The sequence below is a fragment of the Strix uralensis genome, chromosome 10, assembly GCF_047716275.1.
Source record: "Strix uralensis isolate ZFMK-TIS-50842 chromosome 10, bStrUra1, whole genome shotgun sequence".
In the NCBI taxonomy this organism is placed as follows: domain Eukaryota; kingdom Metazoa; phylum Chordata; class Aves; order Strigiformes; family Strigidae; genus Strix; species Strix uralensis.
This window is the reverse complement of record NC_133981.1, coordinates 8,280,292-8,562,169: the sequence shown is the minus strand read 5'-3', so window position 1 is coordinate 8,562,169 and position 281,878 is coordinate 8,280,292. Positions and strand designations below refer to the sequence as shown.

The window sequence follows — 281,878 nt, the reverse complement described above, 5'->3', positions numbered from 1 at the left end:
AGCGCGGAGTTAAATCTCCACCACGCTCCATCGTATTCGCAACAGGGAGAACTGAGGCAGGAGGGTGGGCGAGGAGGTCTCAGCACAGGGGTATTCGGGTGGTGTCAGGGATCAGGGACATCCCTGCTCAGCCCCTGTGGGTGACGGGCTTGGTCCCTCCTTGGGTTCAAAGACCCTGGGGGTGAAGGGTCCCATTCTGCACTTGCTAAATGATCCTCTTTGGTCCTTTCTTGTTTTCTTCAGATTGGGGGTTCAGTGGGAGGCCACGTGCTGCAGGGAGCTGGATTTTGGGATCAGGGCTCTGTTCCTGTGCTCACGAGGGGCCGTACCATCCAGAGGGCAAGAAACTTTCCTCAGCTCTGTCCCGTCTCCCTGCCCGCTGTGACATTAGGGTGACAGGGACCTTCCAGTTCAGAAATTTCATTCATGGCATTTCCCCAGAGCTTTGACCTCACTCCATGAAGTCACAGCACAACTCAGAAGGCCCAGGACATTTGAGGATGCTGTTGATAACTGACACCAAATAATTCTGGTGCCATCATATCACTCGCAGCTAAAATCACACCACTCCTGTTGTATCAGCGCAGCACCACCAACTCCCGCAGACCAGATAAGCCAGGAAAGAGGCTTTTCCACATGTCTTTTTCCTGAGTCACAACTGCTGAAGCTGCTCGGTGCTGCACCAGGGACTGCTCACACCTGGACAGCCAGGACCCCCGGTCATTTCAGGCAATTCGAGATTTGATGAAATAAATGAAAGAATATTAGCTTCTTTTAGAAATTTAGGCCCCATATTATTATGCAGCTGCCAAACTCCAAGCAATGACTTAAGAGCAAGAGTAATTACTTTAATGAATCAGATACAAGTTGGATAAGGCCCTGAAGAATGTTCTTTTGAGCCCACATTGGCAGATGGCTGGGATAGCTCAACAGAGGAGTAGGCTTGCTAACAGTGCTTTGGGAAAAAAAAAAAAGAGGCAACCAACAAACAAACAATTAAAATTAAAAACAATTAGAAAAGACCCAACACTAAGCTACATTTACAGCCTGAGCCTCTGTGGGTTAGGGGGTGTTTCTGATGAACTGCGTTTGCATGAGTGAACAAACGCTACACGATTTGATGCAAGGGAGTAAGCAGCAGGACTCATCTCTTTGTAATGACTTTCCTTCTATTTTTCCAGGTGTAAAAATTAGATATTCTCTTCTGCTCTTCAAAATGCATGGCTTTTATTTACAGCGCAAGTTCTAAAGAACTGAGATCTAGTATGCAAATATATGTCTTAGGCAATGCTGCTTCACTTGAGATACTGCAGCTTCGGTAGGGCTGGTGTGTGCAGCTCACAGGGAGAGAGGAAGCTGGTTTTCTTTTCATCAGACCATGAAGCTTTTATTTCTGTCTTTCATCCCTCCTTGGCACAATGCAAAGTTTGTATTTGATGTTTGAATGGGGGCAATTTCTCATTGCACCTGGGTCAATTGAGACCTTCACGCTATTTTGCTGAGTCATACAAAGCTTTCTTCTGTTCATAATAGATGACATCTGTATATATAATATTTTTTTAGTTTATCTTTCAGGGTGAAGGAACAATACTTCCATTGTGCCTAAGCAGGATACTAACGTAAGCATGCCCCAAAACAAACATGATGCTTAAAGATGAATCCTGTTATGCCAATATTGCAGTTAGATTGCCATAAAGAAAATTAAATTAAACCCAAAATACACATTAGGTGAAATTAAAGATGAAGTGACTATTGTGTTGGGTTTAGATTTCTCTATAATTATTCTGTGTAGCTAGATTTCAGTATAGCCCTGTTGAGTGTTTTCGAGTCATGGATATCAAACTGATTTAGGGAGGCGAGCAAGAATGATTATCCCATTTAGCAAAGTGAAAAACAAAACACAGAAAGGTCATTTGTCAAACATCAAATCAGTGGCAAAACATGAACTTTAATCTAGAGTTTGCATTATGGGCATAACCCTACTAAGATTTACCAGGTAGGATTTCTGTAACATTGTCACTCCACTGAGGGTGATGACCAATGAGGAGGTCCCAGACACTCTCTAGGAGGTAAAGTCATCAGTTTTATCGGGGGTACAGTTCCATAATCAGATTTAGGGGTCACTGGGAATGCACAGCTTGGTTTTCTATTGCCTGAAACTGGCCTTGCTTTCAAGAATGATTTAATCCAAATCATAGCCAGAACAAACAACTGCATCTATATTGACAACTACATGTTAATTTGTTCCCTTGGAGATAATATTCCATTAGCCCACATTTGGTTTTTTATTGTTCTCCCTTTTTTCAAATGGAATGAAATTTTCATTCCTTGTTAACTCCTTCCTAGAGTTGCAAATTAACGTCTAGCAATATAGGCAGTCTCAGTGCTTATATAACACTTCTGTCTTGTTCTTCATCCAAACTAACATAACCCTCTCCAAAAGCCATGAGCAATTGTGTCTGGGCTCCCCAGCTCTGCTTAGCTCCCCAGTGCTGTGCAGACATTTTCTCTCTGGACAGCGTTGTTCAATTATTTTTCAACTGAAGGGTCTGGTATTGCTTAAGCTGTTAAAATATGTGTTCAGCTTATTAGATAAATTCTCCTTTTCAGACTGAATTCTCATCAAGTCTGAGAAAGAAGCTTGGAGGTTCAGGAGACTGAAGGACTTCAGCTATGCAGCTCCCAAGGAGAAGGGTTTATCAGGAGACACAGCTCTTCCTCATTCTGAACTGCCATTTCCTGTGATTACAGCAATGATTTTGAAGATACTGTGGGGTGCACAATTTAACGTGCAGCAAATATGTTGGGCAGAGCTGCTATTCTGTCCCAGCCCCGGTGATTGCTCTTTGCAATTCCCTCATTTGTGATATCTTCACTTAAAATTCTCATAATTTGTATTTTTCTTCTTCTGGCCTACAAGTACCATTTAAAATGGCTCTGCCATCAGTAATGTTGCTCAAACCACAGCCTGGGGATCTCTAGTTGACAGCAGGGAGCAGCAACATAGATTGATATCTCTATAAGTAGGCAAAAAATTGACACCTGACTCAGCGGAGTTCCCAGTTTGGAAAAATTCCCCCACACCAACTATTTGTGTATTCCTTTGAAGAGGAGAGGAAGCAGTCAATGCTGCTACTCAAAAAAAAAAAAAAAAAAAAAAAACAAACAGACATGAATTAGTTTTGAAGAAGGGTTCCAGACCTTTGCATTCATACTCTGTATCATACACCATGAAATTCAGGAAGAGAATGTAATTCATGCCTGCAGACTAAAAGACAAGAAGTTGTAATCGCTCTTTCTCTCCCTACATGGCAGAAGACGTGTTTAAAAGCTTTTAGCATTGAATACGGAAAGAAAGGTGGCATTTAAATGAGAGTTTCCAGTACCCATGGAGGGATTATGTAGAGTCTCATAGGAACATCCCTGCCCTATTTCTTTGCTGCACCAGCTGCATATATTGCCAGTTATCCCCATCCCCAATATCTCATCAAAATTGTTTCACCCTCCCAGGTCTATGATAGTAGAGCCCCTCTCTACCCATGCTCTTTTCATTCTGCCTCACTTTTTGCCCCAGTTTCTTTTTATCCAGCTGCACCGTTTCTCTGCAGACCCCCGATCTGTCACCCATTCTCCTTCCCTCCCCAGCTGCCATCCCATCTCTTTGCCCACCCAAGACACATTCCCCGTTTTAGACCTTGGCTCCCTCCACCTCCCAGTGATACTCTCACACATTTACTCAGGATTTAATCACAGTTTCTGCCTATCCTGCATGCCATTTGAGCTTTGTCTCCCATAAGGTGCAGTTTTATCCCTCCTGCTTTCAAACCAAAGGGTTTCCTTCTCCCCACTCAGGAAAATAAACCAGACAAGCTTCTCTCAGCATAAGCTCCCTACACACAGCAGCTCGGAAGTGTAACGGTGGGGAAATCCTGCTCCCATTTAAGATGGAAAATGTCCAAGAGGGATAAAACCCATGGGAATTTAACTGCTGCTTTGCTGTGCGTATAGCAGATACATTTTTTCAAAGAATCACCATTTAGCCTTATTGTCACGAGAACAGCACATGGCATATCTCTGACATACATAAAAACCAACAGCCACAGACAGCAAGATAATTTCTCCAAGCTTTGTCAGTTCGCATGCAGAGCTTTGCTAGACAGCCAGCAACAACCAGATGTTTTCAGAGGGAATCCAAAAATTATTTTCTGAGTAAGAACAGGCCAGCTACCCCACATCTCAGCAGGACAGCCTTGCTCTCCGCAGCCTGCCCCACACAAGATGCTGTTGCCAGGTCTAATCATTTCACTGCAAGATTTGCATCTGGTTCTCTTAGAAAAAGTTTTGAGTTCTCAGATTGAAAATGGGCCCCCTTGTTACATGAATACCCCAGGAGAAATAAGCAGAATTTGTATTTTATAATATAGTTTCTAAGACTGTGTCATTGGTTTGGAACAAAGTCTGAAACCCTGTCAGTCCCAGGGTGGTTTTATCAGCAGAATTGAAGGTGATTAATTCTGCAGCTGCGGCTCCTGAATAAATTGTGTTACTCCAATGAATCATCCACTAATTCCTAGTCCTCCCTTTCTTCATCTCTGCCATATTTGGATAGGTAACAGAAGAATCCAAGGGGGAACTGGACAATCTCTGTTGTTCAATATCCTTGTTTTGATTTTCACATGTTCCTCTTTCCAGACACTAACTCATGACACTGGTTAGCAACAGCAGCAGTGGCGCAAACAGAAGCTGCAAGAGCAATGTCATTCTGACTTGGCTTTAGACAAAAAAAAAAAAAAGCCTAGACTCGGGATTAAGTCATTCCCTCTGGTTCCTCATCTAAAGAATAGCCTTCAAGATTTCCACGTCAGAGGCTGAGCTTGGTGCTCGAGGTAGATGTTCCTAGGTCCAAACAGAGGGTGTCCAGGGACCACAACTGCCTCTGCAGAGACAAATAGTTACTCTTCCCTGGTCTTGGGAGGTATTCAGGGATATGCAGGATGGAGAAAGGATTTGCAGGATGGAGAAGAGATGCGTGAGGACTCTCACATTCGGTCCATGGCCTAGAGAGGAGGATCTGACATGCTCTAAACTGGTCTCCGGGCCAGCAACACCCAGTCACCCTTGGAAGTGGTGCATTTGCAAGCTGAGAGGTAGGCAGCTGGCCTTTTCTTTAAGTGGGAGCTGAGGTTCTCCTGAGCTAATGAGACTCCAAAAACTACTACCTTGAGAAAGACAAATCCAAGGCCAAGGGCAAGGTCAGAAGAGCTGGCAGCAGACTACATGTAGGCGGCTCCTCCCAAGGACCAGGGGGTTGTTCTCTGAGTGGGAAATAATTTGGGTCTTGCTTCTCAAAGACCACTGGAGGAAGACATGCAAACTCATCCTGCTGAGCTGTGCTGGGCTTCTGCAGGCTCTGGGAGAGCAAAGGGCAGTGGCAGAGGCAGCCAGGACTGGACCCCCAGCAAGTATCGCTGACTGGCACTCAGACACAGCCATAGACAGGCTGGGAACAGCTCCTTGAAAGTCAGTAAAACTCCATGGAATAAAGTTTGTGAGGGCAAGCTCATTTGGCTAGCACACATTGCAAATCCAGTTAATTAAACTGGTGCAAAGGCCAAAGCAGATGTAGATAAACCAGGTTAAACTCTCACTTATGCTGATTTAATGTAATTCGGTACGGTATCAGTGCTAGTTAAACTGATTTTAGAGTTAACTGGTTTAAATACATTTGCCTGAAGTGCTGGCACTGGGTTTAACTAGACTACTTTAAAATCAAAAGCGAACTGTACACCTCTGCCAATTTTTCCCTGTTGTATTTAAACCAGTACAACCTGTAGAGACATGTAAGAAACTGCTTTTAACAAGGAGCAAAGTGCATCAAGAAAAGAGAACTTGGCCCAGCAGTGCTGGTCTCCAGCACCTTATTCTCATCTTTCCTGAGAAACTGTGTCATCTTCACATCAACAACACTTAGGTCTAAATCTGTTTCCTGAAAATCCTATTATAAAAGGTGAGACCAAAATCACAGCCCATTTTTCAAAATATGCATAATTTCATCAATTTAGAGGGAAGGTGTTTGTTTTCTTTCCCACTGTCCAATAATAGTTTTGAATGGAAAAAGCACAGATTTTTTCAGTGAAAACTTTCTCAAGCTTTCTATTTTGATAGAGTCCTGTGAATGCTTCCTGCGCTTCGTCTGTCTATTGAGAGAGATTTCATTACAAGTGCTATCTGAAGAGAAAAAGGCTTTTTTTTTATATTAGAAATATGAACATTTGTAGTTAGAAGTCACAATGAGCTCAAATACCAAGACCCTCATATTTCTGCTTTACATCAGGCCTTTACACATGCATCATAAAACACAAACCCTTCCCAAATGTCTTAAAATACTCACCCACCTGAAATCAGAATAAAATAGTAAATATTATTCTATTAAATATTAAAATATTCTCCACCTGAAGTCAGAATCACTTTGATTTTTCTCATCTGCAGTATTTCTACTGCAATTCATTTCTTTGTCACCACCTAAAGAGTTTGTCTTCAAAAACTAAGCAGTGAGAGAATCAGAAATCCAAAGAAAAAAAAAAAGTTTTTAGTACATAAAGCCTGCTGAGACTTGTGGGGTTTTTAAAGCAGAGGAATTAAAGGATAAGGGCCAATTTGCTGAATTTTTGTGTTACCTTTCACACTTTTGAATGTGCAAAAAGGATGCCCTCAGCTAGCAAAACAGTGTGGCAAGTAATTTAAATCCATATTATACAGAGATAATTGGTAGCATCAAGGTCCAAAACTATGCATAGTTGAGATCAAAACTGCCCATACAAAAAAAAAGGATTCCCAAAACTCTTCTTGAGTGATCATTAAATGCTTTACTCATAATGTGCGCCTACTTCAGAAACCCCACAGGGATTTAATACTTTTTTTTTTTTCTCCCTCTTTTCTCTCAGCAGGCTGCCATTTGATCTGAACAGGCAATGTAAGTCTGTGTCATTGCCTCCATCTACCTGGAAAGGATAATTTGACAGAGGATTTTTTTCTTTAAAGGCAAGAGGCTTTGTTAAAAAAAGGGAAGTTAAAGGCCTGATAACTCAGCCCGACATGCTAAATGCAGATCTGTCAGACCCATTGCCTACTTGTAAAGGATGGTGCCTGATTCATCAGCGATGAAGAAAGGATGTCCCTTCCTGTTTAACATCTTTGTTGGTGACACGGACAGCGGGATTGAGTACACCCTCAGCAAGTTCCCCGATGACACCAAGCTGTGTGGTGCGGTCGACACGCTGGAGGGAAGGGATGTGCCATCCAGAGGGGCCTGGACAGGCTGGAGAGGTGGGCCTGTGTGAACCTCATGAAGTTCAACAAGGCCAAGGGCAAGGCCCTGCACATGGATGGGTGCAATCCCAAGCACCAATCCAGGCAGTGGATTGAGAGCAGCCCTGCGGAGAAGGACTTGGGGGTATCAGTGGATGGAAAACTGATCATGAGCCAGCAATGTGCGCTCACAGCCCAGATAGCCAACCGTGTCCTGGGCTGCATCAAGAGAAGTGTGGCCAGCAGGTCGGCAGAGGGGATTCTCCCCCTCTGCTCTGCTCTAGTGAGACCCCCCCTGCAGTGCTGCGTCCATCTCTGGGGGTACCAACATCAGAAGGACACAGCCCTGCTCAAGCGGGTCCAGAGGAGGCCACGAAGATGATCAGGTGCTCCAGCCCAGAGTTGGGGTTCAGCCTGGAGAAGAGAAGGCTCCGGGGAGACCTTAGAGCAGCCTCCCAGTACTTAAAGGGGCTACAGGAAAGCTGGGGAGGGACTCTTGATCAGGGGGTGTAGGGATAGGGCAAGGGGTAACAGTTTTAAACTTAAAGAGGGCAGATTTAGATTAGATGTAAGGAAGAAATTCTTCCCTGTGAGGGTGGTGAGACACTGGCACAGGTTGCTCAGAGAAGCTGTGGCTGCCCCCTCCCTGAAAGGGTTCAAGGCCAGGTTGGACGGGGCTTTGAGCAACCTGGTCTAGTGGAAGGTGTCCCTGCCTGGGGCAGGGGGATTGGAGCTAGATGATCTTTAAGGTCCCTTCCAACCCAAACCATTCTGTGATTCTATGATTCTTCCAGCATAAATCTATGGATGAATTTGAATGTTTACTTCAAACTCATGTGCGTACAAGGAGCAGCAAATGAGGCAACTTGCCCAGTAATATGCCTCTGTGGTTTTGCCCATCTGTTTGCATCCCTCCATCAGCTCTTACCCCACACTTGTTCTCTGTTCATCCAGCACTTGTTCTATCAGTTTTGGCCTGTGAAGAGGCAGGGCTCTTCAGCTCTCACTTGAATCTTCTCTGGTCACCCAACAAATACCAGGGCACCCAAACATGGGAGAAGTGTTTAACTGCTCAATTACCATAGGTCCTCTTCGTAAGGGTCCCCTTGACTGTGAGACCACAAAGCTAATGACTGGCATTAGCTTTGAAACCCTGAGGGAAGGTCAGTGTACACAAAACACATAGCCACAGCCCATGGGCCAGCCATGCACTGTGCAACAACCCCAACAGTATAGCTTGAAGCAGTACTGCTTGTTTTGGAGGGTTCATTTTGGCAGTCCTTTGGGAAGCACCAATACTAACACTATTTTCTGTATTATGAGACTTGATAAAGAATAGCACAGCCTGGACCAAATTGTGCATAGCTAAGTGAGTTGAACACATGAACAGACACATGGATTAACCTTCCACACCCTGCTAGATGATGTAGCGCATGAGAACAGGGTATTCAAACTGCTTCAGATGGCCTCAATTATTTGGCACAGCAGCTTTCATGGATATGGCTAAAGTGAGCTGACTTCTCTCCAAGGAGCTAGTCAGTAAGAAAGCCAGACCTGGAGCTCATGTTGTCTGCTTTCCCAGAAGTTAATGCCATTACTGTGGCAAAATGGAATAAAAAGTACACTCTGTACTGTTGTGGGAGAATAGAGAAAATACCCTCTAGTGATTTCTATGAAAAGTCATTGCACAGCAGGCCTTAACCCAAAGTCATTTGCAACACAAAGGCCTTGCTCAGCAGCAAGCTGAATCTGCTTGGTAGGTGTTAGTCTAGAGCAGCCCAAGTTACCTGATTGCATTACCTGCCCATGCTCACCTGGGCTGTCCTTGACAGAAATGGAGGACATTTCTATCAAGCTACAGACCTGTTTGCCCATGGACATCCAAGCAACACAGAGTAGCCACCACTTCTTTGGTCCAAAACTATAAATGAGTATCAAGGAACCCAGTACTTGCTTCACACCCATGACTACATCTAGTTAATTAGCCCTAATCACTGCCAGAACCTCCATAAGTCTTTTACATTTCAATAAAGGCAAAGAGGAGACTATATGTTGTAGCTCACAGAGACGTTCAGATACATACTGGCAGGAGTTCCTGCATCAGTTATACCTGATCCTTATCAGGTGAGAGCTATTTCTCAAGTATATTGATCTGTCGGGAGCCGATAAAGCCTATCTCACTTAATTTTCCCTGACAGTGTCTGGATTTACTGGAACCAGGGTTGTATTGGGGGCTACAAGTACTGTAAGACCAGAGCTCAAGATGCATGGAAAGCCTGAAGGTGCTATCCAAGCCAAGGAACACAAGTCTTGCTTCTTATAAAGAGCTTGATCCTGCCCCATTTATGTCAGGCGATCACAAGACATCTTAATACCTTTCTATCCTTTCATGGAAAATCATCTTCCTCCCCATGAAGTAGGGTTATTAACCACATGCCACATTTCTCATCCACTGCAAGTGCAAAAGGGGCTACCTCAAGCCACCATGATGTTCCGATATGTAATAAAATATGTGATTGAGGCTGACTTTCACAATCTCCTGCAGAGCAATGCACACAAGGTCAGTTAGCACCTCTAGGACAAGGGCAGTCATTTCTACTTGAGGCATGAAAACCTCTCAGGTCTCTGCTTCCAGGGCTGTTCAGGTGCACACCTGTAGTTTTCACCATTGCCTGCAAACCAGCTAAAGGTCGTGCACCCCTTTTGCACCCCCTCCTCCTGCAAGGCACTGGGTTTGACTCCTGCCAATCTACTAAGCAAGAAGCACGGTCGCTGTCCCTGCTCCTGTGTATGCATCAGAGATGTCACGACTGCTGGATGCTGCTTTGAAGGGCCAAGGAAGGGCCACCTGTTGGTGGCCCTAAGTTGTCTCAGATAGAAAATGAATTACATTATTTATAATTTCTACATATTATTAGCAGAAGGAGCACAAGGTGCAGTCAATGGCACTTCCCTGTATCCTAAGTGTTCATAAAGCTTTCCTTGATGTTAGCAAGTCTATTAATAAAGCGTTGCAAGCAATCAGAACTGCTCCACCAGCCTGGGAGGGGGAGTGTTGGTGACATCGTGTTCCAGCTGAAAGTCATGTAAAATCCTCTACACCTTCTTCTGAAAGACATTGGCATCATCAGCAAATGTAAATATGCAATCACAGCACCTTGTAATTAGTGAGAAGTCGCAGGCCCAGTTAGCACTGCAGAGCCCCTTCCACTAACAGTGAGTGAACAGGACTCTTGTCCAGCCTGGGCATCATCAGTAAAATCCAGCAGCATATCTAATTACAAAGAAAAAGACTTAGCCCTGTGCTGACAGGTCTGCTGTATCCTCTTGGTTCAGTTGTGTGGCTGAGCATGGACTGAAGCTGCCGTGGCCATCAGCTCCCTTTGCAAGTGGAGAGGGCTTTGCCGTGGGTTTCAGCAGTAAGGTTATGCCTTTGCCGACTGCAGACACATTTGAAACCCCACATCAGCACTCTGGGGAGATGCCGACTGAGCTCATTGCAGAGTGTTAATACTGGAAAGATCATGTAGGCCTCATTAGGAAATAGTTTTGTTCTTGAGTCTCTGTCTTACTTTTTAAAGCACTCAGGAGACAACAGAACCACCACATTTCCTCTTTACACTCAATTTTCTGATCAGGGGCCTGAAGTGCTCACTGCCAGATGTTGCCCTGCGTTCATACAATCCATGTGACACAGGCGTCAATGCCAGCAGCTACGTTTGCCTGTGATGTCAATGCATGCAGCAGCCAGGAAAAAGTTCCATGGGTAGCTAAACCAGGGCATACATGCAAGATCGTATATTTTAGATACAGTGTTTTGGTGGGATTTCTAAACATCTCAAGCCACATGTCTTGCTTAAACCACCAAACATCAAGCTGCTTCTGCTCAGCATCACACCACCCCCATGCTTATTCTTTGTCACCATTCTTGCACACGCATCATGCTATTGAGGATACTTAGATATATTATTTTAAGTGAAGAAATAAGTGTGGGAAAAACAAACAGCTTCTTTTATCCAAATTTTGGCCTGGATTTCTATAAGATTTTCTAGAAAATTGCATTATTATGGTGAAGAGAAGTATGTTAAAACTGTGCCAGTGCATATATTTACGGTCTCTCCTACACTTGGCATTAAGAAATAATTCACCACAAATAATAACATTCTGTTCCCATTCCAGTGATGCCCACTTCCTCAGATCTCCATGCAACTGCAGCACAAGAAATCAGAAACAAGAGACATCCAGACCAGAGGAGGGCAGGGAGCTCTTGCTGCAAGGTACGGGAGGGCATATGTGGAGAACTCACCACGCAGGAGGTTTTACATCTGCAGGAGGGGCCATGCTCTCTGCCCCCCCCCACAGCTTGCAGACCTAACGGTGCTCCTGACCTATTTGATTTTCCCTCCCTTTGCTATGTAAGTAAAGCCAAAGGAAAAAGCCACCTGAAAAACACTCAGTCCAGCAGCACTACTGGCTGCTGTCAGATTTTAGACCCATCAGAGGCTTGAAGGGAGCCCTCCAGCACCAAACCAGAATAGACCAGCTAAAGAAATATGAGGAGTCTTCAAAGACTCTCATCTGGGAGACAAAAGGATCTCCTGAAGTGCTGTAAATGGAACAAAGATGCTAAGCAAGGAGCTGGTCCTAGGACCTCAATGAGTATGTTTCCTTGGTCAGAGAAAACTCTGGACCAGTTCTCTGCTGGAAAGGGAACATTAAAAATGAGAAAGCAGTAGAGGGGAATTCCAGAGAACTGAGACAGGGAGCAGAGACAAAAAACATGTTTGTTGAATGTCTGGCATGCACCTGACTGACATTTCACTCTTAAAAATGCTCCCAGTAGATAAATTCAGATAACGGGGTAGAAGTCTTATGATTCAAACACGTGTTGAATAAGAAACCACATAAATGAAAATATCAAGGATACACTGACTGATGAGGCAATGAGCTCTATTCTGTAAACATTCTTTCAAAGGAAAATCATGTGCCTTGTATAAAAAAGTTGCTTTCTTTTGGCAAAACTCTATTAAGATTCAGTAAGCCACATCCAGTTACTCACAGTGGGATCCGAAGCTTGCATTAGGTTGCTTCATATCCTAAGGACCTATTTCTTTTAGCAACATTGTCATGTTTGTCCATTAAGTGTCACCTTGTCTGTGCACACCAGCAGCAATGGGGCTGCTGAACCATGTGCCACTGGGGAAGCTCTGAACCTGTGCTCCCGTTCCTGCTGGCTCCAAGCTACAGATAGAAAGTCAGGCAGGAAAGCCCTTCCAAATGGTTGCTCACTCACCAAAATTAGGTCACTAAGGGGGAAGAAATGTCCCTGCAGACTGTAACAGTGAGAAACTTCCTACACAAATTACGTGGGACTGGCAGCCTCTATGGATGCCACTCAAAGCACCCTCCCTCCTCCAGGCTCCTATGGAGAAGGCATAGGCAATGGGATTTTTCCATTCTCTTAACAAGGTTTTTCCTTTCACCCATTCCCAGCTTCTCTGGAACACCTCAGAGTGGGATTTATTGAAATACCTGTGAACTGGCTGCTGGAGTAGTCCAAAATCTGTGGTGTGGAGGTGTGCCTGCAGTTGAGAGTTGCCATACTTGGATGCCCAATATCTCTGCCTTGGAGCCCACTGAGGTGTGTGGACCTTTCTGCTGAATGGGTCCAGGATATCAAGCAGCTCTTTTGTGATGTCTTTGACTACACAGTCAACACAGGAAGCCACAAAAATACTCACTAGAATCATCCCCAAAGTGGCAAAACTAATTATACCAATATGCTTGACAATTTTTCCAGTCCTCGTGCACTGCAGTTAAATCTCTTTTGCTCAGTACTACTTTGGCTTTCATTTCACACATCTAATATACATTGTCTTTTTAAATTATCTAAACAGTCTTGCTCTGATTTCCCTCTGCATTTTATTTTCCCTGCTACTTTTAAGGTATTTGTGCAACTGTCACTATCAACAGGGCCATCCCAAAATTAACTGCCCAGTGCTGTCATGAAGGTTTCTACCAGCGAAGCCAGCAGTCCCTCCCACCAGCTGAACAAGGAACCTTCAGGACCCATTTTAACTCAACATCCAACCTTGCAGACCAGCTAAAACTGAAATGAGCTTTACCATATGTCATCAAAGCATCATTGTGGTTTACATCAGATGCATGACATCAGACCAGCACAAAGCTAACTCTGTACTACCAACGTGCTGCTTGGCACGCTCAAGGCTGCAAGTATGGGTGCTTCCCAGCATGAATTTGGGTACCATGAAATCTATAAAAACTATTTTTTGCACACATGGCTTCTACTCCTAACTTTCTAAGCTCAGCCAACACAACCCAGACAATGGGAAGCAAATTAGTTTAGAGCAGAAGAAAAGAAATCTTTCTTTCAGAATTACTGAAATGTCTTCGTGTTTAGCTCTGTAGAAATGTCAACACAACCTTGAGGACATTTATCTGGAATTTTGCACTAGTATGTATGTATCCCTAGTATTGCCCACAGACTTGCAAGCCACAGGACTCTGAACAACCTTGTACACCCCATCACACACACATAGCTGTTTACTCATGTTGAATATTAGCGTCTGCTATCAGTAGTCCTACTGCAACCAGTGGGACTATTTCCTCAGAGGGGTACTACTCAACATGAGTAAGAACATTACAGCTTGAGAGAAGGTGAAGGTGTGCAATGAGACCAAACACCACTATCTCTCCAAAATGCCTCTCCAATGCTCTTGAAATCTGGTTCACATCACTGTGTCAGCAGTTCTCTCTCCAGGTGTGGAGCCAGATAGGATGCCCCAGTCATTCTCAGGACAAAATGTTATTCCTTTTCAAGAAGTCCCTTGTCCCATTGCCAGACACCTCCCTTCCACCACCCTCCTTGAATGGCCTCGGACAGAAAGCTGTCTCTTACCAAAACAGCAGCTCATTAAAGCCAGTGGAAGGCTTTCTGCAGCAAGGTACCATTACTCCCCAATCTGCATCCACAGCCATTTTAAGCCTCTTTTCCCTACAGGTGTACTCCCAAGCACTCGGTCCAAAACACTGAGGGACTGAAGCACAGCAGCTGACTGAAATCAGAAGTGATATCTCAACCATCTGTTTAAAAATGTGATACCATTGACTCATTAGTTTTATCTAACTCTACCAGCACAATAAAATAACACATGCCTTCTGGAGAACAATATCAACACACGTGGGAGGATAATATCTCTGCAAGATGGGGTGGGATGCTGCAGTTAAGACCAACTCTCTCGTGATTTGCACTGAGCTCTGTCAGAGCTTCTATAGATTGGCACTTGCCATGGTTGTACTGGGGTCTGAGCTGTTCCCTTCCCTGGCAATGGGCAGTTTTGTTTGGCTCCTCTCCTCTGACTGGGGTTTTGGTGATGTAAAGCCAGGTGGGAGATTGTCTGATTTTACCAATCTATTGTAGAGCACTTTTTAAGCAATTAGTTTTTGAGCTGAAGTTGTACAGAAAGACCAAAAAAAATAGTAAGCATCAACGTCTCCCACCCTCCTTTTGGCTGTCCCAGTCTCATCTGGCGAGTCCCGATTATCTGGGATTGTAGTAATTCTGGGGGATTACTCACTGGCTAACCAGAGCCACTCACAGCAACTTTTCCAGACAAGGAGGAGTGAAAGCTGGTGAAGATTAGTTTAACAGAGCATGCCTCAGTTCATGGAAGCTGCTGAAGAAAACATAAATAGAGAGGGAAATCAGACCTCGGTCAAGTTCAACATTTGAAAGTTGAAGTCTCCTGCTTATGAGCTCACCATGCTCTGCTGAGCAAGTGGAAGGAAAACATTTTCTTTCTACAGCGTGACTTCAAGAAAGGAAGTTGTGTGGGCAGAAGCACTGGGGTGACTCTAAATACAGTGATGTCTCCTTCCCTGGCACGCAGGCTTGGGAGCACTTGCTTTCTTCCAGTTGGGGAAATTTCAATGGCAAGATGTAGGGAAGAAAATATTCAATACCTCCTGCTTTAGAGACATTTATTTCTACAGCCAATTATGACTCCAGCCATAAAGCTTTTATTGCTACCTCTCATGCAGTTTATTTATTGTAACTTCCTTTTTTGAGTGGGCTGTTTATTTTTAAGCAAGCGTTGTTACATTTTTCACTAGATTACTAATAGCCACGTGCTCTGGCTGCTGAAGCTGAATAAGCTGATGTAACCGTAGGTCAGGATCTTAGATCTTTGCTTAGCCTGTCCCCAAAGTAAATATACAGAAGATGAACTCAGGTTTTTCTCTAAGAGCCCTATGTACTTTCCACTTGGAGGATAAGGTAGAATCCCACTTCCAGCATGGCCACCAGACCTCTGGAGTGCAACAGGTAGGACTGAGACTTAATTAAGTGAAATCTCTACCCACTATCAATTGGGCTTTGCAAAGTGCAGGATTAAGGCAGAATTTTGCATCTAAAATTACTTTTGCAACAGCCTCTTATTTATGATGCATCTCTTTCAGCTAACAATAATTTAGGAACTTCTCATCTCAACAGCTTTGGAGACTTCTTTCCAAAGCCCCAGCAGAAAGTTTACTGCACTCTCTGGCTCAGCTAGTGGCATGATATTGCACCATACACCCAAACACTCTCCTGGCATTGGCATTTGGGGTGCTTTGGGGCTTCCTCGGTCCAGCAAGCCCTTGCCTGTATGCCACGGGCCATCTCAAAGCCCCTGCCTCCCCAATATCCTCCACTCATTAAGTATTTTATCCTACTGAAAGTTTCTGACAAAGTTTTTGGGGGTTTTTTTGGTGTGTGGAAATGAGGAAATAAAATTGCTCTGGGTTTTCTAAACATGCCTTTCTCTCATAAGAGGAGCTTACTGGAAGCACACATTCCTGGATAGGCCAAAGAGCCCTGGGCTGCCCTTGCTGGGTGCAGACCAAGCCTTGTTGAAAAATAGTTGCGACAAGCAGGCTGCTTTGGGTGTCTCCTTACACTCGTCTCTGCTTTGCTCTCGGGCATTGTGCAAGATGGAGGAGGGCCAAGGCCCTCCAAGCATCACCAGCTTCGGGGAGGGACCATCTCTCCATGCCCAGGGGAGCTCACTGAAAATACATCTGCTCATCAGTCTGCTGAGGACCTGGGTATTAAACACCTCCACTATTCCCAGAGAAAAGATTCTAAGGAGACAATATATACCTACTAGCATTTTTTAGGTTATTCATGTTTACAGGTCTCATTAAGGTAAAATGACCCTGTCCTACCGAGAACACCATTTCCATGGTATCCTCTGTTGCTGAGGTTAGTCCAAGAGGTGGTACCCAAATATTCAGGTGATTGGTGTATCTGTCTGCCACCTCCTATATGTTTACTGAAAAATGAATATGTTTTCTATTGTTCAAAGTGAAGATTAGTGGGATAAGTATACTCCAAATTCCTCTGAACTGAAGTTTTGGGATGGGCTTTGAAGCCAATATGCTTTGGATCAAGCTTTCAGCACATTGCTCAATTTTCCATTCTTTTGCAGGAAAACAGTTTACCAGTTACAGGGTGGAAAAGGGCAGCAGGGAGGTTTCCAAACAGCTCTCAGCTCAGCACAGCAATATCAATCCTCTCATTTAACCTAAGTGCCATTACAGCCACCATCCAAAAACTGGTCTGTCCTATAGCTCTCAGATGCATCTGAACTTCCTCCTTTTATAAGATCAAATCAGAGATTTTGACCAACTTCTATAGTTAGAGCAGATGTATTTCCCTTTGTCATTTTCCACTTCAAATGCCACAAAGGCTCTGTGGAAACTTGACATTTTCTATTTTAGCAAAACAGATTAATATTCAAGTTTGTATTTCACTCAGAGCACCAGCTTAGTCCATTGTTGTTCACTAAGGAGCACACGAGCTGTTCCACCGAGCAACTTGTCTTAATATTTGTGTGATTTATAGCTCGGTCTGTAGTCAGTGTCTAAGCCCTGATGTCCGTATTTAACTCCAAATCCTAGCGGGAGCTGAGATGGAGCCTTTAAATCCAATTTTTTCCCTGCATTCAGTCACAAGAAAATAATTCATATCTGAGTATTAACAAAGCTTCCTTTCTAAATGAGGGGTGAAAACCATTTCTCAGCTCCCCTGTCGTTAGCTGTGGACACATGTCCCCACCCATAACAACCTGTGGAGCCCACGGGAGCCCAACGTCCCCCAGCCGGGATGGCAATATCACGGCAGCCGAAGGCAGCCGCTGCCGTTCGGCGCCGTCTGCAGCAGATGGTGCTGCCGGCTCGGCGGGAGCCCGCCGCTCCCCACCCTGCCTGGAGATCACCCTAGCCCGCTGCAAGCCGGTTATGATGAGGAAAGGGCCCACAGCATGATGCTTCCCACCCATCTTTGTATTCGTCACCCATCAAAGGGCCCCCTGGCACTCACTACATCGCTGCAAGTCTCCGGCTAGAAAGTGGGCTGGGCACAGGAGGATTTTAGGATAAGAAAATACGTGCAGGATGTTTATTTGCTAATATGTGTAGGATCAGTTTGGGGAGTGAAAAAATGGGTTTCTTATATAGATGTAAAAACACCTAGGATCCCATTCCAAAAAAAAAAAAAAAAAAATTGTCCTGACATTTTCCAGTTTCAAAGCAGAGATGCTGCCATGTGATAGTTTCTAGTTTAAACAGGGCACCACCTTTTTCCGCAGTGAAAGCAGGGATTTAGGTCTTTCAGAAATGCTAGAAGAGAAACTCATTTTCTGTATGACACCACCTGGGCCGACTCCCCACCCCTCGGACTGCTCCATCACCCTCTGTCCAGACCACGTCCCGGGGCAGCTGCAGCCTCCGTACAGCTGATGATGGCTTATTTTTCCGAGCTCTAGTGGAAATAGTCAAAATGACCCTATGACTTTTCACCAAGTCTATATCTGAGAGCATACATTCCTCACCACATAAAGCAACGTATCAGTTCTAAATAATAAATGAGGTAGAAATGTACAGCTGGTTTAGAAAGACCAAAGAGACAAAGCATTACAACATCTACTTCAAATTACCAGCTGTCACTGAATTCATAAAAAACCTTACCTTACAATCAATCGACAAATCCCATTTTTCTGTAGCATAACTCCAAACCCAGGATGGCTGTCTCGTGTCCTCAGAGGGACCTGCAGTAACCATTTGATATATGCTCCTTTAAATTAACCAGCTTCAGTATTCCAGCAACCGAGTCCCACCCTAGGCTTGTCCCCTCTACCAAACTGAGTCAAAGTTAATTTGGGCAAGTCTCTGTCCCTGACCACAACTCTCTCTCTATATATATATATATAGATATTCACCATCATATATGACATCAGCCGGTGATGTAACACAGAGTCTAGCAGAGGTATTGCTGCCACGCCACTGCACCTTCCAGTCCAACTGGCTTATGGGTGTATTAAGGCAAAGTCCCCCACTGCCAGGGCAGCAGCTTCGGTCCACTGGATTATTTTGCCCTCGACTTTTTCTAGCATGCTGCTGAGAAGGCCTGCAGATCTGGTCAAACCCATATCAGCTGGACAAGGCACATGGTTCCTGCCATCCACTGCCCATCCTGTCCTGCTCATTTGGGGTAATAGGGTCTGTGCAGAGGGGCAGGATTTTAGGAATAAGGTTCCTAAATTATCTAAATTTCTGAGGAGCACACCCAGCATTTAGCACACAGTTTGGAGCTCCCAGCAGGCGAATGCACACTACAGAGCAGTGATGGAATTTGCCTGTTGCAAGTTACTCTTTGCCAAGCAGAAGATTTCTGCATCACTTTCTGGATAGCTTTAAAGCTGTCAGGTGCAGTATGAATGGTATTTAGTCTTATCATAAGCCTCTTTCCCTAGCATAAACTCTAAAATAGACCAGTCTACATTTGCAGAACAATGACAACTCCACAGAGCATGAAAATTCTCATTTGGGGTGAAGATTTGCTGAATTCCCTTCCAGCCCAGCAAACCCATCCGTGATCTGATCCGTGCACTGAAGCAGGGCCTCGATGAAGCGCAGTGAGCCTTTTTGCCTGTGCAAAGCACCTTTCAGCATGGGAGATTCAGTCAGCATTGATTGATGAACAGGTAGTTGCTGGCCCATAACAGGATTTAGGAAGAATATTTTCCATGCCCAGTATTATTTTGATCTATGTTACCAAATCAAATTCACCTCTCGCCCTCGCCAATCAGATTACAAACCCCAGCGCAACAGCAGGGAGCACAAAGCAGAAGACATGGCAATTTTGCTCATGCTTGTAACATTCCCTTTGCAGATAAACGACTCCTCTAGATTTACAGCCATGCCCTTTCCTTCCCTAAACAAGGAACAGAGAGGATTTGCTACTTCATCAAAACATGCCTATGCTCTCCTGCATAATTCCTCGTGGCTTAGCAGGTTAAGGGTAAACGATTAGCCCCATCTTTCACTGATACGCATCATTTCTCATTCCATATTAGCAATGTTCTTATTCTGGAAGCAGGCAGGTGATGGCAGAGACAGAGAGGTATGGCTGCAGGGACTGAGCTCCAGTCTTTAACCAGGCTGTTGGATTTGGGGTCTGGGGAGACAAAAGCAGCTCCAGTGATGGGTGCATCAGCTCTGCCAGGGACAGCCAGCATGGCGGGGAAGGTCTCCGACTCCCCAGCAGAGATGCTGGCTGGATGTGTTTGGCCATATCCACTCTGAATGAGTCCCCACAGAAGGACAATGAATGTGATCTCTACACAAGTGTTATTTGAGAATGGCAACTTTAACATTTAAAGCATCCCTGGCTGCAGGTGCAGCACACTGAAGTTATCAACATTTTCAATGGTACACAGCAAACTGATGTTGACCCTAAGGCTTAATTTAGTAACAAGATTACTCAGAGAAAAATAATGTACTGAAAACCTTTATGGGACAAGGAAATATGCCAAAAGTAAACTTGGCCAGTGTACTTAATAGATAGAAAACCATTTGTTTCTTTTTGAGAACTTAATTAAATTTCCCATGAATTCATTTGTAATAACAGTAATAAGCACCATATATGGAAATCTTCAATGAGCTGTTAGCAAGGTAATTTCCTGAATTTGGCTTATATCTTAATAATGGCTAAAGCCAGCGAGATTTTAAAATACAGCTGGTATGCATTATTCCATTCTGAGTATGAGGGTGTGTATGGACTTATTTGTGAGCCTGGGTGTGTAAAATAAACATCTTTGGTGCTGCCTGACACCAGGTTTTATTGCCTGTAGAATGATGCTTGATCATATTCTGAAAAGCAGTAACGAGAGAGTTAACGTGATATCTTCTGTTTAACAAAGAAGCCTTCAGGAGGGCAGTGCACATACCTTACACACTCTGACATGCTCCTTGGATCACTGTCAGTAACAGGGAGGGGGAGGCTTCGAACCAAGCCACCTGGAATCAAACAAGGCAAGCTGTAAGCTCTCCCATGCTCCACAGGCTTTGTGGGGAAATGCAAAAGAGAAGGAAATTAGAGGGGGAAGAACCACCTCTTCTCATCAAGACACACACACCTTCTCTGTGCTTCACATGCACGAACATAGTAAAAATCAGTAGCTAAATAGCAAAGAAGAAATGGTCATTGCTGACTAAGGCTGATGACTGTATGGAGGAAGGAGACTTGCTCTCTGAGAGGATGAGCTCCATCAGTGGATGGAAGGAGCTTTCTCCAGCAGCTGCATGTTGTGTGCACTCAGACACTCAGGGCCCAAGTGCTAATATGGGAGCTGTAATTAAAACATGGCCAAGACTTCTAAAACCTTAACCTCCCTGCCATTAATTTTGGATGGTATTAAATGAGTACTCCAGTCCTGCAGAGGTAGGGTAAGTCACAGTACAGACATCAGCAATTATCTTGGGGCATAAAGCTGAAATGAAGTGGGTGACAACAGTCGTGCCATATGAAGTATGTGGTCACTGTTTGGAAGTGCCACAGGAATGCTGGGGAAGAGCTAGAGCAGAGCCCAGTGAAGAGAACCACGGAACAGACATCTGCTGCAGAGAGTGCTGATGTTTCCCCTCACGCCCCAGGCAGGAGAGTGCCACATAAATAACACATAAGCAGAGTTCCTGCTCAGAGAGTGCAGTAGCCCAAGGATAAATTAAAGCCTATTTGAATCACTGGACTCATAGATTTCAGGGAGATCCAGACACAAGTGGGAATGGTGTCAAGAAATCTCTCAGCGATGCTAGCTGCCAGAGAGTATGCCTACCTTGGAAGGAAATAATATTATATTTTTCATCATGAATATGTGATAACAAACCTTCTGCTCGCTGGGAAGCTTCCTAAGCTCACACAGTGGCTCCATTTAAAAGCTAAAGACCTGGGAGCGTAGTCGCTTCATCCATAATCTCCTTTTTACAGTTAAGCCAATACTCCTCATGTGGTAACACAGCTGCCTCAGGGGTTGGCTTGCATGTCAGTGCCTCCTTAGAAGTAGAGGTGGGGATCCCACCTGGGTTTTCTGTCTTCTTCCTGACTCATCTACTCCTCCTGAGGCAATGCAGGATGCTGAGATATCCAGCCATGTCTGTGCTACAGAAAACTGCTGCTCTGCAGAGCACCTCTCCTAAGTACTTTCAGTGCTATACTTTGCCAAGCAGCCTGCTAAGAGCTATGCCCTGCTCCTGCCTGCTGAAATACCCTGCTCTCAGCACTAGCCAATGAGAAGGCACAGCTTGTTCTCATTAACTGTATAATCACTACATTAAATTTGATGTGTCTCCAGGTTTCCAGGATTGCCATGGCCTTGATTATCCCACCTGCCCAAGGAGTAACATTCTGCTATGACAAGCTCAGGGAGAACCCCTCTGATGATTGGTGTGGATCTGCTACACCCCAACATCCTTCTCACCCCCCTGGGGGTTTTGCTCTCAGTATGAGATTTGTTACTATTTTATAAGTTTTACTGCTGTCCCACTATTTTGTGCACATTTACTCAAGAGTCTTTAAAGCTTCCTTTACCTAAAGGCAACATACCCACAGTGGTAATCTCTGATTTTGCCATGACTTCTGTACTGAGGTCCAAGCAATCAGCAATCTCACCAGTGACAGCTTCAAAGCAGAGTGTGAGACCTGGGATGCAACAACGATCTCTACTGCATGTTAATGACTTGCAAAATTAGTATAAAGAATTCTCGACTGAAACAAGAAGCTTGAGTCTGCGCTTGTGCTCAGGGAAAGCCCTCTTCCTCCTCAGCAGCTCCCCAACGCCCTGCCTGTCCCCGTCTCATTGTGAAGATGTGCTGTGGGAGTGTGCACAGCTCCGATGTCCAGGGTCTCCTCTGGCTGATCTCCTGAATCTCAGCGGTCGCAGGGAGCTGAGCTGGTGGTGCAGGGCCGCTGCCAATCCTTAGCTTTCTGTTGTTCAGCCGAGCTCCCCATCCATCAGATTTCCCAGACCTCTTTGGCAAACCCTTCTCATAACACAAATTTCATCCCAAGGCCTCTTGGCTGAAGCAATACCCTATACTTCTTGTTTCTTAGATCATCTAGGTGAAACTGGAAGAGATTTTGCACCCTGGGAAGCTCTGCTCTGGACTGGTTTCCTTCTCCCATCCCTCCAGGTTGCCATCTCTGCCCATTCCCAAGGAGCGGCAACTGCGAAGAGCTGGCCTTGAGAGAGCTGCCCTCACTCCAGGGGCAGTATTCTGTTACACTGAGTACATCCAGGCTCTGAAGTGAAATAATTAATGGACTATTGCTCTGCTTTTATGAGCAAGAGACAACCAATAAACCTGTCATATTTAACGGTCAAGAAAACACTCTAAACAAAATTGCCATAGGATATCATGAAAGCCCGAGCTGCTCCTGTTAATTTGTTCTTAGAAAGCAGCACACGTACCTGATACAACCACAAAATGAACAGGAGCTTTGCAAAGATTTTGTGCAAAAGGGACCCTTTGCATTTGACATGCTCTGTCACATTGAATTTTAATTACAGCTCCCCTCTGGTGCTGGCGCAGGAGGGGAATGCTAATGACGTGCGGGAGAGACAGCACTGGGAAGGGAGCAGCAGTGACCCAGCACTTGCACAAAGGGTGAGGTCCCCAACCTGATGGCAAGGAGCAGCTAACATAGATGTAGTCAAAGTACAAATCTTGCTGGTTTAGTTCCCCCTTTAGCTCCTACTATTTCACCCCAAGTAATGGGGTTGGATTAAAACTCATTTAAGTGAATTTAATGTATTAAACCATTACAAGGTACAGCCCCTTTGTGACAAGAAACCCACTGAAGGTTTAGTTGAACAAATAGGACCACACATCACTCCTCTAATGATTAATAATCCATGGCTTTGAATTATTACAAGGTAGTGATGCTACTCGCTCGGTGTTTTGTCTATCAGGATCCCATTTGTTGAGTTTTATAAAAATGCCTTTGGGAAACATTGCTCACAAAATGTTGTGTCACCATGGTGGGTCCGTAGCTTGAGTAATTCCGGCAGTGGTCATGCGTTGGATCCTTGCATGGAATAAGCGTTATACACATACTTAATGCTCTAAAACAGTTACAGGCAGCATCAGTAACATCCTTGCTGTTCTCTACCTAGAAAGAGAGAAAATGTCTTAATTAGATGGTGGTCATTAAATATGTGCCAAGTATTAGTGCAGCAAAAGCTTCCAAATATATGGGATGCTGATATACATCTCAAGAAAAGGTAATCAGGACATTAGGGGTCCATGTAAAGATTCAGGAAAGGACAGAGTGAATTTGGAGTACAAAACCCACTTTCAAAACCTGTCCAGATATTTAGAGGCTGCTCAGAGTATTGTATTATATCTCCTCAAGGTCTGGCTGGAGTCAATCAGAGATATTCACAGTATTCAGCTGGGCATCCTGCACATTGTGAAGATATTTCAGACCTCTTCTTTCTTCCCCCACCCAAAAAAAAGAAACAAAATTTGTATTTCTCAAAATGATTAAAATCGCCTCAATTTTTTTTTTGTTACGGTGTTCAAACATCAGCCAGCTTTTGCAGAAATGCAAAGGCTGCTTATCAGGACAAATGGCTGATCTACATAGATTGTGTGACAATTCATAAAATCCTTAGGGATCAGAACAAAGACTTTCACAACGCTTTTGTTGTAAGAGTGCGATCTATTCCTGAGGGGAAATTCTGTGTTATATTGCTGTCTGCTTGCACAATAGAAAGATGTTTTTCCTGCATTATTGGGGTTAGTAATGCAATGTTTGCTATTTCATCACTGTATACTCCTGCCAAAAGAATTTGTATTACATCACACACTATTGATAAAATGGAGTTGCTTGGGAAAAAAATGTTTTACCCAGTGAAATAAATCATAGAGGAGTTTTATAAAATGAAAATACCATTTAAAGCTATAAATTACCTATAAACAGCAACATGTATTGCTGTGCTCTGTTCTTGGTATCTATGATCTCTATAGTTTATTTTCTGTATTTTTTATACTTTCTATCATTTATTCTCACCTTCTTTTTCTGTCTTTCCATTCCCCTATTCTTTAAGTAATAATCAGCTCATTTAAAATTTCCCTGTGGATAAATGTGGCTGGTTTATGTCACTTAACAGTAGCATAAGGTAAGATCCGTATCTTCTATATTGCAGCAACAGTATTAAACACAGTAAGAGCTTCCTTCACTTTAGCATTGAAGGTACCTACTCATCTTCTTCAACAACATTTCTTTCCGCCTTTTGCCAGAACAAGGTACTATCAATAAAGCAGCAACACAAGAGAGAATGAGCAGCCTTATTCATGAAACATCTAGAAATTCAGGGTGGACAACTAAATTACTTATTCACCCTAAAATGTTATAAGCTTTACATTTCTTTCATAGGGTATAAAACACGCCCAGTCATTTTATGTTTTGCAAGAGTTAAGGATTTATGTTTTGCACGAAAATGTCTAATGGAATCAGACGGTTGATAAAGTCCTTAAGAAGGGTGGACAGATTTCACAGAGCAAGAAGAAGATAAACTTTTAAAAAAGTCATAGATCATTTTTTCCTCCCTCATATAAATTTTTGAGGGTGGTTTTCAATACTCTGATATGAAAGTAGAAGAGTTCCTGGCATAGTGCAAAGTGTGACTGCCATTTATGTAAGGACATAGAGGCCAGCTGGGAATGTCTCTGCATTACAGAAGTAATTTTCAAAGAGATTTTAAGTAAAAAATACTCATCCTTCTATATAATTATATATAATTTTATATATATATGTTCTATTAATGTATATTTACTGTCCCCAAGCTGCATGCCGGGCAGCGTGTCCAGCCCCAGGCCAGCCTATATGGCTCCAGGCAGGCTGAGCAGCTCTGGCTCACAGGTATGGCTTTCACTCGAACCCTGCTACTCCCAGGTTACACAGGGAGCGAGAAATTTGAGCTGTAATGAATGGAGCCACTGCCCCTCAATATGGTAAAGTAAGAAACGTTTCATTCTACAGCTGTGTTTGATGCTATTTTCTCCTCCAGTATTTCACGTGTTTCATGTTTATAGCCTATCTGACCAGGACGGGCTCTGAGCATCCACCAGCCATTAGTGCAAGAGGGAAGCTCAACCTTTAAGTTAGCACAAATTCCCATCAGGCGAACCTCTAATTCTTCCCTAATTAAGCTTGGCAGATGAAGCTGAATGAAAACCATGTTGTGTTCCATCCAGCGTTTCAAGGGGTCTTTGCTAAATCAGTAATAAGTACTTTAATCTGTGTAAGGAGATATTTTAAGCACAAAACTGTGTCTGGAAAGTCAAATCCTTTATGCATCCCTCAGGCACATGAAAAGATCCCCCCTCGCAGAGCAGGAGAGTACTGAAATCTTCTATAGCAACTGGCTGCTAGCAACGGTAACAAACAGACTGTTGCCCCATTATTTCAACTTTCTGAATTATTCTGTGAGAGGCAGAGAGAGCAGGAGGCTGACTGTGCATGGGGTTCAAATTTTGCATCCTGAAGGACTCAAGCCTTAGTTTGGCCAGAGACAGAGAAGATCATGGACTTGATACCTTTGTGCCTCAGTTTCCCTTCCACAAAAGAGGAATAGCAGTTTGTTTTCTTTCTCATTCCCATAGATGATGCAGAAGTCCAGGGAAGTGGATAAACCAGAGGCCCCACGTGAGTCAAAATTATTGCTTGTACATATTTGTGCTGCATTTGCAAGAAATCCTGTTGGCTTAAGTAAGAATAAAAACTTGGACAGATATTTCCTGGCAGCTTGAGCGAATGGACTTAATATTTCAGTTGGGTTTGAAATAAAAAAGTGAGGTTATTTCTACTAAAAGGGGCTCATAAAGCCAGACAGCTTCAGATGAGGTTTTTGGGCCACTACATTTGAGATAGCAGAGCTTACAGCTATGCTTTTGCTATGCAGTCGATGGAACACCCACCAGTGCTGGAGACCCATGTGAAAATGAAGCAGACCTGAGCATTTCTGCAGCTTGCGAATGGCCAGCTGTCCTCAGTCCACACCTTTCTGAGGATTATCAGTGTGGGGAATTATCAATCAAAGTTCACCTTTTGAAGGAAAAACCTCCTACCACCCTCAAACTTACTATTACCCTCCCCCATTTACTGCATCTCTCCTTCTATTTGGATTCTCTGCTTGGGTTTCCCCTGGTGCTGCCTAAAAGCAGAGAGGACCCATCTCCCCATGCTCCTCAGTGAGCTCCCTCTCTGCCTCTGGCCAAGGGGGAGGCTTGAAAATCCCCACAAAGTGCTCAAGGATCTGCTTTGTGCAATAAAAAGATTACAGTTGAAGCAGATAACCTTTTTACCTGGTATATGTGATGCACATTACATACTGCTGCTGGTAACATTGTGAGCTGCTGCCTGTAATGGAGGCTTACTCTACAAAAAAAAAAAAAAATGGATTTCATCCGCTGTGATGCCTGGAGGGGAACAGACCATCCACCTTAATAGAAAGTAGATCTATACATCCCTTGAAACACCTGGCTTGGTTTACACTCAAATGCCACCAAAATATTCACATTTAATCGGGAAACTGTCAACACAGATGTCAAAATGCCTTACCGTGAGAAACAAGGGCAATTTACTTTAAAATTAACTACTCAATTGGTTTTCATCTAAAAAGCAGTGCACTGACTCCATCGTGACAAGCTTGCTCATTTTTCATCTGTGTTGTCTTATTATGCAGGATCCCATCAAATGGTACCGTTTTCTCTCCCCACAGCAAAGCCCAGGAAAAAAAAAAAAGTACTCTTCTACACTAGCATTTTACATGTAGGACTTGCCCAAAAGCCAGAAAGCCAGAATAATATAGTAGCGATGAATAATACATAGCCAGAATGGATTGGTCATACATAATCTGTTGGGTTATGAATCTCAGCTTTACAGCTCTTCTTTATAATCCTTCCTATTTTGTTGGTTTCATCTGACAAGGTTAAAAATAATCTTATAACCCCAAAATGACATTTTCTTCCCATTGGTTACTCCTCCGCTCTCAGCAGGTGCTGGGCGGTGCCATGGTGAGGTTTGCTGCATGTGTGGATAGATTTAGTCTGCTTCTCAAGAAAAATGCAAAATGTTGACAACTCTGGTCCTGCTGAAAGCCGTGCAGGGTGTGAGATGCACACCCAGGTCGTTCGTGTTTGCTGCTACCACTTGCTTTCTCAAGCCCATATGATGGGTTTGATCTTGCATCCAACACAGTCTGCCACGTACATGCAGCTCACAATTTGGCCCCAGGATGGACTTTACAAACTAAAGAAGAAAATATACTGCTAAAAGCATCCTTTTGTAGCTGAAGGATGAGGGGTGTAATGTTTGGTTATCAGGATTAATGGTATCCCCCTGTCAAGAAAGAGCAAGCATAGGGAAGGAGTCCACAGGCTTTCCTTGGAGACAGGGAAAGGGGGAAATGCTATTTTGAAACAAAAAGTGAAAACAATTTTAACTAAAACAAGATGGAGCTGATGTGAAAATCCATCTTCAGGAATCCTGGTGGGCAAACCCAGTTCACAGAAGAGTGAAGCCATGAGGTGCTCAGGCTACATCAGGCATTTTGGAATCAAATACTTTGACTTTTGGCATAAATATTGGGGAGGAGGTTCTGAGCTCTATTTTAAAAACCCTTCATTTTCTGCCAAAGGAAGAAGTTTTTTTGTTTTTAATAAAACATCCAGTTTTGACAGAACATTTTGGCCAATTTAGCTCCAGCTTCTGAACCATGGAGCTCCCATCACCACCAGTGCTACATCTGCACCATCCGATGCAGCCTGAGAGGACCATTTGCAGTGAATGAACCCAAGGCAATAGGCTAACACATGCCATTTCTCCTACTGTGCTGTCAGAAGCGGAGCACCAAATGTAACAACAGCAGCCCCCTCTGCCCCAGGAGCCTTGTCATTCTCACAAAACAATTTAAGCACATTACAACAATGTCAGTGCCTTCTGAGATGGGCAACATCTTGCTCTATGTTATATGTCAGAGCAGAAAACAATTATAATATAGCACATGCCATCACAGCTAGAGGTCAACTTGTGTAACACATGCTAGGGTTATTGATAAGCTTTCTCATGATGCATAATCTGCTATGTAAAAATATGTAACATATTGAAAAAAAGAAAAAGCCAGTGCTCTCTGTTGGCCTCTTCCGTGAGGATGAAAAGAAAAATGCTCAAAGTGCAGAAGAAAATTACTTAAAGTGAGTGACCTGATCTCAGAAGAATTCAGGTGCTTGTGTTCTCCATCAGCTTTAAAAACACAAGAGGAAATCTGATAAGAAGAAGAATGGCATTATTGTAATTTGATGGTAACTTGACGGCTGGCCCCAGCCCATCTCTCTTTGAAGTCAATGGAGAGATGACAATTTCATTAAGTCAGTGACAGTTTCATGAAGTCCTAGTGAAAGACTAATATGCATTGCTTGTTCGTTCCTAGTTTAAACCACAGGATGGATCGCAGTTCTGTAAGTGATTCACAGCATGTCAAAGGATGTGTTCCTGAGACAGGTACGGAGGTACCGCATAACTCATAGTGACATATCACTTCCTTGATGAGCTGCTATTTTGACTTTTTTTCACTATTAAATCACTCTATCAGAATACGGCCTAAATGGCATATATAATCTGAATGAGCCATTATGGCAGTGAGGGTTGCTCTGGGAACTGAAGGGACCTTTCCGCTGGCTGCCTAACTGGGTGCTCATGGAAGCTTGGTTCATCCAGCACTGAGCAATGCTTTTCAATTCAACAAGAAAATTGAGCCAGGATTTTTTTACCACACATCCAATTCATACAAGGTTAATAGCTCCCAGTGACTGCAATTGCATATGTATCTCATCATATTTTTATCTGGAAGGAAAATGTGGGCTAACAGGCTTTGGGTGATAGTGCACCAAGGCACCTGCCATCTGCAAAACATTCTGTGCAGCCTGTAACTGGGTCTTCTTCATTATTTTGTGAAGTCTGCTCTTGGTGGCTTCTCAACACAGCTACAAGGAGATCATACCAGGACAATACACTATTATATTTGAAGGAAGAATATAAGAAAAAACCCTCAAATCACAAATAACTATTTCCTGTGACTGGTTACGTTTGTTTTCACCCTTAAATAACAGGGTTCCTAATTTGCAGAGCGATGAAAATAAACAGATTATAGTAAAGAGATAGACAAGAAAAAAGGTGAAGAAGACAGAGAAACTAATTTTTTGAGCTTCATCTCCAATGTGAAGAAATTAGGGTTTGAGAAAACATTCTTGAATAGTGCTGGGACACTTACATTGCTTACATTGCTTTGATATGAAAGGAAAAATGCTTTTTTCCAGGCCCATTTGCACCTTAGAGCTGTGACTTAAATATGTTTTGAAGGCCACCTTTTTCAAAGTACCCCACTGATATAAGATTTTGAACCAGCCAAAAGCTAAGACCTGAATTTCAGGTGAGATTCTACAGTCTCAAAACAGCAAAACCAGAAACCAGTGACCAAGGTGGACAATGCTAATCCCTGTCTCTGCTCTGGTCACCTGCTCTGAGAAATAGCTATAATGCTCACCTGGATCTCAGTGGTGCTCTCAGAATGAATGTGTGGAAAGGATTTGAAAGCTTATTTGAAGTTCAGTGTCATGTACAAACTGGGGCCAGGACATGTAGATCAATCTTAAGGAAAATAATGAGGTTCTTTCAGGAGTATTTCTATCACTCCGTCTTTGATTTAATTATTTTCCTGATTCCAGAATACAACCCAGAAACCACTTCAGATGCAAGCTATTCAGTAAGTAGAAGGAATTGTGTACGGTTTTGATGAATTGATTAAACTGCCACTGAATGATTTGAGATGAAGATTGAATACTCTGAAAGTAATAAGATATGATTGAAGCTGAAGTCGTCTATGGATTAGAATGGACAGCTTTTTCTGCCACACTGCTATCATTTATCAGAACACTAATAATGTTTATTACTTTAAGACATACAGCTGACTGGCTAGACTTAAACAAAACTAAAGCTACATGGGCCAAGCACACTCATTTACTCTTAGCATCTAAAGCTGGACAAGGCAAAGCACATCAAAAATGCTGTAGAGAAAATCAGTGGTGCTGAGATAACTGTGAAACTGAAGACACCAGTGCAGAGGCAGCAGGTCCCTTCTGGATCAGCTAATCCCAAACAGGGGTACGTGTCCTCCAGCCCCACCTGCTAGTCCATCTGCACCAACCTTTGCACCCACGGACATGGAGCATCTTCAAAGCACCCAACTGAGAGCCAAGAGCCCATGACTCTCCTCTAGACATTGCTAGAAAACCATGAACAACTTAGAATGGAGGAATATGGTAACCATTGCAATTTAATACAGGCCCATTCTGCCTTTTGCTGACCACGCTCCCAGCTGCACCTCAGTGGCTGGGGAAGACCAATTGCCTCTGAAGTCTTGTATTTCCCACACAGGGCCAGAGAAAGATGAAGGTTTGTGTCCTTAAAGCATCTGACAGCTAAAATCCACAGAAAGAGTTATGAACTGCAACCATTTGAGACTCATTTTTTATCTGAAAATATGCTGGGTTTAAATTTTCTGTGCTCTTTTCCTTCCTCCTATGGAGTTTTCCTGACAGATTTCCCTCTCCAGTTTTGGCAGATCCCAACAACCCCAATTCTGAGCACTCTTTCAACTAATTACACAGCTCCTCTCTCAATAATGTAATCTCCGTTAATAATTTATTAAATATGTTTGAGTCATCAGACCAAAAAGGTCATACAAAGATAGTGACTATGAAATGGAAAATGTGTTGGTTGGGTTGCTTAATGAATTGCAGATGCATGCTCATAACTTGGAAAAACTGAAGCACATCACATTTTGGGGGACAATAAATCCTTGAAGTACATTATGGATTTATGACCACAAGCAAAGCTACAGCATAAAAAAATATTGTCATTACCTAAATATGCAAATATTCCAAGTATTCAGTATGTGAAAGAAAAGCATATCTATTTATCTAGTCTTCTAAGCTATTTGCAAACTAATGAAAATGAACTTTTCTGCTTTATATGATCATGGAGCATGCAAAGAGCAATTTGTACTTCAATAGCACTGCTGTGGAGTTGTGATTTAGGGGTCTTATTTATCAGCCCCACTGGCTCTGACGGGGCTGAGCAGCCCAGGTTGTATGTTTTACAGTTTGCATGTCTAGTCGCATCCCAAGCTGTGACTGCCCCTGGCTATTAGATAAATGAAAATACAAAGGTAAAACACTTCTGGAGGAAGACTGTGCATTTTCAGTCAATCCTGAGGGAATTTTAAAGGTAGCATTCCCTTCCATAGCTGAAATGTCTACAATGAGAAGTCATTTCTGTTAGTCATTTTTGCAAGGCAAAGCTGCGGATTTGAAGACTGTCTTTGAGGAGGCTCTGTACAGAACACACGTCTTGTGCCTCCCCTTACTTTCCAGCAGTCACTCTGCCCACCAGGGACACGTACTTGCTACGAGGAGGCTCTGGGTACGTTGTTCAGCTCTGGGTACATTGCTCCAACGATACAACCTTGTTAGTCGTGCCAGGGGTGATAGAGCAACAAATTCAGCTTCATCGTAGTCCTGTTCTGCTTCCTGGAGAGTGAGGGGAAAAACATGCCCTCCATGCTCAGATTTGAGGGTGAACAGTTTAATGGAGTGCTGAATCCACATCTCTGACCTTTCATGTCTGCTGGGTGCCCTCCCAATGACAGAGTGTGTATCCATTGTGATGAATAAAGCTTTAAGGACATACCTTCATGTTATCTAACATCAAAACTAAACATTCTCTGTGTTACAGGGCTGTAATTTATTTAAATTTCTCACTGAAGCATTACGTCGTAAAAATCATAAGCGCTGAAGGCCCCATCTGCCAAGGCAGTCGGGTGTGCAGAAGGGAGAGGTCACCAATGTGCTGAGGTGGCCACTGGTAACCTGTGCCTGGCTTTTGGGGAGCAATCACAGGTTTCCCCCCAGTTAATCTTTGCCATGAGCAAAACCCACTCGCTGTTTGCAGCGGGGAAGGAATTTCTGCCTCCTAAACCTGTAAGTTGACCTAATAGAAAGAAACGAAGAGTGTAGCACCGGTTTGTGCCATCTATAACAGCTCTGGTGCCTACAAACCCGTACTAAAAATCATGCTGGCATTTGCTGGTGATACCCATCACGAGGGCCCTGATAGGAACATCTCTGACCTCTAAGACAGTTCGATCATTTGAAATGAGCATTTCTCATGCACCCACAGACCTCGGACCATGCCGCTCGCTGCATGTTTGCTTCTTAGAGGTCCCCAGGCAAAGCTGTCTGGCTTCACAGATGTTAATTATTTGTGTCTACTGTTAATGAGCTGTCTGCAGTCGGTCATGCTGGAGCAGTGACAGCCTGGGAGCCTCTCTCTGGAAGCACAGCCCGTGGGCTTTGTTCCCCGTCCTTCTCCTCCTCCTCAGCTCCCAGCCAGAACATTTCATTTTGGTCACGGTGCCAGAGGCCAGACCCTGGAGGACCTTTGAAATTAAACACGTATAAAGTACAGTGGAGAGGGAGGGTGAGGAGAAAAGGGCAATTTCAGCTCCTCAAGCATGCAAGTCGAAAGCTTTCATGATGCCTCTCAATGTATTTTTTTCAGCTGGCCACAAATCATATCCACAGCCGTCTAAGGGAACCTGTCTCTGTGATGGAAATTTCCATGCTTGCCTCAGTTGGTGTCCTGTTCTTTGTTGTTGCTTTGCTGCCTTCAAGACATTGTAAATAATTGAATTTTTACAGAAAGATGTTTTTTTATGTTGCAGAAAAATAAATTAATCCCTGGTTTGCTAAGCTCAGAAATGCAACATCCAGAGTAAATTTGCCTCCTGTTGTTTGCAGTTACAGGGAAGCAAAAGTTCTTCCTTCACCAAAGACTCCGTAACTGAAGACACATCACATAATTTTCAATAAAAGAGGTTCATCACAGGACACATTTCCTAGCTGCATTAAGTCTGAATCATATTTCTTTTGTCAGGATGTTAAACAAAAATAAGCGGTTTGGAATTTCAGCTAAAGAGCTGTGAAATAGCCTGTGCAAAAAAAATTCACCGGGAAAAATTTATTTATCCCCTTCCACCTGCAAATTGCCCAAGAACAGGTTGAATTTTTACCCAAATGTTATAGTGATTGTTAAAATGTTACCAAATGATTTTCACAAATGTTTCTTGCTTGGTAATTTCCTGGTGAACAGTGACCCAGTCACTGTAGATATTTGACATCTGAAATTCAGATTTCAAGCCCTTCTGACAGGATGTGCAGATTGCAGGATCAGAGCTGTGCTCCACTGGCTGAACACACCTCCAGTCTCTGCTGCAAGTGGTCTGATGACACAGCTCCAGCCACGACCTCTCATTCAGCCTCCCAAAGTCAACAGGAGCTCCATTAGCTCTGAAGGCAGCCATCGTCACCCACTTTGCTTCTCCAACCTACATCTTTGGGCTTCCTCCCATTCCCTTCTTGCCTGCCAAAACTCAGAAGGACCAAATCATCAGCGTGGTACAAACATGGTGATGTCTCTGACCACCACTGCCAGCACAGTCTCCTCTTCTCTGGGGTTCCCATGCAGCTTCTCTTCTCTCCCTTTAGTACACAAGCTCCTCGGGGCAGAGGCTGTGTCTGTAGCACCCAGCTCACTTGGCTCACGTATGTCCCTCCTAGGTGCAATGGCGACACAAGCAGTAAATAATAACAACACATCTGAAGTTCCCATCAGAGGGTACTCTTTCCCCTGTGTCCATCAGAAACTCCTTTGCTGGTTCATTCAACCAGAAGCAAACACAAAGGACATGCAAACACACACCAAGCATGCTTAAAAATTCACATGAATATTCATAGTAATGGGATTTTTTTTTCATTGCTCAGCCCCCTCTCCTTCTGTCACTGATACAGAAATGCCACCAGGAGGGGGGAGGGGTTGTGGCCACTGAAGCATTTGCTGCCTTGACCACCAGCAGATGCTCCGATGCTTGTGTGTGACGGACTAGCTGGAGCTGGAGAGGACTGGCATTGCACGCAGCTGCCACCACAGCTCCTGCACCTCTGCTGCCCATTGCACTCCCTGCCTTGGCAGAGTTGGGACATTTCATTTCAGAGGGAAAAACTTAAATGAGATGTGCAAAAGGAGATTTTCAAGGGCTTAAAATAAGTGTTTTATGTGAAAGCACCCAAGATTTGATGGCTAATAGTGTCCTTGCTGAAAAAGCTCTGACAAATGCCATTGGGGGTAGTAGGAAACCAGTGTGATGCTGTAGCTATGTATACTCCTGCCCTTCTCCAAAATAGGCAGTTCTGGTGCTAAATGGTTCTTTCTTTTATGAATAAGACTTCTGTTTCTGTGAGGCCTAACATATCTCCTTTTAGAACAGCTTTTCCTTTGCCCTCTCCCTTGATTTCCCATCACTGCTTCCTAAAGTAAAGCAGCTCGCAGTGTTTCTAGCACGAGGGCTCCCCGCGGCTCCATGTGCTGTGTCATTTAATGTGTCTGCGTCCTCGCGTGTGTAGGCTGGAGTGTTTAGTTGTCACTTACAGACTGCGTGAGGTTCAGAAACTCGGTGATCCAAACGCATGTTTGGAGTGCTGGGAACTGCAGGGGCAATCCCTGCTCTCTGCGAAATGGCACAGGTAGGATTTTCAGGGCTCCCTGGGACGGACAGTGCACCCCAACATCCCGCTTCTCTGTGACCGTGGTGCAGGGTGAAGAAGTGCTTCTCATCAGCTCCTAAATCACCACTTTTGAGACAACCCAAATGATGCTGACTTACCCCAAAGTGCTGTGTTATAAGCTACGGCCTCTCAGGGAGCTGGTTCACACCTAAGCACACCTGCAGCGGGCGATGGGGGAGGCTGCAGGAGGTAACCTGGCCGTGAAGCAAAGATGTTCCCTGGCAGTAAACATGAGGATGTAAAAAAATCTTTACTGTCTGCAGACAAATTGAGAAGGGAGAGCTGCAACTTTGCACTAAATGAATTACAGGAGGAGAAATTGAGGGAATAACATTGGAATTAAAAGGCTTTAAGATAAGATGGAAACTGGCAGTTGAGCCAGGAAAGCAGGCTGGAAGTGGAAGTGTGTTTAAATGACGCTAACAAAGCTTGAGGGACAGTGAGGGCAAGAGGGCTCCTCAATCGCCTTGAGAAACTGCTGTGTGGAGGAAAGGCAGCACCACAACCACAGCCATACCTGGGATCCCTGCAGGAATGCTTCCCAAGGAGATGTGAGAGAAACAGGGAGATGCTCTTTTTCTACAAGGTAGTGTAACTCTGACGTCTTTAGTGGAGGTGTGCCATTAGATCCAGCCCACTGCCACCAGGCTGGTGTCAAAGCAACAGGGTGGTGGGGTGGGAGGTGCTGCTGCTCAGTGACAGCAAGTTCGCGCCACAAGCAGGGACATCAGAGGCTTTGGTCTGACTAGTTTGGATCAAATTGGGGGAAGTATGGAAATATTAACCAGCTTGAGTCTGATTAGTTGCCAAAAAATCTTAGCACAGCTGAGAAGACAGTCTGGATGGCACAACTGTTCTGGCAGTCGCCTTGGCAGGTATTGAGAGTGCCTGGCCAGCCTAGAGTCAGTATAAAATATGATTTAAATAAGTTAATGGATTGGACTGGATTGTGCTGATCTCTTTATATTGTCATTGTGGACCATCAGCTGTCAACAAAAGAAAATGTTACTGAACAATATATTTGAAGTGGTTTAATTTTGTGGATAGAGCTGTCAACAGCAATGAAAAAAACCCTTCTGTCACAAAATTAGAAAATTGTGCCCCAGGAAACAAAATGCTCGAAGGCCATAATAACAATTTCAAACTTTTCACTTTGGGCTTAGTACCTCTTCATTTCAGGAGGGAGGGGAGAGGATAGAGGGCAAAACTAATGAGGAAAGGGTACTGCAGGTGTTAATCTTGCATGGTGGGGCAAGTGGATGGCAGAAGAGATGCCTGGTCCTGGAAGGAATCGGGAGTGCGCAGCCCCTGGGACCTCGGGGGTTAAGGCCAGGCAGGCGCAGGTGCGGGGGACATGGGCTGACATCTGAACGCAAAGTGAAAAATCACCTCTTGCAGAATCTGGTAAGCAGCTGGGGAAGCTTGACTGTGCAAGCCAATTTAAGCTCAATAAGTCTGTAAGAAATGAAGAGATAAATCAACACAATAAATTACGATGCAGCAAACCTGGACGTCTGTTGTGGCACTTGATCATTTTGCATGTTGGGCTCTGCTGGCACTCATGGAGCCAGAGAGGATGTGCAATTCAAGGACCTGTGAAGAATGGTTTGCCAGGTATGGAAATCACTGAATGACTAGCTGAATATATCCCACATTAAGCCTCTTCATACTGTCTTAAACGAGGCAACCTTTTCCCTGCATGGAATTATTTACAGCATCATTGTGCCATTTGACAGCATTGTTTTCACACTGCTGACCCTTATCAGAATGCCCCAGGAGCATCCAAAATAGAAAAAGACAGAGCACCCTCACCTCCCAGCAAACGTATCATGGGCCTATGGTAGGACAGGAAATTAAAAATTCACTTGTCATCTTCCAAGTATGACATGACCTCTGCATCACAGGAAGAAATCTACCCCAGAAGATTAAATCAGTCAGACATTAAGCAGATTGACTGGGAGATTCAAATTATTTATTTTTAAATGGGAACCCAAACAACTTAATACTCTTTTTTTACTTAATCTGCTGGCAGGCTGAGTATCCAATTTATTGTGTTTGTTTATTTATTTATGCCTCTTTTTGCCTCCTGGGGCCTATTGATTCCTATGGGAGTGGATGGTCTGTAACTGGGCTGTTGTAGCAAAGGATGAAACCCACTCAGAGATTATCCTTGATGTATAGCCATCTGCATTGGCTGCACTGACTTTAGCAGCAATTTTTAAGCATAGGCTCTTGTGGATTATCCACATGCTTCAGTGAATACAAATCAACTTGCAGTTAAGAGTAAGACACAACAATTTCCATATCTGGACAGCATATGATTATTAATGGAAACAAGTATTAAAGTGGTGTACAGGTTGCAAGGTATAGTCAGCAGTTTACAGTTTAAGAAAGCAGAAAAGGTAGATCTAAGATGGCATTCATTAAATACAACCAAACTTCTAATCTTTTCCCATGAAATTGTTATCTTCTAAGCTGTAACATGTTAAGTATACCTAAGAAATAAAGCTGATTTAATACCCTTTTATATAGCTGTACCCCTGAAATGAAGGGCAGTGGGTTGCCACCTGGCTTTTATTATTTGATCTAGTTTGGCACAGATAAAGGAGGTTAGAGAGAAACTAGCAAGGACCTGATGACAATTTAATCGCTGTGGTGATTACCATGTGGTAATTAAAGGCTTGCTGCTGTGAGATGCTGTATACTTCCAGTGCCTTCACAGACAAGTTCTACTACTGGTAGCAGATAGTCTTTTCTAAATGAGCAGGGTGGGATTTTCAAAAGCATGTGTAGGAGCCCAGGTAACTCGAGTTTTAATGAGGCAGGCACTTGCGGATCATTTCTGGAAGCCCCATCATATTGTGGACTAATCAGAGATTTTGTTTCTTTATTTATACAGTATAAACAGGTGTAAATGCTGCTCCTCTTCTGGACATAAAAATCTACCGAATCCAGCCTTCCATGCTAACTTGCATGGGCCAGAAAAATAAAACCCACACCTGTCTTCTGTTTTTAAACTCTATTCTCAGCTGCAAGGAGAGAAGAAAACAAGGCATTCTCTAGTTCAAGTACTCTCCTTGCAATGCCTCCCATCTCTGTGAAGCAGTTACACTGTCAGATCTTAAAAATCATAGCTGGCTTTAAGGTTTTTTCCTGATGTAGCGTACTGTCCCCCTGACTTTCTCATACACAGACACCTTCTGTATTATGTAAATCCTCCCTACCACACCCTTTCCTGACTCTTCTTTAGACCTTCTGGTAGTGGAGATGCTTACACTATCATTTAATGGAGATGAATATTTACAGAAAGTACAGACTTAATTGTGATTGTGGAACAAGCTTTAAAATCACCGTATGAAATTGTCCAGAATCACTTTGAAAGGGTCTCTGACAGAGCCCTGAGGGCCCTAATTAGTCTTGATGGCCGTGATCAGCCTCACTTGGTGCCTCCACCCACTCTCATGGGCCCAGGAGCCCATTTAAACTGAGGTAGGGGCAGTTAATCTTTTCTCTGAGTCATGGTGGAGGAGCTTAGCCATGCTTGTTTGTGGACTGTACTACGGATACTGAATTCCCTGCTTGACTACGGGTCTGTATCGTCCATGAATTTGCTTCATGATCTGGACTCTCACCTGAAGCTAGGCACCAGCTTTGGGCCTGCCTTGCTCAGGTACCAAGGGGCTGAGCATTGGTTGGTAAGGTCCTTACTCTGCTGTGGTGCTATGCTCTGCTCTGTGTCCCTTAGGGATCTGCTGGCCCTCTTCCTGATGTTCTCCTCACCAAAGGTGAGATCACCTATACTAAATTATTTTATGGCAAATATTTTCCTAACCTGTTCTTTAAACTCTGTGGAGCTTTTTTGCTATTGCTGCACTTTAGAAATGAAATTTTGAGCACGCGTTACTGATGTGATGTCTGGAGGAGTCATGGAGTTCAGTTTATCTTGTGGCTTTGGTGAGCTTTGTACTCATGTTTTTTCATGGAGATTGTGTGGGCTACATATGTGGGATTTGAATCATAGGGTGAAAATGCTGCTAAAGTGTGGCTTCAGTGATGAGCTTTACCATAGTTATTCTTACTGGTTTTTGGGGGGGAACATTTAAAGTATGGTTTGAACTTCATGGAGCTATATGATGTTCTCTGTTAAGTCACAGATGAGTTACATGATGGACATGTTTGTAGGCTCTGTCCCTTGATATATGGCAAGGCCACAACTCTGTATGAGTGTAATAACATAGTTCACTCAATCATCCAAAGTCATTTCAGAGTACCCATGAAGAGCACTCTGGAGGTGAAGACCACTAATGGAAGGTCAACAAGTTCATTTTAGATGTCTCAGGGTCAGTCTGATCCAGGCTGCATTACTGAAGAGACAGAGCAAAGCTCATGGGCTAAATGTCACTATTCCTCCTTGACACCAGCATAACAAAACCATTTAGAGCATTTTCAGCTCTTATGATCAAATAACCAGGCTCCAACAAGCAAGACTCTGTTTGTCAGAATTATGTCCATTGACCCTCTTATGGTATTTTTAGCTGGTTAAATGCTTCTAATGTTATGCTATTTTCTAACTTAATGTGTCTTTCTAGACTGGCTGGTGGAAAGGCAAAACAAAAAGCCCTCACATCAAACCCTCATGTAGCCATCAAGATATGTCTGACAGCTAGCAGAGTAGCTGTGCTTCTGGTTTATGGCTGTCAGATGTGCCTGGAGATAGAAGCAAAGTAGCCTCAAGCTTTGGCCCTGATATAGGAGACCTAAAATAAGTGTCAAACAGTTTTTTTCTTAATGCATTGGAAAAAAAAGTTTGACAGCCCTTCCCTAGAGAGCAAACAAAACCACAGGACAATAAAGTGATGGAGAACAGGCTTGGGCAAGTTGTAAAATATTCTGTAGAAAGAGAAACTAATAGGTGAAGTTCCAAGGGCATTTATTTTAGGGTAGGATGGAAGCTTAAGCAGTGATTTGCAAGCAGCCTTTCTCCCCTGCATCCCAGAAGTGCTGCAGTTACAGCCACTAACTCTGGGTATGTGTACAGTGGCTGTCCTTGCAGCTTGCCCTGCATATTCAAGAGCGGTGAGCCTCCAGCAAACCAGTGCTTCGTTAGCCAGGGCTAATGAAAGAGCTCCTCCAGAGCCTCGTTTTATTAGTCTGATTTACTGGAGAAGTCCATAGTGACCATAGTGATTGATGTTTGGGTCTCAGCTAGAGTTCAAAATATGTAGTTTAGCAAAGACTGAAAAGAAAGGTAAGGCAAGTTCTGGAGGCTTTTTGAGCTGAAGACACACAGAAGGTGTCTGTGCCAGAGGATGGATTTGTGAGAAGGACCAGGACTCGGAAGCGCAGCTTTCTTGCTGGTCCACCTGTTCTTCTTTCTGACCCTCAGCTATCTCCATTTATAAAAAATAAGGGAAGCTGCTAATACTGATACTAGCAATGTACCTTTGGATCTCCTGATGAGGCAATGAGTAGTGTTTTTTAATACATGGCAAGGTCTCTGGGTCCCCTTAGCACTAGAAGGCCAGATTCTGAACTGTTTAGATAACATTTTGAAATATGAGGGACACAAATCAAATCCTTAGGGGCTAATACAACTCCAGGAACAAACCGGGAAATTGTTTTATAAGTGTATCTTTAAAAAATAATGAATATTCCAAATTGCTCGGAATGCACACATTTATCAGCAGTACAAATGTAAAAACTTTTCGTGATTTCTGATTTGTTATAAATACACAGGGATGCAGAGAAATACTCAGAAGCAGAATCCCTTCTAACATTAATGGTGCTGCAGACATAGGAGTCTGTCTTCTAGAAAGACACATTCTTGCTCAGCAGTAGTTATGAGACTTACAGTAATTGCAGGGTGAAATACTATGGCCTGTGGAGTGCAAGGTGGTTGAACTGAATGACTGTAACAAGCCACTCTGCACTTCATAATCTGTCTTTAGTTCTATGGAAACAGGAATAGGATCGGTGAATAATGAAGTGGGAGAAATGCAAGCAAAGCCCAGTAGATTGTGCTATCAGCCATCAGAATAACCATCACTTCTGTGAGAACAGTTTTAATGATAAAAGGAGTAATGCTCATGCCTTTAGCTTGCTTTCTCCTGTTATTATTAAGCACAGATCTGTGAGAGCATGTGTAGGACCTGGGTGTGTGTTTCTCATCCTGCTGTTATCCTGGAGAACTGCCTCTTATTCAGGAACACTGGAAAAATTAAGGTCCTAGCAACCAAATATTTGAAAAATTCTTCAGCTCCTTCTGCAGACTTTATCTGCAGTCTCTGAGCTCCGCTATTCTGTCAAGTCTGTGTGTAAGAGACGGTATATCATTTGCAATATAAAGAGACATTATGGGGAGAGGGAGTAGATTATTGCAAACTCAAAGGATGGAGGTGCAAGGTGGTAGCATGAGTAGAGCTTAGGTTTGCTTATCTAATTTTAGGCCCTTAAAGTTGGATATCAAAGTCAGCCTGGGTGAAGGACAGAAAAGGCTATCACAAAGTCTTTCTGTAACACGGGGAGACTAAAACTGACAGTGGGACATCGGGTATAAGTGTCAGTTTTGTACAAGTAGGAAAGAGCAAATTATCAGAACTAATGGTTTTATAGTCATTACCATTTCTAATTGCCTTTATAGTATTTTAGAATAATATCTGCTAACAGAATTGAATCTAAATGAAAACTGAAGATTGTTCAGCAGTATTTAAGAGATTATTTGCTGTTGGACATAATTAGCAATCCTATTTTTTGCCCATGTTTGAGGAAGATTGTATTGATATAGCTTAGTGCCTTAGAATGGCATCAGTGTGTCTGAATCTAAGGCAAGGGATAACTCAATTTAAAAAAACCTGCAAATTTATCAATGAGCTCTTTAAAGCATGTGTATAGGCAAGACAACTTTTAGAAGTTGTGTATGGGCACATCATTTAATAAAAAGCCATCTGTTTCACCTCTGTTTAATGAGTCCTGGCACAGCTCAAAAAGCCCACTTTCTGGCACTTAGACTTAAGTTTCAGTTACTTCTCTGCTAGTGTGATAAGACTGGACAGGGCTATTTCTCATCTCCCAGTCTTTCCATCTTCAAACCAGGGTCAGTAACAACCTCCTTTGTAAAGCAGTTCAGGTCTCTGAGCACTGTGTACAAGTCGAAGTGCTGTAGCTTTAACCTTTTAAACAGCGTGTTGAAAGCGCTTTTGGCTGGTGTCAGTAACAAGGGGCTTCAGTAAAACTGGACAGGATACCAAGAATTATAGTTATCTGAAAGACCAACAAAATCCTTATTTCTGGTGGTAATCCAACATCTGTTAGAGAATCTTCATGTCACAGATGTAATTTCAGCCACAAATAAGGCAGGAAAGACCCTTTGTCAGGCAAGGGTAAGAAAAGCGCTGCTGGTATAGGAAAGTTTCTCTTGCATGGGGTTACTAGTGTTGAATGCATCCCACACCCTTTATTTGATAATTGCTATTAAGGGAACCAGTTTGAAACAAGACAATTGGGAAAACACAGTTAATTATTTTGGACAATACACAAGGGCCTATGACTGAAAACAGAACAGGCACTTGGGTAATGGTGCAGAGGTGGAGGAAGACACTTCAGCCCTTTGAAGGTTTGTGAAGTTGGCTGGTGCAAACAGGCTGCTCACATCAGGAGTGCACTGGTGCCCCAGCGATACCCCAGGAGCCCCACTGAAAGCTGAGATCAAGTGTGTATGAATGTATTTGCTGAATTCAGACCTTGGTCTTGAATCCTGACATCTAGAAGTTGGCTTTGTAGAGTTTCTCAGGGCTCAGGTCTGCTGGTGTATTTTTATAACAATGCTTTGTGTGTTTTGGCAGTCAAGGTAAATTACATCATTTTACTCTGTTTCTGCATTTTATTTACCTCATTTCCTTTTCTAAAAATATACAAAAGTTGACTATTCAATGATATGAATCTGAAAACAGATAGAGAAAAGCCAGGAACCCCTTGTCTTCCACTTCATTTAAACCACATCAGCCACACAAATAGATGCTGCTTGCAAAAAGTCTTGATGAGGAACAGATCCCAGGATATTTTGGAGAAGCAAAGGAAGGAAAGTAGGAAGGATGGGGGAGGCTTCAACTTCCTTTTCTTATGGAGGAAAGTTGTGCTCAGAGTGACCAGACTGTCAGCCTTGCAGAGCTCTGTACAGCTGCCTGAAGCTCTTGTCTGTTCTGGGGGCTCCAGTCCTCTTCATGATAGAAATATGGGAAATCAGTTTGCACAAGCACAAAAGGAATGTGTATGGTAAAGGCTTTTCTATCCAGCTCAGCAGTCCTGTTCTGAAAGGGGAAAAACCTTATAACTGGGAAATCATTTTAGATGGGAGCATCCAAATTGCTTTTCAGGGTTGAGCAGCTTTTAGAATCTGTATGTTCTGGTTTAGATTTGAAACACAACAGGTGGCTTGTGGCATTTCTGGAGCTTGTGAGGTGGCTGTGGGAATTTGGAGTTGACTATAGTCTACCTTGGATTGTTTCTAACATACTGTGTGCTCATACTGTGAAGGTCTATGCACATATTTGAAACTCTACCACTTGCAAAATGAATATGGATCACTTCCAAGCTGTTTGCTATCATTCTTTTCTGAAGGTTTGTGCTCCTCTGCAGGTACACAGCTCTAGCATGTGAGTGCTTGTCTCAGCTTTAGGACAAAACCAGGCAACTTAGCTGAAATCAGCTACAAAAGCATTTTGAGCTGAGCTGGCTGACTTTGCATGAGACTATATTCTGGTTTGGTTTTCCAGTTGGGCTGCAAGGAAGGAACCTCCAGTCATAAAGTGGTTTATTGCTAGAGTGATAATTTTTTCCAGTTCCAGAAGAACCTGAAAAAAGTTTTTTGCCTAAACAGTAGCTCTTCCCCCAAAACCCCCAGAAAGCTGGATACCTACTGCTAGAGTACCTGGGTGAATATTGGCTGTGCAGAGGGAATGAAACGCAGCAAGTCTGTGCCTCACCATCACTCAGGTGATGCTCATTTTAGGATCTGTATATGTCAGTGCCAAGCTACATAAACAGCTTGTCCTTATTGGGGTCTCCCAGAAGAATGTTGCAATGGATTAGACTAGCTGTCCATTTAGCCTAGCATTGCACTGTTCATTCTAAATAATAAATGATACCCACTCTGGCAGTTTGTATGGATTAACATCAGTGGTAGATCTCAGCAGAGAAGCAAAGTACCTTTTTAAACATTAATATTCCTCCCTTGCTATAAAGGGATTTTGCAAAGAGCTATGGTCAGTGCTGGGGTCTACCTTTCACATAAGAAAAGTAGCATAAATTCAGCCACTTCTCCCAAGGTATCTTTAACCCAATCTGACCCTCATGTCCATAGGCTTTAAATATTTACTTAAGAAGTTGATATCTAAAAATAATGTTTCAGGGCTAGGAATGCAGGGCTTTTGTTTCAGCCTGCCAAACCTTCAGGAACTAGATACGTTGACTAATTGTGCTGCAATGCATTTAATCTCTAAAGTTTTGAATTGTGTAAATAGCTGGTGGCCAAGGAAGGTAAAAGGACTTCAATTGTTAAGTCCTACTTTGAGTTCTGTTCCCCATCATGGACTAGAAGTGGAATTTCTCACCAAACCTGAGGCACCTTAATGTGAGACACGTAGTCTGAGCTAGCTTGGTTGAAAGCTGGAGAAATTATCTGTGGCTTGCTGTGACACCCAAGGCAAAGCACATGTTCAGGTTCCTCACACTGTGCTTCATTTGTCTGGTCTCTCTACTCTTGAGGGCAAGAGAACTTGACAGTTTGTCAGACACCACAGCAGGGTCCTGGTGTAGGTTGGCATCTCAGGGTCAAGTACAAAGCCAGCAGAGGGTACTTGGCTGAAGAATTTTCATGGAATCACAGAATGGTTTGGGTTGGAAGGGACCTTAAAGATCATCTAGCTCCAATCCCCCTGCCTCAGGCAGGGACACCTTCCACTCGACCAGGTTGCTCAAAGCCCCGTCCAACCTGGCTTTGAACCCTTCCAGGGAGGGGGCAGCCACAGCTTCTCTGGGCAACCTATGCCAGTGTCTCACCACCCTCACAGGGAAGAATTCCTTCTTTACATCTAATCTAAATCTGCCCTCTTTAAGTTTAAAACTGTTACCCCTTGCCCTATCCCTACATCCCCTGATCAAGAGTCCCTCCCCAGCTTTCCTGTAGCCCCTTTAAGTACTGGGAGGCTGCTCTAAGGTCTCCCCAGAGCCTTCTCTTCTCCAGGCCGAACACCCCCAACTCTCTCAGCCTGTCCTCACAGGGGAGGTGCTCCAGCCCCCTGAGTGTCCTTGTGGCCTCCTCTGGACCTGCTCGAGCAGGTTCGTGTCCTTCTGATATTGGTGCCCCCAGAGATGGACACAGCACTGCAGGGCGGGGGGAGTCTCACTAGAGCGGAGCAGAGGGGGAGAATCCCCTCCCTCGACCTGCTGGCCACACTTCTCTTGATGCAGTCCAGGACATGGTTGGCTTTCTGGGCTGCGAGCACACACTGCTGGCTCATGGTCAGTTTTCCATCCACTGATACCCCCAAGTCCTTCTCCTTGGGGCTGCTCTCAATCCACTCATGGCCCAGCCTGTGTTTGTGCTCGGGATTGCCCCAACCCATGGGCAGGACCTTGCCCTTGGCCTTGTTGAACTTCATGAGGTTCACACAGGCCCACCTCTCCAGCCTGTCCAGGTCCCTCTGGATGGCACATCCCTTCCCTCCAGCATGTCTACTGCACCACACAGCTTGGTGTCATTGGGGAACTTGCTGAGGGTGCACTCAATCCCGCTGTCCGTGTCACCAACAAAGATGTTAAACAGCTCCAGTCCTAACACCGACCCCTGAGGAACGCCACTCGTCACTGCTCTCTGCTTGGGCATCGAGCCGTTGACCACAACTCTTTGAGTGTGACCATTCAGACAATTCCTTATGCACTGAGTTGTCCATCCATCAAATCCATGTCTCCAATTTAGAGACAAGGATGTCGTGCAGGGCAGTATCTAATGCTTTGCGTGAGTCCAGGTAGATGATATCAGTAGTCCCTGCATCCCTTCATCAATCACATCAGAAGGTCTTCTCTGCTGTCATGCAATGCTATCACTCATTTTCTGTACATACTTGGTTCAGGTGCATTGGCACTATTTTCTGCAAGCTTTTGATTTTATTATAATACAGCTATAAACCAGATAAAGAGAATTTATTTTGACTACTATAAATATTGGCTGACCTTTCCTGCTCAAAGGAAGCTCACTCCTCTGTCTCTGGATTTTGATTTGGGATTATTTGTGCAAGGCAAATGTATGTATACATCACATCAAAATATCTGTCAGTGTAATTTCCCCTAATGAAGTATTACATGCAGGAAGGAGGGTATGGTGAATTTTAACAGTTGAAGTAGTAGGTAGGGTTAGAATTTCTTGTGATACAGAACAGTCTTTTTAAGGAGGTTGCATAGTGATTGTTCATCTTCTGCAGTACAGAGCCCACTGGGGGTTGGCAGTTGATGGTAGCTGGAAATTAGGCAGGGATGAGACTACTGATATAGTGGTACATGTAGCTAAAATCTATTTGGTATTTCTAGGGAGCAGATAAACTATCACATGAATGTGCAGGAAACTTGTGAGGTCCTGTGAGTGAAGCAGGCAGGAAGGATCTGCAAGACGCAGAGTATATAGAAGAAAGTTTTGGAGGGTGATGTGCAAAACCTAATGACCTGGAGTTGTTACTGCATTCCTCTTGACTTGTGGCAAATTGGAGCAGAAGAGGCAAATGTTGCCACCTTCCTGGTAAGGGAAAACACCTGGGGGTGCTTCTCAGTCCCCAAGTCACAACCCCAGAGAAACTGAAGGAAGGAAAGACCCAGAAAAGTCAGATGGCAGCAAAACCCAGGTGTGGGTCCCTTGGGTATAAACAGAAATGAGGGAGGAGAGGCAAGAGAATGAGCTGGAGGGACAGCATTAGAGTGATGCACCGAGTACCAGGAGAACAGGAACAGATGATTGGTGAAATGGCATGGGTGTAATATATCCAAGGCATCCCGCACGGGGGTAGATGGAGATGTATGCAAAATATGTAAGGGAGTCAAGCTGTGTTTATTACTCTGCTTTAAGAAAAGCAGCAGGTAGTTTGGTTCTGTAGATGTGTTAAATAGGAAGACCTGGTATTGCTGGCGCTAATAACAATTATTTCATATAATTCTATGGAAAAAAAAAATCCTATTTACCTAGGAGGATCTTATGATCCTCTTAATTTTGGTTAAATGAATGAACAAAGATTTCGAAATTTCTGAAAAAATAACAGCATGCTCCTTTGCGAAGTGTTAGAGTGAATTTCTTCAAAGTGCTGTTGTAGCTGCAGTGATTTGTTTTGTGGAATATATAGGACTTGCTATGGTGCTGCTCCTTTCAGACGGCAAGCCTGGCTTCTAACATCGTTTGCCAGCACCTCCAGTTTATCTGACAACCCCCAAACAATAGCCAGACCGCTATTCATGACTGTACTTTAGACAGCACATTTCCATATGGTAATTAGAAGCCGGCATTTGTAACATACCAGCACGGGTATTCTTGAACTCCTTATTGTTCTGTTTCACATTGCTAGGATGACAAAGGGCCCTGATGAACAGAGATAGCCGGATTTAGGCAAATGCTTGCCCTGTAGAAATCTCCATATATCACCTAAGAGGAGCTGACACACACACATCTTCTGCCTGTGGTGTGGGGAGTAAATCAAAGGGACGGGGGGGGGGGGGGGGGGGGGGGGGGGGGGAGACGGACGGACGACGGACCGCGGCAGGTCCGGGGGAGTTGCTGGTGTTGACCACAGTTGTTTGGGGGGGGGGAAGAGCTGGACACGTCCCTCCGCTTTTGCTGAAGTTGAGGCCGAGGATGCTCTAACTTTGCCCGTGTCCCCTCTCCCGCGCGGGGCGGCGGCTGCGGCGCTTTGTGCGGGGTGAGATCGCGGCCGCAGACGCACCCACGCAGGGATGTGAACGCGACCCCGGCATCCATCGCCAGCGGGGCTGGTGCTGCTGGGAGGGGCGGAGGGGCTGCCGGTCCCCCTCCTCACCACCCCCACGGGGTTTGGGGGGCGAACAGGGTCTCCGCAGCCAGGGGTGGAGCTGCCCCCCACCCCACCATCGGCGGGGGCAGCGCTCCCCCTCCCGCCCCGCTGCAGGGAGGGGGGGCCCGGCCGCCGCTAAGCCCTGCCCCCGCCGGGCGTGCGGTGAGGAGCCGGCAGCCGCCGCGGGGGTGGATGCGAGGGGAGAGGCGGCGGCGGGGCCGGGCGGGGCGGGCTGGGCTCCGCCGGCAGCCCCCAGCGCTCCGCGGGCGGCCGCCACCCGGGCTGCCCGCTGCGCGCCGCGGAGCCCCCGCCACGGTAAGGGCCGGCATTGTTCTCCGAGGCGGGGGTGTGTGTGTGTGTGTGTGTCGTTCAAACCGGGCGGCGGAGGGGATGCGGCAGCGTGGGGACACGGCGCGACCAGCCCCGGCCGCGGGGCTCCCGTGGGGACAGGGAGCGGGGGGTGCGTGGGGCTGCGGGGGTCCCCCCGGCCGTGACAGCGCGGGTGGTGGCGAGGGGAAACGCGCGGCCACACCCCGCGGGAGCGGCCGTGGGGGGCTCCCACCCACCCGTGTCTCTGCCTGCGCGCCCCGCAGCCCGCCTGGATGAAGTTCGGTGTCTGGCGGAGCGAAGGACCGCCACGAAAAGAGCAGAAATTCCCCGTGGAGCGGCCCCGCTGCGATGCTGCGCTCGGCTCGGGGCGATAACGGGTGTTTGCTCCCTGCCAGAGCACGGGGACCGTTTCTGGGCCCCGGGCGAGGGGTGTCGGTCCGAGCGACGTTCCCACCCGGACTGACTCTGCCGAGCAGGAGGGGACCCACCGGCGTTGTCACCGTGCCCTCGCCCGAGAGAAAGGAGCCGCGCCGTGTGTGTCCCCGGCACCGGGGCCATCAGGGCTGTGGACAGAAATACATCCCGCGGGGGAAGGCCAGGGTGCTTCCTCTGCCTTTGTTACACTTGTTTGCCTCCCCGCTTGGCCTCGCATCCTCCCTCTCGCCGAGAATAGTCCCTTTCCCCGTATTGTTCTCGGTGGGTTTCCTCTCGCCTCTCTCTTCCTTCCACCCTTCCTTAGCCGCAGGTTCCTCTGCCGACATGATACCCTGACACGCGTTTTCCCGCTCCCCTATGGAGTTTTTAAGTCCAGACCTATTCTGAGAAAATTCTCCTTTTTCTTAACAGCCATGTTTCAATTTGACTCGAACTGCCCTTGTGTGGGTTCGAACTAAATTGAAATAAACTTCACTTAGAACCTGCCACATGGTAAGGATGAGATTTCTGGTTGCCTATGCACCACTTCATCAGTGTAAATTATAGTAAGGACTGCATGCTTGTAGACTGGGCTTTCAAACCCAGTCATTGACATGATGTGAAATAACATAATGCTTTACCTTTGACCTCCCTGATCCCTCTTTTTTTATATGTGGGACTAGGTGGGTCCTTGGCTAAATGAATGTAACTTTGTTGAATGGAGCTAAAAAGTGTTAGGTTGAACACACTGTTCCTGGAAAAAAGTTTCAGAGTGCCTGTAGTGGCCGGAGGATGAGATTTAGGGATAGGCCAGGTTAGAGGCTTATTAGAACAGTATCTCCAAAAGGGTCCAGTCCCCGTCTTCTGTAGCGTATTGGTTTTCAGTCTGAGATCCATTTGAAAGTGTTTGCATGTCTCTGCTGGAACAGAGCCCTGCGTAGCTGCTGTCTGGGGGACTTGTTGGTTTTTCCTTTAGGGGATTGTGTTCTCTAAGCTCTGCCTTTATTTAGAGTTTTGCCTAATAGGAGGCTAAGAGCAGCTGAGCTCATTCTTGCAACTTTGCAGGATTCCCAATAGCTGCAGTGAAATAGTTGTCTTCAATCAATTTTTACTTGACTATAACTTGGGAAATCTTTGAGCAGCTGCAGGGGCACTGACTGGAGAGCTGTGTCTGCAGCCTGGGGAAGACTGCAGTGCTTAGTTATGCCTGGTTCATGCAGAGGCAGGAACATACTTGAAGAAAAATGTACCTATTTTCACTGGTGTCCTCTGCTTTCTTTAAATTATTTTCCTGAAGCTGTCCTTTTCCTCTTGTCTTTTTTTAAGAGCTTATTCTGCAGAAGTTAGCAATGCTTGTCTTGGAAAGATTTATATTGTCTGCAGCTGCATGAATTTCAAGGTCTGGTCTATTTTGTATAGAGATTCATCTTGCTGATTTCCTTGGACTTTCATGGGTGCAGCTATGTCAGATTTGATCTTTTTAGCTTGATTCTGATGTATTAAACATGTCAAAACCCTTACTAAGAGTGTGGACTTAAGTACATTGACTAAGATGACATGCTTATTTCTAAAGGATGGGGGTTGTACCAGAAACCTTTCAGTGTGCTAACAAGCCCTGGAATCCCATAATTTTAAGAACATGACAGGAGTGAATGAACTCCTGAGGCCTAACATGTAGGTGACCATTTTTCTGTGGTTCACTGTGACGGTGCTGGGTTTGTATTTGCTGAAGCTGGGGTGTTTTCTGGCTAGTGAGGTGACATTGCTGTAGAGCTCCCCAGACTAAAGGTTGTGAATGCATCTCGGCTATAGAAATCAGGGCTCTTTCCTAGGCTTTGTGCTATAACATTAAAAACAAAACTCCACACGCCACCTATAACTTATTTTCAGTGCATGTTGTTTGGTTCAGTCTTGTGAATGCATGGAAGTGAGGTGTGGCATGAAAAGACTCCTGTGAGTGTGGCTCTGTCACCACTGTGGGACTCAGCTGAATGTGGCCATGGATGGGCATTCTTGGTGTAGGCAAGGCTATGCTTAGTTTCTGGTAATTAAAGCAGCAGAAGGTAAAAAGGAGGCCCACTGCAGGGTTTACATAATTTTCAAAGAGCTCTTGCATATTTTCTGTATCCTATTTTCTTCCTCCAGTGCTTCTTAGCATGCATTGAATGGCAGGGAGGAGGAAGGGAAGGACCTGGATAAATGGAGTGTTCCAGGATCCAAGGACTCTGTTCGTGCTTGTTGCACCTTCCCAGGGAAATGGTGGGCCAATGTGTCAAATCCATTTGCAAGTGGTAGTACAAATTAAAGCTGGGGGATAAACAGGTTAGAAGGTTAATGAGATGTCTGAACTTAATTGATTTTCCATACAAATTGGCTATAATGTCTTTTGTTTGCTTTTTTCCCCATCCCTAGGATGCTGTGTTAAAGCAGTTACGTGAATATAAGGAGTAGAAAAAGGGGTGGGGGCGGGGGCAGTCAGGGCTATTTGGAAAACATGGTGAGGAAACCTTGGTCATCCTCCCTAGGGTGGGCTGACATGTGATTTTGGTCAGAGTAAGGTTTTGGATTAGGACTCTGCACACCTGTGTTTTCTGGGTCTCGGTGCCATGAACTGTTGGTGATCGTTGAGCCGTGGACAGCAGTGTGCCTTGGTGGTCATTCAGAGCTGTACAATCCCAGGGTTAATAGAAACCTTTTACTTAAATGTGGTATTGTACAGGCTAAGCTAGGAAGACCAGTAGAGGAGGAGCTATAATATGGTATAAAATGATTTCTAGGCCCTAAAGTTGTCAAGCAGCATCCCAGTCAGGGTGGCACTACTCATTCTATAAGCCTGTGCCTAGCTTTAAAATCTGGAGTAGTGAAGCTGAAGGGGGAGGATGGCTTGGCTTAACACAAGGATAAAAGAGAAGATACTCAGGCCACCAATTTTTGGTCTGTCTTTTCTGTGTAGACTTCCATTTCTACTGGGAATATATTTGAGTTAGTGATTGGAACCAACCTAGTGCCATGGGAGGGTGAGAGGAGCTGAGATTCTTTGAGCTCTCATGGTTCCTCAACAGCACTGGTGGTGTTCAGTGCTTCTTCCTGTCTGAGCTGGTTTTAGCTGACAGGTTCAGCTCAGGAGCAGCCACGGGTCGTTCAGTAGCACCAGGCTCTGCCTGGGCACAGCCAGCCCAGGGAAGCAGCACACTGCGAGAGGAGCTGACTTTGGAGATGCCCTTCCAAGAGTGGCATGGGGAAGGAAAGACATTGTGTGTTCAGGCTACATGGCAATGAAAGTTACAGCTCTTCCTGAGCTCACTTTCTGTGAGACCCTTGTGGTTAAGTCACATTTCAGACCTTCCCTCTCAGATTATATACCAAAACATAAAAAATAAAATCACAAATTCTCTAAGGGGCCAGTACTAGGTTTTGACTCATGTTGTGTTTTTTCCTAACTGGAGTACCACAGTGAAACAGTTTTTGTGCTTAACATGGAAATTGATTGCAGAGTGAATGTGAAGAGTTGCCTGCAGACAACAGTTTTCATAAAGCAGCCATATTTTGATTTAAGGGTCTCTGAGCAGCTGAGGACAGCTGTAGAGCCCTCACTACCACATGAGAGATAAAGAAAGATCAAGGTTTTTAGATCACCATGTCATCACAGGAAGGACGGATTGATGGGAGGCTTGGGCTTGGCACCTCTGCATTTGTAATCAGGCTTCAGATAAACCAGTACATCCCATATGCTGCAGGATTGGTCAATACTTAAAACTCTTTGAGAATGTGATTAAGTCAAGAGCCAAGTGCCATAAGTAGGTCGCTGGGCATCAGGAATAAATGAGCTATGTCCTTATCTTGTGTATGTATTATATGACAATGCATAGTTGTAGGAACAATTCCTTGGCTGGCTTAGAGCATGTATATCTATTTAACAGGCTAAGCACTTTGCATCCGATGTAATGGTGAAAAGCCACAGGCAAAGCTGCTATTGTTTGGTTAAAGCACTAAGCCTTCATCTTGTCCCCAGTTGTAATGTATCAGTGCTTTCAGCAATGGTTAACAGTTCTGTGGTTAAACCGTGTAGGTTATAGAAAGAAGGGATTTTTGTTTTCTTTTGCTATTTAAAGCAACACAAACCGTCAAACTGTAGTTCCTTCAGAATTGTAGTAATTTTTGGAAAACATACTGTGCACTGAAAACATGCAAACTGTAATTTCACTTCTTTGTTTTCTGTGTGAAGTCAGGGAAAGATTCACTTTTATGTGATGGCCTCTTTTGTTTAAAGACTAAACTCCTAGTAGGTCAGCTGTACATAGAGCTGACAAGCTTCAGATTTTCAGCAGTTGTCAAAACTTTAGTGCAAAGGAAGGGGGAAAAGAAATGCAGTTTTACTGGACTTGTTTTGTTAGTTTTCTGTCAGTTTAACAAACTATTATAAAAACTGTTGTCCAACAGTGTTTGCCAAGATGTCCCAGAACTCAAATCACATGAAGCCCCAATCCACCCGGGTCCTTTCATTTCTCTGCCAGGACAGGATTCATCAGTGCTACACTCCTCTAGTTCAAAGCTGAATTTTTTTCAACCCATTTAGGTATGTTTTGAGATTGTATGGTCTAGTTACTGAGCCAAAAGCATTTTTAGCCACTGCTTGTTGGTCTTGGAGTATGCAGGTGATCAGTTATTGCAGTTACTGATGGGCAGTGATCAATTCAAATTGTCACAGCCTGGTCATGCTCTGCTGTGTGGCCATGCCTTTGCAGTGGGAGATGGGTATCTAAAACCCTAATATGTGTGTTAAAAAAATTAAACTGTAGCCCTATAGTTTTTCTCATGCTAATGTCTGAGCTATCTCTGGTTCCTTTGAAAGAGAGTTTCATAGGCTGGTTAATCTCCCCATATATAAATCTCTTTCATACAATTAATCCTTTATTTTTTTCAGATCCCAATGTAGGAGAGGGCTTTAGAAACAAATCCATTTACCTTGTGTTGCATTGAAAAAAAAAAAAACCCACCCTTTTTACTTAAAAGCAGAAACAAAGCAAAAATGCAGACACAATTTTCTGCATGTTTTTCGTTTATTGCTGTATGGTGTTAAAATAAAATATTTCAGAGAATCATTATCTCCCAAAGCTTTCCAAGAAAGATTGCTTTCAAGGCTTTCAGTCCTGAAAAATCTTAGAAAATCAAGTGACAAAAGATGCAAAATCGATGATGAAATCTTGACCCTCTAAGTTAATGGGAATCCTAAGGCCAGAATTTCACCTGGAGTTTTAATTAAGTATCTCCTTGGAATACTGTATTTATGCACTTTTTTAGAGATGTTGAATAGTGGAGTTTTACTGAAATACCAGTTCCCAGGTTTTCCAGTTTTATTCATAAATGATCCAGCTGATTTCCCCCCCCTTGAACTGAAGCATAAGATTAGAAAACAGACTCCTGTAGTGTTTCAGGTTTTTTTTAAATAGGTTAAACAGCATCAGCAGAAGTTGTGCATACTTTTTCTTCTTTCCCAACAAGTCCTAGAAGGACTCAGAGATGCTGAATTATCTTGGGGCAGAGACCACTTTAGTTTAGAAACAAGTCTGAAAGTAATAAAAATAATCAGTGGATATTTTAGAGAGTGTTTTCACTTGAGTCAGCCTGCCCTGGCCCCGAGAACACAGCAGAGGCTGTTGCTTTATAGCCAGACCTTGTGGAGTAGTTTCATATGGCAATGCTTGATGTGCTCACTTTTTTGGTTTAAGGCTCATGTAAGGGTGAGGTGGAGGATGATAGATGTAGGGTTGCTTTAGAGCAGGAAGCAAACCCAGGTTGGTAAGGGGGGCAGGAGTCTAGAAAACCGGGAGGAAGAGGAGAGCAGCTAGGCAGTCATTGTTCTGGACTGGGCTGGGTACCGCACAAAAGGCGTCTGCCATCAGTAATCTAGCCTCAGGCTGAGATCATAGCATATTGATGTATTTTATGTGACATAATACCTCTAGAGGCATTGCAGTGCGAAATGTATAGGTTACATGAACATGGTTACTGCATCCGTCTTAACAGTCCTGCTTGGATGTTATGGAAAGCAGATGTACACATGTTCAGTAGCTATTGTGCAGGAAAGCTGGGACTGAATCAAACCAGCAAAGAAAGCAGTTCTTATAAAAGGTAAAATGTCTTCAATGTCAAAAGATTTAAAAAAAAAAAATAAAGGGGGATGTGTAAGATTAACCCTTGATGTGGTCTGTCACGCTGTTTGTCCCTGAAGGCGATGGTAATGGAAAATCTGTGTCTGGTGCTTGGGAAGCATCTCCAAACAGTCCCCAGTGCACAGAGGTAGCTGCAGTTGTCTAACGATCTGCAGATTTTCTCCTCCTTACTTTCCTCTGACACTTTTCTCCTTACTCTATTTTAGTTTAGACTTCTGTTCCTAGTTTAGAAAACAAACTACAAACCCCTCTGGATTGCAGATCTAGCAATTTAAGCATACTTAACTCTGAGTTCCCTCTTGTGCATAATACAAAGGAAATGTCTTTGTTTGCAGGAATGCTGCTTGAGAGCAGGGCCTGGCTAAGAGCAAGTTTCAAATGACCAAAATTTTAATAATATTCTTTCAGTAAAAGGACTGCACCACATATGATAGCTGCTTATGGAGCAGAAAGGTGAAGTGTGGGAAATGTAAAAGGATGTGCTGTAGTAGGAGTCTTTCTAATTTGTACCATATTACTCAACAATAAAAATAGTGTTTCAAATCACTTGTTCCTCCTCCAGTGTCAAAAAAGCAGAGAGTTGATAGAATCTAATGTTTTAGCAACTGAAATACAACTAGCATTTATTGTGAGCGTCCTTGTTAGTGGGATGGAGAGATGTGTATATATCATGTAGCTAATGTATTAGAGACTCTGAATGCTTGGACTTGGTTCATCCTTCTGTCTTCCAAAATGATTTTTTTATCTAGATAACTGAAATTTATCTAACTTTGCTGTTGTCTGTCATCTTGAAAATCAGTTGCATCTCTATCTGGTTTAATAGTCTCTGGTTTTGTGCAGAGGAGACAGTTTGGAGAAGTAACCTTTCCTAATCACTTTTCCAGCCCCCCCTGATGTTGCTTCCATGGGAGGCAGGAATAGGAAGCTCCAGGAGGTGTCTGTTTGGCAGCCTTGAGGCTGATGCATTATCTGGCACTGAGCAAGTGGTTATGTGCTTATCTGTCAGTATTTCCTAATGCTGGCCATGTGAGTCTGCCTCTTGACAACAGGGTAACTCCTTTTCCATGCTTTAGCCTTCATTAGGCTTATGAGTAAATCACTGAAAGGATTGGATGTGAGCGTCTGCTGGAAACAAGATAGAGGAGTCATGTAATGACAGGTTTCCATTAAACAGAAGGTGGATTGAAGTTGAAATCTAATAATTGTGTCCTTGTTAGTTTGGGACATCCAGGGGACACCAGCAAACTTGTACAGCTGTTTTTGTAGGCAATAGCATGAATCTGATGAACACGCTAGTGTCAAGGCTTCCTAAATTTGTCGCTTAGATGAATTGATTATCACTGGGGGAAGGAAAGGAAAACCATAGGCTTTCTCAAACCAGCCTGATGGCAGGTATGGGAGGCAAGGAGTGGTGTACATGTGTATGCTGGGGTTTACTGGTATGATAAAAGATCCTACTTCTCCCTTGCAAACCTTGCTCATCTTTAAAAAATATTAGTGACCACTGCTTCTGTACTATGGACTTGTAGGAAGACCTGTTATGATGCACAAAACTACTTGTTTTAATGATCTTTAGGGATGGGAATTTCTTGATTGTCCATCCCTAGCCAAGGGGGAAAGTGGGTCAAAGCCATGTGGGTATGTGGTGGGTTTAGAAGGGAGAGGAAGGATCTCTGTCATGCATGTACATAATCTAGATCTTCAGGTGAAAAATCAAACTGGGGGAGGAAACCTGTGAGGAGAAAAAAGGAAAAAGGTCCTGCTGTGGTGTCTGGCGTATCAGATTTCAATTTATAATTAAGCAAGTTTCATAACAAAGGTATTTGAAGAAAACTTTAGGAAAAACTATTCAGCCAGGCTAAAGTAAGCTCTGTCTTTAACCCTGTTTTGGAGTACATTGAAGCTACCTTGAGTTAACTTGGTTCCTTCTACTTTGAGCATTGGGGAGTTGGTGTTTGGTAGAGTCATTTTAACCCTCTCATTCCCAGCCTGAATATCTCTTTTTTTTTTTTAAACCCAGGATGACTAGCTTTGTTGCTTAATGACAGAAAGGGTTGTTAGCAATGTGTTAACATCTCGTCTTTCAGAAGTTACACCCTGTCACAGCCTCATATGCTTGTCGGGGCCCGCTGTACCTCTCCTCTCCCTGCCACAGCAGTCCCTTCCCTATCTCAAACTTCCCCTGTATTACTTGAATGGAGCTTGGGCTCCGCAGCAGCTGAGATACGGTATGTTTGTTTAACTACATTTGAGTGTGTCATCTTTGCTCTTGACTAAACCATAGCTGCGTGGGATTTCGGTGGCACCAGGAATAAGCCTCCCGGTTTGCTTTAACAGTTGTTGTCTCCAGCTCTGCTGTTTAAGTACAGGGTGGCGGGTTGTGCTGTGTGGCAGACTGTGTGTCTGGCACTTCCTCTGCAAAGTTGTACTTGTTTGGTTTTGTTTTTACATACTAGTGGTGTTCTGTAGTCCTGTCATCCTAAAATAAAATGTGGAGAGAAAAAAAAAGTTTAAGAACAGCTAGCCATGGGTGGGACTGAGCTGGAAAGAGCAGCCAGAGAAGAAACAAAGGCAAGCGGTGTTAAATGAATGCAGTGGGAGCAGCAAGTGTGGAAAGGCTGCAGGGGATGAACTGCCTGGCAGTTTATCCTTAGAAAGCTACACCCAGTGAGTCCAGGTAAATGGAAACTTAATCTGAGATTTGTAGTCCCAGGCCATTGCTGTGCTGAGTGTGTGCAGTCCTGCTGAAGGTGGGGGGGCGTGGGGAGTTTTCACTGCTTCTGTGGCTGTTTGTTTGTTTTGGTAAAGAAAGCTGTTGTGTTATTCCTTTCCCTTACTGGTGCAAAAGCATGAAATGGATCTGGGAGATGTGGTCTGTTGTCTCAGCTGAGACCTGAACTGTGAAAACTGTGGGGAGAGATGCTGGCTGCCTGCGGCAGGTAGCAGGCCGGGAGGCTGCGGCCTGTCTACTCTGAGTTTAACGGTGCAGCTACTACGTGAGGAGCCTTTTAGAGCTGTGTATTATGAAGGAGCAATAGTTGCAGGCTCAACACTCTGCTTTGAGGTGCCAGCAACTGTATTTAATTTTTTTCTTTAATGTGCCAGTAATTTTTATAGTTGCAATTCAGCCTTTTAAATCTTACTACAAACTACTCGAGTCCCCAGCTGACTAACGCTTAGCTGTCACAACACAAGCCAACACACCTAATCTGAAACAACAGTGGGCATACTTCACTCAGCAGTAGAGCTGTTAAGTGCCTTCAGTGCACAGTAGAGAGGTAGTAGGTTTCTGGGGGAGGAGGAAGGTTGGAGGCTATGGTCTGACCTAGCTGTAGTCCTCCACACCCCTCCAACTGCAGTGCAGTGGGACCTGGCCCTCAGACCTGGATTTTAGGTACAAGCTTCCCTCTATCCATGTGGTTTTGTAGCCTCAGGCTGCAAAGTGGTGCTGTATAGAACTGCCAGATGTAACAAGGAAATGGCAAATGAAGCTATTGGCAAAAATGAAAATCCTGGTTCCTTTCTCACAGGAGGAGTCTTACTTGTTTCCTTGAAATTAGGAGGCATAAACCCCAGTCATTTCCATTTAGAAGAACGTACTGGTGGACCTAATGCAGTATTTACTGGTGGCACCATCCGCTGTGCTGCTGAGATGTTCCTACAGCAGCCTGTTCACCCTACTAAAACAAGTAAAGTAGATTGTTTTACACAACAAACTGGAGAGAATAGGGGGAAAAAGGGATTTTTTTTTTTTCCCCGTGAGCTTCATACAGGACAGTATGGCATGCAGTTATAACATATACCATGTGTGTACTCTATTTTGTACTAAAGGGCTGTCAGTGATGCTTCACCAGGATGCCAAGATCATGCTGTGGTTAAAATGGATTTTGCTGGCAATTTATCATTTGTGCCTGTTGTCTTTCTCTGAAAAACTTGTCTGAGTAAGAGCACCATTCTGGGTACAGCGTGATGGTAGTGCCAGGCCTCTGGAGGTGTCAGGGATGTGCTGCTGGAGTGTGTGTCCCTAAAGGCTGGATGGAAAGGAGGGGGACTTCAGCCTGATACTATCTGCAGCTGGTCCGCCCAGCTTTTCCCAATCCTGTACCCTGGAGCTATCGAACCCCGGGGGCTCTCCCAGGTCTGGGGAAGGGGGTTCAGGGTGGCTTTGCCTCCTGGGGCAGGTGGGAGTGGAAATTCCTGTTGTACAGGAAAAGATGTCTGATAACACTCTTAAGTACTGCTCTGCTCAAAGCAGCTGATATCTCATGCTTCTGGAAAAGAATAAAAGGTTTGGGAGAAGGAGGTGGTGTCTAAGTCTGTGGTAGATGAATTGTAACACCTGTGTGTAGCCTGCTTTCTTCCTCTGGGGCTAAGACACAGGTGTAAGAGTAGCTTTCAGCAGCAATGCCTGTCACCTCAGGCTGGAGGGACTTCTATTCTAAGGCTGCACATGTCATTCAGTGCCTGATATCACTGACTCTTGTTGCAGGCCTTGCATGGGCCCATGCAACTCACGCCATACCTCCTCTGAGCTCTGGAGGTCCCAGGATCAGTCCTGATGATGGTTTAGCATTGCCTACACCCCAAAAAGCAAGGCTCACTTGGAGTTATCTTGTCTTAACTGGTACCTTTACCCTGAGAAATTCTGCATGTTTGTAACTGGTACCTTCATTTGTGGAGCCTGAGAGGTCCTGAGGCTTGTGACTTCAAATTCTTTGTGGAAGAATAAAGAAGGTGAAAGATTCTTGTGCATAGGGAGAAAAATCACATAAAGCTTAAAACAAAAGCAAAATCTGTGTGTTTTTTCTTTTTGAGGAGTTGGAAAGATCTGCCTGAAATTCTTCCATGTTTTAGTGGTCTCTTATATGAGCTGGTTCTTGTAACTGGTGTGGTAACTCCTAGAGTAAGTAATTTTGAGCACTGTGATTCTGAGTCAAGAGTGGCTCTTCACAGCACAGGCCAGGTCTGCAAAGAAACATCAAAGCAAGACTGGGTTTGTAAAGGGCAGTGCAAAGAAACATCATGATGAATGTTTGATGGGTGCAAACATGAAGGCAGGAGACTATAATGTAAGATGGGGTGATAGCACAGAAAGCTGAGAAAGCAGGTACAAGTCTGATTTGGGCTTGCTCTGTGTTAAGGAATTCTTCAGATAAAAATCCCTGCCAGGCCCCAGAAAGTTGGTTTGAAAAACCAGTGGAGGAGTGTTCAAGGCTTTAAAACAGATTAAGCTTAGAGCAGATGTACTGATAGGATCCAAGGGGTGGAATTTTTTGACTTTATGCAGTTCCTTAACACTAGCATCTCACTCCTAGGGACTAGCCTGGGCTATAAGAAATATATTTGTCCTTGTAACTGTGTTTGTCCATGTGTAACTGTTTCATTTGTCTTCTGTTCTATTGTGACTTTATTTTCTTGAAACTTTTTTTTGTGTTACATCCTGATGATCTGCTGTTGTGCCTAATGAATGTGTTGGATAAGGCATGGTATCTTACTCTGGTGGGAGGAAGGATTCAGAGGTGTTTGATGGTGCTTTGTGTCCTCAAGCACAAAAGGTTTTGAAAGTTTTGCATTTGCCACTTCAGTGTGCAATTATTTCAAGCAAGCAATTTCTCTGCAGCTGTGACACCCGTGTCCAAGGGGAGGATGGGGCAAGACAGGAAGAGAAATTAAATTCAAATTTACCACTGTCCTGTAAATTCTCAGTACTAATATGACAGTAATATAACATTAGCAATGACTTCATTACCATAAAGCATAGTTCTTTACATATAGGACACTTTTTTACCTGCTAGAACCTTCTGGCGTGGTTACAGTTAACCTGTCTAAATACAGTTTAGAGTAACCATTTACTGGGGTAAATGTGTCCACAGTGAGGGTTTAACTATATTGATTAGCAGAGGATAAAATTAGTTGTGTCCTTGGTTTTAGTGAAAGCCAGGCAGCAAGGCGATAGTTGGCTGTTCTTTCAAACTCTGCTCCTGTGACTAAATTGAAATTGTTTGTGTGAGCTGGGCAGGAATGTGCTGGTATTTACCCAAATTTTGAAGAAGACACTTAGCAGAGGAATGTTCTCTGCATGCTCGTCATTCCGGTAGGAAAATGTGGATATAAAGCAAACCTCAAGCAAATATTTGGAGGGCCGGGGGGTTTCAGAAGAACAGCATGTCCTCCAGATTTTAGGAAGAACAAGTCATCCCCACATACTCAGTTATGTCTTGTCCTCTCTGCAAGCTCCATCCCAACCAGTGCTGCTGCCTGGGTGGTTACAATAAACCTCTCCTTGATTTTAATATGTGTCTGTGTGAGTACCTGATATTCAGAATGGGATTAGGAGAGATGAATTGCTGCTGAAATTGGTAATAACAGAAAGCAAACCTGTCTGACAGCATCTGCCCTGTGACCTTTCAAGAGCAGGTAAAAGAAGCCTTAATTAACTTTTTGCAAGGGTGGGGTAGTGTTTTTGTGAAGAATTCATTTTAGAAAGTTACAGCATGAATTGTTGTTGCCTGAGTTAAAGTAGCCTAATGAATTGGTATAAATTGGCTCCTAGCCTATAGTGAATACTGGGTTTAAGAAAAAAGCCATAATGTTTGCTGTGGACTGAAGGGAGGGAGCTGACTCAGAGAAAGTTGTTAAAAGTAACACAAGAGTGTGGTGGTTCTCAACTGTTGTTGTCAAAACACCTCCAGAAGCTCATTGCACTGTTCCTGTTTTGCTTTTCTGCCTCCTGTCTGCATGAGACACCTCAAAGCTGGTCAGAGGCTCTGGTGCAGGCATGATGTGTGTGTCACAGCTGCATGGATCCCAGGTCAGTTACTCTGTGAAGACTTTATTTGACCAGTTAAACTTCTGGAACTGTCCTAAGTCAGAATCAGATCGAGGCCTTTGGTGTTTTAGCTTCTAACTTCCAGAACACTTAACGTCACCTAGCTGGTGGTTATTTGTGTGCACAGCAATATCAAACCTAGAGCAGTGGAAGTAAGTGTGTTAAGCTTGTCTTGGGTGGTGCTGAGGGCTTGGTGCAGAGACTGAGAGACTGTCATTGCTAATTGCCATCATGACAGGAACACATCTCTTCTTCCAACAGTGCTCAGTCAGACTGTCATCAAACTAGACTCGTGTCTTGGATTGCTGCAGATTCCTTATTAAAAAGTAGAGGTGGGTGTTGGAAAATGGGAGGCTATTGTAAAGCAACAGATAATTAAATACTTATCTCACGACTAAATTCATGTTGTTTCCACAGGAAAAGCCTTGACAGACCATTCTGTCAGCTGCTGGAGTAATTAGAAATGGGGGCTTACCCTCAGTTAGGGCTGCGTCATGGTTGAACAAGGGTTGCTCTAGTCGTGTCTCTTCATTTCAGAAAGATTGATAAGCATGTTCTCTCCGCAGTGTGGAGTTAGTTGCTGGTCAGGAGGGGCGAGCAGGATGCCACCCTGGGACTAAGTAGTGCATTTTAATGTGTATAATCCAATAGCTTGCATAAAACAAGAAGTGTGGGGTGATTTGAGAGCAAGTTTGAAAGAGGAAAGGCAGGGAGGATTGGGGCCCCCAAGTGAGTGTCCCTCTGTCTTGTCCATGCCCTGAGGATGGATCTGGGTGGTTTTACCTGTGGAACAGAACTGTGAGGGACACTTGGCTTTCTAAGAAATCACTGTCCCAATGCAAAGTACTCCCCTTCCTAGATAATAAAACCATGGGGGTTATTTAAATGAGACAACAAATATCTCTAACTCAGTGCAGTTGCCTGGGAGGCTTAACAAGTTTGTAATGCTTGTGTTGTAGTGAGCTCTGTGCTGTTCTGTTGGTGCACCATGAAATTCATGTGCTTCTTGTGTTAAATGCCCTTTCAGCTTGGCCACTGTGAAGGTGATGAAAACTTTGTACAAAATGTAAAGTCTCAAGTGAAATCTGTAGAAATAATCTGAATGAATTCGGTAGTTTAATATCCCATCCTCAACAGCTTCTTCAGGAGCTGATCTTTCAAAAGTCCTATGTGTATTGGGATGTTTTTTCCCAAGAAATTTTCTTTCTTGACTCCCAGTTAAAGTGGCTCATGTCCAGAAGTATCCAAGTGGTTTCGAGTCCTTATAAAATTGCAAACTTGGAAAAGGCCAAATACTGTCATGTCTTTATACTTTGGAGGTGCAAGAATTTCATCATACGTGTTTGGCTTGCTGGAAGAATGTAGTCTGAATTGCTGAATTCAGGGATGGGGGGGGGGAAAAGCTGTACCACGAATTAAACATAGCCAGTATTTCTACAGGCATGATGTCTTGATTGAATGGTTTTAATCAGCATCATTTAAACGCTCTGTCATTGCTCAGCAAACAAAGTCCTAGCTGGCTCACAGAAATATTGAAAATCTAATCTGGGCAATACCCCTGCCAGGGTTCTCTTTTCTTCCCAATTTGGTTCCTATCTGTGTACACAAGTAGGATGAAAATGGTGCATGCGGAGGAGGAGGTAAGGGGAGCTCTTCTGCATGAGTACAGAGGTGTTTGTTTGAAATGTCAGTCCAGAAAGCAGCTGCCTGTCTGCAAAATGGTTTGAGGCACCACTTCTAGAAATAGCCTTGGGTATCTCCTGGTTTTTGCTTTGCAAGTTATTAGGGATTAAGCATGTTTTGAGTGGGGAGAGTCTATTTAAAACAACAGAAAGCAGAAAGTCCCCAAGATGTATCTTAGAAAAATTAATTTAAAGAAGAAAAATTGCCAACATAAAGCTAGTTGTGTTCTTAAAACGCATACACAGCTCTGCGGTGTAAACTACTTCTTCTGCCTTTTGTTTTGACAGTCTCTGCATGTAAACCTGGATTTCTCACATAGCCGTTACGTTAGGCAGAGTACTGTAGTTGAGCTTGCCCTTTCTACGCAGCTCTCCTGCTTGTTAGAATTAAATGGAAAGATGACAAGTCCTGGAGGAGAAGTGTTAGCAGGAGGTATGGCGCATGACCTCTTGTTCAGTGGCCTTGGAGGTAGGTGCTGTAATAACGGGCAGGCAAGCCATGGCTTGCTTTTGCTTTGGATCCCGGCACTCCTAGAGGTGTTGGCAGTCTGTTACCTGCCTGCGGGGAGAGCACGGCCGGGTGAGATGGGTGCAGCTCCCCGGATCAGAGTGCAGCAAAGCAGGAGGTTTGTATGAATTGGTGCTGCGTGAAATGAATGCAAATAGCAAAGGAGATGGAGGAAGAGGAATTCCCATGTTGATGTTGAATCGATAAGCAGATTCTTGTCCAATGCTGCTCTGTAGCTGCAGTCGATCCTAGGTCTGAATAACAGACCTAGTGGTCTTGGTCCCTCCCCTTCCAAAAGGGGATGTATAAATGTGGGCTCTGAGCTAGGATTAAGCCCTGGACTCTCTGACATGGCCTTTCACTACCTCAGCTTTAAAGGCAATTTCTCTTAACAGGTGAACACCTCCGGTTGGGGTGCCCAAGGTGAAGATGCACAGCCACTCCATGGGGACTGCACATTGGTGCATGTGGGAGCATGCCTACCTGCAGGAATAACTGCACGGCTGTTCTCCAGGAGTTCCTGTAAATCTAGCCACTTCTGCAGGCAGTTGTGGTGGTTGCACAGCTTTGTGTGAAAGGAAGCTGTTGTCTTTTGATGTCCCTGTATCTCTGAAAGCTGATCGTTAAATGGAGTATGAATTCTCGAGGCTTTCCAGGCACATTGATGCTGTTACACAGGGATGTGTGCCAAGGTGCTCTCATCAGAGCTGCTTAGTGAAATCTGAAACTGGAGCTATCTGGCTTTCAGGGTTGCTCTGAACCAACAAACCTGGGCTGCTACTTTCGTAAAAAGGTTGCTGCATATTTAGTTCTTTGTTAAAGAAAATTTAAGCCAGCTGCAAAGTAACCCTAGAAAAAGTGATGATGCTGCTTTGAGGGAGGAGAAATATGATAGACCAGTGTCAGTGTCTTTGTGAAATTGTACAAGGAGCTATTGCAGTGAGCAGGAAAACTACCATTTGTTTCTGTGAGTTATGACCACATTATCCTGGTGCGTGTGTGCTGCTCATACGGATGCTGCTGAGCATGGCGAGTACAGCTGTGGGAATACAGCTGCTTTGGCGGCTCCGCTTTTCTGCAGTGATCCACTCACTTGAAATATTCCTATTTTTCTTGTTTACGGTCTTCACTTTCTTATCTTTTCCCTCCTTGTTTTAGGTTCTCTGTTTTGGAAACTGTCACAAGGTATTTTCAGATCTTCCACTCTTCACCCCCTGCACCCTCCCCATCACAAAGTGATCTCTGGGTCTTCTCATAGCTGTTTTGCTTCCTACGTTGCCGAGACAAAGGAAAACCAAGACTGCCTTATTTAAAATTGGTGCGGACACTTGCAAAAGAAGAACACCATATCATAGTGTTTGAATTACCACTGCACTGCCACTGACTGTGAAAGGAAGAGCAAAAACATACACATACACCAAACTGATATTTTCATGTCTAGCTGTGCATTTACATAATGTGGAAGTTTATAGCCATGCAATGGGACCCCAGTGCAGGTATGTACAATATATTCCCAGGGAGGTCTCTGCCAAGGGCAGGAACAGCAGCAATATCCTGCTTGAATTTCTTGGGCTGCTGGCAGGGAAGAGCAACGAGGTCACTGATTTTCCCAAAAGGGTTTTGTTTTATGAAGATGTTTGTGGCCAGTGTTCTCTCCATGTTAATGGATATGAAGAGCAGGTCAGGCCTCCATGGAGACCTCCTTGGTCCAGAGCAGTGTCTGTGCACATGACGGTGCAGGGAAGGGTTTGGAGAGAGGCAGGAGAAGGGCTCTGGGGTTGTAGGGCATGTCCAAAAAAAGCATTTAATAGCCCCTTCATTTAGGATAGGGCAAGGAATATAAGCAGCAGACAAATCTTGGAGCTGGGTTTTTTATTGAAGAGCTAGATATGTTTGTGACAAAGCTTGTTGCTGCTCTGATTTGTTGATAATTGGGGTCCTTTGCCCTGGCAGGCTAGTAGGTCACTGTGGTAGTAAACAAGCAGCATGCTGCAGCTGTAGAAAACATACTTCACTTATTCATACAAACTGTCTTCTGGATGTCTGTGGCTGTCTGCACTAGGGATATGATGTTTCAGGACAGGCCTTTTTTCTTGGTTTGGAGGATGAACTCCTGGCCTGGATGGATGAACAGTTTGGCAGACACTAGGTGTTAGCCACTCCTGCTCCCATGCAAGCTCAAGGGGACAGGCTGGCATCTACCCTGCTTTGGATGGTTTGTGATGTTCATTTGTTGCTGTACCTCATCCCCAGGTCCTTGTGGCAGTTGTACTTTCTTCTCTGGTTTGCAAATGGATAGGCTTTCATACTCCCCTTTGGAGAGCAGCCTTATATCCTCAGGAGTCCTTTGGAGGAGCCCTGTCTGGTTTGCTTGGCTTAGATATTGCAATAGATATTGCATCTTCAGCCATGATAACAGGTCCATACCTTGCCCTTGTAGCAAGAGCAATGGTAAATTATTTCAGAAGTCCCACTAAAGCAGGGATGTCATGTTCCATGTACCATCAAGGGGAGTAAGTGTTCTGGTGCCACTCTTTGCAGCCCTTGCTCCTGGATCTCATTCCTCGGCAGGGACATGGTGAGTGTGTGCTGCCACAGACTCTCTTTGTTCCTGGTTTATTGGACTTGTCTAACAGCAGAGCTGGGATTTGCTCTGCCATGGTTTCTTCCATCTACTTAATAGGTGCTTGTGGGCATCTAATAATCAAACCCAAAATGAAATGCATAAGACGGTAAGGTTGCAAACAGGAGATGTATGAGCTTTCAACTGTGTATGCGTGGGATTCACATCTCTGGGGATGTATGTTCATAAATGGCATATTTGTTGATGGCACAACAGAGACCTAATTACAGGCCTGTTCTCTGTCACAGCTGTGCTGTTGTCTTGTACAGACCAGGCATAAATTTGGGTTTCCCAGGGGAAAATATTGTGTATAATTATGTATGTGTATATTTTAATGTTACCCATGTAAGCTAAAATGAAGAATTTCCCATCTTTTTGCTCTCTATCACATCATGCCTGTCCTTTTCCCCTTGCTTCTTTGCCAGTAGCTGTGGATTTTTAGTATTTTGCTTTAAAATTTTTTCTCCTCTCCAGTTTGATGTTCTGTATTCCTAAACTTTAGAGAGTGTCTTTTTCTGAGTCAAACCGGGAGAATCAGCAGGATTTGTACATCTTGCTCATTGCATCTGCATGTCTCAGAAGTCAGTGAGTCATCTGACACCTTTTCGCCAAAAAATATTTTTAAAAAATGTCATGTAACAATTTTCTACAGTAAAGGTGGCTTTAGATAGAAGCCCCCCTTGGAGCTACTGAACCTGAAAGCTTAATGCCACCCAAGAATGTAAAATGAAGTGGGGGGTGGGGAGGGCAAATCTCCATGTTGAATCACAGTAAAGCCAAAGCAGAGTCCCTTGGGTATCTCTAATGCTATGTGATGGATGAGAACTTCACAGAATAGACATGTGGAATTTTTTTTTGAAAGGACTTTGTTTCACCATGCAATTGCTGATAGTAATGTAGAAAAGCAATACAGGGAGTAAGCTCTTCTCTTGCTTCCCTTCCTCTGGTGGAGGAATAGAATAAAAACTATTTTGGATTCATCTGCCATGTTTCTTACTGGGACAGATGTTTAAAACATTTCTGTCAGTACACATAGATCCTGACTGCAGTTATCTTGTGCCCGTACAGAGTGCCTGGTTTGATTTCTGTGGAGCCACTCAGGACAGAAAATGACATGAGCTCAATCACCTTCCCAAAGACCGCTCATGGGGAGCGTAATACTGCAATGCACGTTTGTTGCTTTAGCCTAATTATGGCATACAGTTGAAAACAATAAATTAGAGCTACGCTTTAATTTCTGCTTTCATGTTCTCTTTTTTTTTTTCCTGTACCCTTACTTAGGACCTTTGCAAAGACTTTATTGAGCTGTGTTAGAAGTAGAGCAGCATCATGTCAGGCATCCATGGGGAACAGCTGGTTGCTCTTTGTCACCCAGCCAAGACTGAGCCAGCAATGTCTAAACAGACTCACAACTTTCCAGCTTTGTAGCAGAAGCTGAGGCATTGGCAGAAAAAGAGGGACTAGATTTGAGCCAGTGGTACAAATTCTTACAAACTCAACTGCCATGTATGCATGTGGCTGGTGTATATAGCCAGAGCTCTGCAGGTGGAGTTAATGTATTACAGAGTGAGGATCTCGGATTATGATTCACTGTGAAAGCAGCACAGTGCATCCCGACTAGTCCCGTTGCTGTTAGTGGGCTTGTGTTCAAGGTGATCAGAACTTTACATTTCTGACTTCTTGGATTCATTTGAACATGTCTGAATTTATTCACGTCATTTGATCTATTTTTTTATGATAATCCTGTAAGAGTACAACCCAAACTATTTTTAAGGTTCTCTTTCCTAGAAAATAGTACTTTTTTTTTTTGTGGGGAGAAGGAATTATCCCCCAAGCTTGTCCTGTCCATTCCAGAAACAAATCCACGTGTAGTCATTCTATATCTTTCTTTTCTAAGTGACTCAGACCATCTAATGCCTTCAGATAATCTCCGTGTTTGGTCTTGGATTCCCAGGTCTATCTGAAGGAGGGAATGGCATATAAACTAACTTCTGTGGGAACAAGCAGTCTTTGGGAGAGTTGGTGTGCTTAAACAAAGCTGTATCTCTTGAGTGATAAAGAAGCTGGTGGGAAGATCTGAATTCTCCAGAATGTGTTAAAAATCTCACTGACTCTTAATGACAAGAGATGATACAGCTAGCCTAGGCAAAGTGCCATGGCTTGGTGCCTGCTAAGTTAGTGGAAAATAAACAGCTTGAACTTTTATGTCAAGTGCTAAAGAGGTTAAGAGGTACCCAGTTTTCTAAACCATTCAACAAAGTGCTATATCAAAACAGTCACTTGTCACTGTGTGCTCTGAATTCATGACTCCTGACTGTAAATGACATGGGAGTGCAAATCTGAGGACGCTAGCCATCCTGTACGAAGAATTAATGGTTGAAAATCAAATCAAGTTCATTGACCGGAAAGTGGCCCGATACTGGAGTGTGACCCACAGAGCTTTGAGAACTTCAGGTGGAGAGAAGTAAACTTGGCAGTCACCCATCAAGTTTATAGCAGACTTAGAGTTTCAGACTCTTATTCCATTGAAATTAATGGAGAAGCTTTTGTTCTGTATTAAAACCAGGAAAAACTTCTTACTGTGTCAACAGAAGCCTCTCTGTGTGTAGATGTCATTTATATAATGCACCATCTCAAGACATCTATTAAATTGAAAGTGGCTTCCTCAGCTGCACCTTATTTTCTGCTATAAATAATAAATCCATTTTTTTGCAGTAAAAGTAGTCTCTCTGGGGAAGACTGATCAAGGCCATTCCCAGGGTCCTGGAGCTTTTAATGCATTTTGCAGTTGGGCTGCTTTGTGTCTGTTGTGCTGGTCCTCGAGCCCTGGCTGGAAATTGCACAAGACTAAAGGTGTGCTCTAATAGTGTTGGTGTTAGGTAGATCTAGCGCAATGTGGTCACCCTGGAAAACTGGAAAGAATTGGGTTGTGTCCTATCTCAGTCTAAGGACTGGAGAAATCTGTGGGCAGCTTCCCACCTTTTGCTTCCAACATTGCTTCTAGTAGGACAGGCATAATCTTAAATGTCCTGACTTTGCCTGTCTCAGGTATGTTTTACCCTTTTAGACTCATTATTTTGTTGGAGTTTGATTTGTGAGGATTCATTGATGTTTGTAAAGCAATCTGTGATCTATTACTAAGATGAAATCATGTTTCCTTATTGCTGTGAAAATGTAACTTGTGTTGGCTTTGAAAGCAATAATGCTTCTGCCAGGGAAGGTTTTCTTGACTGTTCTGAAGATAAATTACTTTTCAGGAGCACTCTATTATGTGGGGCCGTGTGGGTGGGAAGACTCACTACTCTGGTGCTTCATCAGCCTGAGAAATTAGAGGTGCTTGAAGGTGCAGTGATTTTAAACACAATTCTTGCAGGGAAGATGTGGTGTTAGCTGGTGGCTTGTGCTGAGAGGCAGCCTGAGGTCTTTTTCATTTAAGTGTCAGGTTTCACGTGAAAGGGCAGGAGAGGAGTGGTGAAGGTTGGGGCTGCAGTAGGTGCAGTGATAGGTGCTTTGAGCCGCTGAAGCCTGCTTTCAAAATTGGAGCACTTCTACTTTCATTGATACTGCTGAAGATTGAAAAGCATAGCTTGGATGGTTAGAAGTTCAAATAGCAAAACTCAAACGAGGAGGAACGGTTTCTATTGTATGTGATGAACAGCTTCAGCTGTTAAATAATGCTTTAGTGGCCTTTGATTTAAAACTTGCAGAAAGTGAGTTAACTGTTTGGGAGCACAGCAACATCACAGAATCACAGAATCAACTAGGTTGGAAAGGACCTTGAAGATCATCTAGTCCAACCATTAACCTAACACTGCCATTTCCCATCTACACCATATCTCTCAACGCTATGTCGACCCTACTCTTAAACACCTCCAGGGATGGGGACTCCACCACCTCCCTGGGCAATCCATTCCAAAAAAAAAAAAGTTAACAGGCAAAACTGAAGAGCCTCCTGTTAGTTTTATCCTGCTTTCTTGCTTTGTTGTATCAAGGCAAAAAATCCATGGTTTTGAGACATAACACTGCTTTCCCTGTAAAGACTGAGGAAAACCTTCTGCATTAGCTGTAGTTGACTTGAGCTCAAATTTATCACTTTCAGTAGTGAAGATTGAAATTATTTACTGATGCTTGCTTAATTCATAAAATGCTGAGGAGATAATGCTCCTTGGATTAAAGCAGGTGCTTTTGCTACTGAAGTAGGTAGATGTAACATCTGCAGCCTGAGCTAAGCCTGGTCCCTATACTCTGAAGCAGAAAATCATGTGGGATGTTTGTGTGGATCTGGAGAAGCTTGTGTATTTGGTAGTGTGGGTTAGAGCATCACATGGTGTAAATGAGAAGCTTCAATAACTTAATGCTATCCTAATGATTTATATCAGCTAAGGATCTAACTGGTAGTTATTTAATCTGTGTGGAGAACTGGGAACCAGGAGAATGTGTGTGGTTCCAGGTTAGATGACTGCTGGTGTCAGTAACTCAGCTTAGAAAGAAAAGATACCTGCTGACCCTGTCCATGGGATAACATTTCTTCATGACCCTATCTTGTTCCACTTTATGCCTCGAAGTGTGACTTTTAATTACCAGTGTGAGTAGAGTAGTGCTGAGTGCCTGCATCAGGGCATACTGCCTGGTAGCTGTTGCCTGAGCTGGGAGGGGACAAATCTGCCACAAGCTATGGTTCAGCTGTCCTGAAATGGCTGGAAGCAAGGAGGACACTCTGGGTATTGACATGCAAGTGGCAAGCTCCTGCTCTGCTCTAAGCCAATGCACTAATCTAAACTGTCCCCTTACTCTTTCCACCCAACAGAGGTATTAAATGGTGCAACATATGTTGTGTGTGCACTGCCCTGGAGTGTGTGTATCATCTCTTTGTGGCAGCAGAATCGTGAATCAGCAGCACTGTGTTGGCCATGCTGTGCTGGCTCTTCCCAGTAATGAGCTGCAGCATCTGTATTAGCTTTTTCCAAAGATGGCCCTGACACTGCTGCACTACTGCTGCACTGTGGGGTGCAATGCTCTGCCAAAGACCTCCCTGTGCACCCCCCTACCCTGGGCATGCAGGCTGAAGAGCAGTGGCATGTGTTGCTCTTGCTCATGTTGGTGCTATTGCTTTTGCTGCTGTTGTCATTTTAATTTACTCTCCTACTCCAGTTTTGGGCTTTAAATACTTGCAAATGGAATGGGCTGGATTTTGATCTAAAGCATAATACAGCTATTAGAAATGTGATCATAGAATTTGTGCTCCCACCATTGCTAGGTGGGTTTAAACAAAAGAGGGGGTGGATAAAAGTGGAACTAATTTGTATTTTAAAAAAAGTTGAGTCTTCTTCAGGGCTGTAAATCTGTTTGTCAAATTCATAAGTGCTTTGATTTGAGGCAAAGTCCATAAGATAGTGAAAACGAGGCTTTCTGTTGCTGTCTTGAAATCAAAATGAAGCCAAAAATCACAGAACTGAATTAATCATCTTTGAGTTGAATCTTGTAAATAATACTGTATAAACATTTTAGATCCGAAGGGGATTATAAGCAAATACGGATCTGATGGAGGAGTTTAAGGATGTTCTGAATTGCAAAGCAGGCATTTAGAAAGCGTTTCTGGAGCCACACCTCTGGGCTGGGAGTGCTTGGAGGGAGGGATGAGGTGGTGCTTAGGGCAAGCAGCTGAGAGGAGATTAGACTGGCTGAGACTGAATGAGAGCAGAAGGCTGCAGGCGGGGGGAAGATAATGGCCAAATGTCCATGGGTCAGCAGTGCCTTACCCCCTGCTCCATCCCATCCCCTCCCATGTGCTGTCTGTGCCAGCAGTGTTTTTAGTGCTTGGTTTGCTCGATGGGTTTTGGGGTGTTTTCTCTTAGGGGCTGTGGCCGAGTAGTGGAGGTGCAAGCCCTGGCTGCTCCCAGCCCCAGTCGTCTTGGGCAAATGTCTTAGCCTTTGTATGGATCTGTTTACTCATCTGTGAAATGAGCATCAGCCGTAGTAAGGAACTCGAATCAACTGATCATCATTAAGTACTTGGGATGGCATTTTACTTTGGAGTGCTCTGTGAAACAGTGGGTTATGAAATTCTGTGTAATCATGTTGTTACAGATCACCTCATTTATTGTGATAGCAGGGGAGGGGGAGAAGAGACAACATGTATTTTTTGTGTTGAAGAAAAGTAATTAGTGTATTGCACAGTTTTAATGCTGTATCAGGACAGATATCTCCAGAAAACCAAGTACCAGACTCTTCCTTGTAGAAGGCAAATTCTTGAGTTCTTTATACTCTCTATCTGTGTAGAGTGAATATGATTAACTGATGGCTTCATTTCCCCAAGAAAAGTAGATTAATCTATTCTCCCTGTTCAGGAACATACCCAGATTTTATATGTTAGAGAAGTTATTTGAAATATGTCTTCCTTTGTTTTCCTTGTATTTTGGAGTTTTTCCTCTATTTGAAATGCTTTGACTTCTCTGTTATCATTTCTACCTGCTGTGACTTGTGGTGCAAACTCCCTGCACAGTTAATTTCCTTGGATGATTTATTTACCAGTGACACAGCAGAGTCCTCGACATCATAATTGCAATGATGTGATCATCCAGACATCAAAGGCAGGAGCCCCTGGTTTCTCATCTCCCTCATGCTGCTGGAGTCCTCCCACCTTTCCCTTTGTGCTCCCTCTTTGTTGCTTTAATATTCTTGGGGAAGGTAAAAAAATAAATCTCATAACCAGATAAAAACTGGGTGAGTGCTGGAGTAGCTTTCTGTACATAACTGCTTACATGGCTGGCTTCAGTCAGGCAGTACCAAAATGCTGTGAGATTGCTTGAAGTTTTGCTGTCACCATGTCCCCTCCTTGGCCCAGTGCTTTAACTGGCTGTGTCCCAGCAAAGATGGATTGTATTGTAGTTGGGCAGAGAACAGCGGTGTGCTGCCCGTACTGCTTTTCCTGGAGATGAAGTGGGAAAGTCGGGGATGGCTGTGTGGGGAGAGAGGCATGGGGAGAGCCCTGGTTTGCTGCTTCCCTGCCTGGTGAGAAGCATCTGGGTTTGCATCTCAGGGCATCAGCCAGGTCTTGTGGAAGAGGGGAAGGAGCCCTTGATGGGCTGAGCGGGACCTGGCTGAGCTCCAGGCCTCCCTCGTGCTCCCCGAGTCCAATCTCCCTGCTGCTGCCCAGCACCCAGGCTGGGCTCAGCCTCTGCGGGAGTAAGATCTCTATGCAGCCTGCAGCAGACCCTCTGCATGGCTGGACTGTGCAGAGGTGCCTTGATATGTGCACAGCTCAGACCTCTCTGGCTGTCCTTGTCACCTCTGCTATGTGGAGCCTGTCCCAGGCAGACACGATGCTCACCCTGGCAGTGACTGCCTCTTGAGTCTTCAGAGCAGTCATCAGTCTGCTCCAGTGTGCACAATAGATGCTTAGGTACAGTGATTGCTGCAAATTGGAAACTAAGCATTCTGGATAAGCACAACGGTATAGCTCTGAGAAATGTTTTCTGCTTTCCTAGTCCTCCCTTCTTCGCCCTCTTTCATATAAGATGAGAAAATACATCTTGCAGGAAAAGATGATGGCTGAATGAAGCGGAATCAAGTTTACCTTTAGGAAGGAATTTCAGTTTAAAACCTGCATCAGCAGAAACTTTGGTACCTCAAGAATGAGGCCCATCACTGGTCTAAATGGGATTGGAGAGCTCATCTCTTCCGTGCTCTCCTGTTTATCTCTGTTGGTCTGAGCAGATGTTCATCCCTTTGCTGTCAGTGCCATGCTGGTTCCTGCTCAGTGCTGCAGCCCGCTGTAGGTGCTCCAGCTCGTAAGGTCAGTGGGGAATCTGGGATGCTTCTGTTTTGAGAACAAAATCCCCAAAGAGCTTGAGTTCTAGAAGTGGCTCCTCAGCAGGGAGCTAAATGTTAGTATGGGGATTAAGGACTGCTTGGAAGGAGAAAGTCTGGCAGCACAGAGTAACTGCTAAATCATTGCTTAAGGCATGCTGATTTCATCAATTTAGGCTGAGACCATTAATTAACTTGTTTTATGTGTGTGCACATGTCATTTAAGTGGCTTTGTTATTTGTGAGAACTACAGAAAGGGAGAAAGTACTGGGAAACACGTTGATACTTTTTTCTCCCCTTCATCTTTTTGAAAAGCAACTGGAAGTTCTAGTTCCTGCTGAGAGCAGGGCGAGGGGGATTCCTGCTCCCAAGGTGATGTGCTCTGGCATTCAGATGGACCAGCTGACCCCAGGTGATACACTTACCCCTTGGCACAAGCTATCTCTCAGACAGCAGGAGCCTGGGCTGCTGTTGCTGCTCCATTACATGCTAATAGTCTGAGAGATGAAATACAATTATTAGTTGGACTGTTAAATGGACCTAGAGCCTGCATCAGGAATCTTTCCAACAGCAACTGGAGCGTACAGTAACAAAACAGCTGCAAAAGCAGGATTACTGCAGGATTTATTTTATATGCTACTTTAGTACAGTGCAGTGGACTGTTTGGAGGGGGTGGTGTAGCTCTGGATGTGGCACAGGGCTGAGACGTAGCTGTGCTCCCAGCTCTAAAACTTGCTTTTTTGTTGAGTCAGGCCACTGGTCTGTGCTTCAGTTGCTCTGTGAGAAGGGAGTGGGGTCCATGAGAAGGTCTTTATAGTGATGGAAGAGCATTCATCTAGCTTTGAAACAAGGAGTGTTTTCTATTTTGGCTTGGTATGTTGGTTTGAAAATACACTCTGACTTTCATATGCTGAAGCTAAGTACATCTGCCTTTGTAGAAAGGGTTGTATCTGCCTTGGCCTGCTGTAGATCAAATACTGTAAAATCTGCTGCAGGAGGAATGGCAGATGGATGATCTACAAATGGATTCTGAGCACTGGGATACGAATTGCAGCTTCAAGTGATACAGGTGGCAATGTCCCTTTGTTACACCACTCAGTTTATGCAGGGCAGCCCATGATCTATCTGGTAAGTGGAATAGGGAAGTGCTTATTTTTTGAATATTTCATTAAAAAGAGTAGCTGTTGAATATGGTTCTTCCTATTTTTTTGTGACAACTCAGTTGCAAAATCTATCAACTCTAATCCAGGCTTTTGAGGAGCATCCTTACAGTGCACTGAAGTTGAATATCACTGTGTAATTCAGCCCTATGTATGTCAAGTCCAGCACTCCCAGATTGCTATCCTGGAGCAAAACAGGTTCAGTTCTTGTTCAGAATCTGGCTGCTGAGTGCTTCAAAATACACAGCAAGAGTCCTTGGTATGTATTGGGAGGTCTTGGGGCAAAGCTCTCCTCTCCAAGGGGATGACAACAGAAGGGATGGGATGTAAGCAACTCCTAGATGGAAAATGCCTGGGCCTCTCCTAGGTGTTGTCTAGCATTGCTCTCAGTTTTGGTGCTGGGCCATGTCCTTTGTCTCTTGGTGAAGCTGGTAGGACCCAGGGAGGAGTCATCCTCTAACTTCTCCCACTATAACAGGAAGAAAGAATATGCTGGGAAGCAACTGCTGAAGCTTCCCTGCAGAGCTATAGAGCAGCATGGAAACTGCTCTTCCCAGCAGGGAATGCATGGTGGGGCATGGAGAGAGGCGATGTTTGGTTGTAAGGGTTTTGTTTATGCCAGAAGCTTGGCTATCAGTCTGGGCAAAGGCAGGTGGAAGTAATTTTAAGGGATAGGAGCCAGCTGATGGTTGTGTCTTGGTACAGAACAACTATGGACTAGCCAGTCTGTAGAGGAAGTTTTTATCCTTACCCTGTCATCTAGTGGTTGGTCTGTGCCCTAAGAATGGGTTTTTATATGCCCTTACTATCTGTGTACTGGGCTTTTAGATGCTGCTGCAGCTCCAGCCCTCCCTAGTAATGATGGGGAATGATGACCAGGATGATTGCAGCTCTTAAAGGCTTCTGGCCCTTTGTTTTTGTTTTCTTACATCTTAAATTCCAAACTCCTGGAGTCTTGATGCTTCAAGAGCTGCTTTTGCTTTGGTAGGTTTGTAGATTTCAGGGTAGCTGAGGAGATCTTGGAGATACGAACCTCAGAAAGCAAATGGAAAGAAGTCCATATGATAACTGCATAATGCATTTCTCAATACTTTGTGTTCTTATCCCAGACAAAGCTTTATCTCTCATCCCATAATTATGTGATTCCCTGTGGGCGACCTAAAGCAAGCTTTCAAAAGCGTTCATTTTATCTATTAGATGCTTTTTATGATCTCCAAGTGTAGATGTTGGTACTAGAAGGAAAGTTTTTGAGGGCAAATTCCTATAGTTTCAGTGAACTGCATTATGAGCCTAGCTTTGAGCCTGTTTAACAGGACTGTCTGCATTTGCATTTGTAAGCGATATGGTTAATGTGCTGCTGGAGGGGACTGCTTCCTCTTCCCACCTTCCACTTCAGTTTAAGCTGTGTTGAATGTATTTCTCCACGATCCTGTGCTTTTGCCATTTTATTTTTTTTTTTTGCAAAAAGTGCTAAACTTTCATATGAATCCCAGAAAATGAGCAGAACCCATGGCTGAAATTGTTTCTCTTGGGACTAAAATTTTGCACTTTATATGCATTCTGCGTTTTATCATGTGTCCGTTTTTATTTTTGCTTGTTGTCTTCTAGATTGTACTATGTGTAATGGTTCATGCTAAAAAAATAAACATCAATAGGTGGTGGAGGGAATGGATGTTTTTCCAGGCTGTGAATTCAAGTGTAGCTGTGTAGGACAAGACTTGCAAGGAGTGGCTCGGAAATGTGATTCAGGGTACAGAGATCAGCCAGACTAGTAATTACAGAACCATGTCCATTCATACCTCCTAGCTGCTGCATAAACCCACAGCCCAAAGTGGTACGTGGCCTTTTCCAAAAGAAAGGGGAAAAAAGCAAGCTTGTGAACTGTAGGCTAAAGCGAACAGATAAGAAGCTTTAAGAACAGAAGGGGCTGTTTTGAATCAAATACTGGAAGGGGGAGTGAAAGGAATTGGGGACTTGTATGCAAGGGGGATGACTCACTGCTCTTGTCATCAAGGTCTTCGTTTACAGGATTAGTGATTATTGCCCAAGAACATGATAATTTATCAGAATCCAGATTGAAGACAGAAGTTTCCAGCTGGAGACTCCTTAGCTAAGGCGCCAGGGTGCTGTGTGGCATCATCTAATTTCTCCAGCAAGTCCTTCTGCCACTTGTGCCAGGGCTCTCGCAGAGCAAGCCCATGGCATGCTGCAGAGGGTCCTGCAGGCTGTCAGGGGCTGAAGACTTGCCAGCCCTGCTAGTTGGAAGATTATGAGCACCAGGAACCCCATGGTGTTTCATGGGGGATTCATTTGTCTGGCACAGAGTTGGAGTGAAACCGTTTCAGTCTCTTTTTGGAGAGGAGAGCACCTCTGTTCCGAAAATGACTGATGCTATGGGGAACTGCACTTGGAGGATGCTGCCAGCTGAACCTCTCCACCCCTGTGTCAAAATATTTTCCTCCCTTTTGCCCCAGTAACTGAGTCTGGGTGTCTGGTACCCTGCTACTGCAAACTGGCCCATCCATGGGGATACATATGGGTGTGTATTGGGGATGGACCCTACTGCTGTCTTCGCACAGTCCCTGGTCCCGCAGCAGATGTCTATTTTCACTGAAGTGTAGCATGGCTTTTAGGCACAGCTTGTCAGTTCACTAAGTCTTTGCTAAGTCCAAGTCTTGGTTTTGTGGTGAGCTTTTTAAAAACTGTGACAGAGCAGAGCAATGCTTCATTTAAAAGGGGGGGTGCTTGATAGAAAAATATGTGAAAGGGGGGGCAATGGGGAGACAGTGGTAAGTGAGAAAATCACTTGGAATCCCTCGAGTCCAGTTTTCTTTCCTTGTCAGGGTTGGTTGCCGCTGACCCAGGGAGCTGGGAATGCTGCTGCAGCCTTCTGCTCTGCTTCTGCCAAGCCCAGGTCTCTCCGAGCACTTGCCCAGATAACTTCCCAGCTTATATGGAAAGTAACAGCTCATAATACAAGGCTGCATATTCGGGCAGGAGGTTTCCCAGGGTAGCCATTCTGGCTCTCCACATTAAATCTTCCTGTGCTGGGAGGAGATAAGCATTTGAAAATGCATGGTTGCAGGACCCTGAGCTCCTCTTGTGGAGCTGCTGTTTGCAGCATGCAAGACTGGGGCACACCCTTCCCTTGCCCTGATTTTTAGGACAGGGGTTGCTTTGCATAGTTTGTTCACTGCTGTTGTGACTGGTGTTAGTGGGGGCTATCACGGGCCCTTTCTGGCTGATGGGTGATGAGTGATGGAAACTGGGACTTCGGGCCCCTTTTTTCCCTCTTGTGTGATGAGAGACAAGGAGAGCAGCTCTGAACAGCCTGAGCACAGCAGCTGCCCTTGCGTGCCCCACCCCAACGTGGGATTTGTCATGGGGACACTGCCCCAAGGAGGGCTCTCCTCTAACACTGTGCTTTCTGCAGGGTGCATGGAGGACATCTGTGTTTCTCCATGTGATGTGGTCTCTTCTCAGAAGTGGCACCGTAGCCTGTCCTAGGGGTGACAGTCCAGGCTGCTGACTGCTGAGATTTCCCATCTGCTGTGAAAGGGAAACTTGTCCTCTTACTGGGGTCTCAGCATGTCCCTGTGGGCTCTGTTTTGTTCAGCTGGGAGACCAGCTGAGGTCTCCCACCCTGGGATGAGCTGGGAACAGCTGGGATGTGGCACCTTCTGAGAGCGTTGAGTGAGTCCGCACATGCGTGAGCTCTTGTCACTGGGCTGTAGATATCCCTCTTCTCCCCAGTTGATGCAGGATGCTCACCCTGAGCAGATAAAACTTCACTAGATTTTTTTCTTTTCCCTGTCTTTCTTTCCCAAAAACTAGCCCTAACCCTGGGTGTGTCATGTAACAGAAGAAGACTAAGTGTTGCCTTGTTAACTTTACCATTGCTGCACGTTTGTTCTGTGCCTGGTTAGAAAACATCATTTGGAGAATATAACGCTACATGAGAAATACAACAGTCACAGCTCTGCAGGAACATTGGTTTTCCTCTACTGACTTAACATGGCAAAGACTTCAAATTGTGCTGGGTATCAAAACAGCCTCTTTAGAAATTGTGCTCAGCAACTTGAGCCAAGATCCTTGTTGCTTGCAGGGCGCTGCAGATTAATGCTAGTGCGAGATTGTGCTCTTACTACAATCTTAACCTTTTAATTAAAATAACGTGGAACAAAAAGGGAGAATTAGTTAAAAATAACAACTCTCGGAAGCCCAGCTTGTCTCTCCATTAGACTTGTCCTTGCTTTCTCTGTTGCTCCGATAAGAAGGATATTCTCCCTCTGGGATGCAGTGAATAAAGTGGGATGAAACTCATTTGTTTGGGCATCATGTGTTAATTAATTTCTAATGATAATCCCTTCCCCATACACTGTTTCTTTTTTCTTCTGGTTTTTAGGTTGAGTACAGTCCTCTTCCAGGAAGAGGATGGGCAAGTTTTGCCATGTTATAGAAGGGAGAAGCTTGTGTTGTCCCTGTTGACACCAGGGCTGGGGGAGGTTTTGCCTAGCCCTGTGCAGCAGTTCATTTCTGGCGAGTCAGGAGGTTTCCAGAAAACCTATCCACAACATGTGAAACTTAAGAATCACCTGAAACATTGCCTTGACCCTAAACTGTTGTATTGCAGCTGCTTGGTGGTGTGATTCTGCTGAGAGCAAGGTGAAGGTGTGCTCCCGTGTGGCACTGGCACTGCCAGGAGGGACACAGGCGCTGTGGTCCCTGTGCCAGCCCTAGCAGTGCCCGTGGTCCTGTACAGGGCATGGAAGCACTAGGATCACTGCCATATAATGTTTTTAGTGGGGGAAAAAAAAAAAACAAACCACCAAAACAAACTGAAATAATCTTTAAGGCTCTGGACAATATGAGCTGGTTTTCCTTTTGTATCCAGGCTTTCCTAGATTTCTGGTAGAAGAAATTTTGGGGTTAGGTTGTCTTTTTAAACTGATGGGAAATTTGCCACTCAAGCATGGGAAGACATGGACTCTTTCTCTGATCTTTCAGTGACTAAGTGACTTCATTTTTTTCCTTTCTTTTTTGAGTCCTTTCTCTCCCTCAGCGGTTATTCCTGGCTGCCATTGCATCCTGCTTACTTAGCTTTGTCCATTCTTTCAAAATCAATATGCACTGCTAAATTACTGCAGCTAGAGAACAAAATAAAAAAAACCCATATGAGGTTTTGGCATGTGAGTATTGCTTATAAACTGATAGGATGGTCTTTAATTCAAACTGGCTTTCTTCTGCATTTTGAATCTGTATGTAAGTGTCCACATGAGTGAAAAATGCCTCTTCAAGGAGAGGAAAAATAATAGCAATCCTGGAAAAGGACTAATTTTTCATTCTGTCCAAGTATTTAAGCTACTGCAGGTGTCCCAAGAAGTCACTTCATGTGCTATCCTGTGAACTCTTCCCTCAGTGTGGTCTGGGCTCCCTTTCCAGTAACAGAGTAAAAGGTGACCTCTGTCTTGTTGTCTTGTTATGATTTCAGGTGAATTAAGGGACAGACTAGAAAAAATTGTATGAAACGCCTTCCAGCTTGCTGACATGCTCTTAAAATACACAAAGTGGGAAAATATCAATTACGTAGTGGAAAGGACTGACTTCTCACAGGAATTTCTTGGATATGGCATGTTTCACTCCTTAAATGCGAGGAGACATTTGGGATCTGACTTAGGTCTGGGTGTGGAATTGAGACCATGGTGACCATGAAGAGCTGAGAGCAGCTTAGAAAATAAGGAGGAAAATTGTCCTCTTCTGAAAATCAATGTTCTTTTTTGTGTTGTATTTTAAATTATGTTCTTTTTTAGTCTGAGAGCAATTTTCTTTTATTAGATATCAGTTTGTGAAGACTTTTAGCTATAATAAAACTGAATATGGTCAGTTAAAGCATGGAGCAGAATGGATTGAAGGCTAGCTACTGCTGAGATGAGCTGGGGTCATCTGTGGAGCTGTGATGGGTTCAAGCCCCTGCAGAACCATGTGTTGACAGGGACTGATCCAGCATGGAAAGGCTCCAGGAAGCTTTGGATCAGGTTGCTGGTCCCTTGCATAAACAGCATTCTATCAGGAAAGGGTCTGTTGGGAATATTTGATCTGATTAACTGTTGATATAAGCAAATCAGTCCCCCTGGAGGTTATTAAAGCCTGGTGAGAACTTACACTATCTACCTTAAATCCCTATTCCCATGGTATTTCCTAATAGGATAATAGATCATTGCCATACAAAGGCAATTACACCCTGGTACAAATTTACTAAGAGAATAAGTACTTTAAAATGGAGAGTAAATCTCCCAGCAGTGGGGTTAGATCTCACTGTTTCTGGCTGGCATGAAGGAGCTCAGCAGATGAGGTTGTGGGTATTCCCATGCAAGAGAAGAGCTTCCCTGGGGATAGAGGGATATGCTTATGCTCGTTAGAGCTTCTGGTTCATTGATCTATTTGTCTGGCATAAACAAGAAAACAAAAATGACCCATCTTTTACTAATTGCTGAGTTTTTTCCTCTGTAGGTAGCTGAAGAACTTACTGCATCTGTCTCCTGGGATCATGCAGACAAATTTAGAGGCTTTGGTGAAATGCCTATATTGTTCACAAAGTATTGGGACTTTTGTGGGGAAAAAAATCAAAAGTGGGGTTGAATATTGGAGCTGGTGATCTGGTTTGAGCAGTCAGGGCACTGGGAGCAAGGTGTGTGTGTCTCCAAGAGTGCAAGCCTGTGTCTGAGCCACACCATATGCGTAGTATAAGGTTAATAAGGTTTTTTTGTACATCTTCCTTACCACCCCATCACTTGTGCAAATTCTACTGTGCCATTTATACAGGAGCCTTCCAAGGCTGTGGGGTGAGGTTCTCTGCTTGCAGAGGTTCAGGGTGGTGAAGCCGGGCTGGGTGCTGGCTGCCCTCTAGTGAGCCACTGCCCATCATAAATCACCGCAGGAGCTCTCCATCCACAGCCTCCTAAAGTTTGTGATCAGTGTAATCCTTTTAATCTCAACCTGATGATGCTCCATCTTCCTGGTAGGAATTTGGTTGCTGACCAATTAATGGGTGTTAAGCAGAGGTGGAGGTTAAATTTTGCACATCTGGCGAGCATCACTGCTGCAGGAGGTGGGAAGGTGGCTGTTGAGATGTGGTATCAAACTTCTGCGTTTCCACTGACACTAGAGCTGTTTCTGCCCCTGCCCTACACTTTTTGGTGTGAACTGCGGCGCTGCCAGGGACTGATCCTGGGGAGGAATTGCTGGCTCAGCTGAATGGCAAATTTCTGCACCAGATTTCTATCCCTATAATACAATTGTAGGGTGGCTTTTAACAGCTGCAGGAGTGAATGAGGAGTCTGGGGTAGTGTGCCCCATGTGCCCTTGCAGGACAGGCTGCTGTCACCAGAGTGTGCTGGCATCCCTTGGTGCCACCTACAGACTGTGAGCACTAGGAAATGCTTTGCTTTGTCTCCAGAGGGGAGAGATAATTCAGGATGGGCTTTTTTATTCTATATTTCTCTGGTTGTATATTGTGGAGGGTTGAAACCAGTGCAAGTCCTGTCTGACAGCTGCCAGCATCATTGTGATCATTAAGATTCAAAATACAATTATTAAGACATGGTTGGCAATGCTGAAATCCCTGGGGGCTGCCCAGACAGTGTGTTGGGCAGTTCCTCCACGCTTGAGTTTTACATGTGAGGGTCTCCAAAACTGTAAGCAATGTGTGCTGTAGCCTGTCCAGGAGAAAAGCCAAAGGGAGTGGAAGATCTCAACAGCATTGGATAGTTTTAGTGCTAGAGCTGCCCTCTCTGACGAGCAGGTGTAGGGATGCAGAAGGGGCATCATGGCAAAATTCACCTGGGAGGCAAGTTGGACAGATTCCCTGCATGAGAGCGGGCTGGAAACAGGCGCTGCTGCCCTGGGCCGTTGACAGACTGGTCCTGCAGTGGCAAAGTGCTGCTGCTTTGAGGAGCTGCTTGTAGGGGATACCCAGGGGGTGGAGGGGGCAGGATTGGGTAAGTGGGGTTAAAAGAGCTTAGTCAGGATATGTTTGTTTAAAGGATCTGCTTCAGCCTGACTCCTGTAATTAGGTAACATGTATATTTCTGTTCCTTGGAAACACTTCATTTATTAATCTAATCAAGGGAAGGATTATGCAGAGATGAACTTAAAAGATATTAAGCAAGGTTGGGTTTGCATCTGGAACGAACCAAGGCATGCAGCAGTTGTTTCTGGTGCTCCCCTTCCCAGCAGCTACATTATCAGGGAGCCGTGCTGCTGTTCAATCTGTGCACCAGTGTCTTGGCTGTATACCTGGTTTCATCTGTAGCCCAAGTCTATTAGGCTTGGACAGGGAGGTGGCTGGCGTGACTGTGGATAAAAATTTGGAAAAATGCACTCATTTAGGATGAGATTTTTATAAGGGAAAATAGATACTCTTTGTAGTGTCCCATGAAGAGACTGGATAAAAGGAAGAGGAGTGAAATAATGAGAAGGATGAAATCTATAGATGGTGTGGAAAAGCAAGGATAAGCAAAGACAGGATAACTACAAATGTGAATTGATAAAGCTTCTAGCAAAGCAGTGCAATACCATGTCAGAGGTGTGCTCACGCAGAGATGTTTTACATCCTGAACGTCAAATTCTCCAAGTTGAGCGTTCTGGATGCTGTAGGCAAGCCAGCAGCTCCTTTGGGGGTGCTGATTTTACACTCGTACCCCAGGGATGCACGGCAAAGTGGGTGAATCTCTCCCCAAATAGCAACACTTCTCTACTAGAAGGCAGTGGTACCTGAAATGCAGCAAAGCACAGACACTAACAGGGCTACAGTGATCAAGAGTTTGATTTCTCCTTAGGAAGTCATTTTATTGGGGGAAATGAGGAAAAGTGACCTGAGGTCTGAGCTACTTGAGCTGAAGTGTGAGTGTGTTTCTGATGGAGTTGAGGGGGGGAGTCCTGCAGCCTCGGATGGGCTAGTGGCTCCTGTACTTGCTGCTGCCCAACGCAGCTGGGCTGGCTCAGCTTGAGATCAGCCTTTCCCTTGGCACGGTGCTAGCTCATAGTTGCAGCAGGCAGTTGCTCTGTATTTTGGTGCATTTGTCTGGTGCCTCTGTAGGCAACTAAAGAGCTACTGAAAGCTGCAGCTGTGGGAACTGATATATCTAAAGCATAAGAAAGGTATCATGGGTTGTGTTTCTAGATCAGATGAAACTTTCTTGAAACATTCATGGATTCTCTTCATCCTTCCATGGGAAGTTAGGAGATGGGGGCTGGTCACTTGTAAAAGTGATGCTGGTTGTCTCGATTCCTTATAGCCTGTGTGATAGATGAGACTGGAGGGGGGAGAGAAGTGGAAACAAGACTCTGCATTCCTGACTCTGAACAGTAAAACTAGGGCTGTAGAAGAGGAGGTGCATATATGTAAAAGTATCTGGGAGGAGGAGGAAGAGCTTGTTTTGTTACGTCTTTGGCATTGGAGTTCTAACTCTTTTGTTCTTATTTTGCTCATCAAATAGCCCTTTTGAAAATGGCTAGGTGAAAGTCTTAAATCCTACGAAACCACTTTTTTTTCTTTCCAAGCTGGGGCAGGAGCAAACACATGACTTAAACACCTCCTGTGTGGAGCTGGCCTTCAGCATAGGGAGCAACAGGCTGAACCAGTTTGCTCATTGCTTTCGTCTCCTGACAGGCGCTCTCTTGTCCTGGGCACCCTGGGAGGTGCTTGGCCTCTTCTTCTTGTGCTGCAGGAATTCCCCTGCCTCCAGCCACCAGCTTGGGTGCCGTGGTGTGTGGCCAGCAACCTTCGACCGGTGGCAGCCCCACAGAGGAGGCTTTGCAGAAGACCCGAACTGAGGTTGGGGGGCTGAGCAGAGCATCCGGATAAGGGTTAAGGAGAGGTTTTTATGGCGTGTGGCGGGGGGTAAGGTGTGCAAGCAGCTTTCCCCTCCAGAAGGTACCTATCTCCTGAGTCTCAGGTGAGAGAAACTTGTTGTTTGAGTTGCCAGGTTGAGTTGTTTGAGCCTGGGAGACTGTTACTGCCTTTTGAGTTGGGGCTGTGTGTTTCTGTGTGTGGTGGAGGTGCTCCTGGGAGCTCAGATCAGAAGTGACTGAGTGTGAAGGCTATTCAAAAACTTCTCTCAAGCTTCCTTTGCAGGGGTGTTGCCGGTGGCAGACCCGTTCCTCGTGTGGTTCCTGATACTGGGCTGGCTGGTGGGTCAGGCATTCATTTGGACACAATGTCTGTGGTAGACGCTCAGAGGACAGAGGCTTATCCGTGTGGGGATGCTGCCCTGCCTTGGGCCAGGTGCTGGAGCTGAAAGCATTTGCTGCTGCAGCAGCAGCCAGCACTGCTCTGGGATGTGTTGGACTTCACTGTCCTTGCTGAGCACAGAGCCTCAACAGCTGCTCTGCAGGCAGAAGAGCAGGAATTTGGGATGAGTCAGGGGTGTGGGTTTTGCTCTGTTGGCTGCCAGCTCTGTCCTTCAGCAATAGCTCTGTACCCAGCCAAGGGAGCTGCAGGATGGGGCAGCCCATCCTCAGCTGAGCACTGGCAGGGCTCTGCACCCCCATTACTGGGCCTGGGCACCCACTGAAACCCCCCTGGGGATGGTCACCTTCAGGTTCTGCTCTGTACTGAGCTCCCTGGTGCTTTGGTTACTATTTGAGATCTTCTTGAAACCAGTAGAGGCAAGAAGTTGGAAGCTGCCTGATTAATGGGTGAGACTTTCGTGTGTACTTGTGTACAAGTCCTTTAAATTTGAATCTAAAGATGTGGAGATGTTGGCTGCTTTTCTCCTTCCCCTTCCTCTATTGTAATGGAAAAAAACTTGCAGCAACCCTTGGAATATTTAGAAATGAAATTGCTGATATAAATGTGCTCTGGCATAAGGCACAAACAGCTGGAAAATGTGTTATTTCCCACAGTATTTTAAGGATGCATAGCATCATCAAAGCCTATTCGCTAGAGCTGTCACTGTGAGCTTATCCTGTATGTCAGAAAATAAATGATCTGTCCCCACCTTTTGGTAGGGTATATCCCAAATGTGCTGTGGGCAGGTGACAGATCCTTTTCTCTGGTGACAGACGTTCTGCCCATCAGCTCAGCCGTACCTCAAAAGGGATATGTGAGTAAATCCCTGCTATGGTAGCTGGCAGAAAGCATATTGAGAAACAGATGGTGCTGTGCTACAATTTTACCTGCTGTAAAGCCAATGCATAATTTAACAATACAGAAACATGAATTGTAATCCAGTGGCTGCTGTGTTCTTGTGGGGGTTTTTATTTATTTTTTTTATAGCAGGAGAAAGGGGTAAAGGATACTATATATAACTTTTTTTACTCCTAAGGGATTTGGAAATGTAGCATCCACTAGATTTGTTTTTGAATCCCTGAATTTATTTTCCCCTTGATGTTTCTGTGTGAATCCTAGGTATGAGTTGTGCTGTGATGTGTGTACTGAAGGAGCTTGCTGCCTCTGTGCAGAAGGGGCAGAGATGCCCCTATGTCCTGCTGAGGCCAGTTAGTGAATGGGACATGTGGGAAGGACGGGGCTGTGTAAGGAAGGGACAGTCCCTCTATCTGTGCCCCTAATGAGATATTATTCTTTGTACAGGCAGCCCATGGTACAGTGGTACCCCTTTCAGCCTACAACTGTGCTCTCTCCCTGCCAAGACCCTAGTCCTGGAGTTTTTCCTACCCTAAAGATACTGCCTGTCTCATGACAATTCCTCCAATCCTTTTTCCCCACTGTGGCCCAAATATCCTTGTCTCTCTGAAGGATGAAAAATGTTTGGGATGTAGGGAACAAAAGGTGTACAGCAACCTCAGCTTTGGTGGATGCTGAAGATGGGACAGGACCTAGTGAGCCACCTTATATCCTGTAGTCCACAGTGTCCCACACTGAGAGGGACAGGTGCATGTAAGGAGAAGGAAGTTTGATCCTTCTGTTCTTTGTGTGGCTTTTCAAGACTTGAGAAATGGGTATATGGGACAAGAGGTAATGAAACTGTGGAGCAGGGCCCAGTCAGCAGTAGCTAGAAGTCCTCCTTCCTCCTGATGTAGGACTGGAGGACAAGGAGGACCAGGTGCTCTGGTTTCCCTGGGCTTGATGACCCTGTCCCCTTCCCTTCCAACCATGGGAGCAGGATGGGAGCAGGGCTCCTGGGAAGCATCCTCCAGGAGCACCTGGGCAGGACAGCGTGACCTTCTGAAACAAGCAGGCAAAGGCCTTTGTGCTACGGTTTTGCCCATTAACCTGAATGAGAATAGCAGCTCTTTTTTTTTTTATGTCAATTTGATACTCTGACCTCAGAAAGGACCTAATATGAGCACTCCAGCTCTGTTGCCAAGCATCCTTTTCCTGCTCCAAATGGCTTCCTCTCCCTGGCTAAGCTCTCATCATGTCCTCTCTATGGAGGATGGGAAAAACGCATTATAATTTTGCAGTCTTGGCAAATGAGGAATCACACCCATGAAAACAAATACCTGTTAATTAGGACCATGAAATGCTGACTCAATCACAGCTCTGATAATGGCAAGGGCAGTTTGCAAGCCTGCTTTATATCCCAAAGGGGGTGGGAGAGCAATGAGAATTTTTCTTTTAGGGAGCCATTTCAGCCGCTTCTATCCATCTATTTAAAAGTTTCTCTGCCAACAGGTACTACTCAGTTACTGCGTTGTTTCCATTTGAAGTATGAGGGGGAGACTGAGGTTATTGCCTAGGATAATTGTTAACAAATGGTGAATTCTCATTTGTGCCCATTATAGCAGGAATAACTTTTTAAAGCATACAACTGGTTTCAGATTGACCCCCACTGGGGAGTTTATATTGTTGCAGAACGGCCAGAAGAGAGATGAGGAAACTGTGGGGAGCCTGGTCGGGGTAAAGCCCTGCTCCCAGCGTGTCTGTTCTGCTTCCCTCTCTGCCAAGGTGACTAGGGAAAGGTTTAAAGGGGTTAAAAAACAGACCAAAACATTGGATCCAAACTATATTTAAAAGCTTTTTTTGCTGAAGATGAGTTTTAACAGTTGTGCTGTCAACAGCCCTTTGTAGTCCACTCTCCCTTTCTGCTGTTGCCTCTCCCCTCTTACTCTCCCCAGTAAGCTACAAAATGTGTGACTCTGGTTTAGTGGGCTGGGGTAACCCACCCCCCTGCACCCATGTCCTCACCCTCTGCATAATCCGGGATAAGGGGTTGCACAGATTTACCTGTTGGGTCTGGCTGTGGCCACCAGCTGTGGTGGCAGATGTGCTAGCAAGTGGGGAGCTGGGACAGGCAAGAGCCCTGGGGCTGTGCTGTGCGAGTATATGGTGGGGGACCGTAAGAAAGGGGTGACATGTGGGGAAACCTTGCCTAGCAGAGACAAGGGTCCATGTCCAGCACCTGCACCCTGCTTTCTGAAGGGATGAGGCCCTTCTGACCTGAATGGGTTGACTCAGCAGCTGGGGCCACAGCCACCACAGCCATCCCACCATCCCCTGTCCCCTCTGCCTTTCCCTCCCCACTTCCTTACTCATTGTTTGTTTCTGACCTTTCCCAATGTCACCACTCCTGTCCCGGGGGGCACCTGATAACAGTCACTGCTGGCTTAGGCCTTTCTCCGGGTGCTTATTTTAAAAAGGGAGGGAAACCAGGACTCCTTGCTCTTGTTCTTGGAGGGCCTTTGCTCAGCTTGAATGTGCAAAATAAATGTTGTTTTAACTTGGTCCGTCTTTCTTGGCGAGAGGAACTTTGAATTTCTGTAGTATCAGTGCAGACGTCTTCTCTAAATCCTGAAAGCTTCAGGGCAAATACAAGGGTGGCAACTGAGGAAGGACTGACTTGTGTGGTGGCTCCAGAAGGCACCTCATGAAGTACAGAGAGTTATGGTTCAGGCTTTCTGTGCAGAGGCAGACCTTGTGGGCCCCAGCTATGTGGGTGATTGATTCATGATGCGTCCATGTTCCCGTATTTCGGGGGTTGAGTAGAAAAAAATAATCTACTTCAAAATATATTTATTTTGTAAGTAAATAATTTTGGATGGCTTGAGTAGCTAGTGATTGCCAAATGCCTGCTGAGTCCTAGGAGAGAACTGAGCAACGGCAGGAGGAGCTGTGGGATGTGGTGGTGAAGAGTCACTGTTGGGGGTCAGCAACAGTGTTGGGGGGACAGCGTGTGGAGCTCCCATGGCATGCCCAGCCTCACTGTGAGCCTATTGAGGGCACTTGGAGACTTTCCATCGATTTCAATGGGCTTTGGATCAAGCCCATGGCGTGCTGCTTGTTTATTTTGGAGGCCGTCTGAGGATAAAAGCATCCTTTCAATGGCTGCTCTTTTTCCTTCTTTGGTTCAGTTGTTTCTTGCGCCTCGTGGCTCCGTGCTGTTGGACGCACACTTTCTGAATGACCAGCAGCTCGTGTGCTTTGGAAAGCTTGCTTCAGTCTTGCTCGTTAGCAACACTTAGTGCCCTGTGTAAGCAATGTGGTCCCTCTGTGGGGAAATGCCAATGAGCTGCTTGACTTGTTTCCTTTTTCATGGTCAAACCCTCAGCACCAAGGCTCACCTTCAAGAAACACTTGTACCAGAGTTCATCTGCTCTAACAAAATACAGTGATTTGCCTCCTTTCGAATTCTAGATGGTTGTTCCCCATTTATTTGTCCAGAGCTGGCAAATATGCACTGTACATGTACTTTGTTAGTAAAATGAGGCACTAATTGCTGTAGCAACAGATGATACATTGTGAAATGATGTTATTTGCTTCCTAGCTCCAGAAGCGCAGTTGCAGCAGACCTCTATTCTCAGAAAACATCGCTCTATAGCACCAAGAGCGCTGACAACTTATTATATAGATTTAAAGCATCAATTTATTTTTGCCTCTTCTATTTACTGGTGCTGTCTTTTTCCAGTGGTTTGTGATTCTCTCTCTGCAAAAATTGTCTGGGAAAATGCACTGCTGTGCCTCAAATCTCTGAACTGAACTCATCCATGGCAGGTGGAACAAGACCTGTTGACCTTGGGTTATGCTGGATCAAGCCCCAAATAAAAATGGTAATAGGACCATTCTCTTGAGCATTTCAGAGTGGTGGGGCTGGATGCTGGTGGTCCAGGGGAGGTCAGGCAAGTACTGTGGCCCCAGGAGAGCATCTGCTGCCCGTGCCATGCTGCTGCCCTCATCCCTGCTGACCGCTACCAACCAGCAACAAGGGGGATGGGGCTCGGTTACTTTAAATATGGGTTTTGATGAAAAGCTTACATCAGTATCAGTACTTCAGTGTGCCACCTGCTGAATGGACACAAATGAGTCCTGCTCTGCTGGGTTTATGGTCTGAAACTGGGGTAGGGAGAAGATGCACAAAGACATCGAAGATGGTCTCAAGTTTGACAGGATGCAGTGGTCTAAACTTTGTTATCTGAGCATGTACGTAGGGAAGGACAAGTCCGTTTTTGGGTGTACGCCTTTCCTGGGCTAGGCATGACCTGTAAAGTCTTATCAAGGGCAAAGCATTGCTCCGAGTCAGGATTTTTCTGGAGGCTACAGCATCCTGGGTCACTCATCCTGAGAGAATGAATGCACTGAGAATATAATTATAGTAGTTAGACATCATTTATTCTCACTCTTTAAAAGATTCTTGTCAAGAGACTGATAGGTTTAGGTTGTTATTTTTGTCTTCGTGGCCATATATATCATGCAAAATGCTGAAACTTTACTATCTCATTTATGCATCCTCTTACAGCGTTGTAGATCTCTGCCCAGCATTTAGGTTATGTAGTAATTCTACCTCATTTGCCATAGATTAATGAGGCTATAAAATAATCATAAAGCTGGGGCAGCCCTGGATTTTCACGCTCCTCACGTATTTATATCTACCGTGAAATACTTCATCCAAAAGTAATTACCTGATTTCTTCAGACTCCCTGTAATACTCCTTGCCGACACAAAAAACACAGGAGATGCTGCCCCATTTTTGGCCAGGACAGTAGCAGGGTGATGCTGGCACCCATCATGGGCCAGTGCCTGAGGGAAGCCAAGCAGGTTTGGTACCTGTCGGGGAGCACAGTGCCTGGCTGAGTGACCAGTCAGCAGAGCCGGGGAAGAAACCCTCCTGCTGTGCGGGCTGTGGGAAGCGCAGGACAAACCGGTGGGGCTGGATGTGTCACCCTGCCTGGAACTCCAGCCCCTTGGCCCTCCAGACTTTGAACCTGCCACTCCTCTGATAAGACCCCGAAGCATTTCATGGCTCCAGTAAGGCGATGGACAGGAAGAGCAACATCATTACTAAATGCAAACCAGAGGTGTGTGGTGTTGCTCCAAGCTGCTGGGAAGCTGCAGCAGGTCTAGGTGTGAAGTGGAGGGGACTGTGCTGACCCACCTGAGTATTTGGGCATGTGAGGTGGAAGTTTTGTCAGAATGGCGTGTCAGTGCACTGAAGCTATTATAATTTTGCCTCCAAAACTAGGATGCTGAAAGCATTTTGTGCACTTTTAGTCTCCTGCCGGTTTGGGGGAAGTAGAGGTATGTGACTGCTAAGACTGCAGGCATAGAGGGAAAATGTGGCTTTGTCCCTTTCTGTCATTTATTTTTGTGGCATGTGACAGATGTCTTTTTGCTCTGCAGGGTTTCAACCCCTCTTCTGCAGAGGCTTCTTGTCTCTTTAGGCTTGGGGAACACCTCCATGGACTGGTTGATGGGAGAGAAGGCATGGCTGTGGTCCACATGCAAGTGAGAGCAGCCTGCTCCAGGGCTGGATACTAGGAAGGCAAAACCGGCAGTTTGGTGAGAAATCACTCCTCCTGCCACAATTTCTGAAGGCAGCTGTGGCCTCTTATCTGTCCCGTCACTTCCCACGGGTCCTCCCTGCAAATGTGGAGGTTGGGGGGGTGCCTCCCTTGCCAGGGCCTGGCCCAGGAGCAGCCTGGCGCACCCTGAGTCATTTCCTCCAGCCGTCTCAGTCACAGCGTGGCTCTGGGTGAAGCCCTCGCTGAGGAAGGCAGTGGTGGTGTCACTTGCTCTGCTGCTCTGAGGATGCCCCCAGGTTTCCACCCTGTGCTCGTTTGCTCTCTGGTTTCCTCCAGATGTGACTTGGGAGTGTCACGGAGTGCAGGATGACTTCCCATGTCACCGGCGGTGGCTCTCCCCTCCTGATGAAGCTTTCCCTGAGAAGGAAGCCCTTCCCACGAAGCAGAGAAGAGGGAGGATGGCTCTGCAGGCTGCCTGCTCCATCCTGGACTGTTGCATTAACCCTGCAGACATCCTGACCCACTGTACCATGCCCCTGGGGCAGGTTTCCATGCCTGGAGACCCACAGACAGTGGTGCTGGTCACTGGGTAGATGTCAACCTTCCTGCTGGTCCCGTGCTTGCCATCACCTGTGCTGCTGAGAAAGGACATAAAGATGCAGTTTGTCTGAAAGCATTCGCAGACCCCATGTGTATGATAGAAACAAATCTTTTTTCAGCTGGAGATCAAATTTTTTTTTCTCATGTTTCTTCATCCTTCTTTCCCCAGAAGGCTGGGGTGGTGTTCCCCCTTACTATGTATCTTTTCTGTGCAAACTGACTTTATGAGATTGTAGACTTCTACTGACTTAGAAATATGTATGTATAAAAATTCAAATACAACTTGTATATATGTTAAATAGTGACATGCATTAGAAGTCATTCTCACTGCTGCCAAATTGCATGTAGACTTCTAGAACTACATTCTCACCTGATTATAGGTGTATGGACATATGAGGCTTCACTGAAATCAGTGGAGCTGTGCCAAATTATACCCCTGATGCGCTGGCCATAAGGTACTGGATGGTGAAGCTAGATTTGTGTTATAAACACTGGGTGACATGTTCTGATGGCGATAGTATGTAGTGAAAGACAATAAACCCTGACTTGTGAAACTGGAGCATATACTACTTGTTTTGAACCTGACCTGATTTTGTAGTTCTAGGTATAGCAGGTATGAAAGTTTGCTGTTCAAGGAATCAGGCTGCAAGCTGTTTAATCATTTATAAAGTTAAAAGGCAGTGGCGTTTCATTTCTGATGTGAAGTGCTAATTAGTTTACTATGGGATACAGACTGCAGGAAATTCTTGTTTCTGGCACAGTGGCTGTTCATCTTTAAAAATGTGTTTATTTGTCATGGTGTTATGTTTGTATCATTAGCACAGAGCAATATGTATAGCCCAAGCTCCCTGAGAGGAGGGAAAAAAGTCAGCACCTCATTTGGAAGTATGTAAGGCTGCTGTTAAATAAGCTTATTAGAGGCTGTGCCTCATCCAGAGAGGAGAGCAGTAGGTACCAAAGCCTCCCTCTGCAGCTGTGGATCGTTTTGGGTGTAGTTGTGGCTTTTCAGCTACATCAGTCACTTGACTTGGGTGCAGTTCAGTGGGAAAAAGGTGGGAATTGAAATCCCTGGTGTATCACCTGATGAGGGGTCCAAATACCTATAATGAATGCTGTTATTAGCCTTAAAGGAGAGTGGCATGGCCCTTTCATGCAGATTTAATTTTCTTTCTAAATTAAAGTTTAATAATGTGAATGGCAGTAAATAAATCTTTGTGGAAGTGTAGACTTATTTCTGAGAGGTCCTCCAGATTTGTGCTAATATTAAAGGATTGAAGTAGGTTAGTTAGGAATATCTTGTGGTGGTTTGACTTTTTTTCCCCCAGTAATCTCAAAGAACCAAATTGGTTTGGAGACACCTTTTACCAGAAGTTGAATCTTGCTTCAGAAGCTCTTGATCAGGGCAGGTTGGATTACAGACTTATCCTATGCACCGGTGCTGCTTTTTAAGCATCTTACATACTGAGAGGTTACAAGGTCAAAGAGAGGTCGCCCAATGACTGTATTTCACTTTATCGAGTTGGTAATTAAGGGCCAGAGTGTAGCAAAAACGATTTTTGGAAAGTCGCTTCATCTTTATTTGGGGTTAATTGCATTAATGCTCACAGCTTGACAGGCTTGTTCCATGACAGGAATCTTTAAAAAAAAAAAAGTGTAAGGGGGATGTGCAGCTTCAGCATTGTCTGAGAAAGTCCTGATTCCCGAGTAATCCTGTTGTCATTCTCTTAAACTCCTATAAATCAGCACCTTTGGGCATTTTTAAAAATGTATTTTTAAAAGCAGTGTAATTATGTGCTGTTGGCTTGTCACTGGAGTGAAGTAGTAAAAATTTTGAAAATCTATACACAGATTTGTGTGGGGAAACACATCTGGGTGTAGCAGGATGAGGTGGCACTGCAGCTGGCTTCTGGTGGGAATTCAGTGGTCAGTGTGGTACCACAGCACTTTGGGTCCTAGCATGGACCTCAACAATGCTTATCATTGCCCTGAGACCATCACAGGGTATCAGGGCTTGAGGGTTTGAATCACTGGAGTTGAGGTAACAGCAATTTTGAAAAATGGTGATGTGTGCCATGATACAGAACTGTTTCTCGTAACCTTGTGAGGGCTGTCACTGGTTTTGTGGTATTTGCTGGACTTTACTGCTTGCTTTACATATTATGAATATTGGTTGCAATCATGTAGTCAATATATGAGGACAAATTATGGATTAAAGTGTGTTTTAAAGTTCTGGTTAGGACAGACATCTGCTAGCCTGTATAATTAGGCATTTTGTGCATCTGCACAATAACTTACCTTTTACTGTTGAAGGTTCAGAGACCAAAAATGATCAAAACTTTAATTTCATTACCTGCCACTAGGGACTTTGTCCTTTTTCCTGTGTCTAATCAAAAGTTGTATCTAGGGGCAATAGTGCTTTGTAGATGTAACGGAAGATTGATGGTCTTGTCCTGTGGTCTCACAGGTAGATGAATTCTCTATTCTTCATATGAGCTACTTTGAAAAGAAAAGCAGCAATTCAGCTAAGCCTTGTTCCATTCATTTTGGCACAGAAGATAACATGCAATGAAGCCTGAGAATCCACTTGGGATCATCTTTTCCTATTATGTTAGTAGCAAACCTTTGTTCTTTTTCTAATACTCATTATTCTGGAACTACAATCAATAATATAAGGGAAAGCATGGATCTGCCATACATCAAGTTTTCTCTTGTCTTTTTAAGTGATGTTCTCCTTGGATTCCTGTTGTGTAGGCTTATTCCTTACAAGGAATGAATGCCTTGTTGTTCATATGACTGTACATCAAATAGATTTGCAGTAGCTGTCACTTGTGTTTCCTTGAAAGTGCTACATAGGTCTACAAAGACCTTTCCTGAGATATCTATCTTCCCTGCTCTCCTTATAGAATAGAGATCTGGATACTACAGCCTTTGGAAACTATCTGGGTATTCTACAGGCGTTTCCTTGCAGCATTTTGTCATATCTATTCTGACTCTAAGGTGTCTGGATGTTATTTAGGTATTTCAAATTAACCCACTTGCAATCAGGTTCCAAAAGTGGAAGTCAATAAGACTGAGATTGATTTGAATGGGTAATTCATCAGCTGCATATCAAAACACCAAAATTATTCTAAATTGCATTTAGCTGTTCTTTGCATCATAAACTTTGTTTGCTTTGTTTTGTTTTGTGGGTGTTTAACACTGTGCCCCAGGTTCAAGGGATAGTGTACCACAGTGTGATTACTGTGTCATGTACTTGGGAACTGGGAAGGTAAAGTCCCGATGGGACTTGCTTCTTATTTCTTTTATCCCCTATTTCATCTGCAGGAGGGATGACAAGATGTGTATGAAACTTTTATTCATGAGACTGGACTCAAAGTCCATGTATCTTAAGTAAGGGTGGGGAAAAGGTTCTTGCCTTGCTCTAGTCTACACATGGAGCTGCAACTTTACTATAAGAGTATAAGGCTTGCAGAAGGTAATGGAAATATTGATGGATAAAGCAGATGGGAGTACTGAGGAGGGAGAGCCTGAGTACATATGGCTCTGCCTTCTGAGGCAGAACCATCTGAGGCTATCGCTCAGGTACATAGCAACTTGTGAAGCGTAAAGAGTAACTGTGCAAAACGTGTAAGTTTAAATTTAAAGATACCATGGATCATAGACTAGTTAAGAAAAAAAACACAAATCTTTTGTCCTGTGTTAAAGGAGAAAATCCTTGACATTCTTCATTTATCAATCTAGTTAGGTGGGAAAACAAAAAGACACAGAGCAGAAGCATTTAAACTTTACTTAGTGGGTTGGCTGAATTTTCCTGGCGCAGGACAGCACTGTTCCTTTAACTACAAAGCTCCTTTTCTTTTAGAAATGGAACTTGAAAATTGGATTTTCTTTTTTTATCTGTGTTTAAATTTGGGTATGACTTGACCATAGTGCATAGATGCCATTGGAGATTTTCCTGGCTGGTTCTTCTCCAAAGCAGTGTTGTCTGAGGGAATGGCAATTACCCGCTGCTGAGCCTGCTGCTGGTTATTGGAATAACTCTCTGTAGATATCTGTCACCATGCTGTCCTGGTGGAAGATGGAAACTTTTTCCATTTTGTACATTTCTGTTGATGTTCAAGTCCTCTAAACACGGAACAGTGATGATGGGCAACAATGGAGGAGGAGGAAGACTTCCTTGTGGCCCCAGGCTCTAAGACAGCATTCAAAGGGGCAATAAAACACTTGGAGTGGGTATATGGATGCTGGATTTCAGTGTAGAGCCCTAGTCTTGCCTCTTGTTATAACAAGCTGTATCTCTCTCTGCACTGGCTTGCTTTGTAACAGCTTCTAACAATATTTGAAAAATAATTGTTGTTTTTCCCTGTGTGAAAGCAAGGCTTGGAGAGATTTAAACTCCTTGGCAGCAGCGTAGCCAATATATATCAGCACTAAGAGGAGCAGAGCTGCTTTTTCTTCATTATGTGTAAAAAGAAAAAAGTGTGGTGCTTGGAGACACGTGGGTACAAAGCCTGTCTAAAACAGGCAGTCACCTGTCTACAGAATTACATCACCCCAACTACAACATGGGAGCTCACTGTGCACGAGGGTAGGCTCTTGCAATATGAATAAGGTTGATTAAATAGGGAATGAAATAGGTTTTGTGAATACTTGCACTGTCCTGTGAGCGTGCAGGATGTCTTCCCATGAGAAGCGTTTGGGACAGGGCTGCTGCAGCTGGTGTAGAGGCTGTTTGCAGGCAGTGTCCCTTGGGGAAGCAGTACCAGCAATGCCATGGGACTTAGCTCTCCCATGCAGCATTTAGGCAAGCTGTTCCTGCTCCCTTTTCATTCATTTCATTGTACAAGAGAGATTACTTTCACAGGTCAGTCTTGCTGATGGTTTTAGCCAAAAATCTGCTCTGAGTAGTTTCTTCAGCAAGGTGCTGATGGTGGCATGTGGGGCTGCCTGCAGCTTTTGTCCTAAAAAGCTTAAGAAATGTCAAATCCTCTGAGAGGGTCTTAAAAAGATTAATTGTCCTTTGACTTCACCCTCCCTTTAGCTTTTCGTAGGAGAGAGCTCACAAATGAAAGGTGCGGCTTGGCAGCATTAACAATTTAAGCCCCAGAAGGGCAGGGTGCTACTTAATTTTAAACCGACTATCGGGGCAAGGCTGGAGTCTCTTGTGGGCTATTATTTCAGTGTTTATTTGCTGTGGGCTGTTTGTGAAGAGTTCAGTTAGCATAAGCAGTTTTGTTTTTCTCATGTAGCAAGTGCTGCACTAATGGAGCTAGTCTAAGAGTAGAGCAAAATCATCCTTTAGCAGGTGTTGAGCATTTAATTGGTCCAATGCAACAACTAAGGGGGAGGTGTGAAGCAGAGACATGGCTCTGTGCTGTGGGCATCTGCTGCGATCCGAGCTGTAAGAGAAGTTAGTGCATCTATTTCTGCAAGAGTATTCTGATCCTTTTTTCTCCTTTCCTCCAGTTGCTGGCTCCCAGAGGTGCTTTTTTAAAATAGGATTTCTAGTGTATAATTTGAGCAAGGGATCGGCCAGGAGAAAACAATGACAGACTTCAAGTTGTACCCGACAGTTCCCTGTGTGACAGATGAGGTGCCGTGGGTTAGGCGGGAGGGTGCCGTGGGTTAGGCGGGAGGGTGCCGTGGGTTAGGCGGGAGCTGCGTGAAGCCTCTGCCTAGTTTACTGAAGTGTGGTGGCGATTAACACTGGCGAGCTGTTTCCTGCAGCATCTAAAGGGGGTGGTTGTTGGGGAGTATGGCAAAAGGGTTAAAATTTAATTAGAAAACAGTGGTAGCTACTGGAGCTTAACAGAGATTTATATAAGCTGCTAAGAAGGACAAGGCTGCTGTGTGAGCTGCTGGTAGGGCTGAGCTACTGCAGCCGCTGGCTCGGCTTCAGGCGCCGCCGGCCGGGGCATGCCTGGGAATCTGCCCAGGAAGCGTCGTGAAAGAGGAGTTTGTTTTAAGGCTTGACCCTGGCTCTGTGCAACACCCCTGCCCTCTGCCCGCCGTATAAAGCCGGGCTGCCGTCATGCCAGGCGTTTGAACCAGGGAGTGAGAGCCAGCGGGAGCCAGCCGGGACGAGGGTTTTGTTTTGCCGGCGGAGCAGCTCATGGCTTCGGTGTTCATGTGCGGGGTGGAAGATCTGCTGTTCAGCGGCAGCCGCTTCGTCTGGACGGTGACGGTGGCAGCGCTGAGGAGGTGGTACGCTGCCCGGCTGAGGGCATGCCGGCAAGCCCTGCGAGCGTGGTGCGGCCTTCGGGACGTCTACCAGGTAAAAAACCCCCAGTAATCACCCCAGGTTTTGTTTAAATAAAAAAAAAAAGCATCGTGCTACCTGACGGGCACGTGTTGGCTCGCCTGTGCGATGGCTCAGTGCGCACACCCCAGGTGAGGCGCTGGGACGGGGTGAGGGGAAGAGCATCGAGCCAGAGCCCCAGCTCACGCAGCCCCGCTGTGAAGGTCCTCGGCAGGTCTATAATCTGAGTCCGAGATGGTGCCCAGTATTGCTTTCAAACAGCCAGCACTGTGCGAATCCCTTGAAGTCAGGGTTTGGGGGATATGTTTTCTATGTTAAACATGTTTTATCAGCCAGTTTATCTAAAAGGTGTTTTGGCAGCCAGCTGTCCCCTCTATCGCAGCCCCTCGGAGCCCCCTTTGCTGCTGTCACCATCCTTGCGCTTGGGATCTGGGAGGCAGAGCTCAGCTCCCAGCCTGCGCTGCCATCGGGCACTCGGAGCACGATGCTGCCATGGGAGAGACTGGCTGTAGCTTTTTTTGCTGCTTTGTGTTTGTGTCACTGAGTAGTGCCAGATTGTAATGTGATAGTACTTTGCATTGCAAAGGGATTGCTGCTGGGGAGGGGTGGGGGGGCTGCAATGAGTTCTGAAACAGCAATTGGGAGTCTCCCCTCCCTGCAGACAAAAAGTACAGCACTGTACTTGCAGTTATTGTGGTATCCAGTTGCAGTTAGGGTGGTGCCACTCTTTTTGGAGTCTGTTTTTGCTGGCAATTATTTATTTTTGTGTGTCTGTGTTTATTTTTGTCTCACGTGTAAACTTGTGATGTGTGCCCAGTCACAGTGTCGGTGTGTGTGTTTGCTAGATTATGTTGAAGATTTCAAAGCTGCTTCTCCCCTCTCCCTGGTATGTTGCAATACAGAGAATGACACAGCTTGTAGCAAACAGCTCTCCAGAACCATCAGGATGTAACTTCCCCAGGAAAGTCTTGCAAAAAGGACATCTGTGCCTATTTAATCCCAAAGGGATCTGTGACTATTTAGCTTTAAGGTATGTCCAGGAGTGGGAGAACAGTTTTACTGTGATAGAAGTGCTTCCAAGTGCTTGAATGCTTCTTGGCATCTTGTACAGATGATGGATGTAAATACTTTGATATGTGACACATGTGTCACCTGAGGAGTGTGGATCGTGTATAGTTAGGGAATGCAGGAGTACAGGCATCATTGCTCCACATTTGCCCACCTTTACTGACCTGAAGAAATGCGGGATGCAGCCCTGTCTCTCTTCTTTCTCTATAAATAAAATCCAGCTACACCTGTACTGCGTGCATGTTATCTTTGCAATCTGTTCGTGTACAGTGTGGAGCTCGGACTGCCTTTGCTCCCTGCTGCATCCCCATGGAAGCAAACCCCATCCCTTCAGGGCTGGAATAATGTCTCAAAGGACCAGCTCTGACAACAGCTGTATTCAGCCTGTTCAGCTGCGATTCTCCAATGGTTGGCTCGAAGTGAAAAGAGATTTTTTCAAAACGAAGTGTGACTGTATCTCTGCCCAAACTTACCTGGTGGATGTTGGTGGATTAATCTGTCTTGTCTTTATGAAAAGCATCACTGATTTGTGCCTGTGTCTTAAAGTGGGGATGTGAAAACAGATAAAAACAGAGATTAGTCCTTCTGTCATCCTTCCAGGGGGGTGGATGGGGAGTGCCCACCGCTTGTCACAGTCACAAGGAGAGTGCAGCCGGAGGTGTGCAGTGACCTGTTGCTCTGTGCTCACAGGTCTGAGGGTCATCCCTGGGTAATGAAACCAGGGAGGAACAAGGTGACTGACATTTTAATGTCAGGAATTTCCTAATGGTGATTTGGGGTGTATTAAAGAGATGGCTGAAAGAATGCCCTGCAGCTCTTCCTTGTTGGGTTGTGTAACACATTGCTTTTTGTGCTAAAGTCTTGGCTCTTTGTTCTTAAAACCACTGGTGGTATCCTGGCTGAGGCTGGTGGGTGCAGGACTGAGCACACAGCATTAAATGTCGCTGGCCTGTTTGGATATTTGAGCCCTCTAAGAGCTTGAATTGAATATTCTTTTTCTTTGCCATTTTTTTAAACACTTCAAGCTGTGGGAACATCTAGAGATGACAGCTGGATGACCCCATCATACAGAGATGTACTCTGAGCCATGCTGTGTTACACTTGTTCACCTCGGGCTCAGTGGAGCAATACAGGAGCAAAATATGCAGTGCAGAGCTCTCAACAGGGTTGTTCTCCGAGGAGGTGGGCATTGCAGTGTCTGTGGGACTGGGCTCTAATCTTGGACACAAGATTTTTGTGTCCCATCATTGCCATAGGTCCTGCATTATCTTGGGCAAATTGTCTTCCTCCTCTGTGCCCCTGCTGTTTGTAAAATGGATATAACAACGCTCTCCTACCTGCCAGGGATGCTATTTGTCTTCTCAGATGTTTGCTAGAAGTCTAGTAGTTAGTGCAGCCATATGAGAGCACGTTTTTGCTTTGTGTTCTTATTAATATTGGCACCTGGACAGATGCTTAACAAAGTCCTTTCCTACCTTGGTTTCATCAAGAATGTTTTGTATTTCTATAACTCCATCACATTCATATTCAGGTGTGAGAAGTAACATGGGATGTATATAAAAGCTCTTTTGACTAAACTTACACTTTTGCCCCCTCTGACTCCCAGGGCTGTGCATGGTGTAACAAATCAGGAAACAAGTCAGAACTTTGTCACTGAGCTATGTGCAAGGGACATGCAGGGAAGGGTGAGGTGACAGACACTTGTGCTGCTGGTCAGCCCTGGAGGCTTCAGTTCACTTTGATCCATATTTTGGGTTCATGTTGTTTTGCAGGTCAGTGGCTATTTTTGGGTGAGTTGGACACTGCTAGTAGGTCTCTCTTTAATCATCAGTACGTTATTGTGGTGAAAGGGAACCCAGTAGGATTTCTTTTCCCTGAACTGTTAAGTTTGTTACTGTGGGGTTTTTTGTTTTTGTTTTTTTTAATATAAAATGCTTGCTAGCCTCATAGGAGACCTGAGCTTGAATCCCAGAATCGAGAAGCCACTACCATCTTCATGCTTCTATGCAGGGCTCTCACCAATGTCTTTTGAAGTCAGCAGGTGCAGAGGTTGTCACGCGTGCAGAGCTGGCTGGCCAGGGCAGGCTGAAATCCTCTCTGCCAGCACAAAGCCTTTACTGGCATTAGCAGCTTTAAGTAAAAAAAAAAAAAAAAACAAACCACCATGCAACAAAACCTCAATAAGAACTAAGCAGCTTTTGTCAGTTGCCATGTTATTTCTAGCATATGTGTGTGTGGGAAACGCTTTTCAAAGTCTCACTGTCTTTTATTTCACCCAGTTACTGGTGCAGGGACTTCAGCCCCAGCCCAGCAAGCCAAGCTCAGGCGCTTCCCCAAGCTGGTCTCTGCTCCAGGGTGATTGCCATCATCTGTCTCATCTGCCAAAAAAGAAGGCATGTTCTATTTGCCCAGAGTCTATTCATCTGGAGGAGTTTGTGAGCCAAAGTGCGGACGGGATGTCCCGTTTCACTCTGAAAGAACCTTTGAACCGATGCGAGGGGAGGAGGGTTGTACAGTTATGTGCATTTATCCTCTGTGAGTGCTTGGGTTGTGTGCCAGGGAATGCTGTCTTGTTCATGGCAGAGAGCATCTGAAAGCCTGTCCTAGAAGAACCAGAGACTTGCAGAGATAGCTGATGGAAGAGCTGGCACAGATCATCGAAGTGCAGCAAGTCAATACAAGTTATTTGGGCTGTTAGGGCTTGGAAAAAAATCCTAGGTGAGAATTCAGCATAGAAACTTCATGCAAGGGTACCCATGTCCTACAAGAGAAAGGAGTGAGAGCTGTATTTTGTTGTGGAGATCTGGCATACAGTGCTTGGGGCTGCCATCTGGGCTTTGGGGGGGTCTTCCCAGAGCCCCTCCTGATGCCCACAATGGGACAGCTTGACACTTCTGGGTGCCCTGATACTCTTTCAAAATAAAGCTTTTGGCAGGGCTCTCCACATGCTGGTTTAATAGGCCACTTGTCTTAGATTTAATTATAAAGAAGTAAAACAAAGTGAAATTTTCATATAAATTTAATAAGCAGTGGCAAAACCAGAAACTTTCTGTATCAGCATTGATCCTGTGCTTAGTTATGTTACCACTACCCCTTCATGGGGATGTCAACACTACCATGTTCTGCTGCATGTCTTCCCCTGAGGTATGAATACCAATTTTTACCTATATCATCCCACAGCAGTGTCATTCCTCATCACCCCCTATGCTTTAAGCATGAGAAACATTGCATCAAAGTCTAATTGATAATTCAACTAACTTTTATAAATTAAAAACTGGTCAAGTGAATGCTTTAATGTCAGGGTTAAAATGCCTGTCAGTCTGCTTGATGCAAAGTAGAAAAGAGAAACCAGGCAAACTGTCCCCAGACTCCCTGGAGAAAACAGTGACACATTGTGATTAATGTCTGCTGGACATGAAACCAGGTATGGGAGCATCTCTGCAATTATGCTATTCGGTTACACTGGTAATTTGGCTAACAACTTCTGGTATAAAAGTGTAAGTTGAATTCATGTGGGTTTTTTGGACAAAGTGCTTTTTAACCTCTGAAAGGTCATTTCCTCTGTGTGAAGTGAAAAAGTTTTGCTGACGAAGCACAATAAATAAGCTTTGTACATGTCCATCCCATACGTACCTGGGGTGGAGGAACAAGAGAGGAAGCGGTTGACTTCTGTTTCCTATGGTGCTAATGTAGATGGTTTGGATAACAAGGACCTTGTTTCCTCTGCTACCACACCTTAACTTTACATTACAAAAAATGCTGACGAGAAATTGGAGATGCCTTTGTCCCCTTGTCTTTTCACAATGATGAAAAGTGGTGCTGGAGTGGTGAGGGTGAGCATGAAGGGGGAGTGCTGTGTCATCAGGGCAGAGCTTTCCTTCCTCTGCACCGGACAGACCCTGGGAGTGATGCTCAGAGGAAGCATCTCAGGCATCCTTATGGGTCAGAGCTTTCCAAAGGAAGCTTGAAGACCTTTTTAGAGGACACTGAACATGTGCCCCTTGAAAGATTTAAACTTGGCACTGGGGATTACTGGTTGTTCTGGAAAAGCTTTGCTCTGCTCTTATCCAGCTGTTTTTTTTTTTTTTTTTTTGAAGGTATTTGATCTAATGCTATGACGCTGCTTGTACATCACCTGCAGAGCTTTGGCTCTGCTTGAAACCCCCGTCACATCCGAACACGGCACGTGGAGGCTTCCCGGTGGCTGGACTTCAGGGGAGCCTCTTACAGAGCTGAGAACAGGACTGGCTCTGGGCACTGCCTCCTGACAGCTTAGAGTTAAACTTGGCTTTGCACGCTTCCAACAGCAGCTTTCCAAAGTTCTCTGCCAGACATATTTCCATTTGAGCTCATGATATAGCATTTTCTATTCAAGACAGTTTATTCAAACAAAAATATGATTTTTATACTGCTCCTCCCTCTTCCCTAGCAGACAAACTTCACAACCAGACTGTGAACTTCATCTCATTTCCTTCAGGGTGTCACGGTGCCAGTATCAAACAGTGCCTTCTATTCACTAACCGCTTTGGCCTGTATAAATATTTTTTCTTCAATCTGACGCAGTTCACAAAATACGTTAGACTTCAAATGTCGCTGGCGCCACTTTTCAGAAGCAGACTCCTGTACAAAGGTATCACTGTATGAACTTGCCTGGATAAATCTCCATTTTGGTCTTGTGCAGAGAGGCTGGCCAGCTTGCTCTGACTGGACAAAAGGCTTATGAAAAGGTAAATTAAAAATGTTTCAGGCACATGCTGCTTTTTCCATACTTAATTTTTTGTCCTTTTGAGTGTTTAGCTTTCACTCCTTTTGCTAGTGTTGTCACTGCAGTTCTTTGCAATCTTGAATGGACTGTCCATGTGCTTAAAATAACACCGTGCTATCTTTGTCTCCTCATTTTCTAAAAATCAGGCCACCCTTTTGTACAGTCTGCATTGCTCTTAAAACCTCTGAGTCATAATTAGTGATTAGAAATTCTACTAATCTTCTGTACAGATGGAGGCCAGTTCATTCTCAGAGACTGCAAAGAGGATAAGGCTATCAGTGCTGGAATATATTAGCTTAAATACCCTCCCACACAAACATACATGTACACTTTTCCTTGCTAATTGGTCTGTCATTCATTTAAACATGCATCAAGTGTGTGTGTTGGGGAAGGAGAGATGGGGAGAATAAGGATCATGAAAATGCTGTAAATAGCCTGAATGTGGTCGTTTTAGCCATTAAAAGCCATCGTTGACAGTCCAAGCAACGTCAGATTAAGACTGTGATGTTTCTGTGGCTGCTTTTCCAGCTGACGTAGAATAGGTGCTGTCCTGGTGATAGGTGCCCCAGTGTTCATCTTCCTGCTTCATATCAGGTGGAATTATGGGGCGCCAGCAGAGCTTGGAGTAGTGATGGAGAGTGAAGAAGCTGGAAGAGCAGAAGAGGGCAGCGGAAGAATTACATAGCATGAAAAATACAGGCTGTACAAACAAGGAAAGAGAGGGGAGAGGCCAGGGAATAAAAAAATGATAATTCTGACCCTATTCAGGTGTATGTCAAAACCCCCAATACTCCAAACTGAGCACAAACTTGCAAGTAAGTGTGGGAAAACAAACAGATAGGGGAAAAAAAAGCAGAAGTACAGTAGAGGAAAACTGAGGTGGTATATAGACAGGAAAAAAAATAAGAGGGGAACAGTCTCTCCAGAAAGGTGGCTACTGTAGGCAAGGTCTCCATCATGCTGAATGTAGAGTTTGGCTGATGCTGGACTGGGCATGTCTGGTTGCCACAGTTGTTTTGAGAGAACAAGTATGTTGGTGTAGTTGTATGTTGGTTGCCCATCGGGAATCTGGTTGGGCAGGTGCACTTGGCAGGCATGCAACTTGGTGTTGGCTAAGCTGTAGTGAAAGTGGGAGTAAGTCCTCTCTAATATCAAGGACGCTGCATCTGTTGACCTTATTCAGAGAGGCCAGGGTATGCTGCATTTGCTGTAGGGTTCCGTACCCTTTGGTGAGGAGTTGCAGCGCTGCCATCCCCAGACCCCAGTGTGGAGCAGAATCACAGAATCATCAAGGTTGGAAAAGACGTTGAAGATCATCCAGTCCAACCATTAACCTAACACAGTTCCCAACTCCACCATGTCCCTCAGCGCGATGTCAACGTGACTCTTAAACTCCTCCAGGGATGGGGATTCCACCACTGCCCTGGGCGGCTCATTCCAACACCTAACAACCCATTCTGTAAAGAAATACTTCCTAAGATCCAGTCTAAACCTTTCCTGGTGCAACTTGGGGCCATTCCCTCTTGTCCTATTGCTTGTTACTTCATGCAATTCTCCTTGTGGCCTCCAAGTTGAAGAGACTTCCGCCTGCTCAACTTTTGCTGCTCCAGCAGCTTCCCACTGCTGGAACCTCTTATGGGTACACTGTATTTCTTTTAATCTCTACTTTTTCTTGTTTAGAAAAAATATCTGTGGCCTAGAGTACAACTGAATTACACAGCCCAGATCTGTGTGTTTGGAAGCCCCAGATCCTCTGAGCAGCTGTGTTCTTCCTCTCATCCAGCTATTCTTGTCCCTGTGGTTATCCCAGCAGGGCAGAAATTGGCACCACCCAGGTAACCTTCATGTCATTTCTCTAAGGAAACATGACTCACTGTCTATTTTCCATTTTATTTTGGGGCTTTGGAATCTATGTTTTGGAGACAAATGCAAGTTTGTTACTCTGAAATACCCTCCCAAAACTGTCTCAGCTGCCACCCTTCAAGTTGCTGGTGCAGTCTGGACCAGCTGGCTGGACCTGACCTGGCATCCTCCTGCCTGATGTGGAGCCAGCTTATGTTTTTTTTCATGAAACTTGTGATATTGAGTATTCTATGGAGAGCTTTTGTAGTCTCATGACTATGAGAGTGTTAGCTTTTACAAAGTAACTTTGGGGGAAAAAACACACCTCTTTGTCTGCAGCTATTTAAAAGGTGGATATTTGATCAAAGCTAACTTCTCAGCATTAAACAAGGAGGGCGAGACACCTCTGGCACCTCACTGCATCCCAGGTGTCTGGGATAGCTGGGCTGAGCTGCCCTCTGAAGGTGTCTGGATTGATGGTAATTTATGGAGGCAGCCCCAGGCGAGGGGATGGGACTGACTGCTGCTGTTTGAGCCTGTGCACCAGGCAGCCTTGCTTCTCTTCCCAGCAGTATCAGTAAGGCTCGGGCTTTATTCAGTGCTCTGCAGCTTAATGGAGCCCGTTGTTGGCCTCAGATGCTTGGTACACAGAGCCTCCTGTGTGGGGGAGCTGAGCTGGACCAGGAGGGCTTGGTACCTCTAAAAAATGAGAGCTGTGTGTCCCTGAGGTGTTGCTCTCAAAAGTTTGGCCCCAAGGTTCTTGCTTCCTGTTCTGATAAAAGCAAGTTAGTTTCTTCCAGGTGTTGAACTTAATTTTTTCTGTTAAAATAGAGCCATGGATTATAAGAATTGGGGTGGAAAAGTCTTCATAATCTATTCTCTTGTGCATAGGGACCCCTCAGTTGGGAGCACAAATAACTGAAGGAGAGCATCCAGCTAAAGGGAGGAGGTTGTTCTCGCACCCAGGTGAGGTTTTCTTGGTGTGTGTCCAGAGCTCCTTCCTGCTCTGGTGATGTTTTGTGATGTTCCCTCTGGCCTGTATGTTCCAGCCTATGTTGGAAGCAATGGTCCTGGGCAGTGTTCTTCCCTTGGCATCAGTCTTCCTACCCTAATTTATGCAGCCAGAGGATGTGAGTCAGTGATCTGATTTAAAAGCTTGGGTACCCATACTCACATCACATAAGGAGATTAATAATGTAGAGCTGTGTTTGTGAAGGAGGAATGGTCTTGTATTTTAGATTTTGAAGTAACTGCGTGTGTAAATTTGATCTTGTGCTTCTTGTGTACCTGCCTGGAGGTCGGATTAGAGCTTCAGAGGTTACAGCCTCCTGGATTTGGGTGCACATTTCTTTTCTGTTTTGTTTTTTTCTATTTTTAGTGAAAGCAGTGTTATATAGTCATCTGACATTTCTTTTGGAGGAGAACTCAGTTTTTGTGCTGTTGTGATACCTGTGCTCCTCCTAAGACAATCAGCATTGCTGTGTCAAAGCCCAGAGGTGTGCAAAGCCTTGTAGATTAATACACCAGAGCAGGAAAAATCAGGGAGAGGAGCTGGATGTCCTTTAAGTATAACTTGATGTTTTGCACACAGAACAGTCCTGCAAAGGGAGCAGCAGGTAGATGATAAACTCCTGCACCTCTGCTAGCAGCAAACTGCACTCCCGGAGACTGACTCTGACCCCAGAACAAATTCAGATTGATGGCCAAGGGTGTAATCTCTGTCCCCACAGCTGGTTCCTTCCCCAGCATGCAGCAGCCCACATCAGAGGCAGCAGACCTGTGCTTTGGAAAGGAGTTTGGGAAATCCAGTGAAATGCTGTACCTGGGGCTGTCTTTTGCAGCAGGGTCCTATGGAGATGTAAGCATGTGGAGTGAGGGCAGGCGTGCTGAGAAGATAAGCTCTGGTTATCTTTGTTTACCGTATACCCTTCAGATGGGTAGGTGAGCCTCCCTGCTGCTGCAGGGCTAAGCCCCTGCTCCCAGGGGTTGAAAATGGAGACGGCTTGAAGTTTTAGCACTGTGCCAAGTTTTGGCATAAAGACTTTTCTGTCCCCTGGATGGGGATGCTTGGGGTGAAAGATCCAGAGAGGCAACGATAGCTCCCAATGAGCACAGAACTGTTGGCGTGGGGGTCCTCAGCTGGCTGCCACAGTGCAGGGGGGTGGCAGGGTCCCAAGGTGTCTCACTGCCCCGGGGCTGGCACCTCGTGCTATGCCTTTGGTCAGTAACTGCTGGTTTATTACCTGGTTTTGTTTCATAATAAAGGGGTTAATATAGCAAAGGAAATAAAATAATTGTAATGCTTTCCCAGCTTGCCTCTGTTTTTAACAGTCGCATTTCAGCCTCTTGTGTCCCCTGACTCATGCTGGAAGGGCTTTTGTTTCTGAATCTGTAATCAAAGCAACAAATGCGAAGGTCACTTCCTTGAGATTGTATGGCAATGGAAGAAGTCCGGGATCGTGTCTCCCTTCTTCCCCCAGCTTAGATGTACAGAAAACGTGAAGGCTTAGTACACGCATGCTGTTGAGTATTTCTTGTATTTCTCTGTTCTTTTGAACCAGAAGAGTGTGTGACTTAGAGGTAAGAGGCTATATTATAATTTCTGATGCTTAGCAGTGACAGATAATGTTTAGTGCTGTTACATTGTGCCCCGACTTAAATATAGCACAGAGCTTGGAGATGTGAGTGCAGGAGAGCAGGCAGCTAGAAGCAGCACGGAGCAAAGTGAGTTTGTGTTGGGGTACTTTGGTAGTGCAGGCTGAAATCTTTTTGCTTGCTCTCTGCCCTGAAAGATCAGTCTATAGAAATTTCTTTGCATCTTTTGCACTCCACTGTGAAGATAAGTGGCTGTTTGTTTACTCCCAGCATTTACAGCTGCTTTTTCCTGCCTTTGTTTTAAATGCTGCCTTGGCTGCTTTAGGAAAGTGCTAAATCCAAGCTTGATTCTGGTAACTTTGCTTAGCTGAAGAGCAGGTCTGTAACTTCTGATTATAGAGAAAACCCAGTTTCAGAGATTACCCTTATAGGCTGCTCTGAGATATGATTTAAACCGAACAAAGCACAGATTCATAAATGCTGAGAAAAGGCAGTCAGTGCCTTGTACAGTAGCTCCTTTCAGCATGTAACTATTAAATGTCTCATCAGTAAGGTCTCCACCCCCCTCGTCCAAAAAAAAAAAAACACCCCCTCATGAAGAGGTTGGTGTGGGAGATACAGCAGTGCACATGGAGCTTGTTAACGGCTGTTGAGAAAGCGCCTTTGATCCGAAGTGCTTGTTTTGCTTTACAAGTGGAGTGTGGAGCAGTTCAAATCTGTCAAACCCCCCGAGTGCCTGGCAAGGTGCTGGTGGCTGGGCAGGCTGGCTGGCCTCTCGCCACCGGCACCACCGCAGAAACGCTGCTCAGCGCCCGCTGCAGCCAATACCCGCTATTTTGACTTCTTCCAGAGAGTTTAGAATTTCAGGCTTTTCTTGGTTTATTTGCTTGCTCTTTGCATTTTTTTAAAGAGTTAGATTTAAAGGCAATTCCAATGGACTTGTGATACAGCCTTTTTTAAAAATTATTTTTCATCACCTGCGTACCTAATATCTGTTTAAGGCTGGCATCTGGGTTTTCTGAGGGGCTGCTGCCAAGCATGAGAGCAGCTGGAAAAGTCCAGAGGGAGGATGAGGGATGAGCTGGGTGCAAGGACCCCTATGGGGCTAGAGGGGAAGATGCCTTCAAAGGATGTGGTGCTGCCTGGAGAGGATGGCAGATATTTGGTCAAGGCTTGCTCTGCCTGTGTCTCCTGCCTCAAGAGCCTTCCCTCAAAAACCTGACACAGGGGTGAGCAGGGGAGTGGTGGAGAAGCAAGAAGGTGGGGGACACAGAGGAGCAGCCTGTGAGAAGCCATCAAAGAGATGGGGGAGAGCTTCAGGGCTGGAGGGAGGCAAAGAGGCATCAAGGGCAGGGTGTGGGTGTCTGGGGATTTTTTTTTTTTTAGTCCTCTGTAACAGGGAAAGCTGAGTTTCTGTTTCAAGTGGGTCAGAGATGGCTTCTGGGGTAGGGTAAAACACGGGAAGTTACCTGAGTATCTCTGCACAGAATATCTCCAGAGATTTGTGTTGTAGAGACTTAAGTAAAGAAGCAGGAGCTTAACTGATTTGCCTCTAACCTCCTGGCTGAGGAGTGAAGGTCAGAACAGGTTGCAGGAGGGCAGGCGTCTGGTCCTGCCCCACAGGGGGTACCGCTTTGGTCAAGGACAGAGGATGCTGCCCCTCCATGCAATGCCAGTTCTGGGACCGACACTTCATTTGCTCCTTTGTGTACTGTCAGGAAAGCTGTGTGATCCCACAGGATCTCTTCCCCCTGCTGAGTTCTCCAGAGATCATACTGGAACAAAACATCACCATGGGCTCGTGCGCAGTAATGACCCGACTGCAGTGCCTCAGCGCTGCCGGTGATAAGCATGTCTCCACCAGACACTAATTTATTAGCTGTGTTCTGCCAAGGAAAGCAGATGTTGGATGAAGTATTTCATTGACTTGATATTTGTGGCAGATTTGCACTGATTGTTTCCTATTAACTTCTCTGATTTTTAGGATTAGCTGTAGAGTTGCCTGTCTAGTCTTTTCTTGCTGTTATTTTAAATACAATGCAAAGTGGTAGGAATGGTAACATCGGCACTTATGGAATGACATGACCCGTTTGAGAAACATTTCAGTTTTGAGTATGAGACCTTTATTTAATATAAGGAGAATACTGATGCAACAAAGGGGTGGCTGTTCCTTCAGGAAGATGGCTAACCTCTACCCCTCTGTCAGAGCAACTCGGCATCTACTGATAACACTGCCAGCAAGATCCCGTGGCCTTTGGCAGTGTCAGAGGTGAGAAGCTGTCTGAATGCCGCTTGTCAGCTGAAAAATGTGGGGCCAGCACAGGCTCTTCTGCAGCAGTTCGTCCCTCTGCCTTGTGCTGCGGGAACCGATGCTGCCTGCTCACTTGTGGCATGCTCATCTGGGCACCCCCTGCACCCCTGCCTGGGAGGGAGCAGCAGCGAGTATGTGAAACCACCATCGGTAGCATCAAGAAAGGCAGCCACACTGCAATATTTCCTTGCGGGGAGGAGAGGGGTTAGTTTTTTACGTTGTGCTCTCCTGGTATAGACCAAGAAGCAGCAATTCTCCTGTTGATACTTTGCTTTTGGCAAAGGGCTTTATCTCCTGGCTGAGATACTCTATTTATCATTTTGAGGAAGACTGAATTCATTTGTTCCCTGGGTTTTCATTTATCACTTGTTATTTGGTTTTGGGTTTTTATTGCAGCATGATCATCATTTTCTGAGCATTGCATTTGAGCATTTTGGGAGAGGAGGATGAGATTTAGAGCCCCACGACCTTCTCCAGTGAGTGTGATCTTTCTAATGACCGCAAGAGGATGTGGTACAAATGTACCTGTACAATCTGAAACCTGTACAACACAAATCCTTTACAAATCAGCAAACCATCAATAAAGCAAGTGAGAGTCCCTTAGATTTGCCCTCCCCTGCAATGAGAAATAGTAGAGTAGATGGGGGAAAAGGAGAAAATTGCATGGAAAGTGTGTTGGCAATTGGCCCTGGAAAGCCACAGTGCCTGCAGTGAGGGAGAACGCTTGGGCTGTTGCTTTGCCAGATTTTTTTTTTTAACTGGCTCAGCTGGTGGGGCTTACATGAAAGTCAGTTGATGCTCTGCAGGAGCCAGTTTTTTCATCATATCTTCAGTTCATGTGGCTATTTTAGGAAGATGCCATGCAACCCAGAGAGCCTCTTGGCCCCCTGTTCCAGGCACTATGCTTTATCTCTAACTCTTTGCCAAACTTCAGCAGAGCCAACATTTCCATGGAAAGCATCATCAAAGGGGCATTTGTACCAGCTTGCATTTAAGTCTTCTCCAGCCTGTCTCATCTTAAAACATTATTTCTGTGCATGTCATATACAGTCAGGTCTTCAAGTTTCTGTCCCTGCCTGGCTGGTCCTGAGACAAGAAGCACAGGGACACCCTGAGGTCAGGAATGCCTCTGTCCAGTCCCTATAATTGCTGCAGGTAAATACCCCATGAGTGTTGGGGACGAGGGTGTGCAGAGCCAGGGTGGGCTGTGGAGCCCTTGGGAAGGATGGGGGTGGCACTTGGAGTCACCCTGGTGAGGTGATGTGGGTCCTACAAGGTGGCTTGCCATGGCATGAAGGGTGAAAGATGTAGCCAACCACTTCAGTGCATTTTTGGCTATTTAACATTAAACACATAGTGGCTTCTGGTAAGGTTAATAGCAAGATGACAAATGATTTAAGACAAAATCCTGGCCCCGTTAAAGTTAACGGTAAAATTAATCAACTACATTGGAGCCAGGACTTCAGCCAAACATTTCTTTTATGACTTGAAGATTAGGAAGGAGAGGCAGTATGTCTGGAGACATGGTCTGCCCCCTGTAAAGCTGGTAGAAACTGTGCTGTTGCCTTCCAAGGGATCATGGCAAGTTTATCACGTAGCCATGAGCCAGGCTGCGGTGCTGCAGCAGGGAACCCACTGGCTGCCCAGGCTGATGTGTGCAGAGACCAAGGGGAAACCTGAATTTTTGGACCCAGAGCCAACATTTTGTGTGTTGCAGGAGGTAGCAGTTGCAGGAGGTAGCAAGGGGAGGGCAACCATGCAGTGGAGTCATCGCTCGGGGGCTTTTGTGCTGCACCCCTCAGTGGCTGAGGAGGTGATGGAGAGGCACGCAGTGGGATGTGATGTGACAGTGGGATGGGGCTGCGTTGCCCTTCCCTGGATCTTCACCAGTGAGAGGGTGGATGGTTTTCAACCCCACACCCATCTGTTACCCCTTGAGCACCTCCCACCAGGGGACACTTGGTGATGGGTGCCTGTGCTGGGTCAGGGAGGGCTTGTGAGCTGCAAACAGGCTCACAGGAAGTGTGCATCAAGGCAGTTTTGGAGACCTATGTGGATCCTTTAAAAAGTCTCCACAGAAATGCTGGGGTAAAACCAAACTCCTGTGTGTTATTTTTCAGCTTATTTCTTAAAGCTCTGAGCAACTTTGAGTGCTGGAACATGATGAGGCTTTGCTCTCCCAGCAGACACACCAGGAAGCTGAGGTCATTTAAACCATTCTAACTCTTTCCCTCTTCCCCCCAGCTGCATGCAGGCCCCTTCCTTCCAAAAGGATAGGCAAAGGCTTTTATTTTCCTGAGATGTGCCCGGTTAGGGCAGCTCCATATTGCAATGCATTCTTGCATCTTATTTGATATTTTTATCAAGCTGTGCACATTTACAGGTCAGACGTAAGCTGGCTGGTTGTATCAAAGTCAGTGAAGCAGTGTTGATCTAAGGCAGCTGAGGATCTGATCCTAAATGCCTTCAGGACTGAAGGAATAAAACCCACTAAATGCCTATGAAAATCTCAGGTCAGTGTAGGGGCTTCAATATTAAGCTTTGAAATCTTACAGGCTTATGAGATACAGAGGAGAGGTTGGGGGGGGGGGGGGGGAGCCAAAAAACCCCCCACCCTTACAGGAAACTACTGATGATGCTTTATAGCTGGTTAACTACAGCTCAGGTAGGGATTTTGAGATGAAATTCTCTTAAGTGTAAGGCTGGTTCTCTGGGCTCCTACACCTGCAAAGCAGCACTGGTGCCTCTGAATCACCGGTCAAAAGCAGGACAGCAAGATTTTGGACCCCCCCTCATGCTGCAGGCATTGTGGAGGCTGGTCAATGTGGCAAAGGGGCAGCATTTCCTAACTGCACACATGCCTCTTGTGAGTGAGTGGGAATATTGCTCTTTTGCTTTTTGTTATCTGTATGATTTTCTTCAGCGCTCTGACTGCTTGAGCCACTGTGGGATGATGTGCCTGTTTCAGGAATAAATGAGCCAGTTTTTATAATCCATGTGCTAATGATACACCGCAGCCCAATTTCTCACTTTTAAAACTGCAAGTTTAAGGCTTTGTGTGCTGGCCATTAATTTCGTGAAAATGGTTCCCCTTTCTCTCCACTGATACATCCAGTGATAAGAGGTTTTTTTCTGCCTGTAAAACATCGTCTGGAGCTGACTCACCTGCCAGTGAAGTTGAATTTCACATAGTTACCCTGCAAGGAGCTTATGGAAATAACAAGTGCAGTTCTGTGCATCTGGGACTGAATCCCCAGTGTCACACTCAGGCATTTTCCAGGCAGAGCCCCTGCGGGTGCTCAGTAACGCCTGTGCTGAGCGAAAGGGTTTATCTTGAGAGAAAGTGAAGAGGAGAACTGGGGGAAGAGGTTTGCTACTTCCAGAAGACTTTTCTCATGGAGTTTGGGGTATTAAAGATGTGAAGCATCACATGGTTTGAGGGGTGGTCTTAAAGCTTCCAGCGATGTGTTTGGAGTCAGGACCCTGGCATGGCCAGCCCATCCCTGGGTATGTCGCGGTTACACAACAGTTGTGCCACGTGCAACATGGTTGTGCCAGAAGTGTGTGCACATGGGCTGCCCAAATCATGGCACATCCCAAATAAGAGCAGCTGGGATGTATGCACAGACCTCTCAGTGTTTTGATGGCAGAAGCAGTTCCCAGTTTTGTCTCAGTTATGTGCAGTTTATGTATAATCCTCTCTTCCTTGGCCACAGAGTTGTTAGGGTTTGGGATTTTTTTGGCATTCCCTAGTAGCAAAGACTCCAGACTTTCTTAAAACAAAAAAGGCTTAAAAATAGAAGTTGGTGTCAGTTATGTCCAGCTGCGCCATGCCATGTCTTTGTAATTTGCCCAGTTCTGGAAGGTGAAATCTGGTCTGGAGAGGAGTGCAACACACTTGAGTTTGCTTCTGACCTGAACCCTTCACCATTTCCCATTCCTAAGCAATGCTTCAGGAGGTACGTTATATTGTCAGCTTTTTTTCGGGCTTAATTTTTTTTGAGGTTTCCTGTTTACACCCTGTCTAATTACTTTTTTCTTGTTTCTTATTTTTTCCGAACTGGATGACACACATGGATGTCTAAAAATATTGCACATAACAACCAGCTTCGAACAGGGAGGATGTTTCTGCTGAAGAGAAATAGCATAAATATCCCCCATATGGTCTTTTTCCCAAATAAACATTCAGGCTCAGGATATCACAGGGACTTGGTTTAAGTAGCCAAGAAGTAGGTTTTTTCTCTCTGCCTTGTTTTTTTTCTTTTTAAATGACTGATGTTTTGGAAAACTTGTCTCATTGGTTTTAGGTGGAGAATTTGTCTTAATTTTTGTGTCACAAGTGAGATGGATGAAAAAAATTTTTTTTTTAGCTATATGAAACCTTTCTGAACACGTTAACATGCTATTTATAATCACAATCTTGCCCTATGCTTTAATTTTCGTGCATGGAGATTCTGAGCATTGTGTGTTTCTTCATTATCAGCTGCTTTACTGAAGACCTGGGTAAATCAGGTTTCTGAAAGCTCGCTGCCAGTACCTGCCTGTAAGTTAGGAGGGCTGCAGTATTTTGATGTTACTTCATTTTTGCATTGTACAGTGTTTGTTGCCTTTTCATTCCTCTCCATTTTCGAGTTTTTATTGCTTACTTGTGTGCAGAGCATAGAAGTGACTTCGGGAAACAATAAGAATCCAGCATCCCGGTATCTCAGTATGGTTTTGCCAGAAATGGAGCTGTGTTATGTCACTCTGCTAATTTCCTATTGGGAATGAGATGAGATGCAGGGATACTTCATGGTTTTTATGCTGCTACTTCTTTTACTGGATAATAGCTTAAATATTAGCAGGCTTTTAAAAATAACTGCTAAAAAGACCAATTTGGGTACATGTTGCAAAAATAACAAAATTGTTCATTTTTACAGACAATGCAAAATCAATGAGAATAAGCTGAAAACAGATGTTTGTATATGCATCTCAAAACTGCTCACGCCACCTCTTAACTGAGCCAGACAGCTGTGCTCATCTTGTGATGGATTGGTCCAACTACATAGAAAATCAATTATATTGTTCAGATTAGTAAGGCATGCTGAATTAAAGATGAAAGAAAACGTATCTGCAAGGGACTCCCAGGGTGTTGGGTCTTTGAGGAGCCCAGCGTCCTGAGAGCTGGGGAGCCGAGTATGAATCCCTTCCCAGAGCCCAAGGAAACAGGCCTGCAAGTGGGTGTGCTATGGGGAAATAAATCACACTGGTGTCATTGGGGGAGTTGAAAATGAGTCCTGTGCTGCTTCGGCTCCAGGAGCTCAGGGTCTCTGGTCACTGAGCTGGAGGCACTCTTCCATGGTTAAAATCCTTTCTGTATTCAGTGATACTGTGGTGGTGAAGTCCCCTTTATGAAGCTTTCCAGCTTTTCTTCAGGCAAGAGGAGAGGACCAGACCATTGATACTTGTGACTGTGCCAGGGTGTGTGACGTTGCTGCGCCACAGTCATGTTGCACCTCTGTTACTGCGTTGGGGCAATATGGGGCTGGTGGAAGGTAATTGATACTCCAAAGCTTGTGAGGTGGTCTTGAGGCTGCAATAGCCTCTGGAGCTTATTAGTTCTGCCCCCTGTACAGATGAGGCTTGCAAAGTGTGAGTACTGTCTTGTTTGTAGGAACCCTGTCTGCACAGGGGGGCATCTCCATGTGAGGAGAGGGTTGTCCCCTGGAGATGATCTCTCTGGTGGGTGACATTCCTGATGCAGGATGGGCTCGTGTTGCTCTGTAGTAGTAACAGGGAGTGATTTGCTTCTGATTGTGTTTGTAAGTACCGAGTAAGCCAAGTGAAGTGCTCTCTGCCCCATCAGGAATGGGGTGGGGATACTTGAAGCAAGCTCTCGCACAGCTGCAGAAACCAGGGTGCTGGTTGCTGAAGCCTTGGGTCTGCAAGAGGAGGATAAGGGCTGATGTTTGGGCTGCCCTAGCTAACACCACTGTGCTTCAGGGACTGGAGCCTGCAAGTGCAAAGCTGGTAGTCGCCCCAGCAGATTTGTGTCCTTTGACTGGTCTGTGGTGTCACGCAGTGAGTATGCATGTTGTGCCTCTCAGCCTAGGTGGGGAAGGCATCTTGGCAGGGGTGTAGCGCTCGGATGTGTGTGCATGGGCTGGGGGGCCAGAGGGGTGCAAGCAGCAAATGGAAACGGCTCCGGAGTCCCCCTCTTCCTTGAGCTACAGTCAGCATGGCCCTGGGCATTGCTGTCGTGTCTCACCGTATGACAGAGCGTTCCTGGGGTGACAGGAGCCCATCGCCATGTAGAGCCCTGGGGATACAGGCTGGCAAGTTTGTCACAGTAATGGCATTTCACAGTGCTCTATTGCTGAGCACCCTGGCATCTTCTGCAACTTCTTGACTGAGCTCTCCAGTACTCTGGGAAGCAGCTGTATGATTTCTTCTGAGATGAGATTCCTGGAGAGTCAGGTACTAAATGTTATCTATATCTGTAAATCAGGCTTTTGAGCTGTCCTTACGTTTTCTCATCAATAAAATCGGGGATAATTATACCTTGCCTATCTTCAGGGGTGTCATGAGGCTTAATTACTTTACTTTTAAGGTGCTTTGCAATTACGTTGGATAGCTGAATAGAAATATAGATTATAGTTGGTATTTCTTTTATGTTTTAATCTTCCTGGCAACCTTCCTTTCTCCTCAGCACAAGGCTTTGTGGATGTGTTTGCTATAGTAGAAACCTTTTTTACTTAACAACAGACAACCAAGGCAATTAAAACAGTCAGAAGTGATTAATGTGATTTCACTGGGTGAAAGCTAAAGGAGCTAGCAATTAAATAATGGCAACCCTTGTGCTATCTCAGGGCAACAGATGGGAAATGATTTAAAAGCACTATTGGATCAGACACTTCGCAACGGGGGCAGATTGGTAACTGTATGTCAGAGCCAGAAATATGCACCACCTTGAAGGGTGCGCTGATGAAATGATTAATTGATTGTAACATGTGACTTATTTATGACCATGCAATGGCAGACCTTCAGCTCTCAGGAACAAATGGACCCATGATCAGATCATAATGGATTTAAGGGCTCCAGACAGCATGTTTGGCGAGTGGATAAATTGCAGGGAGCATGCTGGAAGCTGCAATTGGGATGCTGCAGCTTTGCTTCCAAAACCTGAAGATTAAAGCAGTGGAAGTGGTACCCTGCTGGGAGCAGGGGCCTGGGGCTGGTGCAGCTCTGGGCTGATGCCTCTTCGGGGTGCAGTACTGTGGAGTGAGGCTGTGGTTTGTGTGGGGGGCATCGCTGCTGTCTCCGTGATGGTGCAGTCTCTGCTCTGCACCCCTCCATTCACAAGTCACTCTTCAGCTGGCACTTCTTTACAGATTCATGTTCACAACAGTAGAAGTGAAAAGGAAAGGGGTTTCTTCCAGCTAGACTTGTCCTGCAAATGGTCCTTTCACCAGTATTGCTGTTCTGATGAGTGATGCAATGATACATGTTTGGCAGTACTGTAAGTTGCCAGTGCTGGTGCCACAGATGCCATAGCTCTGTTTTCCTGAACACTAGACAGAGTTGTGCCCACAGATGCTCATCTCTGACCTGTTTGTGGAGCTCCTCATGAGGGAACTCCCTCTTGGCATTTGGTCAAAATGAGCTCAATTAGTTGAAACAATAAAGCTTTGTTAACTTGACTTCTTACATCTGAAGCGGCTGGCTGGTGACAGAAGAGGCTGTGTCTCAGCAGCCCTTGCTGTGCAAACACTCGTGCGTTAAACGGGGGCAGTGCTGGGGGGAGGTGGGATGTCTCTTTTTGGTTATACTGAAATTAGGTATAAACTGTATTTATTTTTAAGTCTTTATAAGGTTTGCACATGAGGCATCCCGGGGCAGGAAGTGATGAGGGGGGTGCTGGTGGCAGCAGAGCTCAGCCCTATCCTTGTCCCCATCCTTGTGGAGCCAGAGGGATGTGAAAGGAGAAACCGCTGTGTGTTGCCATTTAATCCCCCGGGAGCCCCTAGCTAAGCAAACCACCCTCGGCCTCTGCTCAGAGCTCTGAATTTATAGTCTGTGAGAAGCTTGTGCTGTCAGGAAAATGAGTTACTCTGAGGCTGGGAGAATAAATATAAAAGCCAGGTTTCCTTTACCAGCTCTCACCCGGAGAGTGTTGCAAAGCCAGTCCTCGCCAAAGCCAGTGAGAGGTCCAGAATTAGAACAGATTTTAAATAATGTAAAAGCTTACATGGAAATGTATTAGATTTCAAAGGGCAGATATTAAAAGGGCATAATGTGCAGCTATTTCTGAACTGCTCTTCTCTTAGAGAAGGGCACGTTGTTTGCAGGAGATAAATGGGACACAAAGTGGGAACCAAGGTGGTCCAGATGTAATGTTAGAAGTTGTAAAGCTCATCCTGTTCTTAATCATTCAGTTCAAGCACCTGTCTTGACATGTGCAAGTACCTGTATAATAATCCTATGGAGGTAATGACTTCTAATGATTGTGAAAAGTTATCCAAGGGAGATCATTAATGTACCAGCAGAGACTTCATCTAGACTAGAGACAAGGTCCTCTGTCAAGGGACCAAATTTAGGCTGATCCATCTGCAGGGATGATTGGATAGATGGGGATTTCATGAGTCCCTGGTCATCAATGCTCCTCACCAGAGCAAAAGGCCGTTGCTGCTGCTTGTGTCTATGGTACTAGCCAGGCTGGTTCATCCCCAAATTAAATTCTTGCAGCATTTATGTCACTTCTATCTGATCCTGAGTGCTGCTAAGCACCCTTAATGCCATTTTGAAGTTCATGGGAGCTCACAGTGCTGAGGCAGCTCTCCAGACCGAGTCCTTGGAGTTGATTCCCTTATCGGTGCAGATTAAATGCTTGCTACATGTTATTCTTCCCTCTGAGCCACATGTGATCCAGTGCAAGCCAGGAAAGCCATGGATCCTGCCCTCCCTCACAGGGCTGTGTTTCTGTCTTTGCAGATGACAGAGGGCCGGCACTGCCAGGTACATCTCCTCGATGACAGGAACTTGGAGCTGCTGGTTCAGGTACAGACCCCGCTCTTTTGGGCACTGGTAGCACAGTGCCAGATTCCTCTGCTTATTTTCTTCAGCAGTGTTATTGGGGGCTGATGCATAAGTGATGTTTGAAGCGAAGTTACATCTCTTACTAGAGCAACTCATAGAAGTGGAATAAATGGGCATGCTTTCAGGCACGCGTGCCCTTCCTCAGACCTGAATTAGCAGGAAGGTTCCCTTGGGCATTGGTGCACAGTGGGCAAAATATCTGCCATCAGTTCTGCGCTGAGTTTTTTATCTGCTTTCACCAAATTCCATGAAGTGTATTAAACACACCCCTTGTTGGTGGGGGTTTTTTTAATTTAGAAGGGAAGAAGAGTTTCTATGTTTGGGGATGTGTTTTATTCCTGTAACGGAACCCAAAGCATGAGATCCTCTAGTACACAATATTTTCTTAATTGAAAAATCCCTCCTGCTGTAAGTGCAGGAAGGTGTGAGCTGCCTTCTTTATCCCCCAGAAAGAGGAAAGCAGCAGTCGGTCTGTGCACTTCAGCTTGGTGTCGTGGGTTAAGTACATAATTGCCTCTCTGTGCTCTGCACACCCTGCACAGCTCCATGGAGACACCGAATCCGACTGCCTGAGTCTGGAGCCACTTCTCTATTGAGTTGTACAACAAGGTTTTAACTTGGCCATGTTTACTTAAATATGAGTATTTGCAGAGAAAATCTTTATTATATATGAAAAGCCTGGACTGAAATTAATGAAATTATTTTTATTCTTTCAATAGCCCAAACTTCTGTCTCGGGAGTTACTGGATCTGGTGGCCTCACACTTCAACCTGAAAGAAAAGGAGTATTTTGGGATAACATTTATAGATGATACGTAAGTATGTTCATTTATTTTAAACAGCTGTGTGATTATTGCAATGTGGAACCTATCCCCGACACTGTGGCAGCTCACTGTGATGGAAAAATTACTTTTTCTTTTGAAGAAAGATTTTCCTACCTTGTGCTTGTGCTGCTTGGCTGAGGAAAGGGGAAGGCACAAAACAGAAAATATTTGGAAAATTTCTCTGGGCGTAAACCAGAGAATACTTGTAAAATACTTTCCTGGTGCTTTCTCTTTTCATGTTTGTCTCACAAGGTGAAAAAATTGATTCAGCAATAATTTCCCACATGAACACCCTCAGCTTTCCTACTCTGCACTTTTAGTAACAACAAAAAGGTTTTGCATTTATGTTCAAGATGAATTGCTTTGCACTTTAATCTCAAATGTATTATTGAGTCTTTTAAACCCAAACTTCCCTAGCAGCAGTGAAATATGAGGTTAGTCTTTACCATAAACAACCTTCCTCTAGCTTCCCTATTACTTTTAGGTATCCAAGCTATTCTGCAGACTGCTGAAAAGAGCTGCAAAAGCAGAACGTGCTGGAAATGCCCAACCCTCCCTTCCTGGCAGTGGGGCTGTGGGGAGTGCGTGGGGGTGTTGGGTGCGGTTTCTCATGGGTGCTGATGCAGTGGGGCAGCTCAGGCAGCCGTTGCCCATCCCCTGCCACTCTCCTCCGACAGCTGCTGCCGGGCCGGGTGAGATGCTGTGGCCGGGCTCTGGAGCACCACAGAAGATCCACTTCTGTGGTGTTAACCTGGAGTCATCTGGGTTAACTGAAATCTCAGCTGGTGTTTAGACTCCTCTGTCAGCATTGCACTGAAATGCTTCCCGGTGTCTGCTGGGTGCACGACTCTGCTCCCCAGGGCCAGCACCTCCAGAAGAGTTACCTTCAGCTCCCTCAAAAAAGCTGGAGCAGAGCTGTTTAAGGCAGTGGGGAAATGGAGTTGTGCGCTAATACAGCCCCTAAATAAACATCCTCTTGTTTAATGGGAGTAATATTAGTCCCTGCTGCTCTCCATTGCTGCTTTTTACGGTCTCCTGGATGGAAGCCTTCACCTACAAACCACGTTGGAGCTGTGTCTGGGGCCACCCTGCCAAGGCAGTTCCCATCTGCAGGTACAGGACTAGCTCTGGGGAAGGGGCTGGTGTTCACGGACCTGGTAGGAGCTGCTCACTCCAAGAGTCCCAACCGCAGCAGTGTGTTATTTTTACCAGCCACTCACATCTTGGGTTCTCCCTAGGATATATTTGCCACATCCTTGTCCTTTCAGATGTTGGAAAATACTTTCTTCAACCTCTTCTGTAAATCCCTTGAGGGTGCTGTTTGCACTTAGCTTATTTTTTACCCCAGAAGAGCTGCCATGAAATTCTTCTGGATGTTTTTGGTTGCTGGCATTCCCTCATGGTGAGCTTTAAAGTGCTGCCAGGGGATTACCTAAAAGCTGTTGGCTTCCCCAGAAACACCAGTGGGACTCCAGAGGCTTCCTTGGGTGTACAGGGCTGGGCTGGGTGCTTGGAGGGAGCGTGTGGCCTCTGGAGGGCACCCATGTTCCAGCCTTTTGGGGCAGCCATAGGCTTCTGCGGTCCTCCTCAGCCCCAGGGTCCTCAGGGAGGTTATTGGGGTTTGGGGGATTTTTGTTTTCTTTCTGGCTTCCCATTTCAATCAGAGAAGCTGCTGCAGAGAACACCATGTTTTATACACCTGCCTCATTTAATGAGCATGCCTGTGGTAAACCCCTCTGCTCCAAAATGGGGTTTTATCTCACACTGGGACTGGGGATCGTGCAGAACAGAAGTAGTGGGGGGATATGGCAGCAGCACTGTGCGATCCCTGTGTAGCAGAATTGATCAGACCTATTTCTGCTGTGGGCAAACACCCAGCCTCTACTACAGATCAGTTCCCCCTGCTAGACATGAGAAGTCAATGGAAGTGTCTCCATCTATAGCAAAGGAGACTATTTCAATAATACTTAGTTTTTCTGGGTGCCGTGCTATGACTTTCATGCTGCAGCTGAAAATATAATTGCAAAGAGCATTCTCTACCATGCAAAAGTGAGTGACACCAAAATCTGAAAGTTAGGAAAAAAGGAAATCGTTTGAGACGCTTGTCTGCCTCAGAGCTGAATCTTGCACTTTTTAAAGTAACACTCTAAAGAAAGAAAAGACCCCATTTCTGTATTTCCTGTCCCAGTTTTTAACCATCTCTCCAACCTGTTTTTGCAGAGGTCAGAGTGTGTGGCTGCAGCTGGATCACCGAGTTCTGGACCATGACTTGCCCAAGAAACCAGGCCCGGCAACTTTGTACTTTGCTGTTAGGTGAGTAATTGTTTCCACAAAGAAAACGTTACCACTTTGGTTTATTTATCACCAGGGTTTTTTGTTTAAAAGAACTGATTACAGATTTGATAAAGGAAATAAATGTCAAAGCGATATATTTTTAGAATGAGATTAGGTCCCGGATAAGTGCTGCTCTCTTTTGTATTTAACTACAAAATAATATATCTTGGAACCTGCTACTTTTCAAAATGCTTCTAGGACATTGTTCCTAGTTGTTTTTTATTTAAACCCACAGCATTTTAAATATCTTCTTTGCCTGACTTGTCTTTAGTAGTGCTAAATTTTAATACAGTTTGTTTAAACAATTGTACTTACTTTTTTTGTTTACTTAAGGGTTGTCTGTACTTGAAAGAGATTGCTGATGGCTTCTTTGCTCAGACAGTTTAAGACAGTCCCAGGAGAGAATAAAATCCCTGGCAAAGTGATGATTTTGGCCAATGTAATTGCATTACTTTAGAGCTTTTGCTGGCAAAGCTCTGCTGGTTAAGGGCCTGAAAAAACCCATGTCCTACAAGAGAGCTGTGCTGGCAGAAAAGACCAGTCATCATATTCTTAATATTGTTGGAGATTTTGTTTTCCTTACAATCTGTGAGGAAAATGAGAGCAGAGTGACCTCACTTGCTTTTCATATCTTGGTAAATTTATGCCTTGTGCGCTTAATTATTTGAAGCACTTCCAAGGCAGAGCCTCTTGTGTAGTTGGGTTGGTTGGCACTGTCGCCTCGCCACGTCCTCTGCACCCTGGTCATTGAGGGAATGCTTCAAACAAGTGGCACTTTGTTTTTGCTGAATATGTGCTTATTTGTGATGGAGTTCAGAGCTTCTCTTCCCTTCCCCACTTTTGTCAGAAAGAAAAAAAAAATCCATTTTAAAAGGGATGATGGGATCTGCAGTATGTTCACTGTTGTTTGAGGATTTAGGAAGTTCAAATCTATGACTGCCCAAGAAAGCTGTGAAGGCAATCACAATACTTGAGCATTTCTTTGGGATTAATGCTGTTGTCTTGTGATGTTCATTTTGGCCCTCTCTGTTGCAAGATGGTCCTCTACAGGACAGGGTATGCAGAGACCTGGGCAAGAGTTAATGTGTTAAGAGTGGGCTTGGAAAGATCAACTTCTAGGAGCTAATTTTAAGCCTGAGTTCTCCGGGGTTGTGAGATCCAAAACAAGCAATTAGGAGCCAAGGAGGTAGGCAGTGAGTGAGAAGCAGAACAGGAGGAGGATGATGCAGAAATAATTAGCAATATAGAAACTGTATGATCTATAGAAAATAGATACTCCAGCAGAAAAGCCAGTTCAAAACCTGCAGTTCTCTACTTTGTTACAACTTTTTGGATAAGTGAGTGACTCCAGGCCTTTGCTCCATGGCATGTGTGGTTAGTTTAGACCCTTTATCTTCTGTGAACACACTTGCCTTGTCATAGCCTGTTCCTTAATTAAACTCTCATGAAAGCAGCTGAAATACATAGTTGCAGCTGTGTGTGCCCAGGGCTTGACTGGAAGAGCATAGTTGGGCATGGGGCAATGGTACAGAGGGGATGGACAGAGAGCCCCAGCACTTGGCTCTCATTCCCCTGGACTGGATGGTCTCCAGCCGTGCACAATGTGACAGTGGTGGATGCTGCCGCAGGGACGGGGTGTCCCTTGGGCTGGGTGAGCCCTCCTGCATGGGCTGTGCCTTCTACGTGTTTGAAATAAGTTCAACTGTTAATAGAATAAGTACTGCTTCAGTATCACTTCTGTTTGAGATGCAGATATAACGAGGCAGGGCACTGAGCTGCTGTCCTCATAAGTGGCAAATGTGCAACAGCTTCAGTTCTCTGTATCTGTTCACTGGACAGTTTCCAGTAGCAATACTGGAAGTGGGGGTTATCCCCAGATACCTGGTTATGACCCTCCTTTTGTTCATAACTCCTTGACCCTGAGCTTTCGCTGTTCAGTAATGAAACACATAATCCTTTTGGATTTTAATTAATTTTCTTTAACTGGCATAAACTCAGTGTAGTCACGTAAGTTTTCATATGATACACTCAGCTGGTGAAGGGTTCTATAATGCAGATTTAGGGCTTATAAAAGTCTCATTCTAGTGTCAAGAGTACTGACAGCATTGGAAATAAAGGCAAAACATACACTTTACGGTGTTCCCAAACATGCATGTCATCCCCTAAACACCCTTATCTCTGTGGTCCAGTGTTCCCCATCTGTACTATGGTGATAAGAGCATATAGTTTAAACTACAGAAGAAATAGAGCATGCAGCCTGGCTGGGGTAGAGGGCGACGCCTCCTCAGTGCCCTCTCCCTAAATCCACAGATCTTAGTCTCCTGGCCTGTACCAGCAGTGACTGGGAGCCAGGAGTACTCTCCTGCTTCTGAGGGTAAGTCAGCCATGCCTGACTTTTAGTTGAAAGAAACTGCAAGTGGAAACGAGGTCATTTATTAAGGAAAAATCACCTTTTTGGTGCAGTGAAGGGAGAGAAAGGCTTTAGCAGGCTGAGGAAGGTCTATGCAGTGAAGGGCCGGTCTGGCAGCAGGTTGGGGAAGGATGAAGAATGAGGCTCCTGCCCTCTGATGCTTAGCATTTCTGGAAACACTCAACTGTATTTAAAGTGGAGCTTAGCAAAGGTGTTGGAAAAAAAATTATATCAGGAGCAATCAAGAGAGGGTGGAAATACCTGTGGCTCCTACAGTTCTTGGTGAAAGGTGAGTCACTGAAATGTAAAATAGCCTTTCAAATGTCTGGGGCAGGCTGCTGGGCTTGGGTCTGCCCCTTGGACAGGCTGCATGCCTGTAAAATGGGCAAATTATCTCCTTATCCTGAAGAAGTGTTCTGGGCAGTGCTTTAAAATTAATTTGATGGAATGTGCTGTAGGAATTCGAAATAGTGAAACAATGACTATGTATTGCTTGTCTTGAGTCATAGCATAAATACTTCATATGTTCCTAATAAGCGCAGAAGGTGCTAGTTTTACTGCTTTCTACTACATGTTCTGTGCTGCTGTGGACTTCTTCCAATGTCCTGCAAATCATTTACCCCAAGAGATCAGTGGCTGGAGCTTGAGGCTATGTGGAGCCTCAGGAGCACCATGGGGCTGTGGGAGGGATTGGCCTGGTTGATAAGCATAGTGGACTGCGTGCCCTTTGTTGGCCATTGAACCTTCCTGCTATCAAAGGCAAAACACTGAGAAGCCCTGATGTGGTCTGTAGTGGTGGTGGTGGCCCAAGTCTTTGCTTGGCTGGAAAAAAAGTGTACCTTCTGTCTAGTATCAGGTAGAGGAGTCTGGATCCAATGCATTCATCCTCCATAAGGAGCCTGAAGCACAGGTATCCTGCTTTTGGATCCAGCTAAAGGAGGATTGACAGGACCACATTCACACAAATTTGTATCTCTTTAAACTGATTTGGCAGTTCCACGCGCCTCAAATTATAGATGTGTTTTCTCCACACCGTTTAATGCGTCCCAGCACTGTTTGGTTTCGTGCCCTGAGTGAGTCAGAGAAGCGCACAGACAGGTTGTGTGCAATTTTTGCAGAGTGACACTGGCATACGTGATGTTTGATGTAGCTCTATAACAAAGTGGGATCCATCTGCTAATCTTGGCTGGGCTGGAGTAACCAGTAATGGGATGGCTTTTGTTGGTGTGTGCCTCTGAGATGCACCCGTGGCCCTGGGAGGAGGAAGTCAGGGCTGGGGAGGAAGGCAGAGTGCTCAGTGCAGAGCAGTGCCTGTGAGGCTGACCCAGTTGCTGCCCTTCCATGTAAACCCCTGGTTTTGGGGCTCCCATTATCATTAGGATGGATGTGCCCAGTGGGATGGACCTGACCCCAAAGTGTTCCTTGTGTGGCTTTTTGCTTGTCCCTGTTTGCTTGAAGCAAAGCTAATGGCTCTCAGCCTATGGCTGCGCTCTCTTCCTGGAAAAAGGACGGGGCTGCTGCCAGCCCCTCTTCTTCAGGAAAGCGCTGGGCTGGCTTCCCAACCTGCAACACGTTGTTTGGAGTCACCTTTTCCACTCCTATGCTTTTGTCTGCATAGGAGGGATGGGCTTTGCTGCTTTAACATTTGACACTGTTTTCAAATGACATAAGTCTTCAGATATCTATGATCTGTTGAACAGGGAGTTTGTCGTTCCCTGTGTGCTGTCAGCCAGTGATTTCCTGCTTGTTCCCTCCTAATAGTCAGGAAATTAAGTGCAGTAGCTCATAGTTCCTTTGTACTATTTTATTATTAAGAGAACAAAACACCGAAGAAATAAAATGATTTGGGAGGAAGATGAAACCTATTCAAGAAAGTAATTGTTTGGGGTTTTCTTAATTTTCAGGTTCTACATTGAAAGCATTTCCTTTCTCAAGGACAAAACTACAGTCGAGCTGTTCTTTCTGAATGCCAAGTCCTGTGTGCACCAGGTAAGCCCCAGTGTTCCTTTGGAGATCCTTGTGCATCTCCCATTTATTGCTTTTCTGCCACCTACGTGGTCCTGCAAACTTGTGAGGAGCTGCATCTAATTTCTAGATCTCATTGAAATTTTAAAATCTCAATGTGCTTTCTCTCTTAATTCACTTAAATGCTGATGCTTCAAGAAAATGGATGAGGATGATGGTTTCCTTGTCCTGTTTTCACAGCCCCGCTGTGTGCTCACTGCACTCGAGTAAGTCTTAAATACTCAAAAGCTTTTAAGTTGTTTGAAATCTGGGTTGTAACTTTGCAGGTAGGCTCTGTCCTAGTGGCGTATCCTTCTAGACACTGCATAGTAAATGCTTAAGGAAAGTATCTTTTTACTGATCTCGAGTCAAACTTGTCTCAAGAACAAAAGCCCTGTGAGGAAGGTTCTGTGCTGTGAATTTGGTTCCTAGTTCCCTGATTTCCTTCCTTAGTGAAGTAGTAAGGTAATAAATCCATGAAGTAGTAATCAGAAGTAGTTCTTAAAATACTTTTTATATTTACTCTCTGCTTAAGAAGCTTCCAGTGTTTTCTTAAAATGTTTGAACTGGTAGAACATATTTTTAACAGTTACTTTATTATATGATAGCCAAAATCTTAAATAAGGTTGGTCTGCTGCGGATTCATCTTGGTCTGAAAAAAAGGGGTGGTGTGGCAGCCCCCTTCAGCGTGCCCCTAATAACCATTGGTGCAACAGCAGCTGCAGTTCAATGAACTTTACTCTAGCAATGCCTGATGTTTCTTGTATTTTCCAGTTAACGTCAAACTCGGGCATCTGTTTTTTGGTGTTGGTTGGGTTTTTTTTTTTGCTCATAGTTCAATCAATCTAAAAGGGTCACTCGGTTCTTATAACCTTTTCTTGGAAAACAATCCTGTATCATTAGCTGGTGGTGGAGCTTAGTGTAGCCAGCCAAAGTTTTCACCTTTAATATGCTTCATATTTTAGAGGATTCTTATTCAATATCCAGTATTTGTTATTTTATGGTGGGGTCAGAAACCCAACGTGAAAGTGGTTAATGGCAAAGTTGTGATTTTGGTTTATACAGGAATTGTTTTCTGGAAGCATAGAGGAAACTAGGGCCTTTTTACAAAATGCTAAAGTTTTAAAGACTTTTTTAGCACTTGGGGCCTCACTGTTTAAGACTAGTAAAAAGTAAATCTCTATTTGGCATATCTACCATTTTAAATGAAGGGTCTTGGTAACTTGTAGTCATCCTTTCAAGGAAAACTGGAGCACTCTACACGGAAAGTGCAAATAGTCTTGGAATTGGAAAATGGGTCTTGTTTTAGGATGGAATGTGAAAAATGCCACTGCTGGTTGAAACGCAAATGCTGTCAACATCAAAACATTTGGTGCAAGTATATGTGTTTATGTACATGCATAAAGCATAAGAGAAAGAAAAGGAATAGAAGCATAAAATAACCTTCCCTCACTGATCATAGAGAGGCATGTCATGAAACCAATAAGGAGTCACTTACGGCCTGGATAAATATTATTATTCAAGCAGCGTAACTTCATATTACTGAAATGAAGTGCTGATAGCACGGAAAGCGTTGGGGATGCATGGAGTGCTGCAATAAGCTGACACTGCATCACCCAGTGGAGTTCAAGGCTTCAGGAGCTGGGAGAGGTTTGAATGAAGGCTGGTTCAACTTTTTCCCCTGTGGCTTGCGAGGTGTGTGCTCTAATTGGTAACAACCCAAAGTCCTGGCTTCCCTGTTCCTGCACGCTAAACTGCCAGAATCAGAGAGGGTTTTGTTGTGTCCAGTTTCTGTGGGCAGCTGAGGAGCATCGTCTCCTCATGAGAGGAGGATCTCTGTGGGCAGCACAATTCAGCATGTAACGAAAGCTGAGAGCCCCTGCTCCGCCTGCAGCACCTTCTGTGCTGGGTGGCTTCACAGCCTGGCTTCAGCAGAAGCCAGTTTATTTACTTTCAAGATACATTTGGTCCAATGGCTTTTAACCTTCAAATTTAGGTCTTTAAAAAATATTTTATCCTAATTGGTAAACTTACGGTCAGTCTCTCAGTTTGAAGTAGTGCATGAAGTGCACACAGGACCAGTTCTCCTATTTAAGCCCACGTGGGGACGTGGACAACAGGATGCACGAAGGCCCCTCGGATGTGCTTGCACAGCATCCGTGCTCCCGGGCTCCGCTGTGCTGCGGGAGGGAGGTGTGGGATGCGGGACAGGCAGTGTCGTCTCCGAGATATGAGCAGATCCCCAGCTCTGGTGAAGCAAGTGGCTGATGCTTGCTGATGACAGCGAGGAATGTTTCCTGGCATTTCTCAGTCATTAATCCTGCTTGAGGAGGTTAGACTTGCTTCAGCTTAGTTTTTCGCCTTCCCTTCCCCACCCCCACCCCCCCGCCCCTTGCCGCATCAATGTGGAAACCCCAGTGTCTTAAAAAGCAGCAACTTGTGCCTAGCCCCTGTGCTTTGGGGTGCTCCTCATGCACGAGGTGTGCTGGAGGATGCTCCATGGGGGTGGGGGCCTATCCTGGATCTTTGCATGAAGCTTCTGCTCTGTGTGGGCCAGGAATGTGGCTCAGAGGATAAATGCTGCAATACCTGGGGTGTGAGAAGACCTGTGTGGATAAGCTTGCTTAAAAGCCAGTCATGTTTTTCACTTTTACAAAGCTGTTTCCAAAGTTTTCATAGTAGCTTGTTCCCCCTAGAGGACACAGTGTGTGGAAAAGCCCAAATCCAGGGTGGTGGAAAGCTCTGGTGCTTGAAGGAGTTTGTGTTTATGCGCTTTTGACGTTCCTGAGCACTGGCATGTGTTGACAGCACAGCAGTGTGTAGGTACCTGCACTTCCATGGCTTGTGTGCCTTAAAGAAAAATGATGCTTCCTGAGCAGAGGGTGGGAGGGTGATGTTGCCCTGTGTGCGAGATGATGCATGTCAGTGCTCCTGCCAGCACGTAGGAAGTGCCATGAGAGCCAACCAAAGGCTTGGGTGAACACAGCTAGTGTGTTGGCAAAGCTTCGTGCCAGTCCCCACTCTGGAGGGGATTTATCTGTGGCTGACAAGGTTCAGAGGCTACATCAGAAATGTATCTGCAGTATTCTTCAAGAGATCTGTGGGCAATCCTGTGTCTGAAGTCTTGTCAGTGGCTGTATGTTATCAAACAGAATGGTATATTCCTAACTTAAGTCTGGCATCTCTGGGTTTAGGCTGGAGCTGCTGGGCAGCCGTCTTGACCCAGGTAACTTCAGAGAGGTTTTGCTTGCAGCTGAATAAAAATTCAGAATAAGTAATATAGCATATTAAATATATTATTAATTATATTATAAGTTACAAAAGATGGTTTCTGAATAATAAATAATGGAATAAAAACCTGCATAAAAGTTCTGAAAATTGTGAAGGCTGGCTTGGTGCTCTATGGTGCACAGCCACACGGCTCTTCCTCACCTTTCAGCTCCCCATTCCTTCCTGCAGATCTCTGCTCCTTTCTGAAAACTGAGTACTGCTTTCCCCTGCCAAGGGTTGGAGGAATTTGGAGCTTGTGCATTTTGCAGTTTCTGTAGACATTTTGGCAAGGGAGACACAAGATAGACAATAAAGTCTCTGCCGCCAAAAATGTATTTCTTTCTATTCCCCACCCACTCCCCCACTTCCGTGCTCTTCTATGTAGTCAAAGCTCCTTTGTGCCTCTGGTATCTTTGCTGCCACACGCCAGGTTTGTGCATCCTTTATGACCTGTGTTGTTCCCTGCACAGTCCCCTTCTGCCTTGCCCTCAGTCTCTGCAAGCAGCTGGGGAGCCAGGGGAGCCCCCCTTTGCCCAAAGCACAAGAGATGAGACCTTGTTTCTACTTTTGCAAGTCATGTTTTAGCAGCGTTACAGTTCTGTACCCGGAGTGAAGGATTGCTGTGCACTGAGCACGAGGTGTCTGTGGCTGCTCCTTTTCCCTGCACCCCCATCTTAACCCACCACCACATCAGGACTGGCATCTTCCTGCTGCACACTGTAATGTAACTCTGCTTTATATGCCTGCAGAATAAACTTCTTTTGCTTGATTTGCAACATAACCCATTCAGTGTTTGCTGGCCTTGCCCTCCCCACATCTCCTTGCATATCAACTGAATGCAACATTTGCTGTTCCACTCCTAAGAGCACCCGGTGTTTCCTCTCTGCTGGTGCATGCACAGGCCTTGGCCGCCAGCCGATATAGCAAATGCTGCCAGTGCTCTTGCCCTACCCTCCTTTCATGTCGAGCTGCCCATATTTTTTTCCCTGGTCTGATGCTGCAGTCCCCAGGCTGTCTCGGTCCTGTGTGGTCCAGCCAGCTGCCTGGCTTCTGCTCTCCAGCATCCGCGCTCCCTGGGCTGAGCTTGGAGAAGCTGTGTTTGCTGCCAGGAACAGCTTGGGCCACCAAGCAGGAGGTGGGAGCTGGTAAGACAGATCTCCAGCTCCATGGAAAGGCCTCACAGTTAAAAGCTGCTTTATCCACATGTATTTTGGGAGAATGCAAAGGCTAGAAGGATGCTTTGTCTATGTCTAGGCTCATGTTTTCTTACATGCCTCCCTTTTTCAAGGCTTTGAGAACTGCTGCCTGAAAACCTTCAGTGGTGACAACTTCAATTTAAAAGCTTTCTCTCCTGTCATTGACTTTAAGAAACTGGGTTTAGATTTATAGCTATCTCTGAAATCTAGCGTACAGCTGGAATTTAAAATAGCACATGGTTTCAGGTGAAATGGGTATCTCAGAACTGATGTGTTTGCACAGGGATAGGGGAGCTTTGTAAAATGTTCAGTGTGTTATTGCACAGCCCATGACCATAGCTGGGATACTTTCAAGGAGGTGGGTCAGAACTGGTCACGCACATGCTGATGATAAATTTGGAAAGATAAATTAGTCTTTTCTTTCAAAACAGCCAAGTTTGGAAAAATAACACCCTACTTGGCTAGCAAAGCACTGTCAAGTTTATTATGCATTAGAGCTAACCTCCATATAGCTCTGCAGCCACACAGTTGACTCTTTGCCAGTCCTTAAAATATGTTCAGTAAACCAAGATCTTGGTCAAGTTGGCTGTGTTTCCCTTTTCCTCTCTAAATTTGGGTGTCGGTGGGTTGGTTTGTTTAATTTCCCATTTCTTTCAAGGACTTGTAAGAACTGCTTTAAAAAAAGAAAAAGGTAAAGGAAATGGAAGTTTTTGGAGCCTGTAACTCTGATAGCTTTGTGAACAGCAATGCTTGTGAGCACTTGGCAGCCTGAAGACCAGTGCTTACCAAGAAGAGCTGTTGAAACAGACCCCTGGTGTGAGCATAAAGTCTGGCTGGCTTCCAGCTTGTGGAGAGCAAAGTGGTCGTATATCAGAGAGCTCTCGAAAGTTTTATAACAGATATTTCCTAATTCTCCCCCATCTCAAGGGAGAGGGGAGCGTTCCCATGCAGCTTCGTAACACAGTGTAGTCTGATCCTAGCCAAGGCTATTAAAATACGTTGTCCATTGCCTGTATTTGCTGTTCTTCTCCTAAAGATGGCATGTGTAAAGCCCAGGATAAGAATCATCAGGACCAGTTGGTCTTCAGGGCTGTTATCTTCCATGGGTGCTGTCAGTCCCCTCCATGGCCCAAACCCCCCAGCAGCATGTCACTGGATGAGGAGGATGGAGCATGGTTGTGCCTGTGAACAAAATGTGAGAGGAGGAGGAGGTAGGACCCCCATGCTGATGTAAACTGGCAGATCTCTATGGATCCCCCCTACTCGTTGCCCCATGAGACCTCACGTGGGGCTGTGCTGGTGGCTTGGGGAGGGACTTCGCCATGGTGTGGGTGTAGTCAAGGGACTCCGTGCAGTGCTTCTGAGAGCAGTTGAAGTTGGTCCAAGGCTGCCTGCAGTAAAGGGTGATGGTGCTCCAGGGATCTCTTGAGGCTCTTGGCAGCAGAGGTGTAGGTTGTGTCCCAGCTGGGCTGGCCTATTGCATATGAATAGTTGGTTTGCATAGGCTTAGTTGGTTTGCAGCCAAAGTTTCATACCTCGCATCTCTTGACACAGTCACCTCCTCCTGGGTCTTACTACCAGTCTTAATTGCAATGGAGAGTTTTGCAGCTTTTGATCTCTTGGCCACAGGGTGAAGATGCTGTGACAGCTCAGCCTGTTCTGTTGTTGGTGTGTGTTGGGTATCTCACCATGGTGCAGGTGTAGGAAAGCAAAAAGCTGTGATTATATGTTAAGTCTAATGACGCTTGCCATATACCTGGCTTGCAGATGGGGAAGTCTTTATGTCCTTCCCCCATTCTCCATGTTTACTACTATATTAATGCAGAAAAAAAATAAGCTGCACTTAATGTGCTCCTGTTGCACTGAACTGTGCAGACAAGTCTCAGAGTAGCTGCTGTTGTCCCTGGAGTTTCATTGAGGTGTTGGCTGAAGCACAAAATGCAAGCAAGGGAGATGGATGAGGGTGGCTGGCAGAGACAGCAAAATAAGGGTGTAACAGAGAAACGTGAAGCTTTAATTTACTGTGAGGCACTACTAGCTTTTTTCTTTGGCTGGGTTGGCCTAAGCTGATGTGGTGGGAAGCAGCAGGTCCTGCCAGGAGAGAGCTGTGGTGGCTGCTGCATGTGCACTGAGCTGTGTTTGGTCTCGGGTCATGCTCTCATGTGGGTGGGGAAGGGCTGTGGGGCTTGGTGGGTGACATGAAAGGTGTCATGGATCATTTAATGCTGTGAAGCAGCTGTGAGGCCTCCTGAGCTATCCAGGTTGTGCTCCCCCTTGGGGTAAGTGCAGCACAAGTGCAAATCTGAAGTGCAGTGCCCTTTTGAGGAGGGTCAGAAAGACCAACCTTTAATTTGCTCCTATAAGGGCACATATTCTGCATCTCCTGCTGGTTTAGTGCTTTACTTCCTCTCCCTAATGTGCTGGAGATGGGCCCTTGCTTTGCTGTGCTTTTTCTCAGCCCAACATTTCAGTGTTTGGGAAGTTGGTCCCAGTCGAGATGCTCAAAGTTTTGAGATTCCAATGCAGAAGGGATGGGGCACCCAGTGCATCACAGGGCAGCGTGAACAGCAGGTGACACCACTAGGATTGAGATGTAGGTGTGTATGCCAGCAAGCAGGACAGGTGCTTTAAAGTTGGAGGGTTATTTGTTTGCTGCCGTTGTTTGCCTCCTTGGTGTAATTAACCAGCGCAGCCACACTGATGGAGCGAGTTGTTGAATTTGCCTGACCTAGTTCCTCCTGCGCTGCTCAGCTTGTGTCACCAAACAGGTTGTGGCCAACAACCACTCCCCTACTCCACCAATCCCAGGAGCTCAGGCCGCCTTGTGCAGCCTCTGCTCCCAAAGAAGCCTTAAACGTGGAAAAGCTGCAAAGCTTTCTGCACTGGAGGGACCTGCCTTCAAATCCTCTGGCCGTCAGGACACGTTGTGGGGATACTGGATTCCTTGTGGGAAGTCACAGTGGTGCTGGGTAAGGACATGGGCACTGGCATCATTTTGTTCACTTGTGCTGGGTCCACACCCAACTAATTGCCTCCCTTGGTTTGAACACCTTGTTGCAGATGTTTGGGTCCTTTCTTTCCCTCTGCCTAATTGCACCCTTTCTTCAGCTTTTTTTAATCACATTTCAGTAATCATGGGTAATTATATTCAATACTGTGGCTGTCTCGAGGCTATTCAATCATAGAGTGTGTATTTGGGGGTGTCTTTGGTTAATATAAATTTTTAAGGGGGTTGGTTTGAGGGAAGAGGTATGTTGGTATCTCAATTTTCAAATCTTTAGGTGGAATGTTTTTGTCAACCTTTAACTTCTGGAGGTTATATGTGCTTTGAAGACAGTCTCAGTTTTCATTTCTTGTTCTGGCTCTAAAGAGTTAAACATGACAGTTCCTGTGTTGCTTATTTTTTTTAATCTCCTTTAATCTGAGTTTACAGTCTAAAGATTTGCTTAGCACAGTTAATGCTCATCTGACTATCTTCATTCTTGATCTGTGTTTTCATCAGGATTTCAGACTTGTATCTCTACGACAGTAAATTCTAGTGTTGTTGCTGTGTCTAATGAGGGTTTGCTGCTCTATTCATGACTGAGCTTGTGATTTTTATCACATTCATAAGTCTGTGTCTGTGCAGCAAAAGACTTGAGCTCCCATCTGAATCGGGGGCTAAATTCTGCCCGGGGGCACTGAAGGCAGGAGTTGGTCTTTACTAGCTGGTGAGCTAGTGACCTATTCCTGCTCTACAGTAACTGCCACCTGGGTTGGACATCTGCTACAACCTTTTATTATTATGATGTTTGTCAGTATGACAAAAGGCACCACCTGAATCCGCTGGACCAAACGCGATGTTTAGATAAGCCAGTGGCCTTTTGGAGAGCTACACAAGGGGCTGAATCTGTCTCGCTGGTTAAAATGATTGGTCCTTGTGCAAACTCTAATTGAAAAATATCAGTTTCATTCCCTCCCTGGAGCTGCACCAGCTACTCTGTTTAAACTTATTTACATCTAACATGTAGAAGACTCAGATTCCATTATCTGAATTACATCTATCTACTTAACCTTGCACTAGTGACCTTGTTCCCACTTGGGATAAGTCTAGGAAAGCCTTCCATCTTATTCTTCAACATGTGGCCACAAAAGCACTCACTGCTCTGGCTCCCCGGGTCCCCCACCTGCTTACTGGTCTCTGCTTAAATTACCCTGGCAATTCCAGACATTACAAATGAATCTTCTTACAGTCATTTTCCATATCTATTTCTGAAATTTGCCCTGCTGTTAAAGCGATGCTAAAACAAAGACTCCCATCCACCAGCCTCAGGGACAGAAAGATGGTTATAATATCCAAATATTGCCAAGTGGAAAGAGACGTGGTCCTGCACTCCTGTGTGAGTGACACGTACCGCTATATGGATTTGTGTCAAGCCAAGGGCTGTTCAAACTCTTTGACAGCCCAGGGCTGGATTACATTATAGCAATGGCCAATTGGGGAACCAGATGGCAAATAGTGTAATATTATGATGGAAAATAATTCCAGGCTCAGAGAATTGTCCAAGAGACTGTCACTTGTATAGCATTAGTCAGCTAGCTAAAGGCTGATCTGGGCTTTGGGATCCCTTGCTTCAAATCCTCTGTTCTGCTACTTAGCTGCTGCGTCACCTCAGGGCAGTCCCTTTGCCTTCCTGCATCTCTCTTCTTACTTGATTTTTGGTCCCTTGAAAGGGTGTAGGGGTCCTCCTGATTGCTCCTCAGGGGTTTTTTTTTTCTCGGTGCAGAGCCTCCCTCAGCGTGGCCCCAGTCTCCTGCCACTGTTATTGTATGGTGATATGTGATAATAATTAGGGCTGACCTACCCTGTTCTGAGGTTTGGAACAGCTGGAGAGCTGTGGTGGGAGCCCTGTGCCTGGGGTGTCCTGCTTATCCCCTTTGCTCTGCTCAAGACACCTTTAGCCTCTTGTTTTAGAGAGGTCAGGTAAGGGAAGGACCTTCTTTCCTGTTCACTCCTTAACATAGCTTCTAAGCAAACCTGTGAAAAACTGGGGACATCAGCACAGCAAACCCCCACCATGAAAGCAAAGATGGAAACTTCATCACCTGAAGAAGGCAGTCCCCCTTCAGCCTTATTGGTTTCCTAAAACCCTAAGTGGCTTGTGGGATCAGTTTTAATGTTTGTGGCAATGCCATTGCAGCCTGGTAAAGTGACCAGAGCTTCTTAACGCTCATATTTAGGACCAAGTAAATAAACACAGAAGAGCAGCCTCGTAATTACTATTGCTAATTAGTTAATGGTTGTGAGGTGCTTTGAAGATGAAAAGTGAAGAGGTGCTTGGTTATTAAGTCCCAAACACCCCTGTAACACCAGCAGCAGCTATTGCTATGGGTCAGCAGAGACTCACTGCTGTGGTAGCTCGCCCAGTGCTGCAGTTTTTCTTGGAGCCAGCAACAAAGAGAAGAGTGCCTTTGATGTGAGAATTGCATTTGGATAGTTAAATCTTGATGAGTTTCTTATATGCTTAAAAGATGATGAGCCGCATGTAGCTGATTCTGCCTTGGGGCAGGGAGATGGTCTTGATGATGAGCTTTTAAAGTCCCTTCTGGCCCTGTTTTCCCTGATTTCGTGGTCCGAGGACAGCTTTGCTGAACCAGAGCCCGTCTTTCCTGCTGAGCAGAGGTTCCTTGCAATGGCTTTTTCTCATGTCAGAGTTCCCTGCCTGCTGGTACGGAGCGTGGTGCTGGGATGACCTGATGTCCCGTAATCCTCCCGCTGTCCCAGTTGGTCTCAGAGGATATTTGAGCAGAAGCAATTTAAGCTTAAAAGAAGGCAGCTCAGATGTGCATGACAAAGACTAACCTGATACAGACCTGGAAGTAACAAAGTGCCTTAAAATTGCACCTATGTGAAGAGTTTCTGGGCTGCAATCCTTGCCTTTTTTCTTAAACATCAACATGAAAGAGATCTGAAGGAAGGATGAACTTGAAGCTTTTTTCCTCCTTGTGATGTGCCCCTCCTCTTCTTCTAATAAAATATGTCTGGGAATGCTTTGGAGGCTACTTCTGCATAGCTGTTGCCACACCTGTTGGGAAGGGGAAATTCCTCTTGGTCTGCTGTTGCGGAGCAGCCTGGGGGAGCACTGCTGCTGGAATGTTTTATTGACAAAGCTGGCAAAAAAACCCTTCCTTTCCATGAAAATTGAATTATTTGTTTGCTTGCTTTTGAATTTAGTCTCTGTGGGCCAGACCTGCAGCTGTGGTAAATTAGCTCGGCTCCAGATGTGCCCTATATATTTTGAGATGTCATTTCCCTGTATCTGTGTGTAATTCTGTAGATCCTCCTGCTACCCTGGTTTTGGCACTATTTCAGCTTTGGGTCTGCTTTGTCCCTTCATTCAACCAACAGATCCTGGGGACAGAGGATGTGTTGGGACCTCAGTGGCAGGAGACAGGCATTGTGTCTACTACCTTCCCTTGCAGAAGATCAATAAGAAAAAACCCCTCTGTATTGATGGGCTGGTTCATGAGCTCAGTCTTGTCCTTTATGCACGGTTTGCAGGATGCAGTAGGTGTAAGGGGTATCCTTAATAATGTGAGTGTCCAACTGTAAGTGCATCAGCTTTACTTTTCCAGCGTTACTGCTGGTCCCAGTATAGAACCAAGACTGGCATTTTTCCTTGTAAGAAACTACCTTTGAAAGAATGCCCTTAAGCTTGCAAGCAAGAAAAAAAGGATGCGTGTGTAGTTTTGATGCTTTGACATTTATGAGCTGCACACCTCTGAAGTCACAGAGAGCATAGGGCTGTCAGGACAGGACTGGTTTTGGAGTGGGGTCAAGACACTGGAGATTGCCAGCATGGGGGTCCCTGAAGTTTTTCTGAACACTGCACTACACCTCCAGCGTACTTGTAAGAACTGGAGGCTGTAAGAGCCGGACTGTGTGGGGCAAGGGAAGCTTAGTTACACTATCCTTGTGATAAATACTACTTATTTACCATCAGTGGCGTGTGTGCCACCATCGCCTCGTGCCAACGAGCTGCGGTCCCTGCCCTGAGGAGGTGATGCGCTTCAAGCCGTAAGAATACCTCTGGTTCAGCCCTGCCTCCCTGCTTTGTGACAGGGTTTTTGTGGGGGTTTGCAGCGTGCAGGATCAGGCCCCTGCCGCGGCGGGCGCAGGCAGATGCAGGAACGCAAACCCGTGTTCTGTGAAATGCAGGAACAGATTTGTAAAGAAAACACGCGGGGGAGAGAAAAGGGGGGGTGGGGGCTGCCTCGGTGTCCGTCCACATGCTCACCCGCGGGGACACACACACTCGCTTTCTCGGGGCTACGGTTGGGCACTGAGAGCCGCCCCCCCCATTCCCCCCCGGGGGCGGGGCGGGCGGCGCTGGCGGCTCATGTTCTGCTCTTCCCCTGCGCAGGGCCGGATTGAGGTGGAGAGTGAGACCGTCTTCAAGTTGGCAGCCCTGATTTTGCAGGTAAGTGCCTCTTCCTCCAGCCTTCGGTCGGCTTTCTGCCACCGGCCACTCGGACTTGTTTTAGCTTTGCTGTTTTACTGGGTTTCCCCCCCCCCCCGTAAAGACAAAACCTTGCTGCATTGGTTATAGTCTCTGCAGCGGGGGGGGGGGGGGGGGGCTAAAAAAGTTGGGAGCTGTTTTTCCGTATAGGCAAATGAGATAAATGTCTATTTCAGGAATTTTAAATTGAAAGAGGGAAGGAAAGAGGAAAACTCATCAAGGGAAGTAATTTATTTGGGCAGGTTTCCATCCAATTTATCACTTATTCTAATTTAAATATGTTCTGGAGATGTGGGAAGAGAAGACTATAATGCTGTAGCTAAATTTTCTATATTATGCCTGTGAATCTTTCAGAGCATGTGTTTTTGATGCTTCTGTTATGTTGAAATATGTCAGTGTTTCCTCTCCTTGTCAAGTTTTGTTGTACTCAGACTTAAACTCTGATTATTTACCACTTTCTACAAAAAAAAAAATTCTACCTTTATAACACTGGGGTTTTTTTTTCCCTGTTGCATTCTCAGTGGCAAAGTGCCACAGCAAAGCTGCAGTGGCTTGATCTGCCTGAACTGTTGTTTTCATCTCAAGTGAGTACAATTTCTCTCAACTGCTGACCTGCCAGTGAAGCCGACCTTTAGCTGGATGTGGTCAGCCGGAGAGAGAATTGTATTTCACTTCTCCTGCAGTAAAAGTGATCTTTTGATTTCCAATGGGAAATTCATCCCCGTTTTGGAAGCGGTTTTATTGATGGTGTAGGTGGATAATCTACGCTTGGAAGCGTAAAGGGCCAAATTCTGAGCCTGAATACATGCAGGCAGCCTCCATGCTCTGCACTGAGTGTAACTGGGGTCAGGATCTGGCCACAGAGCTGTGGGAGTGGGGAAGTGAACAATGCTGGGAAAATCGAGGACTTTTGAAGAGATCATGTTTTAATTCTGTCACTGTTTTTCAATTGTAGGAAGCTAAAGGGGACTATTCCAGGTAATAACTTTTTCCTTTTTAATACTACTGTGCTTGATGGATGTGTTTTTCTGTGTTGGCATTGTGTTGCAAACAATCAAAAATGGGGGTAAAGTCCAGCCGTGAGCAGTGGCTGAAGAAAGTGAAATGTGCTGCTGGGCTGGATAAAATCTGAGTCTGTAGGGTGAGTAATGCCTTTTGTGAGCAGGCTCTGAGTCAAGAGCGTTTTTTCAGGCCATCCCCCTTTGCTCCCTTCCCTGAGTGGGATGGGGAGAACGCTCCCACTCTTTCCTACCAGAAAGCTTGTGCGTTGCAGTGTGGCTTGGATCCATCTGGGTGACCCTGCCCGCAACCCTGCCTGCAGCCCTGCCCGTACAGTGGCAGCACATGCAGAGAGACGCGGAGCCCCGTCAGCTGCCTGCCTGGAGATCAATGAGCCGCTTTCTTCTGCAGCTGCCCCCAGGGCCTCCCCCTTCCCGCACTTGACCCGACAGTTGTGTTGTAGCTGGTGTGCGACCCGGTTGCTGGGCTTTAGCTGTCTAAAGCTGCATCATCAGGCTGGGTTTGCCCTTGGAGAGCGCTTTTTACATGCACTGGTTATGATAACTGGCTGTGGTGAGGAGGTGGGGTCACACTCAGACCTGTTAGAGCCAAGGAAAAGAGCTTCAATTAGAAACAGCTCACTAAGCAAATAGAAATTTAGAAGGTTGGTTTTGGTCACGTTAATATTTTACTACTTGCCAAGTTTCCCTATAGGAAGAGAGGTGTGTTTATGCTTTAGCTACAACAGCTTTCAAGAACCATGCTTTGAAAATGCTTAGTAGAGAGCCGTCTGCTCAAATGCAGGCAGCAAATCACGTCAGACTGCCAAAGCCTGCAGCAGTGGCATATTCTGCTTTTCCTTCAGTGGGCGGTTGTCAGGTAAGTGCTGATGCTGCTGCCCAAGACCCCTTCTCCAAATGCTAGTCCCTTCACTGAAGAACATGCTCTGTGAAGTCCATCACAACTTCCTTCTCCTTTTTGTTGGCGTCCTGTCACGCCTGCAGGGAGGGAAAGATGTCCTTGTGACTAAGATAAACTGGATGGGCTGGCTGTACAGACAATTTCTGTTCCTAGTCATGCTGTAGAACTGCCTTGCAACCCACATGACATTGCTTGTAGCCACAGTGTGCTGCATTTTTCTCTAGAAAGACTGCTCATCTTGCCTGATCTCACAGGGGCTCCCTAGGACACCCTAAGCTGAACTCAGTTTAAGCACAGATAATCAGAGAATCGCTGTTCACTTGACAAGAAGTAGTTAAACTGTAGCAACTGGTGGCACCTGCTTTCAATTCTCAAGCAAAGGTCTTAAGGTTAAAAACTACCTTTGTGGTGAAAACCTCCCTTATGTGGTTTAAATTTAACACTGACTCCTTATCATTTGCCATAAATAGGTTTGTAACTATTGCTTCACTTGCCCAAGAACTGTCTGTGGTTATTTTCCATGCCTCCATGGACACGTTGCAAGGAGTGGATTGCCTGTGATTACCTTCAAAAGTATAAAGAAAATTGGAGAGAGAAATACTCTGCTACGAGAGTGATTTCCAAGTGAAGCTCTTCCCCTAACAGTTGCATGAAAATAGCTGCAGCAATTGTTTCCTCTTAAACAAAACATATGTTGTGCCTCCATAGCAAATGAGCATGGCCAGCTGTCACAGGCCTCGGGGAGCGCACCAGAAGTGAAGGAATTTCATTTTACATATCACAAGTGGTCGTTTGGACCACCACTGATAAAGCACGAGCTTAATTACTGTTGTATCTTAGCAAAGATACTGTTGGACTGGTCTCCCCTGCCAAACTGGCCTGTGATACACACAATGCATCCTTGCAGCAGCGCTGCTTGTGCAGTGCGGTTGTCTCCATTTGCGGTGTCATCGGTTTGTGTTCAGTGTTTGCTGTCGTTTGGCAATTCCACTTTGAATCACTTTCTGGAATGTGGCTCTTGCACCATTTATGCATACGTGAGAACACACAGGTTAATTTTTTTATATAGGATTAGCGCTGAATGAACGCGGGTAAATACAGGAATTGCCTCAAGTCCTAGAGATTATCTTTACTGGAAGTGAAAAATGGGCCAGTCCAGACAACGCTGGTGATCTCTGCCTGGCTGATTTTTTCACGCATCCCGCAGGGAGCTTTTCCATGGGGACGTGTCCTGTGGTGGGGTCACTCTGCAGCATTTCCACTGGCTTCAGCTGGGAACAGGGAGATCGGTACCAGGGTCCAAACGCTTCAAACTCCTGTGGCTCTGCAGTGACCCGTTTCCCAATCCACTGCTCAAATTCTCAGATAACGTCTTGATGGCAGAGAGCAGCAAACTCCTGAGAAACACCCTCCCTTACCCCATGCTGAGTGGGTGAGCACATTCTTTTGAAATCTGTTTAATTTCAGTGAGCAACCTGACATGTGGGTGCTTGGAGAAAGTAAAAACTTTAGATTTCTATACCACAAAGGTCACTCCAGAAGGACTTTGCTGTCTGGTAGTAAATATCGGAAAATGTCAGAGCCTTTGGGGTTTGGCCCTTGCAGGTGGTTTGCAATAAGACCCTGAGGATTCTGGGCTGGGCTGTTAGGACAAGGGTATGCGCGTTATCGTTCGGAGAGAGGCTTTATGTAAGATAAACCACCCAAGTCCCACTTCGAGAGGACCCTGGCTTTTAAGACATCTTGATAGAACTTAAGTACGTGCTTCAGCGTTGCACCCACAGCATGTCCATTGCATATGTGCCTGTTTTAGGCAGCTCTGGTTTCTCAAAGGCAGTCTAAAATGACTGCGGGGCACAGGAGGAATGATTAACGAAGATGACAGCGGACCGTGATCAGTGTAGCCCACTGCACACCCAGTTCCTTTTCCTGTTTACCGAACTGGTGATCCCAGCCAAGATAATTCCCCGCTGTGTGATGAAGAGCATGTTGCAGGGATGCTCGATGAGCCGGTCCTCTCCCCCTTACACGGGACAGTGTTGGGGCTGCCACGGGCAGAGCGGTTCCTCCCGAGAGTTTTGCAGCTCTGATGTTCCCAGCAAGTCTGGGATGCTGCAGACCCCTGATCCTCTGCCTTCCTGTGCAACGACTGGGCAGGGTTTGCTCCAGAGGAGGGATGGAATGCTTTGCTCGTGTCTGCTTTTCATGACTCATCTATGGCTTCCAGTTGATGACTACTCTGTTTAAACTGAATTCCTATCAGTTTTTCTCCAGCTCCTGTAATAAGAACCAAAAGCAAAGTATTAGCTATTAATAGTAGTTTTGAAACTCTGCATTAATTAATTGCGCTCCTCCACTCTCGTATTTGCAGATGAAACAGGAAAAGCTGCAAGCCTGATTTTACAAAATCTTGAGTTTCGAACTCTGTGCAAGGATGTTAAAAAGAGAATTTGATTCAAGTTGCAGCTTCTGGTATGGCTCAGTTTTGGAGAGAAAAAAGTCCATATTCTATTTATATTAGAAATTCTACTTAAATTTTAAAGAAAGCTAATGTTATGGCAGGCCAGTAAAATAATAGATAGGTCTGGTAGTTATTCATCATGTAAATATGCAACATACAAAGTGTTGTCTCCTTGGGAGAGAAATGATTTAGCTGTTCATAGTTTACAAACTAAGCATCTGCCCTCAAAAATTCTGTGCAATAGTATATAATATTATTTTTCTTTGTTAGCTTGATGAAAGAGACAGTTTTATAACTGAGATGTCCTGACTGCTGTCTTTCTAGCAGTAGAAGAACATTTATTAAAATCAGATTAGCTACAGGAACTATATAAGGAAAGTAACTTCTTTAAAAAGTTTATTTTCTGGCTGATAATCTTGGATCGTATTTTCCTCAGTAACATTTCCAGGACTGAAACCCAGCCGTGCTCCCTGAAATTTAATTAAATTGCTGGAGGAGGGCTTCCATTTTCTTTAAATAGCTGACGCATTCGATTTTGATTCTGGCCTGTGGGCTGCAAAGATAACTCCCGACTGGTATAACATAACACAGACAAAATAATGAATTCCTGATAGCTGACATGTGTGAGGCACCAGGGTTTATCATTACATGGGTGATAAACACAGTTTGTAAAAGGAAAAGGTTTGTGTGAAAGATACCCCTGTGAGATGCAGCTATGGAGTAATTGGCTCAAACTCCTGAGTTTAAAAACTTTACGGAGGAAAAAATGAAGTGCTTGGTATGTGTGCAAAAAACTGTTATTAACAATTTGCTCCTAATTAGGAGTGCTCACTGTTAGATTTTTGGGTAGTGTTTGCTTGGTAAGGTGACTATTTTGCCAAACTGGAGAACCTCTTCCTAGAAAAGAATGTGGAAATGATAATGTGGGTAGTGCTAGAAAACAGTTGCTTGAGAGAAGTTAATAATTGTCTGATAGCAAAGCACCTGTTTGCTGTACTGCTTACCCCAAGATTAAGGTAGCTTCAGAAACAGGACACACCTGAGATTTGTTGCAGGCAGCTTGTCCAGCCTGTTTTTGGAAGTCTCACCAGGTTCATATGATCAAAACTCCAGGTGTGGCCATGAGGACTGAGGTTGCAGCAGAAACACAAATTTGGACCAAATCTCCCAGTTGTTCATACTTAACTCTCTTGGGTTTGCATCCTGGAGAGGTCTTGGAGGGTTCAAGATGGGTCTGTGTGGCATTGGAGCCCACCTCATATATGCCAGCCACTAATGGGCACTCAGGTGGTGGGGCCAGGCTAGAGCTGGCCTAAAGAAAGCCCTGAAATGGGTTCAGCATGAGTGTCAGAACAAAGCTTTTTGCTCCACAGACCTGCTGCCTCTTAGGCTGGAAGGAGACCTGTGGTGAACTATTCACTTAGAAGCTCTTTTCCAGGGCCATCGGGATTGGGGATGGGTTACAAGGGGATGTCCTTGCTGGTCTCACACGGAGGCTGAAGAACCACCAAGCACAGTCTTGGTGCCCCTTTCAGCCCCTGAGGGTTTCCTTCCATGTGTGTGAGTGGATGACACCACGGAGCTGGTGGATCACTACAGGATTCACTCTCAGGGCATCCATCTGGTACCTGTCATAGGCAGCACTGTGGTTTAGTTTCTGGTTTCCTTTTCCATGCAGGTGCACTTTTTAAATGCCCATGCACTGATATTTACAGAGGCTTTCTCTGGCGTGACCCCCTGTTCCCCGTGGGCTGTCTGTCTCACTGGAAATCAGTGCTCAGCACTGGCGCTGTGGCTGTGCTCCTTGTGCTCCATGGCTGCTTGTTTGCCCAGTGAGTCATTGTGTATTTTGCCTTTCAGCTGTGACTCTGCACAGTTTTTCTTCAAATACCTAGCTAGGCACTTGCTTGTGAACCATTAACTCTGCCTTGGTTGAACCCAGCTGTGTGCTCTTCTGAGCTTGCTCTTTTGCAATAAAGAACTCATTTGAAACAAGATGAGCAAAGATTTATTAATTTAGAGCCTGTTTGCCGAGGGGGTTGATTGTTTATTTCACTTTATTTGGGAATATCTAATGAACCAAGGTAGTAAATAAGCAAGTTTAGGGAAAGTCATGTTTGATATATATTTTGTGCAATGATAATGATTCCCCTACTTGACAGGTATCAGATACCTACTTTGCCAAAGAGCTCTCTGCTTAATTGAGTATTACATCCTTTTCAAAGAAAGCTGATTGAAAACTGCAGTAATTTTTCTCTAGTACTGTGCAAGTCTTGTTTTTCTTGATGAGTCACTGCAGTTCGTTTTTGGAGTTACACACCCCAGTTTATCATGAGGAATGGGTCGCTGAGGGAAGGCAGCAGGCAGAGGGGAGCCAGGCAGGGAGCTCCATCTGCCTGAGCACTTCAGCAGTTCGGAGATGAAAATGTTGTTCTCTCTTGGTATTTTATTTTTCTATAAAAAGTGGAAATTCACTGTGTAAACCAGGTGCAATTGCAAAAAAATATTTTGTTAAGAGCCTTATTTTCTGCTAGACTTTTAACAGCAAGAGTGTGTTTTTCTACTGGTGGTACTTGTAGATTCATATGGTTCAGAGTAGACCAAAGCGTACATAGTCTCTGCGATGATGTAATTTTAATGTTTTTTTTTTACTATTTCCTGTTTTAAAGCAGTGCTGTAAGGGCTCTCAAGGAATTTGTGTAGTATGCTTATTATGTAGCAGATGAATTAGGTGGAAGCACTGTGGGTAAAATAAGTAGAAAGGATTAGATGAAGAGGGAAAAAAAAAAAGCATGTTTTTACTATTTTAATAATCTGATCTCATGGGATTTACTACTTTATATATGGCAGAGTAACTTTTAATACTTACACATAATTATGGCAATTTGGTAAGGAACATGCATTTTTAGATTTCATATGCATGATGCTTGTATAGTTTCCTGAGGGGCAGCAAAGGGATGGTTGTGTTTTGTCCTCTTCAATTGTCTCTCCACAGTCCTTTCTTTTCTTTGTTTTTCTTTTCCTTTAAGGCCCTTCTAACTCAGAGAGGCCGTGCTATAGTGGGTACAACCCAGCCACCTAAGGAGGGCTTTTGTGTGTGCTTTGCATCCAAAGCAGATGAGAGACAAGGCAAGCACAGTGCCAGAAAATTCATCATCCCCCAAGTTGTCTCCTATGCAGAGGACAAGTTGGAGACATGTTGCTGTTGTAGCTGTTAGGCTTGGATTAGCATCATGGCATCCACAGCCTTAGGGAAAAGATGCTCTCCCCCTTGTCCCGAGAAATTTTGTCAAGCACAGGTTCAATATTAAACGCATTGCCTTTTCCTGTTGTAAAATTAAATGTAATGGCTTTTGCATTCTAATGTATTCATCTCCTTTCTGTTGAATATCTGGAAAACTTTGTCAGGTCAACAGAGTTGCTCCAGTCTTGCACCGTCAGCTGTGAGCAGGACTGTGGGCTCTGGTCTGACTCCAGACAACATCCTCATTTTAAAAAAGCAAAAATAAATCTCTCTTGCTTTTCCTTCCTGTGGTGGTTGGGATCTATCACGTGGGTTGTATTTTGTGCTTTGAGGAAACGGACGACAACTTTTCAGCGTCAGCTTTTTTTGCTTTTGCAGATTTGTCAGGTCTTTATCGCTATTTGGATACTTTATTTTTCTTGTGGTTCCATGTATCTCTGTATCAGCACACAGGGCTGTGATAACAAGCTTTAAACTTTGCTGCTGTACTCAGACATGCTAAAAACCCACAACTAATATGGCTAAGCTGACTTTTGTGTGAACAGGAAGAAAGCATGAATGTTAGAAATAACAGTCTGTTGTTGCGAGGGAAGGGTTTGGGATCCTTCAAGCACTGTATCAACTGTGAATAGTCATCTTTTGCTCTGCAGTAAATCCCCAGGTAAAGCAGAGCCGTTCTGCTTCCTGTCTGGTCTGATAGAGAAGCACTGCTGACGCGTGCTGTTGGTATGGCTGAGCAGCTCTGTAAACGTGGATATATTGTACCAGATCCATGGGACTGAGAGCCATCACCAATGGTAGGTGTGTTGCTCAAGGATCAAAAGGTTTTATCTTCAGAATTTTGGTATTTCACATCAAGACGTGTAAAAGACGACCTGAGAACTTAGGAAAGATTCCAGTCACAGATTTTCTCTAGCCGTGGAGAATTGCTTCCTCAGGATGCTGTTCCTTGTCCGCAAAGTGGAAATACAAACAGTGCCTCATCTGCCACGGTGGCTCAGGGAGCAGCTGGTGTTCTCACTTGTCTGGTCCCTATGTCCTTAGATAGAGAAGTGTATGTATATAGCTGATATGCGGAATGTTGCTTTTTCCTTGGTGCTCTTTGTCCATTTTCTAAAAGTCAATGAGTAGGGTCACCAAACACCCATGAGATCAGTAGGCACTGCTGCTGCTCTTTCAGTGTCAGGCAGGCCTCGTGAAGCAGACAAATTAGCCTAAAGGAGTAAGGCTGGAGCTACAGGTCAGGCCTGGGGGTCCAAGGCTGTGGTCCGGCCTGTCGTAAATGTGGAGAAGGGTTGCCCAGCCCCAGCTGCACTTTGTGTTTGGTGCAGGTCCCTCTCAAGCTATGAAACTAAAGCTGTTGTCGCAGTGTGGGAATCCACAGCATGGCCGTGGTGTAGATGTACAACAAGCCTGGTGTTGAAATAGCCATCTGCACTGCTTATCGTGTTCCTTTTCACGTACAGGGTTTGGAAGGCTCTTAGAAATGCTCCTTCAAATACCTTTCTGAGCAGGCGGTTCCTATCTGGTATTCAAGTGGCAGACTTTGCAGCCCTGCCCCAGGCAAAGCTCCCCACTGGCTGTGGGGGTTAAGGTTCAGCTCTGGCTGTCCTGTGCCAATGGAAGCCCCTTGTTCATGGCTTTTCCGGATCTTGGTCTTCTTTCAATAGAAGAATAACTTTCTTGAGTGTGCCAGCAGACCATAAACTGAAAGGTTGGGAAATGATGGGAAACGTCTGGCATTTGTCACAAAAGAGGATTTGTCAGAGAGCACATTTCAAAATCCTGCTGCCAAGATCCTGCTGCTCTGACATACTCGAAAGCTGCTAAATCCATTGGCTCTCCCCGTACCCCTTCCCTGCTCTGTCTTCCTTCCCCCCAACTTTTTTCTCTTGCACTTTTAACCCTGCTCATTTTTTTTCCCCTCCATTGCCTTGTTGCTTCCTCCTCACACCTGCTTCTTGTGGTACCTTGAAAGGCAGACCAATCTCCATGGGAGTGCAAGGTTGCCACGCTCTGCCCTTCCATTTATTTAAAACGAAAGCTGACAGAAAAGGTACCTGTTGCTGAAGCAGTCCAGCTGCAGTGTGATGGTCCATGTTGCTGGCTCTTGTCTGTGAATGTATGGAATGGGAGCACCTTGGAGACCTTGGTAATGCTACCCTAAGTCTGATGACCTTAGAGAGTCACTTTAGGACTGGGCTGGGGTGTGGGCAGCAACATGGGATGTTCTTGTACTGTTATGCTATTGCTTGTAGTCGCAAAGGAATACAGTGGTTATTCTCAAGAAACAGGGTCATTACTAACACCATCTGAGTAACCTGCCCAGCCTTCTGAAAACTTAGATTGTCAAACTTTCAGGTGTCTAGTCTAATTGTGTGGTGTTTCTGTGTATTTATTTTGCTAGTTCTAAATATCATGAAGAGAGTAAGAAAACTCCTAATGGACGGCTTTTAAAGCATCTTCACAATGTAGGGTAATATTGTATCATCCTTTAGCTTCACATTTCCTTGTATCTCTCATGCAGTTCTCAGAAGTGTCTGCTGATTTTTAGGTGTCCATGAAATAACTTTCAGGTTAACTTGAGAGGTTGGTCGATACTTTCTAAAAAACAAGGTCAGTCTAAAATCTCCCTGTCGTGTGCCTAAAATCCATTTCAAGAATTAACCAAATATAATGTAGTGACATTTAGAAAGACCCAAGAGTTGACTTATTCTAATGATCACATAGCAACACAAGAGTAGGTATTTATGTGAGGTCAAGAGGCTTTGAGAATAGAGGAAAATCACTATACAATGCACTTGCCTCAGTGATAAATTCCTACTTTTATACAGTGTTATCAACACAATTCAGCAGAGGCAGACACACCTGCCATCACTTTAGTCAGTTAAAAGTTGTCTGAAGTCCTGTCCTTATCAAGCTGTTAATATTTACAAAGACATTGTGGGCTGATAAGCTTTTATGTTGTAGTCCAATATATTGCTTTTGCTGCTCTGGGTGTGTCTATTGCTCTTCACGTTTTGTGCTATTGTCATTAACCACATCTTATTACATCTAAGCTCTTACCTGTGTTAGCAACAGGCATAATCTGTTTTTGACAGTGGGTACAGGGAAAAGCCTGGGCAGCCATTGAGAAATGCTCCTCATTAGCACAGTTCTATAAATCTTTGCCTGGCAGGGAGTGTTGTATCACTTGGTTACAAGCTGTGAAGATGCACTTTCTGGGAACATAAATATGTAAGCCTTTTCTAATTTTCAGTAATGTGTTTTAGGCAGAGCATGCCACGATAGTCTGGCTCGGTTCCTTCCCAGATTTCTGGTGGGGTTTTAGCAAGATGCCTAAAACTTCACTGTAATGTCAGCGGGTTGTAGGAAACAAGTGGGATTGGCCCTGGTTTGCTGCTAGAGATAGTTTGAATGTGGGAACTCCTATTCATAGTATGGTATGTGGTTAAATATTGCTATTGGTTGTTTTAGAGACAAGCTGCCCTTCCATAGAGCTGGCACTGATGAGCAGGGCATGCTGCTGGGGACAGCGTCTTGTCCAACATTTGTTCATGTTGGAACAGAAAATTAAATAGGGACAGTACCAAGAATGCAAGCTGCGGTTTGGCCTGAGGATGGTCTGATGTATATTTTCATTTACATTGCCCAGATCAGTTCAAGTTCTGCTTGATGGCTGCCAGAGAGAGAACTCCCATTTAGAGGGTGGAACAGCAAGGAAAGGGTCCGTCTGCTGGTTTTCTTTAATTCTTCTCCATGGTGGAAAAATACTTGAGATGAGTTTCCTATATTCCCCTCCTGGGGAATAAACAAACCTTTTGCCAAAAAATGTTCAGTCCCATTTACTCCGGGTGGTTTAAGTTTATGTGTATTGAAATTATGCCAAGAACCACCCGTCAAGAAGCCCCCTCCATAGCAGAGGTCAGATTAGCTGCAAGTGGGCCTCTCTGTCCCGACAGCCGAGTTCTCCTCCCCTGATCAGAACCGCCCATGGAAATACCAGATACAATGCTGGTGTGTTTGGGTGGTGGATAGCATAGATGGTTGGACATCTGGAGCCAGGGCTGTCTGCCCTGTGATTTCTGTATCGCCTTGTGATCATTGTAAAACCAAACAGGAACAGGTAATAATTCAAACCGTCACTCCTGCTATCTGGAGTTGTCACCTCTGGGGAACGGCTGGATCTCAAAGGGCTTGGGAAAGTGATCCTGAAGGTCAAGGGGAGACGTGCTTGGGCTCCTCGGTGCAGATGAAGTGATAATGAACTCTGTGGAAGGAGGGGGAGGACCATTTGAGGCTTTTATTATCCCTGAAGCCGTGAATCATCCCGAATGCTAATCCTTCGGCACACAGTCAGCAGATCTGGGCTGCGCCCTCCGTGCCAACCTGCACCGTCTGAAAGTATCCAGCATGCGAGGAGCTGTGCCCTGTTTCTCCCAAGTCTCTTACATTTTTCTAGGATTATTTCATGCTTTATCTTACAACTACGAAGGAAAAGGTAAAATTCTCATCTGGCTTCTCAAGAGACTTTCAGGCCTTCTAAGTCCATTTTAATGGACTTCCTCCAGCTGCAGATGCATGGGACAGTGTATCTGAACCTCAGGGTATGAGGTTGGGTCCCTTCTGGAAGGCAAGTCCCAAGGGCAAACTTTGCCTTGTAATAAAGTGTTTTTTCTATTATTGCAAGAAGTTGGATGGGTTTGTGGATTGGCAGAACAGAGAAGGTCCAGCTCTTGTGTAAGTTGTCACAGCTCTGTGGACTCTGCTGAAGAACTGCATTAGGGCCCGTGGTTCAGGGTCAGTGCTGGAGACGTGCCCCATGTCATGGCAAGATGTGATTGCAGCCCTTTGGTCACTATATATCCCAGCTCAGAGCCCACAAGCCTTGTTGGAGAGGTGGGTGTGCTGGCTGGCTGATGCTCAGTTTAAATTTGGTGGTAGATATTTCCATATTGATGAGGTGCTACTCATCACTCAAGCTTGACTAGCACCCTTGCTTTGGCATTTGATGAGGATAAAGTAAGTTGCTGCCCAACCAGGTCCAGAGGCAAGGGGACCAAAAACCAAAGGGGAAGGTGGGTAGCCCTGCTAGAGGCCAGGAATTGTGCAAAAGGTGGCCTTTCAGAGCATGGTAGGACGCAGCTGCCAGGATTCATGGCATTTCTGCAGAGTCGCAGTGGTGGGGAGGCTGCTGGCCCATCATGGTTGGCAAAGGAGAGCTTGGGACCTTTCCACCCAGCTGCGGTGGTGGTGGCTGGGGAGTCCCCTGTCCTGTCCCACCTGCCCAGCTGCCTCTGCCAGAGCTCAGCTCTTGCCTCCTGGCATGAGCCTCGTCAGTGCTTCAGCGCTCGCTTGGGCGTTTTGTTGTTCACTGGCAATGAGGTTTCTAAATAGGGGTTTAGAGACCAGCCATTAAACCTCTGATTATGAATATTGCAGGTTGAGAGAAACAGCCCTTTTGTTTGGTAAAAATGAGCTATTTTGTTATTGCTTCCTTTCAAAACCTCTCCTACTTCATTGTATTTCCCTGCCAACCCTGACTGCTACAGCAGCCATTGCAGTTATGAGTCAGGCTTAAAAATAGAAGGAAATTTATATTTTTAATAATCAATTATCCTTTGAGTCTATGATTTGAAGTTGGAAGGGACCACAGGAGGTCATTTGGCCAAACCATCTGCTCTGAGACGAGTCAGCTGTGAGTTCAGACCAGGTTGCTCAGGGCTCAGTTTTTTGGTTTGGAGTGTTTTTATTTTTTGCTCTGGTTTCTGAGGCCTCAGGAGGGTGTGCTCTGGCTACATTTTCATGTGTCCTTACAAACCCCTGGTAATCTATCTTCTTGCTGCAAGCTGAGGTGTCCTACAGCCTTCTGAACCCAACAAAATGAGCTTTTAAAGGATGAATAGAACCCTCTCAGCTTTTGTGAGCATTGGCTGTATTTGAGTATTGGGAGGAGAGATCCTGATTTTCTACCCAGCTGTCCCCGTTTGTGGCACTTGGGTGCTGGCCAGCTTGCAAAGAAAAGTGCATATTCCTGGCAGAAGAGCGCCAGCCCGGCAAAGCTCAGAAACAACAGCTCCTAAGCACTAATTGACCCCATTCTTGGCACCTTCATCAAAGAGGTTGTAGAATAAATAGGCTGTTGATTGAACTGTTTCCTGGTCCCCAGAGGTGGTCCCTCTTAGTCGGGGTTGAGGCACATCGTCAGGGCTGGGGAAGAAGCTTGCAGAGCAATTGCCTGTGCTCACTGAAGAACAAAAAGCTTTAATTTACTGTGCCTTCCATGTGACATCTGCCATGTGAGATGGAAATGTGGTAGGGGTTTGCTCCCTCCTGCATCTGCAGAGGTTGATCCACCGTGCCCATGGAGCAGATTTCTGTGCTCGGGTCCACTCTACTGATGCGCACAGGGTGCTGATTTTGAGGGAAGAGTGGGAACGTAGCTCAGATGAAATCTCTAATAGTGGAATCTGATGAAAACAGAGGTCAGGAGCAGGAAAACACCTTCAAGGAAAGCCTGGATGCAGAAGATGAGGCAGATGCTGATGGACGTGACTGATGCATTCTTTACATAGAAAAGTCATGTTCGTGCTTGTTGGTGTTGCTGAGGAGGCATGCAGAAGTCCTGCAGAAATGAGGTGTGCAAGTTGCAGCTGATTAATTAATGGAACATATAAGGAGAAAATACTAACCATTTTACTGATGCTTGTAAATAGGTTTTTAAATATTCTGCTGGGGTTTTTTTGTGACAAAATGCATTCACATACTTCAACCTCCTTTATTTTGTTCCAGGCTGGGCCTGGAGTCCAAAATATTTGAACTTTTCTGCAGAATGAGCAGTACAGAAAAACTATTTCCAGTGAAAATATTTTCAAGTATATGAACTGAAACACTTTGTTTTGGACCTGAGACTTGACAAATACTATTCTGCTTTGTGAAATTTATTGTGTAGAGGTAGGATTTTAGCTCAAGATAGAGCAAGAATTAGAACTACAGGCCTTCCTTTTGGGCAGAGGCTTTCCTTCTGCAGCTGTTTCAGGGCTCATTCTGCACTCAGCAAATAGAGTGAGTGTGTGCAAAATAAATATTGATACGGTGCTCCTACCACAGTGGCTCGAGAATCACGTGTCTGTATAATGAGTTACAAAATGAGTCTGCATGACACCATATACATCACTGTCATGTGAGAGGCCCTATAGAGTTACGTTGCTATGACAGCCTGATATGGGGTAATGCACCATGTTCTTGGGTAGCAAATACAGCCCCTTCCGTCTGCTGAAACTAATGAATGCATCCATGATTCACTAGCAGTGACTCTGTGCCATTTTTGGTTTTTAGCGATGAAAACACTAGAAAAGACTTGAAGACACTGCCTGTCTTTCCTACCAAGACGCTGCAGGAGCATCCATCACTTGCTTACTGGTGAGCTATTTACTTTAAAAATGTAAATCATTGCTATGAATGGTAATGACAAGATCACTTTTAAACAGTTTTGCAAACTCTTTTAATTCAGCCTGTATAATACAGGACTTAGAGTTAATTGCTTGTGTTCAAGCATTTGCTGTTTTTAGAATGTTATAAATGACACGAGATCCAATGCAAATCCCTCATTGAGAGTTCACTCAAATTAAATTGCTGGATCAGAAACTCCAGGATCAGAATAAGTGGAGACCACGTGTTAGAAAGAGCCCAAACTTGAACTCCAGCCAAGCCTGGGTTTGCAAAGAGCACCTTGCTCTTCAGCTGACACACGGTAGAGCCTCTGTGGTGGGTTAACCTTGGCTGGCTGTCAGATGCCCACCCAGCTGCTCCCCTCAACAGGATGGGGAGAAAATAAGTTAGAAAAGCTGGAAACAGAAAGACAGGTCCCATTTTGTGGTTTGAATCTGCTGTAAAGGAACACAGTATTTGGGGTGAATCAATGATACTGTTTCCTTGGAATTAATGCCCTTTGTGCAAGTTTGACTCCATCATTTGTTTCTTTTTTTTTTAGGCTTGATATATCTAATGAATTTTCAAGTATACCAGTACTTATGATTTCTTTTTTTCAGAATGAATAGTGCTGGGTTTTTCTTTGCTTTCAAGTGTCTGACACTTAAATGCACATTTTATTTCACATTCTGCTAAAACAAAATGTTGAAGTATATAACAGGAAAAATGCAAAAAGGTCACTGCTGACAAATCTATTTTTTTTTTTTTCACCTATGAAATGTCAGGGGAAAAAAATATATTGGAATAAACACATTTCTGGTTTAACTTTTGTCTTGCATATGGAGCATTAACCATCCTTTGAAGTTTCGGTCCTTTAGAATGTGAAAATGAATTTATACAATTAGTGCCATTATTCTGCGGCAGCATCTGCAGCAGAGCAGGCTGGTCCGAAACGATTCGTTAATTAGTCTGGAACGCAGCATGCAATGGTGGGTATCAGCCAGGCAGCTCCACGCTGCTTAATGAAGGGTGGGAAAGAAATCAGTAAGAAACAGAATGTAAACCAGAGCAAGAAATGTACAGAGGGACACTTCTCTGCATGCTGAGCAGGCATCTGAATTTCAACAGATGCCGTCACACATGAAAAAAGTCACTGAGCCTCTAATTTGGGTTTTGCGCTTGGTTTGCAGTGAGGACAGAGTAATTGAGCATTATACACAAATTAAAGGTCTGACCAGAGGACAAGCCATTGTTCAGTGAGTATGACACTTAATTTGTAAAGATGGTATTTTTACTTTTCTTTTTTGTTGAGAAGTGGGAGTGCAGGCTGTTTGGTCATTATTGGTCACAAACTTCACCATTTGTACCTGTCAGATTGGGTTTTTTGAGTTTTATATTTCAAAGTTAAATTATTTGAAGTTTCAGATTTCACAGGCTTGCAATTAAGGTGGTGCATCCTCATTCAGACACCTTAAATATAGAAGAAATTACCTGGACCTTACTTTATCGAAAGACTCTTCTCCATACCCTGCTTGCTAGTATTCACACCAAACGCTTAAGGGCGAGTATTACCGTAGGTCTGCTCAAAAAACAAATGCATGTTTGAAATGCTCTGAATTTGGCTTGCAAAAGAACAAGATCTTCCAAGATGCATGCAGAGCCTGTGGAATTTTATTTTTAATTTACTGTTAATATTACTATACTCCTACAGGCAAATGCAGTGGGATGTGTTACGAACAGAGAAGTTTGAGATGATTGCCATGGTTGTGAGATGTAGACAACTTGTAGTTTTTTCTAACGTACCTCGATGCCTGTAACTGCGTCAATAATTCAGGGGCTTCTTTCAGTAGGAACAAGGGAGAAAATTGTCTGTTTGGTGGTTGTCTGAATTGCCTCACGAAACAGTCATACAACTGCATAAACACTTTCATTTAGAGCCTATCTGTTGTAACCAGAGCACCATAATGGAATAATTATGGGCAGGTTTTTACGGCCAGCATTTCCCAAAAGGCTCACATGTTCAGTTCAGAATTTTTACTTTCAGTTCTCTGACCTTCTGATAAGAGATTGAATGTTTTGTTGTATGAGAGATTTTCCATTTGCTTTACCTGGGCCAAAATACCACATCTTTCCCTGAGCCAGGATGCTAAGTTTCTTCTGAAAACATGGGCCTTCAATTATTAAGAGCTTCAAAATATGCAAATGATAAATGACATGTCCTGAATGTATGTGTGAAAAAAAATATGTTAATAGATGTTATTCTCTCCAGAGAAAATCATCTGATACGCTATAAATCTGTCTACAGGTACATGAAAGTGGTAGAAGCTTTGCCAACATATGGAGTTCATTACTATGGAGTAAAGGTTAGTAAATGCCCATAGATAATGTGATTGCTTAGCTTATTACGTGTGATTACATTCCTATAGGAGTAGTTTGGTGATTCAGTACCCTTCTATTGGTATTAAATCCTGCATTTTTCAACCTTTTTTTAACCCTTCAATATTCTTCAAAAATTGTTTCCAGAGAGCCGCAAAGCATTATGTGCTACAGAAGACAGAAAGGATTCTTTGTAAAAGCTTCTTTAGGAGCTAAATTCATATCATTTTAATTAAACTGGATATCACTTCTAGAGCTAAGGCAGTTAATAGTTTCCCCAGAGACATTTCTAATCAAGATTAGAAAAAAATACAGTGTAGAAAAGACTATTTCTAAGTGGCAGATGATTAGTGGGTGCGTACTTGGAGTGGGGAAATGTGGAGAAATATTTTTTGAGTGATGGAAATACACCGTTTATTCCTGTTTGTAGAGCAGAGCCTGGGCCAAAGTGTTTTGTGCAGAAGAGCTCAGCAGAGATGATGTCTCCTTACTTTGAGTCATTGCCATGACTGGTACCTGGGAAGCTGATGTTCTGCACTGTTCTCTTCTCCTGTGGCCTCTCCATGCCTGAATTTAGTGGATGCAGTCATTGGCCACAGTTTTCTCTGTCCCGTATCCTTCCCCCCCTCACAGCCACTCCTGCAATGAGTGACACCCCCTTGTTTCAGCAGCACTGTTGCTTTTTTGTCCACTGTGCACAACCACCACGTAGTTTCTTGCCTCTGCCTGAGAAGGCGGGGGGAGAAAGTTTCAACATTCACTCCAGCAATCCACTTCACATAAATTTGTTTGCAAAAAAATCTTTGCTCTGTACCTATTCGTACTTGTCACAGAATGAAATGGGCTGTAATCCTGGAATTGTTTAATTCTTAAGTAGCTCTTCGTTCATGTGGACATCCATTTTTCAGGATAAACAAGGAATCCCATGGTGGCTTGGAATAAGTTACAAAGGAATAGGCCAGTACGACTTACAAGACAAAGTTAAGCCCAGAAAAGTAAGTTTTTTGCATCTGATATTTTTTTTGGGGGGGGGGGGGGGGGGGACGGAGGTGGGATGGTGTTGCATGTCAGAATATACTTTTTAAGCTGTTACTTATTAGACTAGTGAGCAAAAGACTAAGGATTGGAGGCAGAAGGATAATTCTACTGGCACTGAGACAGTAAAACTCCCTCTCACCTAGATAGTGGAAACTCCCTTTGGAAGTTTTGGCTTGCGTGTCGTCTTGAGTTTGGTGGTCTCAGCCAGGGATAGCTACGAAGTATGAAGCAACCGGATTTCTGCAAGTCTCAAACTAAAGGCCTTGTACTCGAGCAGTGTTTTCACTTGGCTGTAGTAGGTGGTTTTTGTGTGTGAAGTGATAAAAGGCTCCACTGATAGCCATGAAATCTGAGTGGAACTGCATGAAACTGCAAGCCTGTTTAGCAACTCTGTTTCCATGATGCAATGAATTGTAAGGGGGGATTCAGAGTAAATGCCAAGTACTGGAAGTCATTACTCTTTTTTTTTTTTTTTTTTTCCCCCCCACCCCCCTGCTCCCCAACGTGTCTCCTTTAGCCTGAACTCTGCCAACAACCTCCCTTGCCGTTTAAGCAGGGCAGAGGGTCCCGTATCGTACTCTCAAAGCCCCTCTCAGCGAGCCCTAGCAGGCTTTTCTGCCGGCGGCCTTGGAAACCCATCATGCGGCCCAAGCACACGATGTGTTGGGAGCTCACCCAGTCTTGTAGCCACATACGTCTCCCTGTGACAGGACTGAGCCCTGACAGTCTTTGAAGGGTTATTGAACCCACTTGGCTGGGGGGAAGAGCCAGGACTGCACGTGCAGGAGCTGTGCTGCTGGGCCAGGTGTGTGTGGTTTCTTTCTGGTCATGTCTTCATTGAAACATCTAAGCTGTGAGGAGATGGAGACCTGGAGTTTTGCTGTTCTCCTTCCCCGGGAATGATCTGGGCAGGAGTTCACATGAAGTGTGTGCATCCTGCCAGGGAATTTTACATTTGCAAAATGATATTGTTTAGTGTATTTGTGCCAAAAAACACAGCTTAACAAAACTTCCTTGTTAAGAGTAATTCCCCTTTAAGCTCCCAGCTTGATCTCTTTTTCCAGAGCCAGGCTATGCCTTGGTTTCTTTTGGTATATTTATATACGTGTGTGTCCAAGGTTGAACTCATATGTCCTTCATTTGCTTTATATAGTAAAGCACATAATTTCATCTCGGGTCTCTCTTACCATGTCTGTTCTATATGACAGTGACAAGAGGAACCTTAGAAAATCTAGTTACTGTTAAGGCAGCCATTGATTGTCAAAGGAGAGCATCAAGGCGCTCCTCTTGTTTTTGAGCACTTCCCTGTTTTTAGGCAACATTCACAAGATTTTTCCAGTCAGGTCAAACACAGATCATTCTCTAGCCAAGATGTCCAGCTGTGACCAGCAACTCTCTCCAAGAAAATGCAGCCTGCCTGGCTAGAAGAATTGCTTTGCCAAGCAGTTTTTATGCATGTGGGATTTCAGTTTACAATATCAACCAGGCAGATTGAGAAAATTTTTTTAAGGTCAGCAGGGCCCAGTTACCAAATCACACCCTGCTACAGTTAGTTATGAGGCGTTGCCTTTGAATGCAACAGGAGTTCTGTTGAAGAAAAGTAAAATAAAAAACAAAGGTCACCTCTGTAGTGGAAGTGTTAAATGGAAATGATACTAGTTGTCTGCTTTCCTGAAATTATAATTCTACAACAGAGGACAGATTAAAATGGAAGGTGGGAGAGAAGAACCTAAATGCAGAGGGGAGATTTAATGCGATGGATATGGCTGTAGTATCCTTATGAATTTGTGTCTGATTTCAATAAGAGGGGACAAAAATGACTTAAGCCACAACTTGTCTTGAGTCATGACTACTTTTAATATGTGGCTAAATATGCAAACAGTTTCTTTATACAAGAAGTGTTTCGGGGTTTGAAATACAAAGTGTGCTTCTGGTCTGATCCATGGAAGTAATTGGAATCAGATCGCTTTCGGAGAGGGGAGCAGATGCTGGGTCTAGAGAGGCACCCAAGTCCAGACTTAGTTTTGGAATTAAAATGTTGAGGCACTTCTGTTTATTTCAGTGTAGCTATAGCCTTGCTGCCTGTGACGCAGCAGGCAGAAGTTTCCTTTCAACCATATTGTTGTTTGTTCATATTTACAAATGTATCAGAGTGTGTTTCAGAGGGAGAAGACTCTGTGTATAGCTTGCCTGAATCTCTGAGGAGTCAGCAAGCACAGTCCTTTGTGAAGCAGCAGGCAAGAGGAGAATAGGCATGTAAATTATACCTGTCTTTTGGAGCAGAGGTGGTAGTTTTGCTGGATTTAGCAGAATTTTCTTGCTTTGCTTTTCGGGATGGAGCCATACTCACAACTGCCATGTGCTGATGTTATCCTGCTGTTTATACTGTGGATCAAAAGTGCTGTTGTGTTTATCCCTAGCCATCTGGGAAAGAGCATCCTTATTGTGCTCTACTTCTCCAGTTAGTGATGTTTAAATATATGTGCAGCTGATTAACTCAACAAAAAGGGAAGGGCTGAGTCCAAGTCTGAATACCAAGCTGGCCTTTCGTAATTTTAAAGGTAGAAGTGATCTCTCGTTGTGCAAATCTCTCCGATACTGGCTGCAGTGGGAAAGTTGCTGAGTTTCTGGTGGGAGGCTTTGAACAGGAATTGGTGCTTGTGCTCCAGCTGAATTCCCATGAGATGGTTTTATTCTGCTCCTGTGTCTTCTGCAGTGCTAATGGCTGCTGTCAGATGTAGCTGCATTTGCTTAATGTGTTCCTAGGCATCTGTTAAAGAGCTAAGTCCATGTTCAAAGTAAAATTTAAAAAAAAAAAAATACAGAATTAGCTGCACCCATTAATTCAGTGTCAGTTAGATCCCAACAAATATAACCATCCTCCTCAAAAAATGTGAAATCTTTTGGCTTTATCCAAGTAGGTCTTCAGGCAAAGAGACCTAAATATGAGCCTTGGAGCACAGTGGTTATCCCAAGATTTTGTTGTTGGATCAACACTGTTGTGTGAAGTCCAAGGCTGAGAACTCTTCACAGGAAACAACTTGCACGACAGACCTGGATGAAGCAATCTCCAGATCCGTATCGCCCAGCCTTGCCAACGCTTGCGCATGTATCGTCAATCATCCGTGAGGGGAATGTGTGTTGTTGGGGCGGACGGTGTGTAACTCAGGGCTGGACCAGGAGAACCTGCCGTGTCTGTCTGTGTAAAGCTGGCTGGGGAGGTTTGAGTCCAGCTATTAATATTTTGCTGGTTGACCTGAGATGGTTTGGAGAGAGGAGTTTTGTTGCTCTAAGTCACTCCTGAAAGCTTGTATTGCTTTGGAAGCTATGTCTAGCAAAGCAAGCCCATGTTTCACCCCTCGCCTGGGACTGCAAGCTGATGGGCACCGAGGGAAGCACTGTGCTCCAGCACTGTAATAGACTGAAAATGGAGGATTATTTTCTGTCACTTATGAAAATTGTCTTTTTCTTTGTAGATAAAAGCAGTGTGGCTCCACACTGGCTGGAGGTTACACTGAGCTCAGTTGATTATAATCCTGAAGTCTCACAGGACATAAAAAAGACTAGGTTTGGCAACCCTTGTTCAGATTTCAGCTCAGACCTGGGATTAACTCTGCAGTCCTGCTGCTTTGCAAATATATTCTCCCTTCAACTGCAGTTTAATACTGAGAGATGCCTCCTGCTTGGAGAAATGCCCCCTGCCTGCTATGGGGTGTCATGCCAAGATCCTGTCCCCAGTCTCCTCTGAATCAATTAGGAAAAGCATAAAACGGGTCCCAGGACTTCAGATGCCATTTCAAAACAGAATAGATCTTCTTTTATCTCTACCCCTATTCGTCTCACTGGTGAGATAAACAATGCCTTGTCTTGTTTATGGAGCGTGTATTATGGTATGAGTTGAGTTTATTCTGCGTTCAGCCAATACGTGGTGATCCTCTGAGGGATGGGAATTTGAGAAGGCAGCTTGCTGGCTTTTTGACTTGTTCTCCCACTTCATTGTGTTTCTGTGGGCGACTCCCTGATGATAAATGAACTATAATGTCTGAAGAGAACAACTAATCTTGCTATGGTATTGTTTCAAATCTACAAGAATTTCAGTTCTAATGCTGGTTGTCTTGAATACATTATGTTCTCAGAAATGTTTTTATTACAGTATACTAATTTTGAAATGGGTGGTATTTATGATATTTTTCTTTTAATTCAACATATACTAAGAGCTGATGCTAAAAGTTTTCCCTTGCAGAACACTTAATGTAAATTTGCTGTCCTGCATTCATACAGGCTTCTCAGCAGGCAAATCTAATTAGGCAGATTTCTTTTATGGTGTTTATTTCTTATGAAGTAGAAGCCATTGATTTAGACATAAGATACTAAGCTTGCATAATTATTTAAAGTAAACACAGAGCTGTTATGAGACTGCTCTGAAATTCAGTTTCTTCCAGATGCGTGGAAAGTTGCTTGAGTGTCACCTGCCCCAAAACACGTGTGTTGGATCAGTTTGTTGCTGAGATCTCTGATTCTGGTTAATGCTAATGCCAGTGAAAACTGGGCAAGGATGGATCGTAATGTATTAGAAATGTGATTGAGGAGGTTTTTAGAGGACTGGCTTAATATGTAAGAGATGAAGGATGCCTCCAGGTGAACACTGCCAATTAATGCTGGCACAGGTGGGAGCTGTCTGCTGCCTCCTCTCAGAAGTTGCTGCAGGTGGGGCAGTTTGGCTCTCCTGCCATCTCCTCAGATGCCTCCCTCCATGGCCAGGCATAGCAATTTAAAACAAAACGATTTTAGTTGGAGGTAGCATGCCAGACAGCAAACAAGAGTGGAGGGCCTGAAATGCTGCCCTTCTGCCAGTGTTGCTGGCAGGGTGGTAATTTCCTTCATCGGGGTGGGGTGCATTCCTGTGGGCAGAAATCTTTTATGTTTCCTTGGTCTGAATTGCCAGATTTGTCTGGAGATTGCTGTTCCCAGCCCGTTCCTGGGATGCTGGTTGCCGAACCTCCTTACAGGCGCTGCATGTACCACGAGGTGCTTTGAAAGTGCTTCATGAAAAACTGTTGAAAACTCTGCAGAATGGTTTGCACTTCCACGCTGACCTTACCCTCGGGTGGAAATTCAGAGATCTGGGTAGTTTAGCTCCTGGTCAGGATTTGCCATCAATCTTGGAAACATCCCGAGTGCAACCCTGGTATGTGCTGTGCCCAGGGTTGGTGCAGCAGTGCTTGGCCACACAACCCCTGCAGCCAGCTTCTCCAGATTTTCGCCCTCTTGAAAAAAAAAAAAAAAAAAAAAAAAAAAAAAATTAAAAATGTTTAAACAAAATAAATGAGGCTGATAGGAATATCAAGGAAAGGGCCCCTTGAGCAGCTCTCTTGCACGTTTCTCAAGGTAGGGGCTCTGCCAGTTCCTGCCTGCGATCCTGATGGGGCCGTTTTTCCAAGCCAGCAAGCTCCTGCTGTCAGGCCCAGACAAACTTGTGTTTTATTCAAAACTGTATGCAAGATCAGCCAGGTAAAAAAACCAGCTGCTTCTTTTATTAAGGTGTCTCACTGCTTCAGCAGTCTGTGACTGCTTTGTGTCTCATTAGACTGCAATTACAGCTCTTTTTGTATGGGAAAGAGGGTTAGGAGGATGGTTATCTTTTTGTTCAGTGTTCTGTAATATCTAGAAGAGGATCACAGTAGAAATGCAGGAAGCTTAAACTCATGGGCTGGCAAAAGCATCAGCTGGGTGTTAAGAGTCTGGCTGGTGCACAGAGGTACCAGAGTAATGAGGTGTGATCAGAGAACTTTGCACCTCTACCTTCTCCAAAAAGACCCAGAAAACAAACCTTGACCAGGCCCAGTTCTGCCTGTAGAGTTGGACAGGCAGTCCACACACACCCCCTGCCCCCCCCCACCCCCCACTATACTCAGTGAGAGTTTTCAGAAGCCTTTAGGGATCTGGCAATCAAAATGGATGGGAAGGCTATTAAGAAAACATTCATTAGCTCAGGTGGACCTAATCATCTGGTTAAAAGGAACATACATTGCAAAACTTCCACAAAAACATTTTAATTATTGCTAATTGTTCTTCCAGCCCTCAAAAACCAGTTTCAGATTTCCGGATTTTTTTTTTTTTACAACTCTTTTGTCATTTAATATGCATGTAGTTTAGGTAAGATTGAAATTAGGAATGATTTAGAAACATGTCTATACAAAGTTAGGGAGTATTTTAAGAGAGCAAGAAAACTTTAGTGCAGTGACAGCTTTGAGTATTGCCTTTTGATCACAATTTAGAAAGATTTTATTTGAAGGAGTTTATAGGATTTCATTTGGTTTACTCTGGTTTATTCTTTATTATGGTGGTTTAGCCCTTGTTTGTGTTGAGGCCTTTTTTTCCTCTTGTGTTCATGAATGCAGACATGTTAGACAGAAACTTGTTAATGTATTAATTTAAGTACATCTACATAAATATTATTAGTCCACAACTTATGATCGTTACTTGTGTAATCACTGACTTTTTTTTTTAAAGGACCTGATAGCAGAAGTGTTGTCATAGTTGATTGCTAAGGAGCTTATATTGTTCTGAAGTGAGATAACTTAAGGACAGGGCACTTCTCAGTTCCTGAGAACAAAAATGTGTCCTGTGTGCAAAATTTCAGACGCTGCTTCCCCATCTCTTCTTCAGTGGAGCAGCAGCGGGGGGAGCTGGAGTTATCCTGGTCCTGTGTGTCTCTGGGCAAAGAGGCAAATGTCTTTGTGCTGAATGTACCCGGCTACAAATGCTTCGGGCACTGTGGGCTGGGCTGGATCTCGCAGGGTGGGGAGGAAATGGGGCAAAGCTCTACCCACATCCTGAGGCAATTCCATGCAGGTTTCCTTACAAATGCAAAGGATTTTTTTTTTTTTCTTCTTCCTTCTCGGCACCATGGATGATCAGGGATGCATCCCACCTGGGGCTGGCCTTGGATTTGCACAGGTGGCTCCTCATGGAAGGGTCCACCCAGACCCTTGGAGGGCTCGTGTGTCCCTCTGCCTGGGCAGGAGGCTGCTCAGGGTGGTGGGGCAGCTGCATTTTTGTCCCCTTGCCAAATGCGACCCTCTTCACTCCCACTGCCCCTGGGACGGGTGACTCCTTCTCCCACAGCCCTCGGGAATGGCGAGTGCATCCGGAGGGGAAAAACCCAGAGGAAGTGATAAAGGGGACCGGGAGTCATCACCTGCAACCGATAAGAGGCAGCAAGGCAGTATTTTTTCCAGAGGTCATGTTTGAAGCACGCCCATCGTTTTTACGAGCGTGGGAGCGGGGCGGCCTGGAACACGGCGCGATGCTTCTGGTCCAACCTGTTGGCTGTCAGGCGTGAGTCAAGGCCAGCCGGGACTGGGCTGCCTGCCGCAGCCCCCCTCGCCCCGCTCGCTCACACCTCAGCCCCCCGCGAGGCCTGGGGGTGCTCGGAAAGGGCACAGCCCCTCGGTTGAAACAGTCTTCTGCTCTCTCCTCGGTTCAGTTTTTCCTTTATCCAGGGGAAAGGGTGGGTCGGGGAGGCGTCGCTGCCGGGAGAGGCGGTGATGTCAGGCGTGTGTCAGCAGTGGGAGGCGAAGCCGGCGAAAGCGGAGCGGCACAGAGGAGGGATGGCACGGCGACCACCGCCTGCCCTGCTCTGCTCATGTCGCCCTTGATGCTTTCCGGAGTGGCCGGTGGTGCCGGGGAGAAGGGGCCAGTGCTGCGGGGAGGTGAGTCCGGGGAAGGGAGGGAGGGAGGCGGCCAAGCTGCCAGGGTTGTGTTGGGGATCCCTGTGTGCTGGGGCACCCACGGGTGCTATTACTCAACATCCTGACATACTTGCATGAGCTCTTTTCTTTTTAATTTTATTTTTAAAAATGTATTTGTTTAAAAGTTCGGTGCCAAGTTATAAAGAGGGCACTTCTGAAAGCAGTGCAATTAGACAGGGTGCCTTTAATACAAAGATAAACTTACTTAAGCAGCAGAGTAAAACTTCCACGGTCTTTTAGAAAATGGCTTATTAGTTTAAGTACATGACATTTCCCCTTGCTGTGTTTTTCATATAGCAGGATCTAATAATAAATTGTAGTACTAGAAAGGAAAGCTTTAACTAAACAGAGGGAAAGGTCACTGAAAGAGCCAGAGTTTTCCCCACGAGCACATGCACTGGGTTAGGTTTCATTTACGATCTGTGTTAAGAATGTTTCAAATGAAGCATGGCATAATATGTAATCTTTTACAAAACTTGAAGTGCTTCCATAGTCGGAGTGCAGTGTTGTCGGGTTTTGGCGGAGGTCAGCAGAAATGTTGCCTGTGCTGGGGAATTCTGGTGTGGTGTCTGCAGCCTTGAAGGCATTTGAAACGCTCCAGTGGGGAAGGAGGGGGTCACAGTAATGGCTTGGGTGCCTGGGCTGGATCGCTGGTGTCACAGGCTGCTCTCTCCTGCATAACGCTGGCCCTGCCTGCCCAGCCTGGGTGGAAGCTCCTCAGGCACCTTGGTGTGGGCTTTAGCTCCGGGAAGTAGCTGGCTGTAAACTACAGCGTGTGCTGCTGCACTTGAGCCCCCCAACATCTTCAGGTCACGTCCCTGGGGACACCTGTACGGGTCTCCATGTGCACCCACACACCCTGGTGCTGCTGGAGAGGCAGGAGGTGGTGCTGCAGAAACCTGCACCGGGGGGCCAGGGAACAGCTCAGCCAAAGCTGGGCTGAGAAGATGCAACCCCCAGTGGATCATCCCCAGAGGGTGGCTAATGCTGGTGCACAGGGAGAGCGGATTTGTATGAAATTCTGATCCCACGGGTGCAGCTGTCAAGCCCTGGTTGACTTTGATCTCTTTTCCCAGCTGGCACTTTGCAGGAAATCTGTGGTTTCCTTACAGAAGTATGCGTGGTGGGGTGGCTTCCTCCTGTAGCTGCTCTTTCTCTGTACATGTTGTACCCCTGCTCCACAAGATTATGCTGAATCTCTCACCTAGTATCTTCAGAATAGAAAGGTCCTGGTTTTCCCTGAGCTGCTGCTGTTCCCTGGGGGTGTTCTGACTGAGGGAAGTGACCATAGGTGTCTCTGCAATTACTTTGTACAGAGACTTTTGCATTTAATCAGAGAAAACTTCTTTAGCTGCCCTCCCAAGATATCAGTGAACTTCTAGCAGTGAAATTAAATGCGCTGTTAATGGAAACAGATGTTGTCACAGGCAAAATCCTCATTCTGCAATGCATTGTCTGTAAGAGTGTGAAATTACTTGAGGGGCATCCTATATATTTATGTGCTTACTTACGTTATGAATGTTGTTATGGCTGAGTCCATGCCATAGCTGAAGATACACAGGAATTGTAATTTGCAGAAATTACATAACCTTGCAGGGAGAATACCAGTGATTCTTGAGAGTGACAGTGCTCTGCTTCTCTCTCCCAATTCTCCTAGCTATTTCAGTGGAAACAGCTGGAAAACCTTTATTTCCGTGAAAAGAAATTTGCTGTGGAAGTACACGATCCCCGCAGGTAAGGCTGGAGGAGGCAGTTGTAGCAGCAGGATGAATCTTTACCCAGACTGGGGATTCATCATCTCGTGTTAGCAGGTGGGGATGGGAGGTGCCTCTGAGTTCAGCACTGATCTGAGTTTACTCTGGGCTTTGCAACACTGAGCCTGATCCTGGGTTTGGCAGGGCAGTCTGGGGCTGGAGCTGGGCTGTGGGTGATGGACAGGCGGTGCTGTGGTGTTGCAGAGGGGGAAGGTCACAGTCGTAGTGAGCAACCTGGAGCGACTGTTGATGTGTTACATATCTGGGTGTCCTTCTGTCAGATTGCCTGTGGTGTCCACTGAGGGAGTTCTTGGAACAGAGGGAGGACTATTTGTCATGGCCAAATTGGCTCACTTTATGAAACCCTTTCCCAGGAGGCTGCTGTAACATGCCTGTGCAGCATGAGACCTGGGAACGCAGCCCACAGGACCCGGACATGACTTTCTTGCTCACCTCCTGCCCTCCCCTGCCTTGGCAAGGATGCTCCTTCCTCTGAGCTTGAGTCTTCAGGGGCCCAAAGGAGCACTGCCAGTTAGGGTGGGAGCTCACCTGCAGGCTGCTTTCCTGTGCCTTCCCCGCAAGATCCCTCCCAAGAAGAAAGAGCCTTTGCCCAGGGTGAATTTCTGACTCCACCTTCCTTTCTGTTTCTCCTGCTGCCATCCTTTCTACCTCTGGCAGAGGACCACCGTGCCTCTCAGCTGGGCCAGGAAGAGCAGCATGATGTTCCTCTGATCCCCCCAGATCCCCTGTCCTGCCTGACCATTCCTTTCAGGCCCCCATGACAGTCTGCTTGCCCTTTCTAGGTTTGTAGCATACACAGCCATTGGTCTTGGCAGCACAACTGCTCCATGTTGCAAAGCTCAACTTTAAGTTCAAGAGACTTTAAATTTGTAAAATTAAGGGAAGGTTAGGAGGGAGGAAAGGCAGCAGCACCGGGTGGTGGGGAGAAGGAAACATGAGTTTTCACATCTCTAAAATAAAGGCAGAGCCTCAACTGGTTGAGAGAGAGGCATTTGGGACTTTAAACCTCAAAGACCTGTCTTGAAACTGCATTTCTTTTCACCTCCTCAGAATTTCAGTGTCAAGAAGGACCTTTGGTCAGAGTGGACTGGTAGTGCAAACCTGGTATGCAAACACTTCCCTGATCAAGTCCATCTGGGTGATGGCAATCAGTCAACACCAGTTTTACTTGGACAGAAAGCAAAGCAAAGTAAGTTAGAAGGCATTTTACTGTCGGCATAAGTTTCAACACTTCTCCTGTATATCCTTTGGTTTATGTCTTTACATGGATGAACTACTCTCCAGAGAAAAACTACAAATCTTTTTTGTCAGCTTTTTGAGCGGACTATTAGCGACAGTATTGTTATTCGATCCATTCTAGCCTGCCTGCAATTAAGGGCTATGGAAGTGTAATCACAGAAGAGGGAATTCCCACATCTCAGTGTTTAATCTGCTTTTTCTTTTGTCTCCTTCTCCTGTTCATTTTAAGCACACTGCAAACAGCAAAGAGATTTTGAGTTGGGAGGTGGTTCAGGCTTTGGGGGCAGAGGGGGAGAAGAATGCCAGCACAGCCTTGTGCACCGTGAGCTCCTGCACGATGCTGTTGCTTTAGCCCTTAATTTTGTGGGAGATGTGCTGTGAAACGTCACCTTCTGTGACCCCATGTTCTGAAGTTAGAGGTAACTCGAGAAGGCTGAATTTTTTTTTTTTAAACTCCTTCAGGCAAAAATTCCTTCAGCCAGAAGTTTGGATGATATCGCCATGGATCTGACAGAGATGGGAACACCAAAAGTTTCAAAGCTAGTGACTTTGGAGGCAAAGAACCAGCTTATTATGGCCAGCAATGGCAGTTTGATCTCATCAGGTAACAATTTGTGTATATGCAAGGTGGCGAAGTACCGTGGGGCTTGTGTATGTTAAAAGGGAAAATGAGGCTAGCTGACCATAAATAGTGACATATGTGAAGGCATGTGTAGTTATGTATCTGAAACAGTAACTGTTTCATGCTGTTTCCTCCCTCGTAACTAAATAAGTAAATAAAAATATGCTAGATTGATAAGCACCCATATACTCTTGATCCATGAATAATTTGATATCAGTTTACCAGTCAGTCCTTGAATGACTGTAAGTCTCATCAAAGTCTGAAGGAAATTTGATCCAGGCTAACTTTAAGCACCTGTTCTAGGAGTTGAATTACCCTGAGCTTCCTCAAAAATGAGCAGACAAGATAAATGCTTCCAAATAAAGCTCCGCTCTGGAGTGGACTTTGGATCTCTCCCTTGACTGTGGAGGAAGGAAAAAGAGGGGAGATAAAAGCCTGGCTGCCACATGTAGGTGCCTCAAGGTGAAGCCTGAGTGAGGAGCCTCAGTGTCTGTCTCGAAATCAAAGTCAAAGCCAAAATATCAAGTATAATTGTAGATATCGCTAATGCAATGACTTATGTTTTGGGTGGTGGATTTTTGGGGTGTATACTTGGGAGTTACCATGCAAGTATATATATCAGGGGGTTGAAAAAGTGCAGATTTCCTTAAGGCCTGCTGGCTGGATGACATGAGCTGGCTGTTGTACTTTGAATAATGTGTTGTTTTGCTGGGCTGGACTGCTTTGGGGAGATCTTGGCTTCCTTAACCAGAAAAAAATGGCTTTTGCCTGCAAATCCTCTGATACAGAGAGTGTATTTTTCAGGCTCTCAGGATTCGGAGGTCAGTGAAGAACAAAAGAAGGAGAAGATTATGGAACTAAAGAAGAAAGAGAAACTCCTTCAGGAGAAACTGCTTCAGAAAGTTGAGGAGCTGAAGAAAATCTGCCTGCGTGAGGCGGTGAGAACTGCACCTTACAGTGGGGTCAGGGTGGGTGAGGGCTTTTTTCTCCTTCTGGACCTTCACATGGAGCCCTCTCTGTTCCCCAGGAGCTGACGGGCAAGATGCCCAAGGAGTATCCTCTGAGCACTGGAGAGGAACCTCCCCAGGTCAGGAGACGTGTTGGCACAGCCTTCAAGCTGGATGACAACCTGCTCCCAAGTGAAGAGGTGAGTGTTGCAGTTTGTTTTCACAGCAGAGGTGGGGTGGCCATACCTGGGGCCAGAGCTTGTAAATAATCCAGCTCTTCCCTGATTAAGAGGAGGCAGCTGGGACAGTCACTTGCTTAGACTAGGAAATTTAGACAGGTACCACCCTTATTTCAGCCATACTGCCTTTGAAATGACCAGGAAATTGGCTGTTTCAAAAGGCTTTAAAATCCCCTGACCTGAGCCCCTGATTTGGTCATGCTGCTCAAATTTTAATGGACATTTTGCTGCTAATTAGAGAAGAGCATGTTCGTAACACTGGCAACCCATGGCTATGAGCTTTTGTCAAGCGTTGATTTGTGACGTGTTGAAGTTGTGTTTGAACTGAGAACGTGGCAGGGGTGTGCACTGTCCCCCTTGCAAAATCATCTGTCTGTGAGCATAGTTGTGTATCAGGTGACAACAGGGGGAGATTTGTCTCTGGCTTCACACAAGTTTCACTTAAGTAAAAGCTCTGTGTTGCTCAAGAAGCTAATATGAACTCTGCTGGCAGAGACTGACTCAGGAGATATGGTAATTCAGATATTTGTAGTTTCTGGACACGTACCATTACCCCTCATTCCTCATGAGATTTGTTAACAAGCTGTATCATCCAAGTAGTAAGCAGGTGTTAGGCACTTTGCATCTGTCTTTCACCAAAACCTCACTGCCCTGGCTTACAGGACTGCTGTAATCCATGTCTGCAGCAGACTGATTTTATGTAGACTGCTTGAACACTATTGAAACAAAATCCTACTGACCAGATTCAGTAATGTGTTGCTTAGCAATGCTGCAGTGCCTTTCATCTGAGCATCTCAGTTGTTTACAAACAATTAATTAAAGCCTCTAAGTCCCTGTTACGCAGGTATGGTGGTATCAATTTCCATTTTTATTTTCTCCGAAGTGGAGAGATTTTGAACAGATGTTTTCAGGCTTGGACTCTGAACAGGAGGTTTAGCTGTCTAAACCTGAATTTAAGTGTGTCTTAAGTCACCTAGGCTTGAGAACTTTGGACCTTTCTCAAGAGATCTCAGAATCTTACGCTAGTCATAGAAATAAAATCTGAGTTTTATATGCTGAGATTGTCTCATGTATATAGCTTTGATATTTCTGTGTTTTGTGCTCAAGATTTCACTTCATTACCAAAAAACAGATCTTCTATTCAATAACCTTCATTGATAATTTCCACCCAGAATCCAAGCAAATAACTCATCTCATGAATTTGCAGGATCCCACTTTGCAGGAGTTGGAGAGCAATTTTATCATACAGCAAAAGCTGGTGGAAGCTGCAAAGAAACTTGCTAGTGAGCCAGACCTCTGCAAAAACGTGAAGAAGAAAAGAAAGCAAGAGTATGCTGATGCTGTAAAAAAGCTGCAAGAAATAGAAAATTCCATAAATGAGTACAGAATCAAGTGTGGCAAAAAACCAACCCAGAAATCAACTCTTACTTTACCAGGTAAATGAGAGCATTCTGATTGGAAAAAAAAAAAAAGTGGTTTGGCTCACTTAAAAGTTTTGTTTACATCTCCTCTATATTATTTTTATCTTCTTCATGGCAGTTAAGTAAGAAAAGGAGAGGTGCAATTGCTGCATCTGATATAAGTGCACTGCTTATAGGCTGAGGGCAGAATAAGCTGCAGTTTTAGGAACAAGTGGAGACATGTTCCAGCACCAGGTACAGACTGAAGGTGCCACACTTAGAAAGGCTGGCAGGAGCATCGCGACTGAAACCGGTGTGGTGTCTGAATTCATAGTGTATTGCGGGCAGTTGTATGTCTGAGCTGCCACATGTAAGATCTCTCTCCCTTTCCTTCCGCAAGGCTGCAGTTCCAGCAAAAATATAGAGTGTGTGAGCTTTTCTACGAGATCAAGGGAAAAAAGGATTACAGACTTTGTTTCTTGATTAAAAATTACTGATTTCCAGTAAGACATAAGCAAAGTTCAAGAGTTTATGAACGCAAATAGAGACAAGCATTTTTGACTAAATGCATTTGCCATTGATTAACATAGTGAAAGCGTATACCCTTGGCCCCTCCATTCTGAAAGTGTGATTCTTCCCAGGGGTGGTGAGATTCTTGCCGCTTTGTAGGATAAAGCGTGGAAACTTGGTAGTATCCAAGCCAATTGAAGGAGTTCGGGAGTTGTAAAAGCTCATAGGTATTGCAGGCTCTTGTAGTTTCCACAGTGATTAACAGTTTTAGGACATGGGAGAAGGAAAACATCTGTGGAAAATATATATGAATAATTGTTAATATTTAATTGCTTTATTTTTTCCCCTTTGTCCCAGAGGAAATGCTGTTTTGTGAGGTTAGTGGGGTTTTTCCTGGGAATTGCAGGGTGGGAAAGAAAATGCAAGAATTTTCTGCGTTTATATTGATATCCTCTTATTGACCCTTGAGATGAGACCTCTTGCCAACATGTATTTTCCCTGGAGGAGGCTCTTCTCCTGTGCATTGCCACATTTCTGTTGGGAAAACCTTTGCCATGTCCCATTCCTGTTGAGAGCTTGGTTTGGATTCTTACCCAACATGAACCACAGCAGCACTGGGCTATCCATCATCACAAAGTGCTTATTCTGAAAGGTTGATGATTGCTGTTTAATGTGGCCCAGCTAGTTCCTGATCGACAGAGATGAGGAAAACATCTGTTTTTCCAGTCTCTTGCTCACGAACCTGGATACTAATTGTAGACAGTCCTGTATTACCTGGGACATGTGATGTGTAATAACGACCAGGAAGCTACTGAAGGCCCATGAGCATCGAGAGCCCCGTGAGGCAGCATCCGTGCACAGTCACTATTGTTTGTTGCAGGCAGTTTTTTGTCCTTTTGTGCAAACAAGCAACTTAGGAGTTGGTCCATCATTTAGCCCATCATTCTGCAATATTTGATATGTGACATCCTTGTTTATTGTCTGGGAAGGTGGACACAGCCAGAAGGGACTAGACTCTGTGTCTCGGAGGGTCTCCCTGCAGGTAGGGACTGTAAGAGAGCAAAGATTAGCCAGCAGTAAGTTAGCTGTGTTCCCTTCCAGTTCTTGACTCTTTCCCTGCAGCATGTATTTGTTCACCCGAAGCACAACTGTTGTCTGCTTCAGTAATTGATTTTGTGTAAGCTTTTCACCATCACTGATGGTACTCTCGGTCTCAATGTACAGGGTTTCAGAAGGCTGAGCAGTGATGAGTCACTTGTGTCTGTCAATTTGCGGAATGACCGTTGGAAATAACATGTTCAATAGTAACATTGATTTATTGAATCAAACCATAGTTATTTCCATCCCAGCCCCCAAGGCATGGGAGGTGAAGGACATACTGGACCATCTCCTGCTCCCCATGTTCCACTCTCATTTCCTTTGCTTCCTCTGTAGCCCACAGTTTCTTCCACTTTCGCAGGGAAATGCACAGATAGAGAATTTAAATTCAGAGCTCCCCCGTATATCAGCATTGCACACCCAACATGAATCCAGCAGCATAGCTTTAGACTGGCTTTTTTCCCCCCGAATCCAGCAGCATAGCTTTAGACTGGCTTTTTCCCCCCCGAATCCAGCAGCATAGCTTTAGACTGGCTTTTTTTCCCCCCCTGGGTAGGTGTGTTTTTCCTCCTTGCACTGGGCCCAGTTCCATATTTCACCAACATGTGGTCAAATTCATGTGAATTAACTCCCCTGAAGCTTTTTCCCAGTGTCGGGTTGCAAGCAGAGCTGCAACCCATCCTCAGTGGTCTGACAAGTCTCCTCAGGGCAGGGGCCAGCCCTGATGTTTTGCTCTTCTTGAAAAGCTGCTCTATTTAACAAATTCTTGTAACCAGGTCTTTCCTCGCAGCAAACTGCGACAGCAAGGGAGCAATGTATGTTGCACGTGCTCATGATGGAAGAAGCAGGTGTCATATACAAAGTGGCTGCCACTGTCTTTTCTTGCTTGCTTTCCATCATGTGGAGGTTCCTGTAGACTTTTTACCCCACCAGTGCTGTGTCTTGCCAGAAATGGCCTAGGAACAGACTTTTCTCTGGGTTAATTATATCTAGTGCTCCTTTTTATCACCAGCCTAATTTCTCTGCTGCTGCTGGTCTGTTCTAAAGCTTAGCAAGGACAGAATGTTTCTGAGCAAGTGGTAGTGTGTAGTATCAAGATGAGAGGACAGGCAAATGCAGGCAAATGAATAAATAACAAAATGTAAAAGAAACAGGAAAAAAATTGGAATGTGCATACAACAGTTCTGGAATTTGCAGTAACTTGATTGAAATCAGTGGATATTCTGGATTGATACTGATTTAATTGAAACAGAGTTTGTATGCTGATGAAACATTCAAAAGTGAATGCCAAATTTCAAAAGGCATTTTGTACCTACCTGGTGGGATTTGAGGTGTACCTAGAGATTAGATGCTAGCAGCCAAGATGTACATGTCTGTAGGCTCCTGACTCCTACTGAAGCACTAAAACACCCTGTGAGATCTGCTAGAAGCTGGGTGGAAAACACCTTTGTAAATCTTGGCCTGATTCCTGCTGCAGCTGAAAAAAATCTCCTTTGGTAATTACATAGGTAGCTTGCTGAACTGCAGCAAACACAACTAGGTCATGATACACTCCAAAGCAGGACTGTCTTCAAGCTGTTGAGGGCTAAAGCATACAGATTGCAGCATTACAAGTAGCAGCTAGCTGGCTCTGAAGCTGTAGGAAATAAACTGGATGTGATATTTGGAAATTGATGTTGGCTCTCCTATGCTTAAAGTGCTTGTTTTTGTTCACAGATGATATAATTCCATCTGAGAGCAGCTCCCTGTCTGATACAACCACCTATGATGATGGTATGTTGCTTATCCTTTTCTTCCTATGGAGTGTGCCTGTTCAGAGACATTTCTTTGACTTCATGTCCTTTAGCCTACTATTTTAATGGCTTTCGATCACAAAATACTTCATAGCAGAGGAAAAAAGAGCTTAATCGGGAATGTATTTCCTCGTAGTGAGTTAATTATTGAAAGTTTCTGCTCTGTGAGCAGATCCGAGTTGCCTTTAGAGAAGGTGGTTGGTTTTAACATGAGCAGCCTGCAAGCTGAGCGCGCTGTGGATGGCCAGAGGTGTATGGGTAGCTGGAGAACTTACGAGCTGGGAGGGTCTGCCCAGCCCTTCTGTCCTCACAGCTACTATAAAACTTATAAGAAAGTAGAATAATCACAGATATTAACGATCTGTTTACGTTTATCTGTTACCTAGTGAACTTGCATCTTGCATGGCTCTGGTGTTTGCTCAGCTTACTCATTTCACACACACACCCACAGACACACACATTCACACCCTGTTCCACAAGGTAGAAGGGACTTGGCTTGCCTCTCCCTTAAACTGGATAATCACCATTTGGGGACAAACATTATCTAAATTATTACTCACTTTTCAGTTAGGGCCTGATTCTGATCTCACTTGTCCCAGTTTTAGACTTGTATAATCCATCTGGTGCTTTAAAATGGAGTTACACCTGGTTCCTGCTTGTACAAGTAGAAGTAAAGCCAGGCCTTTGCCTTGTGAACGTGTCCTCTGTGAGGCTCGTCCTGCATTCATATGTATTAGTTGGAGTTTCCTGTTGGCTCTGATGGGACCTGGGTTGTGCCCTAAGCAAAGTGAGAACCAGGATCAAACCAGCGTCTTCCTAGTTGCCTTCAGCCAAATGTGTCTGTCAGTCGTCTTTGCTCATTCAGTTGCTTTTGAAGTCAGTCCCTTCTAGGTTGTATTTCAAAACTAATTCTTAAAATGTCATTTTCAAGTCAAGAGCTGGAAGGTGAGGGAGAGGAACTGGCCTTTGCAGAGGCTGAGCTTGCCTGCTTGGCTCTGGGAAAGGTTGTGCTGCAAACAGGTGTTTTCCCAAGGAAGTTCCACTTTGCGATCTGGCACAGCCCCAAGCTGTGTGTAACCTCCGTAAGAGTTGGTGCTGCTGAGATCTGTGTGAGCCTCTGTGATATCCTGTCTGCATGGAGGAGAGCTTGGTGCAGGCAGGAGAGCCTTTCTAAACTTGTAGATTTGCATACAGGGCAAAAATATCAAGGATTTTGCTAACAAAATACATATTCCTTTCCAACAGTCAGTGAATCGCTTCCTGTGCCAGCACAGAGACCTAGCTCTGCGCAGCTTTCTCCAAGGCTTCCTCCACCAAAGTCCCTCGGGGTGGAAAGAATTCATCTCAGAAAGTCATCCATAAACGAGCAGCTCTCGGAAACCAGACACTCCAGGTAGGGCCCGTCTCGCTGCTGCCGTGCTCTCCGCCTTGCTGGCATGAGCTCCGTCTTGCCCCTGCCATGACTCCTGTTACTAGAGGCGCTCCAGCGGAGCCTGCTGCCTCCATGCTCCTCTCCGATTACAGGATTTGGTGATGGGAGCTAAATTTCCTGTTCAGTAACAAAAGTGTGTATAAGTACATATAAGTAGTTGTCACGGTCTCTGAAATTGTAGGGGAGTGTAGTCTTTGTGAAGAGGTTCAAGACGGGTGAGAAACTTACTATTAAGGGCTGTATTTAAGGGATTGCTCTCGCCCACCAGTATTGTCATCCTTTGTTTCTGTGGTTTGTTTTCAGTATTAATTAAAGAACTTGTAGCTTTCCTGATGACTGTGTTTAATGGCTTCAGATAACACCAAACCATACCCATCCCTCCTGATGGTATCAATGTTTCAGCAGGTACATTGTCAAAGCATACAGAATTCCTAATGGACAACTCTGTGTAAGAGCAGAGTTATTGGGATTCAACCAGCTACCATCAGCAGTGCCAGCTGCAGTCCCTGCCTGATGTTCCTGTATGTAACCATGGGATTTGGGCACTTTCTGAGCTAGAACAACAGTTCCATGGAGCGCACTGGTAGCAGTAGCTCTGCTGATGGTTGTGTGATCATGTTATATGGGTCTGGTGCTAGTTGTTCTTGGTGTAAGAATTCCCAGTGATCTTGATACTTCTTGGCCTGTGCCTTGTATGAGCAGGCTGTTGAAGGGCATGCTTTAAAATGTTTTAAAAGTTTTGAGCAATGTCATGTCATTGTGTGTTTCTCATCTGTTCCTCAAGATAAGCAGAACACTCCTCCACATGAAGTTCAGAGGTTGAATTATAGCCATATATAACCATTTAGCTGTGATGTGCTTCACTTAAAAACCCGATTCCTTTGCTTTTACCTGCTCTCTCTTGTCTGCTTCATACTTTTGTCCTTTGGCAGCAGCTTTTCCTACTAGTCATCCTGTGAGGATGCCCCTTGAACTACAAGAAGGGGTTGTATTTTTCTTCATGTTTAACAATTCTGTTCTTTATACGGGGAAACAGATCCAGTTATGCCCTTGACGAAAAGCAAGATGAAGAGGAAAAAAAAATTGTTAGCAAGACATTTTGGCTTATACCCTTACCTGTTTTTTCTGCCCTTTGTTTTGTCTCTTCAAGACTTAGGGTGCATGTATTCTGTGTGCTGCGACTTGCATGGCATTTAACCTAGCTGGGGTTGTCCCCTTCATTACAGGGACCCGCTTTCGACTCACAGCAGTCCTTACCGAACGCTGGACCGGCCGCCCCAGCCCCACGGAGGGAGAAGCATGCCTACCACACCCGTACTCACACGCAATGCCTACAGTAGCAGCCACTTACAGTAAGGGGACTTTGTTTTAAAGTGTCTATCTTAGCAGAAGGATAAAAGCAGATGCAGTTTTCTCTACCACAGGGTCAGGCTCTAAAAATGCTTTTTCTTGGATATTGGAGGCACAGGGTTAATATTGGCCGCCATCTCTGGCACAGTTCTGCACCAGCTTTGTGACATGCGAATGAGAGCATTTATGTGAGCACAAACACTGTCTGGGCAAATAGCAGCACACACAAGTGGGTGTCTGAAAAACTAGGAGCGAAATGGAAGCTGGCACACAAATATTGCTCATCTGATCATGAAAGACTACAGGAGAAGAGTTGCTTCCAGATAGGCACCTATAGGGAGTTTTAACAAGTAATGCATATTCAAACAGTTTCTGTAGAATACTTATAAGATAGCCAGAATTTATTTTAAACTTCCTTTGTAGCCTTGTTTTCTAACAAAGTGATGCTTACAAAATTGTATTGTCTGTCAGCTGGTGGTCTCCCCACAAAAACTTGATCACAAGCTGACAGATGTCTCCTGTGGATTACATTCCTACAAGCCCGCTGAAAAAGTGGCCGGATAGAGGAGAGAGATCCCAATTAGTGCCCTTACTATGGGAAGAGAGCTGTAATGTGAGCTCACCTGAATTATTAGACAGCTGAGAATCCATGCTGGGTAAGGAGAGATGCTATAAATCTTATAATGTTATCAAGAACTCATGGTTTATTTGTCTGGGGTAGTGTGTCCTTGAGAGAGAGCCACAGGAAACCCGTCTTCCTATGTTCTGCTCCTCGCTCAGTTACATGAGTAAACTTCACCTCCTTAAAAACTGATGGGTGCCCTCCTGTAAATTATTACAAAATGTGAGTGTTTGAGCTTTGCTGCATGTATCCCTGTCACAAATTAATCTTGCTCACCATGATACATTTTTATGAGATATCTCCTCCTGTTGCGGCAAATTTAAAATTCAGCCAAGCTGAATTTCTTGCAGTGCAGGTGTCCTATGTGGAAAGATAAGACTGGGTTTGTATTGTGCTTTGACTGGGGAGGCAGCATGCCTGACTTGCCATGCGTGCTCTCTCCAACTCTGTATGTTTGTGTGTGACTGCCTTTAACCAACCTACATCTGTGTTGTTTCAGGCCAGATGTTTCCCCGCACCATTGCCGGCAGCGCAGTGGAAGTCTGGAATCCCAAACCCACCTGCTGTCTGAGACTCCTGCTGAAAAGTCAGCCTTCACCCTCTCAAAGTCCCAGCGAAGCAGCAGCACAGAGATCCTTGATGATGGATCATCCTACACTAGCCAGTCAAGTGCAGAATATTACTGCGTGACGCCTACTCCCAATCCCTACTATACTACTCAGACGCTTGACAACAGGACCAGGGGTCGAAGACGGTCAAAGAAACAAAACATTTCTGCTGCAAATTCAGGAAGTATGCCAAATCTTGCCCAGAAGGATATCCGCAATGGTGTTTACCACAAAAGTCAGGAGCAGCCTTCCTCTAGTTACTATATTTCTGGATATTCCCCATACACCGAATCTGACGTTTATTACAATGGAGGATATGTTTATGAGAGTGATACGGAAGGACAGTACAGTGTCAATCCTTCCTATCGCTCATCGGCACATTACGGATACGACCGTTACAGGGAATTCAGGTCTTACCATGAGGATGAAGTGGACAGAGTACCGCACAACCCATACGCAACCCTAAGGCTTCCAAGGAAGCAAGTTGCTAAAACGGAGCATATAACCAAAAACATTCACAAGGCCTTAGTAGCAGAACATCTCCGTGGTTGGTACCAACGTGCCTCCAGCCAAAAGGAACAGAGTCATAGCCTGCAGGCAGGCTTTGAGTCTGACAGAGGATCTCAAAGGAGTTTGGGCTTTGCTGGTCTGCAGGTGCCGTGCTCTCCTAGCAGTCGGGTGTCGTCTTTCTCTTCGGGTAATGTCTGATTTCTTCTATGCCGAGTGTTTTTGTAAGTCCCTGCTGTGCAGCAAATTCTGCCCCCCTCCTCTGCCTCAGTGAAGTCAGCAGACGCAAGTCTAGAGCTCTGTCTTGGAAAGGTAGATGAGGAGCTGAATAGGATCTTCTTGTTCTGTGCTTGGGAAGACTTGCTTTTGTTGCCCTCTCCTGTGGGTAAAGCTGCGTTTTACTCTTTAAAAGCACAGTAGTCCAAAGAAGCACAAAGAGCCATATGGGTTTCAAACAGGAGTGTTTATCAGCTAGAAGCAAGGTGCAAAACTTTATGCCATGTAAATGCAGTTACCGTGATGGCTTCCAAAATACAGTACAGTGAGCATCACTGGCTGGGTCAGAAAGTCTTTTTAAGGAGATTCCCTGGCTCCAAAACACCACCTGCACAGTGTTTTCCTCCCTACAGGGCTTGTAAATCACATTGTGTTTGCATTGTCTGCTTGTGTGTCCTGCAGAAACCTGTAGAGATCGCTAATGAGAATTGTCTCATTTGTCTCAGCTGATTTATCTGGAGAAAGAGCTAATTTGCTGTAATTTTTTTTTAATTCCAGCATCTTCTGCAAATGCTTCTGGGAACTGGCGAAACCCGCTTGCACTGGGACTTTCAGACTATGATACGTTGTCTCATTCCTCTTATACCAGCTGTTACGGGAATGTTTATGGTAACCTTCCTTTGCAGAGCAGGTGAGTAGAGTACATCAAGATTTTCTGCCCTTCCTGCATTTCACAGGCTGTTAAAACTTCTGAGAAAATCAACTTGATTTCAGAAGGCCAGGATGCAGAGTAATTACTGACTCTGAGAGCAAGTCTTCTCTGTGTGGAGTAGATCAGCTGTACCACCGCGAACTGTACCCCTGATATTCGAGGAAGGGGGGAAGCAGTCATAGTGCAGGATGAACTCATTTGTTGCACAGCCTTTTCCTCTGGCTGATGCTGGAACCATTGAAGATCTTGCACTCGCTGGTAGCTGCGATGCTCAGAGCAGTGTTGCGGGTAGAGCACCCACCGAGCCCAGTCCCTCTCACCCCCTGTGACAGGACATCTCTCCTGCCCCCCATCAGCAGTCTGGTAGGATGCAGTCCTCGTGTGTTTCTGAAGCTGTAGTCTCTGTGCTGATAAACTTTGGGGAAAAAGAAGGAAAGTCAACCCCTCTCTTCAACCTCATGTCTGAGTGCTGGCGTTCAAAGGTGGTACCGCATCTGCCGAGCGCATCTCGCTTGGCAGAGCTTGACCCAGGACCGAGGTGGGACGTGCTGCTGTTTGCAGAGCTGCCCTGCTCATGGGGCTCTCCCGAGGACTGTGGGGAGCCCAGCGTCTGCTCTGGCCTTGCAGAAAACCCTGCGGTGTTCTCGCTGCTTCTGCTCGGTGTTTCTGGTCTCTTCCCCCTGCTATCATGCTCCAGCAGTTATCAGTGAGGACAGAGACCTCCTGCCCAGGGGAATGACTCTGACCACACAAATGCTGCCCCGTTTAAGTACGCTTATGCTAAGCGTAGCCAGCCGTAGTAAGAAACCCACGTTTGTGCCTCCTGCTTTGTGGGTTGCAGTTCCTGCTTGCTGCCAGGCTGACTTGTGTGAAATTAATGAATTTTTAATTTTGTTTGTTTTAAAATAAATGCAAGTGTAAGAGAAGATGTAAAAGCTTCTGCTAGATCCTTGTTTCTAAGCTAAATGACATGGGCTTTCTTATTGCAGTGATTTTAAAGATCTGCAGTAACAGTGTTTAAAAATAGTTTCTACTCATTTCTTAACTTCCTGTAATTGGGCTTTGAAAACTACTAATTTTGGCAGCTTTATGTAAATGAGCTATTAATTTTCTATATTCTGAATCACTTGTCTGATCATTCATCTGTTTTATTTTCTATTTTAATGTGACCATGGCAAATGAGCAATCGATACACCCTACAGTCTTGACAATTCTGAGCAGCTGAGATCTGGTTGCAGACAATTTTTATTAATTACAGCAAGAAAACGGGGTTTGTGTTTGGATCCAAATTATGCCTGGGTGCACTCACAGTAACCAGCATTACTTCAAGCCCAGGGGAGTTGTGTGAGCTTGTGCAGCACTTGGGGGTCTGGGGAAGACCCTCAGCTTTTGCTCATCCCTGATGCCGTGTCTCTCTTGCAGAGTGTATGCGGAGACGAGCCAGCTGGGTGGTGATGATGAGAGCCGGTTGGAAGAAGACTTGCACAGCAACGAGCAGAGGTTGTTCTGGCACGAGGATTCAAAGCCTGGGACACTGGTGTAGACGGCCTGCAGCCCTGCATTTGTACCCCTGCGTGCCTTGCACAAAACGCTGTGACTCTGAGGCAGATCTCGGGTGGAACTTCCAAACCGAACAAAAAAAAGGAAGCAGGCTGTTTTGCTGGGAAAGATTAAATTCAGCATGAAGAGGGACTGTAGCAAAATGACAAAATCTTACCACGAATGGCGTTTCTTTTTGAGTCCAGATAGCCTACACGAGCAAGGGCAAGCCACCGTTTAATCTATGACTAGATGCAGCACTTGGTTGAAGTATTTATATTTAGCAAGCACTTTTTTGGAAGATTAGAAGGTGTTGAAGGCAAACCTCAGAGGAAAAAAAAATGTGAAAAGGAGACTCTTGTGGAAAAACCAGGAATTCTAGGAGCACAATTCTGATGTCTGAAAGAAGAAATGAAAATTTATTCTGCCATGGCTTATGATGACCTGGAAGGACTTTCATAAGCTTATGAAGGATAGATACTGTGTGTGTGAGTGACGCAAAGGGTGACTTAATCAGTATTGGAACATTACTTGAAGGAAGGCTGGATTATTTTTTTTATTATGGAGGTTTGAATGAGTTTATCCAGTTTTTGGAGTGTTGCTAAGAGTGTTTGTTAGCACCACAAGCAAGTTCTGGAAAGAAAAGAATTTGCTGATACAATATGTCATGTAAAACTATAGGCGGTTGTGGATTTTGGAAACAGACGCAGTAAACTTTGAACTCGCTTTTCCACGATAAAGTATAATTAATAATCTCCCATTTAATGACCTTTCCATGGTACAACTTCACTGTGCAGAGAAGTAGGCAAATTTTCATGGTGGCTGCACAGTGACCCCCGTTTGGGTGACGATTACATCTTGCTCTGCCACAGTGAATTGAGGATGGGCAGTGGGGAGCTCCAGTGATCACACCACAAGCAGTTTGATTGTAATGGCCAGTATTTTAAGGTGGATGCAAACAGCCAAGTGGGTGCCTTAAGATGAGGGGCATTAGGATTGTACCACGAGTCATCTGAACTGCCAGGTGCATTGCAAAGTCACTAAGTGACAGAACAGCATTTTCACAAAACCGTTTGTGTAGGAAAAAAGTGCGACTGCAGTCTTGATCTAAGAGGGATTAAACCTACCTCACGTCATCCATCTGTAGGAACAAATTGGCATGGGTTGTCTTGCGCAATTTCCAACGACTCGTTTGCATATGGTAAAGTCTCTCTCGTTTCTCAGCTGTACTGTGCTTCAGGATTCCGTAAATGGTGCTCTTTTTTTTTTTCTTTTATACAAAGGATTAGTTACTCCTTGTTCATATTGTGAATAGAAAGGTTTCTGAAACTTTTTTGACGTTTTTTACCAATATTCCAGAGCATGTAATATATACAGAAGGACACACTTGTTAAGCTGGTACTTAGTCGTTTGTATTATTAGAGTCGCGATTTGGAATTAAACGAACAAAAACGAAATAAAAATAACTTATTTCCTTGGTTTTGCATATTTGTATAGCCTTCTAGAAATGCGAAAGCTCTTTTTGCTTATTCTTTTACTACTTCTGAATTTTTTAGACCTATTATTTTGTATAGGTCAATAAACTAAAACGTGTGCTACCAAAACCACTTCAGCATTCTTCCTGTTTCTACTCGAGTGCTTGGAAAAGTGCAGTGTGTGCTATTTCAGGGCTTTTAAAGTAAAAGAGTAAATGTGATGGTCTGATTTCTTTTGGCCTGTGGTGTTAGGTTGGGTGCAGAGGGTTGGTGGCCTCGGCTGGGGAAAGCTTGGCCCAGGGCAGTTCAGGCCCCCCCAAAACATGTCTGTAAGAGAATTTCCGATGATGCAAGGGGAGGGAGGAGTGGTGCTTGGTGCCTTTGCAGGGGCCTCTCTGGCACAGCTGCCCCAAGGGAGCTGAGAGGGGCTCATCCAGCATCCCCACAGCAGGGTTGCTATCCTGGACCTGCTGCCCAGCCTCAGCCCAGCAGTGATGCACAGAGGTGGCTTCATGTTTCTGAAAATACTTCTTGCTTATCCTTGCACCTAAAAATTGCTGCAGCCCTTCCCATTTGGAGCATGGCTCTTGGGGTCTGTGTTGCTCATCTGGTCTTTTGAGTTTGTGCCCTCGGAGATGCCCACCTTTCTGGGAGAGCGACTTAGCTTCTGGATGTACAACTGCTTTTGCACCCTGGTCACCAAGCAGTTGAGGTTATTCAGCCTCACTCTCCTATATTCAGAGTTATTTGTAATTTCCTACTTTCTGTGGAATCTGTAAGCTTCACCACCACTGAATTTTATTCTTATTTCCAGGTTGTTGGTGAAAATAGCGATTAATAAGAACTTGCAGATGTGCCCTCTAAAAACACCCCCGTGCTGTCATACTTTTCCATTTCTCCCAAGTTTTTGAGGTTTGTCCATTCTCAAGTTCTTCATTCATCGAATCACAGTTGCTGCTGCTATAAAACATGGCTGTTTTGAGCAGGAAGCTGAGTAGTAGCAAGTCCAATACCTTACCCAGAACTAATGGTGTCAGTGCAGGCTGGCAGTTACTTATCAGCACTCAAAGCAAGTGAGGTGTGTACTAAGGTCTTGCTCCATTTAAAGCATTGTTTGCATTCCTTTAATGCTGCAGCCATTGAGTTTTGTATTGGCTTTTCCATTAGCATTCAGGATTTAGTTCAGTCTAGCACGTCAGTGTTGGCACAAGGCTGACACTCGGCCTGGCCTCACGGCTTGCTTGGCCAGGACCAGGACAATTTTGGATGATGATGTGGAGAAGATGGGAATTTGAGGTGGGTTTGGGTTGAGGATGGTTTGCTGTATTTGGGGATGTTGGGCATAAAACCTCTAGGACCAGAGTTGAGAGCTTGATGCAGCTTCCAGTAAGCAAGAGCTAAGCAGAGGAGGGGCTGGAAATGGAAGAGTGGTAGTGTGGCAGGTGAGGCACTTGTAACCCCTCTTGTCATTCCCTGCATGCCTGGCCCTGCAAGAGTTGTGCTCCTAGAAACATCTATGAAGGGTGTAAGTGCAGAGTGAAGAAGGAGGCCCAGAAGAGGAGAGAATAAGAAGATCCAACTTCCTTTTCTCAGATCTTGCCTGGGGCAGGTAGTGAAGGGCTGGGCTTGGCCATGGGTGGCACAGGGAAGGAGAGGGAGGGCACAACATCCCCCTGGGACCTCCTGCCCATGGCCAACAAGGGAGCTGGCGATGCTGTGCAGCTTGTGCAATACCTGATGCTTGCCAGTTGTTCCCCAGGACCCTTAACTTTGTAACTTTTGCACACTTCCAGCTTCTTTTGTTGCACTGTGTTTCTGGAGTGATGTTTTGATACACGTGTATGACCGTGCGCTGTGACCATGTCTGTAATGCAGCTGAAGAGGTAATAAAGACATACTTGTAATTATTGTCATATTTACAGCTGAATCACAAATTACCTGTGCTTTGTTTGAATTCCTACCTTATCTGTGTTTTTTGCTGTTAACCACAGCCTTTCCTCACCAGGATTACCGAGGACATCTAGTGACTGACCAGCAGCATTGAAGGGAAGAGCCTGCCTGCCTCTTGTACTCATCTGAAATCCTTTCTGCCCCTTCCAGTTTGAAGAAATATTTAGAAATTATTTTTTAGTATGATCCAGAACAAAGCCAAGATGTGAACAACATGAAACACCCTGTAGAAGACCCACAGACCCACAGGGTTCAGTTTTAGTGTCACAAGTGTGTGTCTCTTTAGAAGGTAGAACATGCTGGTGATGAGATGTGTGGAGAGGAAATAAAAATCCACGTAAAAAGTGTACGGAATGAAGCATTTCTGAGTGCTTTTTAGTTGATGGATGAAGAAGAAAAACCAGTCCTTGCCAGGAATCCTTAAAAAGGCATTAGGGCACTGTGCTAAAATAAGCAGTGCCTGATGTTTTTAATTGGTGCCTGGTTTTTTTCTGCTGTTTTGAACAGAAATACTCTGACATGTGGGAGGACAAACTCCTGTGGGAGCTGCCTGACATTCCTCCGGCGCAGGGACCAGGAAGGGATGAGGCTCAAAGCAGGAGCCCCCTTCTCAAGCACAGGCAAACCTTTAAGGTTCACAAACCTTTAATTCACCTGAGCATACTTACATGAAACCTATTGGCCAAGGTGACTTAATATCTGACGTGATTCTTGCAGGTTTCTGCTGATTTTTCATTTATCACCATGGATTTGTTCAGCTTAAATGTGAGCCATGTTGCAGCAATATTCTGTATGCAGCAAGGCTCTGTGGCTCCCAGGCGAGTGAGAAGCCTCCACCACAGCCCAGCCAGTCCCAAAATGTTTGTAGGAAATCCTATCGGGGCTGAAGGTTTGCTCCATCTCCTGGGCTTTGGGGATTAATGCAGGAGAGCTGCTTTTGCAGGCGGCTTCTGAGTCTGGGGAGAAGCTTGCCTGGCACTTTTTGGATAAGTTAACGCCTCTCCTAGGAAGATTTCTGCTTTTCTACAGTATTCTTTAATCTTTTTTTGTGCTTTTCTATCATATTTAATAAATTTCTAAGGTAGAAAGCTGAGAGCTTCAGCTATAGCAGGGCCTCATGCAAATACTGAAATCTATCAAGTTAAAGCAAACAGGAGCAAAGTTTTAATTGTGTTTATTTTATTTAATGGTTATTAACTTAAGTCCAATTATCTGATTTCCATGGATTTTTTTTCCTAGAGATCCTGTGTTAGGAGAAAAATTCCCTCTCCTCAGAAGTGTTTTATCTTGTTGGTAACAGAAACTTCCTGGAGTAGTTTTCAGATTACTTTTGTCACTTTTTGCAGCTGTTTGAGATAAATACAGTGGGGGAAAAAAAGAATTATTTTGCAAATGTGTGAAGACATAAACAGTTCTGTCTGCTTTTTCTTATTGTGCTACGCTGGGTGTCATGTCTCTCCCTGTCACATCCCTTGCTCTCGCCCTTGTTCTTCTCGTGCTGAAGGCACCAGGCTGCTGGCACCGACTGCACAGGGAGCCCAGTGTCATTCCTCAGACTGGTCGGGGATAATCCAGCTTTCCAGTCAAGTGAAGCAATGAATGTGGTATTTGTGTAGAGCAGGGGAAGGGGACCTACAGCTCCAATCTGGGGGCAGCCCACGTTTTCCTACATAATGCAGCCTTCATTAGAATCAATTAGCATGTAGATTTTTGTCATTTGGGTAACTCTGCATGTACGGATGTTTGCTGTTTTGCCAAGCAGTTAGAAAATGGACCTTCATCCTGTCATAGGTGGTGTTGCTGGAGGAAGTGATGGGCTGCATGTGTTTTCAGGTATAAACTTTGTGCGATGGATTTTGTTGTGGCTGGTGGTTCCAGTAATGGTCCTGGCCCATGCTGGTGTGTGATTGGGACTTTGGAAACTCTGGTTGCTCTCTAAGTCTGACCTCAGTGGTGGGACCTCAGGGTTGATCCCCTTGTAGGCCTGGACAGAGGAAGAGGAGGCAATTGTATGTTTGCTATATTGTCATGCACCCTCTTTCCCTCCTTACTTAGTGCTCTCTTCCACCTGCCCTGTCCTGTCACAAACTGGCCAAGCTCCCTTGTGTGTCAGGACAGTGTGTCTGCAATGCCTGGCTGAGCTTTCCCAAGAAGACACTTTCTCCCCTCCCCAGCGTTGCTGTAATGCCCACACTACCAGCGGGTAAAGGTGGTGATGCCCTGTCTGATGCACAAACCCCTGCTTTCTCTGACAGGATCTTCCCCTTCCCCTCATAGCTGTTAGGCACAGATTCAGGACCGCATGGATCATCTCCCAGGGCAGGATTTATCATCAAAGACAATGACCCCATGCTCTGATGCAGCAAGTCAAACCTGATGTGATGTTTCCTCCTTGGAAGGATGGTGTGAGTTGGGACCAGTGCTGGTAGCCCAAGAGGTTGTAGGACATAGACGGCAGGGCCCTCATGAAAAAAGAAGCAAGACCTTTAACCAAGAAGCAGCTCCTTGCCATCTATCCAACTTCATTATCTGTGTCTGTTCCTCATGGAGGGAATCACCATAAATCCTTCAGCAAGTCTTTGACTGCAGAGAGATGTGCTCAGTCTCCCAGAGCACCTCCTGCCTGTGCGAAGCGCAGAGGGCATGAGTCTCAATTTATATTTAATCGTTAAGAGTGTTGTCGAAGAGCTGCAGATGGAGAAGAGTTTGCAGCCAGCCAGGGCTCAGCTGGGTAACTCTAGAAGAAACCCTTCCACCTGTTCCTGGGCCGAGGTTAGGGAAGGACGTGCCTCGTGCGTACGGAATGAAATAGCCACGTGGCCCTGCCAACATCATTGCCTGTGGGCACATTTTAGTGGTGGGATGATACAAGGTATGGTGCTGTGATAGGTTTGGATGCTATAAAAGAAAGGTACACCTTATGTTTAATCTGAAGGGGGACATTGTTTCCTAGAACAACTTTGTTTCTTATCTGGTCTGGCTTGTGCTGAATTCAGTGTTTCATATAAACATGGAGGTGATCGCTTGTTCAAAAGGTTATGATGGCTGTTGCTCCTCAAAGAGTCCTTGGTGGTATGTTCTTACAGTTCTGATTTAATAGTACTGCCATGCAACATTTGGGGCGAAACGATAAATTTGGCCAAAAAAGGGAGGGGACATTTTAAAGTTAAATTCTAGCTACTGGCTTTCCATGTGAGGCTTTTGTTGAGGCTCTGCTATGCAAACCTATAGCATGGACAAATAAGAATAAAGGTAGAGTTAATAGTAAATAATTGCTAAATTGCATATACTGCCACAGATACGCTCTTGTAGAGAATGAATATCTTCTCTGAGGGTCTGAGCTTGTGTTTCTGATGCAAAGTATTGAATCTCCGAGCCTGAGCCTGGGCCTGTCTTGAACACAGATTTGGAATAAGCCCTTGTTTAATAATAGTAAATATTTGGGAAATGCCCTATGTAATGCCCACGGGTAGTGTGCAGTTTAGCACTGTGTCTGCCTGCACTGCCTTGTGCTCCAGGCAAGCTGTGGCCGTCAGACAGGAGCTAGTGCTGCCCCAGGGCAGCAGTGGGTCTCTGTCCCTGGGGGTCCTTGGCACAGAGGGTTGGTGTCCCCCTTTGGCCATAACCAGCCTCAGCTCTGTTCCAGACCAAGTGAAATCACATTAGGGCACCTCAGGGCACCTTTTGGTTTTGCCCATTGGCAGAGTGGTAGCTCATTCCCTGGAGTCACGGTCAGACGTTCAACATCCCCGCATGGTCGCCTGTTCTCCATAAAATAACAAAATTTCTCATGGTCTCTCACAGACCCATTCTCATTCACTACAGGCTGGTTGTTATTTTTTTTGGCAACTGTTAGTGCTGTGCTTTGAGAAGATGAGGCAACAAACCACCATCCAGGGATGAAAATGTTCAGGTGTTTGGAAATATTTTACCAAGGTCATGTGAATAACATGAGCTGGGAAAGTAAAATACCAAGTTAGCAGGGATGTAACTAGTGCTGGGTGTTTTGGTGTTTTGCCTGTGATTGTGCTAGAAATGATATCTGGGAGTAGAAAGTCCCTGCTGTAGCCACTGACTTGCCTCTTTATAAATGAGCAGTGCAAAGAGGTGTTGTGTGTTCTCTGTGCTAGGGGTGCTGCTCAAGGTAAGTAAAAAAAAAAAAAAGTGCATCTATATTGGCAGGAGGGATGGCAGGTGAGGCGTAGTGTTGTTCGTTGGCAAGTGACACAGAAACTCGGGCTTCAAGGGTGAAATTTGGAACATGTTTTGACTCTGAACGGGGCAAAGGTTTGCCAGAAGTCAGCCCAGACCCCCAGGACCAGCTCAGTTGCTCTCAGTGTCATCCCCAGCCCCCTGCCAGCAAAATGTCACTGTCAACGTTCATATGTGGAGCTGTTCCCTGCCCCAAACATGGGGTTTTGGATGATCTTTTAAAAATGGTTTAAAACAGTAGAAACGGTTTAGACATCTGTCAGCCAATTATTTAACCCTTCTTGATGCAAACCAAGATGTACACATCTGACTCACGTGTACTTTTCCCTGCAGGACTGCTTTGGACGTGCCAGTGTGGGGCGTCAGTGCCACCCTGCCCCAGGCTAAAATTTTCTCTCCTTAATTTCTGACATGACCAAAGTACCTTCCATGCTCCCCCTTTCTCCCTTACACATTTTAATATTTTCTTTTCCCTGTAGTAAGGAATGTGGATGATGACAGAGGTGGTTTCCTACTGCATAGGGAGGACCCAGTGTAGCCACTCTCAGACTTCTCTGAAAATGGAAGCCAGAAAAAATTTTTAATAAAATCACTATGTTCTTTTTTGGGGCCAAATTAGAGGCATCCAGGTCCCACTGAAACAGGAAACGCAGCTCTGCTTGCTACTCTTAGAGCTGAAGGAAACAGCCAGCCCTCCACGCAGTGAGATGTGGTGATTTGGTGACGGCAGGGGCAAGGGGCTCCCCGCTGCTCCATCCCGTCCCCATGTCAGCCACCACTGCGCCTGCTGCTTCGCACGGGGGTTTGACTTTGCAGCTCCCTGTCAAGTGACTTGGGCAAATACTTCAAAAGTCAGATGTCCTTACTCTATTTAAGCAACAAACTTAATCTGATATATTTATATCTGTAAGTTTGGAGGTGTGGTGAGGTTTTTTTTTTTCCCAAGATGATCCCTGGTGTTTTTCCCACAGGGTGTCTCTCTATGATTGCTCTCGTTACTTAGTGGTTGTTATTGTTAAGATCCCATCATCTGACCCTTTATAATCCCTATATTGCATTACACTGCATTGATGGACATGCTTGGTGTATGCTACTGTTGGTCAATTTTAGACTGCCCCATCAAGCCTATGAGTTTCTTAAAAGTGATGCGAGGTTATGTTACACAGACACATTCTCCGACTCATTCCAGTTAATGCCTTGGCACTTGGAAATGCCATGGATTGGCAATAAATAAATAAATGTATGGGTTTTAGAAGCAAAAAAATGAAAGCCAACGTTATAGAAATTGCTCTCAAGCATTTGGCATCAGCATGTGTCCCATCAATTACCTTAAAAATAGAACACATTTTAGGCACTTAAAGCATGGTTTGATGGCCTGCTTTGCATCAAATTGTGACACAGGGGTTGGCCTCTCTCAATATTGGAGTTAAAAACTTGTCAATTCTTTTGCTTTCGAGAGAGATGGGTCAGAAGTTTTGAAGGAAATGCACGAGTGAGAAAAATCAATGAAGTGAAACAGTCCTACACAAGAACCTCTCAGGCTTCATGCAAGAGTTCATCCATACACGAGTACCTGCCTTAGAAACAGTAAGCAGTAAGTATGAATTGTTCATTACCAGGGGCAGACCTGTTCTTCTATCAGTTTGCTCCTAAACTGCTTTTATTTAACACTTGTTAGGTACCTCCTTAGTGTGAATTTTGAGCTGCTACCCATAGGGATGGCATTGCGATAGCTGCAGGTACCTCTTGTCTTCTGCTTATGCTCTGAGCGTAGCTGCTGGCACAGCTCTCAGCTGTTTGGAAACAGCACCTCATGCAGCAGCTTATTAGTCTGGAGATTCCTGAGCAAGTGTCAAACTGGCATGAAAATAGCCAATGCTACTGATGGAAGTGGCTTTCCTGTCTTAATGAAGGTTGGTTGAGGAATCAGTGATTATTTTGGAAAGCTCTGAGGGGAATACCTGCAAATGTTATTGGGAAGAAGATGGGAGTTTTGCCTTGGAAAAGACTTCTAGATTTGGCTGTGTCTCCCCAGCCTGAAGGGTGTCATTTGCCTGAACGTGCTGTTTCCAGTGAACCAAAACACTAAGCAACATGTTAGTAAAGGAAGTGAATCCTGAACTCAGGGTAATTTATGCAGTAGAGACCTAAAGTAGGCAAAATGTGATACCCACCTTGGAAATCTGTGGGATTAGCACCCATGTCACTAGGAGAGGTGTCACCAGGCAGCCCTTCGCTCTGCATCTGACGAAGAAGGCATCGCTCCCAGAAGTATAGTGTTTCCTAATCGTGGTATTGACAAGTGATATATGTCTCTACTTAGAAGAAAACTTGCTTTTCAAATACCCAATATTGTTCTCAGTATCCCTGTTTTTGTTCTCAAGAGCGCTTCATGGGTTTGACCCTACTTAACTTAGATTTGACAAGACCATGGCCCGAAGATGGTCTGGCTGAAGATCATGGAAATACAAGAAGATGGCCAGGGGCTTTATTTACAGTCAAGAAATTAGCAAGAGATAAGTAACCATGGAATAGACAGCTTCTGTGGCCCAACAGCATCGTTTGGGAGAATAACATACCAGCTACTGAAGAGCATTGATTTATTTGACAACATCAGGAAACCATTTATGGACTCTATGGACAGCAATCTCTGGGGGTTAAAACTGCTAGACCAGATAGATTGATGTGTGGGTCTGCTGTTGTGCTTGCTACTGCATGATATAAAATAAGGATGTCCCCTGAAATACCAAAGGAGCAAATGGAGCCATTAGGTTCTTGGCTTGGGTTTTTGTCATTTTTTCCTTTACCACTTATTTCGTTCTTAAATTTTTGCCCTCTTCACCACTGTGTAACAGCATTAATTAAATGAGGAGCTTTGGGTAACGGCTTTTTAATAGAGGTTAACAGGGCTTTGAACACCGTGCTTCTTGTTACAAAACACAGCAAAGAGAGACAGACCATCGTCATGAAGAGACTATTTTGTTGCTGGCAGTCTCTAGCAGAGTGTGGTTGAGACTGTGACGAGAAATATGGCTTAAAAATTGGTGGGGCTTGGTTTCACAGCCTCTAGTCTGGGGTTTCTTTCCTACAAAAGATGCAGTTGCGAGGTGAGGATTTGATTTGATACCCCCTGCAAAGAATATTTGAAATTATGAGATAAAATCTTCCTATCCAATGTACAGTCCAAACTGTGGTGTACTGAAATCACACTGTAGTGGAAAAATTACCCGCCCGTGCTAGTCTCCTTTTACAAAGCAGCCATGAGCGCAGTGGTGTTGGAGATACGGCTTTCTGGTTTGCTATGTAAATTTAGAAACCTATAAAATATTCTGAACAAAGAAGGTGCTTCTTAGCTGGAATGGACACTCAATGAAAAAAAGGATTTCGGGCAATACTCTATAGTTACATCGCTTCTGTGAACACTAGCAAAGTAAATCTTTGTAGTTCCTTAATAATTCTGTAAAAAAAATGGTAGAGAGTAGGAAAAGGATGAACCTGAGATGAACTGTCAGCCAAGATCTGTCGGCAGTGTAAATAACGTCCATGATAGAGGCAGGCCAGTCAAGAAACGGGGTGCTGCCATTGCCCCTGGGCAGCCTGGAGGGGAGCAGGGTATGGATGTGCTGTGGGAAATGCTCCCTATGGGACCGCTCAGGCTGGTTCAAAGGGCTGGTGCCTGACCCCGCATGAACCCCGTCCTCAAGCACAAGGTGTGTGTTGTACTGACTGCCTTTTTCCATCTTGGATGATTCTACCTTAGCCAGGGTCTGGAATCTGGGAGAGCTCATCCATTGCACAATGGCTGCAGTCACACCAAAACCACCTGCAATATTCAGTCAGGGTTTAGACCTGGCTAAAGGCAGTGAAGACCCCGCAGCCCCCAGTCCTTTTGAGATATCCAAGATGTTCCTTGTGCTGATTCTTCTCACAGTGTAGAATTTCATCCCCACACCTCACAGGTACCATTAATGTCACTCCACCCACCTACAGCAATTCATGCCTGGGGTGAAGCACTGAAAGGCGTAGTGCCCCAGGAATCCTCTAGAAAATGTCCGTCTCCTGCCTTACTCAGTGGGGGACACACCAGCTGCACTGAAATGTCAGAAGGGTTTGCACAGCTGACAGGTTGCTGAAAATGGAGCATGGCAGCATCACCATAAATTCTCTTTATCCAGCCAAGTGCAGCTTAATATAGACTAAGCTGCGCGGTCTGTCTCCCGCACTAAGACCGAGAGCTGCCACAGCTCATGACCAAAACATGAAGTTGTCAATTTACTGCTAGTGAGGGAAAAAAAAAAAATCTTTTAAAATTTGTCTTTCAGTTTAAAAAGTACTAGAGGAAGGAAAGAAGAACAAACATGTCTGAACTCAGCCAAAACTCTGATGGAGAAGTGTGTCCTGAGGACATTGATGAAGATGAAATCTTGGCAAACCTGTCACCCGAGGAGCTAAAGGAGCTGCAGTGTGAGATGGAAGTCATGGCCCCAGACCCTGAAGTCCCAACTGGGATGATACAGAAGGATCAGACAGAGAAACCTCCCACGGGAAGCTTTGACCACAGGTCTCTGGTTGACTACCTGTACTGGCAGAAAGCATCCAGACGCATGCTCGAGGATGAGAGAGTTCCCGTCACCCTCTTGCCCTCTGAGGTAACAAGCAAAAAATCACAAATATTTATTATGCATCTGCTGTGGGATCTGTTTTATAGTTTTAATACCTTCACCTGCCTCTGCTTCCATCCCTTACATAAGGTATGGTACAAACAAGTTTAAATTCATCCTAAAAGCCTCAGCAATGTCAGGATCCTGCTTGGACTGACGTCAGGGTTAGTAAAATTTTAATTGCTATTCCTAAATATTTACTTAATCTTTTTAATATAAGAAAATTCTAATTCTGTTTCAGTAAAGCAAATCACTGAGAAATTGTCATAAAATCAGTTTGGAGGATGTAACTTAAATTTGTTTGACTTTGTATATGGAATAACACGCTTTTCCACGGAAGACTACATTAATCATATGTATTAAACTAATTAATTGACAGAATTTAATGTCATACTGGATGAAACCCCAAAACACTGAATTTTAACAATGTGAAACATACGCTAACGAGCAAGCATGCTAACTTCATGAATTAGTCCAATCCTTTTTAATAAAATACTTTAAATTTATTCTAATATCCCTACAACTTTGAAATAAAGTTAAGGTCATACTTAAATATTTTTCCCAGGGCAAGTTTCATGGGCTGTTTCTGGAGATGAGGGGAAATCTGTGCTTTTTTCCCTCTTGCAACACTCTTACCTTCAAAGAAACAAATTATTTTTTTTAATATTTCTGAGGTTAAATCTGGAACTTGAGTGTAGAGCTGCTCGCTGTATTTACAACTGGTCAAGTGATCTCGGTACTAAACCTAAACTAAACTGTGGTAGTGGATGCCACAGCAAATAGGAACCACAGCCCTGAGGGCAGAAGTGACTGTGACCACTTTGTCTGACTTTCAGTGAAGCACAAGCCATGACGCTGCCCTGCCTGAACTAGTGCAAATCTTTTAGGAAAATATCTTGATCTTTATTAATTTCTCAGTGATGGGGGATCCACTTGCAAAAAGAGGCTTGAAAAAAAGAATCTCAGCTAGGAGGATCTCTGGAGATGGTGGAAGTTTGCACTTATTTTGATGCTAGAATCCCCACTGTCTTGCAAGATCTATGTGCAGAGTCCAGTTTCCTATCTCTAGACTCAAAATAAAACTGAGCTAATATTTTGCTTTATTTTCAGTGACGTGCTTCCTCAGCTGTGATGCTTTGGCAGGTACCAGAGCAGGCAGCCTTGTTGTCTGTTGTGCTGTATGATTCCACTGTTGTTACGATGTGCCCCCTCTTCACTCCTCCTTGGGCTGAGCAAACAGTCAGTGGTTAACACTGTTTTTCAGTGGTTTGTGGCATATGAAATAAACTTCCTCTCTTGTCAAGAAAATGATAAAAATTACACAAAACCCAAAAAGAGACTTTGTATCAGAGACTCTTAAGGCCCAGAAGGGTTCAAGAACCACCTTAACATAGCACTAAATATGTACAGGATTTAACAGGCAACAATGAGAAAGTGGTTTGCAGCCTCTTTAAGAGCAATCGTTCCTGTGTTCTCAAGCAAGCCAGCACAGCCCTGACTTATAGGCAATGACACTTTTAAGGATTATTCTATGTATGGGCATAGAGGTATCTAAATCCGGCTGCTACGTGTTTGAGCAGAAAGTTAATGTAACAAAGCTGTGTTCAATTATTTCAGCTGTGAGGTTTTGTCTTCCTCAGAGAAGTGCTGCGGCGGAGACAGAAGGAAAGGCCAGCGGCAGCGGCGAGGTGGCCGGTGGGAGGGTGCCAGGAGCGGAGGGAAAAGAGAGACACTACAAAAATGAGCACTTGTCCAACTCAAGAACACAATTTGGGGAGACAAAGAAAGATGGAAGTGATGAGGAGGAGGATGAGGGAGATGAAGACGAGGAGGAAGATGATAATGATGAAGAGGAGGAAGAGGAAGATGAGGAAGAGGATGAAGAGGAAGATGAGACTGAATTAGAAACAAAGGAGACTTACACCAGTGAGAACCATCGCAGTGATCAGATAAGTAAGAAGTCAGGTACAGAATCAGGAGAAATCACAGAAAAAACAAATGAAAACAAGAAGAAAATATCAAAATTAAACATCCCCAAGAAACTAGCGCTGGATACCAGCTTCCTGAAGCTAAGTGCCAGGCCTTCAGGAAATCAAACCAACTTAGAAGAGAGTTTGGAGAAAGTCCGAAAAAACAACCCAAATGTGAAAGAGCTCAACCTGAACAACATAGAAAACATCCCCAAAGAAATGCTGATAGACTTTGTCAATGCCATGAAAAAGAATAAGAACGTAAAAACATTCAGTTTGGCCAACGTGGGGGCTGATGACAACGTGGCGTTTGCGCTCGCCAACATGCTGCGGGAGAACAGGAGCATCACCACATTGAACATTGATTCCAATTTCATCTCTGGCAAAGGGGTCGTTGCTATCATGAGATGCCTGCAGTACAACGAGACGGTGACAGAGCTCCGCTTTCACAACCAGCGGAGCATGCTGGGCCACCAGGCAGAAATGGAGATCGCCAGGCTGCTGAAAGCCAACACCACCCTCCTTAAAATGGGGTACCACTTCGAACTGCCGGGGCCCAGGATGGTGGTGACCAACCTGCTCAGTAGAAACCTGGATAAGCAGAGGCAAAAGAGGCAAGAGGAACAAAGGCAGCAGCAAATGAAAGAGCAGAGGGAGTTGATAGCGATGCTGGAAAATGGACTTGGGTTGCCTCCTGGGATGTGGGAAATGCTGGGGGGACCGCTGCCTGAGCCAAGGATGCACGAACCCCCGCAAGCTCCAAAACCACCCATCCCCATGACCATGTCTCTGAGCAAAAGGCAGGAGAGCACAAGGCAGGCGGCCCCCGAGCAGCCATGCAGAGAGAAACCCGTCAGCTTCAGAGTGGTCAAGCTGAAGAAGACTCAGCGCAAACCCGCCGTGTCAAAGTACGTGGAACCCGCTGAGAAAACCAACCTCAAAGATGTCATCAAAACGCTTAAACCTGTTCCCAGGAGAAGGCCGCCTCCTCTCGTTGAAATAACCCCGAGAGATCAGCTCCTGAATGACATTCGTCAGAGTAACGTCGCTTATCTTAAACCGGTAAGTGCTTAGTGATGGCTGCGAGGGGAGGGAATCGTGTTCACCCCACGCACTCCGGAGCTGCCGTTTGACACGTCGGCCATTTGGTGGGGCTTGCAAACGCACCCGCGTCCTGGGTATCCTCGTCTTTTTGCATCACGCTGCCATTCCTGGGATGTGGGTGACTGTTTCCCCTGGCAGCGCTACGGTCTGGCTTGCACAGAAAAATGACAGCAAGCTTCAAGGCTGCAGCCTGTCGCATCCATAGGGTTTAAAGAAAGGAAATTCACTCAGGAGGCAAACAAACCCACAGAAACTCAGCGTTAGCATGCTAGTAATAGCGTATTAGTTGTGATAGGCAAATGCTATTATAAGATGTTTGCGTCAGGAGAGCAACAGGTATTATTTTTCACATTAGTCTGTCCTCGGTCCCCCATAAAAAACATGTTTCTCATTTTGGGAGCCCTGTTTTTCTTTAGCTCTAACTTTACACAAGAAAGCACCACTGCTTGGCCCATGTAATAAAGGGTAAATTGAAACACTGGCAGCAAAATAGGTCACCCACAGTCACTTAAGGAGCTGCACAGAGGTGGGAACTGGAGTTCCAGTAATGCGCTGGCCGCACTCCCCTGCCTCCGCCTGCCCCCATGGGGGGTGCCCAGGCCCCTGGGCTGGCCAGGGTGTGTAACCACACTCCTTCAGTGCTGCCAGGCCAAGGCTTTGGGAAATGAGAAGGGTCTGTGGTACAGTCGTGTCCGGGACTGCCTTCGGTTGGTCTGATTTAAGTGAAATTAGCCCAGGGCAGTGGTGGAGTCCCCATCCCTGGAGGGGTTTGAGAGTCGCGTTGACATCGTGCTGAGGGATATGGTGTAGTTGGGAACTGTCAGTATTAGGTTAATGGTTGGACTGGATGATCTTCAAAGTGAAAAGCTTTAGTGTGAGGGAGAATGTAATATGCTTCTTAAGAGTTATTTTCTGTAACTGATACTGCAAAAACCCTTGCTACCGTATTTTTCCATGTGTTTGAGCCTTACATTTTGAATTGTAACAACAGAACAACTAAAAGATGCTTTTTCTTGGTTGCCTCAACACATAATGCATTTTTACAGTTGCCTGAAAACATTTCAGATAACATAGTTGGTCCTCTAAAATACTGTTTGGTGACAAAAGGTACAAATTGTGTTCGTTTTTTTAAAATTTTTTTTATTTTTACTATCATCAGGTTTAAAAAATTGTCAATAAGCTGATGAAAAGTAGGGAGGATCGGGGCCAAATTCACGTGAGGCACATATATCCACACTGAAATCTAGCCTAGATGCACAGCCTGCAGACTTGCTCCTGCCTGCCCCACCTGGTAGCAAGGAGTGCATTATTTTAGTGACCCTCTGCTGCTCAATCTTTTTCGTCTCTATTTAAATGAGCTGCAAAATTCTAGTGCTAATAGGAAAAAGGAAATTAGATCCACTATCAGTGAAGATGGAGCAGGGTTATAGAAAGTAAGTAGTGATACTACAGGATTTTTTTATGTTCATTTTCAAGTAATCTTTGCCACTGAAAGTGCTCAGTGGTCACAACTCAAGTGCAAATGTAAGCTCAACATCATCATAGCTTTGAGAATCCAAATCCCAAACTGTAATAGCTGCCACTTGGTGATGCTCTTACTTGGGTACCAAATTCATGGGCCACTTCTCAAAATGCTAGCTGCCAGATTTAACCTTTTGCTTTCCTGAAATGTTATATTTCTTTGCATTGTACTGTTATTCAAGAAATACTGAAAGCTGACTGATCTGTTTAGTGATGTTGATGCATCTGTTTGTGTTGCTAAGGCTAGGGGAAGAGGATAGAAAATACTCTGCAATTAAAAATGGTCAAGTAGTATTTTGTAATTCATATTTTGTTTTATATTGACGTTTTTATATAGTGGGCCATATTTTGCATTCATTTATACTGACACAGAAAAAATTTTTCCCTCAGTAATTCCAGAGAGAGTAGTTTGTCCCGAAATTTTGGCAGGGGCAGGTCCTGCAGTGACTCTGGTCCAGGTTTAATGTGAATGTTCTGCCCCCAGACCAAGTCTGGGGCTGTTGGTTTCTGCTGACCAGTCTGACCTGGCTACAGCCAGAGCCTCTCCTTGGCATTTTTGGCCTTTCTAGATCTCAGTCTGTTTTGCATTTCAGTGCCATGTCTAAGATGACAAGACCTGCTCTCGCAAAGGTTACAGTTTATCTGTACAGACCGAGATGGTGCTTGTGATGGCAGGTTGGTCTGTCACGGCCACGGGATCTGCTGCTTCCCCTCCTCTCAGGAAGGTGGAGGATGATGGTGCTGGTGCTCTGTCAGTCACAGCCTTCACTTTGCACAGCAATGGTTAAGAAATCTGGGTGCTGCTGGGTGCCAGCAAGTAATAGTGAACCCCAGCCATTCCCCCCAAAATCCTTGGGAGTTTTTTTATATATGAGGGCTGTGGTGCTTGGGGTGGAGGGATCAATTCATGGTCCATCCTAAATGGGCCAGATAACAATTGCTACCACAGACCATGGAAAGATGAAGCAATGGATGCATGTTTTGGGGTTGTTTTTTGCTTGGTGCTTTTTGGGGGGTTGGGGGTGGTTTTTCTTTTTTTTGGTCCTCTGTCACCAGGCTACATGGCTTGGATTTGGGGTATTAGGGTGTTATTCTCACCTGCCTGCATGATCTTGGCAACTCCTGATTTGCCTCAATATCCTCAGCTTCATCTCTAAAGTGGGATTTTACTGCTTGAGCCAAGCTGGGTGTTCGATCCATGGTGGGACTCATTGCTTGCAAATTGATTTACTGGGCATTAAGCATCGCAAACAGCAAGTGGGGAATTACAAACAAAAGAAATTCCCAACCAGAGCTCCTTGGAGCTCCCAGCTGTTATATTTTTGATCTTTTCACAGTTTCTGAAGGTTTGTATTAAACTGGCTTGGGAAAAAAGACTGAGAAATTTCTTCCTCCTAATACTTACTGTCCTTGTCCAGGTGCCATTGCCAAAGCAGCTGGAGTGAGAGACCAGACTGACCCAAAGAAAACAACTTGGAATAAAGACTATTCAAGTTTTGCTTACAACAGTTTCAGCAGATGTTTTCTGCAGAACCCAGGTGGTACATACGACTCTTTGGGAACAAAACTTGCAATACACACTTTTATGTGTGGTGAAAACGTCTGGCATGGGAAAAGTCAGTACTAAGTGTTTCCATCAGGTATCAAACAATCCCGGTGCCATCTGTCTGCCAAGTGGATTTGAGGCTCCAGTGTGTTGTGGGAGTATTTTCTCAGAGGCATCAATAACCTTGTCTTTCTAGTTTGTCAGCAAACTATTTTGCTTCCACGTTGTCCTTCTGCTGCCAGATTCTCCAGGAACATGCTGTGCTTTATCTTATCTTTCTTTTCACACACATGTTCCTCTATTATTCTCTTGTCCATAAGAAATGTATGTATACAGCTTCATTTTTTAGGCTAAGGAAACAGAAATGAAATAAAGCTCTCTCCATAAGGTGTGTGCAGCACTTCCATGGCTAACAAGACACTCACAGAACAGAACAACTGCTCCGGTACATCAAACACCTTGGCTTGATGGTTTCAAGCTACTTCTATTTCAGAACATAGTCTAGTTGATATTGTGCCTGATCAGCATATAAAAGATGATCCATGCTCTGCTTTGAGAGCTGTAATCTTCATTCCCTATGGCTAGCCTCTGTCCATGATGTATTCCATAATTACAGCCACCTTGGAGCACACTGAAATGCCGTTCTAGGTCTCTCTGCACACTATTCTTGTGGCAGGAGGATGAGCCTCACCCCTCTCTTTGCCAGTGGTTTAAGAATGTCACCATTCCTCCTAGTTTGGGGTGTGAATAGCATTTCTCACCCCTAGTAGGGCTGGATATGATGGGGTTAAACCTGCGTATACACAACTTAGTTTTTCCTCAATATTTTTGTAAAATTTTTTCTCCTCCCCCTTTTTAATCACCTTAAGATTTTTTTGCTGCAAGCCTTTTTCTGTAAAGCAGCTACAGGCAAGTCAGACTCCTGTGGAATATATCCACAAGAGACCAGTTATTTTTTGTGCTTTGTTTTGGGTTTTTTTTTGTGTTGTGGTTTGGTTTTTTTTTTAAGAAAGCCCTCAAAGCTGTAAGGCATATGGAAAGAACAAAGCCTTTCCCTTTGCTAACACTCAGCTCCCCTGCCTTCCTGTGGCTGATACATTTGCTCAAAAGGCACAGCTTTGCAGCTCCTGGCAGGATTTCCTTCAGGTGAGTCTCTCCTTGCTCCAGCAGAAGGACAAGAACTCTTAGCAGCCTTCCCCTGGTAGCTAAATCCCAGTCCCAGGGAATCACTGGTTCCAGTTTTCATTTATCCTTGTCCTTTCTGCATCTATCACCTGGTCTCTTTCCCATCTCCATCTTCCAAACTTGTAAAGCTTCTTCTCAGCTGCTCTTGCCTGCAGCTGAAACACTGCAGACTTGGGAAACCTGGTTGATGTATTGCAAAGACACAGCAAGTAGTTTTTAAGTATCATGTAAGGGGGAGGGAAGAGCTATTTCTGCATGGCAGAGACATAAAAAAAGGAAGTAATGTTTTCATTACACTTGTTTCATACAACCCTCTCCTTTTGTAAAGGCTAAAAGTAGGAAAGAGAAGGAACTTGGTACTTCTAACCAAGTGCTCACATGGGGCACAGCAGCAAATGACAAGTGCAAAGAGCAACTGCCCCAGAAAGCTCTTGGTGCATGCTGCTCTCCCTACAGGCTTCAAGGCCAGGCTAGGGCAGCTCAGACTTCAGCAGCTGGGACAGGGAATTATAAAGGAAAATATAATATAGTACTTTACCATCTCAAGCTACCATGTGCAATTTACTGCTCCACCCAGGAACAGCCAAAGCAGCAGTGCTGCTGCAGCTGACAGGTAGTACCTGGGTCTGTCCGGCAGGACCTCTGCAGCCCTGCTCTGACCCCTTATCCCACTGAGCAGCCTCCCCACTGATCGCAGGAGATGGCACCATTAGTTTGACTGCAGCAGAGCTGGCTTCCTAGTACTGCTCAAGGCACAGCTTCCAGTAAACCCAGAAGCAGAAATCTCTCTCAGGTAATTAAAAGAAATGTAAAATCCCAGTTAAGTAAGGTAAGAGTTATATAAGAGACTGAACCAGCATGAACAAATGCCTTAAGTACTTTCCCCCTCTAAAGATGCAAGAGCAAGGCAGTAACACTCCTGCAGCTCAGAGGTCCCTCGTGCCTCAACCAAGTTAATACAGAGAATTCAAAGCCAGCAGCTTAATCACAAGCATGGGCTTGGGACACGAGCTGCGGGGTGGCAGATCTTCCACCACCACTCTACAGAGTTCCACCACCCATAGAAAGAGAAACAAACTCAAATTTTCAGCCACTTTTCCCAACCTGAAACAAATGCACTCAGTAATCACCATTAGAGTTTATTTTTCTTCATAACTGTGCAGTTTTTAAAATTCTACAGTAATGATGAAGTCATAGGCTACTATGTTCTTTAAGTGTGGAAATAGTTTTCAAAAAACAAAGACCATGCGCTACAAGTGAGGAACAGGCCATTGACTCTTCAGCTGGAATATACAGACATTTTCAATAAATACTGATCACCTTAACAATTAAATGGAATGACATGTTTAGATTTCTACACAGTTCACTATGAAAACAGCATGGTAAGTTACATAAAAGCTTCAACTTTAAGGATCCTTGCTTTTTTGTTAAATTAATTACTTTGTTAGAAAAGAGAAATGCAAGAATACTTGAAATGGAGTGTCACCTGGACAACTTTTTTCCCCTCTATTATTGGTAAGCTCCTGTTTTCAAGATAATTCCATCACAGCTGGCAGTTAAGTTAAAATATATAAAAGAATCTCCCTCACCACTTTCAAGAGTTGTTACAGGCAAGTATTTTCATGAATTTGGAATGGGTTTTCAAAAACTGTATCTTGACAATTATTGCTTTTACTTGTAAACCTGAAATCCAGTTTATTCCTTTGAAGAGCATCAGAAGTACAGAGTCAGTGAGATGCATGTTTTACTTATGTCTTTGCATTCTGGTTAAGAAGAAAGAAAAAGATGACCCACGCTCAAGAATGCACATACACCTCCATCGACAAAACAGCCTATACAGACTAAAGCGGAACATGTAAGTCCTAAAGTAGCGGTATTTAAAAACATCAGTAGGGTAGAAACCTAGCTCATCCAATGTATCTGAAAACTTTTTTTTCCTCCCATGCTTGGCCATAGTTTAGCTGGTATGCAAGGAAGTTTGGTTCTCCTGCAGAGAGGAGCAGCTTCTATAGATCAAGATTTCAGAGAAACCAAAGGTGCATTTTACTGGAACTGACAGAGGCACAGTGCCAAATATATTCTTCACACTTAGATCTATTTAGACTGTTTCCCAGCTGCTAAAGGAGGAATGTGAGGTGAGGACAGGAACCCATATGCGTTACAAGTATTGCAGAGTTTTACCACTTGCCTGTTAAGCTAGCACTGTGGTCTCAATACAGACCACTCTAGTGAGGGGTTTGGGGGATGCAGGAGATACATACTTTTGATACATTCCAGCTCACCTTGAACATCGCCAGCCTGAAGGTGCTACCCAGCATAAGCTGGCTAAACTGCCATCTTGTAGAACTGACATGAAAGGGGTGTTACTCTTAACAGACGAATTTGCTACAAGACAGTTTGAGAGACTGCATTCCATAGGTTTCCATCTCTTCCTCCTCTATACCCCAGAAGACGAGACAAGCAACCATGTTTAAGTTAGTATGTATTTGTGTAAACACCAGAACATTTTGCTATACAATAGAAAAAAAGTTGCTGCTCTTATGTTCTTAGAGGAGCCCTGAAGACCCTGGAATACCTGTATCCTGTAACTATTAATCTGTACCACGTGCATTTCCTGTTTTGTACACAAACTGAAAGCAAGCTTGAACAATAGTAAATAGCAACTACACTCCTGCAACAGGTGAAAATGCCATGTTGCAGCTGCCTACTCCTTCACTTTAGATATGTAGTCAGCCAGTTTGTTGATACTATCCTCTTGCTGTTCTAGAGCATCCAGTATGATGCCCATTGGGGTCTTCTTCAAGCCTATTCCTTCCATCTTGTTCTCCAGCTTGTTCTTTATGTTCCGGAGCCTCAGAGAAGCATGGACAAACATCACTGCGTGGATGGAAACAAATTTATTAATTGTTAATGCCCAAGGAACTCATAGTTCTTGTGGCATTCATCTTAAAACACACTCTAACACCATGACATGACTGGAAGAAGATGAAGTCTCAGTGACTGCTTAAGTAACTGCAGGTACCCATTTAAAATAATAACACTAAAGATAGCTTGTGCTGTTTTGTGTCCCCTCCTCCACCATTTTCTTCTGGGCTCATTTAAACAGAGATAGTAAAGGCAACAGCCAGTTTAGACTCTGCAGACTTGTTTGAGAAAGCTCAAGTCACACACCCCTAGTGCCCCAGAGAAGAGGAAAAGTACTTACGGAGGAGAGGAAGCGTGATCCCAAACATGAACACCATGACATCTCCCAGATAGGAGATCAAGAAGTAGCTAGACAGCATGATGACCACTACAAATGTGGTTGGGTACTGCTTCTTCAGCCTGCGGAGGATATCCTTGTTGTGCGATACCCACACAAATCCCATGAACACCAGCACCACCACAGTACCGCCAATAAGCATATTCAGGGGACTCAGAAATCTGGAGAGAATAGGGGAAAAAAAAGAAGAAAGTGGCCTGTTTCAGAGCCTTCATGACTTGTGTCCATGCAGCAAACATCTAGCTCACTGGTACCTTGTTACTAAGGAGGTAAGGCATTACGAAGTCAGTTGTTGCTGTCAAAACCTTTACCAACCTCTGATTTTTAGGTAGAAGATAAAGCAACAAGTGCAACTGAACAAGCAACCCTTAGCAGTGAATTTAGATAATCTTTGTCTTTACATTCTCTTCCTGAGCATAGCTCAGGATAATGAGAGTTTCTGCAGCATGTCATCAACAGAAGCACTTACCACCAGGACCCCTCCTACCTGTGCAATCAACATATTCATTTGATATCAGACCTAGAGTTAGCTAATCCTGAGAGCAGATGGAGCCAACAAGCAGTTGTCCAAGGGATTGATCTTTTCCCTATATGACCAAAACCAGGCTCAGCCTAGGCCTTCAGATGAACTAGTTTTTCATATTATCCTGTCTAGGTTTGCAAAATAGGAAAGGTAGGGGAACACTGAGTAAAGGAAATACTTCACTATTTCTTATTTCTGAATAAACCTCTTATTGGTTTATACTCAAATAAAGTAATTTTATGAACCTGCAGAAGGAGCTTGCCACCATCAGCACAACAGATGGAAGCCTAGTCCCAGGCGAGCATGCCTGAGAGGCAGTAGGAACTGGAGTATGGGGTAAAGGTCTTGCAGGAAGAGCCAGGCCTGGCAAGAGCGTCGGTGCTGAGGTTTGTGTTCTATTATTGTTATCGGAGTTACCAAGCAAACCAAGCCATCGAGTGGATCAGCTTTGGACTATAAACAGCAAGTCCCTTTTTTGGACCAGGGCAAGAACATCACCTGCTCAAACCACTTTCCCAACTATTTAGAGCTTGTTCGGAGTCAAGCTTTCAGCACTTTGCTTGGCTTGTTTCTGTACTCACACAAAGTCCAGGCTCTATTATATTACACTTATATAGTAATAAGTTACGTGATTTCATGTGCCTTCTGATTTACTTGTATGTGCACTGATCTAATTACACAGCAGCTGAGGGCTCTGAGCTGTTACAACTACAACAGCAGCACAGCACTGCCCTGATAAAGCCAGACGTAGTCAAGATTTCCTCCTGTAGCCTTTGCAGTCAGTCTTACTGTTCCAAAGCTAACAGGCAAAATGACTCACCACTCCACCCCACTGCTGAGGAGGATGCTATGGTTTGTGGTCTGTGCTTCATATCCGGCACAGGCAGAAGAAATCTGTTGCTGGACTGGTATGCCAACACTCTACCTGCAGTGCCAGAGAGCATTTTCATAGAGAAGGAAGAACCCCCAAGCGTTATTTCAGAGCAGAGACTGGCTCTTAATTCTTTAAGACAGTTGTGCCAACAGGAGACAGGACAACTGGATGGAAAGAGATTAAAATTCAGACTAGTTCCCCACCTGCTTCTGCTACTCATGCTGAAAAGCCAACAGGGCTTTTTGGAAGTGGTGATAGGGCAGACTCGCTTGTTGCATCTGAGTCACTCCCTGTAGCCAGCCAGATTATATTTAGCTCTGAATTGTCAATCTAAAGTTTCCAGGCTGGAAAAAGTGAACAGCATTGCTCTGAAGAAATCAGTTTCATCTGTGCTCCTTTGCAGCAGGAGAACACGGGTGACTCATGACTGGACCACACTAGTGCCTGGCTTATATATGTAGTACTGGACACGTGAAATTCTTAAACTAGAAGTCACCTCCACATCACTGCCATCTTGGAGCAGAAATAGCCAAACTTACTCAGACAACTCACAGCAACCAATCCTCCTCCCCCCCAAATCTATGGACAAGATAATTCTGGAAGCAACAGAGGGCTAGGCAGAGCACCACTCTAGATTTTCCTTGTCTCTAGTAAATGCTCTTAAAGCTTTCTCTTCCCTACTCTTCCCTCTACTCTCATTACAACTTCAGAAACTGGTGGTGAACAGCAATCCCTCCATATTTCTAAGGAAGAGACCAAAGACTTCACTGCTCTACAGTTCTTTCTGGTATTACACAGGTTCTGTATAACTGACTGGCTGTAAGGGATATGAAGGAAAAATAGAATGCATTCAAAAGATCCCACTTTCCTGAGGAAAGTTATTTGAATTACATGTTTTCTGAAGTGGGCTGCATTCCAATGCATACAAGGAAACAGTGAACATAAGTATCAAATGAAGTCATTCAGAGCCACATGAAAACAGATGGGGATAGCAGTTGTCACTAAAAACTGGTATTCAAATTATCAGCCATGTGTCCACAGACTTCGATACTGTTGATTACAGTACTAGATAGGGTGTCATATGCCAAGCTCCCCTTTATTGCTTGACTTGCCCACGGCATAATTCACAGCACTATCTAAGATTCTCCTAGAAATTCGTACACAGAAACTTCTTTTCCAGCAATGGCATTTTTCAGGAAGGCAGACCTCCATTACCCAGTTTCGCTTAGATCTGCTGGCACACGGCGCTCTAACACAATAGCTAAAGACTAAAAAGGAAAAAACATGGACACATTGTTTTAGAACACCAGTGTCTGGGGAGAAAGAGAGCTGTATAACAGCCCTAGAAGTCACCTTATAGTTGAACCACCAACATTGATATTGGCCTTATTTATGTAGAGATCAGAACACTATGCCAAATTCAGGCTCAGGCAAGAAGGCTGGAAGTCTTTCAAAGCTGCAGAGACAAGGTAGGTGACCAACCATTAAGTATGTTAAAAGATACTTTCTAAATATAATTCCTTTTAGTAGGACTTTATGAGACCTCTCAAATACATAAAAATGTAATGCACAGAACTATTAGCATGGCAATGGTGTGGTAACTTGAGTTTACACTACTCAGATGACTTAGGGGGGGAAAAAAAAAAACCTCTTTTGGAGTTGGAGAAGAAAACCACCAACTTTCCCAACCCTGAAAGGAGTCAGGATGGCAGGACTAAACAGCCTTTGGGGGTACTAACAGCCCAGAGCACCCTAGCTGGATGATCTCCTGCACTGCTCTCTGTGGCGGACAAGGTACAGCCCTGGTAGGATGCTGTGATCTCCAGTACAGCTGTGACCAACTGACAAGGAAAAGCTGTCCCCTAAATTCAGTACAGCAGTGTTGCAGGGCAACTTGCAGTTGAATTCCTGCTGCCCTTCAGAGACGAGGTCTGCTTCAGCATCTGCTTCAATACAAAGTAAAGAGATGGGAAAAATAAATAAAATAAACACCCTGCCTGGCTGCAGGGACACAGGCACTGTCCTCTGAGAAGTAGCAATGTGGGACACTTTGTTGCAGTAGTATCAGAAGACAGCAGAGATGCTAGCAGCTGGGGGTGCAGTTGTGTGGGAAGGAGTGCTAGCGGCCATCTCTGGCCAGCAAAAACAGATTGAGGTTTTTTTTTTTTTTACTGGATTCATATTTCTAGATTCTGCCCTACAAGCATTACAAGACAGATTAGATTTTCCACATAGGTGCAGGAAAGCCCGAAGAGCTCTGCTTTCAGTGACACTCCACATCACCTTATTTTTTATCTGCACACTTGTGCACAGCTTTAGAGCAGGAGAGGTGAGCGGTCACTTGGAGTTACTTCCCCTATAGTGTAGGGAAAAAAGAGCTAGGCACATGCATCCTCTGTGCAAGCCTCCAGCAGCATGTGCCCAGAAATAGGACAGGCCACATAAAAAGCAAAAGCAAGCTAGCTCCATCTTTAAATCCTCTCCATTTTAGATGACTGTCTCAGGGTGATTATTCAGCAGTTGCTGTCACATCTGTTTCTTCTGAATGTGACCAGGCAAGTCTGAACAAAGGCACTGAGTAGAGTCATTAAGAACAACATCTTTTTACTTAGAGCAGCTCAGTTAGGCCATTACATCAAATAAGCATGAAAATTCCCTTTAGAAAACCTTTTGCTCCACCATGTTCCAAGCAGTGGGCAGGTTAAGAGCACTTAAATATTTCCTTCTTAATTCATATTAAGTTAAATAACTTTAAAGACAAAGTTCTGCCTCCTCTCTCCCCATACTTCTAGCTTTAATGAGGTTATATAGCTGTAACTAGAGGTAGCACATAAGACTGTATATGGCATGTTCTCCAGGTGACAGCCCTCAGCAATGCTTCTTTACTTACTGTTGCTCACTTACATTGCTTTGAGAACAGGGGACAGATTCCTTTCTGCAGAAGTGCCAGACCTTTATGAAGTTATGTACTAATGTTATTACACAATATGTGTTTTAAAGCGATGTCCTTTGCTCATTCATCCTTAATCTTTCATTAGAGAAACTAAGCATTTTGCTGCTCTGGAGTCTTTGTTTTGGCAAGGGAATCACTACAAGCATGTCAGCTAAGGTAGTGATCTGGGGGAGAAAAAAAGAACCAAAAAAAGACACATTTATTGATTGCAGATGGACAGTAGATGTTTTAGAGAAGAAGTGGCAAAGGAAAGACATCAAACCTCAGGCTGCAGGGAAGACATTATGCCAGAAGAGATTGAAGACTCTCTTGGATGCAGCACTCTGAAATCCAGTACACCTTTTAATACTGTCAGATTTAGAAACTAATTTTTAGCAAGTACATGGCAACAAAAGCCTAGAAGAAATTACATCAATTTAAGTAGTTAGGGTTGAACTGCAAGACAGAGAAGCCTTATTGGAGTAGGTGAAAGCACAGACAAATTCCACTTATTAACCAGACTGATTGTTTGAGGGCGAGTTGCAAGCTGTTGCAGAAGGCACTAATTTTAATAGATATTGGTACAGCACTCACAATGACAGGGCCCTGGCTCAGGGTAAGAACGGGGCAGTCCAATTCCTATACAACTGGGAGAAAGGGCACAATTTGATTTAGTAAAGATCTTAGATTTTTATTAGCAGTCTACTGCAACAGAGCTGTAAGGGGGGGGAAAAAAAACAAACAAACAAACAACAAACCATCACCCTAGTCCAGATTCATTCTTAAAGGAATTGGCAGGGCGGGGAAGGTGGAAGAGACAAGGCTGCTACCACCAGCCTGTATTAGTAGAGCAGCACTAATTCAGTAGTTTTAGGTTCTTTTTCATAGATTTATTATTTCCTACTTAGTCCCGTAGGCTGAAAGTAAAATTTACATGATTGCAAAGCACATGATATCATTTACATGCAACAGGCCAACGGAGGGAGAAAGGTAGGGAAACGATGCATTACAATTCCACTGCGCTCATGGTAAGGTTATTCCATACCTTGCAGAGATGGTAAAAGGTCAGAGAGGTCAACTTTGTTCTACAAGAGGCAGTAAATTGAAGCTGTGGCAATAAGCACTGTACTTCCAATAACAAAACTCTAGGCTACAGTTTCCATGTTAGCCCAGCACCACCACAGTTACCAAGTATTAAAATAGCTGAAAATATCATCTCTGCATTACGAGTCTGTCTATATAATTAGGTGGTTTAAGAACAGGTAGAGTTGGTCATGGCCTAAGTTTAGTTTTGATCACAGGAAGACCACTACATTAACCGTTTCAATAATCCTGCCCTTAGGCCTGTGTATAGCCCTCGAGTTCCTAAAAAGCCATGACTCATCATTTATCACTCAGGGATTCCTGCCCATTACAGAATGAAGTGCAAGGCAACAACTTAGTCACCAATTTAAATTTATGGAGAGAACTTTCTTTACCTTTCTCCCAAAGCTACAGTCTGGCCAAATGAAACTTATTTTTAATACGAGAAATGGATTTCTTTCTAGTGTTATCCTGTTTCCTTTAGAGTTCTTCTCCTATTCTCTTTTATTTCAGTGTTAGAAGAATCAGATTCATCAGATACCAAAGGCTCTAAGACACACAATAAAAAAATATTTGAGATCAAGATCCTACTCCAGGTGTTCCTCATCCATAAGTTCAACTCAAAGGCTTACCACTGAATATTAAGATAACAGAACTGCAGTTCCGATATTAATCTCCATCTCCTGTGGCTCTCTTCCTTCTCCACCTCCCACCCCAGCAAAATAGTGGAAAAGATGTGGGAGATATATCACCCTTGATCTGAAGAAAAGAGATCAGAGTTCAAAAGGAGAAATTTCAGAGACTGAGTAAAAGCTGCTGCCATCCCAGTTTTCCAACCGGAGATATCAAAACTATTTATATCCCCCCCCCTGCTTCTTGGAAAGAAGAGCTGTCCCCCTGCTTTCCAGGGCCACTGTGATTTACCTACTCATTGAGAGTTGGCTACAACATCACACTGCTAAACACACGATGGTTGAGACCAAGATGGTATAAGAACAGCAAGACCACGGAAGTCTCATTTTACCAGTTGAGTAATATATTGAGCTGACTGCAACATATCCACACTGAAATTAAGAAGAAAGCCTACACCACACCTTTAACCATCATACGCATCAAGAAGAAAAAGCAGGGTCCTCAGCCCCTCGTCTCAGAGGGAGCAGGTCAAAGCTTCCTGCAACCCCGACACTCTTCACCAACTTAGATGCTGTGTCAAGAGCTTCAGAAGCCCTAACAAGATGCTGACTGCTTAAAAAAAAAAAAAAAAAAGGATTTAGGGGAAGAATTTTAAGCCTCTGCAACATCCAAGATAAGATGCACTTCAGCCAAAACCACTCTGGCCTAGTGGCTGGGCAATTCTCCAATTTAAGCATTTGCGCATTGTTCGTTGTGAAGAGTGGAGTATTCCAGTTTCCATATTAAAAGCTTAATCATCAGCCTCTGCTGTGTGTCTTGCTTAAGAGCTTTCTGACCAAAGATCCTGGACTAATACTTGAAGAAGAGTCACACAGGCTTTGACTCAAAAGATGATTATAAGGTTATTTACCAATTCTCTTCAGGAAAGCTGGGCCTGACAGACCATCATACCTGCAGATGGTCCTGCCTCAAAGGTCTCAATCCCACACACCAAAATGAAATGAACGGGTACCTTACTTACTTTATATTAAGGGTATTTCAGTACAAGCTAGCTCAGAAGTAGGAAAGGCATGCTCTGTCCTGCACAGAAGCTTAGAACTGTAACAGAGAGCAGAATTTTTTTTTTTTTTTTAATTCAAAGTGAAGCTTATCTCAGCCTGAGCAGTCACACCGGACAGATTTAGTGAGGAAGCACAGATCACTGCTCAGGATGCTGCTCAGTTTTTCAGAGCAGTGCCATCCAGCACATAAACCCATCGCTGCGTTCTGCCAGGCGAGCGGTGCTGGGGGCCTGGAGGCCTCTCCCTGGGCCACGGGGCCTGCCGAGCAGCCCACGGAAGAGAGAATAAACGGGAGCCCTCAGCTCTGTTAGACCCCCACCAAGAAGTAAATAAATTTTAAACCTTACTCCTAACCTAACAAGCTCCGCGTCCACAAGGCCTGTAACCAAGCCTTAATTTTTTTAAGCCACGCGAGGTAAATCAAGAGGTTTAAGGAGAGGCAGGGGAAGGGAAAGGCAGCGTCCCTGCACCCGCGACATCGCACCCGCCGCCGGGCCGGGCCCCTTCCCGTAGCACCGAGCCGAGGCGCAGCACCGCCCGCCCAGCGACGGGGCCACCCCCGGACCCCCCCGCCCCCCCCGGAGGGAGAGCGAGGCCCACGCACTGACCCCACGATGGAGACGACGGCGGCGGCCACCATCAGGTAGTTGGTCTGGTAGTAGAGCAGGTTGCTGACCACCCGGTTGTTCCATTTCGAGATGTCTTTGAAGTCGGGCCGGGCAAAGCGGTCCGAGCCGGGGAAGAAATCGTCCCAGGCCCGCAGCGGAGCCACCTGCACGTCCATGGCTACCGCCACCCCCGCCCCGCCGCCGCCGCGCAGGCCTAAGAGCGCCGCGGCACCGCCCCGGGGCGGCCCCGGCCCCGCCACCGCCCGGGCCCGGCCCCGCTGCCGCCCCGGGCCCGGCCCCGCCGCCGCCCCGGGCCCGGGCGGTGAAGGGCTGGTGGAGCAGCGGGGGAACGATGCCCTCTCCACGCCCAGGAGAGGCAGCTGGCAGGGCCGTAGCGCTGCTGCTGCTGCTGCTGCTGCTGTCGGCGGTCGCTGCGTGGTCGTTGTTTCTTCAGCGAAAGATGACGTTGCCTTTAATATTCACGCGGCGAATCCAGTTCGCATCCTCTGGGAAACAGGGAGTTGGGCGCCGAGTGTGGAGGCGGCCACGAAGCCCCGGCCAAGGAGGCACCAGGGATGTGTAGAGTCATCCCAGGGAGACCCTGCTAGTGGGGTGATGGCACCCCAAACCCTCTCGCTTCAGAGGGGATGGCCGGTGCCAGTAGCCCCTGTGCTCTTTCACTGCTTTCATGCTTCGTCCCCTGTGGCTGTGTCACCGAAATTGGGAATAAACCTCTTTAACACCGATGTAGCATTAAGAAGCAGACATTGCTTTATTTGACACTGGGTGCACGGGGGATCATTCCTCCTAACATGCACACCCTAAAACAAAAGTTCATCATTTATGTACCTTATAGACATGAATAATCATATATTTTCCAAGAAGTCTTTGCCTTTCTACCTATCTACTACATTTGCATAATGCTGGCGTTGCAAAACTACACTACGCATGTGCGGGGTCTCTGATGGTCATTTGGGGAGTTAGCCCCCTACTCCCTTTTCCCTTTTATGGTCACAAGTCTTGAGTCTTTTGAGGACAATTTCTTCTTCTTGGATATTTCCCAACTTTGTTGTCCAGCCAAGCTTTCTTTCTTATCTGCCTTGTCCGAGCAATTCTGCCAGGATGTATCTATTCTTAAGGTTAGGGTATCTTCTCTGCACACTTTAATCACTCATCGGCCTTGATAAATACAAAGTTAAACATTGTTTGGTAAAAGAATTTCTCAACAGCTGGAGCGCACGCTGCCTGTGAGTGTAAGGACAAGAGATAATGGCCTCAAGTTGCGCCTGGGAAAGTTTAGACTAGATATTAGGAAGTATTTCTTTACAGAACAGGTTGTTAGGCATTGGAATGGGCTGCCCAGGGCAGTGGTGGAGTCCTCATCCCTGGAGATGTTCAAGAGGTGGGTCGACATAGCGCTGAGGGATCTGGTGTGGTTGAGATCTGTCAGTGCTAGGTTAACGGTTGGACTGGATGATCTTCAAGGTCCCTTCCAACCTAGATGATTCTGTGATTCTGTGTATCACACAACGCCCTGGGCCTGCTGCACCTTCATGCCAGGCAACAAAGCCCTACCCAAAACAGAGGCCAGCCCCAAACCAAATGTAGCTGCAATGCTGGAGGTTGGCAGCAGCTTCTCGCAGCTCGATCTGTGAAGGATTTCGATAGAAGCCTGAGGCCTGAAGTGTGACTCTCCTAAACCCTGCTCCTCTGCTTCCCGCCCCGCGCCTAGACGCCGTTCCTTATGTTAGTTCTGGAGAGTGAAGGGTCCTGGGTGTGGAAGCCGGTTTAAGTGTGGTTCCAGGCCAGCCTGTGGGCACGGCCAGGCCGGCCCCTGCCCAGGGAGTGCTGATAAGACAAAAAACATTTGAAAACACAGCTCGGGTGGAGGAGCCGCCCGGCTGGCAGGCAGCGACCAGCCTGAGGCTAATCCCACCTCCACGTTTCGGCTTTATTCATCCCGTCGGGTTTAGCGCTCCGCGATCAGCACACGCTCTGTCCCTGAGGATGCCGTCCGAGGCTCCCGGGGAGCACCGGGGAGGTGGGCGCAGGGAGAGCCCTCGGCTGCCCGGGGCCAGGTGCTCCGGGGCGAGGGAGGGAGGCGGCGCAGGGCCCCTCCGCCGGCCGGGGTTGCTCCGCGCCACCGGGCCCCGGCACGGCACCGGGGCTCCATGAAGGCCCGGGCGGGGAAGGCGGCTGCAGCTCCCCGGTCTGTGCTTGAGGGTTCGGGGGGAGCGGGCGGTGGGGGGGGTCCCACCCTGTTGCCATAGAGACTGGCGCCCCGAGCGGAGACCTCGCCTGGCGGACGCTCTATCCCGCCCCGTCCCCAACTCTATAGGCCGGCGACCGTGGCGGCGCTCTGGCAACGCGCCGCCCATAGAGGCTCTGTGGGGCATTGTGGGAAGCAGAGGGAAATATGGCGGATGGTGAGGAACCGTAAGTGCCCTGTATGTGTGTGCTCGGCCGCCCCTTCCCCCGCTTCCCGGGGACGGGTGGGCCCCGGGGTCCCCTCTCCCTCCTCCCCGGTCTCTGTAGCGCGATACTGACCCTTCTTTTATTCTCTCTCTTTTAGGGAGAAGAAAAGAAGGAGGCTAGAGGAGCTGCTGGCGGATGGGTTAGTGCGGGGCTGCGGGCGAGCGGGCTCCCGGCCCGGGGCAGGGGCAGGCAGCGCTTGCTGAGGGGCGGCTGGTAGGTCAGGGCGAGCCGCAGCCCCGCAGGAGAGGTGTGGGCTGGGAGGAGGCTGCGGGTTAGCTCAGGGCTGCGGGGCCCGCGGGAGAGGAGCTGGTAGGGGCGACCGTGCGTCCGCGGCCCGGGGCCCGGCCAGCGGAGAGGAGGGCGGGGGATGGCGCAGTCCAGGGCCGGGGCGGGAGGAGGGAGCCGGAGGAAAGGTGTTAGGTGGGTCAGTGTGAGGAGGGGAAAGGCGAAAGGGCGCTTGAGCAGCAAGGACTGGGGAAGAGGAGTCTCCTGGGGAGAGGACCAAGGGGCTCACCCGGAGTGGGGATGGGAGTTGCGGGCTTGGAGCTTGGCATGAGTAAAGGCTGGTGTGCTGGAGAGCTTTGTGACAGGAGCGGAAAAAGCTGCATTGCCGGTCAGGGACCTGGGGAGGGCCTCTAGCCTAGAAGCAGGTGACTAAATTTTGGCTGAAAATTAAAAATTCAGGCTACAGAACAGTTGCCTCTGCTTATTAAAACCCTAAATTCTATGCATCTGTCTTAACGGCCGTGAAAACTAATGCTCAGAAATCTTTAACCTCATCTGCTTCCAACCCCTAACTATTCCCTTCCATCTGCTTGTGGCCCTTTTCCCAAAGATCACAAAGCAGACCTGCCTCCCTGAGCGGTGGACTCACAGGCCGGGCGTGTGTGTCTTGGGGTGAGGGTCACAAAATTCTTTGGGCATGTTGGATTGAGGGGGTGCATGCCATGTCCCTCAAAAGCATGGAGCTTTGGAGATGTGAAGGTGGCAGGGAAAAGTCTGGGCCTAAAGCAGCATAAGGACTGTGGTGCTCTGATATTTTAAATAAAATTAAAGCCATTTGATGAAATAAATAAGAGTTTTGTTAAACTCTAATCGTACAGATAGCTGGTAATGCTGTAACAACATGGAAATAAACACTTAAAAAAGCTGTCTCTGAAGTTAAACATAAAATCTCAGGTTGAGTTATTGATGTTTTTCAGATCTCCACAACGTCCAACCCTGTAAAAACCAAACTACAGTATAACCGCAAAAATGAAACTATATCTTACCGTTTTATCACTTGCAAAGGAAAATACACATCTAACCAGAAAAAGAATACTGCTGCTTGATGGCTGTTTATATGGACTGTATAAAAGGATTAGAAAATAAAAAAGTTCTTAATGTCACCAAGCATAGCTTCTGCACTTGTTTCCAGAAAAGTTTAAAATTATAATGTAATCCATAGAAGCAATTATTGTGATGGTTATTGAACCATTTTGTTTGCTTAAGTGAGTGCTTAATGCACATCCTCAACAGATGAGCCCAGGGTTCAATGGAGGGAGTGTTTTATTTATTCACACCTTCCTAAAAACTAATTTTTGATGTAAATTGTGAAAACTGGGGGAGATACAAAAGTGCAAGTCAGAAGTCAAAAGACCTTTGTGAATGCAAAAACATTTTGTAGATCTTATTTAACTGCTTATACAGTAAGTAACTTACCTACAGTCAAGTTAACTAGGAATGAGTTCAGTCTGCAATCAAAATATAGGCAAATTATGATGTATTTATTCTAGCGCTTTAGTGAAGTTTTTCTCTGTTACTGAAAATATTTTAGAGAATTAGTTGCCTCTAAGTTAAAGTTACTATGGACATAACTGTGTTGTTCATCTTCTGAATTCTGTGAGGATAAAGGCATTCGCTCTCTATATGTTTCCAGTAGATTTTCCTTTTGTTTTGAGATGAGTCACCAGGAAGTAATAATAAATTCTAAACATTACCCAACAACAGTTATCGATACAAGCGTTCTTCATATTACTTCACAGGAGGAAGCTAATAGCACACTCCTTATCACTGATGACACAACCTTTCATGCTCGGGATTGGCAAAGCTCTTTTATAACGAGCTTAGTTTTGTATTAACCTAGAACGTAATAGTTCATATATATTGAGTGGAGCTCCTGTTTAAAAAAGGAAGTGCACTCTGTTAAGGAAGGGCTTGTTCTGTGTAGGTGATGATCTTATGTTAGAAAATTACTTAAGGGAGCTGATTTTGAGCCTTTCCAGTAAGTCTCTTAACAGTTTAAATTTATAGTTATGTACTACTAAAAGTGACCTGCAAAAGAAGAAAAAAGGTAGTGGAGTATTTGATGTAAAATTCTGTCTTGAAAATTTAAAAGACGATAACTGCAAACGTTCCTTTTTGCAAGTGAGACTGCTAGTGCTGACGGGCTCAGGAGATGACTGAAAGACGGGGGGGTTCTAAATTGCACAGTACCAATTGAGGGTGAAGAGCATTCAAGATTCATATTATTTTTAACACTTGTTTAAATAAACTACTATGAAGATTCAGAGGAGACAATTCTGGGGCATGTTGCTGTTATTTATTCAGTGCCTCACGACTGTGGTTACATACTGATAATTCTAAATATGATTTATGAACTTAAAAAGTGTCAAAAGGATACAAGACTTGACTGATGGAAAAAAACATCACCCTCAAAACCTAAAGGGAAAATCACTTTTTCTGTGTCCTCTTTAAATATGAAGAAAATAAAAGCAAAAAGGGTAGACCCTTTTTTCACTTCAGGTCAACTTTTACTAGTAACAGCTAAATCAGTGGGATTTATTGAAACACCTGGGGTTTTTTTCCCTCTATGCATATTTGTATTATTGCTTTCAAGTTCCACAAATAAAACCCACTCATGCAAATGTTCATGCACATGACTTACATGCATAAAGAATACGCAGATGCATTTGTATGAATGGTAAATAATTTCGTTATTTTTAAGATATATAAAGAAAAAAACAACATTTTGGAGATGTGGCTTTTTCTCTATGATTTTGCAGCTGAATTTACTGTGTTCTGTGCAGAATGGCTGTTGATGGTGGGTGTGGGGACACTGGAGACTGGGAAGGTCGCTGGAACCATGTAAAGAAGTTCCTCGAGCGATCTGGACCATTCACACATCCTGATTTCGAACCAGGCACTCAAGTGAGAAACACTTACTTTAAATAAAAAATCTGTAGCGTGTGTTGCAAACAAATGTAAACATTTTCATTAATTGACCACCAGTAGTGTATGAATACTAAAACTGCATGAAAAGCTTATATTTTAATCAGTTTGATTCTAGAATTATGATTCTAGAAGAACATACTGTATTCTTTTTATAAGCTTGTATTTCTAAATTGTTCGCTGTCAGCTACAAGCTTGCTGTCAACGTATATATAAATATATAGCGACATATGAATTATGTTCTGTCTTTTGAGTTCCACATAAAAATGGAGAGACAAATGCTGCTATTTTTCAATAATTAGATACAGTAAGGAATTTCTTGTACTTAAAGAAGGAATTAAGGTTAATATGAGTACTTAAGAGAATTGGGAAAGATGTTTAGTAAGGAAAAGCAAAATTTAGACAGTTTTAATTACTACATCTTCCCTTTTCCAGTACATTTTGTTTCAGAGCTTACAATTGAATGTATTTTACTGTTACCTTTTTAATGTACTGTTCCATTATTTACTAGTTTGAGGCTGGAGTCTAGTAGAACAGTTCACAGAAAGTAGTTATATAGTTAAAAATTTCAGTTCTTTTTAGCCAGCAATGTTGCCTGTTGTCTGTTTCTTTACATTTATTTTGTATTATGTATCAGTAAAATATTTGGAGAAAGAAAACATTATCTCCTTAAACCAAATAATAATAATAAAGGGGGACCTTGCTTTTTTCATGGTCAAAAGTACTATAAAGAGAATACTGATATCAACAAAGCTCTTGCTTTTCTGTAAATTGTGATTTAGGAACTGTATGAACTCAACAGCTGATTAAAGTCCAATATGTTATTACTTTTGCAAGCACAAACTGTTTTATTGATCTAAGTTGTTTTATGTGACACTTACTAGGCACTGAAAACTTATACACATTTATAGGTTATGAAGCAAAGGACAAATTATACTTTTTCCTATTTAGTGTATTAATTTGTTGTTTTATATTTTCTGCAGGCTCTTGAGTTTTTGTTAAGCACATGTAAAGTACTAGTTATTGGAGCAGGAGGATTAGGATGCGAACTCCTGAAAAACCTGGTAATTACTCAATTTTCACCCTTTGCTTCTTAGAATCTTCTTTTTTTTCCTTGAGGAAATGATCTTTTCTACTTTGCTAATTTGGCACTTTTGATTGTATATCGCTACTAAATCTCGAAGTTCTAATCAAAATGTATAAAATACATGACGATACAAACAATAAGCTTGAAGAAATCACTTTGTTAATAAGCTTGAAAGGTGGTAGTCTCATATGTTGCATGTTCTTTATTTGCCTATCTCAAAGCTTGTCATGAGGAACGACATGGTGCTGTTTATGAAATGTTGACAAAAGTTCACTTGCGGCCTTAGATACGGTCTAATGTTCGTAATTTTCCCTAATTACCAAATCTAGAGAAATGAAGTAAACTAGGAACAAATCATGCTCATAGTGATACAAAGGAGGGTTGTTTGGAATATGGTGGCTAAAAGGTATCTTTTCAGAGGAAAAGTGATACTTTAAACTGCCATAAGTAGCCAGTACAAAGTTTAGTATTAACAGTCAAAGCTGAATTTAATTTCAGTTTATTTTACATTTTTGGATTAATTCAAAGTGAGATTAGATTGCTGGAATTATTTATGTTCTTTCATAGTGAAATTAGTAGAGCCAGCCTTACTGTGTCTATGGTGACCTTCATGTCTGTGGAATCTCTTTGGCCTTCCCGAGTAGTGGCTCTCAGGTTTTCCAGTTCCTCAAGATCAGTAAAATGGGGGTAGTCTGCAGAGCCTGAACGCTCCCTCAGAGCTGCTTCTGTATTGCTGAATTCAGCCTATGTCATGACAGCTTTATGAGTTTTTTATTGCAATCCTCTATGGAAATGGCTAAGGAGGAATAGGTGACAGTGTAAGAACAGGGAAGGAATGTGACGGTACTTCCCTGGAGTACAGATTACCAGAAGGTATTTTGTGGTTTTCTTGATACGGTGTTAGTTTATAACGGATTCTTTCCCTATGTGTTCTGAAAAGCAATTTTGAGATGTTTGAAATGCAGTCATGGGGTCATGTGCTGTCAGACATTTACCCAATAAATCTGTATGAATTTTTATCCTCGCAGATGCTTATATTTATTGTAGTGTATCACTGTTACCATCCTGTTTGAGTTTGATAGTTTAGACTAATACTGTACATTTGCATGCTTCTATTTAATAGTAAGAATTTCTGTCTGTATAGATTCCATGGAAGATGTATGGATTAATATAATAACTTATTATGAAATAACTTTTTTCCTTAATTTATATCAATACTTATGCATTGGTGTACTTTACTATAGAATTTACGTACTGCTATTTCAATATTTCCACAGATTACCTCCAAGCTTGAGATGCTTGATAAATCAGCAGCCTCATGTAAAGCTAGGCATGCCAGACCCGTTAACTTAGGGGTTTTGCAGTTCTAGCACTTGTGTACACTCTTGTTCTGGCTGCTGGTTTGTTACTGCAATGCTTAAGCAGAATTTTACTTCAAGAAATCATGACAGCTCCGAGGCAGTTGTCTTTCTTTGGGAATTTAGTGCTGGTGAATTTAACCTCTGCCCAGAGCTACTGTTTTATGAGTTTATTGGGATATAACAAATTCAATCTGTTGATAGCTTGTTGAGAGGGAGGATTTGTATGGGATGAGGAACTTGATAAGTCTGCTGTATGCGCTCGGTTCCCATCTTTTCAAAAAGGTTTTGTCATGATTTATTTTTATCATTTTCAGAAAGATAAGCTCGTAAGTAAATCTAGATTCTGTTCACATGTGTTCATGTCTTTGGCACAATGAATATAAATTTGATAAAGACTCCAGTCTGTATGTTCGTGATGTCCCAGGCTTGCTCTTCTCTTTAGCAGGCTCTCCCAGCCTGCTTTGATAATATTGAACAAAAGCTGAACATTTATCAATGGTACAAAATGACTGTTCAGCACCAGGGGTATCCAATATGACATACAGAAATTCCTGCTGATTTTCTTACAGAGATTAATTTCTATTGTGAAATACTGTAGTCCTGTTGTTCATTTGTTAATCAGTTCCCAATACAGCATTTTCAAGACTTATTATTCATGGGATGGCTCTGTTTATTCAGAAAATGTAAAATGAAAAGTTTGGAAGTCTTTATAGCAAGATGGAGTCTGAAAGGAAAAAACTTAGGGTATGGGACTCAAATTTTTTTGGAGTCACTTCAGAACTTCACGACACATTTCCTTTCCCTAAACCCAGTGTTTTACAGCATTTATTTCCCTTTAACCACAATTCACGTTGTTTCTTTATGCATGACAGATGTGTTTACTTGATCAGACCTGCAATACAGTGTTAAGACAATTTTACTTTGAAGTTATTTGCCAAATCTAGTGATGGCCTGCATGCACAGAGAGATCAAGCAGAACTTCTGTCAGAGGTTCAGTATGTTCTTAGATAGCAAGGTGACTTTTTGTGTTTGCATTCTGTTCCAGCATTGAATGCAGTGAGGAATGCTGGCTTATTTTGAACTGTGATTTGGGGGTGGACATATCAGACTCACTTATTCTGACTGTGAAAACTGTGAATGTTCAAAACCTTAAAATTTTAGAGAAATTAAACTTTTTTTGGTTTTCTAATCCTGCCAAGCAAGGAAGTGCTTATGGTATTTCTTCAAATTCTGCATTTTTTCCCCAATGAACACTTTCAATTTACTCAGTTGTGAGGGAATACTGCACATTCCCCTTATAGATCAGCCTACTGTTGGCTTCCCTGTGTTATGATTAGGTAGGCTAAAGCAATACTGCGTTCAGTAGAACATTGTTTTTGACCTTTGAAAAGTTACTAATTCGATCTGTCTAAATATCAGCATGAGCAACCCAACAATGTTCTTTAACAAAGAATGACCAGATACCTGTCTGCACAGGGAATAAAGAGCAAGTATGTTTGTTCCTCCAAAGGTTGCTTTTTTGGCATGTGGAATGAATTCTGGAGCACTGTAAGCATTTAATTTCCTATGAAATGAAGTTGACTATCTCTTTTCACAGGCACTGTCCGGCTTTAGGCAGATCCATGTCATTGACATGGATACTATAGATGTTTCTAATCTTAACCGACAGTTTCTGTTTCGGTAAGTGATATTTTCACGATTTGACTTTTGTTTTTTTAAATATACCCAAAGAAAATATGTGAAAACGCTCATTATTTTTCTTGAACAAGATGTCATCAAAGATTCTTGACTAAGCGTTGCATGTGATTCCTTCTTGTTTTGAGATTTGTGGTGTCATAGTTTGTGCGTGAAGAAAATTAATATACATTCTTTACCATTCAAATACAGCTAGTGACTAATGGAAAAGGTGACACCAAAGAATAATGCAAACAGACTCAGATACCAGTTCTTCTGGTGCCCTTTTCTTCCAAGCAAAATGAAAAATTGCTGGATTTTTTTTTGGTGCTGATAACTGTGGTTACATGGACATATGTAGATAACTCTGGGGCTCTCATATCTGATGCTTTACAGGGATGCCTTAATATTATCCATATCAATGAATTGTCCTACAGTAACAGTCATTTAATTCAGTATTGCAATGCATAGAGTCTGGAAAGATTGAGTCTACTAAAATCATGCATTTCAAATTGCTTGGGTGTTTTCCCAGACCGAAGGATGTTGGTCGACCAAAAGCAGAAGTTGCAGCAGAATTCCTAAACAGCCGCATTCCCAACTGTGCTGTTGTAGCGTATCCTTTTATAGAGAAATAGTAGCCCTGGAGTCTTCAAAAAACCTAGAAAACTGTAGGTGGTAAGACTATCTAAAGTATTTTGCTGCCATCCTTTCTTTTTCATACAATAAAGAACAGTTTCATTCAGCCGATGATTGAGAATTCTTTCTCAGTGACATTAACATACAGGAAATATGCATGGGGAAAGAAGGCTAAGCTTGTAGAAACCATTTTGTGTGTTTCCACTGAGCCTTTTTATTCAAATGCAATATTCTTGTTTTCACTGAGATACTAGAATTACAGGTTTATTCACCAGAGTGTTTTGTGTACTGGTAGGAGACATTAGTTTATAAACACAGAGTAGCACTTACTGATACAGGACTTGGTGAAACCACATGTTTTGAGCTTCCTAAATAGTTTGCCTGCTGAGCTTTCTCCTGTGTGTGACTGTTACACTGTGTCCCTTACTTGTTTTGTCAGATGCTACAGCTTCAGCTGTGGGAATTTTGAATCTTTCAATCACGTAGTTGTTTTTTTTTTTTCAGAAGTGTCATATAAAAATTGTACTGTTAAATTTGATAATATTTTGGCTTTAGGTTAGCAAGAAAACAGTAAACTATAAATATATTCCTTTACTGGGCTTACATTCAGATATTTTAAAAAGATTCAAGACATGGATGAAAGCTTCTACCGACGTAAGTGGTATTTGTTTGCCTGCCAAACACCCACTGGTGCTGTAGGGGAACATTGCAGTTGTTACTGCTTGCTGCCTTTCCTGGTAGTTAGAGTGCTGATTACTTTAGTCTTCTATAGTATACTGGAAGTGGAAGTAACAAATAGACAAAACTGAAATGCATCTGTCACGTAGGTAATCTGGGGGAGATAGTTAAACTACGGTCAGTTCCTCTGTCAGTCTTTAAGACAGAATACTTTGCTTGTCTTAAGAAGTATGCATTAGTATAGATTTTAAATAACGTTTTTTTTCCCCTAGAGTTTCATATTATTGTTTGTGGGCTGGACTCTATAATTGCAAGAAGATGGATAAATGGCATGCTGGTAAAGTCTTCAATGTTTTTAAAGGCTGGTTATTGCTTGAGTATAGATAACTAAAATTGAGCAGATTCGTGTTGAATGTGTCATTAAAAGGAAATAAGGGCTGTTGAAACTCAACGGCTTTCTCTTTCTATTTAATTCTTCTTGTGAACAGGATAAAATGCATGCTCTCTTACCTGCCTTTTTCTTGAGGAGTGTTGGCCAACATTTGTGCAGTGCCCTGCAGGGGTAATTTCAAAGTTAGATTACATTATTTGTGGCATTGTGCATTTAGGTTTTGAAAACCATGAGAAGGGAAGTTCCACAGCCTCTCTGGATGCTCCCATTGTGAACTTTTTTTTTCATTAGCCAAACACTATTTATTGTGCTGCAACTTGTAAATGTCATCTTTTGGAGCCCCACTGTTACAAAGTGGTAGAAAGCTGGTCATTGAACTAGGTAGTTTTATCATTGTGAATTTGCTTATAAAATAATGATCTTGAGTATTTACCAATATTTAAAAAACCCAAACATAAACAACAAATCAAGAATTAAACCACCAAATCCTTCAAAGCAACCAACCATTTGTTCTAGTATACTATAAGGAAATAATAGCATCCATCAGGGGGGTAAGGGGAGGAGGAGGTGGAGGGTGAAGGTGGTAGATGAAGTCCTGCGCACTGACAAGTAGTGTTTTATACACTATGTACCCTTAAAATAAATTGTATATTAAGCTTTCAATCTTGTGGTGTACCATTAAGATTAAAATTTTTAGGATTTTTTTTCTTTCTGCAACTTGTTTAAACCCCCCCCCCCAAAAACCAAAATGAACAAAACCCAACAAAACCCTCTACCTTTATTCGTTAGATGTCATTTTTACATTATGAAGATGGTGTACTGGATCCAAGTTCCATCATACCTTTAATAGATGGAGGGACAGAAGGTTTTAAAGGAAATGTCCGTGTGATTATTCCTGGTATGACAGCATGTGTTGAATGCACACTTGAGCTTTATCCACCACAGGTAATTACAACCAGTGATACTTCTTTTTTTATATTCCTCTGATGTGCTTGTTTCTTTTCCTAGTACTATACATGATGTATTACATGCTTTTTTCTGGTTTGTTCCCCTGCCCACACCAGGTCAATTTTCCCATGTGTACTATTGCATCTATGCCCAGACTACCAGAGCATTGTATTGAGTATGTCAGGATATTGCAGTGGCCAAAGGAGCAGCCTTTTGGAGGTAATTAGTTTATTTCACTGGTGCTAAACTGCCATTTCTCCTTGTAACTAATTTGTTTTGAGTTAGGTATACACAACTACTTTTAATAAAACAATCCTATCTTTTAACTTTATGTGGCTCCTTGTTGTATTGAATCTAAGCCTCCTCTGAGCTGGTGATGGATTTTCTCTTCTCGGACTCACTCTCCAGTTCCGTATTTGTTCATGTGTTTCTTGTATTGCACAATGACTCAAAATGTAACCTGTAACAGCTCTACAAATCTGTGAAGTTAAGATAGTTTGTATATAGAATATGTTAGAATTTAGGATGTTTGTAGAAATCATATTTTGATTATTTAAAGTGTCAGGTTTTAATAGCGTAATGGGGTATTTGTTTTAACCCAAATTAAACGAAGGGATTTTTTTTTTAGACAAAAAGAATGCTGTATTTCTGAAGAACTCTTATAGCTGTAACTTACCTGTAAATTCTGAACTTTGCTGCAGAAGGTGTTGCGTTGGATGGAGATGACCCTGAACATATACAGTGGATTTACCAGAAGTCTTTAGAAAGAGCATCACAATTTAATATTAAAGGTGTTACATACAGACTCACCCAAGGTAAGGATATGACATTTCACTAAGTTTGTGGCATTTGCAATTAGGCTGGATTGGCATTCTTTGTATTTGTTATGACTAAGCTGGCAGCTCTGCTGAGAAAGAAATAGTTCTTTTCTCCCTTAACATCTTAAAACAGAAACAAGCAGCTTGTTTCCTGTGCCAGCACAAATATTTTTATGATGAATCAGATGTTTAGGCATTCATCATGAATTGGAGGAACTTATCTGGGACAAAACTGAACATTCTTTTTGCCATTTTATTTTTAACCTGGATCAACTCCACAGTTTACACTACCCTGGGACCACTTTTGCTGGGTCAAAGAGTAGGAACAAAAGAATGTGATTGCCTCTTTTAGCAACAGCAACACTTTATGCCAGTTTAGGCTGGTTAAGGCTATAGCATCTGTTCTTTACTGCTGTGTATGCCTCTGTTCGCATGCAGGTGCAGAATGCAGCCACTCATTTAATCAGTATTTTAAACGCTAACCAAATAGGTAAGAAGTGGAGAATCTCATACAGAATCTCCAGAATATGTGGTAACTTCTATCTATTCGTTGACTTGTAGTAGTGAGAATGCATTTGAAATGATGGGCTTGAAATGCCACACTTGAACCCCAGTGTGTGCCTTTCTGTTAAAAAAGGGCAGACTGATTCTTTGTGTATCTTCCTCAGATTCCACCTAGCGTATTGCAGATAGTCTTCTTTGCAGCAGTTTATACTGCCTTCTCTAGTAGTATTTTTTTGGTACAGATAAATGTGAACTCCAGTTATGAAATATATTTATGTACATGCAAATGGCTGCACAGTTTTCAGCATTTGAAGATGACTTCATTATAAAGTACATAGCAGAAAGAAAGCAAAGATAAAAGTTTTATGCATGTTTTCTCAGATATGAAGAGATACAAGTCAATAATGAGAAGTCAGAGGAAATTCAGGCTACTTAGGAATTTGCTGTCTTTTCGGCAGGCCTGAAAAAAGAGGAAACCTCCTTGTTGCAGATGTACAAACTTGTACGCATAGGAAATCTTGCTTTGTATCGGTGTATGTACTATGCTGTTTGACTGGATGGGCTCAGTATGGAGAGTTGGGTGAAGATGCCAATACAGTTTGGCAAGCCTGTTCTTGCAGGAGGAATACCAAAACCAAGTATCTTTACTTCATGCATTTCTCCAGTTAAACAGGAATAGAACTGAGTTTTAAATTAATTTCCAGTGCTAAATGCAGAATATATATTTTTATAATCTGTTCACGAGTTCTCTTTGTGTGATCCCTTCTTTTTCTCAACACGCTTGATCCATTTCTAAAACTAAAAAAGTGCCAAAGTACTTGAGCAGTATGCCATTATACTTTATTGTTATAGAAATTCCTGGAAACTGTTTAAAGTACCTTTGGGTACACCCTTCTGTAATTATTCTGGCTAGAAGTTGTCTCTCAGTATAGTTTCTTGGAAAAGACAAAGCTGTATGTTTTGTTTTTACAGGGGTGGTTAAACGAATTATTCCAGCAGTAGCTTCTACAAATGCAGTAATTGCAGGTATGCTGAAAGAACTCATTTCACTTCTGCTTTACAGACTAGAGTTTCCTAAGGCAACAGTTTGGAATTGAGAACTCAGGAAAGATAATAGTAGTTTTGAAATGGGTCTGATTTATTCTTATAGTCTCATTTCTGTTTTCCATAGAGAAACTTCATGTGTCTGTATAAATTTTAAGCTCATGTATGATTGTAGGAGTGAGCAAAAGCATTTGAGACTGGGAAAAAAATAATTGGAAAACATGGTATGTATGTTTAATGTAGTCTCAGATTAGGGCTGAATCTGTGGTGTTAATGTATAGAACTACCAGCTACCTTCAGATGTTTATTTTGCTCTTTATAAATTGTTATACTTGAATTTTTTTTTTTGTCACTACTTCTCTGGTACAACTCTGTGCACTGATGTCTGCATGGTCTGGGATAGAACTAGAAAGTGAAGAAATTGTGTTTTTTTCTCATTCCAGCTGTTTGCGCCACTGAAGTTTTTAAAATAGCCACAAGGTATTTATTTTCTTATTAATAACATACATGATTTCCAACATAATGCCATGTATTAACACTAATATATTTGTCATTACAGTGCATACATTCCTCTTAACAACTACTTGGTGTTTAATGACGTGGATGGATTATACACATACACATTTGAAGCTGAAAGAAAGGTTAGTGCCATTAAAGGCTTGCAGGGTTTTTTCTTTGATTTTTATTGAACTTCTGCAGTTTGTGTGTATTTCTGAAACCTGGTATTGAAACTCTGGGCCCATAGCACTAAAGAATAATGTTTCTGAAGTTTTAAAAGCAGAAATTACAATGTTTTTAGTCTGCTATTTCTCCAAAGTATTGTTTTTAGTGTGTAGGAATATTTTTTAAACTTCAGTGGTTTTGGGGTCTAATAGTGATGACAGTGGCGGACTGTCCATGTAGAGTAGCAGGACTGCTTATCTCCAGATCAACAGATGTTTTATTTGATGTCCTGGTAATGAAATCTTTTCTTCTACCCATCAATTTACAAAAAACTATTGCATGGTATATGTAATGGCATATTTAATTTTTGCCTGTTTAGCTGAAGTTTCTTAATATGTGGAAAAATAGCTTCTGGTATAGGGAGGTTCTTCAGACAACTATTTCTGTGGTGTCTGCTGGTGCAACATTGGTATCTCAACAGTTTCTGCTATGCTACCTGCAGAGGAAAACAGTGATTGATTTTTTTGAAAGGGAATCCTCAAGATTTGCCCTGTAATATGGGAAATGTGGTTTACAAAATTAACAGGAGCAGTCTTAAGAAGACTCATAAGCCAGTCTTCTCAAAAAGAGGTTATGACAGCAATTGATTTGAAAGTTTGTAGTCTCAGATTTTATGGTAGATTAAATTTGTACTTCATAAAAACTTAGTTGCTGTTGGGAGCCAGTTGAACGGTGACAGACTTCACAAGGTAATGGGTTTTGTCATTATTATTTGCAACAGTATTAGTATTTCTAGAGCTAAAACCTTAAAAAAAACCCCACAAACACACAAATAGTTTTGAGACCTTATTAGCAGCATTTTTGAAATCATATTTATTGTAATGTGCATTCTTGTGCTACTTTGTTGTAGGAGAACTGTCCAGCTTGCAGCCAGCTGCCCCAAAACATAGAGATTTCCCCATCAGCTAAATTGCAGGAGATCTTGGATTACTTGACAAATAATGCTTCATTGTAAGTGTGCAACTATTCTGACTTATTTGATAATTTTTGGTAGTTTAGTGTTTCAAAAAGGTAATTTCTAAATGTATTTTTACCTGATTGTCTTTTTTTTAAAAAATGTTTTATATATAGGCAAATGAAATCTCCTGCAATCACAGCAACTATGTATGGAGGAAATAAAACACTTTACTTACAGGTAATCTGAACATATGTAATTGCTTTAATAATCTTTATTTATTGAAATTTACTTTCCTGAATTGGAAAGAAAATGTTTTGGTCTTTTTTTTTTTTGCAGACAGTAGCTTCAATTGAAGAACGAACAAGGCCGAATCTTTCCAAGACACTAAAAGGTATCATGCAGTTGTCACGTGTAGATTTTCAAGATAGTGCTCTAAAGAGGAAGTCAGTCAGTTTTATCCCTCCATATGGCATGTTTAGCGTTATTTTGCACTGTGCAGTAGAATGTGCTTCATTATCCTTTTACGTGCAATATACCTTTCTCAGGTTGCTCAGAGATGAGCTTCAAATTGCTTAAATGTGAAGTGTGGGCAGATGTAGAGAAAACATTGCAGCAAAGCAAGCTGATAATTGATATAAATTAAACATACTTCAATAGTGTTTTATATATTTCTTGACAAGGTCTGTTAGTTTCCTGGTTGAATTAGATTAATATTAGTTCAGCTGGTGAGCTGTTGGCACCTTTATTTCATTGTGTTATCGTTTGTGGGAATGGCATTCACAACTTTTTTTTTAATTTAAAAAAAGACAAACCGCATGGGTTTGTTGTACTTATACTTTTCTTTCTGTTTCAGAATTGGGGCTTGTGGATGGCCAGGAACTTGCAGTTGCTGATGTTACTACACCACAGACTATGTTGTTCAAGCTTCACTTTACCACTTAATTTATTCATAAGTAAACTGCATATACAGCGAGAGAAATCTGTACCCACCTTGTAAAACAAACGTACTCTGGGGGTGTTAAAGCAACTGAAATGTTCATGTTAGTACTAGCATTGTTGAAGGTTAGGTAATGCAAATGAATCACCATATTTCGAAATTGTACGTAGAAGCCAATATTTGGTGGATTATATTTGTATAAATGCTTATTAATGTACAGAACTCTGATGTATAGGAATACACTTTTTTTCCAGTTTTTGTTGTCAAAACGTCAATGCTAATATACTTTCAGACACATGGAAACTTTAAGGTGGCCAAAAGTCTTGTATTCAATGCATGTGTGCACATGTATGGGCAAAGAGAAGACCCTTCAGAAGGAAGCACAGCGATCTGGCTTTAAATTGTAGCACTCCTATACACTTGCTGAGTCACCTTAAAGCCAAAAGAGAGCAGTAGATTAAAACGAGCATTTTCTTCTTATTTGCTATTGATTTGATCAGTTTTATGAAAGGTGTTAAGTACGGAAGAGTTTACTTTGTTTACAAGCAAACATGAAAGGACAAAATGATCAACTGTACATGAAAATACAGACATCTCCACTCGCAGTCCCCAAGCAGCCGCTGTGTATGGTATTGCAGCATTATGTTCAAATATCATTGGTGCTGTTAAGGTATTTATTAATAAAAAATCCTAAAGACACCTTAGATTGTGGCTTATCAGTGGACATTCAAGAATGTTTATAACCTCGATTAAAAAATCTAGGGCATCATTTGGCTGCTTTAGTCAGAGACCTTGCAGCAGGCGGTGCTGGATACCCCAACGTGAATTCTTGATATATATGACCTGATGTATATTTTTCATATACTTGATGTATATGACCTGTGTTTTAACTTTCCATCTTCTAGCCTTAAACTTTAACTGAATCGGGGTCACTTTACTGTAATTTTTAACCAGATAATTTTTAACAGCTCTGCAGTGTTTAGAAGTATTAAAGGTCCCTTGTAAGTTGTGGGACTTAAAGCAGCAAGTTAAGGCACTGAGGTTTAGAAGAGTGTGTGCTTGGTGCGTTATTTGTGTGAAGCAGCTGAAGGAAACATTAGGAAGCGGAAACTAAAGTTGTCTTTATAGCATCTAGTCTGGAAGAGTTGTTGCAGGGGTTCAGCTAGGGCCGGCTCTCCGCCATGACAGGTACCGAGGCGGAAGTGGAGGCGGGTTCGCCCCTCCGCCATGACGGGTACCGAGGCGGAAGGCCTTGCTCCGCCTCTCGGGACGTGTGGCGGGGCCGGAGGGCGGCTGCGCGCGGGCTTGTTTGCGACGTGGAGCCCGGCGGCGCGCAGGCGCGGGGCCGCCCTCCCTCCCCTCCGCGCGGAGCCGAGCCCGAGGCCGCCGGCCCCGCCGCCGCCGGGCAGCGGGCTCTGAGGGCGCGTCGCTCCCCGCCCGCCTCTGTGCTTGTGGCCCGGTGCCGCCGCCTCCGCGCGGGACCGGGCAGCGCGGAGGATGAGCTGGTTCAATGCCTCGCAGCTGTCCAGCTTCGCCAAGCAGGCGCTGTCGCAGGCCCAGAAGTCTATCGACCGGGTGCTGGACATCCAGGCCGAGGAGAGCCCCTGGCCCGACGCCGTCATCCCCGACTACGGCGACGGTAAGCGTGGGCGATGGGGGCGGCCCTCGCCGTGCCCCCAGCCCTCCGTGTGGGGCCGGCTGAGCCGCCTGGCCTCCCGGCCTCCGGCCCGGCCCTTGCAGCGGGCTCGGCCGGGGCGGCGCCTTCCCCTCACCCTCCCCTGTCTCAACCCCTTAACCCGGGGCGGTGGGTTACACTTGTGGCGGTTTAACCAGCCCTCCCTGTCCAAAGCCCGTTCTGCAATGCCTGTGGTACTCGTCGGTCCCCCCTTACAGACGAGGGAGGGATAACACTGACAAAAAGCTGAGGAAGCCTCAGCAGCACACGCAGGACCTGGTGGTTGTCACCTTTGCATAGGTAGTACTGTGCTTCATACTCGTATTTCTTAAGGCGTTATTTTTGTTGCCGAGGGACTAATAGGTGATGAAAACATATCAGTTTATAAAAAAGGGAAAATTGCGTTCCTTCAGGTGTGCATGGATTCACTCTTTGTGACAGGAAGAATAGAGTAGAAGCTGAAAATGTGGTCCGTGTAAACTAAGTGAAGGTTCTACTTTTTGTGGCGTTAAGTTCATCATCCTCGAACATCTATTGAAAGGAATGTGTTGGTGGAAAAATTGTCAGGGCTTGGTTATGAGGAAGTGTCTGCTTTGTACGTGTGCTAATGTAGAACCTGAAAGAATGACCAGTCCTAAGCTACTGTTTGGAAATGAAGGAGCAAAAAGGAGCCCTCTTGTTACAAACATTACAAAAATAGTACCTTAAAGATAAGAATGAATAAAGAAAAGGACAGGAAACTAAGTCATCTGGAATCTGTGTCCTTATTGCGACTATACATAGAAGAAAACGTGTGTATTTGTAGAAGGAGGTTATTTCCACGTATAGCCACAGCAGAATTAGATTTCTGAAAACTGAAAGCTGTAACAATTGAAAGTGTTTTCTAAGGTTGGTTTCTTAGCAAAGTGTTGGGTCGGTTTTGCATGTCTTCATCCCTTTGTGGGAGCAAGGGCTTGGCAGTCACTTACTCCAGTGACATCTTATATTACAGGAATTGTTTATAGAAGACTGTGTCATGCTTAGTTTCTTAAAACTTCAGAGTTGTCCAAAGCATTTTTAAATTTAATTTATATCTTGGTATTTATAGTAGTTCTGTAATTCATAAGGAGAGCAGCAAAGATCAGCCTGAATCTGTTTTTCAGGGAAAAAATACTTGTTTTTAAAAAAAGTCAATATTTTCTGAATGTTACAGTTCACTCACAGGGCTTTTTCTGTAGCTATTGAATCATGGACAAGGTAGTAATAAATCAGATGTTTGTGGTATTTTTGGCAATGAGAGCAGTAATTATCTGAATTTGAGATCTTGAGGCCAGTAGCTGTCAACAGTTTCTGGAAGGGGTAGTCTGCTTTAAATATTATAATTCAGTGGTTTCTTAATAGATGCTGCTGTATAAAGTGAGCTTGTTTTTAAGTAGCCTGAAATATTTATATTATGTAGATTATGTTTGTAGGTACAAAATAAAATTGGAGATTTCTTGATTTATCTTTCTTACTTGGGATACTACTAGAATTTGATGCTGAAATTCTTACTAACCTTGCTGTTGACAAGTCCTGGGAAACCTGAAGAAATACAATAATAGAAACTGTTGATGTTGTTTCAGGGCAGCTTCAGAACTCATCAATTTGGTATTTCTCCACAGGAGAAGGAAACTATTATCTTAGCTGGGCTGCTGACAATTTGTATTGTCAGCTTTGTGCTGTTGCTTAGTTTGTGAGGAAAAATATGTCACAAACTGAAAGGGCGAGAACCCTTCTTACAATGTAAATTCTACAAATGTTTAAAACTCTTTTCCCTTTTCTGTAATGGTGTGAGACATGTTTGTCTGTGTGCAACTGGCAGATAACTTTTAAGACCTAGTAATTGTTTCCTCCTTTTGTAATCTGTGTAATTCTCTCCTTTTTAAACTACAGTTTTTCAGATTTTGCCTAGCTTGCTCTCACTGTGGGAAGCAGGAGGTCACATTCTTTTTTGCTTGTTCCCTTTGCAAAGGAAATGCTTGCTTTTTGTGCCCAAAGATTCTTCAGATTTGCCCTTATAGCTTTCAGAATGCCGTGTGGGCTTGTTTCCCCTTCCCAGACGCTTCTCCCCATCTTTTTCTGGAATTGTCACTCTTGGATTTACTGGTGTAATTTGTGTATGTTTTCTTTCTGTCTTTACTTACATTACTGTTTATGCTTTGTCTAAAAATCAGTTCCAAGCTTTGTAAGGAAGCAGTAATGAAAACGATGCTGTTTATGATCATGTATAATATTTGCTTTAAGTTATATGATGCTGAAAACATTTTTTTTTTCCTGAGCTGTTGCATCTAAAAAGACAAATACTGACAAATAATAAATTTTAAATGTTCTTGGCCTATCTCTTTTTTTTATTGTTTTAGGAACAAATTCTCTCATAAGTGGAGGATGGGATACATCTTCCTGGGGCTTAAGTTCAAATACAGAACCACAGAACCAGCCAATATCGCCAACAGCAATCACTAAGCCAGTGAGGAGGACGGTAGTAGATGAATCTGAAAACTTCTTCAGTGCCTTTCTCTCTCCGACAGAAGTTCAGAGTATACAGAAAAATCCAGTGGTGTCCAAACCTCCAGCCAAATCACAGCGACCCAAAGAGGAAGTGAAAAGCACTTTAAAGGAGTCTCAGCACCCCAGTCAGCTGGAAGTACCGGTGACGACAGAGGCAGAAGTAAAGGATTCCTCTGTAGCTGTCCTAGTGGACTTGAAAAACCTCGATATTCCCAAGGAGAAATCAGAAGAGAATTCTGTGCTGAAGTCTAATGCTAAGCCTGAAGAAAGCACAAATGAAGTTACTGACAAAAATGTGTCAGCTCTAAGTTTGGAAGCACCTGAAGATGCTCTTAATGAAAAATTGAGTGTAGGAGGGGATGGGAGGGGAGGTGTGCGGGATAGCACTTCACAGCCCCTTAATGCAGGTACAAAAGACATGGGTTTGGAAACTAAGGAACGAAAGACTGAGGACAGGCAAAGCAATACACCGTCACCTCCAATTAGCACTTTCTCCTCGGGGACATCCACAACTAGTGATATTGAAGTTCTGGACCATGAAAGTGTAATAAGTGAGAGCTCAGTAAGTTCAAGACAAGAAGCTGCAGATTCAAAATCCAGTCTTCATCTAATGCAAACATCATTTCAGCTTTTATCTACATCTGCCTGTGCAGATTATAATCGTTTAGATGACTTCCAAAAAATGACTGAGAGTTGCTGCTCCTCTGATGCTTTTGAAAGAATTGATTCATTTAGCGTTCAGTCTTTAGATAGTCGAAGTGTAAGTGAAATAAATTCAGATGATGAGTTATCAGGCAGGGCTTCTGCTTCAGCATCTGTCGCTGTCAGTCCTTCTGCACCAAAGACAGAAATGGTTGATGCCCTAAAAAATAAATCTGAAAACTTGAATGACGCTTCTGTTTTACATGCTGAGGAAGCTGAGATGGAAGAGAGCGGGAGAAGCGCAACCCCCGTTAATTCTGAGCAGCCGGATATTTTGGTTGCTACTGTGCAAACTGTTGAAGAACAGACTGTGAAAGAGGAGACTGAGCCGCCGCAGCAGGATGCTGTTGAAAAATTGTTAGAAGAGGACACTGAAAAGCAAGAGTTTAAAAAGGTAACTGTAAAATGTTTTTTGCAAACACACCCTTTAATTACAAGTGAAATTCCTATCATCACCTTATGTGAACATATTAATTGATGCTGAAGTACCTTACCTTATAGAAAACTGTCCCTGATCTGCAGTGAAAGAACACTGGTGAAATTTCTGGTTAAATAGTTCTGGGTTTCACCTAACCCGCCTAGTTACCGTTACTGTGAATTGTGAATAGTGCTAGCAAACAGGAAGCCTTGGTAAGTCAAATGTGTTATTTTAATTCTTTGGTATAATTTTTTTTTCTGTGAAACGTGGAGGAGATTCCTTGAATTATTTTGATTTGAATTGTGGAAGTACAAGGGTTTAGTATTTCAGCAATTATCAAGATACTATTTTGCAAGCATTTTTTTCCACAGACTTACAAACTGTCCAAATTTGATTACATTCTAGGAGCATTATTCATGTTCTTTGAGGACAGCAGTAGTGTAAATAAGTCCTTTTTGCTAGATAGATTAATGTTTGTTTTTTAGCAAAAATTGTCTTTATTTTTAAAAAGAAGGTACACTGGGCTTTTAATGAAGAAGATAAGCATCGTTATGAATAGTGAATAGATTAAGAGAAATTTGTATAGCTAGTTTAGATAGATGGAATGACTAGAAATGTGATGAAGTAGGGTATTCAAGTGTATGGGAGCCTAAACTGGAGCTTTCAAGCAGTGTGTCTTGTCCAGTTCTGCCAATGTATTGTTTGCACAATCTCTTTTTTCCATTTCCTTGGTCACCTTACTGTCCCCTCTATTCTTGTTTTTAACTTCTGAGCTCCTTTGATGTGTGTTTTGCTCTGTTTCTTTGCGTTTTGCTTTGCTCATAGTCTGTGTGCATAATATGTGACATAATTGGCCCTACTCCTGGCTTTGCCCTGTAGGCACATTTGCAACACTGACGCTGTTTCTGATAGTAATAAGGGAAAAGCAATTGCGTGTGGGAGTTCGTAAGACCCAGATGTAATCGGGGTTTTAAGGAAAGCATTTTTCTTGTGTGTAAATCTTACAGAATGTCAGTGTAAATTCCTTGGGGAACTCCAAAGCCATGGACTGTTATCTGTAAGTTTTCCTAACTTAAATGGTTACACATTGTGGGAAATAGAAAAACAGCAAATTTTGTCTTTCATTGTCTGTATTGAGCTACACTTACAGAATCTGTTTAATTTTTTAAATATTTGTATATTTGCATCTATGTTTGTGTCATTTCTCTATATTTAACTTTCCAAAATCTGGTATTAAGAAACGATTTCAATGACGTGGTCTAAGAGCTCTTGACCCTGCCTGAAAGTTTTCTTCCCTCATCTGATGCTGTTTTGCTGCTTTGTGCTAAGCTTTCACAGAAGAGACCTTATTCTGTAAAGAGTGCTATAAGGAGCACTGGGAGTCTTAGTGGTTAATGTTAGCTATAGGCTCTCACCTCTGTTTAAAAACTTCATTTATAATTAAATATAACTGTTGATGATTTTGTTGAGGAACTTAGATGAGCCACATGTGCTTCCTTAGTAGGATTTCTACACCTGTAGAAAACAGGTGTCTTGTGCTTAGATATTGCTTAGCTCTAAATTAATGTGACAGAAACATGGTAATCTTCACTGACTTTTACCTCAAATTCCTAAAAACATCGACAAGTTCAGCTTTAAATAGTGTTGGGAGGGAATGGTGGGGGGAAAGGGGAAGCCTGCCCCTCTTGTGTTTTAATTGTCCCATTCATCTGATCTTTATCTGTAAAAACATTGTCCAGATGATTGATTCATTAACTGAGAAACTGGAGAAGAGGGAAATACAGTTATTAAGTACTAGTAAAGAAAAGGCGCGCCTGGAAGAAGCTTATGATAACCTGAAAGAGTAAGTATGAAAATAAACACAGTAGTGGGTGTAACTGTAATTTTACTGTAATACAATCAGTAGACAATATTGTAACACAAGTAGCTTTATAACTAGAGCAAAGGTTGCAAGGGATGTGCACTGTTTGGGAAAGGTGGAAATAATGATTGCATGTGCTGTGATGGTGTTTTTTTAAAGCCACACTCTTTCTTGGGGCCAAAATCTCTTCTGAGAAGAGGCTAGCGAAAGATTTCTCAGTAAGCAAGCAGTAGGAATGGCAAACAGATGTGTGCAGTCAGACTTGGTTATTAATAAAGATCTTTGTTATAAGACTGGATTCAGCTACTAGGGGAGACTGAGTTTTCTGATACAGATGGATAAACTTGATTTACTAAGTAATTTGCTGACTAAAGTGTGGTCAGTGAAAGTGTGGTAGAAAGGCTGGTTGTAGGGGGAAAACCTGAATTCATTATTTAATTCAGTTAAAATGAAAAGGAAAAGAGAATTTGGATTTACTAGTTTATTGATCAAATATCAAGTTTAAAAAATTACAGATAATATGTGAAGGCATCATTTAATGACTGAATTGATCTTACCTTAAATATACATTTAATCATTTGCCCTGTATATGATACAGACTGGATAATCAGAAAGAAATTGATAAAGGGGCAAAACATTTAAGGTGTAAATCAAGCATTTCATTGTTTTCCTGGGTAAATTACTGAATTAATAAAGATCTTTGATTAGTGCTTCTAGTATGGCTGTGTTTTTTTGACTTCTGGTTAACACATGTAAAATAAACCCGAAAAACCATTTTGAAAGCATTTAAGACAACCTGTTGCAAACTGCTTGGAATGTCACATAACCGTGCAACTGTTCTGAAATGTTAATTTTAAATGTAGTGAAATGTTTAGAATGAAAGAAGAGAGCAGTAGCCTTTCATCTCTTAAAGAGGAGTTTGCTCAGCGAATTGCAGATGCTGAAAAGAAGCTCCAGCTAGCCTGCAAAGAAAGAGATGCAGCTAAAAAGGTAATGTGGCTTTTTAGTGAAATGAATGCTTATTATTTTAGAATATAGTTAAATTTCTTGAGGTAAATTCATAAAAATTAAGCTAGGGAAAAGCATGAGACTGACAGGTGCTATCTCATGGTATTAGTAATGAGGAAGCTGATTCTAGCCTCCCAGGCTGCTTGTTATTTCTTTGTGTTGGCACATGTATTCTCCCAGCTGTGTTGCAGACCAAGTTAGGGAACTCATTTAAGTTAAAGTTAGTCTGGTTTTAGGAAAAAAAGTTCTAATGTCTGCTCTCATTTTTGTGCCATATATGTGTTTGCATGGGTGTGACGGAGAAGAATGGCCTGGGGGTGTTGGGGGAGTGGTGAAGAATGGGAATGGCTTCTGTAGAGGATTAACTGGTAGGAAAATTAAGGACTGATGACAGACTGGTTTGGAATGAGTAAAGAAGTCTGCCGCAACACAAGTTCATGGAGTTGAAATGTTCTTGACCTGGTATCACAGCATTACAATTCACTAGCTTATTGCTAGTCTGCAACAAGTAAACTCAAATCTGTAACTGGAAAAAAAATATTTTTCACAGTTGTTTTGTCGCTATATGTGTCACTGTGTTGGCACAGTAGTAAATTGAAATAGGAAAATTATCTGATACCTGTGTGTGAATATAACTTTTTATTGCGAAAGTTTAAAGTATAGAAAGTGGAAATGGAAGGAGGGGTTAGAACAGATTGTACAGAGAATTTACGGAGTCTCAATCCTTGGAGGTTTTTAAAACTTGATGGAATAAGGCCCTGAGCAATCTGATTTGATCAGATAATCTCAAGTTCCCTTCCAACTGAAATTGTTTTCAAAGAAAAGCCTTTTGAGAGGAAGGGGAGAAGAAAAAAGTGATCAGTGTAACTTACTGTGTGTTTTTCCCTAAATATATTTTAATAAATGGTCCTATGTATTTTATCCTATTATTTAGGAAGTAAAGACTATTAAAGAAGAATTGGCTACTAGACTTAATACCAATGAAACTGCTGAATTACTGAAAGAAAAAGAAGAGCAAATCAAAGGATTAATGGAGGAAGGTGAGAATCAAAGTTTTTAATAATAAAAAATTGTAGAATAATTTGAAATGTACTGCCTTCACATACAAGCCTTCTTTATGTGGGACTAAATACAACATTTGAAGCATGTTCGATGTTTCTGAATGTTTGAACCATTTAGTTTAATAGCGAAGAGCAACATGAGGGATCAGTCAGATACAGATGGCTAGAGGGGTTCTTTCTGCAGTATTCAGTAAAAGGTGCTGTGAGAGAAAACCAGCGTGCATCGCAACGCTCCACGTTCCATTCAGCAGAAATCTAACTAGGGCATTGTTCAAGGTGTTTCTACAGTGTTTCTCTTGCTGCTTTTAAATTTTTGAAGTAAAATACAGTTACTAAATGAACAGGTCATTTTGGTATTTTTCCTGACGTGTTGAGCTCATTTGCTTTACTTTCTAAGCCTTTCACTGCCTATCTTATCTCACTATAGCTTAGTGTAGCAAGGTCATCTCAGGATAAGGTCAGATAAAACTGAAGATCTTGCATGAAAAAAATGTAAGAGTATTTCCATACATATTTGATTATTATTTTCACAAGACTGAAGAACAGGGGGAGGTGTGAATAGAGAGAGTTCATAGAATAACAGCAGTATGCACTAGCTTTATGTTCATTTTCTTCACAGGAGAAAAACTTTCCAAACAGCAGCTGCACAATTCCAACATTATTAAGAAATTAAGAGCCAAAGAAAAAGAGAGAGAAAATACCAACACAAAACAGAACAAAAAGATTAAGGAATTGGAAGAGGAGTTGCAACATTTAAAACAGGTGAGATATTTGGTTGTGGGGTGATTTTTTTTTTTTTTTTTTTTTTTTTTTAAAACTTTCTATACTAGCTGCAGAGTAGCCTTTTGGGGAGGCTCTAGATAGGCTGATATTTTTTCCTGGGAGAATTCTCTGTTTCATATTATTGGAACACTGAGCTGTGATTTCTGTGTGTGTTCTCAGAGCAGTTTAAAACTGCGGTCAGGTATCATTCCAGCTGCTTTTTTGCACTTGCACTGCTGGTTATCAGGTGGGCTGACCACTTCAGTACGCTAAATTTTAGTTGGAAAACCTGTACCAACAAAATTTGGGCAGTGGTTTTGCTCAGCTGGTGATTGAACCAAGAGCTCACAAGCAGCAGACCGAGTATGAGGAAGTGTATGAAACTGTGGTGAAGAGCAGCTCCCTCCTCTTGGGAAGATGGAGATGCTCTGGGGAGCAAAACCTTTCTATTTTGGCAAAGTGTTAGATGGGTTTAGTGGTTCTGTGTAACTTCATCCTGAATTGGTTGCCACAGTTGTCATTGTGCTCAGATGACACTGTCTACCTCATGTACTGGGATTAGTTTCATGCTTCTTGCTTGCACTCTCATAGGTGCTTGATGGCAAGGAAGACCTGGAGAAGCAACATCGAGACAGCATTAAACAACTGAACAGTGTTGTAGAGCGACAAGAAAAGGATCTTGCTAAACTTCAGGCAGAAGTGGAAGACCTTGAAGAACGGAACAGAAGTGTCCAGGCAGCACTTGACAGTGCATACAAGTAAGCAGTGTCTGTCTTCAACCATAGATTCAGCTTCTGTGTCTATTTCTTGTGCAGTGCTTGTGAAATGTTAATATATGACAAAGTTATTTGCAAAGTCACTGTTGGCATTGTATAAATTGTAAAAAGCAGGTTTTTTGCTGCTTTTTTTTTTTCACTCCCCAGGGAACTTGCAGATCTGCATAAAGCTAATGCTACAAAGGACAGTGAGGCACAAGAAGCAGCCCTAAGTCGGGAAATGAAGGCAAAGGAAGAGCTTGGGTTAGCTCTGGAGAAGGCCCAGGATGAGGCACGACAGCAACAAGAAGCTTTGGCAATTCAGGTGAGTCTTAAATGCAGTGAATAAAACTTTTCCATTGAACAAATGAATGTACTCAGATGGTGTGTGCATCTGACGTAATGAACCAGATGCAATATAAGGTGGAACTCATTTTTGTGTACTTAGCAGATACCCAGTGGATTTCTTTCCTGTGAACTCGTTCAGTCTTTAGTGGTAGTTGTGCTAAGCTTTAAAATTTTAGTTTTATTAAAAAATACTTTTAATTTTACATGTCTAAAGAAAGGGACTTTGACAGGCTCTATGTTAAGTTTGTAGTGCTCTTACCATGATGTAAAATTCAAGAAATTTAGTTGGACAAAGTTTTTAGTGATGGATAAATAAGTGTAACTATTTGTGTGAATGCAGAACTGAAACCTTTAACTTGAAAACAGGCATACTCTGCCAAACAGTGTTTAAAAATGGTGTAGGACTGTAGCAATGAATAGGTGGCACTATAACTTTTGGCAAGAAATTAGTGATGGCATCTTGTTTTTTTAGGTGGCAGACCTGAGGCTAGCACTGCAACGTGCAGAACAGCAGGCAGCAAGAAAAGAAGATTATTTACGGCAGGAAATCGGTGAACTACAACAGGTGCTATAACAAATAGATGATGCCAACTTGTGTCTGCAAGGAGGGTGTCTACAAACTGAAAATTAAATGCTAGCATGACATTAATAGCCTGAAAAAGAGGCTTTGTTTTTCCTGGTTACCTGCAGTATTTGTCCCGTGTAGAACAACAATAAAAATATTGAAGGAAATGGGTTTTTAATCACGTATTGAAAACAAAATTATAATTGTTGTGATGCCTTTTAAACGTAATGCTATCCTTTTAGCATAAGACGAAGTACAGCCATTAGGATTATAATAGTCTTCTAAAATTGCTAGCAAATTTGTTTTAAATGACTCTTTAGCTACTGCTTAATGTTTTTCTTGTTCTTAAGGTCCAGAAGATAGATCGTTGCCAAAATGTTTCAAGTGATGTCCAGAGGGCTCTTGAAATGTAAATTTCCGGGCTGTTGTTTTATCGTGTATCTAAAAATGTTAGGCTTCTATCTTGGAATTTCACACTTTACTGTGAGTCTGAACATAGGAGTTTTAGAATGTAAAACAACTGCTACGTGTATAGCTGAATTCTGTATTGATCTTTTAATCCATCATATGATTTTAAAGCTTAATTATATTTAATTTGTGATTTCAGAGACTCCAAGAAGCAGAGAGCCGAAACCAAGAACTAAGTCAAAGTGTTACATCTGCTACACGGCCACTTCTCCGGCAGATAGAAAATCTGCAAGCCACGCTGGGAGCACAAACCTCCGCATGGGAAAAATTGGAAAAGAATCTTTCTGACAGACTTGGTAAGAGGTTTTTAGCTTTTACTGAATAGTGAGGCTCTTGATGAAGAGGGGAGATGGCTGAAGGTAAATGAAAAGAGCTTGACACTTGCCCAGAGCGTAGATGGTGGGTCAGGAGGGATGAGCACAAAATGCTTGTCTGTAAGGAAATGGTGTGTTGGGGTATTCTGTCAAGGTTCTTGGACAGGTAATTCACTGATTCTCTTTAAAACACAGTGTGTGTACGTAAGATTGTAAGATAGAGGTGTTAAGGTGTACATGTCCTTACAGCATCTAAAGAAAGGATGGACCTTGAGACCCTGGAAGTACCTCAGCATTTTCAGTTGTCAAGTCTGGTGCTTAGATTCTGTATTGTAAAGTTTTGAATAATTTACTTACCTAACTGCATAGGTAATGAGACATAGATTTGTTGATACAGTAGTAATCTAGTATTTTAAATGAAAAATTCATAGAATGTCCAAAGTTGGACCCAGAGAAATTACTTTTTTTTTTCTGGAGGCACTCTGTAGTTGTATATTGCATTCTGAAAGAGTATGAAGTCTCCTTGTTCTGCATTGCTTTATTTCTCTAACTGTATGGTGGAAAATGTTTAATTTGCTTTACAGCAGAAAAAAATTCTGGGGTTGTTTTGGTAGTGGTTTTTTTTTTTAAAAAAAAAAGAAAAATTAATCTAAAAAAATCTCAAATTCCATTTTGATGCTTAAATAATTGGCCCATGTTCCAGGTGTTTGATCAAAAAAGTTAAATTCCATGTTTTTCTTAATATTAGGTGAGTCTCAAACTCTTCTAGCAGCGGCTGCTGAGAGAGAACGAGCTGCTACAGAAGAACTTCTTTCTAATAAAATTCAGATGTCTTCTACTGAATCTCAGAATAGTCTTTTAAGGCAAGAAAATACACGCCTTCAGGCTCAGCTGGAAGTGGAGAGAAACAGGCTGAAGAAAATGGAAAATGAAAACAGTAGGTGAGTTGCATTTTTGGTTAACAGTGTCTCTTGAAAATTGTAGCTAAATGGAGTAAGCTGCCTCTTATGTGACCATCTGCAGCAGATCTCTTTGCAAGTTGGAAGACTTGGTTCTTTTGGGTGGTATGACTGTGCAAAATGACAGCAATTGATAAAGTTGCCCAGCTTGTTAAGGGTATTTTGTTTCATGCTAAAGATTATCTGAAGTGTATTACTTTCATAATGTTTTAAAGCCTTGAAGCTATGTTTGTTTTAAAAGTATGTGAATCTAAAGCAAACACAGAATACTTATTTACTCACTTGCTGTACCTTTTCTTTCCTCAATGTAGGTATGAGGTTGAACTAGAAGGACTCAAAGATGAGTATGCAAAAACCTTGGAAGATGCGAAGAAAGAAAAGGTATTGCTTATTTCAGCTTTAAGCTATGCTATCACTGCAGTCTGAGCTAGCAGGAGTTAACAACCTGTATTTATTTTTGTAGACGCTGCTAGCTACTCAGTTAGAAATGGAAAAGATGAAAGTTGAACAGGAAAGAAAGAAGGCAATTTTTGTGCAAGAAGCAGCAAAGGAGAAGGTACCAAAACCTAGTATTTCTGTTCAATTTTACTGATACTATCATTATTTTTAGTAGGTATCTAGAACCTGAAATTGTCATAAGCAATGAAGTGGACTTAGAGCAGTACAGTATAGACTTGTCAGCCTGGGCATTAGGGACTTGGCTTTCTCTTTATTGTGACTGCCTTTTATTTCCAGTGAAAGAAGTGCTTGCGTGATGCTCACTGAAATGAGTCTTGAGTAATAGTCTGTATAACCTGAGAAGAGATAAAATATGGATAATGATTGGTTTAATCTGAGGTTTTTTTGGATGCTCGTGGATTCTTTTTCTTCTGAAGCTACTCATTTTCTTTGGTTAGACTACTAGCATTGCTTCCACTGAATTCCTGCTTTGTGTTTCACATGACTGTACGTAAGGTACCATGTGCTTTCCAGCTTAAGTCATATGTCACAGAACAGTCCTCAATAACCAGTAACTTTGTTACTGCTAATTAGCAGTTGATACTCAAGTAAAACTGTTTCTATTACTGGTTTCTTACCATCTCCAGTTCTAAATTCTAAGTGCTTTATTCTTCAGAGGCTAGTGTACTTTCAGATGCTGACGGTAAAAAGAGGTTAGTCTGGAAGGTATGTCAGTAAGGCATTAGCATGTGAGAAATCTCAGAATTGAATTAATACATTTTTAATTAAGTGTATTAACATGCATTCTAAAAAGAGATATGCTTCTGGGTTTAGGATATTCTTCATGTGATACATTTGGGCATACAAAACTGCCTCTAAATCTCCCTTGGCTACTTGAAAGAGAAATTCTTTTAGTGTAATTTGCAACCTCTGTCTTTGTTTCCTGAAAAGTCTGGGGATTTGAATGTAGGCTAGAAGTGTTAGTAGCACAGTAATTTTTCATTGTTGAACTTCCATATGTTTTAGGGATGGGGAAGGAGAAGGGGAAAGGTTATCTGTCACACTGTTCTGTAGTTGGTGATGGAAAAGGGCATTCTGTTCTTTATGGAATCTGTCTTTCACCATCTTGTAAAGTTTTTTCTTTATCTAACTGGTGATGTTGTGTGTGGGTGTGTGTGTTTTTTTTTTTTTTTTAAGGATCGGAAGTCATTTACGGTTGAAACTGTTTCAAGTACTCCAACTATGTCACGCTCTAGTTCCATAAGTGGAGTGGACATGGCAGGTCTTCAGACATCTTTCCTCTCACAGGTATCACGTATCAGTTACATAGGCTTTTTTTGACAGACTGCTTGCTTTCTTCTTCAAAAAATGTTACTAATGTAGAAAATGACTCTTGAAGAGTATGTTGGCTTTAGACAAGGTAATCCTATGTAAAAACATCCGAAGCCTGCTTACAAGATGTCTGTGACTGTAAAACATCTGTGAAAGTGTGAAACTACAACTTCTGTTGCAGAGTGATATATACATGTACTGGTGCTGAGTTCATGTGTCTAATTTCATGTAGAAGAATTGAATAACACTAGTAGGAGTCAAATTGGTTTATTTTTGCTAGCAGTCTCGGTCTGGGGCACAACCCTGTCCCCTAGACAGTGTCATTGACTGGTGTGGTCTGTGTGGAGTCTGCTGCTTTCCTATGGATATGGTTATCAGTGTCCAAGTTAAATGACAGTTGTACAGGTGACACGACAACTTGCCAGGAAGGAGCTATCTTAAATTGTACCTATTCACCTTAAGCTTTTGTTTTAAAACCAAACTTTAAGCATTGAAATGCTTGCCTAGTGGCAGTATAATTTTATATCTGAAATGAAATAATACTTTGGGAGAAGGAAGATTCCAAAGGGTGCACATCTTTGTCTAATTTTAAGCTTCTCACCTTTTTTTTGTAGGATGATCCTCACGATCACTCATTTGGGCCAATAACTACTGGTGGGAGCAATCTTTACGATGCTATAAGGATGGGAGCAGGTTCAAGTATAATTGAAAACCTTCAATCACAGCTAAAACTAAGAGAAGGAGAGATTTCACATCTACAGGTACTGTAGTTAATCTTAAGTAACCGAACATGGCATTTATAAGTGTAAATACTAATGCTCTCAATATCCTATTCAAATTTTATAATCAAGATAAAATATATGCAATCAATTTTATATTCAGAAAGTTTGGTCCCTCTCCTCACAGTGGAGTGCATTCACTCTTCTCTCTTCCCTTAATGACCATTCTGTTAAACAGGATGGTCACTGGAGGTGTGTGTAGGGAAGAGCAAGAGAAGGATTTGTTGCTTCCTTTTTTGTTTCGGCAAGGACCTATCCAGGAAACTGAACTTGTCTATCTGGGAAAAAAACAAAACAAAACAAACGACTGATCAGATTTGAGAAGACAGTGAGAGTGCTTCCAGGGTGTGCTGTTTCATAGTCTGGCTTAAGAAAAAGCCTTAATTACTTTATCAAAATATTTTGATACAATGTTTTATAAATATGGTAAATTCTTTCATCCTAATTGTTAAAAGTGTTTACCTTAGCTTGAAATTGGAAACCTTGAGAAAACTCGATCAATAATGGCAGAAGAACTAGTGAAATTAACAAATCAAAATGATGAACTTGAAGAAAAAGTGAAGGAAATACCAAAATTACGTGCACAGTTAAAGGTAAGTGTATTTCTCAAGTAAAATTGATATGTTTGGGTTTTTTTAGAAATACCCCTATGAATTTAGGATTGAATTAAAATCTGTCCCTAATCATAAATGACTGAAGAGCCTGGGGTGTTGTTTTTCATATAGTAGAATCTGAAAGTGCCTACTCCATGACTATGTGGTCACTTCAAAATCCACATATTAGAAATGTGCACCGTGCGTAAGATTGCATGCTAAATCAGGGAGAGAACATTTTTGTGTTTCTCTCATTTAAGACACTTGTCTGGAAGTAGTCTTTTTACAGGAAGAGGTGTTTTGACAAATAGTGTGGATATAGAGTTTGGTGCAGAAGCTGAATGAGTGTGCAGTACTGATACAGGTAATAAGACAGTTACTTTAATCGTCTGAACATGTAAGAACTTGAAATACTGGAAATAGTTTTAGACTGATTTTGGAAATTATCATTGTTCTTTAAATGCGGAATGTTAAATTTCCCGATGAAACATTTCACAAACTGTGGTCATTCCTGTAGTAAAACTTGGTTACAGTTTGCTAACTGTTTTTTAATGCTTATAGCAACTGAACTCCAAGGTGCTTCAGTACATCCTCTGAAGCCAGCACAAATTCTTTGTAGTCAAAGATCTTTGTCTTTGGAATATCTTCCTTTTATATCTGGAGTATAATTCTAGTCATATTCAGAGAGTCAAAGCATAAAGTATTTTTGAAGAGTTCACTATGTGCTTCACTGTAAAGTAGTTATCCTTTGATAAAATAATGCTACACTTATTTTCCCTAGTAGTGTAAAACAATATTCTAGAAGCAACATTTTTAAAGTTGAAAAACAGTCAGATAACAAACTCCATGTCCTTGCAGGATTTGGATCAAAGATACAATACAATTCTTCAGATGTATGGAGAGAAAGCAGAGGAAGCTGAAGAACTCCGACTGGATCTTGAAGATGTGAAAAACATGTACAAGACTCAGATAGATGAACTTTTAAAACAAAGACAAAATTAATTCCTGCTGGAACTCTTCACGTTATATGATAACAGATTGTAAAGATAATTGTTTATGTAAATGCTGAATTTAAATGTCTTGTAAAAAAAATAACTGTATTATAGAAAGTGTGACTATATAATAGAGTTCATATGCTGACAAAAAAATCAAGGCTTTAAGTGTCTCGTACCGTCTGCAGTTAAATTATTTGTGCAATATTTAAATTTTTTTTCTCAGTCATCCCTTTATTTAAGTTTTTGCTAAACAGTGGACCATTTTACTTGTAAACAGTAGCAGAAATGATGATTGTTACCTTGTGAGACCAGCGCTGGAAGGCATGAGTTTTACTAAAGTAGCCCTGGATTCATAAACTCTGTATATCTATGAAAACAACGTTAGAAGTCTTTTTTAAGTGTTCTTAATAGGATTTTTTTCTAAAATCTCATTAGTAAACTTTTAATAACAAAATAGCAGTGGCTTGCTATCTGGAGCATAATTTTGATGACAGGAAAATCTCGTATTTGTACTCACAACATCTGAACATGTTAGGATGATAATTCTCTATTCTTAGACAAATAAGATTAGTCTGACTATTTTACACTAAGACATCTAAGCAGAGTGTGAGACTCAGATGAGACTTTATAAATTACAGCTTCATCTTGTCTATTGCTTGTGTTGTCTCATGAGCTGTCTAGAGACAGTGGCTCTGCTTGTAATTCTAAATGTGTTCAACTTCTAACACCAGAAATCTGAACTATTTAGTACTTGTTCTAGATTTGGATGCTGATTTTTAACAGTAGCTCAAACAGAAGAATGCAGAAGAGTGATTGTTTTTTCTAAATTAATTGCTGCAGCTCTCATGATTCCTTGTATATAATTAGCAAGGTTTAGACTTTTTTGCAAACTTGTACTGTGACTTAATACAGTTTTCAAGCAAGTCTCCAGTGGCTGCAAAGTATTTCTCATGCCATTCTTTAAGCAAGGTATTGGTCAAATAGCATCTATGTGGCTTGAAGTTTAGCTGCATTTTTGGTAATGTCAGAGGAAATGTTTGAATCAGACCCTTGGGAATGCTGAGAATTGGGGGAAGAAGCTTGCGTCTTCCTCTCTGCATTCCAGAGAGCAAATATTTTGTGACATCTCAACTGTAGCCATGATAGGTACTCGTGTGAAATACTTGGCAGTTGAAATTCTTTGCTTATCATACTGTTGCCTCTGTCGTGAGAGGTTTTTTTCTCCTCTGTGCGTTTGTAATTTGTGTTAGAGAACTCTGTTCCTGCTTATGTATTCAGTGGCCTGAGAATGTGAATGATGAGAAGTTGCTTCTGAAGAAGAGCCTTTCAGTAATAAGACTTTTCTACAGGCGTTCGGGATTTATTCCTCAGTGGGAGAGCAGTTGGTCACTGAAGTTACACAGGCAAGGGTATGTTTGGAAGAGCCTAGTTCAGTTTGAGATTCAGGCAGTTATTTTGAGGATTTCAGTAAAGCCATAGAGCGAGAACACTAAACTTTGTCTTAACTCCCTATGTGTCATAGAATATTTAACTGCTTTAATAAGATAAAAGACTATTTTTTTTTTTTTTATGGGGAGGTGGGAAAGAACTACCCTCTTACTGTCTTAGTTTCAGTTTTGGAAACCAAGGTGAAACCATTTTTCTTCTAAAAAAACTCAGAATTGAACACTTTGCCTTCATATTGAAGCATGGTTGGTTGCTTTAAGTTTCAAAAAAACCAATCAACCCCCCCCCAAAACCTCTCGCAAAATAACCCAAAAATCACACTCCATATAAAAACACTTGTTGGAACTTACTGATTGGTTGTGTTAGAATTATGATGTGCAAATGTTAGAAGTTCAGCCTTTTCTTAAAAAAAGAAAGCAACTTTTTGTGATGATCAAAGATTAGAATTTCTATTCAGCTTTTATCTACTGCAGCAAATCAATAAATTGCTGATTTTCACCATTTTTTTACGGTCTTGGTAGACAAATGCAGCAGTCCATTAAAAAAAATTCCTTTGAACTTTTATGTGGACCTATTGCTGCTAGTGCTTTTGAAGGTAACATTTCCTGCGTAATGTGTGAGTAGGTACTCCTGAAGGGCTGACACAGGTGCAGTTTTGAGTATGTCTTGGACTATCTTGGGTTTTCAGGAAGAGCTTAGGTAAATGGGAAATTTTAACATGCAGTCAGCATTAACTGTTTTAGATATAAAAGCATTTGTCAGAGTATTAGACTTTTAAATTTTACAAAAGTAGGTGTAGATACTTGTATTGACTATTTTTGGATTCTTTATTCCCGTTTAGTGCAACGTTTACTGTCACATAAGAATCAGATGGCCTACTGTGTCTTAATTATCAAAGCCTTAGAAACAAAGTGGCTGTTGGAAGGTAACGTAGACATTAAAGTATTCGTTTTGGTCATCTCTGATATAAATCTTGTATGCTTGTTTTGAAGAAGCATTTATGTCTGCTTGGACACCTTAAGTTCATTGCTCTTGCTGACATTGCCTAGAAAAGTAACATGGAAAATGGAAGGACTTAGGTCAGAATGCCCACTTCTGTTTAAATTTATTATTTTAGAATATTCCTTCTGAAAGCAACTAATTCATACCTCATTTTCTCTGCATATGCAAGTATGGAAAAATGCTCTTTAAAGGCTTACTCACAGCAAGCTATTTGGGGAGGTTTATTTCCTGCTCTGTGGAAGGTGGGTTTGGGTGAGGTGCAGACTGGGCTGGTACTCACTTCTCAGCACGGTGTTGCCTCTATGAACAGAGGAGATGATGTTCAAAATCACAGGTGGCCGTACATGAGAGAGGGGGTTAGTTCCGTTTCCTTTTTTTGTCCTGCTATAAATTTGTTGCAGTTTATGTACGTATGTTTTACTAAGGGCTACCATGATCCTGAATATGAAACAAAATGGTTTATCGTATGGTGAAATTGGAACTTTGTTTTCTAGTTGTAAAATGTGTATAAACTGTAAAAAGCATGGGTCAGGGTAAAATAAAATTTTGTGCTAAGAGTGTGTTCTGGTTCTCTTTCAGAAAAGACTTAAGAATAGTTTGGTGGTGGCTGGGTGTGTATGAACCTAGTTCTATGAAAGGAAGATACTGATGAAGTTGGAATTTATCAAATGTAGTTTGAATTTAGAGTTACGATGCCAGTTACAATCTTGCGGTGTCACGGGTATTTAGGGACAAGAGGCTGGTTTATTTATAAAGGCGCCGCAGTAATGGGATTAAAGGTAATGTGAAATTTAGGCTAATTTCCTTTATTCAAGCAGAACAGCTTTCGGGGTCAGCGGTGTCTGTAGCGGGGCTCAGCGCTGCTGCGGGCCCCGCTGTCGGCCCCTTCTCCTCCCGCGGGTTTCCCGTGGCGGCTGTACCCCATTTCCCACCTGGAAACGGGGGGAGAAGCGTGGGTGCCTGCGGCGCTTGTCAAAGCAGGACTGGGGTAAAACCGAGGGGCGCTGTGGGCTGCGGCCCCTCCAGCGGGGCAGGGGATGAGAGTTTCTGGAGGCGGCGGGGGCGGCCCCGCACCTCCCTCCCCCGCCGTGTGGAGGCCGCGGGGGGGGCGCGCGGGCCGGCGCCGCCAACAATGGGGTGCCCGGAGGCTGCGCTTCCTGCTGAGCGGCGGCAGGAAAAGGCCTTTTCCCTCCGCACCCCCGGCGCGCCCTTCCCGGTGCGGGGCAGCGGCTGCGCTCGGTTTCCGGCAGCAGAAGGAAGACCCCGCGCCGCCGGACCCCGCACCGCTTCCCCGGGGGTGCCGGGGCGGGGGGGGCCGCCCCCGGGCAGGTGCCGGGCGGCCGTAGCGAGGCTGGCGGACCCCGCCGCGGCCCCACCTGACGGCCGCCGGGCCGGGGCAAGGAGAAGCGGCGGCGGAGCCCGACCCGCGCCCCCCGCCCCGGTTTCCGGCGAGCGGCGGCGCCGGCCCGGCTCCTCCCTCCTCCCCCGGCGGCTCGGCGCTCCCGCCGCCTCCAGGTGGGGCGGGCCCCGGCGGCGGCTGCAGCCCTCAGGCCGCCGGTTGCTCCCCGCCGCGGGGGACGGCCCGGGGTGTGGCGGGGCCGCCCGCCCCGCTCCGCTCCGCTCCCCGCGGGTGTGAAGGAGGGGCGCGGCGGCCGCCTTTCCCCCGCCGAGCCCCGCCGCCCCCGGACAGCCGCCAGCTGCCGCGGCGGCATGAGGATTAAGGCCGTCGGCCGGCGCGTAACGGGAGGAGCGGCCGGTGCCGTGGGCCGCGGGGCTCCCCGGGGCTGAGGTGAGGTGCGGTGCGGTGCCCGCCGCGGCCTCGGGGCGTGGGTGAGCCCCGCCGGGGTGGCTCGGGCGGGGCAGCGGCGCCGCACGGGGCTCGCTGTGGGCCCGGCGCCGGGTCCGGCGGGGGCTCGGCCAGCGTGGGCCAGAGGCCGCGTCCAGCTCTGGGTCCAGGGGCCCGGCGCTGGCTGTCGGGCGCCTTCCCCAAGTGACTGAGCCTCACCCGGGGACGGGTAAAGGGCAGCGGCGTTCTGGGGAGCCGGACGCGGCAGCGGGTTCGAGCTGGGGATGGGGTGCGGTGGGATCCCCCCCGCCTCCGAGATCAGCCCCCTGCGCCGAAGGGAAGGGGAAGAGCTTTCCCGCAGGGACCCGCGGACCCCGGCGGGTCCGAAAGGCTCCCGGGCTGCTGGAAGGCTGCTCGCATGGCTGGGAATGTTTCTCAAGAAGCGGGACTGAGCTCTGAGGAAGCCTCCTTTTGCAGGACGGGTTTAACTCAGCTTTCCTCCCCCACACCACTAGGTTTGTGTGCTTGGGAAATCTGAAGCGGTTCTCCTCAAACCAAACAGGTAAAACGACTTGTATTGGAATATTGCTAAAGGCTTCACCTGCAAGCAAGCATGCAAATGTTAGCAAATTATAATGCCAAAAAAGGTTTTTTAGATACAGGCCATCCCATTTTTTTCTCAGGAAGTTTAATGGTTTAAAGCAGGGGTGTTGGGAAGGTTGTATTACCAGAAAGGTATTCAAGTCTGCTTTAGAGGGTATAGATATGTGTGGGCCTGTAGTTAATTTTAAGTGTGTAACTTAGTGTTTGAAGTTTCTTTAGCATGATGTTAACTACTAAAAACAACCATCCTGAAACAGACTTAAGTTTGACTGTTTGTGACTCCATAGTTTTCCTTTGGCTAACGATTAGTTTCTTCCAAAGTGGAGAATGTATTATTTTTATACTTATTTTTAAACTAAAATTCCTCCTCTTCTCCCCCTCCTCCCCCCCCCCCCCCCCCCCCCCCCGTACTTCTACATTTTCTTTCTGCTGTCTGGTTATTATATTCTCTATACTTAGTTTCCACATTTGAACTCTCAGGATCTCTTGGGATTTAGCTAAAATAAACACACCCATTTTAGTTTGACTGTGAGTTGGTAGTGCGTAATAACCCTCCGTGACTAATGATTCAGAGATAGTCCTGAGGTTGTCCAGTCTAGTCTCTCAGTGAAAGTTTACTTTTCAAAGGAAAAAGAATCCACCCCAGAAATACAAGTACCAGTTCTTTGAGTATATGACGAGCTTTGGCTGAATATTGTCTAGTATGCTTGAAATGTGCTATGCTGCAGATATGTTAAATGTCTTTTTTTTTTTTTTTTAATTACAGAACTCATAGGTTGCCATGTTCATGTTGCTTGTGTTTGGATTGCTACTGCAAGAAATTCTGGCTAATTCCCAAGCTGAAAATCTTACTGAATTCAAAAACATTCCAGAAGAGCCATTATATAGCTACAAAACTATCAACTTGCCAGATGAGCATATTCCATACTTTCTGCACAATAATCAGCATATTGCTGGCATCTGTAAGCAGGACTCTCATTGCCCATATAAAGTAGGTTTGCTTTTTGTTGTTTGTTCAAATGTAATGATGGGGTGGTTTATTCTTGGAGTCATAGCAGTTAAAGATGGTGATGAATTGGTCTCCTTGCCAGTGAGTTGGTTCCACTGGGGGTTGGAATTGTTGCTTTTGAAATAGGGGCTCTTCCTGAATCTGATGCTGTCACCACACTGGATTTTTAATGTACTGTTTTGTAAGATTTCCCCCCCCCCCGCCCCCCTCTTTTAATGTTACAGAGCTGAAATGATGGTCTTGATCTGAATGACTCTCGCGCATGTGAGAGCTGTTTGAACTAAGTATAATTAGTAGTTTCTAGGCCTGTGATTTTCAGCATGCTGTAGTACCTTTGTGGAAGTGCCAAGAGTATAGGGAAATCAATGAAGTGCTGATTTAATCTTATCCTGTGGTTGCGCATAATTTATTCACCTGAAGCAGGGACCGTGAACCCGGGGATCTGGGCTGCATGTGGCGGGAGCGATTCTAAGGCTGGAGCTGCTTTGTAGAGCTGGGGGTGGGAGCTGTGCTCCCCCTTCTCAGGCTTTCTACAGCTGACATTTCTAGATTTGCCTGGGGAGCAGTGGTACACTCAGCCTGGAGCTCGGAGCACTGTGCTTTGTGTGAACTTAGCTTTGTTATCTCTATCAGTGATGTGAAAATTTTGGAATCCTACTTACTGGGTCAGGAAAAGTAGTTGTCCTGGACAAGGATAATGTTGCTGTGTATGCATGTCCTCTTGTTGTGCATAAAGGATCTGTGTGTTCTTTTTGAAACTCTGTCCGAAAGACCAAACTGAAAGCCTTTTACGCAGGATTTATTAGCAAGAGGTAGTTTATAAGCTAACAACTGACTTAAGTAATTTCTCATTTTGCTGTCATAAGTGAATGCTGTCATAATGTGATTCACTTATTCTGTGTTACAGAAATACTTGAAGAAACTAAAATCCTGCTGGGGTTATGAGAAGTCTTGCAAATCAGATTACAGGTTCAGTTACCCAGTGTGTGATTATGTTGAAACTGGATGGTAAGTTTCATTTTAAACGTGTAAAGTACAGTATGTTCAAAAAAGAGTATAGTGCTTACTCTTATATTAGCTGTGAGGTTAACATTATTGTGATATTTAAAGGATGATTGTGGAGATATGTGTGTATATATAATGTGTGTATTTATACATAACATATGTCTTTCAACCTCATTTGAAAAATTTAACTTTTTAAGGAAGAAAATACTGTTTGAAATGCTTCCTGCCACAATGTTTTCATTATTCTGATTTAGCCTTGAATTCAGATTCCTAAAATAACTCTGGATTTCCTTTCTTAGCTTTAAAAGCAGAGGAAAAAATGTTAAAAAACATTTATACCCTTTTACGGGAGAATATCTTTAAATTGTCATTGATGTTTTCCCTTACATGCAGCTGATAAGTTGCTTCCTATTTTGCATCTTAAATGTCAATAAAGTAACTGGCTAGCTCTTCTTTCCACTTTCAATGAAAAAAAAAAAAGTTATGTGTTTGAAGTTATTGCTAGAATTGAGCAACGGACCTTGATTTTTTTCCCTCTCTCCTTCATATATCAGGGCAAGTGACATTGAGACAGCTCAACAGATATTCTGGAAACAAGCTGACTTTGGTTACATTCGAGAGAGGCTAAATGAAATGAAAACGCATTGTAAGCCTGCAGCAACAGTAGGTATTTCTGATAGATATGATACTTTTCACTTTGTTTTAAACATAATTTGTGTTATTGACAAAATCGTACTTGTTCTTTTCTTAACAGGGAGATTCATCTCTGACCTGTTCTCAGTACCTTCAGCATTGCAGAGCAACAAATTTGTACATTGATTTACGAACTGTAAAGAGAAACCACGACAGGTCTCTGATTTGCTTATGTTATAGTAAAACCAAGGGATGGCAGGGAAAAGGGCTTCAGAATTTGTTTAACAAAGCTGGTGTGCTTGTTGCCATGGGCTTTCCTGCTGATCAGAGACTTGCTGCTGTATTCCTGTTGAGATCTACACCTCTTGATTGCTGTCTGTTGCTGCTGTCAGCAGTACAGGCTGTTTAAAAATCTGAACTCTCAGTTTTATGGAATGAGGGTGGGTGATTGAAATCCTCCCTTCTGATGGAAGAGAGGAAGACTTTTCTGTGTCTTTGGTCACATCCTTCCTGTGTTTTCAGTCACATCCTTTCTTGATTAGGTGATGTGCAAAGTAGAATTGTAGAGTTTTTGTATGAGGCACTGAGAAGACCTTTCCTATGCTAGGTACCTTCATACCAGAACCAGGAATTCCTTTTTTAGATGCAGTGAGAGTGAAGAGAGATTTGCACCTGGATCTCCCACATCCCAAATTAAAATGCTACATATTGGAAAACTGGGTAAAAAAACCCCATACCACTGATGCTGGCATCACCCCTTTTTCCTTCTGCCTTATCTTTGAAGTTAGTGTCTTGGGAGCATGACTTGAAAAGAGTCGCATCTGTGACACTGAAACCCTTCAGAATGGGTTTTGTCATCTTCTCAGCCTATCCTAAAAGCTCATTTAGACAGTGCTTTTAGTTGGCAATTTGTTTTCATTAAACTCTTTCACCTTACTCTTCGTATGTTGTATAAAATTCTTGGGTTACTAACTGGGTTGTGAAATCTGAAGCGAATTTCAGTGAGAAATTGGTAATAAAACCGAATGAAAAACCCAACTAAGGATGCTCCTGTAAGTAATAATGTAGCAAAATCTAATTAAATTACTCACTTGGGTATGTGAAAATGATTCCTGATAACATTCTGTGTGGATTAGTGCTGTTTTCTAAATTGATGTGTAGAACTCCAAGGACACTACTGTCTTTTTGGGAATTATGGGAAATGCGTGATTTATGCTGAAGAAAATACTCAAGTTTTAAATATGTTTGAAGTACCTTGCTGAATTGTGATTGACTAGCACTGGCTCGAGTATGTAATCGAGATTGCAGAGCACTTGTAGCACTGTTACACAAAAGCTGATAGACTTTTACTAATTTGCATTAGATTCAAAGAAGACTTTTTCCAGAAGGGAGAAATCGGAGGTCATTGCACCCTTGACGTTCAAGCATTTTTGGCTGAAGGTCAACGCAAGAGTCCTCTGCAGTCTTGGTAAGAATTGCTTGTCAAGGCTGCTTCCAAGTTCACTTACTAATTCTTTTTATTTTTTTCATTGGCATTAGCAGCTATGTAGAGGATTTCATACTGAGGAAATAGTTGCTGCTTTCTAAGGTCAGTTTGAGAGTTCATATTAGATACCTCTAGTAATTACATCTATGCAAAGTGTTCTGAACTATGCTGTGAGTAATTGTGTCCTGCCTGATTTACAGCAGCAAAAGATCTGAAAATGTCTTGTGATTTGAAGTTCTAACCTTCAGCTGTTTTCTGGACAAGGTGCTGGTTCTATGCCTAATCTGCCTGTAGGAGACAATTGTTTTGTTGTGAAATGCCTTGAAGTTTGCACTTGTGTCTTAGTTCACACAGTCCTTGGTGACGTAGGGGCCAGTGCAGCACCTGGTGGGGATGTGTATTCGTGTGGTGTTCCCAGGGAGCCTGTGTCTGGGCTGTGAAGTGGGCAACACTCTACAGGCTGAGTAGGAAGTGCAGAGAGTGCTTTGTGGTAACTGGTTAAGTGTCATGGGTTGCATGTTAGCACTTTACAGCTGCATTGCCAGTTAACTGATGAAACATGAAGGAATTGGAGCCCTTAAGGTCCATATAAGAATTAATTTTTATGCTTTTCCAATGTTTTTGGGTTTTTTTCTCACTTTACATTGATGGTCAATTTCAGTTAAGAACAGCTGCAGAGAAGGAAAAGACTTTTCTTCTCTATGTACTATTGTCATCTCAACTGCTCATCCTTGTTTAGATCCAGGAATAATAAATACTGAATCTACATTCGTTATTCTGATGAAAGCATGAGGATCTTGCTGAAGTGTCTTTGGCAATGCAGATCAAGTTGGACAGACCCGCAGATCTAGGCTCTAAGGTTCTTTGTTACATCTCTACTGCTGTGATTTGTAGATCAAAGATGCTGCTCACTCCTGAGATCAAAGGCAGTGTTTAACCTCTCGAAGCTCATAACCTGAAGAACCTTCCATTACAATTTCAAATATTTTAATTGTCAGACTCTTTCAGTTTTCAACAGTCCTGTTAAATCAAATGAACTGGATGAACAGTTACTAAATCTTAGATGTATGAAGTACGTTTGTTTAAGTGTGTTAATGACAAAGCATGTTCTGTGTGATTGAATCTTTGTAGGTTTGCAGAACTCCAGACATTTACTGCATTAAACTTCAGGCCCCTAGAAGATGAGAAGTGTGACGTTGTTGTTGAAAAGCCAACATACTTCATGAAATTAGATGCAGGTAATTGATATCTTTAGTTTAGGTATTTTATCCTGCAGTACTGCAGTAAAAAAAGCCCGTATCCAACTTGACCTATCTACATTATGCTTTCGTGATTGTGAACTTCACTTGTAATCTATTTTTATTTTTGAAAAATTATGTGACTGTCTCATTCCTTTTTTTCTGTAGTTCCACTGATGAACTCAGAAACTTAAATTTTAAAATCTTACATCTTCCTACAGATGATTAAAAAAAAAATCAGAGACATTTCCTGCTGCTTGTCTTGCACAGTCATTCTCTTGACTGTGTTTTGACAGTCTTTGAATTTGTGCCAAAGACTCTTCTGTACAGTCTTTGATTTTTGTCTGTGTTTCTGGATGACAGGTTTCATACCATGAAACACAAGGTATGGGCGTATGTGTATCATACTATGTGTTCAGTAACAGAGGATTCTGTGTATTGAATGATATGGAAGGGGAAGTGGGATTCAAAGAGGGGCAGCCCCCAAGCATCTTTAGGAATCAGCCAGTGGTATCTGATATTTTTTGAAGTTCACCAACCTTTTTGTTCATGCGGCATATTTTGCAGACAAATGTTAATGAAAGAGGGTGTTCAGGATGTAGACATACAAACAAGCTGCTGTGGGGTAAGCTGTGGTTTAACCTGGATAGTTGTCTGCTGTGTTCTGACCCTGTACTGCAACTGTAAACTGAATTACCTGTCTTTCCCTGCAGGCCAGTATCTTGTATTTTAAGCAAAGTTGTTGCAGGCCACTGAACAGTTACCGTGGAATTGTTGCTGTGCTGTCAATTTGTACCTTTGAGCAGGGGGTGGTCTAGCTGTGGCTCAGGAGGTGATTTTGTCCAGCTCCTTTGTTTTAGGGGAGGTGTGGGAAAATTGCTGTTTGAGCAGTATAGGAAGCCCGGCAGCTTGTTCCTATCATGGCAGCTCTTCTTGGTTGGAAGCTTAGAAACGGGCTGTCTGCATATGGTTCCAAGACTGGGATCTGGTCTTCACAGCAAGGAAACTGGACTACGTTACCTCCTTTGTTTCATGGTAGTTTTTTATGTGCCATGGTCTCAAGGTATTAGCTTAAGAAACCAAGAATGAACAAGAACGCTTCAAGAAAAAAACCTGAGGAATTACTTGGGCTTTGGCTTGTGTGCAAGTACAAGTTCTGTCTTGTAGTCCTGCAGACGGAGCTTCCCTTAACCCTAATAAAGCAGAACTAAGATCAGTGCCAAAGGCCTGTTTTTAGTGTTTCCTGTATGTCTGTCTAACTGTTGTTAAAGTGGTAGTTGCTTTTGTATACTTCAGAAAGCAGCTGCAGACCTTAATGAGAAATAGCACATGAACCTTATATTTTTCTTATGCTGTCTTTTGGCCGCTCTTCTAATTTCTATAAACTTTTTAAAAACATGTTTTACTCTAGATTTCTTACCTTGATTCCTTCCCTTTAAAGGTTTGCTTTTTTAGGGTGTATAAGAAGCATTCAGTCAGAAGCAGGGGAAAACTAATACAAAATGCAGGATATTACTAAGGAAAAAAATGCATGAACCAATACAAAGCGGAGCAAGTAATGTAGCGTTTTGCTAACAATTCTTTCTTTCTCAGGTGTGAATATGTACCATCACTTCTGTGATTTCGTCAATCTATATATTACACAGCATATCAATAATTCCTTCAGTACTGATGTCAACATAGTTATGTGGGATACTGTAAGTCTGCTGTGCTTTAAACATATTTGTAATGGGTTGTATTTCTGCTTTATAGAGACTCTGAAGCTTTTAGGAGCCAATCCTTAGCTTTCTTGTGGGCTTAGTCATGTGGAACTGATAAGGTTTTGGATCCTGTTAATACAGATGCACGAGCAATAGTTAGGGAACAGATTTTCTGCAATAAACCATGTGCTGTTTGAACACTACTCCATAGCTCACCTTTTTGCTAGGACATAATTTTGCCTTTTTTTTTGGTGTGACCTCAAAAATAACACGATCTGTATTTCTGCTGTGTAGCATTTGAACATTTCATGCTGTTTTCTGTAGACTTTTTTCTCTGAGAATATTGAAGTAGATTTACTCAAAACTGTTTCTTCTATGTTTGAAAAGAAATGCAGCCTTGCATCTTTCTAAATCAGTAATGTGCAGCCTGTAGTAAAAATCCCCAATTAAATCCTTATATATATCAAAACAGGGTCTAATACTTAATTCCTTTAAGTAGCCTTCTTGCAGTAACTTCTTAGAATGCCACAATTACATATAAACCAAGTCTTTAAGTGGGGCTATTTCTGCTGTACTGCTGAGTTGAAACCATTACTGTGTTTAAGAGTAACATTAGTTCTACTGGCCAGTATTTAAGTTGCGCAGAAGGGTCTTAAACAGAATAATGAAAAACTAAGCAATTTGTAATATGCCAGTTAACATGTATAATCAGGTCCAGAAATAACACAGTTCTTGACTATGACATTGTCCCATGTCTGTCTTGTTCTCATAAAATACTGGGTTTTCTTTCTGAGTATTTACTGCTAGGACAACTAATGCTCCATAGAGAACTGCAAATATCCCCTGCTTTCTATTTAATGAGAAACCTCTTTGGCTAGAAGAGACTCTTTTTTTCTATTTCTCTTACATTTTGAAAACCAAAATAAATGCACCTGCCAGATAAGCAAGCTCTCTAGATGTTATACGGGGAGTTGTTAAGCCAGCTATGATGGCTTTCTGAAAAGATCAGATGTCAGACAGCACTGTAAATTACTTTGAAGAGCAACTCTTTCTTATATCATGTTGTTGAATCAAATAACTCTTTCAAATGTATGATTCAAAGTAAGTACTGCCACAGTACTGTCATTTTAAATGAGTCTGAACTGCTCAGTCTGCTTGAGTTCATTACCATGTACAACCAGATGATGGCACCCACTAACTGCTGATCGAAAGATGGACTTGCGCTTACTATTCATTCTCTTTTTTTTTTTTTTTCCTTGATATAATTAGATTTGGCCATACTTTCTGGCTACTGTAGAATCAGTGCACTGCTCTTATTAAACAGTAATGCCCTTAGATGTAGGTTAAACAAAGCAGAAAATGAGTAAGAAATCTACTGGGTGTAGATTTGCAGACTGTCTGCAAATGTGGGAAAGCACTGTTTATAAACCACTTTCAAGGAGGGCAGATAGGGTTAGAAAGTAGTACTTTCAGCTTTGAAGATAAGTTCTCTACTTTTAATCTGGAAGAGCAGTTCTTGTAATACAGATGCCCAGAAAGTAGTATGGATTGTAAAATTCAATAAAACTTAATGGCAGAAGAAGGGGAAGGAAGCACCTCTTCAAGTGAAGGAAATCTGGCACCCTTTAAATTCTCTTACATTTTATTAGATGTCTGCTCTTTTCTGTGGTCATTTGTAGTCCTATTTTCAGATTTCTTGTTGAGAATGTTTCCACGTAACTTTCCAAGCAGCTTGAATCAGTTTGAGAGTTGAAAGGGAGCCTTAAGTGAGAGTCTGCACCAGGGCTACTGAGGTCAAATTTAATTGCATTCAGAGAGCAAGAGATGGCAACTCTTAGCCCTCAGATGTGTAGGAAGTGTTACAGATTTGAAGGTAAGAGCCCCTGCTGCTAGGCCAATGTTGCAGGGAGTAGATGGGTCTTAAAGGTTCCACAGATCGTTGCTGCACAGGGGGAAGTTTTATACTGCCCTGTGGAGAAACTTCTTGGTAGCTTGTCAAAGTAATGCAAAACATAGTTTTCTGGCTGTTTTTTTCCATCAAATCAGATCATTGCCTTCAATTTGTGATACAGGTGACCATCCCAAAACAGAGGCAAATGTGAAACAGGCTTGTTGTGACTTTATACTTCAAACGTTGCTGCTGCACTTGAATTCCCGGGAGGTTTTTTAGTCTCAGGAGTTGAGGTTCATGCCTTCTACCATCCCTTTGTTTCTATTATCTCAAATTTAACTTGTGTTCTGTTGTGTCTGGAGAAGGTAGTAGTACTCCTTGCCTCTAACTCAAAAAGTCTAATCTACTGCTAAAGATCTTGTCTAGATTGCTAATTTATAGAACTGTTTTATTAAAAATTAACTACCTGACAGGTAATTTGAGTTAACTGCCATTGTAAACATGGGGCTCAGTGTTCTGTAACGTCTGTGTTCTGTGCTAGGCTGTCTTAGGTCCCGTGGTGGTGATGCGCATATTAACTATATGTTAAAACTTGTATATAGGACTTGTAAATGATGAAGTGAGTTTTTATATGCATTTATGTAATCATTACGCCCTTGTGTTTCTTCCTTTCCTCCTAGAGCTCATACGGCTACGGTGACCTATTCAGTGAGACGTGGAAGGCATTTACTGACTATGAAATAATACACTTGAAAACATTTGATTCTAAAAGGGTATGGAATTTTATATTTTGTTTTATTTCATAGTCACTAGGTAGCAAATATGACAACTTCTCAAGCTTGTGGATATGAGTGTTTTAGAAGACAGCATTAATACTTTCCATGCATGTTTAATTTGCGTAATATGAGTATTCTACCTTGCAAACAAGAGACAGAGCTGTAACCTAATTCTGTGACATGTCTATGCTGTATACAGATGGACCTAACTTTTGTGTCTTCTGAGAAGTGATATTTATGTATTGGTTTCACTTCTGCAGGACCCACTACTGAAGTTAAAGGTTTTCAAAGGGTGCTGTCTTTCTAAGCTTCTGCATCCTACTGAGGTGTTTATCTTCCCCTACAACTGTTAGTATACCTGCTGCTTATCATTAGAAAAATTTTTACTCCCAACAAAAAATATACCCATTCATTCAGAGCTCATTTTAGTCTCTTATAATCCCTTATAAAGTCTGTTTTAAACTCTCCACTCTCTAACTGGTTTTCTTCTATTTAGTTCACATTTGTTCTGTTTTGGGGGTGTTTTTTTACCTCTTCCCACACTTGCATCCGTAGTATCCTAAGTGAGAGCTCTTTTGGGATCAGGATTGTCTTTGTTCTATTCATTTGCACAGTCAAGGAAGTGAGGATGTTCTTGACAGGAACCTGTAATTGCTAGCTCATTATAAGCAGTGATCCCACTGAATGAGCACGGAATGTGCCAGCGGAAGGTAGCAGTGCAGTGTAACTTCTTGTGATCTTCCTTTGCAGGTATGCTTTAAAGAAGCAGTCTTCTCATTACTGCCTCGCATGCGCTATGGCTTGTTTTATAACACACCATTGGTGAGTTCTTTTTATCCAGCCACTGTGTTAACTAGATGTGTGTGTGACAGTTTAAAATCTTGAGCTAATGAACCTCTCGAATATCTAGCTGAGCTATCATGAAATGTACTGCATGGAAAGTCTCCGCAACTCCAAATGAAATGATCTTCCCTAAAGATTAGGATTTTGAAGTTTACTTTAGCTGGTTGATACTAACTGGTTGTGTGCAATCTTCTACGTCAGTTCATGAGATGCATATTATTCCTCTTTAATGGGTGGGCACTGTGAACTTAATGGTATTTTTGCAGAGCACAAGACTGACAGGCTTTCCTAGTGGTATTAGCTCATGCATTCAGGCTGTAACACTGTAGAGAGAGTTACATTTCTTTCTAAATGAAAGTGCTACTTGTGTTGCAGTGAATAGTGACATGTTTAGCGCAGTGCATGATACTAGGCTTTTGTTCCACAAGAATGGCAAAAGACTGATCACAAAGAGAGGTTTTCTGAGCAAAATGACTTTTTGTATTAACAGTTGCTTTTTTAATTTCAGATTTCTGGCTGCCGTGGTACAGGGCTATTTAGAGCATTTTCTCAGCATGTGTTACACAGATTAAATATCACACAAGAAGGACCCAAGGTATGATAAGTGAATAATAAAATTGTAATATGGATCTGATGACTCTTACCGGAGAAACAGCATTAGCATGCTGGACCCCGTGGGGAATAAGGCCATATCGTGCACTTTTTGTTCTTTCCTCTGATGCTTGGGATTTTTTTCCAATAAGTCAGCCTGTTCCATAAAGGCTTTAAGCAATCATTTGTGTATGTCTGTGAAAGTTGCCCTCGTGTCTTATTTCCGTAGGAGAGACTTTACAACATCCTCCTTCCAACCCTAGGATCTCTTCCCCAACCCCATTCTCAGTGCTCAAGGCCTTTGTGTCCTTCCTAGTTAAGCAAGATACATGGTTTCTTCTGGAGCCTGCTGCCGAGGTGCTTGTCCTTGGGATCCCGCAGAGCAATGCAGTGAGCTTGCTCTTTATCGACCCTCACAGTTACTGCTGAGCTCAGATCAGAGGGGGAAATGATTGAATCTGGTCCTTCCGATCCCTGCCCGGTACCATCTGCCGGGCCCTGGGCTTCTCGGTTGTGCAAACTGGTGGTTTTTGCATATTGTTGCAATGGCTGAATTGATGGATACGGCAGTTCTGGGCTTCTTGAAGTATTTGCTAGAGAGTAGCCTACATATTATCGCTGAGGGGCACACATTCAGAGCACTGCACAGGCATTTAGTTATGCTTCTCCTGCTGACACTAATGGGAGTCATGCAGTTAAATCTCTTTATTTCACTTGGAACACTTACCCCTGTGAGTCCAATTAATTTAAAGAGGTAAAAGGAGGAACTGTTATAGAAGTAAAATATTTTTTCCAAGGATCTTGTGCAGAAGCCATCCTGAAAGCTGCTTTCCTGCTTTCAAAATCTGCTGTATAGAGTGTAATACAAAGGCTCTTTTGTACTGAATAAAATAAATCTTTCAGAAAATGTTTTATTCTTTGTTAATAGTCAGACTTTCACAAAGTTTTTGACACTTTTAATCTGTTGGAAAATACAATGTGAATTTTAAGGTGGTTACATCATCTGTTACATGGGGAGGGAACATATTTAGTTGCTCAAATAATTGCCAAAAGTAAATATGGAAGAGTTTGTTGTTTTGTTTTGTTTTTGTGAGATCTGCCTCATACCTAATACACTGCTGCTTCTTTCTTCTAGGATGGGAAAATTCGAGTCACAATACTTGCACGCAGTACAGATTACCGGAAAATATTAAACCAGAATGAGGTGCGGTCCTTTTTATTTTTAAAACAAATTTATCAGAAGTTAAATTTTGCTCATTGAATTGATTTTTTTTTTTTTTTTCCCAGGTACAGCCAAGGCATCTGTCTGCTAACAAATCTTTGCCGAATACGTTCAGTGCTAATATTAATTTCTTCTAGCATGTCTTCTAGCCAGTCTATTTCTGTACACCAGACACGGAACCTTGCTGCCCTTTTAAAATATCTGATGGAAGACTACAGATGTAATACTAAAAGTATTTCCTCTTAACAGACACCGCAGGGCTTCTGATAACATTAAATTATTTCGCTTTCGGATTACCTCTTTTATTTCTAGCATCCCCAGTGTTGAAGGCTCTAACAAAAACCTTTGTTATGCTTGCAGATTAAAATGCATAAGCTATTGTATCTGAGTGTATGCATTCAAAACTTAATGAATTTTCATATTGATTCACGTTTTTGAGTCATGCAACCTAGTGGACTTACGGTGTAGCTTCTCTTGTGGTAAAATGATAATATCTAATGTTTTCATACCTGTCTTCATTCTTAGCTGCTAGTGCCTGACAGAAATGAATTGGTGTTATCATCCCCACCTTATGTAGGGAGAAACTGAGGCTTGTTTGATGCAGTGGCAGAACAGACAAAGCGCAGATGGCTAGATCTGTGCCTTATTGCTTAGGCTGTTCACAGCGCATGCCTACACTGCTACAAGTAGTACATTTTCTGGTAATGAGCACATGACAGAAAAGGAGGAGTTAATCGTATCTTTACTATACTTCTGTAAAAGAAAATACTTGGCTCTTTCTCCCTCTTCTGGCTATGGATTGGAGACTTAGAAAAAGCCCTTTATGTTAGAAGCCCAGGCTGGTTTCACTTCTCATGTGAGTAGGAGTCTGACCTAGTAAGATATTTCTGAAAACCCTTCTAGGTACCAATTTGCTTGTTTAGGTATTGGAGTATCTTTTGGAAATCCACCCACATCTTCTCACTATTCCTTACAAAACTTCTACTAGTTTGAGTGGTTTAGGATTGCGTCCTGAAGCATGTAAAAGTCATCAGTAGCCTCTGTGAGAGTGCAGGAGATCCGAGTCTCCTCTCTGGGGATTGCTTTGCCAGGAATAACATCTGTATCTTAGGTGGGAAGGCACAAAAGGAGGGGAACTGCTCCTTTATATGGCAGTGACAGTATGTTCTGTCTCACTCATTGTAATTCTCTGGTGGGAAGGAGGAATATGTAAAATGGTCAGGAGTGCCGGGGAGGAATTAATTGAAGGAGAACACCAAGTCATTGTCTTTTTATTCTCCTCCTTAGCTTGTGAATGCTTTGAAAACAGTATCGACGTTGGAGGTCAAGGTGGTAGACTACAAGTACAAGTACGTAAGTTGATAGAAGAAGTTAGTGTGATCTCATGCTGCCTGTGCCTGGTGAAAGCTGTTTGCAGGCAAAGCTATGTATGCCCCAATGTCTAACCTTTGCAAAATCCAGGAACTGGTAAGGAAGGAAGAATGTTACTGAGGGAGTGGTGGGTGAGCTAGTTAAGCACTCCCATCCTATGATGCACTACTTAGGAATGAATCTGTTGAGTTAGTAGGCTCAGGTTAAAGCTACTATATGATGGACAAGTTTTGAAATCACTTTTCTTTGTGTTTCCTCCCCTCTCCCAAAACCAGCTGTGTTTCCATCAACCTTTGGGATTTGCTAATGCTCTGCAGTAACTGCAGGCCAACAGGGGTTTCTCTTGTATGATGCTAGTGTCTTATTTTATGTGAGCCTTAGTTTAGTACTGAGTAATAACTTGGCTTATTTGCGGCTCTGCTGGCCCCTGAAGACACCACTTGAGGTCCATTTGTGGTGCCTAGATGTAATAAGCACTGTGCCAGTAAGAAATGGCTTGAAAAAGTTCCCAAATGGTGTATGGCAGTGCCAAATGGCAGCAGCTCCCATCTACTCAATGGTGCTGTCATGGATCATTCAGGAAGAGTGAGAAACTGGACCAGCAGTGAGAGATCAGTGGTGTTTTGACCAAAGCAGAGACAGTGTGAGGCAGTTGAGTTGCTTCCGATTCTGCTGCCAAGAAAAGCACTTGAGCAATCTAATAATAGAAAAGAGGGTGGATACCCTTGAGAGGGCATCTAGACCATCCCACTTGAAAGCATGACCAAGTGGTGCTTCCGCAATTCCTCTGCTTGTAGAAACTGTTTGTGGTACCATTCAGCGATTTCCACAGCTATCTTGCAGCATCGCTGTGACCATAGTTAGAGGGATTTCCCCGTTGTCTGTCCTTATAGCCGTTTAAGCAGTTTAAACTTTCTTGTTGCAGTTTAAGCCTCCAGTTTCTTTCTACTCTCTTCCAACTGGTCAGAGAGGGCGTTACTCTTTTCCTTTTTAATGTATGAATTGGTTGTACCCGAATGAAGCCTGTTGTAATTTCCCTTTCCAGTTGTCTATCTTCTCTTACAATTAAGTATCTTCAGTCCAGTCTTTTCTTGTGTGCTCAGGGAATACCTGGTTATTTAAAGAGGATACTTTATTTGGAGCTTACAGTTAAAGGATGAGAGTGACAGTTCCAGGATCTGAAAAAAGCCTGGTCTCCTTATTTCTGCTTGATGTCCTATGCATAAGTTCAGGTTGGATATCCACACCTTTAGGTGGGAATTGTATATTTCTACATTACATTAAACGCAGTTTAGGTCCTTCCTGTTGAGTTTTGTTTTAAAGGAGGTGATGCAGGTTTTTTGTGGGTTTTTTTTTTTGTTTTTTTTTTTTTTAAAGGCAAGTGAAAAAAACCCAAACTTACAAAAGCTTTATCTTGTTTAAAAAAAAAATTCAGATTTTTGGAACTGACTCTTGTGAAGTTTTGAAACCTGTCTGCATTTCTTTTAATTCCATGCTGAGTTATTGCTGGCTGCAGCATTTGTGATTCTTAGTATTGTTCCTCAAAAAATCAATTCTCTCTTTCAGTATTCCCTTAAGTTAATTTTGTGCTTTCTACATGTAACTAATTCTTGCTGAGATGGATAGGCATGCCAGATCACTGTTTTTTTGGTGTTGTCTGCAGGGAACTTGAATTTTCAGAGCAATTGAGAATTACCCACAACTCTGATATATTCATTGGGATGCATGGAGCTGGACTTACCCATTTGCTCTTTCTGCCAGACTGGGCTGTTGTTTTTGAACTGTAAGTGTTTCTCTCTCTTTTCCCTCTTATACCACAACTGCTAATGTCTGTTCATATACGTTAATGAAGCACTTTCCCATGCTAGTGGTTGACTATGAATGTTTGTTTTGCATCCTCATCCAGACTTCATATTTGGCAGCCTCTTCTGGGAACTGAAATTGAGGAAGCTTTCATTATAAAATATAGCATAGCTGTATCATACAGGTTTAGCTTGTGATTTCTTAAGATGGCATGGTATAAATAAAATGCAGCCTGGTCAATGGTAGCTTGGGGTAAATGGCAAAAAAGAGAAAGCCTCACTGGTCAGATTCTGCCTGATGAGTCTGAGATTAAATGGTATTTTGGTGATCCAGGTGAATTGATTACATAAGATGCATATCCAGGGTGTTAAAGATCCCCTGAAGGTTAATTATGTACTCCTTTCTATGCTCAGGACATGAGCACCAGCTGGCTGGTCAAGCTTAGCTGAGTGTCATTCTGTTTTACCTAAATTTCTCTAGTAGCTTCCTTTTAAACATATTTTCATAGAATAGTTTGGGTTGGAAGGGACCTTTAACGGTCATCTAGTCCAATCCCCCTGCAGTGAGCAGGGACATTTTCAACTAGATCATGTTGCTCAAAGCCCCATCCAACCTGACACTCAGTGTTTCCAGGGATGGGGCATCTGCCACCTCTCTGGACAACCTGTTCCCGTCTTTCACCACCCTCATTGTAAACAATTTTTTTCCTTATATCTAGTCTGAATCTACCCTCTTTTAGTTTAAACCATTACCCCTTGTCCTGTCGCAACATGTCCTGCTAAAAAGTTTGTCCCCATCTTATAACCCCTCTTTAATTACTGGGAGGCCACTATAAGGTCTCTCCGGAGCCTTCTCTTCTCCAGGCTGAACACCCCCAACTCTCAGTCTTTCTTTGTAGGAGACGTGTTCCATCCCTCTGATCATTTTTGTGGCCAAATTTTGTCGCAAAGTATGGTTGTTACTAGCCACTCCAGTTCTGCAGAACTGAACAGAAATGCTGCACGCTTCTTGGAAGAGCACAGAATTCTCCATCCTGGGAAATTCTGCTTAAAGCCTCTGCTGTGGGAAGGCTGTGGAGCTGGTGCTTTGCAGCATAATCTTGGTTTGAGAACATTTTGTCCAGTCTCCAAATAAGTTCAGAAACCCGTGCCCAGGAGCTGCTGCAGCTGGACCCGGGCATGCCTGACATGCCGATGTGCCCCAAACTGCCTCCTAGGCCACATTTTGAGAACAGATGGTAGCCCTTATTGTTGTTTTCAGTGGAGTAGAATTTGTCCATGGTTTTGGAGCCTTAGAAATGGACAACAAACATTTTGGCCTGAAGTTTTTTTTTCCTGTTTCACCCTGGTAAACTTCACCACAATTTCTGTAGGTAAATACGATATTTCTGCCTGTCCCCAGATACAATTGTGAAGATGAACGTTGTTACCTGGATTTGGCAAGGCTGAGAGGCATTCACTACATCACTTGGCGAAAAAGGAATAAAGTATTCCCTCAAGATCAGGTAATGATGGCCACTGGTGCAATGGGGGGTGCTATAACTTGAGGGGTTAGCTTGTTTTACCTGTCTTTATTCTGATACTTGGAATATGGTTTCTTTAGACCAAACTGACTTCCCTGTAGTGGGTAAGAAATTATTTGATATTAGTGGCTGAGGGAAGAAGAGAAATTAAATTAATTGGCCATTAATCCAAGCTGTCCATAGCATTGCTGTTCCGCAATTACTTTGCTGACTCTTTTGCCTCATAGCAGATCAGTGGATCAGAAATAATAAATTAAAATGGCAGATGCTCAGGTTTTTTTCTTGCTTTTTGAATGGAATATGTATTTTTTTTTCTGTCTAAAAGGCCTATTTCATTTGTCTAGGGACACCACCCAACACTGGGAGAACATCCAAAATTTACAAACTACTCCTTTGATGTGGAAGAATTTATGTACTTGGTGCTTCTGGCTGCAAATCATGTTTCACAGCATTCCAAGTGGCCATTTAGGGTAAAACATGATGAATTCTAAATTAAACTTCTGACTGAAATATTATTTTTAAATAATGCTCCATAAAAATATTGTAACAACATAAAGCAAAATGCTGGTATGAAACACGTAAACCTCTGCGAGGGAAATAACCCATTATTAACTTGTCAAATCACTTCTTAGCACGATACCTTATCTTTATAATCCTGCTCTGTAATTCTGGGAGGTTTTGTTATGTAAAACCTATTTTTCAGAACTCTTTTTGCGCTGTATTTTTGCATTCCAAATTCTGAAATACTTGTCTTTATACAAAGATATGTCCATTCATTTCATGAAAGATTTTCTGGGGTAGATACTAATTTTGTAATAATTTATGCCTACTGTTCTGTGAGGAAATGCTAGAGGGTGGAGAGTGTTACAGCTTGGTTTGTCAGTGTAGTCTCTCTGGGAGTGAACTAGGCCTCTCAGTTCCTCTTTTTAAGAAGCTGGATGCTTTTATACTACAGTCCTATACCTGTAAGTAAAAATCTGAATAGGAATTGCCCTTCTATTGTAAGACACTGCCCAGTATGTCATTTGAAGTCGAGTTACATGACACAGTGGTTGCAGGATGGCTGGTTAGTTCCTTTCCATCACCACCCATGTCATTGCTGTGCTTGTCCCTGTATTGTTTCTAAGTTCGAAGATCTTCCTTTGTATAATAGTGGTTGTAAGAATGAAGTGGTTAAGCAAGCTTTAACTTTTGTTGTTTGGTACAACAGACACTTCTATTTCAAGTTTAGAAACATTTTCCGGTTGGGGAGCAGTGTGTCTTTATGTTTTTGCATTTAAATATAAACTTTGACTCTTCTCCCTCTCGGTTTAAATGCTAAAATATAACAGGTCTGCTCAGTAGGTTTAGTCAGTCTTCTATCTCAAAGCAGGTAAATCTTTTCCTTAGTGAATACTTAGAACATAAGGTAATCTGGGTGTTTCCTACTTTTTCACATAAAACAGCACTCTGTAATGGAACAAAATGAGCAAATTGGAATAAAACTTGAGTCTTTTTTAGGATCCTAAAGGGAATGGACTTATAGTTTTTTATGACAAATGATAAGATGTACTGGGCATCTTTCAGCTGCAGCTGAAAGGAAATGAAGTCATGAGGAACCTTGTTCTTGGAGTCATTAAAAGCCTGATCTATTAATATTCTTGTTTTCTCAAAATGTCGAAGAGTCAATCTCGAAAACTTGAAAATCGTTCCAAAGCCAGTAGCATAGTTCACTGTTTTCAGTGAAGGAAATATTAAGCCAAAGCCAAATTCTTTATAAAGTTCCCTCTGGAGCTGACATGTTGGTGCTAGTGGGGGATAAAAAAGGGAGTAGTTCTGTTGTCTTAAGTGGGGCCAGAAGAATGTGTGGAAGAATCAAGTTCAGTGAGATAAAAACCAGAGTTATATGTTAAATTATGGATTTTTTTGAGAATGTATTCCCATGATAGACTTGCAGTATAATCATACAGCCTCAGTGGCTTGAAGCAGAGCATACATTTGTATGCAAAAGCAAGACAGTTACAGTAAATGTAAACATTTCACTGGTATAATTGTAGATATTATTGACTTCCATTCTCCAGCAGTCATAGGCAATTTCACAGAGTGTAGGTACATTTACTGACCTGCCTATACTGGTGAAGATGAGTTACTCTAAGCATATTTTTCATATAGATCTCTCATGACCTTAAGCAGTGCATAGGAAAAGCTGGATATAGCTGATACACAAGATATATTAAGGTATCTGGTGCAATTCTTAGCGTAGTGTATTGTGTTACTGATGGATAAAACTGTTTTACTTTAAAGAACCATAGAAGCAAAATTGCACTTCTTGACATGGAAAAAAAAGAAAAAGAAGCTCTTGAAAAATACAATTTCCTGTATTTGTGTGTGGGGTGGTTTTTTTTTTTACCTTGTAGGATTTTTACAGGAAAAAAAAAAGTCAGTAGAATGTCTGAGTCTGAATGAAACCAACTCAAAATAAAGATGACATTTAACTATGAATTGTGCACAGATATTTGATAATGTTTTTAATAAAAAGCTTTTTAATTAAAAAAAAAATAGTGTAAAATTTTTGGTCATAGTTTGCCAGGTTTTAGAGGCAAATGTTTTAAATACTATTAATTGCATAGAGTCATGTGTCTCTGCTTTCTCCTGCCATGACAACCTGATGTTCTGAGGTCCAAACTGATATTCAGATTTATTTATCTGGGAATCATTCAGAGATAACGCTATCATCTTGCACTGATGGCTTTGTTGCCAGGCGTTTTAAGATTGTTTTGTGGAAAATATTTGTATATGTTTAACTTTCTGTGCTGCAGATGATGCTGTAGAAGCCAGTGCAGGCATGTGCTTGAATCTGTACAGAAGCAGCTAATGAGGAGCTTTTCTTTCAAGCTATGTTAGGACTCACTGAAACAAGTGGTCGAACATATGCCTGAATGCGTGGAAGAGAGGCTGTGGGGACTTAATCCAAGGGCAAAATATCCTGCCAGTGTTCACCAGCTTCAGCAAATTTGAGTCCAGCGTTGACAGCTGATGGCCAACATATTCTTCAGCCTTTATGGCTTAATATTACTGGGATGAAAATAGTATTTTGGTCAATTAGCTTTACAAATAGTCACAAAATTATCTTGGCAGCAGAAACAGGTTCGGTTGGATTAATGAGACTGCCAATAAGTCCTGAGGGAGAGTTTGGACAACAGCAAAGATCTGGCTCATGACTTTCTTTAAGAGTGTCTGGGCTGTCTTGGTCTGCCTGGAAATTGGAATCTGAGGGAATCCATGAGACTTTTGGGTCACTTGTTCTTTAGGCAGGATATGGCTCTGGATTATATTTTCCTAACAGACTACAGGAATCTTGTTCCTTGCTACTTCTGAATTTTTTTTTGTTTGTTTTTGGTCTCTCCAGTTTACTTAAGTTTAGAGTCTGTGTATAACTGTCACATTGGTATCAGCATGATAAATTTAGTTTTGGGACTTAATGAACGTTGCCAATCCTGAATGCTTACAGGATTGCCTGTGTTTCATGTACAGTGTAAACCGAGAGCTGGATTTGAAATAAAAAATAATTTATGGATGTACATGGTGTCTTTCCTTTTTACTTCAGAAGTCTTCAAGGTGTATTTTCAGTTTTTTCTTTGTGAAGTTCTGTGGAAGTTGGGTAAGTGTGAGAAATGGTTTGTGATGGGGAGGTGGCAAATCAGGATTATTAATTTTAAGAGTACAATTATAAATATTAAGGCAATACATTTTTAAAAGCAATTAAATAATTATTAAATTGTTCAATTTTTGCTGTTAATCTTACCAGTTGTACCATTAATGAGAGAACTCAGGGTTTAGAATGTCTCTTAAATCTTCTATTTTTTTAAGCAGGAGAGAAAATGAAGGAAATGTTCTACTTGAAAGCTTTTTATCTGCTCAGAAGGGTAAAATGTGAGGGATAATTTTCTTTGATTTCAACATTGAATAATTGTTTCAATTTGCAGTGTTTGCCTTGAAGTTGAGCTCTTACTTCCGTTCCTCTGAGCACACATTTCTTGTGGATCACGCTTTTTGTCTGAAATAAAAGAACCGCTACTAAATATTATTTTGGCTTTGGCCCCAAAACGGCACAAGTAGCTCGGCTCTTCGTTATCCATTCATGAATTCTCATCCTCCTTCTTGCATTTCAGGTCCTAATCTCACAGTGTGGGTGTGAGGATGCTAAGCCTGAAGCAACTGACCTACTCGGAATGGGGGCTGCTCCTCCCGCCTGCGAACTGTGTCGGTCAGCTTCTCTGAGGGCTTTCAACCTCATTTCAGCGAAAGTCAGTTGTCTTAGCAAAAGCCTCCAGCTTAAACTGTTTGCCACAGACTCATTTTTCCTGTAGATAGAGGTGTCGGGGTGGCTGCGTGAGCTGCTCCTCTGGTGTGGCGGTACCTCGAAGCAGGTAGACAGATGTTGGTTGTGTTTGGGGTAACATTGCTAGAAAAAAATAGAGCTGGAAGAAGATGACTGAGCCACTCTGGGTGAGTCCAGGTCTGAAGTTTTAGTAGCTAGTGTGTTGGTGGAATTGAGCAATTTATGGTAGGGGTATCTCAGATAGTGCAGCTGATAAAAGCATTTTGTGGAGGTGGGGTGGGAGCTGCCCAGGGGAATGAGAGGGGTGAGGAGGAAGGAGTGAGTAAGTGTAAAGGCTGCGGGCGGGTAAAACGGACAGAGTCGTTCCCAAGCCTGAGGCTGGAAAGCCCTCTGTGAATGCAATTATAAATCAACTGAAGTGTGTCAAACCCTCTGGGACAAAGCCAAGAATGAGGGAAGTGAAAATGTTACTGTCATAAACTGCAAGGAGGTACAGGAGGGAGAAACAAAAGGACCTGAATTCCCCAAACCAGGCAAGGAGGGGGCAGTACCCCCAGCCAGGTGGGGCTCTTGGGGAGAATGGATGGGGCTGAAAAACTGGGTGGTGACTTGTAAATTGTGCTGGAGAGAGGAGTTGGGAAGGGCAGCAGAGGTTGGCTGGGGGGTGTTTGGTCACTGTTTGATAGGGCATGTTCTCAAACATATTTTTTATATGTTGCTGTCCTCTCTTAAAACAGAAATATTTTTAGAATATAAAAATATAGATGAATAAAATATAAAAATAATGTTTATATACAAATATAATATAATAAATTATATATATATATATAAATGTATTAAGTATAATATAACTTGAACTATTGCTATTATTACCATTGTCTTTTGGATAAGGGAGTGAAATTCCAAAACAAAGAGCAGACTGTATCTCTTACTTTCATTTATGTTTTTGTGGTTTTCCTTCCTCTTCCTATCTTTCCATGGCAAATCAAAAAGAAGGAGAAGTAGCAAAAAAAAAAAAAAAAAAAAAAAGACACTATTACTGAGAATAAAAATACTTGAATTTGTTTTGAATATGTATAACATCTAAAATGACATTTTTTTTGACTTGGATTTTTTCATATCGGATTTGGTTTTGGCCCTTAGAAAAGTATTTGAAACAACATAGTACATCATAACAGTATAAAGCTTTCGAGTAGAGGGTGAGAAATGAATTGTCTAGAGCTCAGCTACCCCATCACTTCTTAGAATTTGGGTTTATTTATTACTTGCTGAATATCATCAGTTCAGAACTTGAGCTCTGCTTTGTCTGCTCGTGTGTTCAGAGTCAGTAACTGAGCTGGACATTATGTTTCAGTAAGTCTCCTTGGTCTTCTCTGCTTTTTAGAAGAGCCCACTCGCGTTCAGGGCATGCTGTGAGACCGCAGTGTTGGCTGAGGTGGCTCCTGCTTGTCCCCTTGGTCTCTGTTGCCTGGAGATGTCCCTTGCCTTGGAGAGGGCATCCTATCTCCAGGTAAGGCACAACAGCATTTACTGCCTATTTTAGCAGAGTGCAGAAGGTGGCACTAGAACCCTTTCCAACATTGTCTGGGCTGTTCAAAAGGAATCTCATTTCAGATGCAAACAGTCAGCTCACCGAGGAGTACAATAAAGCAACTGCTTCTGCAGATGATGGTTTTGTTTCTCCTCCTTCCTGTTTGTAGAAGGAAATGTCTGGAAAAAATTAATCCAGGGAGATTTTAGGTTTTAGCGTAGGACTATTGAGATGCTATAATATCAGAATATTTTTCTACAGTTTTTCTTTAAGCAACTTAGTTGGTGTTGGAAAATAATTTTCAGTTAATCTTTTGGAGCAAACTGTTCTTTCTCCTTTTCTTGTAAAAATATTCTGTGCCAAACTGTCACTTTGTAGCAGTTAATGCAATTTCTTTTCTGCTACAAAGTCTTGATTTTGACTTAGGCAATACATTACCTGGTCTTGCAACATATCCTGCACCTTCCACTACCTAATTACTTCTCCCATGTAGTTCACCAAGGGGGGGGGTATGTGTGCATGTGCATCTGGTGTCGTTGAAAATGTAGACCACTGACACTCAGAAAATAGTAAGAAAATACTGGAAAATGGTAGAGTTCTTTTTCTGTTTTAAAAAAAAAATTACCATGAGGACATTTGTTTTTATAGAAAAATATCTGAGCTTTGCAGATTACCCCTTTTCTGAAGTTATCCCACAGCTGGCCGTTAAAAATGGAACTGGATTGGCTTTTCTTTGCAGGTTTGAAAACCTTTGAGTGACGCAGGCCCCTGGCTGCCCCAGGGTGTCCTGCATTACCCCTGCTTGTTGGTTGAAGCCGGTGGAGTTGATTTCTCTGCCAGCTGTCTGACCCACAGCTTTCAACAGTTGAGCAAAATAAAAATAAGCTTTAAATGTTAATACAGGGTAGTAATTGTTCGAATTACTGTGCAAGAAGGATGGAAAGCAGGTGAGTTTTGAGATATGATGAAAGTGTTGAAACAAGGCAGACACTCTCCCTTTCTATGACACAAGAGCAATACATCCATCATTAACTTTGGTGTTTGAATTAGGGCTCTTTGGAGTCCCTCTATGGGCATATGTGATGAAACCTGGAAACTATCATTTTCCTTTCAGTGGTGCAGGGTGAGACAAACCCTGAGGGAAGAGGAAGGCTGCCATGGACAGTGAAGGTCAATAACTGACTGCCACAAGTTGGCATCTCTCCATTATCATCCATGGGTCTGTGTCGGGTGAAGAACATGGGCAGATCCTGGATGTGCTAGTGTCGGTCTAGTGTGTGTGCAGCTCTGGTTGAGACTGCAGCGGGGGTTATCCCTGTTCAGCATTTGATTTTTTTTTTTTGAATCGTGCAGACAATTAAAATCCTCATCACAGTCCTGTGTCAGGTGGGGCAACCTGCCCTGGAGGTGGCTGAGGGGCCGTGTCCGTGATGGGGAGGGCTGGTCGCGCTGGTCAGGGCTTTGGGAGGAGGCTGGGCAAGAGGGTGCGAGCGCGGCGGTGACCGCTGTTGGACATCATTCATTACCCCATCAAGGACTCGGCATATCAGTCAGTGGAAAGGCGTGTGTATCGAGCTGACAGCTCTGAATTGTTTCTTCACCAATTACCACGCCAAAGCCTTGATAGCGTAATGAAATATGCCTCCTACCTATCACTTCATCTTTGTCAAACTGACTGGGTGTTCTTAGTTTGTTATGACTGGGAGGACTTCAAGTAGCATCAGAAAAATAAGCAAGCTTGTCTCTGGTGTGAAAGAATCCAAGGCTTAAAGACAGGAGGGGTGCTATGAAGACGCCTCAGTCCAGATGAAAATGTACATGGAAAAAACCTCATGGACTGGCTGAGTCCTCAGCTCTGTTTTCATTTGGGACCCAGTGGGAGATGAGAAGTGTAGGAACTTTTTTTTTGCTGGACATCTTTATACTTAGTAAAGTATTCATCCTTTCTTATAATTTATTCATTGTGGTCTAGCATAGTCTAAAATATCAGACCTTCCCTCTCTGTCCTTTTACACACATTCTTTGATGCCTCTTAATCCATTATTTAAGTAGCCTGCATTCTGCTTTACAAAACTCCCTCCTCCCCAGTAGCTTAATGTTATCGGTTATTTGTGTATCTGTGTCAGCAGCTTTCCAGCAGGCAAGGGGCAGGGTGGGATGCTCTGGTCCCTCTGCCCTCGCCTCCTGTGCCTGTACTGGCTCTCCCACTTGGTGAGGAGCAGAGAGGGCTTCACAGCGTGAGGACTTGGGCAGCCAGAGCCTGAGTGCTACATCTCCAGCAAAGTCCTTGAGTAGGTGCTGAAGTGATGCTTGAACGGGTGTTGCTTGGAAGCCTGGGAGCTCTTCTGAGTGAGAAAGCGGCTCGGTGACACTTTCATTAGGACGAGGGAATGGGGCACTGCAGCTCTTGGTACCCAGACAGCCAGGTGGAAACCCCGCTCCTGCTGGGACCCGGCGTCCTGGCATATCCCGTCCCGCAGCAGCGGCTGCATTAGCGTTGGTGAAACACGGCGGATTCCTTTGATGGAGGTGCTCTTGGAGTACGAAGTATTCCCTGCCTTGTCATTAATTGCAAAGTTGGACAACAGTCAACAGGAGCAATTGCAGCTGAAAAACGTGTCTGTACATTTTGAAGTCTGAGTGATGCTTTGATTTGAATTCTTGCAAGTAGTCTGTTTGCTCCCTGGGTACGGTGTTTGAGTCACTGCCAAACGTGCCATCCCCCCCCTAGTTTCTGTGTGTAATGTCTGCATCCAGGAATGGTGAGTCCAGAAGGCATCATGTTGTTCGTAGCACTGCTTTTTCCTAACAAGAAAACTAGGTAGTTAGTTCAATGCAGAATATTAAAGAATTTTTTTTTCAAGAAAAAAGGTTAAGTAAATTAAGAACAGATACTTCAAACCTTTTTCTGATGCCCTTGGTTGCAAAACTGCCCTGGATATTATCTATTCAGTGTTTTTAACATTTCACTCGAAGAAAAAGCTGGGAATACGTGACCTTTTAATGCATGCTTCAAAGAAAACATTTCCGAATAGTACGTAATAAATCAATCGTTACTTACTTAATAACCATAATGTTTTCCTTTTGAGTCAGGAACTCATGAGAAAGTCTAGGATTAAAAAACAAAATTGACAGCCTTCTGGTCATTTAATGTAAATTGTATTTTATTGATCAGATTTGAAAGCATTTAATATTAGCTTCATGCAATGACATCAATTGAGGATGCTGTTGTCACTTTGGAGACAACAGGAGGAAGTACAACCTCTGTCTGCATGGCAGAAGCTTGGTCTCAGCAGAAGGGACTTGGCTCAGGACATCCCAGATCCCACTGACTCAGTACTCAGCTAAAAATTTTTGCCTTATGTTTTGCAAATACTAAACAGTTTTGCTTATTTCTAAGGCTTTCTGGGTTTTGTCCCCTCCTGATAAAACTGTGTTTACTTGTTCCCATGTTTACTTTCTGAGAACTCTCTAATATCGTATTCACCCAGTTGATACTCTCCAGTTGGCAGATTATTTTTAATAGAGCAGTTTATTAAAGCATCTTTCATGAGAATATATGCATTGCAATGCTGCATCACAGTACGGCTGTATGGGAAAGATTTCTTCTGAATGCAATAATACAGTGACTTTCTTACCAAATTTTGTGCTTGGGACATTTAAATGAAGAAGGATAAAAAGGAATGTGACCACGAATCCTGTGTAAATCCTTGTGCAAATCCCACCGTTGGGCGAAATCTTGCTGGACACAGACATGTTGTGAAGTACAGCACATTCCTTGCAGCTTTTTTCTGTCCCCCAGCATATCTTTCCATCACTTTTTAGATTCCTGTCATCCAAGTTCTTTTTTTTCAGTCTGTCTGTCTTTTTTTTTTTCTTCTTTACTAAGAAGAGATGCCCAAGTTTCTCTCCCTGGGGGCAGGTGTCAGTTTACCTCCAGTATATTCTGTTACTCGTCTCCTCTTGGAATTAATCAGACCTGGACTGCTGCTTTTTGGTGGGTTTTTGTGTTGCACTTTGGACTTTTGCCATCGGTCAAAGATGGAGGGTGGGGGCTGGCACCGCCTGCACTGAAATCCACAACTTGGCCCTCCTGGGACTTAAGCAGCGCTAGGATTGCATCAGAGGTGGGGGCTGATGTCATTTTACATGGTGACACTTCTGCCAGCCACTCTCCCAGCCAGCACTTCAGAGAAAAAAGTTTTGGCAGGGGTGTTGTAGGCAGTCCCATTTCATTTCACTATTAATTATTATTGGAAGCAGTTTCCAATGAATTAAAAGACTCACGTCTACTGAGGGGTAGGGCTGCATTGTACTCTCGGTGTGTTTATGTTTCTGTATGTCTGTTTATGCAGATTTCCGGAACTCCTGGAGTTTTTCTAGCTTCTCTCTAGTATTTGACATTTATTCTTTGTGTGCTTTTCTAGCTCATTAATTTATTAATCATCAGCAGTGATGCAGGTCTTTGATCCTTTTAAAAATTAACCAGCTATGCCTGTCTCTTAACCAGTTCTTGAGCCATGGCAGTACTCCCTCTCTCCTGGATACTTCAGCTCATCAAGAGACCCTTGCCAGTGCCTTTGCCCAAGACGTTTCCAAAGATCGTATGATTTATATGCGAGTTCCCCTTATTATTTTGCAGATTAGCTTGCAGAAAGGTGCAGTTTTCTTCTACAGAAATATACTGTTCACCGAGTTGTGTGTAACTTTTAATGGCTTCTCAAAATAATCATCTTCTTTGCACAAGGAAAAAAAAAAAATCATGGCTGGGAAATGGATTTGTCTTGAGCATTTCTCAAGGAGAAGGGCTCTCCACGCTAGTGGCTCAGTTGCTGTCTCCTTGCAGAGCTTTTGGGTGAAGCCATCTGGCCCTGATAATCTGCACTTTCCTCTGTGCTGCTGGCTCAGGCAATGCTGCACCCCTGTTCTGCCAGAAGCGCTTGGGCATCCCTGATGCCAAATTCATGATTTGAATATGCTCATTTACA

General features: G+C 43.7%; 6 protein-coding genes across 18 annotated transcripts; 5 read left to right on the top strand and 1 right to left on the bottom strand.

Moving 5' to 3' along the window:
• Window positions 1–99,203: 99,203 nt before the first annotated feature.
• Window positions 99,204–185,176, top strand: FRMD4B (FERM domain containing 4B). 7 transcript variants are annotated; one of them, XM_074879128.1, is made up of 23 exons: window positions 99,204–99,558; window positions 121,095–121,160; window positions 121,919–122,013; window positions 124,243–124,335; window positions 128,671–128,755; window positions 140,640–140,696; window positions 141,691–141,713; window positions 155,699–155,782; window positions 156,982–157,047; window positions 158,097–158,154; window positions 159,076–159,162; window positions 168,617–168,693; window positions 169,785–169,923; window positions 170,436–170,577; window positions 171,400–171,533; window positions 171,623–171,742; window positions 172,989–173,217; window positions 176,506–176,562; window positions 177,828–177,975; window positions 179,241–179,366; window positions 180,486–181,291; window positions 181,876–182,008; window positions 182,092–183,571. In XM_074879128.1, exons 1-23 carry the CDS (start codon window positions 99,397–99,399, stop codon window positions 182,180–182,182), a joined length of 3,078 nt encoding a protein of 1,025 aa, XP_074735229.1. In that variant the 5' UTR covers window positions 99,204–99,396; the 3' UTR covers window positions 182,183–183,571. The 7 variants fall into 7 exon arrangements, with proteins under 7 accessions (XP_074735229.1, XP_074735228.1, XP_074735230.1 ...); XM_074879127.1 differs by having other exon boundaries at window positions 99,205–99,558; window positions 183,452–185,176; XM_074879129.1 differs by lacking the exon at window positions 156,982–157,047 and having other exon boundaries at window positions 99,205–99,558; window positions 183,452–185,176.
• A 10,279-nt stretch (window positions 185,177–195,455) lies between these two features.
• Window positions 195,456–202,395, top strand: LMOD3 (leiomodin 3). The gene is made up of 3 exons (XM_074879106.1): window positions 195,456–195,854; window positions 197,507–198,898; window positions 201,880–202,395. The coding sequence occupies exons 1-3, from the start codon at window positions 195,564–195,566 to the stop codon at window positions 201,904–201,906; spliced, it is 1,710 nt and encodes a 569-aa protein (XP_074735207.1). The 5' UTR covers window positions 195,456–195,563; the 3' UTR covers window positions 201,907–202,395.
• A 1,923-nt stretch (window positions 202,396–204,318) lies between these two features.
• On the bottom strand, window positions 204,319–214,386 carry ARL6IP5 (ARF like GTPase 6 interacting protein 5). Its single transcript, XM_074879108.1, has 3 exons — window positions 214,169–214,386; window positions 206,398–206,615; window positions 204,319–206,069 (listed from the first exon to the last, which is right to left on the bottom strand). Exons 1-3 carry the CDS (start codon window positions 214,342–214,344, stop codon window positions 205,897–205,899), a joined length of 567 nt encoding a protein of 188 aa, XP_074735209.1. The 5' UTR covers window positions 214,345–214,386; the 3' UTR covers window positions 204,319–205,896.
• Window positions 214,387–216,541: 2,155 nt separating this feature from the next.
• Window positions 216,542–232,256, top strand: UBA3 (ubiquitin like modifier activating enzyme 3). 7 transcript variants are annotated; one of them, XM_074879099.1, is made up of 19 exons: window positions 216,574–216,615; window positions 216,741–216,782; window positions 217,479–217,540; window positions 219,712–219,832; window positions 220,837–220,917; window positions 223,899–223,981; window positions 224,508–224,588; window positions 225,222–225,265; window positions 225,562–225,626; window positions 226,470–226,625; window positions 226,745–226,847; window positions 227,330–227,443; window positions 228,923–228,976; window positions 229,438–229,474; window positions 229,554–229,635; window positions 230,568–230,668; window positions 230,789–230,852; window positions 230,952–231,006; window positions 231,469–232,256. In XM_074879099.1, the coding sequence occupies exons 1-19, from the start codon at window positions 216,592–216,594 to the stop codon at window positions 231,555–231,557; spliced, it is 1,458 nt and encodes a 485-aa protein (XP_074735200.1). In that variant the 5' UTR covers window positions 216,574–216,591; the 3' UTR covers window positions 231,558–232,256. The 7 variants fall into 7 exon arrangements, with proteins under 7 accessions (XP_074735206.1, XP_074735202.1, XP_074735200.1 ...); XM_074879100.1 differs by having other exon boundaries at window positions 216,584–216,594; XM_074879105.1 differs by lacking the exon at window positions 217,479–217,540 and having other exon boundaries at window positions 216,542–216,604.
• Window positions 232,257–232,907: 651 nt separating this feature from the next.
• Window positions 232,908–252,114, top strand: TMF1 (TATA element modulatory factor 1). The gene is made up of 17 exons (XM_074879098.1): window positions 232,908–233,191; window positions 235,606–236,849; window positions 238,613–238,716; window positions 239,598–239,724; window positions 240,677–240,782; window positions 241,423–241,565; window positions 242,157–242,323; window positions 242,489–242,645; window positions 243,141–243,233; window positions 243,841–243,997; window positions 244,764–244,956; window positions 245,286–245,355; window positions 245,438–245,530; window positions 246,610–246,720; window positions 247,359–247,505; window positions 247,991–248,116; window positions 248,975–252,114. The coding sequence occupies exons 1-17, from the start codon at window positions 233,050–233,052 to the stop codon at window positions 249,116–249,118; spliced, it is 3,324 nt and encodes a 1,107-aa protein (XP_074735199.1). The 5' UTR covers window positions 232,908–233,049; the 3' UTR covers window positions 249,119–252,114.
• Window positions 252,115–253,102: 988 nt separating this feature from the next.
• EOGT (EGF domain specific O-linked N-acetylglucosamine transferase) lies at window positions 253,103–274,598 on the top strand. The gene is made up of 17 exons (XM_074879097.1): window positions 253,103–253,348; window positions 253,861–253,907; window positions 254,715–254,939; window positions 255,865–255,965; window positions 256,517–256,625; window positions 256,717–256,811; window positions 257,959–258,063; window positions 259,213–259,319; window positions 260,913–261,016; window positions 263,591–263,683; window positions 264,437–264,508; window positions 265,038–265,124; window positions 266,256–266,324; window positions 267,630–267,691; window positions 269,377–269,496; window positions 270,918–271,020; window positions 271,383–274,598. Exons 3-17 carry the CDS (start codon window positions 254,730–254,732, stop codon window positions 271,527–271,529), a joined length of 1,584 nt encoding a protein of 527 aa, XP_074735198.1. The 5' UTR covers window positions 253,103–253,348; window positions 253,861–253,907; window positions 254,715–254,729; the 3' UTR covers window positions 271,530–274,598.
• Window positions 274,599–281,878: the final 7,280 nt, after the last annotated feature.

What these genes read in the sequence shown, in the direction of transcription:
- FRMD4B (XM_074879127.1), top strand. Translation starts at nt 99,397, where the DNA reads ATGGCTTCGGTGTTCATGTGCGGGGTGGAAGATCTGCTGTTCAGCGGC. An exon ending in ATAACATTTATAGATGATAC is followed by an intron (nt 122,014 to 124,242) that starts GTAAGTATGTTC and finishes CTGTTTTTGCAG; the next exon opens with AGGTCAGAGTGTGTGGCTGC. An exon ending in ACCTGCTCCCAAGTGAAGAG is followed by an intron (nt 171,743 to 172,988) that starts GTGAGTGTTGCA and finishes ATGAATTTGCAG; the next exon opens with GATCCCACTTTGCAGGAGTT.
- LMOD3 (XM_074879106.1), top strand. Translation starts at nt 195,564, where the DNA reads ATGTCTGAACTCAGCCAAAACTCTGATGGAGAAGTGTGTCCTGAGGAC. An exon ending in TCACCCTCTTGCCCTCTGAG is followed by an intron (nt 195,855 to 197,506) that starts GTAACAAGCAAA and finishes TGTCTTCCTCAG; the next exon opens with AGAAGTGCTGCGGCGGAGAC. An exon ending in ACGTCGCTTATCTTAAACCG is followed by an intron (nt 198,899 to 201,879) that starts GTAAGTGCTTAG and finishes GTCCTTGTCCAG; the next exon opens with GTGCCATTGCCAAAGCAGCT.
- ARL6IP5 (XM_074879108.1), bottom strand. Translation starts at nt 214,344, where the DNA reads ATGGACGTGCAGGTGGCTCCGCTGCGGGCCTGGGACGATTTCTTCCCC. An exon ending in GCCGTCGTCTCCATCGTGGG is followed by an intron (nt 206,616 to 214,168) that starts GTCAGTGCGTGG and finishes TATTCTCTCCAG; the next exon opens with ATTTCTGAGTCCCCTGAATA. An exon ending in GATCACGCTTCCTCTCCTCC is followed by an intron (nt 206,070 to 206,397) that starts GTAAGTACTTTT and finishes CCATCCACGCAG; the next exon opens with TGATGTTTGTCCATGCTTCT.
- UBA3 (XM_074879099.1), top strand. Translation starts at nt 216,592, where the DNA reads ATGGTGAGGAACCGTAAGTGCCCT. An exon ending in GGATGAAAGCTTCTACCGAC is followed by an intron (nt 225,266 to 225,561) that starts GTAAGTGGTATT and finishes TTTTTCCCCTAG; the next exon opens with AGTTTCATATTATTGTTTGT. An exon ending in TACAAATGCAGTAATTGCAG is followed by an intron (nt 228,977 to 229,437) that starts GTATGCTGAAAG and finishes TTCTCATTCCAG; the next exon opens with CTGTTTGCGCCACTGAAGTT.
- TMF1 (XM_074879098.1), top strand. Translation starts at nt 233,050, where the DNA reads ATGAGCTGGTTCAATGCCTCGCAGCTGTCCAGCTTCGCCAAGCAGGCG. An exon ending in AAGAAGCAGCAAAGGAGAAG is followed by an intron (nt 245,531 to 246,609) that starts GTACCAAAACCT and finishes TTTTTTTTTAAG; the next exon opens with GATCGGAAGTCATTTACGGT. An exon ending in GAGAGATTTCACATCTACAG is followed by an intron (nt 247,506 to 247,990) that starts GTACTGTAGTTA and finishes TGTTTACCTTAG; the next exon opens with CTTGAAATTGGAAACCTTGA.
- EOGT (XM_074879097.1), top strand. Translation starts at nt 254,730, where the DNA reads ATGTTCATGTTGCTTGTGTTTGGATTGCTACTGCAAGAAATTCTGGCT. An exon ending in AAGAGTCCTCTGCAGTCTTG is followed by an intron (nt 258,064 to 259,212) that starts GTAAGAATTGCT and finishes GAATCTTTGTAG; the next exon opens with GTTTGCAGAACTCCAGACAT. An exon ending in TGTTTTATAACACACCATTG is followed by an intron (nt 264,509 to 265,037) that starts GTGAGTTCTTTT and finishes TTTTAATTTCAG; the next exon opens with ATTTCTGGCTGCCGTGGTAC.